Consider the following 286,714-nt stretch of genomic DNA (forward strand, 5'->3'; position numbering starts at 1 on the left):
GGGAGGAAGCGCAAAAGGAATTTGTCTGTGCCAGGATGAAATGTGATTACTGGCTGCACGCTGCAGCAGGGGCTTGTTCTGGGGGCTGGGCATCCCACACCTCTCAGGTATCCTAGGAGTGCTGAAGCACTAGAGGGAAGTTTATTTTTTGGCCTGTTTCTGACTGGTTTGGTGCCGCGACACCTAAGTTGGCACTGGGTCACAGCACAGAGCTGATAGTGTGAGGTGATCTCTGAAACAAAGCAACAGCTGGGTAATAGCTTTATATGAAGGGGACAGCTTTTCTATAAGCTAACTCTAAAGCAGCTGCCCCACAGCCATGGAGGAGCTGGCAACTGCTTTAACAGTGGTTTTAGTTAGAGCTCGAGCAGATGGGATAATCTGGCATGATGTGTGTGCCAGCAGATTTCTGGGCCCAGCGACAGGGGACAGCCATGGGCAGCCTGAGCAGGGGTTTTGGGGATGCTGCAGAGGGATTTGGGGTACACTGCAGAGACCTCAATGGCTGTGGGGAAGGAAAGGCTGAGCAGAGGCAGGGCAGTGAGCCCCTGGCTTGTAGGCTCACACTCCTGGTAGTTCTGGGAGCCTTCAGTGAGGTTTTGGCAGAGGAGGGGTGAGTTTGCTCCGGCTCACAATCTGAACCTCTGGCTCTCATTTCTCTTCCTCTCCCTTCCCCTACTAATGTCTCCCCAGGGAAAGTTCCTGCTGCAGTAACGGGGAGGAAAAGACAAATCACAAAAGCAGAGGGCTGGGGGATGCCGGGCGGGCGGGGAAGCAACTCCAAGGGGCCGGGGCCGGCCTGCTGGAGCAGACTCAGGAATGCTGGAGAGGGAGTGGCAGCGGGGACACTGGAAAATGGATATTCAAGGGAGAAAAAGATTTTTAAAATCAATGTTAGCAGGTCCAGGAGATAAAACTGCAGTGATTTCCCTAGAATGACATGGTTATAGCCTCGTACCACAATTACATTTATTTGGGTGCCCTACCTGTGCATTCTCACTGCTGAAGAATGCACTCAGACTGCTTCCAGCTTTTCCCTGTGTCGTAAATTGCTGGAATTTATAGCACTTACTTGGGAAACTGTGGTGATTTCCCCATTCCATATTTAACCCATGTCACCCAAACCACCTAAACTCCATCTGAATGCGAGTTGTATGAAGAAAAGTGGTATTAATAAAGTCAGAAGCAAGTCTCTGGAGGGAGTGGCCAGCATGAGACGGTAATCCTGAGTCACACAGGCGATTTCTGGGTCAGCCAGACCCTACAGCACAGGTCTGGTATCCCCAGCCAGCTCCAGTGTCACTCAGGCAGGGATTTCCACCACGGTTTTATCATCAGCTTTGCAGGGCTGTGGATATCCCTTTCTGAATTTTGCATGGGCTGGTAACGTTTCATTTTGATTTGAATCTCTAGCCCTGATCAAATGGCTGTTCAGCAGACAGGAATAGGAGAAGGGGCTGGAAAACATGACTAAATATGGCTGTGTTTCTGCTTGCTACAGACTGCAGGATTAGCGGCCCCTTCTTGCCAGCAGCCACAGCTGAAGTTCCCAAGGTTTGAGGGGAGCTATAGCCCAGTCCTCTCCCTGCCTTTTAAAATTATTTCTTTATTTGCTTATTTATTTTATTTTTTGTTTTTGTTTTCCACAGAGAAATCTGCAAGCTATTGTGTGGGCTAGCAAACTTGGCACCCTCCAGCTGCCTATAAAATTGCATTAGGCGTTTATATTTCCTGTAGTGGATTATGTGTTGTCTGGATTTCAGATGATTCCAGGCGAGAGGCTTAGCTTTTTTTTTTTTGGGGGGGGGGGTACAAATTGCATTTGAAATAATTTAATCTCGTTGGAGATAGCAGAGCACTGGCAGTCAGCAGATGGATGTGTTTCGAGACAGATGCAGGCAGCTTCCCTGCCTGGCACTCGCAGAGCTGCTCCAGCCCCGTGTGCAAGGCACAGGCACCAGAGCCCTTGCCCTGTCCATGAGCACATCAATAACCTCATTGACTGCAGTGATATTTCTCATGCCTAAAGTTAAGCAAGTGCTTGAATGTCACACTGACTCACAAGTGAGGGATTTTTCGTGCTCTCCCAGAGTCAGTTCTGTGACCCAGCTGGCTCCACACACATCGGGAGCTTATCTGAAATCTTGGTATTCATGCAGATGTAGCATACATGGGAGATTTTCTTTGCAAACTGTAGGCTGACTTACTTTGAAAATGTCCTCTTGGCTTGTATACAGAGTATTTATTGTGCTTTACCACTGTTTTCTAATTTGGATCTGAGGCCAAGGAGGCAGTAACTATTTTTAGAGTGGAGAAATCACACTGAAAAAAAAAAAAAGGAAAATTATGTTTTCAAATCTTATTTGGAATCTGAGCTGCATCAGCAGCAAATAGCATTGTGAAAGGGTAAAATCAGATTGCAAGTGCTTATTGGTACAATGCTAGCATAAATTCACAGAGCACTTTTCTGCACGAAGGAAAATCGATCATCATTTGCTGCAAATGTACAATCTCAGGGCACGATTTTTGAGTCATGTTTATGCGAGTGAGTTGAGTCTCAAGTCCCTGCGATGCGAATGCTGCACTGCTGGACAGCCAGCAGGGGGAGTCATCTATAATGGATGTGCTGTGGTCTGGAAAGTTGAGTAAGTACGGGACGGGACACGTGGAAATTTCAGTTGGAAGCTGAGACTAAGGAAAATATAAGCAATGGAACTGGAAAACTGTGAGCGTGGCAGATACAAACAGCTAAAGCTTTAGCAGCAACAGAGGAGGGACCTGCAAAATGTTTGGAACAGTGAAAAGCTGGAGCAATCCTGGAAGCACTGCTGTGGCTTGGATCCCGAGGCGTAATTCATGCTGTTGTAATTTGCACAGATGGCGGATGTCTCAAGGGAAGGCTTGAACAGCTGGGAAACATCAGGGTGTGGGCCAGCTTCAACCACACACCCTTTCTTTATCCCTGAATCAGTCATAGGAGTGAAAGGTGATACCGAGATCGCTGCAGAAAATATCTGCAAGCTATTCTCTGTGCTGGGAGATGGCTCCTCTTGCACGGTGAGTCCTGTTAAGGACCAGCTTAATTTGGCATTTCGTGTGTAAGAATGCACTTTCAGAAGCTTTTCAATGAACCAGTTAGGGAGGAAGAATCAGCCTCAACTCCAGAGATCAGCCATGTAGTAAATTGAGTTGTAGCTGCAAGCCGTAATAAACAGGGTTCTTCACTGAAAACGAACAGGAGTTATGTGATAACCCTGCCCCCCGCCCCGTTCTGTTCCACGATGTGCCCAGCCACCACAGAGAATGTTTTGCTTTGTCCTTTGCTCTATCTGCCTGTTACACCAGGAATGAATGTTGCCTCCAGCAGGGCATTTGCCCTTCTCAAGCTGTGCGGCCTCCAGCCTATTTGGAAATGCGCAGTTGCAAATAATGATTGGTATTCTCTCTTTGTCTGTGTGCCGTGTAACTGGGTATGTCAGGCTGCTACAGACTCGTGTCTGAGAGAGCAGAGGGTGGCGCGGCCCTGAGGTGCTTCAGAGACACAGCCAGAGGTGTGCAGCCAGGCCACTGGAGCACTGCATCCACAGCAGGCACTGCTGGCCCCTGATGTGGAGTCCAGCCTTCAGCCACCTCTGGTTCACTCATGACAGGCAGCCGAGGGGAACAAGCGTCAGGTATTTCCCAAGTACTGGATCTCTGGCATCCAGTGGGCAGGGGAGAGCCAATGATGTTTTTTTTCTTCTGGTCCATGTCCCCATGAAGGGAGGTACCCTGTGGTACCTCTGCGGCTCACACTGTTTATCTTGGTCATTATCTCAGTCTTATTTATACAGTCAGCCCTGCCATCTCAATGGGAACACAAGAGACCCTTCATCTCCCACATGTGCTCTTCACACACCTTTCCATTACATGTTTTTAGGATTTGGAGGGGTGCTGTTTCATGCTAGAAGTGCTGAAGGACTTACTTTATTCCCCATGCCCCCAGGCATAAGCAGTGCAGGCAGATGGCATTTCTATGCTAATTGCATCCATGCAGGTAACTGCATCTGTGCTGCAGGTGCCATTTGGGACACCTGAAATGCCACACCTGCTGCACAGCCTGATGCCCCACAAAACCACAGACCAAGCAAACAGCAACCATAAATGAGCTGCAGGGATGTTTGCAGGAAACAGGAAAATGAGTCAGGAAGGTTTTGCCCTGAGCTCTCTGGTGGATTCCCAGCTGCTGACACTGCTGCCTTGCTGGAGTGCCGAGGTGCTTGGAGGCGTTTCCTGAGGCCAGGTGTCCTCATTGCCAGAGGTGGCACTGGGAAAACAGCGGGTGCATTGTGGTTGCTGGCCCAGTGAGTGACAGCTGCCAGCACCTTGCATCACAGTGACATATTGATGTTGGCATTGTGCCCCTGCTTGGGCACTGGCATCCTCCTGGCACACGGTTTGGGCCAGGTGACAAGGTCTTTGGATTCTGCTGAGTTAGGTTATATATTTTCAGCCATGTGCTAATTGGTTACAGGAAAAGACAGCTTCTGCTGGTAAAATTTTGTAGCAAATTGCTGGCCTGAGATAAGGAAGAAGAAACATTTACCCACAGTAGTTACTACTGAAAGCTCCATCGCCGCTTCCGGCGAAACCAGGACCAAAGTCCAGGCTGAACTTTACCTTGGCGGCACTTCGTCACCTGTGGGAGCACTGCTGTGGGGAGGAACAGCATTTGGCTCCAGAGGTTTGTCTGACTGGACAGAAACAGCAGGAATGAGCATGGTTGGGCTAGACCCCACCTGACTCACTCAGCAAAGAGACAAAATCCTCCATGAAGGAGAGGAACAAAGCTGCTGGAGGCTGACAGGGCAAGAGGGAGCTGGTCAGCAGGGTGAGATATGGGGTGTAGGTGATGGAAGCAGCAAGAAACAGTTCCCAGTTGTGGTGGTGGAAAGAAGACATTTGCTTTGAAGCGTCTCTGCATGATTTCTATGCCTTAGAGCCAAAGGCTAATAACTGAGTTTGCGCCTCTCTTCATGTCTGTGCCTTAGAACCTTCATGAGTCACTGCCTCTGCTCCATTCAAGCACCTTCTGGGACCCAGCCCTTTGTACTTCCACAGATGTTTCACACCCAGCATCCTGATGCCACCTGATTTCCAGCCCAGCGGGAGCACCAGCATGTTTCCCCAAGGAATATCTTCAGAAGGTATCCTTCTGGGGAAGGAAACCACCACAATTTTATTCTAAAATTGTATGAATCTGTTCAGGAAAGATACACTCTTCATGCCAGCTTCTGGGAGCTCTCTGCAAGGATAACACATCCTAGGATTGCCTCTCTTTGATGTGTCAAAGGCAAAGCGCTGGTGAGCGCTCTGCAAACTTGCCCATGAAATCACAGCACATAGGGGCCTTTGGGAAGAGTGCTGTGCAGCAGAGGAAGGGTTAACAGAGTCAGCTGTCTATTTAGTATGTCTCAGATGTCACATACAAATACCTAAAAGGCAGCTGGGTTGTGTGAAAGGAAATCAACGGATTAAGATTGTGTCTCAGCTCAAAAGCTTTTTTGTGACTTCAGGAATGCCTCATATCCCATCTGTTAAATGGAGATAATACCTACCCCACAAACATACCATGAAGATAAATTAATTAATCTTATTTTAAGAGGAAATGGAAAGATCTGGATAAGTGGTAGTGTGCAGTAACATGGCAGCAGTGTCAGAAAGCTCACAATGACACAGAGCATGGTGGTGGCAGCTGCAGGTCACTGTCACCAAACTGCAGGTCACTGAGGACCCCGCTCAGCTCTTTCCACCCGCACCATAATTCAGGGTGCTCCCCTGGCAGGCTGCATACCACAGCGAGCTGAAAATGCCTCTCCAAGGGATGTGCCTATGGCACTGCCAGCTCTGCCAGGAGCTGCTGTGCAGCACAGACCACGGGCACACAGGATGCAAGGCAGAACTGGCAGCAGCTTTGGCACCTGCATGGCAGGAGATGGTGGAAATGGGGTTAGGAGAAGGAGAAGAGAAAAATGGAAGCTGGGCATCATAAGGCATCTCCTTTCTTTGATATCCCCAAGGGAAGTGTCAGACAGACTCTCACTTACCACAGTGAGAGGAATGCTCCCAAGATTGCTCTCCAAACTGTTTATTCCTAACTTGTCTGAAGGTTGAAGCCTTCTGCAGCTCCTCACAGGCAATACCTTAACCTGGACCATTCATGTAGAATTCCTTGTCAAAAGTAGGGGGAGAAAGAGAAATCAGAAAAGCTGTTTTTCTCTGTATGAGCAGCATCCCAGTCATGAGAATTTCAGCTTCTTTCCGAGCCAAGAATGGACTGAACACGTTCCTTCAGTGTTGTTTGACAGTCTGGCTCATTTTATCAAACCCAGTCAAGACGAATGAGACATGTGTTTACCCTTGGTGGATGAGCAGACAAAAGCTGCATGTAATTGTCTTCTGGGTGCCTGCCACTCCGTGGGGTTTTACAATCATTTTGAAAAAAAGAGATTTCCCCTGTCACTGGAGGAGACAAGCTGGCACCTCAGCAGAAAACATACCACTTAAAATAGCTTTCAATGTGGCCTTGAAAACTATTTTTGGATGAGGAAAAATGTGGTGTGAAGGAAGGCTGGAGTCATGTATGGTAACTGTCACTCAAAACTAAAGGCTCTATAATTTCATGAAGATCAACAGATGTAGCACCTATAGGGGATATGGAACACTAAGATAATCTAACTGGTCTCCAGGCTTTCTAGCACATGGTGATATTCGAGAAGTCAAGAAAGGCTTCCTCACACTGACCAACTCAATTTTTAGTTTCTTCCTTTTTCTCCAAACTGTCGGCAGGCAGGAGTGTCATTCCCATCCCATAATCAAGCCAACCACAGATTTGTATTATGATCTGTGGATTAGCTCTCCATCAAGTTGCCATGGCTTCCAGACCACGTTCAGGACACCGCAGGCTGCCTATGCCTTCCTCATTCTAGAGCAGATATTGCCCTTTGTGCTACCAGACAGCAGCTGAATAATAAAAACAACTTTATGTGTTGGTTGAGGATCCCAAATTTGTTCCTCAAGATCAAAACCATGGAGACACACAGAAGGACTGATGAAAAGGCTTTGGGTTCTTGCAGACTGCTGTCTCCATCTGGTTGGAAGTCATATGCAGCAGAAAAAATGAGAAGATATATTTATACATATGTAGGTGCAACAGAAACCCACGGAGGCCATTAGGGACAAGAAACCAGCACAGCCCTTTCTCAAGGGATCAGATGTGCTCTGGGGCTGCGAGGTGAGCCCTGGAGGGAGGTGCAGGGAGGAGGCCTGGAAAAGGCCGGAACGCACACAATGCACCGAGGGATGCGAGGCCGCTCTGAGCGGGATACGGGGCTCCGGAGCTGGGCAGCACATCCCGGGCCGCTGGATCCTCCTAACCTAGAGCGGGGGTCAGGCCAGCACCCATCACCCCAGATTCGCCTCAGCTCCTTAGGGAAGCTCTGCGGAAACCTCACGCCGACAGGCAGCTCTGCGCCGGCGGGGCTAGGATCAAGCCGGCCCGTGACGGGGGACCCGGCTGTGCCCGAGGGCTGGGTGCCCCGCACTGCTCCGGCCACCGTGACCGCCGCAGCCCCGCCGGTGGTCCCGCACCCGGAGGGCGGTGGCGGCCGGACCCGGGGCGGGCTCGGCGCAGCCCCGGTGCCGAACGCGGTGCGGCGGGGCCGGCCGGGCCGGGCCGGGCCGAGCGGCCATTTCCCGCCGCCCCGTGCGGCTCCGCGGCGCCCGGAGCCCCGCGCCGGCCCCGCCCCGCCCCGCGCTCCGCCCGCGCCCCGCCCCGCCCGGCGCCGCCGCCGCCGCCGAAGGTTTCCGAGCGGGGGTCGCCCTGCTCCGGCGGTGTTTCCGGAGATTGCCGAGGGGCTCCGGCCCCTCCCCAGCCGCCGCCGAGCCCGTGACCGAGGCGCTCCGGTGGGTCGGAGCCCGGCGCGCCCGCTGCTGCTCCGGTCGCGGCGCAGGGCTCGCCGCCGTCCTCCTTCTCCTCCTGCTGCTCCTGCTCCTCCGGCAGCGCCGGGCGCCGCGGTGACAGAGCGGGGCGATCGGGGCGGGGGGCGGCCGGGGCTCCGGCGGCGCGGATGGCGGAGGGCGGCCAGCCCCCGCAGCAGCAGCCACAGCAGCCACAGCCGCAGCTCCTGGCCGGCGGCGGCGCGGGGTCCGCCCGCGGCGTGAAGCGGGAGCCGGAGCTGGAGCAGCCCATGCCCGGCGGGGACGGCGCGGAGGGCGGCCACAGCAAGCGGCTGCGGACGGAGGCGGAGGCCGACGGCGGCGGCATGCAGGTAGCGGGCAGGGCCGGGCCGTCCCCGGTTCTCCCTCCCCGGGGCTCGGCCGGGCCGGGCCGCGTTGATTTCGGTTTGCGGGATTCGGCGCGTTGCGCTCGGGCGTGCGGCCCTTTCCCCGCGGGCAGCCAGGCGAGCGCGGCTGCCCCGGGCCGAGCCCGGCGGCTCCCGGGGCGCAGCCCAGCACGTGGGGCGGCGGCGCGGGGCCCTGGGGGAGCCGGCGCCGGGTCCGCGCCCCGGGCACCGCCGGGCACTGGGGGAGGCCGCGGGGTCGGGGTCGGGTGCGGGTGCGGGGCACCGGCGGCGCTCCGGGCCCGGCGGGGTTTACGCGCGGCGCTTGGGGCTTGCACAGCACCGGGAGAAATCCCAGGTGCTGCTTGGGAAGGGGGAAGCGGAGCAGTGGGGCGTCTTCTAGGGTGGTTCAGAGTCCCACGTTTCTGTCGTCTCCTGCCAGCGCGGTTTGATCGTCCCCAAAACATCGCTTGTCTCAGGTGGGTTGGCCTTTGTGTTTGTGGGGTGATGCTGCCAAGGTGTTTCTGCCTCCCTTTGTCTGGGTGTTGTGGAGGGCTGTTTTATTATGGCAGTTGCACTGGCCTTTTCTGCTTCTTTCTCTCGTGATGAGAATATCAGAGCTCTTTGGAAGCAGCGTGATTTATTAATCTGAGCTTGTTTCTCTTCTCACCGTTTCTGGGGTTGGTAAGTGCTCCTGGCTTTCCAAAGGGAGCATCCTATTCTTTCCACGGTGCTTCTCATCAAGATGCTAAGTGCTGGCCAACACTCTTTATTTCCCAGGCTGTCCCCAGTTTTCACGCTCAAGAATTACTTATTTTTTAAACAGCTTGTGGCAGGAAGGTTTTGTTTGTGTTTCTGTCTGATGTTCAGCCTTTCATGGTGGTCTCTCCACCCCACAGCATCAGTCTTTCCCAAGAGTGACGGTGTGGCCTGAGCACTTGCTGGAGCTTTGTACCTAAGCGCTGCTGCTGCCTGTGCTCTCCCAAGGGCCAGTGCCCATCGTGCAGTGCTCCTTTATCCCTTGAAGTAGTGTGTTCTCCCACATGTAGGTGTCAGGTATGACTCAGGCAATGTGTACAATTGCAAGGAGAAAGATGCTCAGCATCGCAGTGTTTGTACAGTGTGTCTTGCTAGCAGTTATGAATGAGTGCACAAACATGGTGACATGAAATTCTTCCAGCTCCTCAGAGTTCAACTGAGGCAGAGATCCTGTGTACTTGCAGAAGATGCACAGTTTACCCTGCATATAGTGGTTTAACTGGCTGGTTTGATATAAACCTGGGTAAATCAACTGAAAATTGCCCAAGAAGGGACTTGGGCTGGTTTAGCAAAAGTCTGGTGTTTCTTTTTTTTTTTTTTTTTTTTTTTTTTTTTTTTTGTTTTTTTTTTTTGTTTTTAATTGCAAATTAGTACAATTTCTCTCCCTGTATGTACATTGACAAGTGTCCTGTCTGTTCAATGAATGGTAAGATTGCAGTGTTCTGCCATGGAGCTACAACAGTGTGTGTGTGAAGCAGTTTGTGTAGTGCTGGTGGTCATGACAGTAGAGATTGGTTGTCAGATTAATTAGCAGAAAGCTGGGGTTTATTTCTGTACCAAATAGTGGGAAACAGTGGAGAAATTAGGTGAGGTGCAACTAGTAGAGCCCAATTTTTAAGTGTGTCTGTAGTCAGTGTAGCTGTTCTTCAGATTAAGACACTCATATTGTACTTATTTGGCATTCTTAATTTTAATCTTTCCATATGTACGTATATGGAAATTTTTTTCAATCCTTTTATTATAAAAGATGAAAATAAACATATGTATGTATGTGCAAATACATACCATCATTTGGAACTAGGTGATCTTTAAGGTCCTTTCTAACCAAACTGTTCTATAATTCTGTGTCCAGAAGTTTCCCTTGACTTTTTTTAGTTTTAAAAAGTGTAATTTATATATTTGGAGAATCTTCTCGTGTTTGCAAGCAAGAAGTACCAAATTAGAAGCCAAACTTACCAATAACATCAGAGGTAGGAAAAATATGGTCTTTAATGTTTGGGAAATTCGGTATCTTTTTCCTTAAAAGACAAAACACAAGATTGCCCTTCATAAGGATTTCTGTTCAGATAGTGCCTTCTTTTGAAATACCTTATTTTAGAATAACAGCTTCTTTTTAGTAAATCCTCTATGTTTAACTGTATGTAATGCTTGCAAGAGGAATAAAGAGCCTGTTCTTTGATGTTTTTTTTTCCTCCCTCTCCTGTGTACTAGAGGCTTTCTGAAAGCTGGAAATCAGACCAGCAACCGTCGTACCTTGTTTTTCCTGGAGATCCTGTCAATTTTCTACTTCCTGTTCCAGAGCCACGGGTTGTTGCTGTGTAAACTTGGTGACCTCGTGTCTCTGGACTGATAGCAAGGAATCACGGAATGCTGCTATGCCCCCCACCATTTCTTCTTTGAATAACCTGTAGTGCCAATGGCTCAGGATATAAACACAGTGTGTAATGCTGAAATAAATCATTTAGCTGTACAAATTACTAGTGTAGCTGTAAAACTAACAGATTTTTGGGCAGTCTATTAGCATGAAATATCAAAACTAGGGTATAGGAAGATAAGACAGTAGCTAGTTATTAATACCTTGGGGCTGAGGGTACCTGAAAGCTTCGAATAGCCCTTAGATTTACTGGGCTTCTTGTTTTCTGCTGTCTCAGGCCAGCATGCTCAGACAGCTTATGCAGTTAGGGTTTCATTATCTAATCCATCTTTGATCAGGCTGGATAAATGGTGTTTGGCCAGTGCTGATCTTGTTAGGAGGGTGGTGTAAAGCTGCTTGAGTTGGGATTGGGACAAATCGGATCATGGCTGCTATCTGCTTCTGGGACATACTGCAGCTAATCGTGGCGTGGGAGGAAAAGGTCTACCAGGAACTGCTGGGTTTTAGCTCTCTCTGTGCTCTAAATGGCAAAAGTCAAATGCTACCGGCCAGGAATGTCACCTGGAAGTATTTGGACAGGTTTGTAAGCTTTGGCCCCAAAGGTACTGCTGATTTAACTGTATAAATACTAGCAAGGAACTGCCTCATGCTCTGTTTGCTGACTTGGATGATTGAATCATTTGGATCAGCTTGCTGATCTGGGTAAAAACAATGCCTAACACAGGGGAGAAGACAAAAAAAGAAAGTTATATTAGCCTAAGTCACTTGTGAAACTGCACTGAAATGCAGTTGTTGATGCAGCTGTATTTGCTTCTTGTTAGAAAATACTGACTGCTGCACAGATGGAAGAGAAAGTACCCTTGCAATAATCTCTCTCCTCCTCTGCTCCTTGTGTGATGAGAGATGAGAAGTGTTGTGGCTAGCTGGGAAGTGTCCCTTTCTCTTTCAAACTGCAGACAAGGGTGTTATTCCAGGGTGCTGGTTTTGTCTTCTTCTAGGTGCTAGAGGTATACAGACAGTTTACTGCTGAAAAAGTTACTAAACTATCATCCCCTTATTTTGCATGGGGTTGAATGAGTTAATCAGCTCCTCTTTTACTCCCCAAGCTGAATTTTGATTTAACTTTTTTATGGGGTCTAGGCTGGTTAGTAAATTAAAATCATACTTTGTGGTAATACATGGGTGGAATTAGATGCAAGGTGTGAACAGAGGTGATCTGTTCCTCTTGCATGGATGACTTGTGTGCTCAGTGTCCCTGAGTATTTGGAGAATTACCTTTCTTGCAGCCATGAGCGTGGCCAGCTGGTCAGGACAGACAGTTAATGCAGCTGTGGTCTGTGCCTTGCCCAGTCCACATAAACCTTTAGTGGCAGCAATGAGTGGTGACTTTGTGTTGTCATTCAGCCATGTCAGCACAGGGTTCATAAAGATGACTAGTGGTGTTGAGATCAGTCCCCTGTGACTAAAAGATGATGTAATAGACGATAAGTCTTTGCTCCACAGGAAAGTCTGTGGTTTCTCATCCTACCGTGAGCCAGAAGATGATCTGTGACACCCTCTACCAGCCTGACTTCTTTCCAGCACAGTGACTGGAGACCTTGAACTGCAGGGTGCCACAGAAAGGGGACAGTGGGGACATGGCTGGTGCTTCATGACAGCCGGTGTCCTTGTCCAAGCTGTGGCCTGTTTGTGGTGCTCCAGAGGATGGCAAGAAATCAGTCTGCTGATAATTTCTAGATAGGTTTGGGTTTACAAGTAAGAGGGCAGACTGGGATTGTAATCAAGATGGGGGCAGTGAATAACAGCTTTTGTGCTGCGAGGGACCCTTTGGAAGTCTGTATTTTTATATCTTACAGAAGAGAACATCTAGTTCCAGTAAATTGTGAAAAAGCTGTGTAATCAGGTTAGCTTTTTCCTCCCTCGTATTTTTCGTGGCATGGCTGTCTTTGTAAAGAGATGCAGAGCAGTGCAGGGGACACATGATATTATAGTGCAAGGAATGAAGTTCCAATCTTTCGACCCCTGCCTTGGATCCAGGATGAGGTTTCCTGGGATGCTGTTTCGACAGAGAGTTGCTGATGTGATGAGATGTAATGAATCACCTCTAAGTTTGTTGTTGTTTCTCTGTTTGCTTTTGCCCTTTGTTTTTTTTAAATATTTGAATGTTATGAGTTAGACTTTACATAGTCTGGGAACACTTAGAAAATCTCCAGTTCAAAGAAAACCTTTGGCAAACAGACTGAAAGTTAGGATTTTAGAGTTGTTAAGAGTGCTTTAATGTTGGCTCTTTTTTTGCCATATTCAGGCAAATAGAAAGTCCAAGGGAAGTATTCTGCTTGCTTTAGTACTCCTCGCAGCTCTCTCCGTATTCCTCTGTAGATTCCAGAGGTTTGTGTTCAGAGGTGATGGCCACGTTTGTGAGGTTGGAAGCCAAACAGAGATCTGGCTCTACTGGAGATGGTTTCCTTCTGCATATGTGTACCAGCTGTAGATATAAACTTTTTCTTTTTCCTTTCAGAATTCCTGTTTAGAAACACGAGCACTCTGGTATTTTGCAGGAGGCCTGCTCTCTCCCTTGCATGTTGGAAAGGTTGCCCACCCAGCTGAGTTTGGAGCAGCTTGCAGGCACATCCTGTGCAGTACCCTCTGTTCCTCCCAGTGATGCAGCAAGCAGGGCCCCTGCCTTGCCCTTCTGCACTGGGGGTTTGCACTTCTGTGTCCAAGGCAGTCTCAAAGATGTGCTGGTCACTGAAGGTTTGGCAGCTGTGTCCCTGCGCTGCCTTCGTGCTTTACTGTGACCGCCCTTTCAGCCCCTGCTGCTGAGGCTGGTGGCAGCAGCAGTGCCAGAACACAGGAGATGCAAAGGAGGCAGCAGTCAAATAAAATAAAATGAATCAGCTGCTTCGTTTGCACTAGAGGTAGGGAAGCCAAACCGAAGTTGAGATGGATCTGAGTGGGATTCTGTGTGTGGTCTGTGGCCCCCTGGAAACTGCTGCTGAAGGACATACCCCTGTTAGCTTGGAAAAATAAAGCCTGTTGTTAGCAGTGTTTGGTTGGCTGCACAGAAACCTCTGCCCCTCTGGAAAATGCAGGAATCACATTAGTTGAAGATGTTTTAAAACCTGTCACTCTGTGCTGCTGACTTGCCTTGTGGCACTCAGCAAACCTTAGTTTTTGTATGAAGTGAAGGAGAAGGGCAGATGTTTTTGTTGTCTGGAAATCTCTTATTTAATTTGCCCGTCTCTGATATTACTTGACCTTCTGTCTGTGTGTTTGCTGTTGAAATGCAGTGGCTGAGGGATCAGAGGAACATCCAGAAGAGAAGTGAGAGAAGCAATTAGAGGTAACGAGTTCCAGTTCATTGGAGCATTCTGTTGATCTACATTTTACAGTGGTATTGAGTGGACACCCGAGTGTAGCTGTCATGAGATAATCCCAATGTTTAGGGATTAGAGCTGCTTGACTGCATTTTGGGCCTTAACTCCCTTTGCTCTCCAGTAAATTTAATTTTGCCAGCAATCTTTTGTAAATTCAGTTTGAAAGATGTGTGTACATTTTCCCCAGCATGCTTCCTCCTCCCTCTGCTTCGCTTTCTTGCATGCATCTCATTTTTTCCAGGCTGAGTTAGAGATATTTGTAGGAGCCAAGTCCAGCGATGGCAGGGGCTGGATAAAAGAGTCCTCACCAGTCCTGGAGCATGCCACCCTCCTGACCCTGCAGTGTTCCCTGTCAGGGCTCTGCCAAGCTCTCCTGCTGAGCAGCTGTGTCTGGCTACCTCCTGCAGGAAAGCTTTGCTGAGAAAAGCCATGTAGTTTTCTAGATTTCTAACCTGTATTCTGGATTCTGGAAGATTTCCAGAATGTTTGTGAACTGTTCCAGTCTTTCTCTCATTTGGCTTGTCATACATGCATACTTACAGCATCTATCTAAACCACCCCTGTCAGCTCTCTTGCTGGACCAAAGAAATGGGACTCCAACTCCTTAGCAGTGATATGAGGTATTTAAGTGGCCACAAAGAAAGGAAGGTTCCCTTGTTTAATGAGCAGCATCAGCTGAACTGGAGCTGGATCCAGCATCAGCTTGGGCAGAGCAGGAAACTTTGGCAGTTTCTGTCAGCTCACTTGGTGCGACGTTGGTGTTCAGTCAGCTATACCATTGTGCCAGCTTCTAACCTTTGGACTGTGGGCAGAGGGTGCTTGTGGTTCACACTGATTAGAACAGAGGTAATGAGATCTACTTGGATAGGACAGTGGGATTCAGGCTGGCATGTTTTTGAAGTGGCTGTGTGTCACCAGGGCTGTTGCTTATGTTTGCCTTTGTCTAGGAGAGTTTGTGGTGCAGAAAGATTGGATGATTGCTTCAGAGAGCATGGAATAGAAGCACTTGTTGCTGTTCTTGCATGAATTTATGGGGTTTTATCTGCTCATAATTGCCTCAGCAATAATGCAGGTATTAGCATAGAGATCAAGAAGAAGCTGCACCAGTTAAGGGGCAAAAACCCCTCATTCATGTCAGCACTTTTTCCCTCTGACTGTGCATAGCTAAATTTCTTTAAATAGAGAGGCTAAAGAACCAACATTATGTGGCTTTTCTGTGTGTCACAAATATCAAAATATGCTCCCCAGAGGCTTCTGAGGCCTTGGGATCTGGATCCAGCTCAGATTTCTTCAAGGGACTGGGGCATTGTGCACTTTAAATTTAGGCTTTCTGCACAGCTTTCCCACTGCTATTTCTGCAGGAGATTCTTGCAGACATTTGGAGTGGTTGTCACTGTTAGGGTGATGCCCAGGAAGAAAATCCCACCAAGGCATCACTAAAAAGCCTTGATTTAGTGCTGTGTGGGCTGAAGGGAGGCTCTAGCTGGGATCCTGGTGCTATAAATTGCTGCTTGTGGTTGCCGTTCTCCTGCCCGGATAGGGGTGGGAAGGTCGCCTTTCCTCCAGCCTGCTCACTGACCTCAGGCAGGGAGGTGGGGGAAGGCCAGGCTCTGCCCAGCTGCAGGGCTGGGCGCCATCTTCCTGGGTCTCTGGATGGAGTAGCCAAGCCTGTTTGTCCAAGCAGCTCCTGTGAGAGATCGTGCTCCAGAGCCATCTCTGTCTGACTCTTTGATTTTATTCTGTTCTGTGTCTTTGCTTCCCTTTTGTGGGAAGAAGAAATGAGGGGAAGTGTAAGCAATGGCTTCTTCGTTGCCCTTTGTACTCTGCTGTCCTGGAAAGCAGGTCCATCAGAGGGCTCTTTCCTACCCTTATTTCATGTTAAAAGCCCTGTGCAGCTTTGGAGCAAAGCTGGACCAGGATGGAGTAGGTCTTGGAGGTGCTTCTCCTTGCCTATAGGCACTAGTTCTTGAAGCTCAGCTTTGGAGTCACCTGGGGTTGTTCCTGGGATTTAAGACCCCTCTCTGAGTGGTGCTGCTTCTGCTCCCATGAGTAGGACCAGCCACCCAGCCTGGGGAGATCCAAAAGGTTCATTCAGGGAAGGAAGCCTAGGCTGTGATGTTGCTGCAGCACATGGGGCATACCAAGGGAAGTGGGGGCTGGCAGCATGGTATGGACAGATGTCCTGGGGCTGGTGGCATGTGTGAGGGTGGGAGACAGGTGTTTATGTCACAGCGGCCTCAGGAATTATTTGAATCATGGGGGAAACTGAGGCAATAAAGTGTATGCAGCACTGCTGCTGATTTGCAGCAGCAGATTTGAATGTCTCTTGGACAGCCTGCAGGAGAATCCAGCTGGCTTCTGAAGCACCTGCCCATCCTGTAATTTGTTTTGTCCAAAGCAGAAGTTGAAGTGTATGGAAATGCAGAATGCTCTGAGTGCTCTAGTTCTAGGAAGAGGTGTGCAGCTCTGCAGTGGTGCTGGAGTTAGGTTTGTCCTGGGTGGTCTGGAAGTGCAGGTGCTGTCTCCTCCTTGCAGAGGATTGAGGAGACTGAGAAGTGAGCCTGGGTGAACCTGTGTACGGCAGGCTGCAGCTGGGGAGACTTTAATTCCTGGTGCATCTGCACTAAAGGGGCTGGGACTCATAGCCAGTAACTGCCCAGCAGGAGGATGTGACAGGAAGGCATCAAGTGAGGTCATAATTCTGTGGTCATAGCTTTTACATTTTTGGAGATGATTTCATCTCTGCAAGTGCAGCTAACGGATGGTGCTGAGGCGCTATTAAACTTAATGGAACCAGTTAAAATGGGTGTAAGGTCAGGTTTTGGACTATCCAATATTTCATTTCTTCTCTTTCATCTCATGTATGACACCAAACTGAAATATTGCAGATAACCTAAACCTTGTACTGAGTACAGACTTATTAATTTTTAATGGTCTCTTCTACAGTACTCACCACAATAGTGTGAGTGCTTCACAGGTACTAATGATTTTATTTTTTAGTTTCCTGAGAGGTAGAAAAGGTATACTGTGTCTTGTTGTGGAAGTGGGGGATTGAAGTACCTGATAGCAAGACCAGATTTGCAAAAAAAAAAAAAAGAAAAAAAAGATTGACATTTACAATCTAATTTATTTTTGTCTTTTTGATTGTAGCTGGGTTTTTTTTTTATTGAGGTCAGGTTTTGGTGATGTTTTAATCCTTGATCTACAGCTCTCTGCATCTTCCACTATATATATATATATATGCCTCCTGCTTCCATAGACTGATCCTTGAGGGTGTCATGTTGGGCAAATGTACAGTGATGTTGCCTTTATCTTAAAACCCAGCAGAATAGCCAGAATAGCTTGAATTAAGGAGATTGGTCAGCAACATAGTGAAATTTTACTTGGAAGATAAGGTTTGAAATTGAACTAACTTTTAAAGTAGAATGGATGCTACTTGTCTTAAACTACTAAACCACCTAACTTTTGGTTTCTGCAGCTGTTTCTACTGCTCAGAACACAGCACTTTTTAGGCTTGAATGTAGTAGGAATTAGGAACAAGTAGCGCATAATCCTGATTTATTGTAACATCCCTGCACATGAGGAAACACTGGAAGTTGCATGGATAGTTGCTATTTTTTAATCTGCAGCCCTTGACTTTTGTAGTTGCTATTTTAGGAGAGAATGTAGCTACACTGCCTTTTGAGTTAAAAAGCATGTTTTGGTCTGTTAAGAGGCAAAGAGCTGCTGTGTGGACAGCAAAGGCAGGAACTGGCTTCTGACCAATCCCTGTGCTGGCTCCCAGTGGGGTCTGGCAGCTCTCCCCCTTTCCTTGGAGCACAGGTCTCTGTGTGGGTGCTTGTGGTCAGCAAGGAGGACAGAGGCATGTTTGCTGAGGAGACTTCATGACACATTAGGGCTGCAGAGGAATCCTGCCACTTGGGATACAGGTGTCTCAGGTGAAAAATACCTGGTTGATCACGGACTTGGTATTTGCTTTTTGTTTGCTGAATAATGAGTCCTTCATGCATTCCACCACTGCCTGCTTTTTATTGCTTCTTCATGGGTATTCAGTTCTCCTTACCTGAGTAAAGGTGGGGCAGAACTGTGTTATAGGGCTGGGGTTTTGTCACTTTCAGAGAGCCCCAGACAGTAAGCCTAGTTTTGGCTGGATGCCTGATCTTACTGCTAGGATTGTCAGACTACAACACTGGAAGTAGTATAAAGCTGTAGGGGAGGAATAAACACCCCATCCCACTGCTTTTTGGAAAGAGGCTATAAAGACTGACCTGGTGATGCCTTCTTTGTGCCTCTCCATGTGTTATGGGAATTCTCATTGCCTTGAAGCGAGGGGAGAAGATGAAGCTGGTGTCCTCTCCAAAGCTCACGTTAATCCAGTGGAGACCTGGCATCTGCTAGTGTCACCAGCTGGATATAGCAGGTTTTTCCCAATCTGACCTTTATACCTTACCGCTTCTTGGAAAAGTGACTTCCTGGGCTGGGTAGATTTCCCTAAGAGGCATGGCAGGTGCCTCATGTTGTGAGAGCTGAGCTGAGATGTCACAGTCACAGACAGAGGAGGCAAGGCCATTGCTGTGGATGGTGGGATGGACTCAGCAGGAGGTGATGGTGGCATTTGGGAACAGTGCTGTCTGTGTGACGGTTGGACATCAACCATGGGCCAGAGAATACTTCAGAGAAGAGGAGGAGAATGTAAAAGGAAATGGACCAACTGTGGATTTTGATTGTCAGATAGAGAGGGTTACAGTGGAACTTCACTCTGTAGTGTTTCCATCTGTTGTGGTTTAATCTTAGCTGGCAACTAAGCCCCACACAGCTGCTCACTCCTTCCCACTGGGATAGGGGAGAGAATGAGAAGACTAAAAGTAAAAAAACTTGTGGGTTGAGATAAGGGCAGTTTAACAGGTAAAGCAAAAGCCATGCATGCAAGGAATTCCTTTGTCACCACTTCCCATGAGCAGGCAGGCTTCAGGCATCCCCAGGGAAAGCAGGGCTTCATCATTTGTAATGTTGATTTGGGAAGACAGGCTTCACTCTGAATGTCTCCCCTTTCTCTTTCTTCCCTCAGCTTTATGTGCTGACCATGATGCCATGTGGTATGGAATATCCCTTGGGTCAGTTGGGGTCAGCTGTTCTGGCTGTGTTTTGTGCAATTTCTTGTGCACCCCAGCCTCCTCCTCACTGGTGGGGTGAAGCAGAAAGGCCTTGACTCTGTGTAAGCACTGCTTAGCAGTAACTAAAACATCCCTGAATTATCAACACTGTTTCCAGCACAAATCCAAAACACAGCCCCATAACAGCTACTGTGAAGAAAATTAACTCTATCCAAGCCCAAACCAGCATACAATCTGTCCATCCCTTCTCTCAGTGCCCACTTGTGCACCATCAGTGCTGTTGTGATGGATGTGGTGAATGAGGCTAAGACTCATATTTGAGTATATATTGTCTGACCACCTGATACCTGTCTATATACACACATATATGTTTCTTTGTGGCTTTGCCAGGAAATTGAAATTATGTTCATGGTTAGGTCTGGTTTTTGTGTTTGTCTCTGTCCCCTAATTAGATCCTTCCAGGACAGGCTTGCTGCATTTCACCATCTTGCCTGATGTCTTCTGGCTTTCAACAGGAATATCATATGGTCAGGGCCAAATGCTACAGTTTCAGAAAAATAAGTTTTATCTGTTGATAAATCACAAATTAACACCACTAACCTCTCTGTCTATAGGTCCAATAACATGTCTGAGTGTATCTCTCTCTTTCAGCCAGACCAATGTATAAGTTCTTGTGGGGGTGCTTGTTTCCCATGGGGAAGGTATTGACTTGAGTAGATGGAAGTGCTATGAGACTTCTTGTGTGTGTGTTTTCGTCCTGTTATTTATTGCTTCAAGGGTTAAGTAAGAATTCTTTCTTTTCTGGTCAGTGGGTTGATGTTTTCATCTTGGGCAGTAACAAGTATTTGTGACTGCTTGGCATGCCAGGAGTAGCATGAGTTGGGTTTGCTTCAACCACGACCCCTTTAAGGACTAGGAATTCTTTGATGAGTGATTACACTTAACTCTGGACTCTTAGTTGATGGATGTGATGGAGCATATCCATGTTCCTTGGGAGGGTTTCCTTAAATAGGCATGACCTTTCTAGTGAAAACAGGAAAATAGTTTTTGCTCCCCTCCCCATGGGGTATTTATTTCATTTTTGAACCTCATGATTACTGCAGACATTTACCATAGGAGTAGCTCATAGGGGCAGAGTTTGGCAGCTCCATTTTTCCAGCATTTGTTCCATCCTTTCTGTAGCAGCCACTATTTTTGACCTTTGGTGACCTGGTTCTCCTTTCTTTTCCTTTCTGGCATCCAAAACTCTGAGGCATCAGAGAAAGACTAGCCAGTCTGCATGTTTTAATATGTAGATGGGGAGTGGATAGTGATTCGGTAGATCTGGATCATCCGATGTTCTTGTTTCTGTTGGATTTCTGTAGATGTGTGGAATCTGTGGGCAGAATGGAGAGAATTGGCCCTGTTACCTCAGAATGAGGAACTCTCTGGCTGTGACTTGAATGTGATGACAGTCTGCCTGAAGTTGTGCCTGTCCCTGACCATCCTTGGGAAGTGTAGCAGGAGGTGGGTGTGTTTGACTCTCCTGTGCACTGAAACCTTCCAAGATGCCTGGTGTCTGCTAGTCACTGTTGCTGACAAGGTGTCAGCAAGCTCTTTTATGAGGTTTGTGATTAAATAAACATAAAATATCTGTGCTTGGGCTCTCATGTCTGTTGTAAGGTATTCTGTGAAGTTGGTTCTCTTGGATTTGGTGCTTGATAAAGAGATGATGCATGTAGACTGGAAAAGGTGCACTACAGTGGATAAACTGACCAGACCTGCTGGCACAGTAGTATCAAGTGCTTTGTTTGGCTTGTGTAGTTTACCTAATCCTCAGGTAAATAGAAATTTTATGTACACTCTCCTAAGCAATTTCTTATACTGTGTCACCAGTTTCTTGATGCCCGAAATGTTGGAAGTTTGCAATTAAAGATTCTGAGGTCTGCAGATCTGTCTGCTTGGTTCTGGGATTGACAATTTTTACTGTTGTTTTTAGGACAGGATTTTAAAGACCGTCCCTAAATCTCTGAATCCCTTGTGCTGGAGTAAACATGTGGCATTGTTGTTCTTCCATGGGTGAATTCCTACCATTGTAAGGCTTTCTCTACCTCTGACTTCCTGGGCAGGATTTTTGATAATGAATACAGTGACATTAAGTAGGGGAGAGCTTCTTAATAGGTCACTTCCCAACTTTACTTTGCAGGTAAATATTTTTGTCTTGTATGGATTTTCCTGGGGTGCAGAGTCTGTTGGATGGTTAGCTTTGCTCTCTGAACAATGTGCTTATACACAGATGGTTATTGCATCGTGGAGGCAACTATCTTCATGAAGTTGCTTGAAAAAAATTACTGTTGCATTTGTACAGGCTGCATTTGAACAGGTGTACTGTGAAAATAAGATTGCAGTGGCAAGGGAGCATGGGATGTGGTTATCAGTGCTCTCCCAAAGGCTGCTCTGTCCCAGTGGAGCCAGGGCAGGTAGTCCTGCCCTTCCCTAGGGACTCAAGGGGTACTGTGACATCTGTTAAATTAGCCCTGGATTGAAGCTGCTGAAAGTGTATCTAGTCAAATGCTAATTCAGAATTTGACTGACATTTCACACACACATTTGTGTGTGAAACTAATTGGCAGGTTAGAAAAAGCAGTGTTGCCTGTAGGAAACTTTCTTCTTACCTGCAAGAGCTTAAACAGTAAAAGTGTAAAATATCCAGTATGAAAATTTCTTCTTCCTTGTGTGGTTAGCAGTGATAACCAAAGGCAAATTTTTCAGTTCTGTGTTCAGAGTCCTCTGATAGTATTGTCATGGCTTGTGCTTCTGTTTACAGATTTCCCATGTAGCTGAATTAAATTAACAAGACCAGTCAATTCATTGCTGCTGTATTTAAACCCCTGGGCAGCAATGAGTCTGGCAGGGATGGAGCATCATTTTCATGTGCTGCTTGGAAAGGGAGGATGTACAGCGAAATGAGGTAGTGTTACTGCTTGGGGGAGGGGTTTACAGTCATGGCTCAGGTGGCAGATGAAGAGAGCTGTAGGTTCCCAGAAGTCTTTTTTGTCCACTGCTTCCCATGTGGCTCAGTCACTAGGTAGCAGGAAGTTTTTCTGTCCTGTATGGGCTAGCCAAAGACTAGTGTATCCACAGAGTTTATTCAAGGCAGATAGCATTACAGGAATCAAAACAGAACTCTTGGTTCCTGTTCATTGATTTAATCCTTTGTTTTTAGCAGTTAAATGTCCCAGTATTCTTTAGCCTAGCCTCAGTTATCCTGGATTTGAGCCCCTCTTAAATCCTAATTGCATAGTATTCATGTTAGGAAGAAAGGTGGTGTGAGATGGTGCACAGAGAAATGAAATAAGTCCCAGGTCACCTGCAGAGGAGCAGAAATCTCAGAGCACTGGGTTCAGTGGCCATCTTTCCTCCCCTTGTTTGAACTAGGTGGCCTCCTTTATTGCTGCCCCCTCCATCTAAAGGGTGGTCCTTGGGGGCTGTTTGGAACACATGGTGAGCTGCACGCTGCTCTTGCCTTACTCTGCATCAGCTTGCTGTATTAGCAAAAGGTAGTTTGCAGTGTTTTACAGCGTCTTTCCCTAGCACCAAAATTCAAAATTCAAATTAATTAAATATATGGATCTGCATGCAGCTGTTAGATGTTTCATATTTTCTTTAGGCTTGTGTAAAATACATTATATGGTGAAAAAGGTGCTGCAGATTTACTTTTTTCTTTTTCCCCTCTCCTATGAGTCTGCATAGCTTGTGAGACTGGAATGATACTATATGCTTAGTTTTGCAGCTAATTTGGAATTCTGGGCTTCAGTGTATCATGTTTGCTTCTCTTGTCTGTTTCCTCCAAGTCTTTTATGTGGAGTTTACAGATACTGGTGCAGTTTGCATAGCAGAAATTGTCCCTTTGTAGCAGCTGGTGAGTGGATGATGGACAGCTGATTAAACTAAACCTTCAAAAGGCTTTTGAAAAAACCCCAGTAGTACTAAATTTATGATTTGCAAATGTTGTGTCAGTACTAGTGGGTTAGGCAGCTTTAGACCACCTGGTGTAAGTTGGTCTGACCGAATACCCCTTTACTCTGGGCCACCAATCCTTGTGTTTGTGGGGTATTTACAGTGGGCACAGCTTCTTTGTTGGGGTGCATGGTGTGAAATCATACCTCGAGGCTAAGCTGGGGGTAAATAGGTTCTGAAAGAAGTGATCCTTTCTCTCTGTGCTCCATTTGGCTTGGAGCTTCTTTTTCTTGATCTCATAGAAAATAAGTAATGCCAAAGAGAATAATTTATCTCTAAATCCAGCTGCCTCCACCATGGTGGATGTGTTCCTCTGCTGTTCTTTTGAGAGGCAAGCTGGTGTCCAGTGCTGGCTGTGTCCATCTCAGCAGTGCTGACAGCAGCAGTGTGCGGGGTGATGTGGCACAACATATCCACAGTGCAGCTGCCTGTCACTTCTGTCACCTGGTAGTATCTGTAGCTCCTCAAGGAGAGCCTTTGCGCATTTAACACCACCATACCACTGCCAACCCCTCTCACGTCCACTTTGCTTTAGAAGTGGGTGGACATCCGTTCCTCCTGCAGAAGAGGGGGGTAAATGTTTGCTCATCCACTGTTTCTCTGATCCAAGCGTGTTTTCAGCTCTGTCTTTGTATTTGGTGGCAGGTCCTCCTTCCCCCTGGCGCGTGTCTGCAGCGTGCTCATGTGCCGGCACGCGTGTGCTGCCCTTGAAAACAGACCAGACTTATTAAAATCATTGCTGGTTGCCATGGCAGCTGTTGTCGCTGTGGGCTAATAGGAAAGGCAATTACTGCTGCATGCTGGGGAGTGTACGGGGAGGCTCTGGGCAGGGGGGTACAGGCGGCTGCACGCTGCTGAGTTCTGTGACTGATAGCTTGGATGTCACAGTGAGCAAGCAGCAGAGGAGAGAAAGGCAGGAGATGCCCTGTAATGAGGTTTGGCCAGTATTCCACCTCCTGGGCCGGCTCATTGAGAGATTCCCACCCTTCCTTTGATTGTCAGGGGGTTGAGTTTCACGTTTTCAGCTGGGCACAGCACAGTGCTGCTCAGTGACTCTCAGCTGGCCCAGGAAGTGAAACGGAGCTGGAAAACTTTGTGTGTTGAGGATACTCATCTAGTCCCTTTCCTGCTGTTTCCTCTCTCTGAATATTCCTCTTCAACACTTTGCTGTTTCCTGTAGGTTGAATGTCATGATATAAAATAGCTCCGATTTTCTTGGAGTGAGTAGGATCACTTAAGAAAAGTGCTTCTTATAATGAATTTAAAGCTACAGGAAAATTGCATCCTTCATCTTTATTCTCTGAATTTGGGCAGCATGTGTCCAAGCAATGCCAGCACTGTTTGTGCCAAATGCAAACATGAAAAGAACTGGGATTGTTTTATAGTGCAGAGCTTGTAGAAAATCAGTAAATTCCATGAAAGATTTGAGTTGGGGAAGTAGGTGAGAGCTGTAAATCTTGGGGATATAAAAAGCTGCTTTGGCTGTGTTTGACAGAGCACTGCACTCCCAAACTGAAACCCTCTGTCCCCTCCAATTTGTTCTGCTTTCCTTTTCCCTCATGCTAAGTAATGGCCTGAGACCTTGCTGCACAGGAGCTCTTCCAAGAGGCTCTCTCTGTACATTAAGACGTACATCATAGAAGTTTCTTCCGGCTTACAGAATCCATGATGGTGTCAGTGAAGCTAAAACGATGGCTGTCACCCCCTTCAATAGGGAGACAGGTCCCTGGAGGCATGGGGGAGACAAAGTGAGAAGAATAAAACAATCCTCTTGGAGCAGGCAGAATTGGGATCTTGTCTGATTTCTCTCTTTCTGCTGATCTCCCAGCAGCTGTTTCCAGAGGCCCTGTGGATCATGCCCGTTGGGGGATAGCGCTGGTGACTCACCCGGCTGGGATGGTTTCCGCAGCAGCGTGAGAGCCTGGCTTCCCAGGGAGCCGTGGCACCAGGAAGGGGAAGGTTTCTGGTGCGTTTGATCCCTCAGCGAAGATTGTGCTGTGTCTGTTTAATTAGAGACTGCTGCTTTCTTCACTGGTGTACTAAATATAAATGGAGGAGCTGGTCTAATATACTTGAAGTTGCAAATGTCAGGAGTCAATAGCTTTATTTTCCTCTCGCCAAATCTGATTTGGTTTTAAGTACTGCTGCTAAATCTAATGATGCAGTAATTCCTGTTTGTTAAAAGGAATGAGGGATTTAGGCTGAGAGAGACTTCATGCTCTCCCATCCCGCCTCTCTTTTACAAAGGAAGAGCTACTGGTTTGCAGGTGTTTGTACAGTAAGATCTGAAGGTCAAAAGGCTCAATCTAAATACACTGTGTACTGAGTTTGTATTCAGCTAATATACCGTGCTTAAGGTTTTCTCTCTGCAGTTTTTGGTGCAGATTTGTACATTCCAAGCATTACCTTTGTGAAAGTCAGCAGAGTGCCAAAATTTTTTAAAAATATAAAAAATGCAATCAAGATAAAGAAGCTGCTTCTGGAGCCCTGGCTCCGTGTTCTGTCTGGGATTCTTTGTTTGCTGAACTACAGTCGAAGTCCTGGCAGGCCCCCGGGAGATCTGTAATGGGACGGACATCTGTGCTTAAGATGCCTTGCCCTGTTGGTCTGCTGTGCAGGAAAAGGAGTAAGTATCAAATGAGATATTTATTTCCCTGCTCTGGGCTCCTACTGAGCACAGTGGACCCAGTCTACCTCCATCTGCTTAGCTTTGTGCAGTTCCATTGCAGACACTGTTTGCTTGTGCATGTCTGTGAGCTGTAGCGCGATTCCTGGGAAGTGCAGCTCGCTGGGAAGTGCAGCTGGTGCTGCTGCCTGGCCGCTGTGTGCAGTGTGCGATCCCAAATTGGTTGGGAAGTCCTTGAGAGCGGAAACGATGGGGAGAGCTCCTCATGGTGAAGACTGATTCAGTGCTGCTAGCAGCAGCGGGGAGGCTCCGCATCTTGCCCTCAGCTGCAGTAACTGCTGCTTGTTCATGCCCTGGCCGATCTGGAATGATTTTGTCCTGGCCAGTAGGATAATGTGGGCTACCTTGTCCTGGGGCAAAACTGGCTGCTGGGCTGGAGCAGGAGGGAGCATGCTCGTTATGTGCTGGAGGCATTTTTGCCGTGTTGCAGCATGTGCTGCGAGATGCATGATTGAAAAATGAGAGCACCTAGAACTTTGGCCTGACCTGCCAGGTCTGTTCTGGCCTCAAGACTCAAGGTCTGGCAGAACAGTTTCAGCGTTAGATGTCTCTTGATGGAATGAATGGGGAGGAAAGAAATCCAGGGATACTTTTTGCCCTTTTTGAAGTTTTCCCATTCTAATGGTGGCAAGAAGAGGTTGTGTGGAATTGTAATCATTGTCTGTTCTCAATCTGCATAGGGTAGATGAAAACTGTCCCCACTGTTTCTGTGTGCTGCAGGTCATCATTAGACTTGGCCTGACATAGACTGACCAGCACAGAGGATTTTTTGCAAAAGCTGTTTACTCTGCTGTAGGATGCAGTGTTATAAGCCTATTGCTTTGAAGGTTAACATTTTCCATATCCCCAACACTTGTATATTGTCTTGCCTTATCCCTCTTTTCCCTCCCTGCAGCTTTTTCTGTTTCTGATAGACTGCTCTAACACAAACATTTCCAGGGACAGAGCAATGGCTGCAAGAGAATAGCCTTCAACCTCTTCTGCTTTAAGCTTTGGGAGCAGGGCTGATGGAGAGCACATGACGCTGCCGGTGGCTTTTCCTTCCCGGCGGGACACAGGGAGCTGTGTGTGCGAGGGGAACAAGCCGTGCAGTGTAGTGTGCCGGCGCTCCGCTCCCGCTGGTGGCGAGGGCAGGCCGGGCTGCTGCCAGCGTGGCGCGGCTCTCCGGGCCGGGCCGGGCCGGAGGCTCTGCCGGGGCTCGCCCAGCCGGGTGGCCCCGGGCGGGAGTGCGCGGAGCGGCTCCAGGCGCTGCGAGCGGGCTTCATCTTTCCTGGGCACGGTGTGAGCGAGCGTAGCGCCTGAATTATTCACTCCTCCTCGGCCTGCTGTTCCTATTGAATTCCCGCGTCGAGGCACCCTGCCAGCGCCCGCTGATGAATTCATTGCTGCGCCTGCCCCAGGGGCGCCCTGTGTGTTCGGGCTGGAGGGGGCGGGGGCGGCCCTGCGGCTGTGTGGCTGCGCTCGGTGAGCCCGGCTTGCCCTGAGCCCTTCCATCCGCAGCGTAGGTGGGCGCCGGCCCCCTCGCTGCTCCAAGGGTTGTTGGCAGGTCTGCGTGTGTTTTTGTCTGTCTCTGCCTTGTAGCCGTGCTGAAGCCTGCCTGGGCTCCCCATCCTCATCGTCTTGTCCCAGCTCTCCACGTGCGGTATCTGGTATTGTGTCCTATCTGTATTTCATCTTGGTGGAGTGGATTTCTGTGCAAACCACATCCTGATGTTTCACACACCATTTGAGGTTCTCCTTACTTCTGTATCCTGAGCTTTCAGGGGTGATTGTGCTAGAAAAAAAATCACGTTTCACAATTTCTGAGAGGAAATTTTAAAAAAATTGTTCTAATACAAACCATTTCCCTTTTGTCTATGATGTTACTCTTAGTAGTCTGAATAATTTTTTTTCCTAAACATTTAAAAGATCTCTACTGTTCACATTATCACAACTCATAAAAGCTGTTGAAGACACATTTTATACTTTTGGAAGGAGGTTATTGCTTCTCTTAAAAAGAACTTCTGGATGTATGTTTGGTCCCATCTTCATTGTGTAGATCCTCTGCTTTGTTCCTCTGTATTTTCTTTTTTAAGCAATTACAGCAGGTGGCTGGTCTTTGGGGAAGCTTCCTTTGACCCCAGTGCTCTCTGGTCCCAGTTGACAGGGGCGGATGGAGTTTCAGGTCATCCTCCTGGCTGCACAGAGGAGTGTTTTTTCACCTCTAATTGGATCATGTAAATTGGCTCTTTCTTTGTCTGGTCATCTTTGTCCAGAATCTCCTTCTGGATTTTGACCAGTAAATCAGCCTTGACAATGGATTGACTTTTTCTTTAGTAATTACACTGATATTAGAAAACTGGTGTAACTGATGAGTGAAATAGGTGTAATAATCAGAATTATTAATAATAATCAGAACCAATAATATTCCTCAAAAACTGATTTCTGTAGTAGAGGCAATATGTAAGTGATGGAGTACAAAGTAACCAGGGCTTTTTTTTTTAATCCTGCACTGTTACAGCCCTCTGGGACTAGTATTTGATAAAGTGCTAAGGGGTCCCCAGGGTCTGACAGATGCTAGAGAAAACAGAACTCCCTTCCAGAGAGAAACCCAATCCTTTCGCGCCTGTGCAAATGCTGGATGCTGGAGTGGTGCACCTTTCTCCTGGGCCTTGGAAAGCTTTTCTTGCTGAATGTTGTCCCCCCAGCCAAAGGCAGAGTGTTTGAGAGTCACTGGCCACAGTTTGCAGTGTGTGGTTATGTTGGGCAATAAGGGAGGATTGATGTGCTGTCCTTTGTATCCCCACTTTGGCACTTATGCCTGGAGCAATGCAGTGTGCTGTTACCTCTGAAGTGGTGGCTACAGTATTGCTTGCTGTGGCTTCTCTGCAGCACAGAGCAGAGTAAGTCAATGGAGAAAGAGGAGCAAGACAAACCCCAGGAAAGCCTAAATCACAAACTGCATGAGCATCGACTGGCTATTGAATCAAAAAGGCTAGAAGGAAGGGAACAAAGGATAGAGTCATCTGTTTTGTCCTTTGTACAGATAGGAATGGAGAAGAGGTATACTATTCCCTGTCAACAGAGGAGAGGGAAATGTCTGAAGCAAGCTTCCTCCTATTGCTTTTAAAGTTGGATGAGTGGGAGACATGGAGTTGCAAAGGTGTGAAGCCTTCATGCAGCAACCAGGAGAAAGTCTAGGACTGCGCTTCCTGATTAGCACACAGGGCTTGCAAATGTGTTTTTGCTGTGGCAAAGGCGTCCAGCCCCTCCAGAAGTAAATACAAAGGGTGGCAGACTGGGACTCATAAATGGTGAGGCCTGCAGGTAGAGAGTTGGGAAGCTGAGCCTGATTGAAATGTGTGACTTCCAGGATGCAGGAGAGCTGGAATTGCCTGTCCTCAAAATGTGGCACTCTATGCTTTTATGTTCTCTTTGTGGAGTAGAGATTCTAGGTTTTAGAGTTTCTCATTCGTAGCCATTTTGACTTCAGTAATGGCAGCAGGAGAAACAGAAAACTTTTTCTTCCTTCCTTCTTTTTTCTTCCCCCAGGAGATTTTTGACTGTTTTCTGAAGGGAGCAGATTTTGGTCTTTTTCTCTCATCTTTCTGATCTGATTGAAGAGCAGTGGGGGACAGAATTCAATCTGTGATTTGCATGTGTTCAATCCTTCTGTCCCAAATCTGTACAGTGTCCTTCTGTGCGGCTGATAACAGCTTTCTCATGCAGCACTTACATCTATGTGAAATTACAGTAGCCTTCTTTTTTTTTTCTCTTCCTTCTTTCTTTGCTTGTTCTTCAAAGCTGCAGCTAATCCTCCAGGCACCAGTGCTATCTTTCAACAGACTCTGACTGATGCAATGCTGACTTCACATGGGATGAGATTTGGGAGATGCATTTTTTCACCCAGAAGGATTACAAGCTTCATCTTGATACAAACATTTTTACACTACAGGTGGTAGTGTTGGTGCCTCAGGACTTTGTTTTTGGCACTAGAAAGATACACTGCAAATTCAGGAATGCTCCTAGACCTTCCTTTTTGTGTCAGTTTTAGAGCTACAAAATCTCCATTGATGTTGGTAGTTGCCTAGAAAGTTTAGGGGTCTGTTATGTTTCAGTTTTGGTCAGGTTCATATATAACTATGTATAATATAGGTGTAAAAATATAAGTTTTATATATACACAACCTTATCTTCTGTGGTCATCATTTAGGTGCTTTCCTGTAATGCATTAAGCAGTGTGACTGCTATATGAGATTTGTTTTGTTCTTTCCCTGCGAGGGAAAGCAATATATGCTCTTTTAAGATTAGTTTTTGAAGATTTTTTTTTCATATTCTTGTTGTGAAAGAAAAGGTATGCATACTTTTAGTATGCCTACTATGAAGTCTTCTACATGCCTCATCCTACCTTTGACATTCTCCCCATAATCAGTGTTCTGCAGTTGGTCTTGTCAAATCTGTGACATCTGTTTGTGGCAGTGGTAGATGGGCCTGTAGCAGTGCTTTTACGATGGGAAAACCTAGGGAAAAAGGTATTAGCATTTGTTTTTGTAGGTCTTCCCCAATTACTGATCTGAAAAATAGCTACCAAGTGTAGATAGATTTAATTGATGAAAATGCCTTTTCCCTCCTGGATTCTCACAGCTCTGGACATAATTAATGGACCAGGCATGACTGCTTGGTTTTGAGTACTCATTGCTGCTATCCTTGGAGCATCACTTTGCTCATGAAAACTCACATTAGCAGCTCCAGTCTCTAGTAAAGCCGCAGCAGACTTGCATTGCTCCGTGCTTCTGAGGGACAAAGGAACAAAATATGAGCCAACATCACCTGTATCTGATTAGGCCATACACTACTGGATATGTTCTGGCATGAGGAAGGGAGGCCATGAAATGTGATGAAATCATGACTTTCTTCTGTTGCTTCAGATGATTGCTTGATGTTTCCGATGATCAGTTCTTCAAGGGAGTAAAAATTTGTAATCCTAAAGCATTGTTTTAGATACTTGTGTAAAATGTCCTGAAATGCATGGAGATCAAGGACTGGTAGTTTCTAAGGAGGAGAGTTATCAGGCAAGTTCTCATTGCTGCAGTTGGTTTCAGCTGGTGGGAAACTATGCTTTCATTGAAAGAGAAGCCTTGCCTTCTCCCTGACTCCAACCATGTGGTCATGCACCCTCCCATGTACAGGTGTCAGGGATTATGTGGCCTGTAGCGACCACCTTTGTTCCTGAATCTAATCCTTCTCCTTTTTGAGGGATTAGTTTCCAGGAGGATCAGCAAGCTGATCTGACTTGCAGTTTTCTTCTGTGATCCCTACTGTGCATGCAAGGGGTGAAGTAGGGGTGTACACTTGGGAACCAGAGGGGAAAAAAACCAGAGCAATTTACTTTGTTGGTACAGTGATTTTTGAGGTTGGCTTAATCTGGCTCTAAACCCATACTCTTAAAAGGTTTGTATCACTGTCTAGTTTAAGGGAGTTTGAGGTTTAATCCCTTTATGCTTGGGCCGAGCAATGTGCAGAAGGAAGGCGCAAGTAGAACTGAATTTGTAGGACTGCAACTGTCTAGAGCTTTGACTAAAAATGTTGGCTATATTTTCAAAGGAACCTTGAGAAATAAAACAAAAAACCCCAAATGGTGCTTTGGCAGGGTTTTAAGATTTGACTGGCCCTCTTCTCTGCTGTTTGCCACAGTGCCTTGGGTCTGCTCTCACTCGGAGGTTTGCTACCCTGCCAGTTTCTCTGTACCTAATTTAAGATTGTGTGTTCGGTGGGAGGGTGGCTCCCTTTTTGTTTCCTTCATCTGAATGCCCTGCATAGGAAGATACACGATGCTGTAATTTCAGGAGCCCAATGCTTTTAGATCTCTTTTGTTCTGCATTTCATTTGTAGACTCAGGCAGGGAAATGTTACTTCTTAATGCAAAGAAGTCTCCAGGGATTGCACACAGGAGAGAGGTTTTTAGACTAAATTGTGAAGGAAACAAGCTTTAGGTGAATGTGCTGTGACAATCCCTGCCCACACATGCACACTTACAAACCAAGCAGTAATTTCAATTTCATTTTGAAGTTGGGGGAATTGTAATGCTATCACCTTCCTAAAAGCTCTGTGGAAAGTGGTGATGGGGTGGGAGTGATGCAGAGAAGTGTGCCACGGAAGCAGGGCGGTCAGGACTTGTGGCTTCTGCACTCCGTGTGGAGCAGCTGGGCGATCGGTCCGGCCGCGCCGTGCTGTTGGCTCCCTTTGCTGGAGGGACCGTGGCAGGGGACATGGTGAGGGGGCTGTGGTTATAGCTGCAGGGGGCTGGAATGGGAATGGCTGCAGGGGGCATAGGGTACAAATCAGCGAGGAGCTAGTTTGGGTTAGTTCCGCTGCCTTGTTCATTCCATTGTCTTGCAGGCAGGGAAGGAAGGGGGCTTTGATGCTTTTGTGTGGTGCTGGCAGGAATGTGCATTCTGGGGGTTTTGAGACCTCCTGGAGAGGGGCGTGGGTCTTTTTCCAGTGGCTTCAGACTATCCATAAAGACAAAAGGGTGGAACTGAGGCTCTGTGAGGAGTTTGTATGCTGTTCCTGAGGACTTCCTGGGCTTTAACTAGACCTGAAGCTCGTAAAAAGAGACAAATGCATTGGAGGGATGTAGGCTGCTGCGGGGAAGAACTGTGTCTGTCTCCTGCCTGCTTGACAGACCCAGATCTCGCAGTCTCCCAGGTTCCTGGGGTGCAGCAGCCTGGGGCTTTATTACTGCAGTCACCACAAAGCTCTCTAGCGCCTTTCTTGACCTTTCTCAGGCCCAGCTTCTTACTATGAGCTTGTGCTGTTTAATCACAATCTTATTTTTGTTGTTGATGGCTGTATTTACACACAGGATGTATAAGAATATCCAATACCTGAGACTGCTGGAAGTCTCTCACTTAATTTTTCCATTAATACATAAAGTTCTTGTCCCTTCTGGGCAGAATGGGAAGCAGCAGCAGCTATTCCCTTATAAGCAGAGCTAGCATTCCCATCTGGACCAAACTGAAGAATTCAGACCACTCTGGTTAATTTTGCTCTCCATGGTAGCATGACCTTTCTTAGAAAAGTCTTTGGAGAGGCTTGCCTTGCTTCCCTGCAATGAAATGGAAACAGTAGCTTACTGCAAATACCTGGTTTGATCCCCATATCAGGTGGATGGTGTTTTGTTTTGTATCTTTCTCTCTTTCTTTCTATCTTTTCTCTCTCCCAATTTTTTGTTCCTTTTTCTTGAAATTTTGAAACAAAGCATGTACTTAAACTCAAATCTATACCAGAGAGGATGTGTTCCCTCTCTGTGAGAGAAGGAGATCCTTTGATAAGTGTTCCTTTTCTCCTTGTTTTAACAGTGTTCTAGCTGTGACCGTTGCTTGCCTGAGAATGCTTCATCCCTCCTGCATAAGTTATTTGCCTAGCTTGGGATATCAGCTGTAGCCTGCCATCCTGTGCAGTTTGTCTAGGCTGGGTATTTTTGGTAGCTTAGGCAGGATTTTGCTTTTTTCATATGCTTTGTGGTAGGGAGCTGTGACTGCAGCTGCCATGCAGGTAACTCAGGGTAATCATGTTTAGCAAGAGCCTTGCATGAGCAGTGAGGAGGTTTGTATAATACAAGTGGATTCCAAAGAGTCCTTGGTTAATGGCTTAGAAAACCTGTTATTTTAAGACTTTCTTTTTTATTATTTTTGTAAATTGCACTCTGGTTACAGAGAGCTTTGTCATGTGACCACATCCCATTCCATCTGTCCCTGGCCCATAAGAAGGTGGCAGTCAGCTCTAGGGTGCATGTAAAAAGAAAGGCAAAGGTGTGTTTTCTGTAGTGGAATAGTGTTGTGTTATAGCAGGAATCACTCCTTACTTTTCATATGGAATTGCTTAATTGGGATGTTGAAAGGTTAGCTTTGATTTTGTTTTGATACTTCTCTACATTTTTGTAGGCAAATGTGTAACACTCTGGTGTCTAATTAGAAGGAAATCCCTGAAAAATACTGATGTGTGTGGGAGAGATGAATAAAGGTAAAGCAAAGAGGGAAAGGTAAAAGCAGGCTTTATTTCTTCATGGAGATAGGAACCCTTGCAAAGGGAGTAACCCTCTAATAAACTGTTACATGAGGATTTATTCTGGTAAAATTCAACAGTCACCACCTCTACTTTTCCCTTTTAAAATACTGGTGAATGGCACTTTGGAGACAGACACCTCCTTTGTCTTCAGAACATGTGCTGAGGCACTAAGAGGTTGTTGCCTTATCAGAAGGAGCCTGTCAGGGGTGAAATGGCTGGATCAGTCTCTGCTGCCCTTCTGATCCTTGGTACCTCTGAGGCAGTAAGGGAGCCATCACCATGATGATGTACTTTGCATCATGGTCCTTCTGTCCTCTTAAGAACAGAATTAGATCTTTTGTGTGTGTCTGGAATATTTGTCTCTGGTGGAGTGGCTTCTCTCAAATCCATGTGATGATTTATGGCAGAGAAATGGGAGATTTCAAGGGCCGGAATTCAGGGTATCCCTGAATGTGCACAGCTCCCATTTGGGGATATTCTAGCTGTGGAATGACTTGCTGTCAGTTTTCCCCCCAAGTTGATCATATTAGGTGCAATTAGTGTCCTGGATACCCTTTGGGATGCACTTTGGGGTGTCCTTTGAAAGGAGAGGGAGCTGCCTTACTGTGCAAGTTGCTCTTGCAGCAGCACGAGAGGGGGTTCATTCCCTTTTAGAGGTGCCCTTTTGTTCCCTGCTGTTGCAGGGAGAGGAGCTTTCCAGGAGGGAGGATGAAGAGGCCAGACTTAATGGTCTTAAGAGTGGATTTACAATTTTTTTTCTATTTTGCGAAGGAAGGCCTGGGAGTTGTTTCTCTCTAACTGTTTCCAGATGGTGCTGCTGGAACACAAAGATTTCCAGTGTGTTTGGGATGGCGGCTCTGAGACCCCCAGCCCCCCAGCACTTCCTGTGCAGCTCCACAATCCTGCAGGCTTAATCAAAACCAGTCCTGGCTGCCGAGGCAGGCTGCCCCAAGCCCTCTGCTTTCTGCCTCCTCCAGGCGTTTTAACCCCTTGCCATTACAGCTCCAGCCCATCAGCCTGCCCACCTCACTTCTCTGCGTTCTCAAGCTGGCTTTGGGCACTTGCAGTATTCCAGAGATGAAACTGCATTTGGCTAGACTATTTGAACAATTTATGTCTTTGGGGAAAGGGAAGATGGTTTGTAATGTGAACCTGGGAAAATAGTTTCTGTAGCTATGTAGGGCAGCTTATGCAATCAGGCCAGTGTGTCCAGGGCACAGAAAATTTCTCTTGCACCTATTTGCCTGCAGCACTTAGTATACAGTATGATTTTGTCAGAGTCGTGTGCTGTTGAGCCTCTATCTCTTTTTTGTGCCAATTTCCCTTAGAGCAAGCCAGATTTAATTTTATATCACAGCCTCTTCACACCCAGCTGACAAATTAGCTTCAGCTTTTTTCTTCTGAAGGTAATATGACAACTATAATTTCATTTGCAAAGTAGGAGTACACTTGTTTCTTTTTAGCCTTTGAGCAACAGCCTGTGAACATTTGTAAAATCAGCCAAGAAGCTTGTGATCAACTGACTTCCCTTCTGGATCCATGGTGTCATCTCCCTTGTCCTGTTCTGTCATGTATTCTCCATCCTGTTTTTTTAGAAAACAGAACAGTGAACCAACTGCTAAGGCAAAACTCTGTAGTCCTCTTCACCTTGTGAAAGCTTGTAGTCATTATGTTTGAGCAAGCCAGATTTTCGTGCCACGAGCATGTTGCCCTGTAACAAGTTGGCTTAGTGTAAATTATGTGTGAAATGCTTCCTCAGCCCCACGTAACAATTATGGCATCCAGAGGTGCCACCAGTGCTATATTTTAGAGCTTTGTTGTGAGCCCTGTCCTGTTTCTGTTGAGTAAGAGCATGAAGATGAACTGCCATTTTAAAATGCTTTTGCTTAGTAAAAGAGGAGGGAAATCAATATTTTGTGCTATTGACTTCTGTGCATGCAGAGTGTCCTTGTATTTGCTGGATCACAGACGTCACACAGTGCACAGTATTCCCAGGGGCTTTAACTTGCACTGGGTCTATTGTTGCCACTGTAGGTCATGGACCAGCAGAGTCAGACTGTGTTTTCTTCATGCCTGGAGCAGTATGAGGGTGCTACCATGCAGTCCAAAGAAAGTGTATGTTTTGCATGTTTAAATTACAGTAAATTAATGAAATCTCATCTCTCTTCAGTTATATTTGAGTAGCTGAAAATATCCGTTGGCTCATCTGGAGAATGAAAAACCTAGCTGGAGGAAAGGTTGCTTCTGACCAGAGGGCTGCTTCCATTATTTAGGAAAAAAAAAAGTCAGGGAAGAATCAGCATTGTTATAAAGAATATGTATAAAATACTTCAATTTTAGCTGTGGAAGTGCTTTTTGTGTATGAAAATCCCCTTTCTCTGCAGCATTAGACTTGTGTACTGTAACTCCATATGGACACTGTCAGCTTAAAGCCTGAGTATGCATTTGTAAACTTGTTGCATCATGAATATTTTAACAGACCTGAAAGTATTTAAACTTTTCTGTGTGGTTTGGTCAGATGTGTATTTGTCTGTGTTTCATTCTGCAGCCTCTGCTAAGCCAATCAGTTATTCTTCCTATTGTATACATATGATTTCACAGAAACCAAGTGCCAGGAGAGTGGAGTTAAGAAAATACGTATTTCAAAATACAGAAAATTGCGCTGACACGTTTGGGTGGCATCACTGGGTCTCTATTCAACCAGCCATCCCCAAATTGCCCTGTTCTGTCTGACCACCTTGTGGGCTTCCCTAGCCGACTGCTCCAGACTATCCAAACTCTGGTCAGGGCAGGAGACTATTTTTCTTAATCTGACATCACTTTCCTTTCTTGTCTTTACTGTGTCACTGGGCTTCCCGCCCGGGGAGCCTCTGGCAGGCCTGGCCTCTCTCCAGCCGGGCTCCGCCGGGGTCCTGCCCCTTCCCGATGGCCGGGCGGAAGGGCTGCGTCCCACAGCAGGCCGTGGGCTCCGTGGGTGCCATGGCCCTGCTGCAGGGCTGGGTGTGCAGCTTGGTGCAGCTGAGAGGCTGGAGTGGACCCCCGGGACAGGGACCCCCTTATACTGTGGGGCTGGAGTGGGTGAGAGGCTGCAGGCGGGAGCTGCATTCCCTGGAGCCCTCTGAGGCACCACGGCCATGGCAGCACGGGAGCTCTCCTGCCCCGTCCTACCGGCTCTGCAGAAAACACGGGGCTTTTAGGATATGGAGCAGGGTGGGGGGGGCCTAGGCCGGAGGTTGCTGTCGCTGCAGCAACAGGGCCAGAATTCCAGGAAGGAAGAGGGGCCGGATGAGCCTCTGTCCTGGCCTCTACTGGGCTCAGAGCAGCTCGGGGGCGCTTCTCTTCTCTCGTGAGCACCGGGTCCCTTCAGCCAGAGCCCTGTGCTGGCAGCCCCACCCCTGCTTCTCCCTGCCTCAAGAAGGGGCCTCAGCCTGTGGGGTGGGTGTCGGAAGCCAGGGCTTCCGACAGCATTTTTCCCAGCCGTCAAGGGCAGCTGTGCACAGTGTAGTTGTTGGGGTGGCTTTTATCAAAATCTCAAGCTTTTAGTCCCCAAATACGCTTAAAAAAGGGGGAGGAATAGGGGAGTGGATGGGTGAGAATTGGGTGAAAAGTAAAATGTAACTCCTGCTACTTGCATCCAGTGAATTGTGCAGGTTGTTGATGTCAGGGCACTAACAAGGCAGCAAATAAATGGAAGGTCTTCCCTAGATGATGTCTGCACATGTGGAAAACAGCCAAAGCCATGAAGCAAGTTTAATTGAAAGTGAAGACAGCTGAAGGGAAGCGTCCCATACTATAGACACAGTTATTGGTGCTGCAGAGTGATTAGCAAGAGCTGTATATCAAATTAGGATAAGTATGGAGGGAGAAGGGTGACATTAAGATCCATTTAAAAACTGCTTGGTTCAGTTTTTCATTAATAATTGGTAATTCACCCTTAGATGCTACTTACCCCATTAATTTTATCCAAAACCAAATTGGGGTAGAAGACAGCACACACAGTTGAGGAGGCACACTGAATGCATCAGATACACTTGGACAAAGAAGTGGTTATTTCCTTTTTGTTTATATGCAATAACTTGTGCAAGTAAGGATCTTATAAAGAATTGCCTATTTTCTTAGCAACTGATAATAAGATCAAGGCATTTACAGTTTTAGCAGTGCTCTGCCACAGTTAAATACTAAAAAGCCTTTTTCAAGACAATCCCCCCACCGGCCCCCCCTTTCCCCAACACAGGGTTTCTGTCTTTCCTGTATGGAAGAAGTAAAACAAAAAAGATGGTGAAACCACTGGGCTGTGATGAACAGCACTGGGATTTCTGTCTGGCTCATGATCTTTACTTTTTCGCAACTGTCACTTTCAGATTAATAGCTTCGTAGCCAGTGTTTTCAGCTTTTTTTTTTTTCTTATTGTGAACATCTTATTCACTGTGCTCTGAGAAAGTGGCTTCTGTTTGTCTAGTACAAGTCTGATAAATGTGTAGCTTGTGCTATCTCATCACTTCAAAATCCCATTTTGCTTTTGGGAGGAACAAGTAATTTCTTGTTGCCTTTTTTTCATTGCTCTGTGCAGTCTGAGGGTTTCTGGCTTTCTCCCTTCTGGTTGCTTCTTTCCAAGCTACCAGGTTGCTGCACCAGCCGTAGCTCTTGGGGGCAGCCAGAGCAGATGAGCTGTTCCTGTGAGTTTTGCTGCTGCTGTTTGGAACTCAGCAGGTGGTTATGGAACTTGAAAGGACTACATTAACCTCACTCCACTTATCCTGGCATTGTCACAAAACAGGAATGCTGCAGATCCAGGGAAGAGATTGCTTGGTCATGTTTCTGAGATTATCTTTGCAATGGAAAGGACTCAGCACTTGAAGCTGAAGCTTGGATTCAGCAGGAATTGATTTTCTGGCTGGGGGAAGTGTGGATGAACTCACTAAGCTAACGATTCCTATGAGCAAAGTTTTAATCTGCAGACTCTGGATTCATTTGGCTATCAGGAAAGAGTTCCTGATCAGGCCTCAGTGATTGTTGCATCTGGCAAAATGGCAAGTTGTGATGTGAAATTGATTGATTCTGGGGTCAGGTTAGTCCAAAAATAGGATTATTGCATTTTCAAGCTAAAATTTAGTTTTAATTTTAGGAAAAGGGTAGAAGGACTTTCAGACCTTCCATTATGAGTTCGAGTTGTGACATTTTCCATAGAGGAATGACTTTATTCCAGTCTTTTGAGGCCTTTCGTAAGTTAGTGCCACCTGCAGAGATGACAACTTCTTAATGGCATCTTTGTTGATTGGCAATTTCTTGTGTTTTTAAGATGTGTCTAATTCAGCAGCTCTCTTAGAATTTGTCAAGTTGAGAGGTATCAAAACTCCAAAAAACTCCAAAGCCTGGCTGTTCTGCATGTGCAGGAGGATCTACTTTGAGCTTCAGTCATCTGCAAATGACTGTGCTGAGTTTATATTCTGACCTGAGGCAGTACCTGTGACTTGCAGTTTGTGGCAGACCTTACTATTGCAAGTGCCAGTAGAAAAGGTCTTGTGTTTGGAAGGCTGGGAAATGAAAGAATGGGAAAACCTTTGAAATAAATGGGGGGTAAAGACTTTGTGGATTTGACTGAGTTGTGGCTTTTACCCTGCCAAATCCAGTTGGCCTGCACAGGGGCTGTCGCTGGGGTACAGCCACAGTGGTCACCCATCCTATGGAAGTGTGGAAGCTCATGTGTGAGATCATCAATATGGTTTGAATAAAATCCCAATATGTATTGCAGAAAGCTGATTTCTGGTATTAGCTTCCAGTTTTATTCTCCCTACTCTAAAGCAAATTGCAAGTGCCTGAGTGGTAAATGCCTTTCAGTGGTAAACAAAGTAATGAAACATCCCAGTGGCAGTTTGATTTGATTTTGCAGGCTAGTGCTACCTAACTCAATTTCTTTATGAATGTCTGGCTGCATGTTGGCATCGAAAGAGAATGTAATTGGCAGGAGGGAGCTGTGTGAAAGGGATGGAGTTATCTGGGGATTCCCTCTCCCATCAGGCTGCTGCCAGAAGGCAGAGTCCCTCTATGTTTGTGGTGGGTACTTATCTGTGTCAAACCTTCCCTCTCCCTTTCCCACTTCCATTTGGTGAGATTGGTTTTGTTCATGTGCAGTCAGAGGAGGAGATTGAGCTGTATCCCCAGCCTCTGCTGCCTTAGATTGCCTACTAGCAGGGGTTTTCTGTGTGGATGTTGCTGGACTGTGCTGTTCCAGTTGCAGGAGTTTAACGCTTTCACTTCTTGCTCTGTTTAGTTTTCAACAAAAGCAAACTCCGTATGGAATAATCATGCAGCAGGCCCCAGATTCACCATTAGTGACCTGTAAAATTGGCAGCACTGGAGATTATTGGCAGGAGACGGTTTCCCTAGGCGCTTCCTGCCTTCTCTTGGAGAGTTAAGTTCAATTAGAGCAATGATACGCACAGCAGGATTTTGCAAAGAGTCCAGTACTTGGTGGTGGCATTGCTGTATGAAAGGCAAAGAGATATCTTTGGCCTTTTTGTGACCTCAGTGCTCCAGCTGCTGCCCTCTTTCTAACCTCTCCTATCTCGGAACTCTCACTAATGTAACACTCTTTCACCTCTTCTTTTACCTCCTGATGCAACCATATCCCTCAGACATTACTAGTCTACATTCTGTGAAGTTTGTCCTTCAAAAAACAAAGTAGAGATTGTGGAATGTGGGGCATTTCCCCCTCCATTCAATTTTTCTTGTTTCTTTCTGGCTTCTTACATATTGTGGACTGCCCTCAGATCTCTGCAATCATCTTTCTATTCACACTTTTGTGATTTGCTTCCACTTTCGAAACTGTTCTGTTTCTGGTTGTGGTTTCTTGGCATCCAGGTTCTGTGATTTCAGGAAATCCCACAAAGTTCAGTTCTGTCTCTTTTCTGCCACAGGCTTGTGATGATAGTCCCTCTTTATTAGTCCCTTATGTGAAGAACATAATCCTGAAAATAACAATTATATTTTTCTTTCTTTATTGTAACTTTCAGCTTGCATTCACTGCCCATATCCTCAATATCTGTAAGGGCAAGTTGTCCATTAATTCCTTATTCTTTTTGTAGAAATCTTTCTGGTTTTGAGGGTATTGAGAGACTTGCACAGGAATTTGTCTGAGATACTAACCTTGCAGGTGTGTGTATAAGTACTGTTAAAAGCATGCCTGGAATAGTCTTTCAAGAGAATACCATCTCTCCTGATATAGGGTGGATGTTTATGGTATTTAGACATACATTGGTAAACTGCAGTTTGTGGGATAAACAATCACAGTGCTTATAAGGTGATTACACTGAGGGAGAAAAAGACTAACTGTACATTTCCATCATGGTGTTGTTTGTTCTTACTTAAGTTCATAGTTTAAACTTTGAGTGATGTTGTAGTTGATGGTCTCCATTTGCTTCTTCCAATTTCTGTGTTTTTCTTTCTATTTCTGAATAGTTTGTGGAGTTTTGTGCTTAACCTGCTTTCTGGCTGCTAGTATTTGAGAAGAATGTGCTCACACAGTGGCCAGCCTAATTAATTACTGTTAATCCCCAAAAATTGGCTGCTAAAAGTTTTGTTGTCCTTGAAGCTTTCATACTGTGCATGCTACTGTAGCATGAGAGCATGAGGAGAGGGTGATTGTTTCCTGGCAGGTTTCCACAGAGAATCCCCTGGGTAGGCTTGAGGTAAAGAGGAAGAGAAGGAGGATGGATACAAACTTTAAATAGCATTGCTAATCTCTGCGCTGAAATAATAGCACCTTGCTTTTCAGCAGGACTTGTGTTAAATTGCATTTTGTGCAAACTGTGAAATTTGTGCCAGTGGCTGTGTGTAGGGTAGGAGACCTCTCTCTGGTAGGAGCTGGCCTTTCACTCAAATGTCCCAGCACAAAACTTTAAACATTCAACAAAATCTCTTTTCTGACAGTGACTGTACATTCCAGTCAGCTTCATGCCCATAATGTATTTGCTTTTGACAATTAGATTGTTTTGGTGTGTTTTGTCAGGGCCTCTCTCTCCCTCCTTTCCTTCCCCAGGAGCTGCTGGAGAAGGTGCAGGGCTTACTTGAGTTCCTCCTCACAAGTCATAACAGGAGATAGACTTAGAAAGTGATTGTGGAGGGTGGCCCTTTCCTTTCCTCCTCCTCCTCCTCCTAGCATTCTGCTGGGAGTTGCTTGTGAATGCACTGGGGAACCAGGGTGGAATTGATACAGACTTTGTCCAGTTTGGTTTATCCTCTGCTCAGACAGAAAGGCATGTGAGTGCCCTTTCCCCATTCCAAAGGGGATGTGTTGGAGGGAGAGGAACCAAAAATAAATTTAGGAACAGAAATAAAAATTTAGGAAGTATTATGTTATCTTAATCCTCAGTGCACGGCTAAAATAGAGATGGGTGTGGGAATTTTATAGAGAAATTCCAGAAGTGTTGGAGGTTCATATATTCCTGCAGAGAAGATGATGGAGCTGCCAATATGTGACCAAACATGTGGGCTCAGAATCCCTTCTGGGCTGAAGAAATGAGACCTAGAGGACTGATTTCCTGTTGAGAGTGTTGAGATATTGTGCAGGCTTACTGGGGTGTTTGAAGTTACATTGACTACTTTTTAACTTCATATTAAACTATTAATATTGTTTTGAGGAGGAAAAAAATATGACACATTTACAGCTAATGTTTAGGGAAACATTTCTTCAAGACTGGGCGAGGTGCACAATAGCTTCTGTAATTTTATGTTCTGGTTTTTTTCAGTTTTCATCATAATAAATGTGTTTGCATATAAAAATTTTTTGGAAAAGGACCAATATTATACATAACTGATTTTACAGAGGGTAGAGTAGGATTAGTTTAATGCTTATTTTATGGCTTTGATTGTTTTTTTTTCCTTCTACTCAATTTGGCACATGCAGTTGAAAATAAATTTTAGGTGTATTGGCTTACATGGAAAAAAGGAAGTTGGCAGAATACTTTAGCTCATTCTTCCCCCATTTCATGCAGGGTCTTGTCTTTGGCTGAGTTAAGACAGGCCTATATTTCCTTGCTTTCTATTCCTCGAAACTCCTACATTCACTCTTTGTTTTCTTGTCTTGCAGAACGAGCCTCTGACTTCAGGTTATCATGGCTATCCAGCAAGAGACAATCAAGTAAGTGTCTGATTGCAGTAAATGTGTGTGTCCCTGCATCTCTGTACGCTTTGGTGTGTTTTGTCTGACAGTTTCCTGGCTGTCTTGTTATGGGGTGAAAATAGTTTTGTTCTATTGTGGATTGTTTGTGGAGACACATGTGATTAATTGACTGGGGTTTTATGGCTTCCAGCAATATGTGGCAAGGTGCCTGGTAAGGGGTTAAATATCATCCACGTTACTAACAGCTCAGAAAATTCTTGATACTTAAAAATGTCACAGCTTAGAATCCCTGTCCTAAGCTCCCACTGTATCTCCTCAGTGTTAATGAATGTAGATGTTCAGTGCCAGTACATGCTTGGCCCTGTTTTATACTTATTGCTGTAATTCTGGCATCTGGGGAGCAAAACAACACTTGAGTTTTTGTGAGAGTCTGCTTTGCTGGTGGAGTAGGGAATGACACGTCCTGTTGGATTGTTTCTAATATCTGTGAACTTGTCTTGCATTCCTTTCAAGTCCTGCAGGGCCCCTGCCCCTTGCTCTTATTCAGGATGTGTTCCTACAGCAGTAAAAATTACACTGTTCAGTGCACTGCATCTGTAAGCATTCTCTTGCCTCCTGACAGAAGACAGAAATCCCAGTTGATGAATTTGCGCAATGGAAGGAGGAGATGCTTTGGAACAAGTGAAATTTAATGGTTGTAAGATAGAACTGTCACACATTAAATCTCCCTTCTTAGAATGAAGTTTTTTTCAGTGTTCTGCAGTGCTACTGCAAAGCAGAGTATGAACCAGTGTAGCAGGAAATTAATATGCACGGAAAATCAATAATGCAGCGCATTTCAGTAATGAGCAAATAACAAAACCAAAATCAAATTCTTTAATACTCTCAGGTACTGCTATATAAAGAAAGTGATTTTCATCATCTCTTGATGAGGTCTGGGTATATGTAATAACAGCTTAATGGGAGATGTTTTTATGAAGGAAGTGCAGCATAGTGCAGCCTCAGCAACTGAAGAGCTTAAATCTTTGGTGCCTGGTATGTGAGTACAAGTTTATAGGAGGAAATTATTCAGAATGTCTTCTGGGATATATTAAACTACTAACTAGCACAAATAAATACTGGGATGCTGTGAGAGTTGTGTTCCTACTCTGTCCAGCCTAAGTGAGGTAAGCTAGGCTGTGAGGCAGAGCCAGTCAGATCCTTAAAGTGGCTCATATCTTTTGGCTTTCCCATTCTAGTAGCACCTTCTGTACGTTATTTTGGTGCTTCACTTTACCTACCTGTTTAGGGGTGTTTTGATGCCTACCAGTGCATCCCACTTCACAGGTTTCCTGTTTCTCATCCCATAAAAACTCTTCTGATTTGAATGTCCAGAACTGCTATTGCTGGCAGATTGCTAGATCAGCATAGATGGGCATGGGAAGGTACGCTACAGCCAGGATGTGAAATGAGAATTACAGCTTGGGGTAGCCCTGGGGAGTTCTGTATGGGTGAGCATGGGGAGTAATGAATGCTAGCAAGTGTGCATGTATTTCAAATGGCAGATAGCTTTTTCTTGGAGGACAAACAGCTGCAGTTTAACTTGTGCGTTTTCATTTAGCAAATGCTTGTAAAAATATTTTTTGGCTGTTTTTTGTTTAATTTGGTTTTTCTTCCTGCTCTCTATGACATTTTGATCCATAGTAAGTATTTGTCCTTCTGTCTTGCTTGTGTCCCTGAAGCAGCTTAAATTCAGATCTGGTTTTCACTAATGAGGTTTCAAGGCTTTTAGCTAATCTGATTGCGAGCCTTTAACTTGATAGCAGCAGAAAAAGAAGTCTTCTATTGCCACAGGCTGGGAGATCAGCAATGGCTGATCCATCACCTGCTTTTTTGCACTGGGAAAGGAGGAAGTGATGTGGGAATATGTATAGGCGTCCTAACCTTGTAACAAAGTGATTATGAGATACAGGACCAATTGTGTTGGATTTCCTCAAATTAGGAGCTGGATTTGAGCTGGTGAGGGTAAGTCAGTGTATCGTGCTCGTCCCCATTGCACTACTTTACTGTAAGTATTTGTACTGTGGTTTTTTCCCCACACTGTTTTCTTAAGGAGGAGTAACAAAGCAGAACTTATTTTCAGGGTTTTTCATCCTGTGACCACAGTAGTCAAATTCTGCTCTTTCTTTCACTTTATGTAGCATCCTACTCCTCCTTCATTTGTTTGAATGCCTTTTTCATTCCTTCAGGCTCTGAATGCTGTTAAATTGCTGGCTGCAAACCTTTCACTGTGCTGTTTTTACACCCTCTAGTGGTTAAATTATACCCAGATGTTCCAGATTACTGGAGTTTTTATTCCTGCCAGTGGAAATATGTGATTGGTTTGAGTCCTCACTTTGGCCACTTGAGAATGCTTAGGTCTCCAGAACAGAGTTTATTTTGTATCTTTTCCCATGTATTGAAGCATTCTGTTGTCACCATGCATGAGCAGCAGTACTGAAACAAGTGAGATAGGGTTCGTGTTGAGGCTCTTTCTCACAGAATTCTGGTGTTGTGTGATTGCTTTGTCATAAACCAAAGCTCTGGGTGGTTGTGCAGCCCCCTTGTTCCTTGTCTGCCCCACCAGAGGGCCAACTTGCTGGACTTTTTGTGGTCATAGGACCCGGGGAGCATGTGTGCTAAATCATTATTGTATAATGATTATATATGGTTTGCCTAAAAAGGTGCTTTCTGTTGCTGAAGTGTTGCACTACTAGATCTATGTTACACTCCTGTAAGGAGCTGGAGAGCTCTCTGAGACTGTTCTCAGAATTCAGGGTTTGCTCTGTGGGTGCCTAATGGCCATTCAGGAATGGTAGGATACCCTTTCTTTTCCCAGAGCTAGGCTGATGGCAGGGACAAAGCCCGTGGTAAAGGGAAAATGACAGAACATTGGTGTAACATAGTGTAACACTGCTAACTGAGATGAGAACTAGATCTTTTGGTGAGGAGAGCTTATTCCCTTGGGACTATTCAGTTTTTCAGCCCTCTGTTAGGTCTGCCAACAAAATGGTATTTCTCTTTTTGTAATGCAAGCGCCTGCCTAAAATGCAGTGAACCAAGACTTCTTTGCTTCATTTCCCGAGCTGTGACAAACAGCTCTGAGGTACTTTGAGCTGGTCTCAGAATGGAAAATGACTGGTACAGCTACACTGATACAGCTTTTACATACAGACAAACTCATCAAGAATACATATTCTTCTTCCAGAAGGTTGTTGCATGCTGACTGTGCCAGCTCATTTTGTATATAGCCAAGGCCTATATTATATTGCTCTAGTGCTTTTCATGTCCAAGTGTATTAGACATGATATCTGAGATTTGTTAGAGTGCCGAATACTGGCACTTCCGTGGCAGAATTTGGCAGCTGCACAGAATAATTTTGTTCCCCAACAGGAAGCAAAATGAGCAAGAACACCTTATTTAGCTGCCACTAAAGGGAAGAGAGGAGGAGAGAGAGTTTATGGAAGCAGGAGGTAATTGCACACACCAGAACTGGGTCAGGATGTTAGAGCTATTATACCTCTTCTGTTATGGAAAGTGATCCTCAGCTATCACAATGGGTTAGGATATTGGTTTGAAACCTCTTTTAAAAGCTTGTACTTCCCTAAGTACAATTCTTAAATCAAACTGAACCATTGGCTTGGTGCTAATGTGGTGGAAACATCGTTTCCTATCACAAGTGACATTTCCTTCAACAGCTTAATTTCAGTGGCTGGTTTTCCATCTGAGCACTCGCTAGGCCTGACCTGTTGTTCTCCTGTATGTAGATGAGGCTGCAGCCCAAGGTAGTGGCTGCCTATGACAACTGCTAGGAACAGCTTTATCAGTATCCTCTCAGTTTTGAGTTCAAGCTTAAGGTGAAATGCTGTTAAATCCTCTCCAATTGTCAGCCTTTCCCCTGGCTCTGCACTCCCTTGCTGCATTGGAATATCTGACGGGGCATCGCCGGCTCCAGGCGGATGTGAGCGCTGCCTTCCTTGGGCCACAGGCTGGTGAGGGGAAAATGAACAGCAGTGGTGGCAGCCTGTGAGAACAGGAAGCCTCCCCGTTGCTTTTTTCCCTCCCTGTTTATTTTCTTTGCCCGGTCCTTCTGATGTGGGGAGTTTGGCGAGGAAGACCTTCATCCTGAGATGTGAAGGGTGTGTGAGAGCTCTCATGGGGAGGCAGGACAGCAGGTCACTGGGCTTCCTGTTGGAGCTGGCTGCACAGAGGCACTGCTGCTCATTGGTGGTCTCCTGGCAGCAAACAGCAGGGATCTTCACACAGAATTCAGAGGGGGAAACCTGTCCTCTCTCATTTGTATGGTCTGAGACTCCTTTACCTATCTTTTCTTCTTCTCCATTATGTGAATGAAGTGTGAATTTGGGAATATTTCCATAACTTGATTAGCAGCTAAGTGGCCCAGCATTGATTAGGATATCCACCCAAAAAATCTCTTGGTTTAGTACCAACAGACTTGAGATGCTCTTGCCATGAAGCAAACAAAAATGTCATCCTGGAGGAAAATGGTTTGGTCACTTGTTTGTTTTCACTTGTACCATGATAGCACCAACCACAGTCTCTCTAGTGCCCTGCCTGGTCATTTTTGTAACAAAGACTCCCTGTCTCAAAGTTCAAATCTAAGTAGTCTTCCTGAAAAGTTTTCGTTTTTAATTTGCTTTCCTCCTAGTAACTGACCATGAAAATAAAACCTCCAGTGTGTATGTTATGTGGCTCTGTAACCTGTGAGGTGGTGGCAGCGGAAGTGTAAGGTTATTCAGGAGCTAGAAAGGAGCATTGTTTGTGTGGTTTTGGGTTGTTTGTTTCTTACACTCTTCGTTTGCAAAGTGTATTTAATACAAATTATTAAACTCAGGGGCAGAGGGAGGTTCTAGAGAGGCTCAAATAAAGTCTTAGCACCTTGCTCTGTGAGTAAATAGCCAGGACAAAGATCAGGAAGCTTCTGAGATCCTCCAAGTAAAATGGAGAAGACCAGGCTTGGTGTTCCTGGTACTTTTAAGAAGTCCCTCTTGGCTTGAAAGCAATCAACCTGAAATCTGGGATGGGACCAAGCTAATGAGGGAAAGCTACACTAAGCACTTTGCTTATGTTTAAAATTAGGTGGATTGGGCTAAGTCTGCCAAATCTGCTGTGTCCTGGCTCCTACAGCCCCTCTTCAGGCAAGCAATGAAGTGTTTCCATGCTGTACTCGACAGGACTGAAGGGATATTATATTCCTGACTTACCTGCAGTATCCCATAGAACACAATGAGCTTCATTTCAGAGAATGTAGTCTGGGCAAAAATGTCCAGTGTATTCAGGAGGTGAGAAGCATCTGTGAGGTGGCTGCACACAAAGGGGTTCAAGAGTGTGTAGGGGGAGAACTGCTGGGATGTTACTGCATCGTGAAGCTATGAGGAGTTTGGGCCAGTTCAGATGTGCTTAGGGAAAGGCATGTAACACTGCAGGAGGGGAGAAACCTGAGAAGTCCTTTAGCAGATTGCATCCCACCCTGCTTAAAACTCACAGTACATTCAGAAGGTAAAAATGTGTTGAGAGAGTGAAGAGAGTTAAGTTAAAACAATGTAAATTGTGGTATGTGAGAAGGAAGATAGAGAACAGAATGTTTAGCTAAGAACTGAAGGAGGAGTTGGTTACAGATTGAAGTTTAAGCAATTAAGCATGAGTTGGAAAAGCAAGATCTACTGAGACTAATCTGGTGATGCATCTCCCCTGAATCCAGAACTGTCTTGGTCAGACACTTGCTAGATCACTTGAAGCATGAAGAAGTGGTTCCTTTTTTTCTCATGCCAGACTATATCCCTAAGATGCTGCAGGAAGGGGGATTAAAAGGGGCTTAAAAAAGTTATAAGGGGGATTAAAAAAGTTGTAAGACACAAACCACCAAACAGCTTAGCTTGTTATAAACCTTCTGAAATTTCACTCTGAACCAAGTCTCTGTGCTTGTATTAGCCACATTTCCCCAAATCTCTCCTTTCCTTTGTTTAGCAGATTTCCTAGCATCAAACCCCTTAAATAATACAGGAAGCACAATGTCTTGCAGTTGACATGAGTCTTGCAAGTAGATCACTGTGGCTGTGTATTTATTCCCCTCTTACCTCATGTCTGCTGCCTTTCTAATCTCTGAATACAAGGCATGGAATCCTTTCCTTACAGAGCTCTGAATACCTTCCAGAACCATATCCAGCAAACTCCATTGCCAGTGCATGCCTTTCTCATAATCAATAACAAAAGATTGTGGAAAAAACGTGGAAATGTGGAAAAAAGTTGTAAGAGAAGAAATAGTTAAGAAATGTACCTAATTCAGATACATGGGAAGACTTCCTCGAAGTAAGCTCCTTAAGGCCTATAAACAGCTTCTCAAGGGAAGTAACAAATACCTTGCTGATGAATAGTCCGGCCAAAGCTCTGGGGTTGTAAGGCGTTGGCAGGAAATGGGCTTGCATGATGTAATAAAATTCCTTTCATGTTTGAGTCCTCTGATTCAAGCAATTTCTCATCTCTGCTTAAGGGTTAAAGAGAGGAGATGTGAGTCATCCTTGGGAGATACCACGAGACCACTTTTTCTCCTGTGGTGACCATATGAGTGGTATTCCATGTCTTATCTTAGAGATTCCCAAGCCCCTCAGTTCCTCTGGCAAGAGGGACAGCATCTTGTTTAGATTTTCCCTTCTGAATGATTACGCCAGAGTGTGGCGTGTGTGTTAGAAGTAATCTGGATCAGTTGTAGGACTAAAACCAAATGGTGCAGAGAAAATGGCCTGTTGATAGCTATGATATCCTGTTGAGGGCATGAAAGCAGCTATTCCGGGTCAGACAGAAGGTCTCTGCCTTCCAGTCTTCTGGCTTTGACAGTGTCTAATGGCAAGTACTTAAAACAGAGGGAGCAGCGCCAAGATTCGGGGATACTTCCCCTCTGCTGTGCTCTTGAAGCAATCCTGTGGCTTTGGGATTTCCTGGCTATAGATTTTTATTCTTTTTGAAAGTCACCTGTGATAGATGTTTTTCTTTATTGAATTTCTCTAAATGGTTTCGGTGCCTGTCTAAACCTTTGGCATCCACAGCATCCCGTGGCAACAGTTCCCTACTTTAGGTGTGTTTTTTATGGGGAAAAAGTTCTTCTGTACATCACTAACTTAAAACTGGGGTGGTTTTAAAGCTCTTGGATGAGGGGCACTTGGGGTTCTCAACATATACATACATACATATCTATCTATCTGTCTGTCTGTCTGTCTATCTATCTATCTAGATATATGTAGATATATATAGATATATATAGATACATAGATATAAATTATTTTTTAAAAAACGCTTGACTAATACCTGTGCAGCTGTTATTTCTAGGTACCCAGAAGTGCCACAGTGCGTTGCGGATGGACAGCCCGTGCTCTTGGCAGCCAGGGCTCTGTGCCGTGCCGTGCCGTGCCGTGCGGTGCCAGGGGGTGCCCGCGGGCCGGGCGGCGCTGGCGCTGCGCTGCCGGGAGAGGGCAGCCGGCGCACGGCCAGCCCAGCGCTGCCCGGCCCGGCCTTGCCCGCCGCCTCGGGCTGCCCCCGCACAGCACAGCCCGCCGCACGGACACGGGGACTCGGCCTCTGGCGTCCCGCAAGGGTCTGGGGGTGATTCCTCATGGGTGCTACTGGAGCGGCTCTTGTGGGCGAGGGAAGCTGTGTTTAGAGGGATGGGGAGAGGGCAGCCCCTTCGTGCGTCCTCTGCCGCCCTTTGGTTCGCTGAAGAATCACGGTGGAAAAGGTTTCCAGAAAAGCCTTTGATCTGTGAGCAGAGGCAGATCCAGGAGGGTGGTTGGAGGAGGAGCGCTCAGAATAGCCTTGCTTTTAGAGGGGAGCCCAAGCAGGCACTCTCCAGGCTTTCCTGGCTGGAGCAGGATCCTGGCCCCAGCTGGTTACTCCAGAGGGAGGGGTGCTGCCCAGCGCTGCTGGCGCTGTGAGAGATGGTCCCTCCTTTGGGCATGGGCTGCCGTGCTGGGTTTTCCCCAATGTGCATTCTGCACATCATGAAATCGCACAGCTTTCAAGTGAATGAAGAGCATGTGCGTGAATAAATATTATTCTTGCATCTTAATTTTTTAAAAGGTGGCTAGAGATCCCAAGAAATTCAGTTGGTCAGTGCAGTTACAGAATGTGGAAAGATGCTGGAAAAGATCAGATGCTTATGGTCAGATCCTTTACTAAAGGAAATTAAGCCAACAGCAGACATACATTGCTAATTTTTAAGGGCTAATCATGTCAGATCAATTTTGGTTTTTTGTTTGACATGGCAGCAGGGCTGGCAGACAGAGAAAGCTACTGGCTTTGGACATAGTCCCACATGACCTTTACATAAACTAGACAAATGAAAGGTGAAATTAAGAAGGGGCTGAACACCTCACTGGAAAAGCGTATGTGGAACAATTATATCATGCTTTTCTCTGTGTGTGTGTGTCTGATCTGGAGTCTTAACGTGGTCTGGCTTGCCTGCTCTGCTGTTCTCTAGTGCTCCTCAAAATTGAGGGTAATAAAACAGTGACTGAACATATGTATGTGCAGGGCCTGGCAGCCTTTGGAAGGTAGGATTAGAAATTGGAAAGATCACTGTAAATTCCAGAAATGCCCTGAAATCCAACAATATGAAATTAAACAAAACCAAGCAGTATTAACAAAAGGAACTGTATATACAGTATAAAATGGAGACTAACTGGCTAAGCAGTAATGTCCAAGGAAAGATCTGGGGTAATAGGAGATAACAAACTGAGTATGTGGTGCTGGTTTTTGTAATCTTGAAAACCTGGAATGCATTTCCAGGTGTGTCAAGTAAACTGCAGAAGACAGTTATTCTTTGCAGCTTAATACAGCAAGTGGAGCACTGTGCCTGCTTGTAGGCACTTCAGGACGTTACACAGGTGAAATCTAGAAAATGTCCAGGGAAGACCAAGAAAAGGAGGCTCAGGGAGCCTGATATAATAGGAAAATACCAGGCTTGTTCCTTCTTTTAAAATGGACAGAGTAGAAAATATGGAGGATGGGGATTGATTATTTACTATGTCCATTGAAGACAGCTTAATTAGTATCAAGAAAGGCTTAAATTGGATATTGTGGCGTAAACCAACATTTTCTGATTCAATGTAGTCAAGTAGTGGAAGGGTAATTTAGGGGATCAGAGTTCCAGTTTCTAGGAGTCTGTAATAACAAGTTAGGAAATTCCTGATGGATGTTTGTCTGTTTGTCTAAACATGCTCTGTGCTGTCCCTGAGCATGGAGGACCTCTTGACTCCCTTGCCCTGTATTTGTGTTATTTTGTGACAGTGAAAAGCGCTGACATTATTCCACAGCCATATGACTACTCTTTCTCTGTTTTTTTTGGGGTTTTTTTTTTGGTGTGTGTTTAAATTGTAAGATAGGAGGTTCCTCTGCTCCTATATGATCTTGGAAGTGCCCAAGATCCTTTCTTTGTGACAGCTGTCTCAGCTCTGTTTCTTCCTGAGCATCCTTATTACTCAAATAGTGTGGGGTATTCAGCATCTCTGAGTCAGTCCTTCGTTCTGTCTCAGTAATATCTGCTGTGTATGGACCTTGGACTGGTCTGATGTTTTGATTTCCCTGTAAGCTCTCTGGTCAGATTTCCATTATGAATGTGTTTAGAAGAGAGATAGTTATTATTATTCTTTAATTAACATAAACAAACCTGTCCTTGCTGCCGTACCTGCATGAAGAAAGGAGTGAGAGGATTGAGGAGGAGCATTTGCTCAGGCTGGGCAGGGAGTGTGCCTCTGCCTGCCTGCAGCTGGGATCTGCCCCTGTGTGCCTTACACCAAGCACAGCTTCAGCAGGACCCCGAGTGAATGAACGGGATCGCTCTCTGTTCTGCTGGCTTCTTCTGCATGGTGAGTGAGCAGCTCTGCATTGCCTGGGCAAGGATGCTGTGTGCAAGCAGCCTGCCTCAGCCAGCTACGCAGATGCTCCCGACAATACCTGGTGGATGGAAGATGGTTTCATTCCTCTTAGTATTAAGGGAGAGGTATTTATTTCCAGCAGTAGCATAATGTTGCTCAGAGTAGGCATTTGCCAGATGGTTTCAGCTCCCCCGAGGTTTTGGGATGTGAAAGGGAAGGGGCCAGGAACACACTTTTGATTCATTCCATTAGTAGATTAATCGGCACTGTCCTGGCTTAATAAGTCTCTTAGATTTCCCAGTGGAAATGGCACATGTAATTCTGCCCAGGTCACGCTCTGCACCCCTGTGTTGGAGCTTTCACAGCAAGATGCTGTGCTGCCGCAGGCAACATCTGCAAAGCAAGACTGGGGGTGGGAGGGGGCAGGTTTTCTGGTGGAGGGAGAGGCGAGAAAAATCTTTTTAGTAGAAACTGTTAAATAATGCTTGTGGGAGTGAAATAGGTTGTGAGAATCTGCTTGAATTCTGCATTTTGGTGGGGACATACTTAAAACATATTGCAGTGATAATTTGATGTTAGGAGGCTTTTTCCCCCCTTCCCCCCTTCCATTCTGTATTAATTGCCAGCTAGATTGCATTTTCCAGGAAGTCTGTGATTAGAGGACAAGGGTGCTCTTCCTGATAAAGGTCAGAGGCTGCTGTCTCCAGAGGCTTTTGATAAAATGATGAGAACTGTCTCATGGATTTTAACTGAAAACCTCAGCAGATGCTGTGCTGTTATTTACCTGGGGGTAAGGGCAGGCAGTCCCCCATGACCTGTCTCTTCCCACCTCTCTTTCCAAAGGCCAGCCAATTGTTCAGTGCATTTAGTTGCTGCTGCTGCCCACACAAGAGGTTTGTAGCTCATGGAGTTTTAGGAGGAATCTGTGCTTTTAACTCTTGCTGCCTTTGGATTTCAACGAACTGCACTCTGATGTCACAGCAGCATCAAGCTGGCTTGCTGCCAGGCCCTATAAAGGTTTAGCAGTAGGATTGCATCTCATGAGACCCACTGAAATTCCTTTGCAGATGGATTTTGTTGAGGAGACACTTCAGGTAATACCAGCAAACATGTCTTCGTGTTTTCTGGTCCATTGCTACTGCTACACCTGGAGAGCATGGGCTACCCTTTCTTTTACAGGTCAGGAGGACAGCAGTGGCTTACATTGGCAACAGTTTGATCCTCATCTTTATTTCTAGGGCACCTGTCACCCTGGCTCCTTGCCATGGTCTCTCTAAGCTAAAACAATGCTGCTCATTTCCAAGTGCTTGGAGAACAACATCTTGTTTTCCAACCATTTATGGCAGCTAGCTCCGATCCTTTGCGGGGTCTGGAGGAAGACTGACAGGGGCCAAAGGAGTAAATGTCATGAGACTCGAGCTTTCTGTTGAAAGCTGAGATAGAGATATTTTACATCCCGTGGTATATGTAGCCGGATTTAGGCTCCTTGGTATTTCCAGTAGAATGGCATTTCAGAACTGGGAGCTGAACTCTGACAGCAGCGTTGTCCCCAGTTGCTGTCAACTTCACCCCAGACAGAGAACTGCTGTTTTTCTTGAGCAGCTGCTGCTGCAGAGCAGAGTACGGGAAAAATGATCGTCACTGAAATAATTTGAAATAGACAGATAGAGCCAGCCATCTGAATTTTACTCAAGAATTAATCTAATCACTGTGTAATATGTTCTTACTGGTTTATCCTACCTAAAGGGCAAAGTTAACTACATTAAGCACAATTTGGAGCATTTGATTTCCTTCAGACTTAGACTTTGGATACAGCTGACTATCTGTGTACGAATTTTGAGGTTTCTGGGCATCTCTAATCCAGTTTGTAGTGACATTACCATTAGATAACCATAGGAAGGCCTTTATCTGAAAGGGAAACTACATTCTTCAGGTCGCACAAGGATGAAAAAAGATTGTTCTGGTCACTGTTGCTTTCTGGAAATTTGGGAACAGGGGACAATTTAATATATTGTTGCTTTGTTATCCAAGTGAGTAGTTTCTCTAGCAGTTGCAACACTTATCAGATGGCATGGTTACACTTCAGAGCTTAAATCTGGATTCAGATAAAATGAGATTATATTGCATAGAAACTAGGACACAATAAATGCATGTGTTGACTAGCCACAGTTACTTCAAACCATTCATTTCATCTAAACCAAGTGAGTTGCTACTCATTCAGTCTGTCTTTATTAGAAAGGGATTGGAAGAATAAGGAGATCGCAATTAATACCTAATGCAAGAGTCTGATTTTGCCAGGATTTGATCAGAAAATGCCACAGAATGGAATTCACAGTACTTTTTCTTTGGGTGTGGGGTTTTTAGGTTTGCTTTTTGTCATGGTTTTCTGTCAGAGAAAGAAGGGAAGGTGGATGAACCTTAACGTGAGGTGTTTGAAGGTCACAGTATGTGACCTCACAGACTGCAGTGATGCTGAATATCAGATCTATAGCCAGTCTGCTCCTACGAAAGCCAAAATCCTCCTGATTCAAGTACAATCATTGACACAAATGCCAGTTTGTTGGGACATCCCATGTGACAAAGTGCAGGTGTTTTCAGTACTCAGTGCATGTGAGATCTGTTAAATCACAGGTTGGTATCTATCTGTATGCCTCTTGGAAGTCCCATATTAAGTGTATACACTGAAAAGACTTTGAAGAATAGATTCTCTCTTGTTTATAAAGTGGGAGACCAGCAGTGCAGTTAGTCTTTACACACACATGCTTTTCTGAATTGTCTTATGCCCATAGTTCCCCTAGGGACCAGTCAGATGGAGGGAACTGTTTGCTGCAGCCATGACAGTAATCCAGCTAGATGGTAGTGGCACAGGTATGGTTAAAGACTGTTTTGCTCAGAATGAGATCAGAAACAGAATTGCATTTCTGACAACTGACCTTTGCTTATCATTGTGAATTGAAGTTGGGGATATTATATTCTATAACTAAAATTTTCTGGTAGCTTTTCTGTCATCTCAAAATCTTTCTCTGTTTTATATCTATTTATACCTCTTTTCTTATGCTTTATTAATGCCTTTTACATTTGAGCAGTCTGCTGTTCCTTTATGTGGCTTGACAACTGCCAATACCCTTGCTGAAATATTTTGCTTTTAGTTCTGCTAATGGCGATTTTGCCTGGGTTTTCTTACTCCCGTTATGTAATGGAAGTATCTGCAGTCCTTAACACGTGTGTTTTGTCTCTTTCCACCCACCCACACTTATCACAGGTTGGTGCTGTGTTCCACCAAAGTCTTTTAGCAATTGGGTTTTGTTGTTTTTCAGGAGATGTCATTCAGTGTTTATTGGTGTTAGCTCTTCATTAGCTGCAGTCATTCCTTTCTTCTTTGCTGATTGTATCCTTGTGCCATTTCCCACGATGAAGCCTTATTTCAGGCATTCAGCTATATTGTCTTCATTAGGTACATAAAGCTGCTAGGGAAAGTCATGGATTATTCTTCTTCTCAGAGGGTCAAATGAAAGAATGCTATTTGAATAAAAGAAGAAATAAGGCATCTGTGACGATAAGGATAAAAAAATGGGCAGAATGTAGTATTTGTTAGCTGATTTCTTCCCTCTCATAGGTGTATTTACAATTTACTTTAAGGATTTATTAGCCTTTGAGTCTCTAAGTTGAAGAGAATGCATTTTATACCCTTAAAAAGGGACATTAAAACCCAGTTTTCAACCCAAGAAATAAAGGATAGAATTTTATTCCTCTCTCTAGCAACTTTACTATCCCAGGATTTGTAAACTGCTTTCTAAGCCATAGTAAATTAGATCCCAGCAGTACAGGGCCTCTGTAGATAAATATAGTAGCCATTATACCTTGATATAGTCGTATTGCCTAGGAAAATACTACTGTTATTGAAAAGGAATTTGCTCAGGGCAAGAAGGTATCCATTACTTCCTGAATAACTCACTAACATTGTTAACCTTCCTTTGCACAAACAAGCCAGGAGGAGTCTGTTTCTGCAGGATGGTATTACTCTCCATCTGTATTCCCCTTTATTATCTACAGACCTAAACCAAAGTTTCAGCATATTAGTAAATGCCCCTGTGGTCCAGGCAAGAGAGCTATGCCCTGTCTTTCCCTTTACCTTCTGTTGCAATACTTCAATCTTCATACCCTTTCTTACTTTCTGCCATGTTGCTGTGCTGATGAATCGCTGATGCAGTGCAGCCACTTGACATGGTAAACACAGAGACAAAAAAAAAAGGGGCAATGATGCTGCAGCTTAATTGATAAGGTTTTGGAAGCAGTTTCCTACTTGCTATCTGAAGTCTCACACCTTGAATTGGATGCCATCAGTTCATCCTTTGGTATAACTTCCTCTGTGGACTATGAAGAGATGAGTTGTTGATGTAGGAGCTGAGCTATTTTTTTTTTTTGTTTATGACTTTCTCTTCAAAATCCACAGCCAAAGAGACACCCTGTTTAGCTCTGACAAGTCTAGGGCACAGAGAATCTTTCTGCCTTTTATCAGTTCAATTGGATATTGTACTCCTGATTTGACACTAAAAATAGACTTTTGTTGGAATTTGATGCTGTGTAATAGCTTTCTGGTACTCCATGGAAAAACTGAAGGGAGATCAACTTTTTTCCCTTTATGAAGGTATTAAGGCAGTTATTAGCTAACAAAACTTTAAAAAAGTTATGTTTAAATACCAGAGTTGGTGCTTACTCTGTTACCCTCTTACAAGTACCTAAGTATATTTGCTCTGTGCCATTCAGTGTGGACTTCAGGCTAGATCCTTGTGTGATAGAATGCAGAAGAAACAGCCTGAAAATCAGGCCTAGGGTGGCAACACAGCTGCAGAGAAGCTTTTTCATCTGTAGATGTTCAGCTTGCTAGATTCTCCTCAGAAGGTATTGGAGGATTGCAGACTGATCCACCACAGTGAGGCTGACAGGTATAATTCATGGAAATTCCCACTTGGCTGCCCAACTCATGTTTGCTATATCCTGGGAGTGGCTGCATAGTCATTCTCTTTCTGCAAATGAATGCCCAAACTGGAGCTGTGAGAATTCCTTACATCTAAATGCTTGCATGCTCTTCAGTGTTTAACTTTGAATTCTCTGGCTTCACAATTTAGTTTTGTTCATGTGGGTGTTCTTGGTTTTAATTTAAAAGTGTATTTTTGGGAACATGTTTTCAGTGAAGTACCTTTCCTAGTTACTAAGCTTTTTTCTCTTGAAGAATTGGCAGTGGCTTCCTGAATAGTGCTCTTGAGCATAGTTGTGAGGAGAGGAAAATCCCAAACAAACTCAAAAAAGCTTTTCTTGGTATCCATTTCTTTTTTTTTTACCTTATGTACTTGAATGATAAGCCTATGAATTGAGATCTCCTGAAGTTTATTTAAGGACTTAAATTTAACTGCTGTGATAAGTCAGTAGCAGGACAGTCCCTGCATGTCAGGGTGTTTTATTGTTTCAGGCTTTCTGCTTTTTGTGGAAGATGAACTAGCCCTTGATAGGTTGCTTTAAATAAGTAGTCTCTTTTCTGAAGCCTCCTGTTGTACCATACATGCAGAAGAGAAAACAGGGAATCCAGTTTTCAGTAATGAAATGGGTTGCTCTGTAACAAAATGTTGGGTTTTTTCTTGTAATATGCCGGCGTTTGGCTTATTTGCTTGGCAAAACATCTGAGAGGAATTGTGGTATTTTTCTGGATAATTTATTGTATGCACTTTGTATTCTTGCTTCCTTTCATAAACAGGATAATGCAGAGTGAGGCTTCCTGTAGTCCTTTTGGATGCTGAGAGGAAATCTACCTTGTGGCTCAGAAATTGTGATAATCACAGATAATCCAGCATCCTGAGCAGAGGCAGTCTCACAAGTGAGCAGTACTCTGCCGCCAGGGTAGTCTCCAGCGGCACCCAAAGGAGCAAACCGACCTCAAAGAAGATCCTCTTATCTCCATAGGAGCTGCATGTGTGCCCAAGGCTGCCTTCTGTGCCTCTCCCCAGATAGCTTCCAGCCCCATCTCTAATCTTCTTTCAAAAAACCAAAACAAACCCCAAATAAAAATCAACCAATCCAACCAAATAAAACCCCCTAAGACACAAGGCATGCCCAAACCCACGACTAGCAGAGGTCTGATTCCCCTGTTCTCTCCCTGGGATCTTCTGCTGGAGTCAGATAAGCCATGGAAAGCAGCCACTGAATTGGAGAAATTTCCCTCTGGGTGCTGTAGAGAGTGTTGCTGTTCCAGTCTCCAGTCAGACCTTTTGTAGATGGTTCTTGAAGTGTTTGCTGTGGTAGGACAATGATTGAGTCTTCATCCTCGGTCTGAATCCAGCTTCTGCATAAAATGTGGACAGTGTGGCTTTTGGCTGTGAGGAGCTGCTTTCCTTCAGTTTGAAATTAAATTTCCCTGTTCAGCCTTCTGCAATCTCATGCCTTCAGCAGTAGTGCTGCTTTCCTGATGCAATCTCCAGGTATGATATGGCTGGCCAAACTCAGCGAGCAGCAGCAAGGCTTTAATAATAATGGGCTGCAAGGAACACCTGCATTTGGTGTTGCCATTGCATCACAGTGGTGCTTTTGGCCTTATGGCAGGTTTGATCTTAGTGCTTGTAGTTAGGGCTTATTAGAGCTCAAAGTGCAGGTGATGCAGTTCACAACAGACTGCAGTGTCCACATTTAAATATGTCCACAGCTGTAGTACAGTTAAAACCCACTAGTTATCTGGTTGCATCCCTTTTGTTTGGAAGCTTGAGCTAGATAAGAGCTGTTTGTTGGGTAGCTGTTGGAACATCTTCCTTAGTTACTGTTGGAATGGAAGGCATTTTGTTATCACAGACTGCAACAGCTGACTTTTCTCCAAATATAGAACAGAAATACGTATTGAATGCTTTGGCTCTTCCTTCGGTATTGGGAATGTTTCTACCTTTTCCCCATAGTAGCAGATCAATGCAGTTGCTGGGGTTTCTATTCTTGAGAAGCTTTAAAAACACATTATCATCTTCCATCTCTGACTATGGATTTTACCTCCTGTCGCTAGGATTCCCTTGTAAATTTTATTTTTTCCCTTTCTAATTTCCTTTCTATTTTCTTCCCTCAGCTTTGCTTTTTTCACTTGCTAGAATATATACAAGTGTTCAAGTATGGGGATGTGACAGGGAAGCCCGATAAGCAATCTGTCTGTCTAGGAAAAATGTGCCGCTGTACCTCTGGTCCCACTCAAGTGCTGAGTATGTATGTAGGTGCATTGCTTTGGTCTCTCTTCCCTTGCACGTATCCAGATGCAATTGTCACAATCATTTTAACTAAGCTACCGCTAATTTATATTTTTACAATTGATTGCTCTTTTCTGTCAAGATGGAATCTAATATGGACTTACTCATTTTCAATGTAACACTTCTTGAACTAAGAAATTGTTTTCTCTAATTTAGCAATCTGGAGGGTGTTCTTTGACACCAGCTCCTCTATGCCTCCTGCAACTGTTGTCGCATTAGAAATTCCAGATGATCAGATGGGATTTTCCCTGTGTTATGAAGAGGTGCTCATCTAGCCACTCATCCTGTGTGCTATCTAATATGATTTCAGTGGCGTGTAGCAGACACACCAGCTCATACCATTTCTTGAGCTTTATCTCCTAGAATGTTAATCCACGAGCATTTGAAATCATACGCCTCTGAGACACAGTCAGCTAGAAACAGATAACAACTGTTTGAAATGGTGCCGTGCCCATTCCCTGCTTGCCCACTCAGATCTTTCCTAAATAGGCTAAAACTTTCTGTAAATTATTTTTTAAGCATTTGTCTTATTTGAAACTTATATGCCAGCAGTATACTTGGGTTGAGTTTATGCACATAACTGAGTAGTCACAATAATTCTTGTATGTAATTAAAGCTTTTGATAATGGTACAGAAACAGGTAGATTTTTTTTTTTTATTTTTCCCAGTGTCTCTCATTTTTCCAGATTTCTTTATACAATATTAAATAGGTGGTTACTTGCTCCCTTTTTTCTCTTTCCCCTTTTGTTACTTGCTAAGATCTCCCTTACTTCTCTAACAAGCATTAAAGTCTTTGCAGACTGCTTTCTTCCCCTTTCACTTTGATTTACACAACAGCCTCCCATCACAGAAGAGGGACCAATGTTTCAGTAAGCTACAGTTCTCTGAACATTTTTCTCATAGCTTGGTATATATTAATTTTAAAATCTTTTCCTTTCTACTTTTAATCCTGCTTGAGACATGAAAGATCCCTAAGAGATAATGTGTATTTCCACACACAGCAGACTTTACAAGCTCCCTGACACTTATCCTGTAAACTGCTGTTGTTAGGATTATGGCAAAACATTTGCAGGGGATCCTAGCTACCTGTATCAGAAGCCTGCCTTAGTCATGTCTGTCTTTGTTTTTCTGGAATAAGATGCATTGATGTATTGTTGTCCTCTTGCTCCTTAGAGAATATTTTGTGTTCTTTTAGAAGAAATTTTTCAGAAAGAAATGTCTTGTATGGATACTCTTAATATACCAGCTAATGTTGTTGAAAAATCTGAAAAAAAGCATAATGAAGACCTAATTACTAATCTAGTTGTTCCTTGCCCCCCCCCCCCCCCCCCAATTATATCAGCCAAGCCAAATCTTTTTCTTGCTTGTAATCTGAGGCTAAAATGGCACTGCTACCAGTTCTGCAGCTGTGGATAGTCGTGGGCATGTGCTTCATGTTCGTCGTGTTGGTTTGAACCTCTGGGCAGCAGCAGCTCTCTTGAAGAAGGGTGGTGGTGCCTCTTGAGTCCTCCCACAGCCTCATTTCCTCACCTGCTGGGTACTCCTCTCACTGCTTGAGAATACTGGCTGTAGAGAAACCTGCTCTTGCAGCTCATCAACCAGGGTTCCTGCTCCAGGACAAAGGCATTACATCACCAGAACTCGGCTGCTCTCGGTAATCTTTCTGTGTGCCTTCCATGAGGAGGTGGCGGCCTTGTAGCTATGGTGGCAAATAAATTTTGAGGTACTATTTAGATGGTTCAAGGAGGGTTCATGGGTTTTGTTTTGATTTGGAGGTTGAATGTGGCCTGCACAATGTGGAATTGCTGGGATGATTTGTATCAAGCCTCAGTTATTGAAATTAACGAGTAGGCTTATTCTGAGTTTTTATTTTCTTTCCCAGAAGGTGGCCTATAGGATGAGAGCTTGGGGAAGAATTTTTTTTCCCCTTTTTTTTCTTTTCCTATGTTTTTAATTAGGGGTGTTTTTAATAAATCTTCAGCTTAGTTTTAAGACTCATCCTTTTCAAGTCTTTTATATGAGCTAGGATTTATTTGGGTTTAGTTTACCTGGTCCATGTATCTTCTCACTTTTTCCCCTACCCACAAGGAATCTCGGCTTTCATTTAAATGACCATAAGATCATTTTTGAATTGTGATTCTGGAGCAGAAGAAAACCTTGAAAATGCCATCAAGGTTATCTGGTGCAGAAATGTCTGCTTCAGTCTGCAGGCTGGCTGAACTAGTTGCTGCTGCTGGTGTGACCCTGCTTCAGAGATGTTAACAGAAGTGTCTAATCGTGATGCAAATGTCAGCATTGCTGCTGTTTCGCTCCTCTCAGAGCCTTTGAGAACAGGTTTGTGGATCACATGCTTCACTCTCTGGGGACTGTGGGGCATAGGCTTTAGTGCAGTAAGTGATTTTTAGGAACATTGCTTTTCACCCTCTCAACCTGACCCATTGTGCCAAAAGGTGAGAGCAGATGGAAGACCTGAGCAATGCCATAATGGAACAACCCTGTGCAGTCCCAGCTTTCTGGAGGAGCTCTTGCTCCTTTCCCTAAGCAGCAGGGCTTGGGTTTTCTGGGCTGGAAAGAAGTGTTGTCTTGCTTGTCTTTAACCAGCAGATCCCTATTGACTGCTTCCTGGTAATGGGAATCAGCCTTTTCTCCAGGTGTCTATGTGAGACTGCACTGAGAGTTATGTATTTATTTCCTTTGAGCCCATTGCCATCCTGCATGCTCAGGTCTGTTCCTGGGACACGCGTGCCCTGGGGTGTATCTGTGGCTTGCTGAAGGTGAGGGGAGCCTGGGGAGTGTGGAGCACATCTCGGGTGTCTGGGCTGGCTGTGACAGGGGCCCATCCATTTGTCACCCCATGTCAGCAGGGCCATGTGTGGAGCCCGACGTGTGCTTTGCTCCAAGCCCCCTGGATTGCATTTAAGTAATCTGTAAGTAGAGGAAGCAGAGGTGATATGTGGAATAGCACCATTTCTATATCTTTAGCTGAGATAAAAATATTTCTTCAAAACTCATTTCCAAGGAGACCAGTACCTCAATGAAAACACTTTTTGTTTTTTTTTACTTTTTTTTTCTCCCATTTGAGATGAGGCCATATTTAACTTAGCATTTGGAGCCCGGCAAGGGAAGTCAATTCTTCATTTTGAGGCGGGAAGGGAAGGGGGGAGAAACCCGTTTTCCTAGTTTGGAAGAGCGGTTTAACTGATTAATGAGATGCGAGGTGACACTCATCCTGTGGCATCGCGCACGGGGGATGGGACGGGGATTTGCTCGTGCGGGGAAGGGCTTGCTGGTGCTTGTCGAGGGAACTGGGACGAGTGTCTTTCGCTCAGCGCGCCTTTCCCGGGGCTGCCGCCCCGCCAGCACAGCTCTGCAGTCCTGAAATTGGAGCAGGCTGGGAGCACAGGGCTCTGAGGGCACTTGCCCCAGTCAGACTTGGGGGGAAGCTGCCTCCAGGCAAGTGGGAACCCGATACACTCTGAGGAACCGGAGCCAGCTGCTGCTTTCCCTCTAGCAGTATGCGAGTCTGTAAAACACTCATGTGGAGCCACCTGCGAAAGCAGATTAACCCCTTTATCTGTTGCTTCTCTTCCCCAGCTCACGCTGGCAGTGGTTGCTCTTCCTGAGGGAGCTCCAGTCAGGCACACATGGCTTTTCTCCTTAGCTTCAGGATCCCTGTAGTTATGCCCCTTGATGCCTGTCAGTGGTTAATGATTAAATACAGCTACTGAATTGTGACCGAATTTGGGGTGTTGACTAAGGGGGTAGATGAAGATGTGCAGAACCTGCCTATGGCACCCTGCGTGGCTCCTGCATCTACAGATAATTTCTGGAGGAGCAGTTATTGGGTGGGGGGGAATGGGTCCTCACCCCCAGTGACCTTGGAGGACAAGGTTTTTCTCTGCTTCATTCACGGCTACAATTCCCTTTTCTAAAGTAAGCGCTCTCCAGCACTGGGAGCAGGGCTGCATTTATTACTAACCCCACCCATCCCTGCCTATTGCAAGAATCTTGTGAGGCTGAGATTGTGTTTTTAGAAGCAGAATGACAGAGAGAAATTCCCTGGAGGCGAATGCAGAGTGTGTGCTGTGCACGCCAGTACAGACACACGGGGCTGGGAACTCCCAGGGAGAGATTAAGTGCGAGAGAAGAGCGCAGAGCAGCCGGAGCTGGAAGAGGGGGGTGGAGGAGGCGAGACGCTTCCTAAGCCTCAAACTGAGCCGTTCGGATTTTTTTTCTTTAAGAAAAAACCAAAAAAAACACCCTCGACCAACCTCGGTCTCGTCAGTCTTACTGAAGTGCCTCTTGTGTTGCCGGATCATCTCACTGCTGGGTTTGAAGGACCCAGGCTAACATGATGTACCTCTGGGTGAGTAGGAAGCGTGTATGAGGGCTTGCACACTTTGCACATATAAGGAATGGAAAGCTGAAGGACTCTGCACTAACGTGAGCGGCCTTCACTGTTGGGCTTAGCTCTGTGCAGCCTCTACTCACTGTGGGCTAGTTTTCCCTTTGAAAAAAAATAATATTTTGAGCAAGTACTATTAACTGGGTATCAAGCAGGCTTTTCCTGTGGTTATAAGTGCCTCTGGAGAGAACAGTTTTGGGCAGGTGCCTTGGAGACAAAATTTTTGGTATAATGCTGCTCACTCTCTGCCAACTGAGAGACCTGTGCATGTATATATAATTTTTTTTATGCATAAAGCTGTTCCCATGTGCCTCTGCTTTATGGGATTTTTGGTGTTACTGAGAGACATCCCAGGTAGTGAAGGAGTGCTGCTGAAAGGGATCTGTAAGTCTCAAAAGGCTAGGAGAGGAGCAGGAAGGGGTTAGATAGTTTTGCAGTTTGGGACTTTGAGGATGAGGGGAGAAGCTCTTTCGAGAAAAGCTGGATGCAAGCTTGTTTTTCCAGAAGTGGCACAGTTACTCAAGTTTCTGGTGGAGTATGGAAAATGTCAGGAAAAAAACATATGTAAAGTGTTATATAGATCCAGCAAGCAAAGTAATAGGTTATACAAAGGCATATATATTTTCAGCCTTTGAGCAAGGACTGGAATTTCCACTGGAGCAGTCAGCTTTTAGACTGTTCAATCATCAACGTATAGTTTTGTCTGCTCATGGGCACCCTTGAGATCAGCAGTTTGCCCTTGGGTTTCCTTACCCAGATATGTGAGGTAAAGAATAGTTGGGTCCCAAGTTTTTGGTGTGATTTGTTTTGTTTGTTTTTTTTTTTTTTTTTTTTTTTAAACCCTTGTTTGTAACTCAGAATGAGAGGGTTCTCTCTGCCTCTGGCTGCTTTGAGTCCGGCTCCCCATCACTCCCAGGAACAAACACTGGTTTATTTTAGCAACAAAGCAAGCCTTGGAACCCAGGCAGAAGGATTTGACTTCCCTCCTTTGCACATACACACACTATCTTTGTTGCAGGGTAACCTGATTCTTCACAGGGGTATGCACACTTGCCTGGTTTCATCCAGCAGGCCCTGCTGGCAGGCACGTCCACCTTCTGCACTCAGCTCCTTGTCACAGCCTGGTGTGTGGGACCCCTGCTTGGGGTGCTGGTTTTTAGGGAGAAAGACTGGGCAGCACCCATGGCTCAGCTAAGATTTGTGCTTGGTTTGGTGGGTGGAGTGAGAGGAGAAGTAATTCAGCCAATGCTGCTGCTGATCTTAGATAAGGAATGAACAATGGAGATGTTCCTTACTCTGCTGAAATGGGGAGGATGAGTGTGGGAGCAGAGGAGAGCTGCCCTGCTGTCTCACCTCCTGTGCTGAGAGGAGTGTGAGCACTCTAGTATAAAATATAGGTGTTAGCCTGCCTAAAGACCAGCTTTGGCCCAAAACATGAAGCACTGACCTGGATTCTTAAAAGAGGGTTGAGTTTTGGGTTGCTTGCCAGTGGATGAACCCCATTGGCTGCTGCTTCTGCCTGCACCCTGAACTTCAGGCAGCACTACCGCTGTGTTTGCATTGCAGTTAAACTTCAGAGAAGTGGAGAAAATAAGTATTAAATGCTTGAATAGCTGAAGGGATTTTAAAGTCATCATCTGGGCACTCTGCCATGATAATTAAAAAAATTAGTGAATTTTTGCTATCTAGATATGATCTTTCCCTTCTCTGTACCGGTTACACTATTTCTTTTGGGCAATCTCCTCCTTGGACCTTTCAGGGACCTTTTCCTCTGTGCCCATTTATGTTTCTGCTTTAAGCTCTTTTTATCCTGGCAAGCTACATAACCTTTAGAACAAGGAGCCTCAACTGACAGATCTGGTTTGGTGTGGGGTTTGTTGTGCCTCGGCTGTGCCAGTTTCTGCTTCCCTGCTCACAGGTTCCTCTCTGCCTCTCATTCTCTTCTTGTTGCCTGTGCTATCTTTTTTTCTATTCTGTGCCTCTTGTCCTTGGGATGTCAGGACTTCAGTAGATGCATGGAGATTTGTACTGAGTCATTCCTTAATTCAATGCATGAAGCTACATTAATGCAATGTTAAATTTGAGGTTTTAAATATGCAAGTCCTGAAATCCAGAATTAAGATTCCCACAGCAACCATAATGTTTCTCCCCCAGCCCCCCATCCCCCAGGGGTGCATGTTACAGAATTATCTTCTTTGAAGTGATTGTGCAATATTGAGTGCTGTCAGGTTTGACAAACAGTAAAATAAAAAGGAGAATGCACCTTCCTCTGCAGCTGTGGCGTGGATACTGAACCTAGACATACAGGCTACCTGCAACATCACAGTCCCTGATTATAATGCTGTCTTTGGAATGAAGTGGTGGTGTAGCCTTGGTTCAGTCTGACATTCCTGCTTGCTGAACTGTATTCCCTCGGGTGAAACTTGTTGCAGGATACTCTTAAATATTTGAGAGCCTTGTAGACTGCAGGAGATTGTGGGCTGTGGAGAGCTGGAGAGTAGGAAACTTAAAATATCGGTTGTGATGACCTAATGCTTGGCATTGTGAGCGCAGTGAAGGGAGCAGACTATCTGTGCCATTAAATATCAAGAGAGACTATTTATCTTAACACTTTCGTTGTGTAGGATGCAGCTGTATAAAGTCTTTCTGAGGCAGAGATGGTGTGATAGTCTCTCTGATGTTGCAAACTGTTTGAGTGTATTGTCAGTGTTGCAACTCAAGATGGGTATTTGCCTTATGTATAAGAGGTGCATATAGGAGTTCTGTTTTTGCAGGCAAGTGTTTTGTTTGTGGGGGACCATCTAACTCTAGTTTTGTCTCTTCTCACACTCATCCCCATTTGTGTGCAGCTGTCTGGGCTCTTGAATTGCTGAAGAGAGCTCCTAGTCATAAGTTCTCTAAATGGGACATGGGTAATTTGGGCTTTGAAGGCAAGAGGGTCTTTGTGCTGAGGGCGATCAGGAGTGACAACATGGGGGCAGGTGTTGTGCTGGTGACAGCCAGGAGCAGAGTGGTTTGAAGGTGGGAAAAGCATTAAGCCCTTTACTGGATAAGAAAGACCGAGTTTTTTCATTTATGAGCAGATGAATCTTTGTGTACTGTGAGTCATGAGATATAATCTAGAGTCATTTCATTCCAAGTATTTTCTAAAGAGCATGATGTGTTCTGAGAGTTACATGTATGAATGTTGCCTTGTTGGAGGTCTGTTGTTACAAGAAAGGTTGAAAGGAAGGGGCAGCAGCCCTATGAAGCAATTTATCAATCATCCTTCTCCTGTGCTCAAAGACAGCTGAAACTATCAAAGGCAGGAGGGACCAAGGTAAGGGAGGTCCATGCTGTTGCTAGGCTTCTGATAGGAAAGCATCGGATTCATTGCTCTGTTTATAGTGGGTATGGATAATTTCCTCATTTCTCGCAGCCGTGTACAGAGTACATGCTGAGTGTTTGTCAGAGGGCTGGCTGCCTCTTGCAATGAGAAATTATTTCTTTCTCTAGAGCCCTATGAAAGTGAAGATCCTACCTAGACCCACTAATTACCATATAGCAGGAATAGTGCTAGTAAGCTTGCCAAGCTAATTTTGAATTTTTTTGTTGATTTTCTTCCTGACCTGTCTTTTACTTGCCTTTTTGTCACTTAAAATCTCTCTTTGCATTCACTGGAACAATTTTTCCCTCTAGGCTCCGAGCTCATCAGCTTTACCTCCAAGGGATTGGAAACCCAACTCTGCTGCCAAACTTGGGTCTTAGCAACGAGCTCTTCCTCACGCCAGGTCTTTCTATTATTTGTTTGGTCTTTTTTCATGAGAGGTAGCTATTGCCAGTATGGACATAAAGGCGTGCGTTTGATAGCAGCAAAACAAGTGGCTATCCAGGGAAAACTGCCTCCCTGCTCTCTTCTGGTACAAAGCCTGGGGCAGCTCTTGCTGGGGAAGTCTGGCTGTGCCTCTAGGTCTTTGGTTGGAACCTGTTTGGTAGGCATGGCTAATGAGCATCAGCATCACCCAGAGCTCTGACAGGAAGGAGAGCGTGGGTGCTGCGTGTGAAAGGTGTGTGCATGGCATGGGCACTGCTGAGAGAGGTGGAGATGGAGTTGCCTCTGGGAGACTGTGGCTGGGAGGATGTAGAAAGGTTTTCCTGAATGAATGTTAGAGGTCAGGTCTGGGTGAATTTCTGTGAGTATGTTATAAGACATTTTGTGTTAATACAAACACTGATTTTTGGATTCTTGCTCTGGAGCAGAAAAGCCCTGGAAAATCATAAAATGGAGCTCACGCGACAATCCTCGAGCTAGTAGCCTGTAAGCTGATTCCCCAGCCTGCAAGTCCCCGTGGTGCCATGCTGTGGCATGCACACGTAGCAGCTTGAATCCAGAAGTAATATAGTTATGTTTGTCCAGCACTGCAGCTGAGATAATGAGTTCTGCTGCTCGATAAGGTTTATTAGCTTTGGTGCAGCACCTCATGAACATGGTTATACTGCTTCCACACTCGAGCTGCTCTGTGCACAGCTGGGTTGGGGATACCTGCATTGCGTTCCTCTGGGGCTTTGTGTGACAAAGCAACTTGCGTCTATTTGCATCTAGGGTTTTATACAGGCTTTGGAGATTTAGGAAACAGAGAAAGAAGAGTGTATGAAAGAGATTATATAATGTGACTGCCTGTGTTATTAGAGGACTAGAGCTGATAATCCAGGTGATCTTCTCTAGTTCTGTGTTCCTGCAAGCCTGTAATCATGGGAGATGCCAAGGTCACTACTGGGACAGGAAAGCCCAGTGCAGTTCAAAAAGAGAAACCATTTCAAATTAAGGTACTGGCTTCAGAAGATGAAGATTCAGGATCAGAATGCACTGTTCTGTAGGCTACAGTGATTTTATCCAGTTTTGTGTAAATCAGGTGTACAGCACATTGCCATCATGTTCAGGAATTCCCTTCTCTGATGAGTCTAAACAAAAGAATTAGGGGGATGTAGGCTTGCTTAGTTGGTGTATTTTTCCAGTGGCTCTTCTGCCTGACTGCTGTATTCCCACCTGTCCAAACAGTGGTGAGCACAGGGGACACTGTTTGCTGTAAGCCTGTCCCAGTCTTGGAAGACTGACAGGGGCTGGGTCCTGTTTAAGTTAGTTTTTCACAAAACAGCCTGTTTATCTTGGAAGGAAGAGAATAAACTGTAAAAGAATAAGGAGAGAATAAACCTCAGCCTTTGTGATTTCCAGCTGAAAGCTTGAGGAAGAGTGCAGATAATAGCAATTTGAGACTGAACATCTGTGTTTCCTGCACTTCCCATGGTGCTTATTTGCTAATCTTAATTCCATTTGTGACGGAACTTTACTGTTTTCACAGAATTCTTAGGCTTGGAAAGAACCTCTGGAGATCATCTAATCCAATCCCCCTGCCAATGCAGAATCACTTAAAGTAGGTGACATAGAAACATGTCCAGATGGTTCTGAATGTCTCTGAAGAAGAAGACTGCATGACCACCCTGAGCAGCCTGTTCCAATATTCTGCCACTCTCAATGTAAAGAAATCCTTGTTCATCCTGAGGTGGAACTTCCTGTGTTTTAGTTTATGGTCATTGCACCTCATCCTGTCACTGGGCACCACCAGAAAGAGTCTGGCAACAACCTCTTGGCACCCACCTTTGAGATATTCAAATTCATTAATGAGATCCTCTCTCAGTTGTCTCTTCTCCAGACTAAATAGGCACAGCTCCTGAAGTCTCTCCTCATACGGATGGTCCAGACTCTGCATCATCTTTGTGGTGTCTACTGAACCGTCTGTGGTATCTCCTTGTCTTTCTTGAAATGTGGAGCCCAGAACTGGGTACAGCACTCCAGGTGTGGCCTCACTAGGGCCAGCTAGGATGGGGAGGATCAGCTCCCTTGACCTGCTGGCCACAGTTTTTCTGATGCACCTCAGGGTAACCACTTGCCCTCCTGGCTGTGAGGGCACACTACTGATGGTCAGGTTGTCATCCACCAAGACTCCCTGGTCTTTCCTGGGAGAAAGGAACTGGTCTCTAGTAGGTCCTGTACTGGCCCAGGTACAAGACCCTACACTTGCCCATTAGATTTCTCCCCACCCAGCTTTCCAGTCTATCAGAGCTGTCCTGACCCCCAAGGTAATGGCAATCTTACAGGAAAGGTCTCTGACTGGACCTGAATTGGGGTGGCTTTTTTGCCACAGCTTTAAGCAGTCACTAGGGTAACAACTGTGTATGTGTGCATGCTTAACTAAAAGTATGGTTGGACAGCTTATGCAATTAGCTGGAAAAGATCCCTTCATACTTCAGCAAGGGCTACTGGGTACAGCAGGAGCTTGAGTGATGTCGAGGGGTCAGAAAAACCGTTCTCTGTATGGAGTTGTCAGTTTGGAGAAAGAACTGCAGTCTGTATCTGCAGTACCACAGCTGTGGAGGGTACCCCGTACCCAAGGCAATGTGATTCACCCTGCAGCCATGCACTGGAGAGGCAAGCTGTGCTGGTGGACCAGTGCAGATACTTCCACACTGGAAGTGAAAACAGGCTTGCAGAAAATTAAGAAATCCATTGAGGATGTGCTTTGTGCCCTCCAGTGCTAAATTCTTTTGCTAAAAATGTTAAAGATTCCTCAAAGCTGTGAAGAAGCTTAAACAAGTAATTAAGTTTCCTTCGTCTGTCCCTTAAATTTAGGTTTCATTGTTCTCAGAGTCCTGTGTCTCATGACTAATATACTGCCTGCACATTGCGCTGGCTGATTTTTTACCAGATGGTTCTTGGGTCTGAAGCTGAATCCAGGGTGAAGGCAGTTAGTTTTTCTCCTGCCTAAAATGAAAGATGCTGTCCCCCACACAATGCTCTGATTGAATCTTGGACATAAGACAATAATGAAGTGAAAATATTTTGACCAGATGACAGTTTTTAAAGATATTCTTAGGGATTATTATTCATGATATTTAAGGAGCTGGCATAGGATGATACTAGAACACTCCTCTGTACATTTTTTTTACAATTTATAAATCATCTAGTGTTGAAACAAAGTTTAAATGCAGAAAAATGCTGGAATTCAAATATGTATACGTGGCTAGAAGATAGAAAATGTGCAGTGTGAACTGCCTGTTCCTATTTTTTCACTTTTCATTTTTGTTGTAATGGTCTTCTTTTTCATTCTACCCTCAATCATGATGGCGATGTTTCCTTGCATCCATTACATACCTTTTGGATGGAGAACCCTTGTGAGTAAAGACAAAACATCTCTCAGGAAGGTGCAGCATAAATGGGGTGCATAGCTCCATGGGGACCATCTCAGCAGCACTGCAGAGCAGATTTGCTCTGAGGCCTGTTGGATCCAGCAGTCATTCCAGCTATTTTCCCTCTCCCTCCCCCTGATTTATTACACTGGGATTTTGGCTGCTGCTTGACTGAGGAGGAGCACTGAATGGTAATTACTTTTTTTGAACCAACCAACTGAAAAGGAGAAGCCCATTCAGTGTAGGTGTGACATCTTTTAAGAAATGGGTGGTATTGGCATTTTTATATTTTAGTGCTAGGGAAAATTTTCTTCTGCAGAAGAAATTTGGGTGGAGTGTATACAGTGTGTGTGTAACTGCTGTTTCTAAACACCTTTTGGACTGAGAAGTGCTGCAGAAATATGAGATCCTTTAATGCTTTTTCCTTGCATAAGGAATGTTGCTCTTCAATGCAGCTGTTTAGCTGTTGCGAACAGGTGTGCAATAAACACCTCTTCCCTTTTCAACCAAGTCTGGTGGTGATGGATACCCTCTAATTTAAACATGCATGGCCTTCTCTCCTACAAGAATTAAAAACTTTAAAAATAGCTTACATATCTAGAAAGAATATCTAGCCTTGTCCTGTTTCCCTCTTCCCCTCCCCCTTGCTACCAACTCAAATTACCGACGAGCACTGGAAATTTCGGGGCAGGGGAACAGAAGTGCAGCTGGCCTGCATGTGTTGCACCAGCTGTAATGCAAATGATACATGCTGAAAGAGGCTTTTCTCACTTTTGTAATTCTTGGATATTGTTGTGCAATGGGGACATGCGACAATTTGTCTTAAATGTGTTTGCTGATATGTTCTGCAGAGTATACTGCGTCCTTTGTTCCTTGGCGGCAAGAGACAATATCAAAATCCAATTGCCCGTTGGCAGCATGTCTGATAGCAGCTGGGACTGTCCTCCTGCCTTCCCCATCCATCAGGCCTGGGTGATCCCACCACACTTGATACCAGTTAATGTGGGGCTGGCCAGAACACAGACTTTGGTAAATCCTCAGCTTTCTTGGCTTTTTGGACAATTTGCAACAAACCACAATATTTTTGTTCTTTATTTCTGAAAGTAGCATTGCCTATTGCTCTTCTGCCTGAGAGAGTCAAAGGAGAAGTGCTTGGCTGCCTGTGCCCTGGTTGTTTGTGGGTACCAGTCAACTTTTCTGCTGCTTATCTGAAGCAGTAAAAATACAGGCGCTGGAGGTTCAGTTGTGTAAAAACAAAAGCTGATGTTGATTTAATCCCATTACACTGCGTTGATCTCTCAACCACTGGACTCTTAGTAGGATTCCAGCTTTAATCCTGTAAAGATCAATCTGGCCCATTGCTTTTCTGTCCTGATCCTAAATCCCCCTTTAATCTTGTTAATTATACCAGGCCTTTTTTGGTTTCATTTTTTTCCCTTGTGTACCAGAAAAAGCACACTAAATCTTTGTGTTGCTGTCTCTGACCTGGTGTTTTTACCCTTTGCTCATCCTGTTGGGGAGCAAGGTTCTCCTGAAGGCTGGTTTCATCATTCATAGCAGTGCATTTGGTGGTCTGGTGTCTGCTGCTTCAGTCTCCTGTGAAGTCAGCTGGTTATGCTGTTGTGTTGAATCCCTCCTGGTTCTGTCAGGAGTTTCAGGAGTTTTATTTTTTTTTTTTTATCTGTTGTTTGATACTGTGCTGTCGGAAGGGGGTGGGGAATCATGGAACTTGACAGCCACTTTGAAATTGCTTTCTTATGTTAAAGAAAAAGGGTTTTTGGAGCAGAATCTCATCACTGGAGGAGAAGACAATGTCAGGGAATATGGAGCACTGCTCAGATGACGAGGCATATGCTCTGAGAAGACTGGAACCTGTGTCAGGGCCTGGGTAGTCCCATGGCCCACAGATATATTCTGAAGGTCACAGAGAAATTCAGCTGTTTAAATCAACCTCTTTATGTTTATGTGTGTTCGGTTGGCTTGAGGAGAGGAATAATGTGCATTCAGACTTGAGGCTCTTTATCTTCACATTGCACTGTCTGCAGGCCTCCAAACCCAGTGCTGCCTTTTCTGTGTAATGCACAAGGCCAATTCTCACTGTGACAATCTGCTCCTGGCACTTGCAATAGAAACTAGCAGTGCTTAATGTATTCATCTCTGTTATTTCCTGTAGTGTAAAGAAGAAAACCAACCCAAAATTGCACCTACATTTGCTGTAACTCGATCAAGAGCTGACAGATCATTTCTGGAACATGTCTATGCTGGGATCTTGACTGTTCTGCCAAATTTTATGCCTTTATCTTACAGTGTTGCTCCTTTTCTCTCTCCTGTCCATGCTGCTCTGCCTCACCCTGCTTAAACTTCTACTTTTCCAGCCTTTCAGCCAAATTCTGATTTCCTACCACCTTGCCAGAGCACTATGGGGCTGAATTCTCTCCTTGCCAGAATGCAGGCTGTAGCTGTGGGTCTGCCATAGAAGTAGCCAAGGTGATTTCCTTTTAAACCAGATAGAGGGGAAACCAGGTTGGGATCACAGAAGATGTGTTTATTCCAATTGAAGCAGCCCTTGTGCTTAGTTTTTGAAAAACACTTAGAGCCATGACAAGGAAGTAACAATTGCTTTTAAGGAAATGTGGGCATTTTCCCGGCACTTCTAGGGTTAAGGAAATTGTAGAGGGGTGACATGGTGACAGTGTTCCCTATTTTTGTGTGTTGCCAGTAGCGAGAAGAGGGAAACTTTGATTTCTAATCCGCTTTGGAGGAGGCTCCGTATCAGGGCTGCACAGAAACATCCAGTCAAGCAGCTCCTTTATCATAAAGGGGATTTTAATTAAAACTGTTCTTGCATCATGAGCGAAATGAGCGTCAGTGCCAGCCAGCCCTGTACTGGGCATTTATCTCCTTCAAACCACATTACCAGTAATTGCTGCATTAAATCAAAGTCGGGGGAGATTACAGGTCTGAATTGGGCGGGCGGCCGGTGCCAGCGTGGGGAGCTCCGTGCTGCCGAGCCGCTGATACGGGAACCCCCTCGGCCCCCCAGCTGGGGGTGAAGGGTTGGAGGGCTGCTGGATCGCAAGAAGCCCTTCTCATTACAAGACAGGAATTTTTGTTATAACCTAGGAGGAGTGGCAGGCTGTGTGCTTGGAGCATTTTAAGCTGCTGGTGTTTTTCTATTAACTTCCTTTTAAAACAAACAAAACCAATAACAAAACAAACCCTGTGGCATTGCCATCCCACTTCTGTCTCCTGTCTGGATCCACCACAGACGTTCCCTTTTGTTCATCATCTGCTGCTTATTCCAGCCCTGAAACTTAAGAATAAATCACCTCTTGTCTTGATATATCCCTTTTTCCACTCCTTGCCACAGCTCTGTTGTGGAGCTGCTGACTTGGTTCCTCTCTGTCCCAATATGGGAGGGCTTCTCCCCTTCTTCACCTCTCCCCCCGCTGAGGAATTGTATCTGCCTTGACCTGTGGTTCTTTGCTAACTATGGCTCATTAGTTCGTTTAATTATTTTTCTAGGTTTTTAAGCATTCTGTTGTCTCTAGGTCTAGAGCAGCTGTTTCCCTTCTTCTTGTCCCTGTACTTTAACCTTGGTCGCTCTAAAAAACATCTGATCATCCTAGCACTGCTGTTGCCTCCACTCTCCAAACTTCTGTCAGGGCAAGGCTGAGGAATGGCTGTGGCCACATGCGGTCTCAGGCATGTAGACTGGCTGAGGTAATTAGATCTGTGTGGGCATTCACTGAATTATCAAAATGTGACAGCTGGACTTTTGGTGGCTGTTATTACCTCTGTCCCATAATTACAAAGAGGGTAAGCCAGGAATAAATTTGAAGAAAACATGGGTGTTTTTCCTTTTGAAAAGTGACTGTCATTTTCTTTGTTTTTGTCTTGATGGTGGTTACACATTTTCCTGTTCCATTGCTGACAATCTTGGGGCATTTGGGTGGCAGTGATGGTTTTTCTTCTATTTGCCCAGAGGTGTTGGCAATCTGCCATTCTGAAATTTGCTTCCTACAGTGTGTGCACATCTACTACGTTCCTATGCTGCAGAATAGGGTCTCATTCTCAGCACTGTACTGAGTAGCTGGTAATGTATGTGAAAACGATGCTGCAGCTGGATCTGCCTGCTAAAACAGGTTGCACACTGTCATGCTGTATTAGATTTTTAAGATTCACAAAAGTTTCTCAGAAGCTGTCTAGTTCAGAGCAGTTGCAGGAGTGTGCCTGTTGTGCCCCTTCAGAGCTTGAAGTTGCTGCTTTTGCTTCATTACAATGTGAGCTTGAGATGCAGCTTAAGTATTGCCCTACTTTAACTCTGGCCTATGCATGAATCTCTAGCCTGAGATAAGTGGTTCTTTTAAATTCATGCTAAGAGACCTGTAAAGCCACAGAGGCTGAAGGTTGAGTGCTGCTGATATCCCAGCTGATAATGCAGAGGGCTTGCAGTTAATTTTTGCCTTAGTAGCCCTGTTACCACAAAGTGAGAGTAGTCCCATTGCAGAGTAACTGGAGAGTTGTGCAGAGAACATGAGCCGGGTCTTTGGTGGAGATTTGTTGATAGTGAGAGAAGGCAGAGATAGGGGTTTTCATGGGAGCCAGGAAACCATCTGCATGGCATGGCTTTGGGACAGACAATGCAGATAGTGTGGCAGATTAGGGTGAATGAACATGAGTGATTTTTTTTTTTTTTTTTTTTTTTTTTTAGATTTTATTTTATTGTAGAAGTCACAGAGGAGCAGGTATCTTGATTAGGCAGATAGTGGAAGCAGAGCAAGCCCTCAGTGGTTGTTGTCCGGGGATTTCAGCTGCTGTGGCCTGTTTTAGAACTTTCTGGGAGTTGAAACTAGCCTGCATGAAAGGGCTATGGACTGAGCCATGTCAGCCTTTATTCTGTTCTTCTGGCTCTTGGGGAGAAGTGTGGGTGGCAGTTATCTTAAGTGCCCATGGCAGACCTCTGTGCCCATGTCCTGGGACTCTGTGTGAGAATAAAAAGATTTCCAGAATTTTTCTCTCTCCTGCTTTCTTAAAGCTAGATAGGTTTCAAAAATCCCAGTCAAAATGTAGCTGTTTTCTGCCTTTTACTATTTTTGTCTTAGTCTGAGGCAGAAAGTGATGTGAAGACTACTTCTTGCCTCTGAGCTGGCATAGTCTTAACATACCTCTTTCTGTTCTCCACCACAGCCTTATACTTCTCTACTGAAAGCACTGGAGAAGGGACACAGCAATAACTAGCACCTCTGCCTCCAGATGAGTAATCCCTGGGGTCCTCCCCTACATTAAAGCATGACTTGCTGCTGTCACCATTCATTTAGCCTGTCTTGACTCTCCTCTTTCAGGGTAAACTGCATCATTTTTGCCAGACCTCAGCTTTGCATGCTATTTCTGGATCCCTTCTGTGCACTCAGCAAATGCACCAAACTCTTAACTGCAGCACTTCTGGTATTTTGCTCTTGAATTTCTTTTGAGTTGCCTGACTGGGATTTTTAATTTTTTTTTTAACAGGAATGGGGGAAAAAACAGAATTCATCATCTAAAGCTGAGCAGGTGGGCAAGATTTTGAACTGCAGAATTTATGGACAGATGTAATTCTATCATGAAATTATCTTTGCAGATTTATGCTCAAAGTGTCGTATTTTGTATATTACTGTGCTGGAGCTGTTTCCAGATGACTTCTTGAGATTTATTTGGTGACCTGCTGTTGTGGCAGCTGAAGGTCCTGCTTGCATGATGTTCTCCAATTCCTCAGTTCCTACCAGTAATACAGTCTCAAACTCAGCTATCACACATAGACAGTGCTGCCTGTTTATTTCTCTCTTATTTTGATTCAATTAAGAATTTTGTTTAGTATTTTTGATGTTTTTTGCCTCTTGCTTACACTGTTACTGGATGTGGGCAGCTGCTCTGCTGTTCTTACTGCACCAAGCTGGGCAGGGAGTGCTTTGCTCCTGTGTTGGAACAGCAGAATGCTGTCCCAGGAAACCTTTCCCCCAAATTCTGCTTTTGTTTGTGTAGCTGGGAAGCCATACCACTCTAAAGTAGGGATAAATTTAAGTTCATACTAGCATAATTTATTGTGTGGCCACTCGTTAACTTGGAACAAGTATCTTATTCTATTTTGGTTTGTCACGTGGAGGCAATTTGATAAGCTGGGAGGCGAGGTGGGGAGGAAAGTCCATACCAAAACTGTCTCTGCTAGGAAGCAAGTGCTCAGCTAGATGAGTAAGACACGCAGCCATGTTCTGAAATGCTCTGCAGTAGTTGATCATGTTCTCCCTTCACCCCAGGCAAAGGAGGGGCAGAACATGTTGGCTCAAACCCTTGTTGGAAGTGGCTTATCCCATGAGCCGTTTGCTGGGATGGATTGGGAATGCAGGTGGCATTTCCAGCAGCCCCACTTGGCCGCTTGCTGGTGGCTCTGAGGTAATGGCAGAGCTGTGCTTACACTGCCTGGGAATCGTCAGTGTGGTCCAGCCCTAGTTTGTGATTCATTCAATTAAAAATACTTGGTGAGAGTATGTCTGATACTACCATCTGGTGACTTTTAATAATATTTATTCTTAGGAAGGTGGTTCTTTAATTAAGGAATTAACCTTAATTTTTGTAGGCTTAGCATAGATCTGAAGAAATGCTGAGACTTAAGCTGCTCTATTTCTAGAAGAGTCAAATCTTTCTTTTTAGAATTTCCCTGTTGTCCTCTTAAGGATCTACTAATTGAACTGCTGCTGCTTGTTAAGTGAAAAACCAGGTGGGACCGTGAGAGACAGAATGGGCAAAACTTTTCTCTGACTGGGGTTCTGGGACAGCTTCTGAAGTGAAGGAAAGCTGCCTCCACTCTATTCGTTTTGCTTCCTCTTTGTCCACTGCCCCCAAAGGAATATTCAAAGGCAGTGTGGCTGTCATGTAATGTCTAAACTACCAAGAGAAGACTCCTTGTCTTTGATGTTGAAATTCTGCATCTGGACACCTTTTTGTTTTCTCATGTAACGAGCAAAAAGCATTTTGATGGACATGTAGCATTACCAAGATCAGTGCATATATAAGTGGTCCCTGAAGAAAGTTGTGATATGATCACCTTCATTATCAAGTGTCTTAGCCCAGAAGTATACTTATTTGCTTCCTAAAGCAGTGCCAAGTATTTAGAATTATCCTTGAAAGAAGGCCCAGACCTAAGACACAAATGATTTTTTTCTGGGAAGTCTGTGTGTGCTTTCTTTTCCCCCTGTTACACTGATACCGAGCCTTTGGTAATAACTAAGGTGATGGAGCCCACCTGGTTTTAGAAGCTTCTTTTGGACTTGCTGCATGTTATATTCAGGTATTCTGGAGTTATCTCAAGATTTTATAATTGAAACGTTTCTGTAATGCATGTAAAGCACTGGATTGGGGTAGAAAGAAAAGCTGAAGTTGTTGTCTTCTATATGCTGCTGGTGTATCAAGACTACTGGCAGGTTCATTTTGCAACTTAATCACTAACAGATTCTTGTGAGTTATTGTTCTGTTAAAGCTGCCTTGATGGGAGCCAGCTCGTTAGTGTCGTGAATAAAACCTCAGTTCTGGGAACACAATCTTTTGACAGGGGCTTTTTCAAACTTCAGATGAATGTTCATCGCTGCCTTACATTTTTCCTCTGTAGTAATTTCAGAGGTAGACTTTGGGCAATCTAACTCACCTGAATTAACTTCAGCTGCCAGACAAGGACTCAAGTTATCTGGGCAGGATCTGTACTTCCAAGAGTGTTTGTCTGTCTCTCTTGACAGCTGTGACAGTGTAGGCTGGGCATTGGAAGAGTTTGGTTTCTGGTTGAAGAAGTTTCAGGCTTGTGATTTCATGAGTTCTCATTTATACAGGTTTCTGGAGTTTGCTAATGTTACCATTCTACTGGATGGCTGTAAGAAAGCTGAACAAAATAAAAAGTGCCAATTGCCCAGCAGACAGAGGTCTTGCAATATGCTCCTTTAGCAGACTGACTTAGTATTATTGTTCTGCCTTCTTTTTCCATGTCCTTTCCTAAAGCAGAGTTTGTTGAGGCTTTGAAAATAAGCAGTAGTTAAGAAGTAATGACTTCTAATTCTGACCTGTTCTCCTCTTATGCTGTGTATTTGTAATTGTTTTTTAAAACTGTTCTAGTTTTCCAGTCTAGACAAACTATTAATATTTAACAGCTACGTGTAGATGATGCAGTGAAGACTCAAGGGCAGAAACAGGATGCAGGTATCTTATGTCCACAATTTAGGGTGTGTGTGGTTATGCTGCTTTAAATCAGTTTCAGTACTATGGAACTTGGTTGGAGAGTGTTTAGAGTGGTAGTGGCACACGCAAACAAACTCTATCACTCTTAAGTAAATTGCCTTGCAAATGGAGAATGTGTGGCAGAAAAAGATGGAAAAGGGAGATCTCGGCACTTGGAGGAGAAAAGACATGACCAGGAGCTATTTCAGAGCTCCAGTATTATTTAGTACTATCTTTGGAATTTTTCTCTCTCCATTTTTTTTAATTGTGTGTTTTCTCCATGAGAACTGGATGTGTAATGACTGAAGTTCTGTTGTCTGCCCGGAGTATTTCTTTGGCAGAAGCAGTGGGCATGATGGGGCAATCCTTGCTGCTTTACCTTTTGGCTCCTCTCTTTAGCTTTGGGTTCCTTGGGCCTTTTGCCAGGGGGCTTTTACTTTTCTTGGATTCAAAGCATATTTTTGGTAATTTCATTTGTGCTAATGTGGTTTTGGACTATTAATCCTAATGAACATGAGGATTCAGTAGCACTAACTAATCAGATAGGGTTTCAGGCAAGAAATGGCTCCTATGGCTTTACCAACCCATTCAAATTCTTTCCTGTGATGTCCTTATTATGCTAATCCAACACACTTTGGTTTGCTGCTACTCCACATCCCCCAGTACTGCTGGTTTCATTTCTGCTTTAATGTATCTTGTTCCTGATCTGTGACATTTGCCTACTTAGTATGTTTCACTTGCAGAGAAGGCACTGGCTGGGTGCTGAGTTATTCACTCACCTGCACAGCTGATCCACCACCAAATCTTGCTCTTGAGATCAGAACATCTATGTAAAACTGGCAGGTTTCTGAAACGTGAGAAAAATCTGGTTTCTGCAGTCACCCATGTGTTGTCCTGTTTGCTTCTGCGCGCCATTTTGGAATATTGAGCTTTTCTGTGTGTGCTCTGCTTACATTTATGTCCTCCCCACTTGAATCTCTTATGATTCCGGGGTCAGAATAACACCTAGACCATAAGTAAGTTTTCTAGTTGTTGGTGATATTAAATCTGTGAAGAAAAAGGAAAATCACACAACTCTTTGAAAACCATTACATCCATTCCAGCAAACAAGCAATAATTGCAGCCCTAGAGAGAGGAATGGGGACTTTCCAGTATAAATTCTCACCTAGAGTGAGCACAAACCACCTTTGTGCTTAGGGCATGGGACCTGCTTTGGTGCAAAATGAGAATCTCTTGCAGCTCTGTTGATGTAGTCTTGGTGCTGTTTGTCTAACACTAGTATGAACTGGCTGAGCTGCTTGATCTATTTAGCTGCTATGGAAATCAGTGCATACCCAGCCAGAAAATGCATCCTTGCTTGCTGGCATGTTTCCTACATTTACATCAGTCTTTAAAAAGCAGAGACATATTGTAAGCTGCTCATCAGATCCCTGATGACCTAGTTTAGCAGATGTAGTGATTGGCTAATTGTTAAAGATGCCATTTTTGGTGGGTGAGAGGAAGAGCATCAGCCAGGCTTCTAGCGATGAAGGGTTAGATTCAGCAGAGGTAAGAGCCCTTTAGTGGGAGTAACTAGATAAGGCTTGGATTAATTTGTCTGGAGACCAGAAAATTATGCAAAAGATTTATAAATGTAGTTCATAAAATGAAACTGTTGGTGTAATTTCTTAGTAAAGATCAATGTGGCATAATGGTTATGTATCATGGAAATATCTCAGATTCCATGCTGTATTGCTGTGTCCTCACAGTACCACAGTTTTTTAGCAATTAAAAAAAAAAAGTGTTAAATGTCTGGAACTTCTGTGGCCACACTTCAAGCATCATGAGAGTATGGCTATATTATGTTCTTATAGCTGTACTTGTAATTGTGACTTAGCATGCTTGCTATAAACAGTCTGAACAAAGCAGGCAAAGCAAAGCCCAGGGGCTGTGGTCCTGGCATTTCCCAAAAATATTCCTCTGTCTCCAGACATCAAAGAGAGCACTGCATGTGAAGCAAAGTACTGAGTTTTGAGAACACAGGGAAAAACTTGTGTAATCTCCATGCCTCGCTTAGTACACAGAAAGGGGAAAATGAGGTAAATGCTGCTCCAGTGGCATGTAAAACAGTATCTCTAGAAAGAGTGATGGGTAGGTAGGAGCTGGAAAAAAACCAAAATTAAATGTTAATAAATATCAGCAGTAACTAGATGGGTGATAGTTGAGAGAGTTGGGAGCTGTGTGATCAATAAATGCAAACATCAGAGTGCCTTTATTTTTTTTTTTTTTTTTTTTTGTGTGCGGTTTTTTTGGTACACTTCTGGCATTTGAAATAACAAATACAAGAACCAGAGCTACTGGTGCAGAACATGAAACTGGATATTATAGGGATAATATCAATCTGCAAGAATAGTAATCATGGCTTTAACATGCTTTCAAGATTATGTATGGTTCAGGTAGGGTAGATGTAAAAGGTGATAGGCTGTATTGTATGCAGTAGACTGTAAAGAAGAAAGCAGAGTAATACTGATAATGTAGGATTTGTTTCTGGTCAAATTGATGGGGGGAAGAATGGTAAAAGAGGTCCCAGGGGAAGTACTGTGAGTCTGCTGTAATCCCTCATAGGATTGGATTCAGACAGAAACTTGAGGCTTGAAAGTTATACTATTCCCAGTACCATTAGAGAGATAAATATTAGTATGAGAAACTTTATTTTTTCAGATACATCTTGGAGAACAAATGCTGCTAATATTTATCAGATCAAAAGATTTTGTCATGGTAGCATCATCACCGATTGTTGGCACAGTTAGTGGATTATTGGTGCTATGACTTTTACAGGAAAACAAGCTGTTTAGGAACCTCCATCTCCCCACCTTGGGATGGGATGATCATGATATAAGCTTTGATCCATGAAGCAATATATTTAATGAAGTTAATGCAGCCCTTAATGGTGTGGTTTGGGGTTGGTGGGCTTTTTTTTGGTTGGTTGGGATGTTTTTTTAATTTATTTTTCCGAGGCACTTGGGATACAAATTAGTGATAGTATATGTAAAGGGGAAAATCCTCTAAGAAGAAACTTTAGCCTAACTTTATAAAGGTTGTTAGGTGAAAAAAGAAGCAAATTTACAAAAGAGAATTTATCAGCAGAGATTGCTGTGCCTTTAAAATCAGTAGGGATGAAATAAGAACTGCCAAAAATCAGACTGAATTAAACCTTAAAAGTGTTGCTAAGGAAATGGGTGACAGTTTCTCAAAATACAATTAGAGAGAAGGGAGGAGGTGGGGCCACTTAGTGTTGAGAATAGGGTTGTTAATGAGGATGCTCTTGTGGTCACAGAATTGAACCAATCTTTGTTGTTTTGAGTTGATCTTGGGGGCAAGGGCAGTATTGCTAATGGCCATGAACCCACCATAGAAACAACCACACTGGACATTTCAAAGACCTTAGTTAGGGCAGGTAGGCTGGGCTGGGAAGCAGGGGTGCCTGGGGAAGGGGGGTGCCTCTTCCTGAGAGTGAAAGAACTGGTTCATGCAGTTGCAGATCTGATAGAAGTTTTAATCTATCAAATAGGAGTGCTGTCATATGTTTGGAGAACAGGAAGTGGAATTCCCACCTATTGCTGGTGTGGAATGATCTGAGTAAATACAGACCTAACCTCCGCTGCATGCTGCACACAAATATTAATTAAAGGCTTGGATAAAAAGAAAGAATGTGATAAAAAGCAACACAAATCCATTAAAACTGGTTGTGCCTTATCAGTCTGTCTGTTTTTAAGATAACCAGTTTTCTTACCTTGATAATGTGTGTTTTACATAGTGGGATGACGTCTCTTACTATAGACAGGTTCTACAGCATCTGATGTGGTGCTGCAGAGGAAAGTACTAATGAGACTAGAGAAGATGCAGTTTAGTGCTGGAAATGTGAAACAGAGCTGATGTTGTTCTGGAGGATGTCTTTAAAAATAAAGATGAGCACAGGCTAGATCAGGTGCAAGAACATGCTTCTAGAGGTTGGGGAGTAGCCAGCCTGTCATGTGACAGAAGACTGGAACAGCTTCTTGTTTGGATGGTTAGAGAGGGAATACATGAGGAAGGTTAATTGTAAGGGAAAAATAAAATACAGCTAAGCCATAGGACAGTACTGGCACAAGAACAAAGGAAAGACAGAAATTGCTCAGGAATAGCATTAAGCTGGAGAACACAAATCCCAGATATTCTAGAGCAGCCTTTTGGCTGGGGCAGTGTAGTTGTAAAACCCAGCTCTAAGATGCAGTGTGATAAATTTTATGAAAAGTTAAGATGATGTTGTATGATAGCAGTTGATCTGATTCTGTGTGTCAGGAGATCTTTTCCAGTCTTCATATTTCTGTAAATTTAAAATTATTCATAAATGTAAGTATCTGCAGGAACAAGGCTATGATTTTATAACAGTTACCTAACCTAACTGGTGTTACTGGAAATGCATGGGCATAGTAGGTTGCATGGTAATGTAGTTGGACTAATCCAGAAACAGAATTATGGAGTGCAGCGCCCTCTTATATTTGGCTAATATTTGTTGCAAGTCAGTGTGCAGTAGTAAACCAGCCCCTGTGGCCAGTCTTGCAGAAAATTCAGTAGTTTATTACTGGTCAGCAAAGTCCTGCTCTGTGCACCTTGGCACATATGAGTTGAAACCAAGCTTTTGTCATTTAATTACCTGAGGGACACAAGAAGTGTGATGCTTTTTTACCAAAGTGTCACACGAGTATCTTAGTGCTGGTTAAATCACAGTATTTAAGTTTGCATCAAAAATTTTAAAACATGGCAGTTTTATTGGATCTGTAGTTAAAACAGCAGAGGAGCTTAGGTGATGCTCCCCTTTCTTATTTTGTTTTGCCCATTTGATGGGTATTTATAGATAGGAAGATATCTGTTCTAAGATTTGGAAATGTTTTATTCCCCTGAGGCCTGGTTGGAAATGACAAGAACTGGATTGTGAAATAAATATAAGGCTTTTAACTTAGTTAGGGATTTGGTTTTAAAACCTGGGACAGTAATATGAAGTAGCAAAAACAGGCTGTGGAAAAGTCTTCGGGTTTGTATAAATTAATGCCTTTTCATAAAAAGATTTTATTGGAGATACTAAATTGCTTGAGTGCATAGTAATGAGCTATGCAAAAGAATTAAGGGCAGGCACCTTTTGAACATGAAGTTACAGAAAAGAGAAGGAAATAAAAAAGTATTGGTCGTTCAGAGGAAACCAGATTCTATCTGTGCCCCCAGGCAGGGTATGCAGGGAGTGCTGAGAGGTAGCCAAAAAGCCGTCTGGTGAGGAAGTAGGGGCATAATGGTGAGCCCCAGAAAGCTGTTTTGGGTCTCTTTGGGTGAAATAAGTTGGCCAAAGGCAGAATGAGATGGAAGTTCATTGTGGGAGCCTCATCTTTTTTCCCCAGTGAAGAGATCTAGAAACATAGCTGCTTTCCCATTTATGGGCGACTAATTTCTTTGTCTGTGCAAATCTTCACACAGAAACAATGGCTATAGAAACTTTTATTTATTTATTTATTTATTTAAGATGTAGAAAATGTCATGCTTTATACTCCCCAAATTGGTCATGCTCCTTTTGTAAGGAAGGAGGGCCCTGTGCCTCTAGGAAAGATGATGAGAGTGGGCGACAGCTGCTATGAGCACTCACCCAGCTCATAGCTGTCCTTTCCTGAGGCTCTCAGAGGGAAAGGGCAGTGGGAGCTGAGGATGAACCAAGAGCTGTCCTGCTGGGCCCAGTGGGTTGGAGGGCTGTGGATTAGGCACCCCTTACCTGAATGAGAAAGGTTTGCACATGCAAATTGTATTAGATAATGATCCCCATATTTAACTCATGAAGAAAAGTAAATCTTAAGTTTAACTCTTTCTGTGGGGGAGGAAATTATGAGTGACAATAGAAAGGCAGCTGCCCTAGAGCTAGGCTGAGGGAGGCTGTTTAGTGGTGCACAGCAGCAGTACAGAAAAGTTAAAGATTAGAAATGCAAAAATCCCCTGACTTTATGCATTTAAAACGGTGTGTGTAGGGGAAATTTGGCTAGCCCTTCTTGGGTTTGATCACTGTAGCATGTTTATTTTTGAAACCTCAGAGGGAGGGGTTTTATCCCTGCTATCCTTTGGAAGAAAGTGGGAATCTTTTGTGGGCTTAGGCTGTTAACTTTTTGAGAACCCAGGTTTGGTCCAGTGTCCACCCATCACTACAAAAATCTTGGGGTGGTTTTTCTGTAGCGATGGGTGAAACCTCATGCAATTTGTTGAGGGAGGTCAGGCCCCCTCGGTGCTCCCCCTGGCCACGGCATATCCTTTAGGAATCGGCCGCGGCCCTCGGATGTCTGGTAACGTGGCTGGCATGTGAGGCTGCTGGGGTGAGCCTGCTGGCCTGGCAGCTCCCCATCTGTCCCTGTCGGTCAGGGAGCAGATTCCTCCCGGGGAATGAGGAGGGTGAGCTTCCTAAAATGGGCACAACAACTGGCCCTGCCCAGTCTTGCCCCCTTCTCCCTGCTGCTCACCGTCCCATGTGACAGAGTTAATCCCCTCACCGCCCCCAGTTTGACTGGAACAGCTGAGGGGGACAACCCACCGGCCCAGGGCTGGGGCAGTGGGGGCCATTGCAGGGCCCAGCTCCCCCCGCCAGCCTGGGTTCCAGCAGCTGTCCCTGCTTGCCTCAGCTAGGGAGGGAGGGAGAAGCGTTAAATGATACGGGCACACGCTCCCTTGTGAAAGAGATCCCTTCAGTTTGAGATAGTGTGGCTTCTCCCCTCTCCCTCCCTCCTTCCCTGACACCAAAGGGTTTTACTATGCTAATCCCAGCACCTGTCCCTGCAGAGGACAGCAAGAAGGGTATGGTGGTGGGGGAGGAACAGTCCCATATGTTTTTCCCTGTCCTGGATTGGGAGTGTTCCCTCTGACGCACCTAGAGCCCAGAACATATGCTCTTTTCAGATCCTAAATGCTGTTTGCTTCCTCCCGTCCCTGGCAGCAGTGGCTGCGAAGATCCTGTGTCCCCCTCTTCCTGGCAGTTGCTCTGTTTGCTGCCCGGGAATCGCAGGACACTCCTCAGTCGAGGCTTGCAGGGCCGTTTTCAGTAGAGGATTTCTAATTTTAGGAGCCTCCACCACCTATGGTTGAGCGCTGCCTTGCTGGATCCCAGAAGAGAGGGGCCGAGCTGTGCCGAGCCAGGCAGCTCCTTTTTATTTTCAGCTGAGCTAGTGTCAACCTGAGTGGCCCCAGAGGCCCGAGCCAAGCACTGCGCAGGGCTGCCAGAGTCCTTCCCACAAGGCTGAAAGACGGAGACTCGGATTTGAAGCTTCCAGTCCTGTGTCCATTTGGCCTTTAGCTGGAGGATCTTTGGCTATGTATGGTGTGTATTGTATGGATTACCAATACCCAGTCGTCCAGGTAAGCAAAAGGACAGTGGTGACTTTAAGGAGTTTTGTTCTCTATGTTGTTTGGACAAAACTGGAGCTTATGTGCTGGTTTTGTAGAAGGACACTGCTTCCAAGATGGGCTTCTTGTGTCCCAGGCCTCTGCCCAGAGACTCTGCAGATGGCTTTGAATCTCCTGCACCTGAGCAGTACCATTTGATACTTTTTAACTCCAAGATTTGTCTTGTTTGAGACTTGTGTATTCTGGCTCACATTTCTTGCCTTTTTCTTTGATCATTTGTTTTTTTGTAGGGGATGTTGAACTGACAGCAGTGCTGTGCTCTGCAAACTGGCGTGTTGTTGTGTGTGTCACTGCGTTGTCGGGGCACATGTGACCTGTGTGTGTGACTGCAGCCTGTCCCACAGGGGTGCTGAGCCACACCGAGCAGCTCCTCACCTATTCTCCTCCTCCCTCCTCCAAAATCACCCACGAAACCTCGGACAAAATCTCGTTTGTCACATTTTTGCTTTTGGAGGTGCAGAGAGGATATGTGGGGTGCAGGGAGCGGGTGGGTTTGAGCGCAGCGCTCGGGGCTGGGCGCAGTGTGTATTGCAGCCTCTGCTGGGGGAGGGGGCTATATTTGGAGCACACATGACATTTGCTGGCCAGTGTGTGCAGTCTTGGAGAAGACAGGCTGTGTGGGTCAGGCTCAAATACCTTTGGAGCCAAGTGAAAGATGATGTTCTCTAGGCAGTCCTTGGCTATTCAATGTCAGCACTCCATGTCCTTACAAGCACCAAGTTTATCCAGAAAATGTGAAATGTAGACTAGCAATTCAAGATTATCTACGGTGAGATACATCAGATAGCCACTAAATAGTATTTTGTTAGGTTACCTTGTATCGGGGGTTTTATTACCCAGATGAATAGAATCCACCAGCAGAAGTGTGTCTTTTGGTTGTTAAGATTTCTTCCTGATAAATTGGTTCTTTGCACTTGAAACTCTCTTTTTCTTCCCTCTGGCCTTGGTCCAGCTGGCAGGTTTGCTCCATCTAAACTTGAGCCAGCACAGAAATGCAGGTAATGGGATGTTAAAATTGGAGGCTATGCTTGCTTTCCACCCTTAGTAGCAAAGGGTGGTAAACAATATAGCCAAAAAAAGAAAAAAGGACAACATATCCTGAAACTTTCTGAAAGCAGAGTGTTTGTGGACTCCTCCTCTTTGTACTTCCATGATTTCTATGAATGTTAAACTAACCCAAGCATTTAAGAGTGTACATGTAGACTACTTAGTCAAACTAGAGGTTAGTTCTTCATCTGTGCTCTCATCAGTGTGATTTCAATGGCCTTGTCCTTTGGCCTGCTGCATAAACATCCTTCTCCAGCTTCTTTTCCATTAGGATTTAAATGGTAGCAGCTAACCAGAAACCATCATGTACATCTCTGCAAACGCAGAAGAGAAAATAAAAGTGTCACAGACATGCTCAGGTGGGAGCAGGGAGCTTTGCCTGGCATGATGAGGATTATCAGCTGTCCCCTGGCACTGCCAAGACAGACTGGTTAAATTTGCCCATAGTTATTCCAAAATGTTACTTCTACAGCACAGTAACAAAGTTTTGATGTGCCCCTGTTGTATGAGAAACCGTAAGAACTCATAAATACTGGCATCTAGAGCTGTTCAGAATACGTTGCTTTTTGAATAAATGCAGTAAGTAGGAAGGGGTGATCTCGTGGCTCTGAGCTGTGTGTTCTTCAGGCTTCCAGCCTTCAGCTCTGCTCTTGCTTCTCTGTTCTTTTCAGCAGCAAGATTTGCAATTTGGGTTTTGGTTTTTCTTGGTAGAGGTTGGCAAACTGTCGTGGTAAATTCAGGAGTGGTTCCATGATTCTCATGTAGGAGAAGCTAAGCGAAGGTCCACCAAATTATTCTGCATGGCCATGACACAACATCTGGACCCCCGTGCCTCAGTGAGAAAAGATGAATTGCACAGATCCTGGGCTCCAGTGAGACAGCAAAGATCTCAAGTGTCGCCACGTCTGGTCATGTTGCATGGTGTGTTTTTAACTTTTGAAACTCTGTAGCAGATATTCACTGCAGCAGTGAGAACTCTTGCAGATTTGTGTTTCTTGTTGCCTGAGCACATCTACTGAAAATTGGGTGTTTTTTCTGGCTCAACAGGAGCAAAGGTGGATATATTCCAAGCATGGGGAAGGAGATGATTGGAAATGAAAGAGGGATACCAGGGATACCAGCAGCGCATCACACTGAAGGGAATTCCCACTCTGCTGGCACATGAGCAAGGCAGATGTACCAACTAGGTGGTGGGAGGCAGTGCAAGGGAAGGTTCAGTGCATTGTTGGTCATCTCATTTTCCTTAGAAGACTCTTTCTGATGGAGGTTCCTCAGGTGAAGGCCAAAATGGAGTAGAAATTGTGCTATTCTGGTTAACAGTAGTGGGATGATGCCCAGGAGGTCTACAGTGCTACAGCCCTAGATCTGGGACAAGAAGGTGCTACCTCATGGCACAGACAAGACCAAGTGAACAGTTAAAGTACTTAAGTGGAGAGAATAAGGAGATTATCCTGAGTTATTTGCAGAGGTCTGATGAATGAGATGCACAATACTGAAACCTGGTGCTTTCTCATGTCAAAGGTTTAAGGAGGTCACTGTGTTTCTTGCTGTTTTTTTACACTTGACCTAGAACTGTGCTCCAGAATCTCAGATTTGTAATGGAGGGAGGAGAAACCAAATCCACTACTTTCCCTGGTTTTGCAACATTGCATGTAAATATTGTAACTTGCAAGTTACCAGAGAGGATGAGATAACACAGAAAAACGTGGACTCTGACTCAGAGACCTGTAGGCTGCAGTCATGGAGGCTGGCTCGCTCCCAGAGGATCCCACACCACAGTTTGGTTGTGTTGGGTGGCTGGCCCATGACTCTCTGCCTCCATGTGCTGGTGGCATGTAAGGGCTTCTGGTGTCTGGGTCTCCTGCTTTTCACAACAGAGGAGAGACTGGCTTGTGACACATGCTCCTGCTGGCCTGCTGAATGAGGAGAGAATGGGCAAGAGGAGGAAAGGAAGAAGGGAGGGAGCCAGAGGTCAGTTTGCAGCGAGTGAAATTGGGAAACTAAAAAACATCGTGGTCAGCATGGGCTGTCTGGAGAGCAGTGCTGTAGCAGAAGCCCATGAAGCAAAACCACTGGGCTTTTTTTTTTTCTCCCATGTAAATCATAACTGGGCATATTCATGCAAAGAACACATGGGGATTCAAGGTGTTGCTGCACTGTAATTTAGCAAAAAAAAGCAGCTAAAGCCTTGGGAGTCTCTTGAGTACCAGGTGTCAAGAAGAGATACATCAGAAGCACAACTTGCCTGAGCTGGTTTTATCTCTGCGTCATGAGCACTGGAGCATCAGTACAGTCTTCTTGTCTAACTGTGGGATTGGCAGACCTGCGCTCAGCCCTGTCCGTGGGTTTCCATGGGTGCAGTGTTGGGAAAAATCAATCTGAGCATCTCAGATCCCGTCTGGCAAATGGGGTAGCAGTGTATCACTCTGTTTTACGGGGTCGCTGAGAGAACAGACGCTGTCAACCGTGGCGTGCTCAGGTGCTCGGGGCCAGATGCTTGCTGAAGATAAATGGGAGGGAAAAAAGTAAGCTGGGAAGGAGTCCAGCGGTCTCCAGGTTTTATGATGATAGAAATGCAGATCCTGGCACGGATACTGCTTCCGGTTCAGCCAACACACCGTGTAACCCACGCGTTCTCCCTTTTGTGGCAGAAGGGAGGTCTGTGCAAAACTGACAGCTATCGCTCCAGCATCCTCCAGCCGGGAGATGCTTTCTCCTGCCTGCTGAGGTGCAGGCGGGGGAGGCCTGGGGCGCTGGGAATGGTAGGTGCGGAGCAGCTCGGGCCGGCCGTGAGGTTCTGCCGGCCGGGACCGGCGCTGCACGGGTCCGCCACCTTCGCTTTTGTTTGCAGCTCGCGTTTGCGCCTCCGCCGAGCCTGCCGGTTCCCGGGGAGCGGTGGGGAGTCCCGGCGGGCGGGCGGGCGGGCGAGGGAGCGCCTGGCTGGGGCTGGGCCGGGGGCTGGCCGGGCCGTGCCGAGCCCAGCCGGGCGGGGCGGGGCGGGGCGCGGCGGGGGCGGCCCCGGCTCGCATTAATTACCTTCGGCATTCGGGGCGGTGCTTCCCGCAGCCATCTGGCTGAGCCGGGGGGGGCGGCAGGGGGGGAGGGAGGGGGAAGGGGAGGAACACGGGAGAAGAAAGAGAGGAAAAAGGGCTCGGGGAGCACCGCGCCGGCGAGGCAGCGCAGCGCAGGCAGCCGCCGCCGCCGCCCGCCTCCACGGGGCTGCTGCTTTTTTATTTCGTTTCATTTTTTTCTCTTTTTTGTAAATTTTCCCTCTCCCGTGCGGCCGGCCTCCCCCATTTTGGTTTATGGAGAAAAAGAAAATGGTAACTCAGGTAAGAGTGGCGGGAGGGCCGGGCTCCGGCGGGTGCCCGCCTGGCTTTGTCTGAGCGGGGAGCGGGGCGCCCGGAGCGGAGCGGTGCGGGAGGGAGCCGGGCACCCGCGGTGGGAGCTCTGGGGAAGGGGTTCCTGCGGTCCCCCTGCCCGGAGCAGCCTCGCAGTGCCCTCTAGAGAGAGCGGTGCGCGAGGGGCACGGCTTGCCCCTGCTTCGAGTTAGGCTAAACCCGCCTTTGAACGGCCGATCGCGAAGGTGTACGGCTTCCCCGGCGCTGCTCCATCCGGCTGCCGGTCACGGCGGGGGCCGGGAAGCCCTTGTAGGTAGCTGTAGGCGTGGGGCTGCCCGTGTCTTCCCGGGGGAAAGCGGCTGACGTTTCCTGAGGAGCGCGCCCAGCTGCCAGGGCCATCGCGCATCCACCGCAAAGGGTTTTCGTCGGACAGTGCTCGCCTTTTAAGGCTACTGTATGCTTTTGGATTTTGAATTTTTTTTTTTTTTTTCCTGGCATGGCATATGCAACTCGCCACCGGAGGGAGCGGGCAAAGGGAGGGAGGAGTAGGAAAGCGGCATCGTGGAGCTGGAATCCTTTGGAGTTAGGCATTATATAATGTCCCTGCAGTGCCTTGCAGAGCTGGAAACCTTTGGGGGATATTCCCAAAGGGGGTGGAGGGAAAGACTCTCAGAAGGAACTTTTCTTCAAATCTGGGTTTCACAAGTGCTTTTTTTCTGTACAGCTTTGCAAGTCTTCAGAATAGATGCATACTGCCTTTTTGGCTTTCCTTAGCTGTGGCTGAAGCCCCCTTCACTAGCTGCTGCTGAGATCCTGCATGTCCCACTACAAGGGGCATCTCTTTCACGGGTGCCTAACTCAGAATGAATCTGCTGAGAGAAGTAGCACCCACTTTGACCCTTTCCCTCTCTCATCTCGCATTGATTGTCAGTGGCTGAAAAATAGGTCTCTGTCCACTCTAAAGGTATCTTCCCAGGCTCCCAAGCCCCACCTTCTGCTTCTGCTGTTTAGTCCCTTCCATTAGAGAGTCCTTTTTATCTGGACCAAGACTTTCTGTTCTGAGACAGATGAGCTCTGCAGAAATCTCGTGGGGCTTTCTGTACCTATATTTAGTTTAGCAAGTGATGCTGGAAAGCTGTGTCTCTGCAGTCAGCGTCCATTTGTGTTTTGCTGTGTGCTGAGTGTGCCTGGTCGGATGGAGGTGTGTGCCCTTAAGCTGCAGGTGTGCACATTTCAGAGAGTTGTTCTGCACAGCCTTGTGTTGCAATGTGCTTTCAGCCACAGCTGTCATGCTCGGAGCCCATGTCTGTGCAGTGCAGTCACCAGGACCCAGGCTTGGGGATGTGCAGAGCTGGGAAGGATGAGATTCTACTGGAGCACTGGCTGAAACAGAGGAGGGTATAAACTCGTCTGAAGGTTTAGGATATCCTAATAGACACCAGGGAAATCTGTCTTCCACAGAAACTCTTAATTTATTGACATGGGAAAGGAGGTATCAAGACTGTGTGTTATTGTACTGTTTGACCTTGAATTACGATTGTCTTAAGAGTATGTGCTATTTAGTATAGGTTTTCAGGATTTGCATTGTGTATTTACATGCTGAGATGCTGGAGAAGATGCATATTAAAAAAACAGTAGGAGAGGAGAACTCGGACTGTGTTTCAGTTGGGGATCCAGATGAACAGTGGGTAGCCCTTGTACACAGAGTTGAGGAAGATAGCACAGGTGAATTCGGCTTTAGCAGAGTGCTGCCTTCTCTCAGGGGAATCATTTGGCTGCTAGTCTGGTCCTTAGCAGTCACTGCAGGTTTGGCCAAGTGCGGGGCTGAAGGAACGTGGCACATTCAAGACAATATCCCCAGCCATATTATTCTTATTCGGCAGTTTTGTTTGAAGCAGCAGAGTGCCATTACTTAAACCTGTGAACTTGCTTCCTTGGGGCTCTGTCTCATTTATGAAAAATAAATATTGTTGGTATGGTAAGCTGGTAATTGCCACTGAATGAATTCAGCATTGCTACAGTCTTGCTCTGTTTAGTTCAGTCTCTAGAAAACATTGCCTATCTGGTCTGAGTTCTCTTGCACTGTAAGGAGCAAGCTTGCTGTCTTCCTTGGAGATCTGGGAGATGAGCTTCTGCATAGGCACGACAAGCTGATAGAACAGAATAAATAAGAGTGTGTGGAGTGACAAGACTAGAATCAGAGATGGAAAGAAATGGGAGATGCTGGAAAGTAGAAATATACTTGAAGACGAAGAAACAAAAATTCCTAATGAGAGTAAGAGCTCAGATTCATTAATAGATAGTACCTTAGCCTTATCCCCCTTAATCCTAAATCAGTGAAAATGAGTGTTAAACGAGGCCCAGTACATTATGTACTAATTGCAGATAAAAGAGAGAGTCTTCTGTGGATGGGCATTATATGCTAAAAGGCTTTTTCTCTGTGTGGTGCATGCTGAGGTTGCTGGCTTGTGTGGAGCACAAAGCCCTCCCTTTCTTGGACAGCCCAGTGCCTTGCTGGCGTTTTCCTCCAAATCTGTTTCCCATCAGGGCTGGGAGAGGGGGAAGGTGTCGAGCATCTCAGAGAGCAGGGAGGGAGCTGCTGCCTCCTTAAGGGGTCCCCCCAGCCCATGTGGCAGCCGGCAGTGCTGGGAGTGTGTGTGTGTCTTTGTAATGAATCCCCCCGCCATTGTCTGCTCCCCTCCCTGCTCTCAGCGATGGAACCTTTCACCTGGGCTGCTGCCCGCTGGCGGGCCTTCTTCCAAGATAGGAGGAGGAAGGGCTGCTTGTGGTAATTAAAGCCAGACCTTGGAGAACTGCTATTTTCTGACCTCAGCACCCCTTTTTCCTTCTTTATCTGTCTTGAGTTCCCAGCTTTTGATGTGGGTGTAAGCAGAAACATCAGAAAGTCTGCTTTTGTGCAGCTGTAGAATCACCAGTCTCCATTTTGTGGCACCATTTGAAGCATCTTTGCTGCCCTGCCTGCCAGCATGTCCCCTCTTGTCCCCCCCAGCACCCCTTGGAGGCTCCAGCCAGTGCCGTTTATCTTGGCACGTGTTTGACTTGCTACACTCTGCCCAGGGCTCAGGGAGGTGATGGCGTTCGTGGCTTTGAGACTAATTTATGTCCTTGTTAAAATGAACCAGCAAGCAGTCTCATTTTTTCCAGAGGTTTTCTTCCCTTTCCCTTCCCCCTTCTATAACCCTTTCCCTCCCAGACCCTGTGTGTAGCTGTGAGACAACTTGTGCAGCCCAAAGTTGCTTGCTTAGTCAGTGATTTGTTTTTTTAAATTAAGAAAACCCAACAATTGCAGTGTTCCTTAAATGGAGATCTTATTTAAATCAGAGCAGCGGCTGACTCATTAAAGGCTGCTCTGTCTCCTTTTCGTTCCTCTGCCTCATTCCCTTTCCCTGTCTTTCTCTGCTTCCCATTACAGTAATGGTGTGATAAAACAGATCTTTGTGTTCCATGTTGGGATCATGCAGGGGTGTGTAGTTGAGGAGGGGAGACAGGAGATGGGGAACCCTGTCACGACAGCCACCTTGTGCTAGCTAAAAATGTACAATGCATCCCATTATAGGAGACCATCCTCCTTTGTCTGAACTGTCTGCGAGGGAGACTGAGTCCCAGAACAGCCTCCCCCTCCTGTCCCCTTACGGCTGCTTTAGGTTCTGTTCCCCTCCAGGCAAGCTGGATGCTGCAGAATTCCCCTGCTCCTTTAAAAGAAAGAATTAAGAAAGAAAAGCTTTATCTGTGTGTAGTAGAAGGCCCCCCTTTTTTCCTCTTGGACTTCTGTTAGGACCTACCATTATTTCCCTGTCCCTTTTCCCTGCTTTGAGGATTGCATGTCCCTTTCCTTTCAGTTCAGTTGTTCTTGCTGCTTGCTCTGTGCTTTGGTGTTATCTTGCAAACTTGCATGAGCTGTGTGAAGGGAATCGCTCTCTTCTCTGTCCATGGACTTCTGCTCTTTCCCTTTCTTTGCTGTTCAAGAAATGGTGCTTGTTTACATGGTGTCTGACTCAGTGCCTATACCTGTGCCCTAGCTTTTCATTCCCTTCTGCTGTATATCTTAGGGCTTCTCCTTAGTGCTGCAAGACACCATGTCAGCATCAGAGGTTTGTGTGAGAGAAATCCTGTCCAATCACTTTTCCAGGAGACTATCCCTTGGGAATGCAAAGATTAATCTGCATCTCACTTTCCCTGATATAGGGACATAGTTGCTTGAGGTGGGGCTATGGGTTGTGTTTGTAACTGCTGTTATACTTGGAGATTTAACTGCTGGTTGAGAAGGGCTTACTCTTAAGGGCCTAAAAGTCAGTGGGGCCTGTCAAAACCTGTTTTTTTAGTATTTCTCTCTTTGCCTCCTGTGCTGAGCACTTTGAGATGCATTGGAGTAGAAGTAAACCACTGCAGGTGTTTGTAGACCTACATTGGAATGACAGAAGCTTTATTCAACATTTCCTAGGCAGGATGGAGAAAAGCAACTTGATACAGCACTGCCATTTCCTTGAGTCCCTGTCCTAGAAATAACCTCGCTGCTCCCTAGTGCATTTCTTCTGCAGGTGACTAGGTGGTTATCCCCGGGAATTGAGAAATGAGGATGCCTGAGTTGTCTGTGATATTTGATTGCCAAGGCTGTGTAAATTTAACATACCGTTTTAATTGTATTTTAATTGTATTTTAAGAACTATTAATTTATGGAGTATCTGGATCAGTAAAGAGGTTGTAGTAAGCTACCAAAAATTACAAAAGTTCAAGGTTGCAAAAACGGGAGGCTCTTAAAACCAGCAACATCTTTCCCTTCAGGTTATTAATTCATGATGGCTCCATTGCATTTAATTAGTATTGAGCAGCCTTCTACTATAAAATTCTAGCACCAGTGCAAAAGGGGTCTGCAATGGGTGTCTCTGTATGTGATGTTTTTTAGACATGTGGATTCTGATCCTTCTGACTGCTTCAGGTAAAATGCTCCCTGTTCCTGTTTTAGATCCATTTCCAGCAAATGGTGTGTGCAGTTGGCTACCCCTTTGCAATGAGTTCTTTACCTCCCAGCTGCAGAGTCACAGACTTCACTAACAGGCATTCCTTGGAAGTCTGAGTACCAGGGAGGAGATGGTTAATTTGCCTCAGTCTTCTTTTAAATAGAATACTATTTAAAAGGATGTAGTCAGTATTCTTTCTATCAGACATGTTCTCTGGAATCAGAGTAGAGAAATGTTAATTTTCCTACCAAAAGTATTTTGGTATGCTCCTGTAGAGTCACTTATGATCCTCTGCTATGTAGGATGGTTTTTTGCTGTGCTGTTGGAAGCTGTGCTGTGACCAATGAGGGCAGATGTATAGGCTGATTTTGTAGGGTTCATAGAAGCCAGAGTAATTAATGCTCAACTGTAAGCTTTTGGAAAAAATAGTGTGTTTTGCTTGCATAAAAGAAAATAAAACAAATGCTGTTCAACATTTGTTGAACTTAATACCTGATCTTTTTTTTTTCTCTGCAAAACTGTTCATTAAGCAATATTATTCTTAAACTGAATTGAGAATGATCAAGATCGTAATGGGGAGGCATTTCAATCACATGGCATTTCTGTATTTTAAGTTGGGAAAGAAACCTTCATTTGTTCCCTTTATTTCTGTGGCTATTTATGATAGTCTTTAATCACATGTTTGTATGCTATTTTTTTCTGCAAGAAAGAAAAGAAAAAACAGACAACCCTCTAACTGTCCCCACCAGCTTCAGTGTATGTGGCACCATGATGACCCCTGCAAGTTATCAGTGGCAGAGTTGGCCGTCCCAGATACAGCCCACAGACCTCTGCCACTTTGACTGACTGTGTAATTAGCTGTCATTTTCTGTGCAGACCAGCTTGATCTGTGTTTGCCAGTTGGTTTTGTGTATTTGCTGGCAGCAGAGGAATTGTGACGTTTTGCAATATTAGACTCTGGTTTAGGCTTTGGGGGTCTGCACTGGTATGCACATTTTGCCCTCTCTTCCACCCCTGTGTGACCTCTCCTGTCTCACCTCTGCCCTTCGTCACTGGAGGACAGATGGGCGCTTCTTCCTCTCACCTTCTCCCCATGATCCCTGGTCAGTAGCTTGTCCCATACAAGCCATACCATATCCATACTCTCCCAGCCTCCATTCCTCTCCAGTTACGTGCCCTCCTGTTTTGCCAGACGACTACTTTACTTTGATCCCTTCAGCTCCTTCTCAGCTGATTTTTAGACCTGCTAATTCTTTGCTTTTCTTCCTCCTCCTCCCTGTCCTCACTATATTCTCCTTGTCATAGGCTTTTTTAACTCTCCACCCACTCCCTTCATTCCTCATTTAGTTTGCCTTTTCTGTTCCTATTGCAGTTATACTTGTCTGTTCTGTCTCTTTGCTCCCTGTCACTGCCTGTGCTGATAGTGCTCAGGCTTCTTGTCTCAATTTAATTTTCTCCTGCTGTACTTACAGGCCTGTTTCTTGGTTTTTTTGGATTTGAGGTGGGTAACTGCTCCTTTATGTTACATCATCCCTGCAAAGGAGATGGTGCAAAGTACTGGAGGTGGATAATTTCCCTGCTGTCAGTGATCTCCAGACCTAGATCTGACCTGGCTAGTATCTCCTGTGAAGCTGAGGATGATGTCCAAATGAGAGCATGAAATCACAGACCATGGGGTGCAAGGGGCACTACCAGCCACCCATAAGAGCATCTCTGTTTCTGTTAGAATAAACAGTATCTAAACTATTCCTGATGACAAGTAACCTGCCTTAAAAAAAGTATTTGCAATGTCACTGCTGGCCTTTCTGAGTCTTTCTCTAACATAAAGCTTGTTGCCACAATTTGTTCTTTCTGTGAGAAATATAAAGAAGGGATTGGTTCTTTCATTTCTGGCAGGTTTTGCGTACTGTTACTTCTTTCTTTTCTGTGTTCTAGCCTTTTTTGACCATTGCATATAGCTTTACTGGGAGATTGATTAAATGTAAGACAGCCACTGTAATTTTCCGTACTTTTGTTATAATGTTGGTCAGATTTTGGTGATCTAAATATAGATTCCTGAAATGCAAATTTTTGTGTAAGTAATAAGTTCTTCTAGACTTTTCAAAGCATATGTGGTGGTTTCCTCCTCTCTTAATCATAAACAAGACAAAATATGCCCCCTACTTTTTTCTTGGGTTGGGTTGCTATGGCTTAAGTAACAAAAGAAGTCACCAACTCCAAAATCATTTGCAGATAGCATGAAAAAAAATTCAGTTTGAATGGTATCTTGGAATTTTAACAACTGAACATTGGGTCCTACAATGGGAAGTAAACAGCCTGGCTTTGCCAGCCCTGCCTGTAATGGAGATTTTTACCCCAAGTAGTCTCTAAATACCTAACTGGAATTGCACTCCAAGTAGCCTGTAATCTGAGGGTGCATGGGTACACCAAAAATGTCCAAGTAATTGCAAGGGTAATCTTTCTAGCTTCTGAAGTCTGCCCTCAGGCTTGGAGTCTTGAGTATGGTTAAAACCCTCTGAACTGTCCTCCCGGTTATCCTGCTTAAAATTCATAGTGTCTGCAGTTGAGGTCCTGTGGAGTTTAGGATTTCTGTGTGCTGTATATAAGTCCTGTCTCCATGAGTTACCTGACTTGGAGGGCATATTTGACTTTCAGATAATTGCTTTTGATTAGCCAAGATGTAGATAATCAGAGTTTGACCTACGCAGTGCATAGACCATCATTCACCTATCGGGTCTCACTGAAGCTTCTTATCTAGGGCTATGCTCTCCCTCCAGTCTTTATAGCAAAACCTGCTTTGAATTACTTTAAAAGATTGATTTAAAAATGCCTTGGAGAGGAGTTTGGATTTCTTAGATAGTACTAGTCCTCCTTTGTCTGGTGTGCCCTCCATGAAGAGTGAAACCATTAATTTGATTTGTTGTTCTTTGTAGCTTTTCTCATTTTTGCTATGGCATCATATGAAAGGAGGTTATCAAAACTGAACCATTATGCAAAGTACTTCAGAATATTAGAGAGCAGGAGTATGAAAGTCTTTTGTTTTTGCAGTGTGTGTTCCTTCCTGCTTTATAAAATGTGGTTGAGATAAATAGGGCAGCAAGTGAAAGGATTTCAGTTTCAACAGTCATAGTTTTAAATCTATCTAAACTTAAAAAGGATCCTTCCAGCCTGAATCAGGAGGTATAGGAGGAATAGCATGTTAATTTGGTGAAATTAGTGAATTAATCAATTTGTTGGCTGACTATAAGATATTGTGCTGTGTTAGCTTTGCTTTGTGCTCAAATATTTAATGCAGATTTGTTTGCTTTAGCTTTCTCTTTTGCTTTTCTTTGTGCGTGATGCTATTTAACGCTGCTACATTGGCTTTGCAAATCCTTTCTCAGGTCTGCTTCCACCCTGTTCCAGGATGAAGCATTCTATCTTGAAGCAGTGGGAAAGGGAGGCAAAGTAGTTCCAGGAGTCCCTTTTATATGAGTTTGGTTGGGGAGGTGTAAATACTTTTTCAGAGTCATGTTAGACTGTGTGATGGAGCCAATCTGTGGGAAAGAGTGTAGTATGGTGAGATAGAGGAATGAGGAAGGTGGTGACTGAAGGCTGTGGTGAGAACTTTGGACAGTTCCTTGCTCCGTGTGTCCTTCACAGGGACATGGGTGACAGACTGTGAATACACCAAGTGTGACTGATGAGGTGCTGTAGTCAAGGAGGGGCTGACTCTCTTAGTGGCGGAAAGAATTTAGGTCATCCAAAGCCAGTTGCAAATCTTCATCCTAAGAGAATTTTTGTGAGGGACTCTAGCCCTTCAAAGCCTCTTTTGATCAAAATGCTGCAAGGGTGTGAGAGTGAATTTATCTGGGAACATGGACTTCTGAAGGGTGGAAAAAATACTGTGGAGATCTCAGTGCTTCATCAGAAAGCGAAACTTCTGAATACTTTTTCTTATTCAATGAGATGAATCTAAATCGGGTTTAAGCAGATTAAAGATCCATGATCCTTGTTCTCCATCGAGTCTGAAACTGTAGCTTTGAGCAGCCTGATGGTGACTTTGGCCCCAGACAAAATGAAGGTCTTCTAACAAGCCCTGCTGTGAGGTGGTGAGAAAGGCGGTGACTTCACTGTCCCTTTCAGCTCAACTGTGATTTCTCAGGAACGTTTTTTGGTTTTTGTTAGGAGTACTCTTAATTGGTTTTGACAGTGAGCTGCAGGAGTTACTGCAAACGTTGCGCAGAAGTCAGGAGAAAGCTGCACTGAAGGCTGCAGACCCGAGTGTCTCCGTTCAGGTCCGTGCCTGCCTGGCCCTCCTGCCTGCCAGCTCCAAGCCTCCCTGCCTGATCAGTGGCTGGGTCCTGCTTAGCAGCTGACATGGCCAAGAACACATCTCCCAAACAGACCTCTTCTTAAAGCAGAACTGTATAGAGAGCCAGTGGCTTTTTTTTTTTTTTTTTTCCCAGTGGGTGGGTAGGAAACTTTGAGCTGTGTTATTTGTAACACAGAGAAGAAGAATAGCTAGAACTGAGTAATAGGAATTTGCTAATGTTTTGGAAGAGCATACAGGAAGATGAATTTCATTCTTCTAGGGTGTTTGTAGAGGGCTGCAGTGGCTTTCAAAAGTGTAGTAGGCCTCTAGGTTAGCTGTGAGGCTCTGTGTGTCACTACATAATTATTCTGAGATCCAGTGACATGGTTTAAATGCAGAGTTGTGATGAGCCTCCTGGCTACTGTTCAGACAATCCTAGCAGAAGAGTGTTCCTGTAGCCAATCATAAAACCTTAAAATCATAGGATGATTTGGGTTGGAAGAGATCTTTAAAGGTTATCTAGTCCAACCCCTCTGAAATGAGCAGGGACATCTTCAAGAGCTCAGCTGTGAAGTGGTTCAGGAATTGCCTTCAGCTGTGTCTGCCCCAAATTTCTGCCAGGGGATTACTGTGCCTGTGTGAGCTGCTCCTGTGCCCTCATGTGAGGTCAGCTGTGGTGGCCCTGCTCTTGCAGAAGTGCATGGAGGTGAATCTGTTGATTAGGTGTGATGATGGTAGTACCCAGCAGAAGCAGAGCACCAAACCTTTATGACCATCAACCATGGCTGTAAAATGGAAGTGGTCCTTGTGCCCTGTGGTGCCAAATACTGAAATTCTGAAAAGGCTTTATGTCCTAAACATGCAAGAGGAAGCTAAAAGGGTAATTTTGATTGCAAAGAATTTGAAGGAAGTTTTCCAGATGTATTAGTCTTCCTGTGAATCATCTAGTGGATGTTGAAGGCCTAACAAATCAAGGACACTTCTGTTAATAATGAATATATTGGCTACTATGGGCTACTACTCATGTTGTTGGCCACTTTTGAGCAGAAACACTTCCTAAAAATTTAATAGGACAGAAGTAAAGCTCAGTTTGTGATGATGGGCAGTTCAGATCCCATCAAATGAGGTTGAGTTAAAAGCGAGTGTTGAGGGCTGATGCTGAAGAACATTTCTCAGGTTTGACAGTGATGTCTGTGGGCTGTGCTGGCCCATCCAGGGAATGAGACCATGGAGCCCATACAGCAAGCTGGGTCTCTCAATTCCCAAGCGGAGTGTGTTGAGTTGCAGATGGATGTCTGTTTTCAAGGAGCATCTTTTTAGGGCAGAGCAGCTGCCTGTCTGTTCCATGCAGTAGCCTCAGACTCTGGAGAAATTATTCTGGTTCCTTATGTCCTCATTGCTTTGCATTGAAAATTCTACATCTTCAAAAGAACAATTCACTTTGTTCTTGTTTCAGTTAATTTGGCTCATTCTTAATGTGGTGAGGATTATTATCTGGACCACTTACATACTTGTGCTGCAGGATCTCCTTCCTCCCCGACCTCGGTGTTACATGTTTCACACATTGTATCTCTTAAAGGAGGCGGTAGCTCCTTTGAAAATTTAGAAGATGGGTAGGGTCTGGTCAAATCTTGTGGGGTTTTAGGTCAGTTGTCAGCGATAGTAACCTGATCTATGGCAAATCTTTCCCTCCCTCTCCCCAGGGTGCCTGCTCTGCCCTTTGCATGCCAGTGAAGCTGATATGATCCAAATTAACTTTTTCATCTGTTTGCATTTATTTTCTGAGTCATGAGAGGTCCTCAGGAGCCACAGAATTAAATGTTGTTTTCCTTTCTAACACTTCTTGTATGGTATCAAGAATGTATTTTTTTATTCTTGAGTGGGATCAGATGCTGGTTTTTTCCGTGTTTAACATGCTGCTGGGTATGCAGCCCATCATGGGAATAACACGGAGCTGCACAGTCAGCAGAGGAGTGCTCATTATTTTGATGTCTGCTGTAAAATGGTGGCTCCTGCTCTAAATTACTTGGTGAGGTAATTTGCTCATCTTCCAAGATGTTTTCCTTTCTCTATGTATGAGGTCTTTTAAAAAGATAGGAAAGTACAAGGTGTTTTTTGGGCCAGGTTGCATCTGACTTCTGATGATCCTTTCGTTTCAGTGATATATGAAGGACAGCTGGGGTGGTAGTTAGAAGCAGAGATATAAAATCCCAGGACTCACCGCTGGCAAAGCAGCAGGATTGTTGTCAGTCTCTGAATTACACTGCTGTGACTGCTATTTTATGCTTTTAATGTAAACAGCATCTTTTTGGTGGCGTGGCTGATGGCCGGTCTTGACCAAGGGATGCTGCTGCTCTTTGAGGAGCAGAAGGGACAGAGGGTGGTGGTGGATGATTGACCCACCTACCAGTAGGCAGGTGCTCTTCCTTGTAATGCTGTCTGGAAGGAGTCTTTGCTGTTTGATGGTTCAGTACTTCACTTTGGAGCCATTTCGTGCCACAGAGCAGGAGGATGAGAGAATTTCATTAATAGGAAACTGGCCATCCCAAGAACGCTGCTCAGCACTTGGGGGTTGCCTTGGTGTGTTCCCTTGGCTATGAGAACCAAGGAGGAAATAGCAGGAGCTCTGGCTTGCGGTAGAAAACTCACTCAGAGTGCTGCAGGGCCCTTCCTGCGCATAGCACAGACCCGGCTGTTCTCCTTCAAAGGTCTGAAAGCAGCTGAAATGAGACTGCAGGGGAATTTAGCAGTTTAATCCAAGACTGCATCTGCAGACCTTGCTGAGTTGTCGCATACCCTTGCACGCTCCCTGCTGTGCCCAAGCCATGGCAGGGCAGAGCCATTTGGTGCCCAGCTTGTACCTTGAGCTGGGCCAGGATCCAGGTATGAAGAGTGTCTTCTTGTGCAGCCCAGAGGCACCTTTGGCAGCATGTGACACATTGTGATTGTGGTTTCGTTACCATCGTCATTTAAGGGATGGTCCATGGGTGCCAGTAAATGCAGAGATTACTCTTTTCCTGTATGCTGTTAATTAAAGCTTTTACCTGGAAAGGAGATGTCATGGTGTAGCTCAGTTAGCCCGGGCAGACTAGCTTGTGTCTGTCATTCAGGGTAACCCTTTGGTTGCTGTTTGTGAGGGTGTCTTTTTGGCTTCCTTTCACTCAGAGTAGGTGTGTTTGTTCTCTGAAGCCTTGTCCATATGCTCTGTGAGCAGCAAATATCTTAGGTCTTTTGAATCTAGGTAGATACGCAGTGGAAGCTGCTACAAAAGATAATTTTTGAGTCTGGTTGCATGGTTTCATGGCCCTACAAATTTGATCCTCAATAAATGTCTTTATATGTGATTTTATGTATTAGTTACCCCCTGAAATTATCTTTAAGGACCAAGGAGCTTAGAGGTGAGAGCATAACTAAGGTCCTACTTATGAACCCAAAGCTTTTATCACTGTCATAGTCAAAATAGTCCCTGGTACATGAATGACAAGCAGGTGATAGCTGAGTAAATGAATGGGTTTTCTGTTACATCCTAAACTTGATTTCTAGCTGATTTTAGTTGTGCCAGTGATGGCCAAGCTGTGTATGTCTGTTAGCATCCCACTGAGAGGCTAGTGGAGCTGCTCATACCCGAGAAATGCCTGAATAAATGCGCTGCTGAAATTGAGGGAGAGAGTTATGGGGAGTAAGAACAGATTGTCACATACTGTTTCTCGACCAGGTGCTGGTTGAGCTTTGGGTTTGGTGATGTTAGGATTTTTTCTCTTTTAAGGTGCAATATTTAAATATTTAAGACCCTGTGGGGTCTTCAAGCAAATTATTTTCTTCCCGAGTATGAGCGCCCAAGAGCCAGAAACCCCAGGAGAGATGAAAGCAGAGCATGATCTAGCTGTGTTCTGCACCTCTGTGGAAAGAGAGCACCTCGTTACTTTTTTCACAGGTGTTTTTGCTTGTTTGGAAAGTAACTGGAACTGTGCTCATGAATATTTGAGGCTGTCAGGTGCCTGTTGAGGGCTGGAGGGAAGTAGGGCCAAGGAAGGGCAGGCAGTGTGGGAGCCAGAGGGGCAGAAGAGGGAGTGGCCCCAGCCCTGTGTGGTTGTCTCATCTCTCTTATGGTAGTAGACTTCTTATTGGGATGAATGTGCTCTGAAATATTTATTGCCCTGTTTAAATATTCATTGCTGCAAAGGCAGTGCAGCCTGATGGCAGCAGTGGAGCCTCAAGGGACAGGGGCCACAGCAGTCCCTGGCATTTCCTTTCAGTAATATGATAAAAATATATTTGAAAAAAAAAATCGGGCATTCCCCCACTGCAAGATTGACAGGAGCACTCAGGCATATGTCCCAGTGTTTCCCCTTCGTGCCAGAGACTTGTATTTGCTCTCAGGCCCGTATGCTGGGTGCTGCTCTTGGTTGCCAGATGCTAATGCTTTTTTTTCCAGGCCTGTATCCTGGAGTGAGGGGCTTTGTTTAGCCTGACACTGTGAGTGTGAAAGGGGATGTACAGAAGGGCAAACCAACTGGCTTGGGTTTAAGGGTTTAAGTTTTGCATAGCCTGTGCTTTAGTGTTTCTGTAGGTGTTGCAAGGAGGCGGGAGAAAAAGAACCTTTAATGCACTTGGCTGTGGAAGGTGGGGATCTGCTGAGAATTGTGGAGGGGTCAGTTTACCGGGAACTCACGCAGTAATATATTATGGGAGCTGCAGATGCTGACAGACATGCCCTGACATGAGATGCTCTTATATCAATTTAGCTTTTAAGACTTATCGATTTAGCTTCAGTAAAATTGAGCAGTTTAAAAGTAAGACTGCCAGTGATAAACAGTAGTTTAATGTGAATATTTTGCATGTTGCCTACTGTTAAACCAGCACATGCTTCATGTGTCCCAGGGCATTGATGTGGTGGCAAGGGAGCAGCAGGTTTCCAATGGTGCTGCTGAGCGTGGGTGCTGCAGGAGCTGCTTTAGTGATACCCAGTCCAGGAAGAGGCACTTGAAAGGTGGTCAGATGTGCTGCTCACCTTGAGCTTTGCCTATGAGCTGTGCAGGTGGCCTGTGCAGGGAAGAAGTCTATACTGGTTCATGGTTACAGCAGGAATGTGGTAAGCATACATTAGCTGAAAGGCCTGGGGAAAAGAGGCTTTAAAAGGATTTTGTAACAATGGGAAAATTTTTCCTCAGATACTCGACAAATTCACTGTGTATGAACCAGCTTTATGCTGGCTTATGTGGGGACGCTTTAGAAGTTAAGTACAAGTGAAGCAGGTAATGGCAATGGCATATGCTAAATGTCCATCCAGCCTCTTGCTCTGGGATGAAGTGGCTTTCAGGTGCATTTCAAAGTTGCACTTAATGTAGTGTAACTGTGGGCTGCTGTGAGAAGAACAGTCCCCCTGTCTCTGTGCCCCAGCCATATGCTCAGCCTCCTCACTGCTTTGGGCATTGTGCTTAAGCAGATCCAGAGCGAGACAGTTGAGTTTATGACCAAACAGATGACTGTTGTTTGGATTAATTTTCTGGCAGTGGTTGTGGTGTGACTGGATCTCACAACAGCTGGGGAGGGGAAGAGCAGCCCCCGATTCCAAGGTCAGCTGGTAGTTTGTCATATTAGGTGGTACACTGAACTGCACCTATGCTTTTCAACAGCTTGTTCCTCTCCGTGAGGTTATTATGCTTATAAATGTGTATAGTGCTTCGTTTAATCAGCTTTAATTTATGTGCATTGACTTCCACCAGTTCTTTTTAGCTTTCCAGGATATTTGTTGTACAGATCTGGCTTTAGGTTGTCTCTTCTGGCTGTACCTGCATTGTAGGCCGTTATGTCTCACTCAGGTACCTCTGTTTTGGGTGATGTAATGTTTTCAGCACAAAATCCAGAAAAGATTGAAAAGACTGAGTTCTTCTTACCAGCTGACTTAATGACTGTCATTTAGAAATCAGTAAACAAAATGAAATGGTGTCTTTTATCAGGGCTGAATTTATCAGACTCAGCTTTTGGCTATTGGTTTTCTTGATGACTTTTTTCATTAGATTAAATATTATTAGCATCTACTTTGTTCCTCACAATTAATATACTTTAATAAAATAATCAGTTATCACTTTTTTTTTCATAAGCAAAATAAATTGGGCTTTTCAAGGTTTTCAGTGTGCAGCCATGTGGCTTTTTCCAATCTTGGGGTCATTTATGTAGCTCTTTCATGTTCCTTTCTGAATTTTTAAATTCCATTTTTAAAATTTGCAAAATGAAGCATAGATCTTATTTTTTGTCTGGCCAAGGCCACATACCCAAGTAGGAATGCTTCCCACACGCTCAGGTTGGTAATATATCTGAAAACTGTAGTCACTCTCTGTACCAGGCTTCTGCGCTGGTGAGTTGCATCTCTATGGCTCTCTGCTCCTTTCCAGAGCCTCTGCTTTCCAGGACACACAGTGGAGGCTCCTTTGAAAATGGAAAACTACTCTTGGAACAAATGACTAGCAAGAGATAGGAGAATGCTGGAATGGAAAGTAACTGTGGGAAGAAATCTGTGTTTTTAAACCGTCAAATTTCTGTTCTGAAATGTGTGCCAAGTCAGTCACAGACTTCCTCCGCCCTGCACCCTGAGAGCAGCTTGATATAATGTTGTTGCTGCGTGACTGAGTCCTGGTACTCGAGTCACAGATGGGTCCCCTTTGCCTCATCTCATCTCCTGTCTTCTGTACTGAATTCTGAGCATGCCCGTGATAGGCCAGTGGCAGTGAAAATATGACAGGGCTGAGCTGTTTAGCTGCTTGCATGAAAAGAGCCCCAGAGCCTCAAGAGGAGCTCTGGTTTTGTGTTTAAATATGCTGCATACGTCTCGTTCTGCACCTTTGCTGCAGAGTCACGTCCGAACACGCGGCTCCTCGCTATGGTTTCTGCCAGCTCTGCAGTTCTTTCCAAGGCATTCAGCGCTCTCCAATTGATTCCAGATGTGTTCTCCCCTTCCCGGCGCTTTCTCCCTTTTTCCTCCTCCTGCTCTGGCAGCAGAGGTAGGGCTGCTTTTTTTCTGTGTGGTGCTGGAGTTAGTGCAGGCAGGCGGGAAGACTTCCCTGCTGTCTGCTGAAATCTGGGGAATTGAAGGGGCCAGTGTGTGTGAAGCTGCCTGACAGGGCTTGGAGGTTTGTCCTTCCTCCAGGAGCCAGGTCAGCTCAGAGCAGCCCCTCTGCACAGCTCACTACTTCCTTCAGCTCATTGCCTTCACAGCAGGGAAGAGAAGGACAGAAAGCCTGATACCAACAGTGAGCTTCCAAATCCTTCCTAGAAGAGCACTGGAAATATAGAGAGATCTGGAAGTGTCTATTGCAGATAGCTGTGTTACATAGCGAGGGCTTTGAGAAATCCTTGTCACTAAAGTAGATACAAATCTCTCTAAAGGGCTGAGTGAGCTTCATGAGGATTTAAACATTCAGGAAAGCCATCTGAGTTCTTGAGGTTGCAGGAGTAACTCTCCACGCTCACTGAGATCTGCAAGATGTACTTGCAGATGCAGAGCAATAGTCCATTTGCAGAGCAGAGACGTGATGAAAAATTGCTTATCTGTCCAGCTAGGTCCTTGATTGGGGTTGGAGAAGCAGATACTGGTTTTCTGAAATACATAAGCTGGTGAGTTACTCTCTGCCTTGAAACAAAGCTGTTTGAACTGAGCAATCTGATTGCAGAATTAGCTGAGGAGACGGTAACCGTGGCACTACCTTGCCAACCTGGTCAAGAGATACTGTGGGACCAGGTGGTATTTTCTTCCCTGTTATATTTCCATGTGCTGTAGCCCGTCTTTTTCTAAGGAGCACCGGTAACTGTTGGTTAGCAGTCTCTGGAGTAAGGCAGAAAAAAGAAAAACCAGCACATGCAGGTCCTCTGTGCCATCAAAAGTATCACATAGTGCCCAGATATCCTGCTGCAACCGTGGACCTCTCCTGAAAAGCAGTTACCCGTTCCTTCCCCATGACTGGCCTCAGGTTTCTGCTGCTTCCCTGAGAGAGGATCCACAGTCATGCAAAGGAGAGTGTGATTGGTTTGCTAATCTGCTGAATAGCTGATGGCAGCTAGCTTGGATTAAACATACGTGACACATCTGCAGCACACTCTTCCTTAGCTGTGACTCATTTCAATTCTGGTCCCAGAGAAAGAACTTAGCTGTTTTTGCCTGACAGGAGAGTAATCTCTCTTGTATGGGACATGCTTGTACCACCCTCGGTGCTTGCTGGATTATGAAGGACTTGATTCGTAGTATTTTGAGACATTATTTTCGTGCTGATTTGTTGAAAGCTAGTCATCTTATGGAAATCTTTTTTTTCCTTAAGAATGTTTGACTATGCATGTTGAGTGGAAAATAGTCACTTGGAAAGTTGCAGAGCTGAGAAGAACAACCAGGGTAGGTGCTAAAGGACCAATCTGGTCCAAAGGACCAAAAAATTGAGCCTGAGCTTTTCTCTTAAATTGCTGAGGATGTATCCATCCTGGTGACTTTTTCCTTTGTTCTCCATCCTTATCCCCTTCTCCCCAGTAATTCTCAGAGGTAGTTTAATTCCTAATACGGAATGCAAACAGATGTTGGGACCCTGATGTCTCTCAAAGCACAATTCTCTCTAATCAACCCCAGAGAGCATGACTGGATTGAAAGCATTTGGTGGGATGCTTTTGTGCCAGTAACATTTAATTTACTTGTTTTTTTTTTAGCGGGGAATAATGTAGATTTCAGGAGCAGAAATCAGGGCTTTTTAAAATCTGAAGGGTACATTTGAGGCTGGTAAGTAGATGTGGCCCTAGGCCTTATTAATGTTGGGTAACTCTAAAGCCTTGGTTGTACCCAACAGGAAGCCTCTTTGCAGGTTGCCCGAGGGCATCTTACCAAGTGTGCATGAGAGCCTGTGTTTGTGCATAGGGGTAGAGCAAAAGTTGGCCATTACTGGAAGTGATGATAGCATGGGGATGAGTGAGTGCTTCCTGTGTATAACAGTAAGATAAGACTATAATTTTCTTTTATCCTTTCCTACAAAAGGGGGCTTGAACTTCTTTTCCATAAACATGTTCTTAAACACATTGAAAAAAAAAAAAGGCCAAGGCCAGCTGCTTTATTTTACAGAACACTTTTTGGTGGCCTGGAATGATAGAGTGTGTATTGGAAGATAACTTGTTCTTCCCTTGCTTTACATATCTAGGAAGGGCAAGATTAGATAATCTAGTGCAAGCTTGCACCAGGAAGTTGAAGGAGACATGCCTTTAAATGGTTAGCTAGGTGCAAGTGTGAGTGCAGGAATCTCTTGTTAGATTTTTTTTTTTTTTTGACTGGTGCAAGATTAGCTTATTGAGGCTTAACTTAACCCAGTGGAAAAGGCATTTCCTGAGTGATCACATCTGATTTAAATTTTTAAAAGTGTACCCATGAACTTAACTTCCCTTTATTTTAACAAAACTGCCATAAAATTCCAGCAGATGTTTCCAGAACTACCTAGGTTTAGAGTTTGTCTTTGGGAGGATTCAGGAGGAATTGCTCTCATGCCCATGACAGTAGAGTCAAAAACCAGCATCCTTTTCTATTACCACAGTGTGCCATAGATCAAATGAAGATTAGGCTCCAGATGTGCAGATGAAATACAAAACCCCTTATTACTGTGATCCTCTTCAAGGTGCTTTTATGATCAACCCACACCAAGAAAGAGTGTTGATTTTATCAGTCTGTGTCCCAGACACACAGGCATGTCAGTCTTGCTCTCTGGAGTTACAGAAATGCCTTTGTAGTGTGGAGAGTGGGTGTCAGGTTAGGGTCACATACCCCTCTGAATCCAGGAAGGGGTTTGTACAAAGATGAAGGATGGTTATATGCTTTGTACTTATCCTTTTCACCCCCAGATTTCTATTCTGTAGGCATTTTACCCACTCTTCCCATTCAAAGCTAATCTGTAATGAGATGGCCACAATGGAGGAAGTGTTATTGCTGCATTTTGGAATAGAGAGCTTGTATCATGTTTGTGAGCACCTGAAGGGTTGGTGTGGCCAAATCACTGTTTTGGGGTGTCTCGGATGTTGGAAAGCCATCACTTGAGCATTCTGTACATCACTTTGTCTTGTGTTTGAGTATCTTCGTGGCCCTCAAGAGTAAAAGCAGAGTTTTAAAAACCCAGGTGTAGGTTCTGTGTGCTGTGAGGGCCACCAGTGTAGGGTGGAATCTGTCTTTGGTGTAATGAATGCCCCAGCCTGTGGTTTTTGGGCAAGGGATAATGCTGGACTGACCTGGGAATTCCTGGTGCATGTGGGGAGCATCGCTCCTGCTGCTTTGTATCCGTTCCCATTAGCTCGTTGATACATTTGTTATCAGCAGGCAAAGTGTGGGATTGCCTGAGAAGAGGGTTAATGCAGGCTGGAGACTGCAGCTCCCTGGCAGCCTGAGCTCATCCAAGTGCTGATGCCCATGGCCCTTCCCTCCCCAGCTTCTCCACCCCCTGTCCTTTCTGGCTCTGGTTCTCCTCCAGCTCCTTGCCAAGCTGTTTCAGCGCTCTTAACTGGGAACAAAACTAACCTGGCAATAAAAAGTGAGTAATTTTTTTCCTGGGATATGTGCTGAAAGGGCTCGGTGGTGGGCAGGCTGGCAGGGGAGAGAGGGCAGGAGTGCACAGCTGGAGGGGGGATGGTGGCAGCTCCAGCCAGAGCCCCTCTGAAGCTGCAGCTGAGAACTGGGAAGGGAGACTGTTTTGGAAGGGGCTGGCAAAGAGACCCTCCTACAGCAGCTTTTTTGTTGATCTATGAGAAGGGGAGGGGGGTGGAACACAGCCCATTATTAATTAATTGATTATTCTCATGCTCCTAAGCAGCAGCCTTGTATGGCAAGCCCTTTCTCTCTTGTCTTTGTACAGCCAGGGAGCAGTGCTTTGCATGTGTGATGTTTGCATCCCTGAAAGGAAGCTGTGACCTCTCTTCTAGGAGGGACAGCATGGTCCCTGCATTCCCTTCACTCAGCAGGATCCCGTTCTTACAGAGAGCTGAGGGTGGGCAGCAGCTCCAGGTTCCTGACAGGCTCTTCAGATCCCAGCTCCAAACATTTTTGCTGTTTACAGAAGGGATTAGGTTGGTGCAGAGAGCAAACAGTTGTAGCCTGGAACTCTGGTCTTCACAAACAGGTTAATTGCCTCTGTTAGCTGCAAGTCAGTTGCTTTGAGGATTCATAAAATTAGTTCAGTGAAGACGTATGTATTAGAAACCCCATTCCACTAATAGGCTTATACCCACATCCCAGTGATTTGGGGGTTAGCAGAGTTCAAAGGCATTTTTAAGAGATTGTTTGATGTTTATATGCTGTACCATTTCCCTGCACCTTTGTGTGATGCTGATGACTCACAGTAGGGTTATGGATAACACAGACCAGTTACCTTATGGCAGTTTGCCACATCTATACAGAAATTTTACTAGCTTAGCTTTACCAGGAGTGTAATTTTTATTTGGCTGGTTAAGGTTTTCTATCTATGCATATTATGGCATAGCAAAAGAGATCTGGAGTTGCATTGCTATAAGACTCCTTTCATATCCCTCTACTTACACCCATTTCTCTGATGAGGAAAACAAAACCACTCCTTCACAGAACAGACTGATCTTTGACAGTTTTATGGAAGCAGGAGGCCTTTGTGTGCATTTCTGGTGTTTGCTCTTTGCGCTCCAGTGCCGTGATCTTGGATCACCACCTGCTGTCTGCTGAAAGAATTCATCCTGTGTCACATTTGCTGAACCACATTGCTCCTTGTTGAGTTGTCGTCCCCAGCTCCCACCCTTCCACAAGGTATCGCCACGTGCAGTTACTCATCGGTTACTCATCGTTCCTCCGCTTAGCTTGGAGCTGCAAAGTTCATTAATTAACTTAAAGCTGCATAAGCTCTTAGAAATGTGTCCCCATTAGGGATTTTTTCACTGCTTTAGCTAATTTGTTTTTTAAACAAAATGTGGGATCAATTTGTACTGATCTGTGTAGGGAAACCCCTGACTTAGGGAAGAAAGTTGGCACTTGCAAGGACATGACTGGACCTTTGTAGGGCTGAGAATAGGGGCCTGAAAGCAGAGCCCAGATGGGTAACCATATCCTTCTTGTGCCCTGAGGGCTTGCTCACAAATCAGATACCAAGATTTTGCAAGGGGACAGCTGCTTTGAATTCCTACCTGATGTGAATGAATGATTTCTTTGGGAACAGAGCATCAGAAGGAATAGAAAACACAGGAATTATGGCTTTACTTTGAACTATAGGTCAACATATATCATACTGAAGTGTGGTTTGGTGTTTTGTTTTGGGTTTTTTTGTTTTGTTTTGTTTTTAAGAAGTCTGTGTTAATTGCACTGTTTCACTGGCACTGAACAGCCTTTCCCAGTTTGAGCATGGGGTGGCAGTTATCATGGCTGGTGCATGGCAGCACAAACTGGCAGAGCTAATCAGTTCATCTGGAACTGCCAAAATTATTCCTGCAACCAAATGTCCCTCACACTCACCTCCTGGAGACTGCCAGCCTGATGCATTGTGGCCAAGAGAGGTGTCTGTCTGCTCTTGAACATGGATTAAAACTAACTTCATACCATCACAGAAGTTTAAGATGGTAGTAGTTTTTGTGGGGAGCTGCACCCAGATTTTCCTAGTCCTGTGGTGGCATCCTTGTGTAAGTTTGGGGCTGGTGACTGCTCTTGGACATGATTATCTGGGTTTCTTGTTGCATTTGAGTAAATTTTTAAGACATCTTCATGAGCTTAAACAGGCAGGGCTGGCAATGCAGTGAGGTATGTCAAGATTGGATAGACAAGATACTTTCCTTTACCTGGAAATGTGAGGATTTCTCCATTCTCTCTCTACCTCCTGTGAAGTGTGACAAGCAACACCCCTAAATGCAGAATTTTACATGGTGGTTTAGAAGTAGGGAAAGGAATTCAGGTTCTGTATTTGAAGATTAATGGGATCTGTGTGTCTGTGTGTTCTGTGTTACCTCTTGAAAATATGAAGTGTTGTGTAAATGTTGAAATTTGGTAGAATAACAGAAGAGGTAGAATCTCCTCTGGGTTTGGAGGATATCAGTATGCTGTGAAACCTGCAGAGATCTCATCAGGAGTCCTTTTCTGTTGACGCTAGTGGAAACAGGGGAAAAAAGTAATTCTAAAGCATCAAAGGAAATTAAAATGACAAAAAAAGAATCAGACGGGAAATATGTCCATAATCATATCAAGAGAAAAATAATTTGAGATACAGATACTCCATGGCATGATGAAACCTGGACAAATATAATAATGATAGATCTCTAGATAACCTGAGACATTAAATGAAGGATGCATTTGTAATAAAAAATATGATTTTTGCATGTTGATTTGAGGAGTGGAGGAGTGACAATGGTATTAAAAACATTTTATTCTGCCCCAGAAATCCTTCTTTGAAAAGTCTTAGGAAGGTCAGAGAGAAGTAATAAATAAAGTTACCAGGATATTTTGGCTTGAGAGGTGTGATTAAACTCAAACTAAATATGTGTTATCAAAATGCCACAAGCAACAGAGGAGAGAGAAAGTATTTTTCATCCTTCAAACATTTATAGATAGATAATTGAAGAAAGGAGAGAAAATAATTAAAAGGTTGAAATGCATTTAAACTGGAAGGAACAGTATTAACTGAGGGGGAAAAACATTGGAAATAAGATTATATAAGGTTCCTGGGCTGGCATTTTAAAGAGTCTAAGAGTGAGGTTGTGCAGAATGCTGGACTATGTCCTTTGGGGAACAGCCCTGCACTGTTGACATAATGGCAGAATAGATTTTGTTTGGGGCTAATCAGCATTCTCTTCCTCTGACCTGGCATGCTGCTGGCTTGGAAATCTAACTTGTTCTAAGAAGACTGGTAATGGTTTCTGCTCCTCCATTTTTCCTGTGGAAAAATCTTTCATTGAAAAGAAAAAGTCAGTTTCCTATTTAGCTCCTATTGGAAACGTCAGAAAGGGGGGCAAACAAGGTGGGCTGTAGGGAAGAATGCAGACCATCAAATGCAATGAAATACTGTAAACAGAAGAGCTGGGAAAGGAGACAGTACGTGGACAGAATGGAGCTGTCATGTCAGGGGATGAATGGTCTGAGCAGGTGAGCAGTAGGATTCCTGATACCTGGTTTGCAGTGGGATGGCCGTCGTTCTCTCTGTCCTGCCTCCTGCTTTAGAACTCGCTCTGCAGATCTTGGTGATGGATTAGTTTGAGTCAGAAGTGGCTTGCTTTGAAGCTGAGAATAGCAAAGGAATGAGCAGAACTGGAGGGCTGGTGGGGCTGCCCTCCTTTTTTGAGGGGGAAACAAAAATCCTGTCCTGCTTTCAGAAAATGTGCTTGGTGCGTGAAAAACCTCTGCAGAGCTGCGAGCACGCGACGCAGGGCTGCAAGTGCTTGGGGGAGTGCGTGCAAGGAGCTGAGCACTGGCCACGGCTGGCATGCTCCCCTGAATTCTTCATTCTCAGATAAGGCTGCGGAGTTTGTGTTCCTGCAGGCAGCAAGGCTGGACTTGAAACCGTTCCTTCTTCAGCACGGGCCAAGGCTGCAGCTCGGCTCTGCTAAGTGGTATTGAATGCCCTTCCCTCTCCTTCTCCCCAGCTGCAGGAGCGCGTGGCCACGTGGCCCCCAGGGGAGGCAGACCAGATAGACTAATGTCAGAGCAGATTTGGGATTCAGCCAGTGTCTGAATGACCTGGTGCTGGCTGGAGGTGCACTGCGTTTATCATTGTTTCCTCCGCCCGGAAGGGAAAGCTGCAGGTAGGCTGATAAAGGGACTGAAAGGTTTGTCCGGCTTCTTTGGAGGTCCGTCAGCCCCTGCATGCTCTCTGCTGAAAGGCTGCTTGGTAATTCCCACTCTGCCTTTCCTATCCACGGGACAAGGTCTGTTTCGCTTTTACTCCATTGATTTAAGCATGCTGGTGTCAGAATAGCCTCGAGCACCTCCAGGCTTTGTGGGGGAGGACCCAGGGCTGGAACAGCAGCCAAAATTTAAAATCAGGATTAGTCTGTTGACATGCACATAAATCAAACAGCCCTCCTATCATAAATCTTTTCTGTGGATTTTTTTTCTGCTGCGGCGGTGAAAGCAGTAGGAGCAGTGCAGCAGCCTGGGCTTCCCAGGGTTGGGCTTCAATGTCAAGGCTGTTCTCCTTCACCCCAGGTGGCTGAATGCAGCTCCCCCCTAGGTGAGATCCCTGCAGAGGCTGTAGGGCTGCATGCTTTTTTGTTTCCTTCGTGTGGATTTCTGACATGGTGGGGGTAGCATTTTTATTGTCTTCTGGGGGTATCTTTTGCATGGTCAGTTCTTTGTTTCTGTGTCATCTGATTGGTGTTAGCTATATCTAAGACAGCGCTAAAAGCTTCTAAGAAGTCCACTATGCAAGAGGTCTCTGTGGGATACCCTAAGCTGAGGCAGGAGTGGGTAATTAGTGCCTTGAGTGATTGTAGAGATGCTCAGGATTGGGAAAGAGTGACTGTGTGGCTGGCTTGCGATCTCAGCTTGTTTTCCTACAGCTCTTTGGTGTCTCCTGCATGGCCAGCAAGAAGCAAATGGGATATTCCAGCAACAGATACCTGTGCTGTGTATGCAGTGCTGTCAGGGCAAAGGAGGGGGCTCCTGCAGATGGATTTTAAAAACTGTACTTTTTATCACTGTAACATAACAGAGAGGTGTGCTTTGAACCACTTGGTGTGCTTGCTTATGGGGTTGCTTGTGAGCAATGAGGGGTCAGGCTGGAGGAGATGGACCCAGTTATGGTACTTCTAGGGGTGTTGAGATACCCTGTTCTTCTCTGTTTTCTTCTCTGTTCCAATGTGTGAGTGCCTCTTCCCTCTTCTGAAATAATACCTTACTGTGTGTAAAGCTTTGTGTGAGATCACAGGGGTATGCAATCTGCAAACCCTGTAATTTGTTCGCTATATGCCACCCAGTAGCAAGAAAATTGCCCTGAAAAGATTAAGAAAACAGTGTCATGGCTCAGAGGAGCAAGGCATGTGCTTTTTGATAGGAGAGATAATAGAAGACTGTGGAATACTATGGTGACGGTGGGTGGGATATTCTCATGAACGTGTGTGTTGTCTCTCAGGCTGATGTTTTGATCTATCTTCTGTAGTATAAAGCTGTTTTCTCCTTTTTCCTTTCTTAAGGGTAACCAGGAGCCATCAGCAACTCCTGATGCAATGGTGCAGCCATTCACCACAATCCCATTTCCACCACCCCCACAGAATGGAATTCCCACAGAGTATGGGGTGCCACACACTCAGGACTATGCAGGCCAGACCAGCGAGCACAATCTGACGCTCTACGGAAGCACGCAGCCGCATGGGGAGCAGAGCACGAACACGGCCAGCACGCAGAACGGATCTCTTGCAGTAAGTGCACAGGGTGCCCAGCCAGAGCGGCGCACTGCTTTGGGGAGAGGCAGCCACTGATTAGATTGCTGTTTCTCAAGTGTGCAGCAAGCCAGCAGTAGACTTGAAAGGAGAGAATTATAAACAAAACGTGGCTTCTGACTTTCCATTACTGGGTTTCCCCTTTTGCATGTTCCCCTTGTAAATTGGTGCCTGCAGAGAACAGTAGTACTTGAAATCATGATCATGGTGATTTTACCGTGGTGGTGTTGCCCAAAGACAGTCTCTGATAAAAGTGTTAATTAGTTTGTGTTAATTGGCGAATGGTTCAAATAGATGTGATGGAGGCAAATTCTGGAGGGTTGACAGTACAAAGAATTAGGGTGAGCACATGCATCTTAGGTGTAATCCCAATGTGGTTTTGTTTTCAGGAAGCTAACAGAGTAGAAAATTATTTTTCTTTGACTTTCTGAGGACAGCAGGGAACTTCAGGGAGCAAGGATAGGAGATGAGCTCTCGGTTACTGGTCATCCATTTGCCAAACCAAGATTTTCATCATCTTATATTTTTTCTTTCTTCTTTCCATGGCCTGGAACTGGCACTGGGCAACATGCTGACAGATTATCCCAGGAAAAGCTTTATCCACCCCTTAAGCCACTTGTTAAGACTTAACTTCCTAATAAAGAGCCTTATGGTGAGAGCCTTCGGCGCTCAGGGGCGGATTTAATCTGTTAATGCTTTCAGTTTTACTTGGAGTTGGTGTTTGGGTTGCAGAGATTATTTTTTTTCCCTGGTAAGTACTGAATGAACTCAATGCCAACAGTTGGAGGAACTGATAGTGCCAGCTCAAATGTTCATGGTTCCTGATGTGTGCTTCTGCTCCTTCTGCAGTGGGCAGTGGCTGCATGGTTGGCACCATTGATCATGACTTCAGTAAGATACCTTGGATTTCTTCCTGGGCATGCCACAACTTCGGCGTCTTGAAAAAGTACACGCTCTGTAAGGCGCATTGCTAGTGCGGAAAAGGAGCTTAGGGTGCCTTGCTTGGCAAAAAAAGTAGATAAGGAAAGACCACACAGGAAATAAAACCAAGCACTGATGCAGTGTGCAGAAATGCAAGTCATCATTTTAGTACCACATTGTCCTATACCATTCCAGCACGTAAGATTTGGGTTGCCCATCTCCAGCAAACTACTACCTCAGGCACTACCAGTTGGATGAGGAAGCTGGAAACAGGGAATAAAAAACAGGGCAGTGGCTTTCCCCGCGTGTTTGCTGTTCCCATCCTTGTCCAGAGCTTAAGAGCATTTCTTTTTAATGGAAATGATGTTAGCCTTGACCTTGGATGTAAGCTCTTGCCAGCCTTCCTGCTCCTCTTCCATATTAGGAGCCATCTTTGTGGCTCTGCAGGGCTGAGCTCTGTGTTTCATCAACTAATGCTGGCTCCAAGGAGCCCACAGCCTGTGGCTAGCCTGTGAGGAGGGACTGGGAACCCATCTGTGTGGGAGGGAGTGTTGCTGGGAGACTGCTGGCAGGCAGTGGTGTTGCCAGGAGTCTGTGGAAGGAGCCTGACTGGCAGGGGGTATACCAAGAAACAGGCTGAATAGCACACAGCACTTGTTCTGACTGTTGGAAACAGGTGTGCACGTCTGGAGTGACCGTTTGATGTGGTTAAAGACGTGCAAGCTGAGCATGCAGAGTCAGGCTTGTGGCCATAGCTGGCTGGGAAAGGCTAAGGGCACACACAAGGGTGTTGGTGTGGCTGCTATGCCTGGAACTGATCAAACCCAGAGGATCCCAGATGGTGGCACATGAAGAAACCTGTGGGAGCAGGGGTAAATTGCCTCAACCAGGGGCTTTTCTCACACCAGACTTTCACGTACACTTGGATCTTCCAAGTCTCTTTATCTTTCTGTCTAGGAGTCCTCTATGAAGTTATTTTGATTTTGTGGGCTGCCTTAGGATGTAATTCCTTTTAACTTTTCTTCTCCTCAATATGCTGATTAATGATGTAGGATGTAGGGGAAGCTAGAAGGCTAGTAGTTACTCAAGTTGAAGAATGCTGTTAAAATACAGCAGAACAGGTTGGTTATTTAATCTAAAGCATCTACAGCTAATGCTAAGCATTTTGTCCATCTTGTGTGTCGGCTGTTACTTGTTTGACACACACGTTCAGTCTGTATGGACTAGACTTTTAGGCTTTAAGGCATCTTGTCCTTTAACCATTTTACCATCTTGCTCAAACAGTACTGCTAACTTTAATAGAGCAAAAAGCTGTCATGGATGAGGTATGAGGCTTCCCTCCCATTATTGTGACTGACAAGCACAGCTGCTGTCACGTGTGTGAAGGCGATACCCCACACTCAACAGCCAGTGGATTTTTTAGCTGCTGACTTGAAGCCTGTGCTCCCATGGGATGATTCAGAAATTCCTTCAGCCGGGACAGATAAGTTCCCTGCTTGCTTTTAAGAACAAGGCCTGTGATTGGCAGGACAGAGGGAGATAGCAAAAGGTGTGGTCAGATAGGGACCTTTCCTGCTTTTCAGGCTGATAGCCTTTAGGATAACTGCAAAAGTAACAAAGAATGTGGGCGTAGCTTAAAGGTCACTAATAGAAAGAGGGCTTGATCTCGTTGGTCATATGTTACACAGCAATGTAATGTGGTCTGTAACAGGGTCCTTAAGACACAGGGTGGGAGCACCTTCTCATAGAAACTTGGCTAGCTAGATAGAATGATTTGAGATTAGTGGTAGTGTCTGAGTGAAAATACAGTGGTCTGGGAGCCTGAGGTCAAAGATCAGCAGTGAACTTATGTAAAATAAACTTTGAGAGTTGGAAGTCCATGCCTTTCTACACAGACTAAAACCCTGAACAGAGGGGACACAACAGACACTGGTTGGTGTCATGAGCTGAGGGTGAGCTTGGTTACGAAGGTTTGAATGTAGTGGAAAGCATTCGGAGTCTCAGGTTAGGGGCATAGAAAAGAAATTGGCACAGTATTAGTGTAATACAAACAGCTTCATATTTTGGAATCTCTATTTTAGGACCAAGTCTCATCTGTGGGGCTTTGTTTCTTGCCTGGCATGTGGCAGGAAGACCTCTCGGTCTTCATGTCCAAGCATCTGTCCTTTCTCTTGATACTGTCCCAAAGCACAGCTGAAAGACCTGGATTAAAAATAGGCTGAGGTACAGGACCTTATTTGGCCTACTTGGTCTGCCTATTGCAGCCCTTCTCTTAAACAGTTGACGCTCAGCATTTCACTTATTGTGCTGGGCTGCCTGATTTCTTCCCCCTTCCCCCTTCTTGGTTTACCTTAGTGCTCTTATCCCTAATGGAAACACCCAGCACAGTTAGCTGCAAGGGGAGATGCTAATTAGGCTGCAGTACCTCTGGCAGCTGAGCTGATCTAAGAGATTCACTGCTGTCAGAAAGGAGAGATCTGGCTCCAAGCGCAAACTCCCACTCCTATTTACTGTCTCTGGCATTCCTTACGTGAGCCACTTTAATTCACTGACCTGGCAGAAAGCTGTCCAATTCTTTTGCTGGATTAATGAATTAGAGCAGCTCTTGGAGGGATCCAGCAAATGCTGTTGTTGCAAGGTAAGCGTGTGGAGAGCATGGCCAGAAGCCGAGAGCAATTGTCAGCTCTCTGCATCTCCTGGTACTCTACCCGCAGAGGGAAGATTAATCATCTGCTGAACTAAAAAAGCTTGCTTGATAGTAAATGCAATGCACTTACTACTGCAAGCTGATTATTCAACTTGTTTCTCTTGTTAATGTCAGAGGGAAGAATTTGTATGTCTGTATAAATTACAGAATGCAGCTGGAGGTATAGAAGTAGAGGAATAAGTTTATGTAAATTACTTCACATGAAAATGGCAGGTGCTGTCGCCTCGGTGTTACGTTGTCATGAACCAGTATAAAGTATTATTTAATTACAGAGCACCGTGTCTCTGCTTCTTGATGTGCTCTACTGAAATGTACTTAAATCATCTGCTATGCCATGAAGGGGTATTGACTTTCATATTCTCAAAGAAGACACCTTCATGGTGGGGGCCCATATGTGCCATGTTCAGAAGCAAGATAGGGAAGGTGCTTGGTCATCTGGCTGTGCATTGTACATCTAGCAAGGGCTTAGAAAGAAGAGAGCCAACACACCAAGGATTCCTCAACTGACTTTTGCAACACATGGACAATGTTATAATGATGACTTCCCCTTGGGTATTTCTTGCCTAGACTGAATTTGCAGACAGTTTTCCTCTGTAATTACTTTTCATCCCTTTAATAATTAAAACAATTGCTCATGTGATGTATTTCAGGTGAAGAATGTGTTTAATGAATATCATTAGTTATTTTCTGATACTGCTAAGCAGGTAGACATGAGGAAGAACTAGCTTCAAATAAGTAGTTTGCTACTGATTGTTTGGCCAACTCAGCTTAGAAATTGCTGTCTTGAGGTTGCAAACCCTGACATTTAACATCAAGAGTTTGCTTTGAATATGAGGCAGATTGTCAGCACTTGCAGACTTGTGTCTAGTGAGGCAGATTTAAAAATGAGAAATAGGAAATAAATCAACAAATATCATTACGTTAGAGTATATAGCTGTGGTAATTCTGCTTATCTCTCGAAGGTTTTAGCAGATCTAGCAGAAGTACAGGGAAGGATAAAAGCAGTGATGAAAGGGATGTAGCACGTTTTTTATGCGAAGAAATGAAATCTTCACTTACAGAAAGAGCTGTCAGGACTAAAGGTATATGACAAGTACATAGAAGATTGTTTGGTAAGACGACTAAAATATGGAGCTTTCCCATTTTCACTTACTAGGATGCAAGTGGGAAATAACTGGCTGCCATGTATGGAAAAAAGAGCAGAGTTTACTACTTATTTTTTCCATATGATGAAGAAATTAGCATTGCAGCTCTTGTCCATGGGATGCTTTGCAAGTTGAGACATCAGCTGGCTTAGTTTGCTGGAGGAAAGTCAGGGAGCATTTGCCCTGTTCTGGTGTCCTTCCACAGGTGCCAAACATTTGGCTGCTGTTAGAAACAAGATAATGGGATGGATGGATCTTAAGTCTGTCACTGTGTGGCAGTTCTTCTGCCACTGTTGATGGAGTGGTGACCACTAGCTTGGGAAATTTTGCTCTCTCTTTCACCTTGTCAGGGCATCCCTGTTTTGCGAGGAATGGGCTGGAACTGCTCACAAAAGATTTGACAATCTGACCAGCAGAGCAGGCCTTTCAGGGGGCTCCATTTCACCACTTGATTGAGAGGGAAAAGAAAAAGCACTAAAGAATTTCTGGTTAGAAATGGCCATCTTTGAGTTGAAAATGTTACTGGACACGTCGGAGGTATTGTGCAGCACAGCAAAGCTCCCTATGTGCTTTCCTATGTTAGGTTTGTGTTCTGTGAGGTATGTCTTTAATGAGGAAAGTGAATAAAATTACTTAACCTTCCTAATGTCTGAAAATAGGTAACTAACAAAAAATATATATCAGAAAAAAAATACCACAAATTCACCTGTGTGGAAAATAATAAAAAGCCTTATTGAAGTTAATTGGTATGTTCTTAGAATTTTTGGTTTTGTTTTTTTAGCATACAGAATATTTTGGATGATAGTTAATTGTGCCAGTAAGTAGTGCCCAGTTTTTTTTTAATATAGCACTGCTGGCATCTCTGAAAACCAAGTAAATGGATATAAATGTAAAATTGTATTTACTCATGTTGAAAAGTGATAATTAGCCTTAAGGTCTTCTGTCTGCTGAACAAGTGTTTAAGCAGCTAAAGTTCCCATGGCATTTGCTATTGGATGTGTGGGACCTCAAACCTACGTTAGTAGAGTGCAGTGGGGCAGGAGATGGGTTCTGTGTCAAGAGCCTTATTCTTCTCTTGTTTTTCCATGAAACCTCCTCAGTGGGTATCTGTGCATTTGTGAGTGATTGGTTTTTTTGACACAGGTTCTTCACTAGAAGTTGTAGAGATTTTTCCACATTATCTGTGCTCTGCTTCATTGTGGGAAGATTGCCTTCTCCCAGTTGTTGCTTTTGGTCCTTGTCTACACAGTTCTTCAAGCTCTTGATCCAAACAAGGTTGGGTGTTTGGTTTTGGCTTTTTTTGGATCCAAGAGTGATTGAGGAGCAGTGGAGTGAGCACAATCTGTCTCCTAGATTTTGTAAGCCACCCAAATCCCCTTTTAAATATAGTTATTAGTTACAGTTTGTATTTTGTAAATATTTTCTTTGCAATGATTTATGGCTCTTAACCTCCTCAGTATGATTCACAACGTTTTGGACCGCCTGCTTCCTGGGGGAGAGAATGGGGGGTTGGTTTTTGTTTGTCTGGAACTTGGATCTGAAGCGGTTCCAGTTCTAGAAGCAAGTGGGAGATGGAAACAGAATGTGCTGGGTATTAATAATCTCTGTGTTGGTGTGTTGCACCATGTCTGCCTTGCCAGGGAGGCATCCCTCTGTCTAGCCACACAGATGAGATCTGCTTGGAGCTCAGGTGGTGCTGGAGCCCCTGCCTCCCTGCTGCTGAGGGGAAATCCTCAGCAATTGCTTGTTCACCTGCATTAGGATAGAGACCAGTTGAGAGGTGGGAAGGTGGTTGTAGAGCTGCCCCCAAACCTTTTGGAACACTCTCATGTTTCCAGGTGTCCTCCTCCCCTTTTACATGTCTATGTGCACAAGGGTAATCTGTGCTTTTCTTTGCAGCTGCCTCTTCTTGCTTAGGGTTTCCTTGCTGCTGGCAGGTGTAAGGGAAAAGCTGACCTAGGGGCACAGGCAGCAAGGAGTTAAAAGTGAAGCATATGCTTTGCTGTCCTGAGCTCTGATGTGCTTCTCAGTGACCTTGAGCAGAGCTCAGAGCGTTCCTGTGCAGGCATGAATGGCATTATCACCTGCATCAGTGCATGGTACACAGGCTGTGCTGAGGAGGTGCAGTGAATCCAGTACTGTTCCTAAGTGTGAGACCTTTGTTGCAGTGTGTTTGCATTCCCTGATGAGAGGCATTGGGACCTAGGGAATGTGTATTAATGCCCTTCTGGGCTGGCTCTCTGGAGAGGTCTCTTTCTTCACTGGGAAGTGCTGACATGAGGCCAGGAGCTTGAATGCCCTGTGGGGAAGGAGTCAAGGTGGGGAGTGAGCACTTGGTGAAATGAGGGCTTTCATCATCTGGTTTGGTCAGGGTAGCACAGCTGCCAGGCTCTGTTGTGTGGTGCCTGAGAACAGGCTCCAGGCCCTTCCTTTCATCTCCTTCCTAATGAATTAAGCCAAGGAATAACTGTAAAAGGGAAAAAAAAAATATCTGAAGAGACTGGTTTTTTCATTTACGTTGTAGTTGAATGTGTGGCAGTGGACAAATGTACTGAGCTAATGTTACAGTGGTGGAAAGTTCAAATCTTACCTTAGGGCCATGGATGATAGAGATGAGGGAGCTACAGCATAGAGAAGAAGATATTTAATTTTATGCTACTACTGAAAAATTAGGCTATGTGAAAGCATGAAAAGCATTTGGAGTCTCTCAGTGGAGTTAAAAACGTAACAGTGGACCAAGATCCCTTTTTCCTTCTATCATTTCTTCTCTTTGAAGCATTTGTCTCACTGTGCACGTCTCACGTGCTGCAGAATGAGTCCTGTGTAGCAGCAGCTCTCTGCCATATGCAGGAACAGCTGTGAGTGCTTTTGTGCAGGCCACTGTACATGATACATTGCACCCTTGGTAAAGGAGTTCTGCCCTCTGTCTGGGAGAAAATGGATGGGAGAGGAGTGCAAACAACATTCTGGCTTCCTCCCCTCTGGAAACACCCGATCCACTCCTGTGCAACCTATATTTTAATGTAGCTGTCCCTTTTAGCAGGAGTATTGGTGATTTTTGGGAGTTACTTTGGAGTACTTACTTGCAGGTGTTGTATGCAGTGGTGATAGATAAGCTACTCCTGTGTTTTGTCCTTCTTGGACAAATTTGCCCTGAGGAGCAGAGGACTCTGATGGAGGCATAAAAATAAGTAACCACTAAGTAGCTTGGTGTGATTTAATTGCAAGCCAGCTTCATTGATTCCTCCCCTAGGGTGTACTCTCTATGAGTTTGGAGAGCCTTTTTGTCATAGAGGTGAGGGAAGGAGAAGAGGTCGAACATGCAGGGGACAGCTTTTGGATAAGATCAAAAGGAAGTTTCTAAAATTTTTCTCTAAAATTTGATGTTTGGGGGTAATTGAGTCTTAGACAAATAAAAATGCTTCATTCTACAAGGCTTCTCCTGAGACTTGCACAGCTATGGGAAGTAGACATATTTGTCAGGGCAGTGTTGTCATTCTTCTGATCAGAGATAATTTATGTTAACCAGATCAAACATGTTTTGTGCTGCATGCACAACTCTACTGAAATGAAATGGAAAGCTGCCACTGCTCTGCTCAGCATGGCAAGACCCCAGTGCTCACTGTTTGCTTGCTCTTGTCTTTGTATATACACTTGCTTTGTAATCAATATGCGAGTTCAAGGTCATATCTTTAAGTGGTATTTCTAGGCAGAAGATATTTTCTTAGTTGCCAATTGAGTTTGTCTGTGAAGACATGTTTCCAAATGTTTGTGAAGTGTTGTATACTGAATTATGTGCAGAGCAACCTAGCAAGTCCAGTCAGTGGTTGGGGAATTGGTGTGGGCAACTCCCCTCAGGTTTCTTTCATGTTTGGTACACAAATTGCATATTTAAAACAGGTGGAAAGAAGGACCCAAACCAGCAAAAACCTCAGCCCTTACATCTTTAAGGCCCACATGTTTTCTTGGAAGTGCCTTAAAAAGACTGACTCTTAGCAATTACAGTCCTTGCCTTATTGTAGGACTTCTTTTTACTTGATGGGTTAAGGGGGAGGTCAGGTTGGCATCTAAAGAGTTGAAATTACACTTTAAAGGGCATCACACGGGTAGTCAAAGCTTAACTCCTGGGAGTCTGAGGCAAGCAGCAGGAGACAGAGTGAGTGGGTGGGTGCTCTTTGAATACCTTGGCCTGTCAGTGAATGCAGTTGGAAAGGGACAAGAGCAATAAAACCGACTAAATTGTAGTCTGCTTTGTTCTGTGGCTCTGAGGTTTTGAGGTCATCTTTCTCACTAAAGTGTGAAAAATGCTATTTTCTCATCAAGCCATTTTGCAAAGGGGCCTTGCCTTTATATTTGGTGCTGTGCTCAAATTTTAGCTCTTTTCAGTCTAAGCTCACACAAGCAGCTGAGGTTCTGTTCCCTACTTTTCTCCTGCCAGTAATCTCTATGCAGGCATTAGGACTCTCGTCTGGCACACAGATCTCCCTTTTCCTTCTGCCTGCTTCTTCACTTTTTCTGTGAACAAATACCCCTGGTGTACCCCTTGACCTCTCTTTGCCATGCCAGTCAGCACTTGAGAGCAGTGGAACAAATTGCCTTTCTTAGCTGTGGAATTGGTAGCAAAAAGCAGGACTTGGAGTTTTTCTAAATCTTGCAGTGGTGATGACTGTTTCCTGTTCCTGGGCTCACTTAAATGTATGCAAAAAGTTAATCAGAGACATCCGTAAGCTGTTCCTATATGGATTTTACCATTTAATTATAGACCTTCTTTTAGGGTAATGTTTCTCTGAAGGGAGCTTGACAGAGCAGATGCCGTTTTGCCTCGGGATGCACTTCTGGTATTGGCCCAGTGAAGAGCTGCCACTTCAGCTGTGGGATTTTGATGATTGCATGAACATCCTGCCACATGAGATTAGAGTGGCGGTGCTACCTCCCAGCTCCAGGATATGAGAGATCCGTCTCTTCATTAGAGCTTTCATATGGTAGCAGCTGAAGTGAGGAAGAATGGGCTAAAAGAGAGAAGCAATTTAAGAAAACCAAAGACAAATCTACTAAGCTGGAAGGTGATAGGAGGGGAGGGAGGCTGAGATCTCATTAGTGTTTACTCATGGAAAGGGAGGGGAAGAACAACAGATCGATTGTTAAGTGCTACTGGGTTTATCAAAATAATTGCCAGGTGCTAGATGGCTCCATTGCAAGTGCAGTGCTGATACCTAACAAGGGGCAGACAAGACATGTGAAAGGAAATTGTGATTTCTGCTCATGCTCACACTTTTGTCTTTTCTGATTTCAGCAGACAGAAGGAGGGGCACAGACGGATGGACAGCAATCACAGACACAGAGCAGTGAGAATACTGAGAGCAAATCCACTCCAAAACGACTTCATGTGTCTAACATTCCCTTCCGCTTTCGAGATCCTGACCTTCGGCAGATGTTTGGGGTAAGTTATGAGCACCTCTTCAGGCATGGCAGATTCTCCTCCTCCTCCACAGGTGGGACATCTGGTGCTGTGTATTTGTGTGAATGAAAAGCCCTTCCCCCTCAGTTTAGTCAGCACACTGTAATATATTTGCAGGAGTAGAACAATTGGTAGTGTTTAACTTAGCTGGTTAATACACATGAGAACTATAACAATGGTCTTCCTATTAAGATGTTCATAGAATCATAAAATGGTTTGGGTTGGAAGGGACCTGAAACATCATTCAGTTCAAATACCCCTGCCATGGACTGGTACATCTTCCACTAGGTGTGTTTAAAGCTCAATCCAGCCTGGCTATGAACACCTCCAGGGATGGGGCATACACCACTGCTTGGGGCAACCCACAGCTTCTCTGAGCAGCAATGTTCAGTGTAATCTAACAATAGGTTTGGGAAAAAAAACCAAAGCAAAATGAAACCTTACCTTATTTCTGAGTAAAGGCCAGGATTAAACACTGACTTGCAAAGCACTGTTTTTCAGTTGCATTAGAAGCATATTGAAGTATTTCTTTCCTCATGATCTATTTCTGTGATGAAAGATGGCTGCAAACAATTTGCCAAGCAGTGATTGCATGTGGAAAAGCTAGTGCAAGTCAGATGGTATTTTATATTGCGTATGATATACCTTCCATTGCTTTTGACCACATAGTTTGTCTTCCCTAATCCTTGGATGCTATTCATGGTTCTTGATTTATAAGCTCTTTGAGGAAGAATTTGTTTATGTGAGTACACGTGGTGACTCTGTCCATGTGAACATGGATAAATGAGCTAGATGTCTCATGACCTAACCTTCAGGTGAAGTCATCTATATGTCATATCATCATCAGGGAGTATTTGACTTGTTGATATAATATGATCCTGGGTTGATGGCATGTTTTAAAGTCTTCAGAAATATTTATTATTATTTATGAAGTTAACAGCTGCTGCCTTTTTAAGGTGCAGTCCAGTGAATGGAAGTCAGGAAAGCCCAAAGCTCTTGTCACTTTAGGCTTAGAGGGTATACCTTGGTCCTCACTTATAGCAGCTGCTTCTCCAAATTCTGCAGTATTTCTGTTTCAGTTGTTGCATCTCCTGAGCATCTCAGGTGTGGGTGTGTATGCATGCACAAAGGCACACGCTCACATGCAGAGTAATGTTGCAGTATTGTAAATGTGTCTAATTCATGGACTTCAATGCTGTAAATGAGAGAAGAATTTGGCTTATCTGTCTGTAGCTTGAACAGTCCAAAAGGAACAAAACAGTGGTCAAAATGCAGAAAGGCAAGGCTGCTATTCAGAGGGACCTGGCCAGGCTGAAGAAGTGGGCTGAGGGAAATGTTAATGTACTCAACAAGAGTGAATTTTCAGGCCTTTCATCATACTCAACTTTCCATCAACCAGGCTCCCCAGTTCCTTTCTGCAGCACTGTTCTCCAGCATCTCATTCTCCAGTCTGTCAGGACATCCAAGGTTGCCCCATGCCAGGTGCAGAATCTGGCACTTGTCCTTGTTAAATTTCATATGGTTGGTGATTGCCCAACCCTCTAATTTGTCTAGGTCTCTTTCCAGGGCCTCTCTGCCTTTGATTTATCAATTAGATACCGGGAAAATGTTAGGTTTTTTGTGAGGATGCTAAAATAGTGGAACACGTTGCCCAGATGGGTTGTGGAGCCTCCATCCTTGACGGTATCCAACTTGACTGGACACAACCCGGCCAAAAAGATCTCATTGTACCTGCTGTGAGCAGGGGATGCAACAAATGACCTCTGGAGTCAATTCCCAGCCAAAGCCATGGATCTGTGATTCTGCTGCATGAGGCCTGGGTTTGCTTCCATGTTGTTCATACCTTAGATTATTGTTATACTCTTGATGCCTGTGGGAATGTTTTCAGAATTAAACTCATCTGGCAATCTGTGATTGCTGAATCTTCTGCTCTGCTTTGTGGTTTTTCCAGCCTGCTTCTTGCTGTTTCAGGGCTGTGCAGCAGGCAGCTCTGTCCTGTTTGGACAAATGCTTGCTGAAATCACAGCCAGTTCTTGGACCACCTGCTCCAGTCTGTATTTATCATGTCCTGCTCTGTGCTACGGCTGCTCCCCTCTCCTGGGAGCTGCATCACTTACATAAAGTGTTCCCCTTTGCTGTCCCTTCTCCCAGGACTGGTGCTTAATTGACAGCTAGCCCTTTTCACACTTGTTCACCTTGATGCTTTTTTGCCATGTGCTCCTGGTGTGGGAGACATGGGTGAGATGGAATTACAAGGACACCCCTGTCTTGGTGGCTCTTGCCTATGCTTTGCAGGTTGGGAGGCCTAGGCAGTTTAAATTAACTGCTGTCCTAAGAAGTGACTTGTAGAAAATGCGCTCTAACTACTTGCTTTAAGATTTCTTCTCCTTTTTTGGGCCTACATGGTGCCCTTTTTGTGCATAGGAGGGATGGGGAATAATGCTATATGAATTGATTTCTGGTGTTTATTTTTTCTCTAAATATGATTTCAAGTTCCAGCACATTGATGTGATTTTAACTGGGTAAATGATATATTCTTTGTAAAACCTTTTGGTAGTTCACCTGGCCCTGTGGTTGCTGAGAGTTATGCCTGCCAGTAGAGTGTTCATCTTCTGGGACACATGATACCCCAAGTGCCATTTTTCTGTAATAGAGAACTTTGCTACTTTGCCAAGGAAATATGAATGATTCTTGCACATCTTCCTTTTTCTTTCAGTGCTGCCTCTCTCAGCATCCTCATAGCCTCGAGCAGGAGAGCATGCTCTCTGAATCCTGCTTGCTCCTATTTCTTTTTCAGGATCAGGATGCTTTCCTTTGGGTGACTCACTGAAACCTACCCTTACTCCTAAAGGGGACTCATGGTTGTCTGAGTCTTCAGCTGTGACTAGCCTGTAACCCCCATCTTCTCCCTCTCCCTTCTGTGTGTCAGGTCGCATCTCCTCAACGTCATATCTGAGAGACTCAAAATCCTTGCCTGGAGGGATTTTCCCAAGCTACTGTACAAAGAGAGAAATTGGGTAGACAGTAAAGCCATGGAGGAAGAAATAAATGTGATGGTAGGAAGGGAGTAAAGAAGTCCCCTCAAGGATGGAACAGCATGCGAGAGGTCAGCCCAGTCCTGGGGCACAGAAAATATCTAATGCTTTTGTCCAGACTTGAGTAGAGGTGGACTTGAGACATGTTGTCCCATGTGTGATTAAATGCATATTACATAATGCTTTCTAAACCTGCACCATTAGGCAGAGCTGCGCTTGTAAGGATTTCTTAACAAATTCAAATTATTTGGGTTCCGACGGCCTCTCAGCCATAATGTGTTTCTAACAGGTCCTTGAGATATCCTCAGGAAAAGACCGAGCATTTCCTTTATATATATGCATCTTACAGGGAGATGGTCTGCTTAAAACAGGTAATATTTACTTTACATTTCATGAGGCCAATGAAAAGACTTCCAGAAAGCTTCTAGAAGGAGTTGGTAGTTTTTTAATGCACACAGTTCTGCACCCACTGTGGAATAAATCGATAGTTGACCTTGTTCTTGCAGATAAAGAAGAGTTAATAGCTGACCTGAAGTCCCACTGTTGCCTAGGTACCGGTGATTGTTATTTGTCTGTATTTGCTTTGTGCAAACAGAATATGGCATCAGGCAGCACTGTAAGGAGCTTTAGAATAGTCTGTTTCTTGGAGTTTAAACAATTGGCAGGATAACTGCCCAGGAAGGTACCTTTAAAAGGGAAGTATTAATGGAAGCCATAAAGTATTCAGCAGCATCATACTGATGGCCAGGAAGGCATGACTCCACAGTTGGGGAAACTGTGGTAATAAAACTCAAAGCATTCTGCACTTTAGACAAGGAGGAGGAAGTAAATAGCAGTGAATATAGGTGCAAACTTCAGCAAAGAAGCAGGTGAGAAATTAAATGTGCTAGTCATGGAGATACTGGTGACCTAAGTTTAGAGAACCCATCAGGTTTTTTACATGCAAAGATAAAAGGTCTGTGTATGGGTACAGTATAAAATCTGGAGGTAGTTGTGTGTTTTTGGGGAAAAAACCCCACAAACAACAGCAAAACAAATCATGAAACAGGGCAAAAACAACCCCCAACTGATTGTGTTTAGAGTTTAAGAGGGGTTATTTTTACCTCATCTGGTTTTCTACATAATTAATAACAGAGAAGGATGGGACAGTACTCACTAATATTTGAAAAACAGCAGATCTAGATAAGGTATGTCCAACAATAATAGCCAAAGCAAGGAGTTCATTATTCATCAATACAAATTTTTTAAGGCAATTCTTGTAAGCTAGGGGAGTTGCAGAAGGGTGGAACACACCCACCAAGATTCACTATTGTAAAAAACCTGAAAGGGATGACCCAAAGAGCTGAGAACTCTTTATCTGTATTTTGATCCAAGATAAAAATAATTTTGGAACATATTAGAGAAGCCTATTAGAATCTGAAAAAAAAAATGTTGGTATCTATTTAGCAGAACTTTGTAATATACATCTTTGCAGACAAATGCTGTCTCGTCTATTTTGACAAGATTGTACAAAGCAATACTGATAGAGTGAAACATTGCTCAACCAACTGTATTTCTCCAAGTGACCAAATTTTAAGAAAAATAATACTTATCTCAAGCACAACACACATTAGAGGGATTAAAACCCTCTAATGATAGATAATAAAAAGTAGTAGTTACTTGGGAGATAGCTGTGATCAAGACTGTTTCTATTGTCAATTTCCCCAGGGATCTGTTTCTATCGCTGTCTTGTTTAGTATCTGTATCAGCCCATGGAGATGGTGCTATTAAAACCTTGCCAGTAAGGTTTGCACTTAGAAAACTATTTGAGGAGGAGGAAGGAGATAGATAAGGTTACTGTTAGAGAATGAGTAGATATGCCTGGTTGACTGATGATAAATCCAACAAAAACGTGTTTGATGCAGCTCATTGCAGAGCACTGAGTATGTGGGAACTGGACTGTGCTCCTAAGATGGAGAGCTTTCTTTGGAAAACACTGATTTGGGAGAGTACTAGTGATTGTTGAAGATAGTTGCTTCAATAATTCAAAGGGCTTATCAGGTTGAAGGAGGGATGTGATCTTGCTCATGTTCCAAATTGAAAAGACTGTGACTCCATAATTTTATTCAGTTCTGAGATCAGTTTAAGACCAAAAGAAATAAACTAGGACTTGGAAGGTGAGTGATTTTTTTTAACTTACTAAGGTATTAGGTACATTATTTACTCAGCTTATTAAAAAGAGATGTTAGGAGATGGTAAGTCATTTCTATACAAATGCTTATATATGGGTAATACCTGCTGACAAGGGATTTAGGTCTTGTTTAGGGTCATAAGATTTTCCAGTTGGAAGCTGAGATTTAACACAATTCCCCTTGAAATATGAAAAAAAAAATCATAGTCATTGAGGTTTATTTGAACAATGGAACAGTTTAGCAGGGAGAAGAAGAGTTGCCATCAGTGTTAAAAACAAATTAGCAACTCTTTTTTCAGAATCTTACTATCCATTTTCTGAGGGACATTCTTTGGCTAATGTGTGCAAGGCCCCTGACCTGATGGTAGTCATGTTCTCCTACACTGGTGGTAGGATGTTCCCTTCTGTTCTGGACCGTGTATGCAGAAGAAAGTTGATGTCTCCCCTCAACATATTTCTAGTCCTTTCAGCTTTGTGCTGTGATAGTGTCTGTGCTTGCACCTCATGGTTTGTAGCTTCAGCCCTTCCCTTTCATGCTTCAAGAAGCTGTTGTCCTCCCAGTGTAAAATTGGCTGGGATAGTCTGGTCATTTCTGGACTTTTGAGCTGGATGGACTTCAGAGTCTCCTGGTGAAGATAGAGGCAGGGTTGAACAGCCTTCAAGAGGAAGATCCTTCTGTTCCCAAACTGAATCTTGAATTGTCCCCATGACAACAAGCAAGTGGATTGTTTTGATAGTTCATATGGGTGAACATTGCACAAAATCTTTCTTACCTGTTGTGAGAGCAGCAGTACAAGGAGTCAGAATTGATGTTTCTCAGAATTTACTGTGGTGAAATGCTCTTCAGTTAAGAGTAAGATAAAAATAAGAGCTATGTTGATGAGGGTTGCGGATTAAGGTGGGTTAGCACAGTACGGCCTGTGAATTTTTGCAGACTCTGGCTTCAAATGGGGACCCTGCTTTTACTAAAACTTGCTCAGTCCATAGCTACTACTTCTGGACTGTTAGCTCTTTCTTCTGGGGAGCATAATCAACCCAATTGATGAAGAGGTTTTGTGTGTTATCAGCTACAGCAGTAATAACCCATAGATGTTTTCTGTAAAGGTGACTATTATGTCCCATTTAATTAATTTCAGTTAATGAAGTTATTAATAATGTCATTTATTATAGGTGACAGTATGGTAGCCACTGTTTTTTTACATTGTAAAAGGATGACATTCAGGCAGGTGATGTTATCCTTTTTCTTCTCTAAGCATAATTCATATTGCTACTGCATGGTTCTTTATGATGTATCTATTACTTTGTATGACTCAAGCTACAGAGTTCTGCAAGCTCAGATACTTTTGGAAGCTCTTGCAGCAATCAAATCTTGGCCTCTGATAAAACATTTTGTCACTTTGCACTTCCTAAAATATCCTGGTGGATATAATTTCTCATCCAACTTCATTCTGGTGTCAAGAGAGCAAAACACCTCCATAAGCCTATAGTTTGAGGCTAAAGCAATAACAAATTAGACTACAGCTCTTTGTCAGCAAGAGCTAGATAGAAGTCAGTATTTGCTAGTAAATACATTGAAATACAGAAGTAATTAGTGATGGACAGGTATTGGCAATGGAAGAAGTCCTTGTTTAAGTGTTAAGGTCTATGGGTAATAATATGGTAGAGCAAGAAGCTCTGACCTGCAGGTGTTGATGCACTGGGCCCAAAGTATAGCAATGGCACACTTGCTTAAGGGGACTCTGCTTCCTGAGTGCATTGGACACTCCAAGGAGGAGATTCTGTCTTCTGGATATCAAGATGTATTCTAGATTTTTCATCTCCTGGTACTACTGGCCACCAATTGCATGTAACAAGTCCCGTGTGCTAGTATTGGAGAGCAAATATTCTGGCATAAAGTGATCTCTCTGTGGCTTTTCTTGTTTCCAAGCTCTCCCTGTGATGACAGTGAGCCCCTGTCACTGGGTGTGGCTTTGTTCTTGCTGGTGCTGGTTAGAGTTATAAGAGGTGCTGCTGATTATATTGATGTGTTTCACCTGGGTGTTTTCTGAAACCACCTTTCAGAAAGGACTTGTGTGCCCAGTGCTGCTTGAACATTGTGCTTTTTCTGCATGACCATGGTGTGCAGGGGTGCTTGTGCCCGTGCAGCTGCCAATAGCTCTTGTATTGTCTGTCTTACTCTGAGAAAGCTCTCTGCTATCAACTTCTGTACTGGCCCTCTGCTGGAAGGCAGTGATGGCTGGATCATACATTTATCTAAGATTTTTTTAGATTTTCTTATGAGTTACTAGGTGGGTCTGCAGCAAGGCTGTGCTGAATGTCATTCAGTAAACAGTATTATGCAGTAGTTGGATTTAATTGGATAAAAGGCCTGGGTAAAATTACATGGAGTTGTCTTTTATTGACCCAGCTTCATATGGATTCAGTCTACATGCTAAGTACTCTCAAATTGATTTTGGAATGTATGCTGCTTTTGTGGGCATGGGTCCAAGTACCCTTTTCTACAGCACCAGTACCAGGTTACACTGCAGTCACATCTCTGGGGAATGGCACAAAGCAGGACAAGGAGCTGGAAGGGTAGACCTGGAAGCTAGACTTGTGTTAAGACCTCTCTCTGGGTGGTGGCCTGCAATAATGTTCAGCCCCATCTCACTGTTTTGTGTGAAAATCTTTTATTTGGGATTTAGAGAACAAGAAATGACTGAGAAACTGTGTTCACCATTGTGTTTTGTTTTGAGGTTTTTTTCCTGTGATGACTGTAGTCTGTAAATCCTGTTAAAAATCTGCACTCTGTCTGGCTTCCTGTAAAGTCTGGTTTCTCAGAAATGCATCTTTTTTTGGGCAACAGCTCAACCCTACTAAGGGCTGCTTGGTGCTTGCTCATTATCTGTTCTCTTGGTAAAATGTGGTAGTGCTTTGGTTTATAAATCCTTGATGCTTCCATCTTCCTGTCAGCAAAGCATAGTGGTGCAGCTTGGCTGACATGGGTTGGCCCCCTTGCTTGAAGAGATGTGATTCAGCTCTGGGTGAGGAAGTTGGTGTGCTGACAGTGTACCTCTGGCAGACCATGCTGCCATAACTAAGCACTGACTAATACACAGTATGATGGAGCCAGTTGTGCTCAGCTGAAATCATATCCCATGGAGCTGGGACCTAGGGAAAGGACTCTCTCTGTAGCATGGATCCATCCTGCTTATAAAATGCTCTTGCTCACGTGCCTCATGGTTTCCTGCACAGGATGTCGATTTCTTGGCTGTTTTGAATGTTGACCATCTTTAAGAATGGACTGAAATGAAGTTCAGATAGCTCACTGGACTCATGTCTTACTGAATTTTGTAGGGCTGGTGAAACTGCTTGGACATTTAGAGTTATTTTGTAGGGATAAGGCTGTCACATGATGTCTCTCATTATCTTTTGTTGTTCCATGATTTCTAGAGAATTTGCGTTGTAGTCCCTGTTGTTTGCATCTTCAGGATTAAGTTATTTGTCTGGCACATTTTGGAGCTGATTTTGAAAGCCCTAGGCAGGCACAGGAGTCAGGGCCAGCTGGAACAGAGCACATAGGAGGGGCCCTACCAAACTGTCAGTGCCTTGGAAGACAAAAGCTCTCTAGTGCCAGATCTCTCAAATTTATTATGTTTAATGTAGCTGTGGCCTCAGCTGGAAAAATCTGTTGCCTTCATGACATCTGTGTGAAAAGAAACACACAGCATGCATCTCTTTTCTTGCACAATGCCTTTGCATCTATGATAAGGTAGATTGTATTCAAGCAAGAAGATTAGTTTCTGGTCATAACTCCTGTCTGTTTGTATCTTTATGCCTCTTAAAAACTGTTACCTCCAACACTCCCTGCTACCATTGTAGAGGGTCTGATTCTCACTTACCTGCTTTACCATAAATAACTAAAAGCGTGCCAAGTTCATTCCAGGGAAGAGACCAGTAAGATAAAACAAGATTCTATAGCTCCTTTGCGGTGGCATGACTGGAATACCATGTGTGTGTGTAATTTCCCATCACATGGTATGTGTGTGAGCAGTTCATGGAGGTGGCTGCTTGCATGACCTGATATGGTAAGGAGTGCTGACCTCTTGGTAACATAGTAAGCTTTCAAAATCATGGTGGGGAGAATTGGAGACAGGTAGCCCTGCAATACCTCCTCCAGAGGTTGTACAGAGTTCTAAGTAGAAATTCTTGGTAATCATTGAGTGAGCCAGTCAAGTCTGTGAGCTCAGTGATTCATATCTTCAAGGTTAGAGATTAGACAGTCCTCATGGATGGCTTAAGCATGGGACTCGTTTTATTTGGCCAGTCCCTATGTCTTTTGAACAATACAAACATGCCTGTATATACATTATTTTAAAATATTATTATGAGGACTCTTGGTGTTGACCCTTGTATTTAGATGGCCTAGCATTTCTCTTACAAAAATTGTGACCTTTCACTAAGGAGCTCTTAAAACTTCGATTGTTTGCAATAGACTGTTGACATTTGGTAGGTGAAGCACCATCAGGGAACAAAGTGCCTTTTTTTGTTCCACTAAATTAGATTCAGCTTTGAAGGAGTTATAAACTGTTAAAATGAACTAGTCCTTTTTTTTCTGCTTTCATTCTTTAGGAAAATTCTGGCATGCTACCAAAAAAAGTGCCTTCTAGTGCTGGGACCTGCTGTAACCATTGCAGCAGTGGGGACAAGAGATCTCGTGTTAGGAGCTGTGACAATGGCTGCAGCAGGGCTTTGAAGAGCCCAGCACATGTCCTTCTGCCTCCCAGCTCTGCTTTCCTTCAGGGAATTTTGGGGAGCAGGAAACCCCTCCCCAGTCAGCCCCCATTGTCTCTGCTCTCCACTCCCAGGGAAATCCTTCCCCTTGCCTCTTCAAACACGCACAAGTCCCGGGTGGAAAACAGACTGGGGCAGTTTGCATGGTGGATGTAGCCCATTGCAGTAGATGTCAAGCCTGTGTTTGCTGTGACTGCAGGCTCTTAATTCTGTCATGTAGGAAACGCTGTACCTCCACCATCTCCTGGGCAGGGAGGGCCATGCCCCCTCTTGTGCAGCTCGCTCAGACCTCTCACCTTCATTGTCACTGCCGGCGTTCGGCCAGCACGAGGAGTTAAAGGCCCAGCACAGGGTTCCTGTTGGGTGGGAGCATGAGGAGTTAAAGGCCCAGCACAGGGTTCCTGTTGGGTGGGAGCCCTGCATGGGGAGCTCATCCCAGCAGGGCTGGCAGGCACCGCTGGCAGCAGTGCCCCAGGATCCAGCCCAGCCGGCTGTGCAGAGAGGGGAGGATGGCACAGCCTAATTGTGCACCAGGAGCTGCACAGTTCGTTCTCTTTCAAGATGATTCTAATAAGGTAGAAAATGGTGATTTTTTGATGGCTTTTAAGATTTTGAAAATAATTTTGGCATTTGCATTTATTGAGAGCCTGGCTGTTTCAGTGTGTGTGGCAATGCTAGGCAGCTGAGCTGATCTGGCAGGGGACAGATCCTGCTCTTGGGCAGGGTGTGCTGCTTTCCGCTCCCTTTTACTTCTTTGAGCTGTAATGCTCACTGACCCTTCAAGCCACTTCAGCTCAGTAAATTGTCAAAATCTTTGTACGTGTTCCTTTTCTTGGGCTGGGTTTTTGCAACGTTGCTGAGCTGTATCAGCTTATATGCAGGTGAGAATGAAAACTGAGGCCAGCTCTGGAAGGCTGGTGAGACCAGACAAGGAAGGACAAAGGAGCAGGGACAGCCCTTCAGCAGCCACAAGCTGCTGAATTGGTTCAGCCCCAGTCATGTAACGATGCTGAGATAGTCTACCAAGAAAGCAATCATGACAATCATGACTGATTCCTTTCATGGCAGTACCAAAGCTGTATGCAACAAAGACAACAAAAAGCAATCAACAGTTAATCTCCTTTATTGACAAGCCCACACCAAGTGTGGGATAGAAATAGAAAACGTATTTTAGCTGTGATTGGCAGAGAAGCAGTCAAAAAGAGGAACCCGCATGGATCAAGCCTAAGTTGTTGAGATGTTGAGGTTTCAAGGAAGATGCATGTTTACATTAGCATTATTCAAACTTGTGTAACGTAGGATGTTGTGAATTCAATTGTTCTTGGGATGAATAGTGGATCAAGTATTGTGCTTAAACAATAGAACAGTAAAAACAACATCTGTGAACCAAGATCTCCTTTTTCAAAATGGAGAAGACAAGCAGACAGAAACTATAGCTAAAACTGTTGGAAGTGTTTTGTTTGCTTGCAGACAGTTGTGGAATACTTGTTCAAGGGACTCAGCAACTTTTTGTTGCTTAACATATTCAGAGCCTCTCCTCAGCCACCGTGGCTCTCTGCTGTAAATGTTCCAGGTTTTCAACTCCGGCCACAAGTCTTTTGAGAGGGGCACCAGCAGAATGAGTATTATACTCATTTGATTCTGAATGCAACTGTTAAATTAAAAAAAGAGGCAAATGCTATTTTAAGAATGCTGGGCAAAGGGGAGAGTGTCCCAGTGCCTAGACCCTGTGTTCACCATCTTTTTTAACTGTGAAACCATTCTTTATTTTCTTGTTGATCCTTCCTTCATTTGCTATCAAACTTAAATCAAAACCATGTTGATGGAAGCTTTCCTAAATAATGGAATAGGAAAAACTGATCTAGCATTTGTCTGAGTACAGTATGTATGTGTCTCTAAAATGAAGACTATTCCATATACACACTCCTAAAAATGACATCTAGATCTGTCTTTCTAGACAGCAGACATCCAGTTTGGAAGTAGAGCATTGACACTCCTGGAGGACAGAGCACCGTGAGCCTCTGTTGAAGTGGTGATACTTTCACTTCTAGGCTACTGTTCTGAGTCTGGCTGCTTCACTAAAATATTTTAATAAGTTCCTAGCAAGGTGAAAGATGTAATCCATACATGGTTCCACAGAAGTGGTAGATTTCCTTCTGTACTAAATAGGGAGCTCTTTGGAACCTTTTCAGTGCAGAGCTCTCCTTGGCGTCTCCAGGCTGAGGCAGAGGTCAGAATTCTATTACATGTGATAAGCTTGCATAGGTTGTTGACCACCTACTATATGTCACAGGTTTAAGTTGAATGATCTTTTTCTGAAAAATAAACTGTTGGGAATTTTCCATTTTCATGGTTTCTGAATCTGCCATAAATTCTTTTGAAGACTTGGAGTTTTGGAAAACAAAGGGAAGGAAAGAAGCTTTAGTATTTGAATTCCCTGAGGCTGGGAGTCTTATGTTACTATTCCCTCCAGGGAAACATCACTTTTAAGTTTCTCTTTGTGATAGCCACTTCAGGAGGAAGCTGAAATGTTGGATTAAATGTGAGAAATGTTGTTGGATATCTGAGATGAAATCATAGAACCATGTCTTAGGTGAAATAGTAGAATGAGGAAAGAAGAATTGTTTAGATTAATGGGGGAAAGATGAGCTTCCTCAAATCCCTAAAACTCTTCTGGAGATTGTTTTTCTTCCTTTAGACTTTTGTGAGAAAACCTGGAGTTTGTGACCATGATGATCTGCATGTCTCAACCCAGGAGAACTGGGTCATGTCACTGGAATTTTATGCCTTTGCCCGTATGCTAGAAATGGAAATATTCTCACCTACCTTCTTGCACTAAGCCAGCCCTTGCAAAAGGTAGGAAAAATGTACCGCCAAAAATAAATGTTTTTTTTTTCTTTTCCCTTGTCTCTCTGCAGCAATTTGGCAAAATCCTTGATGTAGAGATAATCTTTAATGAGCGTGGCTCGAAGGTAAGTCCTGTTTCTGTACCCGCTTCTCTTGTTTTGATTGCAGAGTAAAAGGCAGTTCATTGCCTAGAGAACATATTCTGTAGAGATCAGCAGGAATTAGAGTGATGGGGGAAGGGAAAAGCTATTTTAGGGACTGTCTCCTGTTTCCTCTGACTTGAGACTCTGAGCATGGTTGTTTCTGGGCAGCATGTACAAGTGCTCAGAGATGCTCCTGTCTGTGGGATCAGGTTCTCCAGCCTTTTGAACAAACAGGGTCTCAGTCAGCTGAGCCTTCATACCACCACGTTTCCATTGCATTGGCAATGGCTGCCCTGTGAGGAAGGCAGAATAAGGTAAAACAGCTTTGTGTGATGGGAGGCTGTAAAAACAAAAGATAAACTCACTCCCATCCCTGCCATTTTCATTGCATTAAAATACTTCTGTGGAAAAACTGTCATATCTCATATGTGAAAGGATTTTATATACTCTGTTTTGCAGACTTACTTGGCACTTCTGAGATACTGACCTTTCATGTTTGAGATATTTGGTGCTTTAATATAAGCATCCTCATTCCACTTGTCCTGCCCCATGTGGACCTCCCCCACAGAATTTGCATTCACACTCCTATTTTCTTCTTACAGATATATTAAGAGGCAAGTTTTGTTGAGGGTTAATGGCAATTTATATCTCTGGAGATGAGATTTCAAATGTTGCTCAGGTCAGCTGCAGAGAGATTCAGTGGTCTCTGTCCTAATTGGCAATTGGTTCTCATCACGTAACCAGTATCACCACAATGACAAATTGCTGTGATTCTCTCTCTGCCCAGGAGGTTCAGCACTGGAATAGCAGGGAGTTTTGCAGGTCAGGAGTGAGGTGCATTGCCAAAGCTCTATGGGGGAAGCTTGCACAGTGCATGTCTATACTCTGCTTGACTTAATCAATGCTAAGATTCCCATTTTCAATTAAAACAAAATTTCCCTCCTCCTCACACACACGTGTGTGCACATGTGTGCATGCACACAAAAGGTTTTGAAGTTGCAATTCAGCTAAGCAGTTTTGGTTTAGAGTCTATGCCTTTTGCTTGGATTTGAGGTCCACAGTTTTTATGGTGGCCTCTTTGCTTCAACATATATTCTGGGGTATGTTCATGTTCAGAGTCTTCTGCAAGTTTCCACCCATGTTGCCCAAGATGCATTCTGAAATTCTTCAGTCCTGTATTATCTGGAAACCAGAAAGCCATTGATCTGTATACAAAAGACATGAGTTTTAGCCCTTTCCCCTCATCCTCTGTTTCCGCTTAATACCATGGTTTTCTCTTGTTTTGTTTTTTAACAAGATAGTCTGAATGAGTAAATGTCTATATGGCTTAGTTAGAGTTTTACTTCCCTGCATGGTTAAAAATCTATATGCTTTACCAAAACAATCAGCTGTGCTGAATTTGTAAATATTTATTCTGCTCTCTGCTGTTCTTTTGATATTTGTAGGCCAAAGCTACCTGTGAATTACTCTTGATTTTAGTCATTATTGTTTGGTTTTGAGAATAGCCTCTGGCCTCTATCAAATCCCTACTTGTTCACATATAATTGCAAAAGAAAGAACAAAAATAACTGGCCTGGCAAAATGTTCTTCATATCCCACTGCCTATGCTTTCCAGAGCGGTGTTTTCCTCTTCACACATGAACTTCACTCTCTCTCTCTCCCATCCATACAGCCATGTGTATTAAACGCCCACGGCTGCCCTTTCCCTTCTAGGCAACATTGACATTGAAGGCTTTTCTGTGAAGTCTTGATTTATGACTATGAAAAGTACCTTCTTGTGCTGTTGCTAAAGCCCAAGGCTTCTGGTTTTCAGTTAAAACAAAAATTATTGCTGAAGAGCTCCTTGATGAATATTAACCCTGAACCCTTAATAAATATTTGGAAAAAAAAGAAAAAAAAGAGAAATGTTCTTCTAGTCTTTATTAACCATGCAGTTTTCTACTGCTTTTTTGTTGTCTCGCAGCAAAAAGCAGTTACAAAACTAGTAGCCTGTATTGAGGGTTGTCCAGAATCTGAACAGAATGAGAAAACAGCCAAAGAGTTATTTCATTGTATCTTTGCATCCTTCTCACCCAAAATAATTCCTCTTTTAAAAAGAATGCAAGATTCTTCCTGCTTAGCATGAAAATGGGAGGCCCCAGTGTTTGAGTGGGGTGTAGCTGCACGAAGCACCTGGTATTCACATAATAATGGAAAAACTACAGTTTGGTGATCTGATGGTGAAGCAAAGGAAATGAATCTTTCTGGAGGCCACTCACTCACTCTTGGGTTCTTCCTACACCTTAGGAAAAAAAATCTGAATGCATTTTCCTGCCCTGTGGTTTCCATTCTAATCTAATGATATGAAACCTCTCTCTCTTCTTCTCTCTCTTGGGAATCCGAAAGCAGATGCTCCTGCTGCCTGCCTTGTGCTGTGTTCTCAATGCTCCCTTCCCCTCCCTGGGTTCCTAAGGGTTGTGGTGTTTTGTGTATATGTTTTGTAAATGTTTTAAAGGTACAGTGGTAAATTGCAAACTGCCCTGGGTTTGCCCCCACCCAGTGTGCCAGGGGGTTGAGCAGCGCTTTGTCCCCGCCGAGCTGTGGCGGGAGAACTCTACTGGGATCGCTCCAGTGCTGTCAGTAGGAGGGACTGGAGGAGGTGTTCAGGTAGCATTCTTCATTTTGAATCCACCTGAGATGACCAGGCAGTTTTCTTTGACAGCCTGGGGAAGATCTATCAAACTGGCTGCATCTTCAGGATCTCTGTGTACTTACAGAATTTGGTGACCAAAGAGGGAGCTGGGTGTATCCATCTCACCTCAGGTTCTTTCAGAAATGGTATTTGTTGACTTTCTCTATCACAGCAGCATAGGAGGCAGTTAACGAGTTTTGCTGATTCTTCTCTCAAAGTTATATGAATTCTTGTTTTGTAACTCGCTTTCTTCCCAGATTCAGTCTGTTTACTAGGAATATATGGGCCCTGGTAGGCCTCACACTGCTACTGCTTCACTCTGTGTGAGAAACAAGATAAAAACTTTAAACATTCCTTAAATTACATTTTATTTTCTTCTTGTTTAATAGAATGACGTCAGTCTTCCCTTGATGTATTTGGCTTTTTTTGCTTGCTTCCAGGAAACTAGCTGTTTATTTCATTTGTCCTGTTTACCATTACATCTCTAGCTCTGACTGGTATAAGTGCCTTTAAATAGCATTCTGCCCATGGTTGCAGTTTACCATGCACTTCACTGAACCATGAATAAAACACCTCCAGAGGAAGTCGAGAGGATTCCTGCTCCTTTTGTTAGTGGAGATGCATCCTCTGGATGGGTATTTTGCACTATTGTGCTGAATCGAACAAGTGGACATATTTGCAGAATTAATGCAGTCTGCCTGTGTAATGAATACCCTGTGGCATTTGTAAAACTGCAGGGGAAGGGAATCCAAGTTCTTTGTTCACCAGCTGTGTACCGTGTGGCATTCCAAGATGTGCCCTCATTGACTTTCAGAGACCAGGAGTATGTAAGGATACAGCAAAATCTTGGCTGAATAGGGAGTGGATTTTGGTGGTTTTGGGGTTGTTTGTAGCTTTTAAAATGGTAAGAGTTCATATTAATGCAGAGGAGCTCGTGGTTTCAGGATACTGTAAGTTTTATGTCCCTCACTGATTTCCACTTGGGAGACCCAGATCTCCAAATTCCTGTATCGGACTATAGGGCCTATAAGTGCTTCATATTTATTTTTAAAATTAGTTGTGTAGTCGGTTATGAAAGAAATTGCATCTGTTGGTGTTTGAATTTATGTAAGTAAACCTTTATTAACTAAAAACTTCTGTGGAAGCTGTGTGGATTTTCAAGTTTGCAGTTAACTGTAGGTTAAGATAAGAATGTGACTAGGTTTGGATAATGGTGCCTTAAAGATTGTAAGTTTGCATGTGCATTTATTTCTACTTTAAATGGATTAGGTACTTTGAGTTGAGGCACTCTTGTTCTGGGCCTAGTTTCCACTCAGTGGAAAGCCCCTTATTACATAAAATGAATTAGAAATCTTGTTTTCATTTTAATTCATTTTATAATTTTTTGTCAGATTTAATCAGTTGAACCAGAAATACAAACAATGTTGTTAATACAATGAGGTTTAAAAACAATTTAAGTACTGGTGATCAGCATCACTTTCTCAGGTCACCAAATCATTTTAGGATGCCAGTGGCATGAAGGAGACATGACCAGTCTCCCTTTATCCTAGTTCATTGGTTTCATGCCTTGAAGTCTGCAATACTGAACTAAAGAGATCAATTAGTCCATACACTGAACTGATATATTTAAACTTGCATTTCAGGCTGAAGTTTATGGTTGCATAGTATAAGCTCATCTACTGCTTCTGTGGGAGTGCTTTTCCTGCAGTGCTCAGTTCACTCTGCAGGGAGCTGGATCTAGGTGCTAAATTAGCAGGGAGAGGAATGAGCTTGTCCTCAGTCAGTTCAGCCTGTCAAACTCACGGACCACGCAGCGAGGTCCAGGATCAGTTGAAGGGAGGAGGAGCAGCACACACTGGGGATGGCTGGGGCTGTGAAGCCCTGTCCTGAGCTGGCTGGAGCTGCTCTGAAGCCCCAGGCTCTCACTGCCCGGCAGTGCAGGCTGGGCTCCAGCTCCTCGCTGCTGGCCTCTGCCCCCTCTGCTGTTTCGCAGCAGGGATTGGCAGTGGAGCAGCTCAAGCTGGATTGTAGAAATGATAGAGCTTAAAAATAGCCCTGCAGGTTTTTTTTTTAAGATACACTTGCTTTTTTTTTTAGTCAGGTTAATTTCTGCATCTGACTCACCAGATTGCGCAGGTACACGGATAGGTTCTACATGTGTACGTACCTTAATGCAAAGCATGGCACAGGGGCTGGGAGGAGCTGGAAGAGCTCCTGGAATGGTGGCAGCTTGGTTTCCACAGATGCTTTCACCAACATGAAGGATGCATTTGTGTGCGTTACTTCAATAACTTGTTTTTGGGTTTTGTGCTGTGTTGCTGTCGGTGCATTCAGTCCTGCTCATCTCAGGTGGATTATAGCTGAAACCCTCCTACTCTTTCCAAATGCCTTGGAAACAGGTAGCCTAAACTGCTGCCTTTTTGGAAAAATTTTCAGGCTTCTAAAAGTTTAATATTGAAATAAGGGGAAAAAAAGAAAAACCTTGGTTAGAAAAAAAGCAAAGCAGCAGATAACAGCAAGGCTGGTTGCTGGCTGCATGTTCCAGTGGTACAAGGCAAAGACGCTGCTGCTGAGGTGACTGGTCTAAACTCCATGACAAACAAAGGGTTAACAATGCATGGATTTCAAGGGGCTCTGTTTAGTTTTCTTTGGTTTTATTTCTTTTTTATTTTACTTTATTTTATTTTTGTTGTTGTTTTTTGTTTAATTTCTGTGTTCTGGCCACACCCAGGAGAACCGTCTGGTTTTGATTTCTCCCTTTACGGTTACATGGTAAATTTTCTTTCTCATTCTTCAGAGATGGAAACGTTCAAATACTATATATATATACATTTATTATTTTTTTCACTGCTCATCATGTTGCTTGTTATTTATTGCAGAATCTGAGGCCAGACTAAAAGGGTGACAGTTACTCGGTCTCTTCAGGCCCTTTCAATAAACCTTTGGGTAAAAAGGGATTAGTCTGGTACTGCAAATTTCTCACCACTCCTAAAAATGTTTATTGGAATTTAGTGTTCGCTGGGTTAAACTTAACTTATCTTCTGCATGGGAGAAGTTAAACTTATTTTCTGCATGGGAGAAGTTTGTGGCAGTTGTTGGTGGGGAGGAATTGTTGAAAATTTCAGCCTTGTTATCATAACATTATTAAACTCAAACTATGTGTATAATCTAAATTTTAGAAAACCTAAGTATTGTTTTCATCTAGGATCTTCCCTTCCTCTGGCTCCATACCTATTACTATGGAGCAGTCCAGTACCTGCTATAAAGCTAAGCTGGTAAATATTGGATACCTTGGATACCTGCCCCATCTTTTTTTCTCTTGCTTTGTTTCTTTTTTTTTCTTTCAAGGTCAAGACAACCTTGCTGAGGGAAAACTGAAAAGTGTTTGTTGCATATGTATTTAGGTACAAATTAATCCCTATTCTTTACAGGTCATCTGTGAGAAGGAATAAAAAATATATGTATGTTATTTTTTTCTCTCCCACTTCAAAAATGTGTGTATATATATCTAATTGCTAGTTTTTAAACGTAGAAATAACAAAAATGTCAAGTGTGGCTCACCTGTTTTTCCTGATGAAAATTTGAATGTCTAAGAGATGCATTAATTTGACAAACCAAGAGGACACAAATACTAACTGCCATAGTCAACTATGTAAAGTATTAATTCAGCATTGACACTAAATGGTGCTCAACAAAGAGTTGTACAAGCTAAGGGCTGATCTGTCAATAAAATATGCTTAATTAGTTATGTTGTTCTGAATCAGATTAATTCTGGTTTAATTCACATTGTTAATTATATTCATATAGTCTGCATGTGGATCGTATGCTACCTTGAGTTAACTTTTTATTAAGTTCCTGAAAATTCCTACTCAATTTAAAGATATTTAATGATAATGTAGTTTTTAAAAATCCCATACAGACTTCACTAATTGCAAACAGATGTGAATTAAAATAGTCTTAGTTTGGTTCTAGCCCGCACAGATTAATGTCTAAAGAATTACTTTCCATCTGCACTCCAGCTTTCAGTTCACATCATCACTGAAGACATAAATTTCATTTGTTCTCCACAGGCTTGTCTAGAACAAACAGAAATTTTAATGAAAAAAGAGAAGAGGGAAGTAGAGATTCCTGTTGCAGTCTTTACCTCCCCTCCTCCCCCAGCCTTTAAAGGACGTTTTTTCCCTATTATAGAGAACCAGAGGGAAAGGTGTTGCTCTTTTTCTCAGGCTTACCTTTCTCTGTAGGGGCTCTTTAAAGCAGGCACAGTACTCTATTCCTTCATAATCAGCTGTGCTACTACACCCCCCGCACCCACTCAGTTCTCTGCAACATATTTGAGAGTTATATGCAATTGTGCTGTTTTATTAGCCCCTGTGTCTTGTAGCTCTGATTTTAATTCATTTAAACAGGGAACTTCTATGCTGTTCTGAAAGAGGCATCAGTTTGTTATTTATATAGCTCTTTATTTATAGCTGGAGAAATTAAATTATCTGAAGCTTTAGATGATTGGGTTGGAGCCCAAAGGAGCGCTTTTGTTGATCTCAGCATTGCAGTACTGGCTAAGATCCTTCATTATTGCTGTTCAGGGGGGAGGGAAAAAAGTAAACCTTCCCCCTCAAAAAAACAACAGCCACCACCCTGCATTTTACAAATTTGTGACAGTTTTGTGCTGGAAACCTAGCTGTGGATGATAAAGGCCAGCTTGTCACTTAAACAGCTTGGGCTGTTCAGATTAGTATTGTAAAGACCTTTAAAAAGCACTTGAAGAATAATAGCTTGCTTGTGTCTTATTGCTAACAGTGCTTAGAAATCAAGATGCTATCTGTTTTTTGGGCTGTCCAGTCCAAATACTTACTGATCCCAAGGTGCATGAAGGAGGTTGCCTGGCTAGCATGCCCCCCTTCCCTGACAAGCATAGCTGTACATCACTCTCATCACCTCACTCTTCAGTTAACATTGGGAGGGAGTTTCCATTGCATCAAATATAAGCTTTGTTGTTCTGCTCCTGAGGGTACTGGAGCCAGTGGAAATTACTCTCTGTACATTAAAGCAGTATTTGCTTTATATCAAGCCACAGGAGCCAGTTGTTGCTGTTGTTAAAATGTCCTGAAAGCAGAATGCAACAATGCTTTTTGTTTGGGTCCACTCTCTCTAATGGCATGAAGAGTATCTCATCACAGTTGTCTGTATTAAGATGCCATTTGCTCCTAGTTAAAATCCTAATTCATTTTGTCATGTTAGCTCTCTCTTAATGTCAGTGCACTCAGCTCTGTGGAAGGAAGCATGGTCTCTTACCCTGCCCTGTTATACCACTGCATGAGCTGGCAGCAGGATGAGCGTGTGTAGGACAGGCATGTGTTCCTTGTGCCTTCATGGGTGTGGTAAACCTGAATTTATCTAACTAAAGTGACATTTTGGCAGTCCTTGAGCCTTTGTGGTTGCTCCAAGCAGGGCATGTCGATTTTTCTGGAAATTTTGTATGCTAACCAGGCAGAGATCTGTTGCTATCCACAATGCAGAAGTTGCCATCTCAGAACACAGCTGAGTAAGATGGGTAGCAGAGGGTCAGCAGTGCCATACAAAACCTGCCTTGACCAATGAATCAGTATTTAGGTGTTTGGATTTACAGTCAAGTCCATCACAGTATTCAGAGATAAGAATATTCTGGAACTACAGCATGTGATACTCTAAATCTTCACATTAAAAATGCTTACTTTATGGTGCCTCCTGGAAGCCTTCCTTACTTTCAGGGCCCCATGTATCATTGGGCAAGTTACAGGCTTAGGAGTAGGCACGAGCTGTGCCCTGAAGAGCTTACAAGGGATGCTTTACAAAGAGCCCTTCCTTTCAACAGTGTTCTAAGGTAGGTAATTATTACTGTCTCCATTCTACAGGTGGGAAAAGTAAGGTTCAGCGTTTGATTTGCCCAAAGCTTTGCAGAATTCCTGGTGCCAGGCATGAACTCCGGTTGCTCACACTCTCATAGCAGTTTGTCAAGGGAACAAAGTGCTGCTCAGTGTCGATGCCTTGTACTGTGTCTGGGGTGGACGGGGGTCCTACAAAATTTGTGTGTTCATTAAGAGGGGAGAGAAGCCCTACTTGGGCTTACCCAGCTTGCCTGTGTCAGAGCAGGGTTTAGTGTTTTTTAACAAAAAACCAAACCAAACCAAAATGAAAAATTGTCTCGAGTAACTTTGTACTTCTTTTTTGGTCTGGCCTCAATTGCTTTTATGTTTTCTTTTTTTTTTTTAATTACTCTTATTATTCTTATTATGATTACAGTTCCTTTTTTATTGATTTTAATTTCTTTCATTTATGAAACATGCATGAACCAACAATGTGACTCTAGGAGGTTATTGCTGAGTTGTGCTGATGTCGATTTCATACTGTGATATTTTTTCTCTATTTACCTAGAGATCAGTATTTCAATATATAACGATGTGCATGTTTTCCCCCCTTCTCCCGCTGCATGCAGGGATTCGGGTTCGTAACTTTCGAGAATAGTGCTGATGCAGACAGGGCCAGGGAGAAATTACACGGCACCGTGGTAGAGGGCCGTAAAATCGAGGTGCATGTCTTCAGTAATTCAATTTCTTCTTTATATTTATTCTTTTGATTTCTTTTTGTGTCTTGCCTCACTTATTTCACATTTGGATCCCAGTCTCGTGTGTGCGTGTGTGTTTGTCTGTGTCCTTCACCTCCCTGCACTGAAATGTATAGAAGTTTACACCCTTTACAGAATATTTTTTTATTGTTGTTTTGGGTATTTTTTTCCTTTTCTTTCTTCTTTTATTAAGTTTTATTCCCACCCACTCCAAGTTTTTGCCCTTCTGCTGTTCTGATTTTTCCTTTGCTTCAGTTTGCAAGGCTCCGATTTCCTGTTACCAAGCCTGAACAAAACTAACTGAAAGAGTACTGTCCAACTTCTAACTGTGTCCAAAAAAGAAAGCAGGGGGCCAGCCAGTATCCTCTCTTTCCTCTGAGGCCAGTTCTCCTCCATGCAAGTGTGAGATGATGCCTGTGGGAGGGGTGGGGATACGTGGGGCAGCAGCCCCAAGTGGGCTGTGCTATATACACTGCTGGTTTCTTGATCAGCCCATGGTCAAGAAAAGGTTTGGTGAAAGCTAATCCTAAAAGCCTGCTAGCTCTCACCGCCAGGGAGGGAAGGGTTAATGTTGGCTGGCCATCATGGCCATATGTTGGGCCTGTCTGGTATTGACCAGTTTGGTGTTCCACTGTGTTGAAGGCTAACTGGCATCATCCCTCTCTCCTTCTTTCTTTAAAAGAAACAAACACAAATCAAAAAGTACAAATATTGAAACAAAAAAGCCGCCGTTTTTGAGTAAGATGTCTGCATATTTTGCCTTTTTTTTTTTCTGTTTTGTTTTGTTTTTTTATTTCCCTTTCCGATGGTTTAGCGTTTAGGGCCCTTCACTTGACTCACTCTTTCCATGGTAACTATACACAATGCTGGCGATGGTACGAGTTGGCGGTAAGTGAAACAACAGTGCTAGAGAAGAAGCTTTTTCTTTTCTTTTTTTTTAAATTTTTCTTAAAATTACAAAAAAAATTAAGAAAGAAAAAATCCATCTGCCATCTCACATTAACACTACGAAATGTGATTTGACTTGTTGTCCCCACCCACCTCCTTCCCCTTCTCCCCTTTTATTTTCAATGCTGTTGAGTAATGCCGCCTGGACTTTGGATGTACATATTGTTTTGTAGCAGTCTGAGCTGTTTGATTACTGACTTCATGGTGATTTCCCCTTGCACATCTTACTCAGAGTTACTGAACTCCAGTTTGGCTGGTTTTTATTAATGCACCCATATCCTCTTTCTCTCCTGCCCCTTCTTTCTGCTGCTCTTTCTATCTGAGACCTGTTTGTAGCTGTTATTGTTTTTCTCTCTTTTTCTTTCTGCCCCCTCCCCAGTTTATTTCTTCACTAAGTTAAATGCAGCTGTTGGTCTCTTTGCTGACTGGTGGTTTCTGATTGGTTCTGGCAATTTTTCCTTTAAGTGCTTGTGTTGCACTTTGCTGTAGCAGCTGATTTCAGGCACTCGCTCCATCTAATGATTGTCTGTGAGACCCTATCCCCTCACTCCTCCCCTCCCCACCCTCTGAATCAATTGTGGTGTGTTTTTTTTCTTTCTTTTTTTTATCTGTGTGTGTTTAACTGCATGCTCTCAGTCTCATCATTGTTGTTTCCCATTCTTTCTATTTTAAATGTGTAATGTTTCTATTGTTTTGGGTCTGAAACAAGAGTAAAATGTAGCTCTGGACTCCTCACCCTGTGTACGCCCACCATCCATACATCTCAAGGGCCTGAGGCAGCTTCTATTTTTGTATCCATTTTTTTTCTTCTTCACCCTGGCCTCCATTCCCATTGGGCATGCATTTTGATAAATTATTGATGATTCATAAAGACTTCACCCTCCTTGCAAGAGCTTTGAGGCTGACATGGGGCTGCAGTAACTTGGCTTCCAAACTAGTCCATCTTTTCTTTATCAGCACCATCTCTGCGGTAACACCCCACTTGCTTGAGCAGTCAAACCGCTTGGAACTGTGCAGAGCTCTGTAAAGAGGGTGGAGGGCACAGTAAGCCCAAAAATGATCCAGGTCTGCTGCTATGTACTCTTTTTGTCCCATGAGATTTGTGACAAGGAAAAATTATCTGGAAAAAGATTTGAAAATGGTGGTTGTAAATCAGTGAATGTAGATCATTTAAAGAGTTGGTGATGTTCCAGAGATTTTCTCAAGCCTTGGGAGTTCAGATCTAATGCTGAGGGACTCCAGGCTGCCTTCTTCTACTCAAGTGTTCTGCCAGTGACCTGCTGGGCCCCAATGCCAGCGGTGAGCTTGAGAAACAAGTCAGCCTGTGCATCACCTGGTTCAGTTCCCCTGCCATGGGCTGCAGAAATTATTCCTGCCTCTCTTAAGATAACCTGGACAAAGCATCTAGGGTTGTGCCCTTTTGATCACTGAGCTGTAAATAATCCCGTGCCTAGGGATGGCAGGGTGGTGGAGAATCTGCACTTTACTCTTGTTGGCCTTTTGTTTAATGCATAATTTTAAAATGCCACGTTTAGCTGTAACTTTTATAATTAAATGGCAACTGTTAAAAGTAATTTTAAGATTGCATTAATGTAAAATTAGCTGTTTAATTTTATTTTGCTCAGAGAAGTATAGTGTGTATGTGTGTGTGTGTGGTATCTGAGAGTTTTTCACCATTTTCCCTAACGTTCTGTGCTTCCTTCCCTCTCCTCCCCCTCCCCTTTCTTACTTTTAGGTTAACAATGCCACTGCGAGAGTGATGACCAATAAGAAGATGGTCACACCTTATGCAAATGGTAAGAGAGACAGTTTGTACTAGTGATGAGCTGAAACGTTTGAAGAAAGACAAAAGGGAAAAGTCATGACCTCTCCTCAGGACCAAAAGGAACCAAGAAAACCTCACAAACTCTAATTTCTATCATTATACCATTCAGTATAACCCAAAAGTGTTTGTGGAGAATACCATTTTCCAGTTGGAGAAGTGGGGACAGAAAGAAGTAGGGACATGCCCCATGTGGCAAAGATGGGTGAAGGTGCCAAGGGCCAGTGGGTTGCCTGCCCTACTACTGCAAGCTGACTCTGTATGGTGGGATGTGCAGTACTCCTGTGTCTCACTCCATCACATACATACCTAAATATGAATGCAGAAACATAACATAACTTAAGATGCTTAATCTAAGTCATTAGCTTAATAACTTAAGATAGCTCAGTTTAGGTTCTATCTGTAAAAGTATAGCTGTCCCCAAGCAACCAGCAAAACAGAGCCTTTGCACTGCTTGTTTGCTTGCTTTTTGTTTCAGACTGCCTGTATTCAGTGAATTTTCCAGTGAACCTAAACAGAGGAAGACCAAGTTGTTTGGGTAGTGAGGAAGCCTGTTTGATTGGGATATCTTGGTGGTTCTCTGTGAAGTCATTTTTCTTCATAGGCATGTATAGCATAAAAAGTGATTCTCCCAGCAGAATGCTGCTTTGATAAAGATTTTGAATCTGAGTCTTCCTCCTGAAACGGGCAGCAAAGTTCTTTTCAGTATGAAAATGTTCCCAAACAGTTTCTTCAAGGCAGGAAGCTGCATACAGGTAGTAGCTGGTGTGACAATCTGTTTTGATTACAAAGTAAGACTCCAAACTCAGAAGATAAAAATTCTTTATGTTGCTGTGCTGCCGACTTACTAAGTGGTCCCTTCAAGTAAATCTTACCTTGGGTACAGATATGGGGAAACATAGCCAAGCAAAAGGCTTGGGACTGTGGGTCTCACAGTACCTGGAAGGAACTAGGAGATTTTGTAGCAAAAGGCAAGGCATCCATGGTACATTGTCCTGAAAACAAGAGCAGAAAATGTCATGTATGTGACTGTTTGGTAATGAAACTTGGCTTACTTGTGAAAGTGATAGTGTACAAGAATATTTTGCTTTTGCTGCCAGCAGTTTAAAGCCAGCTTTAAAGCTATGCAAAGAAATTTAGTATTAGACCAGACTTAAGGAGTATTGGCAAGTATGGTTGTACAACTGTTATTAAATTTAAGAGTTGACAGTCCTCTTGTTGCCACTACTGGAGTATTTTGCCATCAAAGTGACCAGTGCAGCAGCAGTGTGCTTGTACTTGCAGAGGGAGCCTGCGCTGCATCTGTCATTGACACTCTGCCAGCAGGTGAAGGTGTGATGGTGATGGGGTGCAGTTCTCAGAGTTGTTCATATAGCTTCTAGAGTGGTTAGAGGTGTTAAAAGTTCAGCAAGTGCACCAGAGCTCCAAGACAGAGGAAGTGTATAGATTTATTTAAATAAAAATGCCTCTGTGATTGCTAGCTGAACAGCTGAGATCTTTCCTGAGAGGAATGCTTTGTGGAAGCCAACCCAGATCACATTGTTAGCTTTATATTTCTTTTCTCCCCCATTAGAGAGATGGAGGGGGAAAAGACAGATAGGTTTCTAGATGTGACTGGACATATGTACCAACTCATACCCATACTTCTTTAAGCTCTATTCTCTTGTAGGTTTTATCTTGATGATTTGCAGTTCTTGCCAATTATCCAGATTATATTGAAATCATTTCTCTGTGAAGGCTTTCACCTGAAAAGCAGCATAAAGGAGAGAAATACTGAAATAACAGTGAGGAGAAAGTGTGAGATGAATAGAATGATTTTTTTAAAATGAACTATAGTTGCGTAATGCAGTTAATGAAGAAATTCAGACACTGTTGCTTTTTAGCAGATCTCTAGCAGATGAGAGAAGGGTGCTTTGAGAATTCAAGGCTATAATTTGACTTGCCTGAGATGACAGTCTGGGCCAGTGGCTTTAGGGAGCGCTTGTATCTGCAGTGTTCCCAGTGAAAGTAGGGAGGAGCTGGCACCAAGGCTTCCACAGGGAATGCCAGGTCGCACGGTGCTCGTGGCAAATACGCATATAAGGTAGTTGGCATTCCCACAGCAGTGCCTCTGCCTGCTGCAGGTCAGCTGATGTTTTGCTATTCCCTCCGATACAGTGACCTGCACCTAGAGCTTGACGTTAGGAGAGGGCAGTTGGCCTCCATCTACACCAAGGGGGATTGAGGCGAAGCAGAAATTGGAAAGAGCTGTGCATGTGAAGCTGGGGCGCATGCAAGAGACCATTCCCCCTACCCACGCTGCCCGTTCCTTCTCTTGGTGTAGATTTTGGCATTCACTGCAGTCTTTGTTGTTTCAGGTTGGAAGTTGAGTCCTGTGGTTGGAGCGGTGTACGGCCCTGAGTTATATGCAGGTAGAGCTTAAGTAGACACTTCCACTTCTGCCATTTGACTGCAGTGGTGTTTGTTTATGTTCTTAATCTGCTGTTTCTTTATAACCTTTTTACTGTTTTGTTTTTGTTTTTTATTCTTTTTTAAATTAAATTAGCATCCAGCTTTCAAGCAGATGTCTCTCTGGGCAATGACGCTGCAGTGCCCCTGTCAGGAAGGGGGGGTATTAACACTTACATTCCTTTAATCAGTAAGTAGCCCCCAATGGCCCCTGTACTGTTACTGTGCTTGAGTTAATGATGACCTGTTACCCTTCTTCTCTCCAGTCTGTATAATATATACTTGAAAGGATGGGTCACAGTGGGAATGAGTTTACCTTGAGCCAAAGTATAGTGTGCAGTTGCTGTAACTTGTTCATCTGCAGTGTCTTGCTGTACTGCTTAATGGGTCCTTCTGAACGACAAGGAGGCTGCAGAACAAGGGGAGGGTGTGTGTGAGGAATGGGCCATTCCCTTGCTCCCCTCCTTGTATTGAAATGGAAGAAACCTAACAGACAAATCCCTAAAGTACATATTATACAAGCTGCTGAACCACGGGTCTGCAGGGCCCCTAGTGGCATGCACCTGGATGCATGCTGGGTTGGGATTGTGCCATGGGACTCGTTCCCTCTCAATATCTGTTTATGATGTGTTTGCAGATGCCTCTGAGGTTTTACAAAGTTTCATCACAAGCCAGTTTACTCCAGTTTAAAGCATAATAATAGAGGCATTGCTATATGTGGTGCCAGTTATTGGTCACACTTGTTAAATGAAGGTGGGCTCTCAGTAAACTGGCACTTTATGGGAAATTGCTGCTGCTGTTATATGGGCTATCTTGTCTTTCAGGCTTTAAAATGAACATACAGAGGATTGGGTGGCAAAGAGTGGGAGGGGAAAGGAGGGAAGAGACTGATGTAAGTTGGTTGACTTTAAGGGCCTCTTGACAAATTATTTTAAAGAGCCTCTGCAGTTTTGGAAGAACTGCGTGCTGTATTGATAGTAACTCCCCATGCTTCTCAGACTCTAACCAGACTGCATGGCAGTATTGAAAGGTGGGGGGATTTGAGCCCTGTTTGGGGTGGGTAAGGCATGCCAAAACATTAACCTCTTGCATGCCAAACCGTTCTGCAACCCTTCTCCCCCCAAAGGCCATGGTGTAGCAGGAAGTATGTATGGGATGCTTGCTGGGTTATAAGCATGTCCTTCTGCAGGATTGATGCCAAATGTCCCACCGCTGTGGAGCTGTTGTGTCACTTTGTTTGAAGCAGGTGGTTGCTCTCTGGAGTGGAGATTGTATCCTTTTCACCTTCCACCTTGTCTATCTTCACAGTTCCAGGCTTCCCCTATCCAACTGCAGCCACCACAGCGGCCGCGTTTCGGGGCGCCCATCTGAGGGGCCGAGGAAGGACAGTGTACGGGGCAGTGCGGGCAGTTCCTCCCACGGCCATCCCTGCCTACCCAGGGTAAGCACTGTCACAGGAGCAGAGTGCTCTGCACAGCTGTGTCAAAGAGCTAATCGGTTAACAAAAACCCTAAAATTGTCTGGATGGTGAGAGTCAAGATCTTGCTAGTGCCAGAGCATTCTGCACATGATGGCATCCAGTGGGGGCAAATCTAAATTTTTCTGTCTTAAGTTCTTGACTGAAACAATTTTCAGTACTTGCAACAGCTTAAAGTGCTGATGGGTTCCTTCTCATAATTTCTCAATTTGTCTGTATACGGTATGTGTCATCCATTGACCCAATATGTTATAGTGCTGCTGAGAAGGACACAAAGAGAAGATCTAAAATTCCTGAAAAACTTCTGCTCTTTGTACTCCATTTGTGTTTCCATATTCAGGAATGAGGAATATTATCCATTAATTCATGCCTCACCATCTGGCAGTAGGACACAGAAGAGCCAGTTACCCACAATGGATTTGCTTTCTTTGTTGGAGACGGTTTAAAAAGGTTTAAAACAAAGATTAATCAAGTCCATTAATTTAAAGCTGGGAGCATTTGAGATGTAGAGAGAATGATAATGCAATGAAGCAATGGCAAATGTGTGGTCTTAGCATTCTTTGCCCTCAAATTTTCACTAGTAATGCAGTGCAAAAAATGCTGTTACAAAGGAGTATTCTGCTGTTTAAAAGTAGAGGGAACTAGATCTGTATGTGAGTTTTGGTTTGGGTTTTTGTTGGTTTGTTTAAATGTGGTGGAATGACAGATAAATCAGCAAATCCCTTCCAAACTGTCTTTTTTTTGTTTGTTTGTTTTGTTTCTGATTTTGAGGATGGTTTAATCATATTGTCTCGAGTTCTACTTGCCATATTTTCCAGGCAATGTTCTCAGAAAGAACAGGAGTAGAAACGAATCCTCCAGCACAGAGATGTGGACTGACCCTTCTTTTCCTTTACACTAGGCCCAAAGGGGAAGAAAAAAAACCATAAATCTTTTATTAAGAAGGAAAGTGGAATCCATACACATCAGTGCAGGGAGCTGGCCTGATCTATATTGGATAAGCTCACAATACCTTCTGCAGCAGATTAAGTGATGAGAGCTACTGTGACCCTTTTAGAGTCTAGTCTGATTTTTAAAGTGGAGCTCCAGGAAGCAAGCTGCAATGCTCATGTACCTGTCTAGCTTTGCTCTTTGGCAATTTTGGCTATGTTTGTATTTAATTCACCAGAAGACTTTAAATGAAACCTCTCATGTAAATATTGGTCTTCTGAACATTGTGTTTCTTCTGGGTTTTCAAATCCACTTTTTTGCCACCACTCCTAGTTTACATTCTCTATCCTCTAACCATAGCCTCTGACCTGCAACTTGTCTGTCTATTGCTCTAAAAATGGCCCAGTCCAATTTTACTGGGGAGTGCTCCACAGTGAAACAAAGCAGCAAAGCTGAGCTAAGTGCTACCGTCTAGCAGAATATTAAATATTTGCACCAGGGAGGGGGAATGTGCTTTTCATCCCTGGGAGTAGCAGCTAGAGCATTCCTAGCCAGAGGCTGTCATGAGTGGGGCACTGGGAAGGCCTTGTCTTTGATGTAAATCCAGCCTGAGTCCCATGTAAAAGGTTTATTTTCATTTGAAATATGGGCCAGGCTCCAATGATTAGCCATTCCAAATACCGTCTCATGTCTGTGTTTACTGGTATTACACTGAATTTTTCTGACCCTGCTGACTGATCCCATGTCTTCATGGGCAGCATACTACCTAGTAAGCATTTACAGGGCACCAGTAAGCAAGGCAGATTCACAGAGTCCCAGAACTGTCCCTAGTCCCAAGCAGTGGGATGTAATTACCAACTACTGGTGTTTTTTGTCATCATAGTGTGTCTCTGCAAGATACTTTGTAGAACAAATTGGATTCCTAGTGGAATAATACAAAATGTGCTGTACAATTCCATGTTGCAGTAATCTGTAGGACAGCCAGCACTCTGTGTGGGCACTGTTGACCTCCATGGGGTCAGGGACAGGCACACGTTCCTGACATCTTGCCCTCCATCTGTTACTTTCTTCCTGGCCAGTGGAAAGATGACACCATAAGATCAGTCAGCAACATCAATGACCAAGACATAGTGAGTAATATCGAAGAAAACAGTAAAGTAAGCTGCAGGTTAACTCAAACCTGATAGAAGGAATTGGTATTCCCAAACCTCAGTGGTGTTTAAGTTACAAAACTTAATGGTATTGCTGCATTTGAGAGCTTAGCAGAATATAAAAAATAGAGAATGTAGATCAATAAAAGCTCATTGGTATTGCCATACTGGATCAGACCTGAGCACCATCCAGGCTAGAGTGAGTTTTGACAGTGTCAAATGCTAAGCCAGAGGAAGGTGCAAGAAATCATAGCTCTTAATAGTTTTAATATTTATTTCTAGAACTCAAGATTTGCTAATGCCTATGTGGAATGCCTATACTTATGCATGGCCATGGTTGTTTATCCAGAGAAGGGTTTTGATACCTCAGAAAGCAACTGCTTAGACTATTGTAGGTGAGTTAGATAGTCACCTAAACCTCACTTTGAACACTAATGCAACCTTCAGTTTTCAACTGAGGTGCCACTTGGTAGAAATAAGGAGACATTATAACCTCTGATATAAAGCACAAGTAAAAACTCTACTGGAATATTGCCCTGATTTGTAGCAGCCATGCTTTTTAAATGAGAATGCTAACATATAACATTTCAGACCAAAAGCTGAAAGAATCCAGACAGTCTGAAAAAAACTCACCTACTGTAAAACTCTCAAAGTTACATAAGCTTGATAAATTTTTTTTCTCAAACTATAGGTTAGTCATTGACTTGTGCATGGTATTAAGTACCTATATGAGGAATAGACTTGCCATAGTAAAGAGTAATTTTGTCTTGGAGTGTAAATATATATGAAATTCACTGATTTGACGCCATAGTAGATAGAAGACTAGATACAGGGCAGCAGTCAGCTTTGAGGATTTGAAGTGGTTTTTTTCGCTCCTTTTCCAACACAACAGTCAGCTGTTGGTACACCTAAATGATATGCTGACTACTTTACAAAACCAGCCTGTTTCTTTTTCCCTTGGATGTTTTTTAGCACAGCTAGTAGGCTTTTCACAGATTGCACCAAGATTTGACTGGCTGCCAGGCTGTTTTATACTGGTCAAGCTACAGAACCGGAATGTGGTTCTCAGATGAAGGAATTCACTGGTTTTGCTAGCATTAAGAATCCCAAGTATGGATATTCTGCCATATAAATAAACCTTGCTGAATTTCAGCCCTGGAAGCTGATGTCAGTCAAATCCTAACTAAAGCAGAGATGGAGGATTCATGTGTGTTTGGGTGTTTGGATCCAGGAAGTCTTACTCTTACCTGTTATTAGTGTTCCTTGCAGTTTTCTCTGGAGAGCTGATGCTAGCATCTCTTGCTGATAGAAATAGTGGCCTGATCCAATGTGGTAATGCTGATGTTCATCCAACTGACTGTGTTTGGAATAACTGTTAAAACTGCTAACGTGTTCATAAACCAAGTCACTTCCTCTGTCGTGCGTTTGCCTTTCCTGCAGGAGCAGGTGGAGTATCACTGCTAAAACACTCCTGGTCCTAGATAGAGAACCCAGCAATGTAAGTCACTGCCCCAGGAGCCAAACTCTTTGTCATGTGGTTGTAAAAATTTAGCTTCAACAAACATGATCTTATGGCCTGCTTCTCCCTGCTGAAGTGGCTCCCCTCTTCCTCTAACAAGGGTCTCTATCTTCATACCTGCTCCCAGCGCTCTTGGAGACTACAGTAACTGTGTCCATTGGGAATGGAGTGTACTTTTCCTGGGGAAGGCAGCAAGACTAAATTATTCAAGCAGTAGCTAACACTGCAAGATTTTTTTTAAATTTTTTTTTTATTTTTTTAGTAATAGCATGCAGAATTTTGGCAAGATCTGCTGGGCTTTTTTTGTGTGTGTGTGCCTTACAATAGGTGGGTGTCTGAGGGTTCCAGGCTCTTGGCAGCATTTCACATTCCATCTGATGAGTAAAAAATGGTAGTCAAAAGAATAGCTAGTGTTCCATACCTTCTTTTTTCTTAATGCTATGGGTAAGTCATGCACATCAGATCCATGAGCATCACAGAGGGTGGGGTTAATGCTTTTTAAAGCCTTGAGCGAGTTTGTGTGGAGCTCTTCAGGGGACAAAGCTGGAGGAAATTCCTCAGTATGTGAAGCACACGCTGAACTCAAATGGGTGGGGGGCATCCCCTCTCTTCCTTCCTCATCCTTCCCCAACCCCTGTCCCCAGAGTGAGCTGTGTAGTCTCATGCCTAGTGAATGCTCTGGTAAGAGCAGCTATGTGGGAACCCCAGGCTCTGTTTAACAGTTTTTGTGCTTGAAGTTCTGAGAGAAACAAAACTATGGCTTAAAGCAGAAAAAGCACCATCCCATGGAAACCCTTCCAGTTGCTCCTCTCTGCTAAGGAATAAGTAATTACTACCAGGGACTCCCACTGCACCTTTCAATTTTCGGATCTTGGACCAGTCACCTAACCTTTTTAGCTCATTATCTCTGCTTGTGAAAGCAATGCATTGTGGGTATTTTTGGTTTTTTCTTTTCAATTACATTTCTCTGTGTTTACTTTGATCAGAATTGATTGACTTGTTTTCCTGAGGTGTTGCATTGGTTCTTTAAGATGCTGAATAATAATACTTTGCATGCTCGTGTGATCAGCCAAATCTTATCGCATGTCTAATGTGCAGGGTAAAAGCAGGTGATGTATGGATGTCAGAAACAAAACTCATGCAGCCCTCTGAAGCCTGAAAAATGTAATCAGGCACAAGTCTCTGAACCACACTTCCTGACATAGGCGACTGCAGCCCCTGTGGGATGCCTTCTGTGAAGGGCTCCTCAATATCACAAGCCCTCTTCATGAAGCCAATGTTTCCATGTGTTTTAAGGGGTAACTGAAATCATTCCAGGAGAATAACCAGAGTGGAGGCTTCTACACCCTTGTGTCTCTCTTCAGGACGTCAGATCTTTTTGAGTCGATATTTGCTGTACAAGATGGTGGTTCCCCTCCGTCTCTCCTTTGCATACTGTCTCCCCCTCTGCCCACCCCCTGCCCCTTTGCATGCCATGGAAGATGACTTGGAGCCGTGCGTGCGCACACACGTTCTCTTGCTGATTTGCTCCTGCCAAAAGCCCAGGTTGTGGATTCATACATCACCTGCCTGTGTAAAACGCATGTGCATGCTGCCGTCCTCAATAACCGGAATGTGTTTTCTGTTCTTTTGTTTTTTGTTTGTTTTTTTTTCTTTTGTTTTGTTTTTTTTTTCTTTTTTGTTTTGTTTTTGTGTGGATTTTCTGCAGTGTGGTTTACCAGGACGGATTTTACGGTGCTGACCTCTATGTAAGTACACACACCGGAGCCTTCTTTGTCCCCAACCCCTGACAAGCCAGCCTTTTTTTGTTTTCTTTTCTTTTTCTTTTGGTTTGTTCGTTTGGTTTGGTTTTTTAAATATCATTTACTTTAATTTTCTTCTTCCTTGTGGATATATATATATTTATATATTTAGGAATGCAAGCATGCTTCTCTGTCACTGCGCTTGCCCCTGGGTGCAAGACCTAAGCCTTGGGTTTCCTGATCATTGCCAGGGTCAGTTTATTTGGTGTCCTGTCCCCCACATTCACACTGGTACTAATCAACCTGAGAGATGATTAGCAAATTAAAATTTCTCTCAACACTTCTCTCATTTACATAATTTGGATATAAAAATAACAGGACTGGTTTAGCCTCAGACCTTCCCTTTCCTTCTCCCCCTCTTCCCTCCCCTTTCTCTTCCCTCTTGGGGCCCTTTTGGGTTTGATTTGTGTAGCCCACACTACACTGAACAAGTTGTATGTTTAAAACTGTTCATGTGCCACTGGGATGTGGAGATTATCCCTTTGGGGAAGACACTGGGACTGATTAAAAATGGAGGCTGAGATGCTAGAGTGAAAACTGACATCTCATTTTGCTGGTAGGAATGGCACCTAAATAGGCTAGATTCTCTCTCCTCTTCAGGGAATTGTAAAGTACAAATATGTGGAGATGTTCGGTTACAAGAGTCAGCAGCCTCCTCCTGTTGGGGAATTGGCTATTATACCATGGGAGACTTTGTCCTGTCATTGTCTTTGTCCTGCCCAGTCAGTCTGTATTGCAAATCTCCAGGGAGTCTGTGTGCACATAGGTGGGTTGTGGATGGAGGTATTTGAACTGGCCAGTGAGAACAGTGCTTTCCTCTCCAAGGGAGAGCTGTTGCAGAGCAGGAATATGGTAGGAACTTGCCTTTCAAAGCCAAAATATTCAGTTGCCACTGCAACTCATAGCCTGCCCGGCTTTATCAGAGTTCCCAATTGTGGCACTGTAGGTCATAGCTCCCTGGAGCTGGGAAGTTTTGTATAGTTTGGGTAGTGACACAATTGTCAGCACGAATTTCAGTCCTGCTCCTTTGAAGGTGCTATTCCTGCCATTTATAAAGAGGACCCTGGGGTTAGACTCAGGATAATGGATGGAACTAGCTTTTGGATTTTGTTGGCTTTTATGGAGGAGGAAGTTCTGGACAGGTGCTTTTTCCAGCCCAGGTAGAGCAGTTGGAAGACGTGCTCTCTGAGATAGAAAGAACTGCGTGCATTTCTTCACTCTTCCATATACTGTGGTGTGTGCAGTTCTTTAAAGATTGATCTGCCTAGTCAAGTGTTTCTTTATAAAGCTGTGTCAAGGACTATGGAAGGTTCTGTGTTTTCCTGCCTCACTCCTAAAGCACTGCCTTTACAGACACTGACTTTGCTGTGGCACGTAACCAAGAAAATGAGTGGTGCTTAGTGCCTCTTCCCACAGAGTGTGGCATATAAAAGGCTGCCTCGTTGAAAGGGAAGTCTGGCCAGGGTTACTCCCTATTTTTGAGAAAGCTTCTTCAGAGCTTTTGCTAGGGAGGAGAGGCTTATATAACATGTAAGGACAGAAACTTCAGCAGTGAAGAACTCCTGTAAGCACTTGGTGCTGCAGAGCAGTACCACCATGTAACACAAAGCCAAGCCCCCAGGTCAGGTTAGAACCATTAGGTGGATTTCTGATGACTTTGCTGTTGGTGGCAGTGGTGTCACTGTCAGAAAGCAGGATGATGGAAGAGAGGACTGCATCAAAGTGGATGGTGATGCTTTTACCTGTGTTATTGCTAGCCAGAGCCCTCCAATGGAGCTCAGGAAAAAGTTACCATTATCCAAACTTGAAGTTGCCCTTCCAAACAGTTTGCTTGGCGCAGGTGGAATGACTTCAATGTCTCTGTGTCTCACTGATTTGTTGTGCTTTTCACTGCAGAGCTTCTATCCCTCTGGTTGCTATGATAGGTTTACCCAGATTCCAGAAGTTATGGCAGAGGATATTTCAGTTAGGACTGGGGTAAAGTTAAATCGAGGTTCTCTTAAGATTTGTGAGTCCATAGGGTTGTGGAAAGGAGCTGAGCTGGCAGGGAGTGGTTAATGGTAGGTGAGATGAAAGGGAAGTGTCCCAAGTTTGGGCTGCTTTTTCTGCATAATGCTATGCATCGATTTCTCATTTTCCTCCTCCTCCTTTTCCTCACTCCTTTTTTCTTTCCTGGGGCAACCATCCTGCTAGCCATTTCTTCTGTGAAGAAGGCATTCCATCTGTTGTTGGATGCGTCCCACTCTGGCAAGACACCTGAATTGATAAAACAAGCTGCCCCAGGATGCAGAGGGCTTCATTTCGGATCATAAGAAAGGTTATCTTTCTTCTACAATGGGGTCAATCTGGGTGGCGGGGGGGGTACCCAAACAAACCCACCTGTGCCAAGACTGCTCCTGCCTGTGAAAAGCGTGCTTGCATCCACTGGAAAGAAAAGGCTGGTGAGCCCCGCTGCGGGCTGTTTGTATGATTGTTTCTTTCCACAGCTGTGTTTTTTTGAACTGCTCTTCCTGTGTTCTGTTATAGAATAGTCTTACAGGAACCAATCATTAGCGCTAAAATACCTCAGGTAGGAGTGCCAGTGTGACCTGCCAACCAATCAGATTGTGGATTGCAGTGGAAAAAAACTGAATTATACTAACCATTCCAGCACCACATTAGAGATGGGAACAGAGGCTTTTTTAGAGCAGCGCAGACTCACGTGTGAGCCAAGCCCCCGCTGCAGCAGGGTGGCGTGTGTCCAGATTTCATACCAAGTGGTATTTCACTCAAAAAAAAACCCAACCAAAAACCAATGAAAAACTAAAAATCAACAAAACTTTAATTCAGTGGAAAAGTTAACAAGGTCATGCTTGTCCCATTACCATGTAGAAGCACCTGCTGCAATGGACACTGTTGTCCTGTCACCTCTTCTAATTCATTCATGCTCATTCCTGGTGCACGTATGCCACCCTCCTAATACAGAAATACCAGAAGCGGTTCTAGCCCTTTCTGCTTCTTCTGTCGTATGGAAGTATGGGGGTGGAGAAGACATCTGAGAGATGGCAAATAAAAGACCCTAAAATTGGGCTCGCTGCCTAAACCTGGCAAGGAGTAAATGTACCTAACTGGTACCAAGAGTTCCATATTTCTCTGGGGTTATGGACACACTTGTGTCCTAGGGGCAGAAAGGCTCTTTGGAGTAAAGAGGGCAGTGACATACTTTGTGTGCCCTTCTAAGGCAGGAAGGGAAAAAGAAAAGGGACATTTATACCACACTTGCATAGTAAGCTCTAGTTTTGGATTTCTTCTTGCTCACATTGGATTGATCACCTGATATGGACTTAAAGAGTGGTGGAGAAGATGTACTTGAGCTGAACTGCATAAAATGCTAATTTGTTTTCATTAACATACTCAGTAATTGGAATGCTGCTTTAGTTGGGATTGCAGCTTCCCATAGATGTTGTTTTCCCATGTTTGTCTTGTTTCAGAAAATATAAGACAATACTGAAAAAGCTGCCATCTAATGTTAAAGAAGGAATTTAAAGTAAAATACTGCTTTGTTGATGAGCCAAGGACAGTAACATCACAGAAGAGTAATTTTAAATTGAGCTTTTGTTCATACCTAACAAATACAGCTGTTGGACAGCTCAGGTCTGTAGGCAGAAACACTTCGTGGGGAAAGGGATCCAGCATAGCCCCAGCAAGACTGGAATGCCAGATAGACAAAAAGAAGTTGAATCAGGATAAGCAACATATATGCTGGTGTTCATTTCTCTCACATGGTCCCCAGACAATCCAAAAGCCTGTACCAAAATGGGCTAATCTTAATTTGCACAGTCCTTTTGGTTGTTTCTAATGCCCATTGACAATGCACAAGCCTTCTTGCTAGTTCCCATTCCCTCATGGAGGCAGTAATTAAAGTGTCCCATTGATAGAAACGTCTCAGACATAACGTCTGCACAAGAAGCTCAGCCACGCTTACTTCCTTTGAGATGAGACTGAAGGTTTTTAAAAACAGAATCTGTATGGGTAACCTGTTCCTGTGGAATCAAATAGGTGGAGTGGGAGTTGCATGGCTGTCCTGAGTTTCAGGCACTATGCCACTCATTGGTTTCTTCTGTTGCAGTTTGGCTGTGGCACTGAAGGAATGTGTTGAAGCTGGCAAGGGCCTTTTTTTCTTTCTTTCTTTTTTTTCTTTTTTTTTTTCCTTTTTTTTTTTAATAATTCTTTCTTTCATTTGGAAACACATTTTTCCCTCTTTGTTGCTGTAGTTGCAGATGCTCTATGCTGTTATATTTTTTATTTACTGGAGTACCTGAAGTGGGTGGCACCAGAAATCACTAGGGGTCCTAGGACCTTTCAGATGAGCTCTGCATATCAGGTACAAGTTTTGTGTGAAAAGGAATAGCAGGAGAGAATATCTGGTGCATTGGACAAGCTGAACAGGCTTTAGATGCATTTATTGAATTATATAGGTGGATCCTGGGTTGTGGAGAACAGGAGCATCAGCTGGGTAAGGCAACCTGTACAGTGCCTGCTCTGTACGGTCCCAGAGCTTGGTGAAAGGATTTATGTAAAAACAAATTATAGTTGCAACAGTTCTTCCTCTTTCCTTCACCCTATTTTGGTGTATTTGGACCTGCTGGTCATGCTAAATACATCCCTTCTCAGAAATCTCCCAGCTGTCCACACTCATTGCTCCAATGACAGGAATGCACCATGGCCATTATGATCCCCATTTTTGGTTTTATTTGAAGTACACATAAGTAGACTTTGCAGATTGCTTTGAAGTGAGCAGGTCTGCCTGTATGTGTGTACCTCTATCCGGAGATTTTTTTTCCTTTTTTAAATAACCAGTAGCTTCAATTTTGCATCAGTGCATGGTTAAAAAGCAATACACGTCAGCTATTTCTTAACTTCATTTCTCCAATGAATTATTTCTCCTGTTTTTTTGTTTTGTTTTTTTGTTTGTTGTGCAGTTGACTGAAGAAATGTTAACATCCCGCTCTAAATCTCTCAGTGGAGTCTCTGTTCCCTTCTCTGATATAACAGATGGGTTATTGCTTGTTATAATTATTAACATTGTGGTGTGGGACAGGGCTGGGGTGGGAGCCATTCTGGGGGGCTCGGGGGGGCTCTGGGAGTCCTTGAGGTTGGAATGTTAACTCCAGTGGTGACTGACTGTTTCCGTAATAGCAGGTTGTTGTGGCTGCACGCTCTAGTACTTGAGGCTGTGTACTTCACTGAGCTTGTGGTAGAGCCTAGGGCGAACTGCTGTCCCAAGAGAATGCTGGGATGGATAGAACTAGCCAATATGAGTCTGAACGTGGTGACTTTGCTGGTTGTTCTAGCTCCAGATGTCAGCATGCTTAGTTTTTAATTTTGATTAATAAATGTTACTCTGTTCCCCCTCCCACACCTGATTCCAACCCTTCTTTCTTCTTCTTTTTTTTTTTTTTTTGTTTCTTTTTTTTTTTGGTTTGGTTTGTTTTCGTTCTGTTTTGTTTTCCTTTATGAGAGACATGAGTTAAAAGACAATTACATGATAAGCCTTTTTGGTTTCAAACTGCATCTTGCTGTCATGTTCAGAGTATGTGCCAGGCACATTTGAAGCAGCTTCTGGTCTGAAATGTGACTGGCAAGTGAGGAAGTGTGGGGCAGATTGGGAATCAAGGGTGCCTGCTAAGGGCAGCTGCCCTGTGGAGGGTAGTGCCTGGAGAAAATGCCTCCTACACTGTGCCCAAGTGACACCCCAAGGGTTCAGGAGGCATATAGCCTAAGGGGAATACTGCAATGGCATTGATACAAAGTTTTGTCTTAATTTGGTGATGCTAATGAAGGTTGGATTTGGATTAAGGCTGCACCTCATTCCCCTGGCCTCTGTCATGTTTTACATGGTGGTAAAATGATAGCATGGCAAAACCAAGCTAAACATCCCCAGCCATCAGCCCACAATGCAGGATTTGAAATAGCCAGGTGAGATTAAAAGGGCTAAACTGTAATATGGCATCTTTTCCAGGCCATGTGGTGATGGTTCACAGGTGTTGCTTTTTACATCTGTGTTGCTTTTTCTCCTGTTAACTAAAAGATTGAAGAGGCTGCAACTCCCTTTTCTCTGGAGTAGGAAAGGATCTGCAAACATGTTTTGGATAGCACATCAGGCTTCACAGGGCTAATGCAGGCCACATGAAAGAAACCAATATTAATTTAAAATCACTACTTCTAATTTAAAAGCTACCCAGGTTCAGATTGAGCAAAGACACAGTTCTGTAGTGGAGCTGATCTTGTACCCTTAGTTAGTTACATGTATGCAAAAGATATATAGGGAAGAAGTGGTAGAGGTATGTTGAGCTTATTCTGGAGGTGAAGAGCATAACTCTGCCTTCTGGTCCTTCAAACCCTGAAATGTCAATTGGAAGAAAAAAAAAAAATAAAAGCCAAAAGCAATCTGGAATTTTCTGATGTTTTTTATGGCTCATTGTGTTTCTAGAAAGTCAAAACTATGGTTCATTTACCAGGCCTTCATCCCAGGTTAAAAAAAGTGTTCAGAAATACAATAAAGATCCAACCAGGGCTTCAGAGCCCTATTTGCTGCCTACTATGCCACCTTTGTCCCTGATCTGAAAGGTGCCTGGCCTTGGTCTTCCAGTACTGCAGGCCTTACTCTCCCCCAAGAGCTCCTTGTGGGATTTTGAGGAGGAGACTCACGGGTCTTCTCTGAGTCAGAATTCACATTTTGACAACACAGCTGTAAAGTACATTTTTAGTAACTACCTCTGATCACCTTTGCTACAGGTGTGTAGCATGGGCAGAAATACAGCAGCAGAACAGGCTGTTCTGGCATAATTCTCTTGACCTGTTTCTTTGTTATATGGAGAGGAGGGGAGAGCAGTCTGGCTGGCCTCAATATTGGTTTGCTTGTTGACAGCCTTGAAACCAACGAGACTCTTCTCTGACCACCTTTTCCTGATTACTTTTCACCTTCTCTGACTACTGCTACTTTTGCACATGTGGATCCAATTAAATTCTAGCCCTTTGGGTTTTCCTGGCTGTAAAAGAGAGAGGGTAAAAAAAAAAAAAAAGTAGGAATTTCTCTGAATGGTTCCCTTTCTAAAATACTTCATAGAAAGTGTCCACTTCTGATTTCCTCTCCTTAAGAGGAAGGGGTCATAAAAATTACCTTGCATGCAAGATTCCGGGTCTTTCCTAGTTTCCATTTCCTCCATGCCAAATTGCATTTTCTCTAGGGTTGTAACAATGCTCAGTCTTCCTTTAGTGTATTCCTTTTGCTAAAGAAGATAATGGAAGGGCCTCCCTGGTCCCTCTAAGGAAAGGAATATACATGAGTTAATGGGTGATGCTTGTGATAGACATGACATGGGAGCTGATGCAGTTTGAAACACTTCCTTTCCTTGTGACGTGTGTGCCTTTTTTTAAATATTTTTTTTAATGCTCTCTCTGGGTGGACAGGTATCTGTAAAGTCAGTTCTCTTCTCTCCTGCAGGGTGGATATGCAGCCTACAGATATGCACAGCCTGCTACTGCAACAGCAGCCACGGCCGCTGCAGCCGCTGCAGCAGCTTACAGCGATGGGTATGTAAGGGAGAGGTGTCCATGGGGGCTAGCTTGCTGTGCTCAGGGATTCAAGGAGCATTGATCCATCACAGAACTTCTGCTTCTTTCCCCCATTTCTTTGTCTGACCTGCACTCGCATGTGCACACATGCATGCACCACTCAACACGGAAGACTTGAGTGCACGGTTTGTCTCTGCTCCTGGACAGTATTGCCCTCAGTGTATGTGAGCAGGCACAAATCCTGGCCTCCTCCCTATCCTTGTGATTCTCTGCAGGCAGTGTGGTTACAGCCTCAGTTGGAGATCTGGCTTTGGGCAGGCTACTAAATCACTGGGTGCATTTCTCTCCCCGTCGTGAAGTAAAAATGACTCAGCTTATGCAGTGCTCTAGGATGCTTTAGCATGCAGCTCTGAATAGATACAAAGGATTGTCTTGATCAGAGTGCTTGCCTTAAGATTTTTCATTGCCTGTGCAGTGAGGCCTTGTTTTAATCCTAGCACATTAAAGGTTATACTCCTCCCATAGTGGAGAATCCCTCAGTGCTTTCATTCAGCAGCTGTTACTGTGCCAGTAGCACTAGTGCCAGCAGTCCCTCTGCTCCCTCACTGCATCACGCAATTACCCAAAGGTAAGGGATGCACTAGCTGACCTTTCAAAGGTGCTGACTTCTTTCCTGCAGGTCAGGCTCATGGCCTGTGCCACATTCCTCCTGGCAGGCTGTTCTCTTGCCCATCTCATACAATGCATGGCAGCATGCTCATAGGATCTCTCTGCAGAGGAGCTGCCTGCGTTCTGGTGTGTGCATGGATGCATACATGTGTGTGCAAGGGCATGCTGCTGCTTCCATTACCTGTGGTCAGACAGCTATCACTCTGCCCCTCCCAAGTGACTTTTTTTTTCTTTTTATATCTTTTCTCCCTCTCTTCAGTTATGGCAGGGTGTACACAGCAGATCCTTACCATGCCCTTGCCCCTGCCGCTAGCTACGGAGTTGGCGCTGTGGTAAGTGGGATTTTCTTTCTTGTGCTGTTTCTCATTTCCAGCATGGGGAACAGCCACTGGGTATCATGCAATGAAACCTCACCCACCCAGAAAAACTTCTTTGTTGAGGGAGGAGGTCCTTAGCAGCAATTCCCAGTTGTTCCACATTCATGTCTATGTGTACACTTGTAAAGGAGCCGGGCTGTAGGAGACCAGTTATTATTTGATCTTGCACATCATCTAGTACCATGAAAAATAGGAATAGCAAACAGAACTGCCAGGAGCCAGAACACTGTTGGTGAATCAGTAGAACTGCATAGAGGTGATACATAGAGCAAAAATCAGCAATAGTTAGAGATTCAGGATACCTTTTTTTGCCATTTTCAGTTCTAGGAAAGCAAGGGAATAAGTTGTTCTTGTGACATCTTGCAAGTGAAGCAAAGCTGCTTCACTTGGTTCCCTCTTGCTCTAGTGGAAGTGTGCAGTGTCCTGCCTGCCAGCAGTAGTTATGCAAGGGCAGGATGAGGTATGCTGGCATCAGAGGGGAGTGGAGCAGCTTGCTGAAAACACATGCTTGCCCATCTGCTAGCCAGCGCAGTATCTGTGTTGTTGCAAAGGCTGGAATACAAATGTGCTCAGAGAAAAAGACACCTAAAAATAGATATCTGCAGTGTAGCAACTCCATTTCAGCCTCAGCTCATCATGTGGATTCTCTTTAGGGTCAATAAGGGAAAACCAGGTAGTTCTAGGATACCCAGTCATCATATCTATTTTAGACCTTTACCTTGAGGTGAGGTGAAGAGCATCGTAGAAGTCCTGGTCTCCGCAGTCTCTAAAGGCAGCCTGGACAACTGGCTTGAGATTAGGACTGGTGAGTCCCCACTCTGGTACTGAATTCCCTTCCAGCAAGACTTGCCAAACTTCACCTCCAGCTGGCTGGCCATGAGCATGCCCTCCTGAGCCACATCTTTGGTTTTGCAGGCAGATTTCTTTCTTGCTTCTTAGAGGTGCTCATGGTGGTGGGTCAGTGCCAGGACAGGTCCTTCCAGAAGCATTTGGGTGCTGTCCTGGATATCTCTTCACAGTTCTCCTCCTAACAACCTTTTCTTCTCCCATTTCATTTCTACAGGCGAGTTTATACCGAGGTGGCTACAGCCGATTTGCCCCCTACTGAAGTGACGTGAGCCCCCTGCTAGCGGGACAGCCCCCCCAGTTCATGAGGCCTGGCTATTGCAATATTTACTAGTAGAGGAACTCTATAGCAAGTCGAGGAGGAAAAACAAAAAAAAAAACAAAAGAGAAAATACTTTTTTATACCTCACTATGTTCTTCAAATATGTATTTTTTTTCCTTTAAATTTCTGCCTTTAATTCTTTTGTTCCAAAGATTGTGCTCTTTTTTTTTGTTTGTTTGTTTTTTGTTTTTATTTTTGGGATTTTTTTAACTGTGGTAAAAATAATGCATTTCCGTGTCTGTATGTTGGTGCATAGCTTATCCTACCAATCACGGAAAAGGCGATTAGCGATAAGGAAAGCTGTTAGAAGCTGATATCATGCAATTAATCAGGAACACGCAGCCAGAGTTACTTCCCTGGGTCTGGTGCTTGGTGCCTGTGAGACAGGAGGACGTGAGGGAGAAGTCTCCACCTGCCGTGTTTCTGGTCTGCAGAAGGAAGCACTCTTTGGCTGTGGCTGGGACCTGAATGCTGGTGGGAAATAGTGATTTACATTTGGAAATGGGGGAAATGCAGAGACTTTCTTTGTTTCTATCACCATCTGACGCTCACAGGTTTGTGACAGTTACAGCAGTGTCAGAACTTTAGACTTCGCAAGAGAAGAGTCCCTCAACCTGCCCAAAGACTTCAGCTGTTACCTGCTCTATAGGGGACAAGACTTTGAAAGGAGTTTTTGATAAGGATGATCTTTTCCCTACACACAGAACTTTTACTCACTGATTTTTGTCTGCTGCAGGTGGCTGTAATTGTCATAGTTTTCATTCCTCCTTTTGAAGATCTTTCTCTCTTGCTGTCCCTTTCCACCCCTTCATCCCTCGAGGAGTGGCAGATGCAGTGCAGGATCATGCAGAGTACCTCTGTTGTGGACAGCAAGTGATTAAACGTGGGGAGGTGAAGCACCTACAAGCTTGCAGAAGAAGAAAGCGAGCAGAAGAGTCGAGCGTGGCACATGCTCTGAGGCCCAGCCTGCAGGGGCTCTGCTGCTGCTCATCCTGGGCTGCTTAGGTGCTTCTGCAAGTAATCTATTTCAAATAACGTGAGTGAGGATAAACCAGGCACGCATAAGCTGCTCGAGGTGAAGGACAAGCTTGTGGGTTTGTGTGGGGGAGGAGGATCTTTTGTATCTAAATGTGATCCTGAAGTAGTTTTGTATCGCAGAAGCAGTTCATGCAAGCTCTGAATTCATAGGAACTTCTTACCACAAGCTATTTCAGGCCCTTCCATAGCTGCATTGGAGCCCCGGGTTTGTTTGCCCAGCTTCTCACAAAAAGTTGTGCACCTGGTCTGCTGAGTCCGTATAGACACTACATATTAGAAGACTTGGAAGGATAGAAACTATTTAGCTGAGAGGTCCACGCCTCCCAAGACCATCTCCCTTCTGCTCTCACAGACAGAGAATTCGCTGTGTTTCAAAGACAGCACACTTAGATGACTGTGAGCTGTGATGTGATGTGGAGTTGCTGCTCTCCAGATCTCCCTGTTCAGCTGCTGGCTCATAGAGTGCTCCCAGTAAACCCAGTGGTCAGAGGCAGGCTCTAATTGCATGCTGGAGAGATGCAGAAGTGTGATTGTACCGGGCTGCCTCGACTCCATGCATTGGTGCTGGGGTGAGCCCTGCCCTCAGAAGGGCAGCTCAGAGTATGGATTTGTTGGCGGAGCCTCTCCAGCTCCTGTCGAACACCTGCTTTTCCATCCACCACTGATACAGAATAGGAAAATTCCTGCATTTAACACTAAGCAACATCAGCAAGCAGAGGTCTCGCTCCTGGGGGAGTGTCCTGGTCCAGCCACACATTTTTTTGCTCTTCTCCAGTGATACATGGAGCCTCTCTGTGCACAGCAGAATGGAGGCATCTCAAATGGGAAGAATGGGGACACCATTAGTTAAGCTAGAGACCCTGAAGCTATTGATTTTTCTGGAGGAATTGCTAGATAAAGGGGACACCAAACTGCCAGCCTGTTGGCCACCTTTTTTTTTCCTGGTTTTATTGTTGGTTTTTTACTTTTTTTTTTCCCAAGCCAAAGTTTGGTTTGTTACTGTTATGACAATTTTTTTGTTGTTTGTATATAAATACTTTAGCTTGAAAATAGGGAGGGGGAGAACAGGGTGTTGGGGCTTTCACAAAATCTAGGAAATGAGGGACACTCGGCATGTTTGGGGGTCTTTACTGCCTGAGTTGGGGTAGAAGAGGGAGGACTTGTGGTAGAGATAGTCATATTCAAGGGGAGTTATTTCCACTGCAGAGCAGCCAGGAGACTTGTGGAGCTGGGATGCAGCAAAAGCCTCTACTGGACTTGTTCTCCCCACTGTGGGTGGAGGGCCTGAGCGAGGCCATCCCTTCCCTTGCTGCAGGCAGTTCCTCAGGCTGTGAGCCCAGGAGCCTCTGCAGAGCCCCCTGGGGCAGCTGCTCCCCCCCTGCCCCTCTCCCACATTCAGTTCAGCTGGTTCTGACTGCGGCTCCCCAAAAGCCAGGTTCTCCCACCCTGAGTGCCCTCCCCTGCCCTGGCAGTGCCACCTGCAATGCCCCCCTGCCACTCGGCCTCCCTGGGAATGGGGAGGCCGGCCCCATTTCTGCCTCCTGGCAGAGTCTATGCATGGCAGCTTCAGCCCGCCCAAGGATATGAGGAATGTGAGGGGTTTAGTGCAGAAGCACCCAAACTTTGGGGGGCTGTGCTCCCCCGATCTCCGAGTAATATGTGTTCTAAGACCTTCCAGCCTGATTCCTCCTGTATCCCAGCTTGGCCTGCTCTGGTCCCTCCCTGCCGGGCTTCTCTGGTACATTAAGCAGCCGGGGTCTCTGTGGCTCCGTAGTTAATGCTGCAGGATCCCCTGAGGGGGCTTGCTGATGGCCTGGCTCCCTGCTCCCAGCACTGAGCTGCAGAGGGGACACCGGGACACTTGCATGGCTGGGGGCCAGAGGTAGCTCACTGGTTCCAGGTGTCCAAAGCACCAGACCTCCCAAAAACTTGCATGGCAAGGTTTCTTGAGTGAGTGTTGTGTGTGACAGGAGAGCTCTTCAGCCTTTCTTCTCTGCTGGTGAACAACAGCTCCAGTTTCACTCTGATGTTTTGTGAACTGGCTAGAGATGCTTTCAGAGTAGCCAAGGTGTGGCTATATCCAGCTTTCTGAAGAAGTGAGGACAAAGCCTATATCTCCCTATGCAAAATTAATTACGTTTAATAAATTGAACTGGGCCCTGGCTTATTAGAATGATGGCAGCTAGTGCTTGTCCGTGCGATGGGTCTGCAGTCACAGGTCCCTTGCAAAGCAGGGTTTGACTTTCTGAGGGAAACTGCACAGGCAGCCTGGCAAATAGCTTGCTGTTTGTCACCTTCTAGTCTGGTGGCATCTGGGATTCCTCTTGATGCAGAGAAAAAAATGTATCTTTAACTCTAGCTGCTTGTGCTGTCTTGCAATAGGTCCAGCCAGCACATGATGATACCCAGATGAAGTTTTGGTTTGAAGAGTTGGTTTATTTAATGTGCTGGTCTGTATTTCCTTGCAGTTACGGTTGTGCTGGTATAAAGTAACTACTACTGGTATAGCATATTCTCTGCTGGGAATAAGTTATATTGATGCCCAGCACGTTGGCAAACTGTTCTCCTGTCCCCGTGTGTGGGAGGCTGCACTGTTGTAGGTGAGTTAGCTTTTCTAAGAAAAGCCATGACAGGACCTGGAGGCAATGGGGAGCTCGGTATGAGCCTACTGTAGCCAGCTTTTCCCAGGTTAAGCAGTTAGGTGGGTCCTGTGCCATGAGTTCAGATAGACAAAGCCATGTTTAAAGATAGCTATGGCTTGGCTGTTCCAGTGCCTGAGAGTAAGCAGATTTGCCCAGTGAGGAGCACTGGCTCTGGAGTCTGAGACCTGTGTTTCAGACAGGGCTCTGTCAGTGACCCCTCAAGGGTCCCTGTGGGGCAGTCATGTTGCTACTTTAGACTTTGCTTCCCTGTCCCTAAAGTGAAGTTGAAGTTTATCCCTGTTCTTACCTGTTACTGAGATCCATGGATGTGAGGTGTACAGCGAGAGCTGAGGAGGGATTTCTGAGTAGCTGGCTTGAGTGCTGGTTGTGGGACGGTTAATGAAGCCATTTCCCTGTCTGAAGAGAGACACTGGCTGCTGGGCTTTCAATCCCAGCACCCAGAGCTCTCTCAGTGGGGAATACAAAGCAGAGCCTCCCAGTTCTACCCATGTTTTTCCCCAGCCCATCCCTATCTGTATCTTCCCATCCTAGCCACAAAGATGGAGGCAAGTGGAAAACAGGTTTGGGGAGCACTTAGGAATTTAATAAAGGGAAACCCAAACAACAGCTCTGGGGAGTGCTTTTGCTGAATCTAGCTCCAAAGGGAAAGCACACAGGCAGCCTGGCAGAGGACCTGCTGCCTGTGACCCTCCAGCCTGGCAGGGTGGGGGAATGCTGTCCTTGGTGTAGAGGGGTGATTTTTAAAGTGTTTTACCTGTTTGCACTGTTTTAAAATAGGAGGGTGGGGGGAGAACCAACCTAGTGAACAAGATGAACATCCAATGTAAACTTCTTTGTGTTTTTATTTTTGACATGCTCTTGGATAATGTCAAACATTTTGTAGTATACACCAGTGAGACTTGATTCTTTGTTGCATAAAACACTATTTTTGGTGATGTTAATGTCTGAAAAGCCTGTTCCCTGCATCCCCACTTTACTGATTGCCCTCTCCACCCTCCAACCCCAGTAAACTTCTCTTCTACAATGAAAACTCCAGTCAACAAGGCAAGCAGGAGTCTGATAGCCAGAGTGTGAAATGGGGCCCTTTGCAAGTAGGCTGTGGGGTTTGTGCCTGTCTGCTTTGCTCCAGCCAGGAGTTGTCAGGAGAGCCCCCGTCCCTCTGCAGTGCCTGCATCAGTGGCAGCCAAGCCCTGTGTCTGTTGCCGCTGCTGACCCTGGATGACAGCTTCTTGCTGGGGCTGCCAGTTCTGCCTGTGGCTGTCCTGTTGGGGCCGTGGGCTGCAGCTGGCCCAGGCTTGTGCAGGTGACCAGCTTCCCATGCTGCCTCTCAACTTGTGATAGAGCAGGAATGCATCAGCCAAAAACCTTGCCTGATTTCACCAGGAGATTGCTGGTGTCTAAAGCCGTCCATCAAGATATTCATTTGGCTGGCAGTCAGAGTCAGCAAAATGCCCATTAATCTTAGGAATGTTTTTTCTTTTTAAATTTTTGTTGATGCTCTGAAGTGAGTCAATAAATCTCTTGCCAGATTCCCAGTTCTCTGCTGGTGGAGAGGCTTGTTGCTTCCCTGAGGAGTAAATTCCTTACAGAAATCAGGCCTCCCACATTAGTAGTCTCAGTTCTGGTCATATTTTTCTATTTTTTTTCTGTTCACAGTATTTTGTGTGTGCGAGTGTTGTAGTTTTGGCAGCTCAATTTTGGCTGCATTATCAAGTGACAAAATCATCCTCTTTTACCCTAGGGGATATGACTTAGTTTTGTTTTATTTCCTTGGGTTTTCTTTTTTGTTTGTTTGTTTGGGGTTTTTGTTAGGCTTTGTTTGGTTTTTGGTTTGTTTGATTTTTTTTAATATGATAAATCCTGCTTGTAAATAGCTGGAGCTAAAACCTGGGGCTGATAGCAAATGAGAACCAGGGCTACAGAGTGATACAGAGCTGGTGGAGTATTTTACTGACCTCACAGGCTGATCTCTTTGAGACTTGGAGATTTTCAGTGCGAGGCTGAGATGCCCCAGCACCTCCAATGGCAGCAACAGACTTGCCCCTTGTCGCAGTCTCCCCAGCACCTCCCATTCCAGGTACCCCGGGGAGCAGGGCGCGTCCCGAGGGGATGCGTTCCCTTCCCCTGGATCATTTCCTAGGACGCCCGAGCCGCTTGCCCAGGGTCCCATTTCCCTGCTGACTCTGGAGAAGCAGTATCTGCATCCCAGGGCTTTGTGACAGCCTTTAACTTCCCGCCCTCCCTCGTTAAGTATCATATTGTATAGTAGCTTTCAGACCATACAGTATTCATTGGGTTATTCCTATTATTATCAAGTAGCTGGAATTGTGAAGGTTGGAGTAGTTAGATCTTTAGCTTTTATTCCTTTTTTTTGTATTACTATCCATGTGTATAAATTATTGATCATGTTGCTGGCTTTTATAAACTCTAAGCAAGGGGGGAAACCCTTCCTAACCCTTTGCAAATGGTAATGAAGCACTGTTTTTAAATAAAAGAGAGAAACACCAGTCTGCTGGCTCCCCTGTGTTGTTTGTTTTTCAGCACATCTGGATGGATTTCGCTGGTGCATTGCCCTGGCAGGTAAAATGCAAAGAAGGGAAGCTGTGTGAAGAACGAGCCGGGAGCTTGGATCTTCTTAGCAGTGATAAAGGCCTTGGCAACTCACGCTGGCAAAATCCCAGCCCCATCTGTTCCTATACTGACCTCAGAAAATCCACACATTTCCCTGCCATTCTTTCCCATTGCTTCTTATTAGCAGAGAAGGGCCAATTGTTCGGTGTTTGATAAGAAGCTTTTTTAATTTTTTTTTTTCTCTTCAAGCCTAGTTGGTGTTTGAGCCTGTTAATGTGGAAGGAGAGACAGCCATTTCAAATTACATATCTGCATCTCCTTTAGTGCCTGTGTGGCCAACCTTGCTCTGTCTGTGTTAGCACAGGTGTAATAGTTAACACACACCGCTGGAAGCTGGGGTTCCTCTGTCAGTGTAAATTTCCTCTGGGAGTTTGGACATGTCTTTTAATTACTGCCCCTGTTGTCCTGTCTGTCAAAAGAGCATTGCTGCAGACAAGCAGAAATTCATTCACATTCCACATAGTACTTACAAATCCTCCAGTGAAAGATGTCATGCAAATATAGATCTGTGTAATCAGGTGCCTTTAAAACTGAAATGATCCTAAAAATAGCAAATAATAAATCCCTGTGGCTAATTGAAAGTGATTATTGAAACAATAACTGAGCAAAATTACACAGCCAAATATGCCTAGTACAGTTGAGGCTGGTGCTTTAATTGCCTTTGGAAATGCAAGGTACCAGGAACAAAAAGGGTGGGATAAGGTGTGTCCCTGGGCAGTAGGATTGTCGATTTTGATGCAGGAAGGTGTGCTAGCTCCTTAAGTATTCCTTCCCAGTATTTACCAAGGATATGTTCCTGTCAGATGATCCTCATTTCATTCTAACAATAACTCAAGAGGATGTTCAACAGTGACTGCTAAAATTAGATGCTTGGAAATCGGGGCTGAATAATGGTTGAAGAAAAGCTGGTTAAGGGATTCTACATCAGTGGAAATGGGAAAGGTCTTGAAAGAAAGCTCTGCGGTGCTGGGAGAAGGTGTTGCAGAGGCAAGCTTCAGAGGCACAGGAAAGGAGCTCTAGGTCTTCCAGCCTACCCTTGTTTCACGGCAAAGCTGTAAAATGGCTGATCCTGGAATTTAATAATTAGTCAAAGTAATTTGTAATTCACTAATTAGTAAATGTGTTGTAATATTCAGCATTGCTCAACATGCTTTATCAGAAGCAGAGCTCACCAAAGGAAGCAGAGGTTCTTTAAATGCACTGCAAGCTGGCTGAGGAAGCAAACACGGCTGATTTAATGCATCCCCCTTCCTATAAACTGTAAATAATTGTAATAAGGAATAGACAAATCACATTAGTCACAGCTGATCGTGGGCCATGGTGCTTGTTTCTATGTGTATAGGTAGCATCACCTGAGTGACAGTGCCCCTGTCATCAGGAAGGACCTGGGCAGAGGGTTTGGCAATAGCCCTGGCGTGGGCTCTGTAGCAGGGGGCTTGGTACGGGTCCACCAGCGTGGCTGCCAAGTGAGAACCTCGGTGCCACACAGCTGTGCCTGTCTGCTGCAGGGTGGGATGGAGTCAGTAAATGGTAACATTTGCTGGAAAGCATTTGGATCATATTGAAATGATTTATGAATTCAAACTGAACTTGCAGAAGAGCTCAAGGGTGAGGTTAGTGTGACAGCTAAGGCTGCATCTTAGGCTGGCACCGACAAGCTGCATCAGGAGATTTGACCCAAAAGCTGAGGAAGAAGTCCTGATCCCTGTGCCAGCAGCAAAGCTGACTTCTTGTCAGGATTTTGCCACTGGACTTCTATTGACTGTACTGGCTCAGAGATAGCAGGCTGAGCATCCCTTTGATAGGAGAGCTTAGCTTAGTAGCTGGTGTGGGAGGAAGAGTTATGTGCATGCCCTCTTTCTGTCTTTATGCAGAAAATTGCAAAGTTGTAGAATAATTTGGGTTGGAAGAGATCTGTGGAGGCCATCTAGTGCTATGTCTTGCTCAAAGGTCAGTCAAGTTCATGTAACTGTAGCATATTCTGCGTGAGTTCAGAGGGGAAATGCATTCTGCAGTGCCAACAGCTTCAGTGTCCTGGGAGGTGAGAGGTGACCCCTGCTCCGCTGTGCGCTGCAGCTGTTTCCTGCCCTGTGCAGCCGGCCTTGCTTGTTGCTTGCAGCTGTTTGACTGGGGTGTGGAGAAGAAAAACTGCAATGTGCTTAACTTTGATTTAGACAAGATGTATTTTTTGTGATTGCTCTCAGTTTGCCTGAAACGCGATCATTTCTGGCATAGCATATCCAGTGCTGGCTCCTGCTGCTTCCAGCGTGGTTTGAGGGCTGGAGCTGGGTGGGGGAAGAGAAGGGAAACAGGAAAACAACTGTGAGAGCTCATCTGTTACTTGTCAGGAAGGATAATTGATTGCTTTCTAGAAGCACCTCCCAAGGAACAGAGCTGACTTTCTGTGTCTTTCCTGCCAATTGGTGTAACATTCCCCAGCACACGGCAGGTGAAGCCAGGCAACTCCAACTGTAGCTGTGGGTTAAGGAATGCCAAATACCAATCCAGGACCTTCCAGTGACTTGCATCATCCAGCCCTATTGCTGACTTCACTGGAGACGGACCATCCTCTGTCCTGGGTGCTCTCTGTCCACCTTGGCCTTGCACTGACCCTTTGACCCAAACCTGGAACCCTTGAGTGCTGCTTCTCTTCCCTTTGCTTTTCCCCACCAACCAGTTCCTTGCCCACAGAGCCAGCCTGAGCGTGCCAAGCCCAGCATTCCCCCATTCCACCTGCAGCAGAGGAGAAAGCTCCTGGCTTGTGTGAGCCCCATAACCAGGAAAGCAATGAGAATACTAGAGCTGAAAGTATACTGGAGGGTTTTTGTTTCTGGCAAGAGGCAGTCATCTCCTGCAGGTCTCTGACAGTGCAGCAGGGACTGTTTGGCTCCTGAGATGCAGTGGCCACCGGCCCATGACCAGACTCTAGGAGTCAGCCTTCCCACTTGGAGAAGCCTTGCCATGCTTGGCCCCTTTCCTGCTTCGGCACACCGATGCCAGAGTGCCAAGGAGGAGATGCACAGAGCCGGCACTGGGAGCAGCTGTCCCAGTTTGTGGAAACTTTCTTGCCTTTTTAAGGACATGCAGAGTGCTGTGCTCTAACTTTAGCACAAAGGTATGGTTGACTTGGCTTCTTTTATTAATGGATGAGTATAAATATATCTGCTCTTGGTGCCTGTCTTGTTCTTCCATGTGTAAACACTGAGCTCTGTCCCAGCTCCTTTTGATGATAAATTCCTTGTCTTTTGAATCACAAATCACCTTTTTGTGTGTCAGGAGGAAGCGTCAAAGCCCAAAGTCACTTTGTTTTTTATAGCACGAGCGCTCTCCAGCTGAACTCCGCTCAGACATCGCCGATTTCACGGAGCTCTGCAACAACAGCAGATCTGGCGTGTTTACGGTCTTGCTGAAGTAGCCTTTGAGCTCCTCTGGAGCCCTGCTGCCACAGAGCGCCGCAGTCCTCTCTTATTTTTGCAAGGATGTCTCCCGTCCTTCCCGGCGGGAGGCTGGGAAACCTCGCTTCCTGCTCAAAACACCGGGGCCTTTCTTTTTCGGTCAGTGCTTCTGAGTTCTGCTGCTTCTGCTCCACGAGAAGCGCTTCTCCAGAAATAGCTCCTTGCTCCTGGCCCAGAGCGGCTCACGTGGGCGCGATGCCGCCGGCTGTCCCTGCGCTCTCCCCCAGTGCAGGGCAGCTGCGGATGCCTCTGCCCACGGCACAAGGGGCTGGGGAGGGATTTTGGTTCGCCCCAGTGGGAATGTGGGTGTGCTGCCTGCCCTGCTGGTCCCACTCAGCTGCAGGGCTTGAAGGTGAGACAGGAAAAGGGAGAATTGGCGCCATCCGTGCAAAGTTTTGCACAGGGGTGTTGTGGAGGGCTGACTGAAAAGTTTGGGGACAAAATGAAAAAGTCAGAATTGGGGAAAAGCTGGTGTGTGCTGAACTTGCACAGTGGCCTTGAGGGTGAGGGGTGAGCTGGCTTCAGAGCTGTGACCCAGGAGTAACACTCTTATTTCTGCTCTGGGGGTCTGCAATGGGGTTTGTGGTAAAGGAACAGAAATGACCCGCTTGCTCCCCACTAACAGTGTGATGTGAGCAGTGCTGAGCTGAGAGCTGGTGCAGCCAGAGGTCTGGAGAGGTGAGTCTCACACACTTCACGGGGTCAGATTGGGTGAGACAGCCTTGAAGCATTGGAGATGACAGCTGTGGTGAAGCCGACTCATCCCTGGTGTGGATCCAGGTCCTGCTGTGGTTGAGAGGGTCATTAGCTCTGGAGGGGAGGCAGGCAGAGCCCAGCTCAGCAATTCGGGTCACTGAGCAACTGTGCAAAATATCTCTTCAGCTCTGGGCTCTCAGATAGCTTTGACTTGAAAAGAGCAAATACCTGGAGTTACTGCAGGGTTGAGGGGAAAGCCCCATTCTCAAAGGCTCCTTACATCAAATACCTCTTGCACTATGGATTTGGTACCTGTCAGCAGCAGCACGAGTAAGTACTGGGGCTTGTGCTGGCAAGTCACTGGCCTCCAGCATTATCCATGAGCTGTGGGGACCATGAAAGGCCTCCTAACCATCAGCCAGTGTCCTCACACCAAAACTGGGCAGAAACCCCCTGCACAGAGCTAAGGGAGCTTGCTCTGGTTGTCCCCCCAAAGACCAGCATGCAGGCAGCAGCTGTAAGGCATCCCTAGTAGCAAGGAGGGTCCTAAATAACCCCAGGCATGGGATGCCAGACCTCCTGATTTTCCTCTGGCTGATCCTGGAGCCTTCAAGCTCTCAAGTATGTTGCATTGCACTGAGGAATGGTGCCTTCAAAACAAAGAATATGAAACTGAAGCCAAATAGCCCTCCAGGGGCTGAACACATTTGCACCTGGCCAGAGCTGCCCAAATTGTGGGAGTGGTGACCATCAGTGGCTCCCAGCAATGGCCTGGGGTGCTTAGAGACATGACAGCACCCTGAGAGGTGTCTCAGGTGGGACATCCCAGCAGCTGCACAAAACTCACTGTGATTTGCAGGCCAGGTGTGATCTGGCACTGCAGGGGGAACTGGGGAGTTCTGTGCATTTAGAAAACTCAATACTCTGCAGACCTGCCTGTCTCTGGCATGCCCTCATCATGCCCTGAAATGAAACATCTCGACAAAAACAAAGGGGTCCTTTGAGAAACACCTTGGCCGAGGATGCCTCTCCCTGCTGGTGACTGATGGCACCAGGGACATGTACTGTGTGGCTGTGGTGCAGAGCCAGGAGCCACTTTGTCCCTGTGATGTAGCAGTGTCCAGCTCTACTTGGAGCTGCACAGACGCATGGTGGATTTTAACTCTGGTTTTCCTTTGGGAAAATGTGAAATATTGATCATCTTGTCCCTTTTTATGACTTCCTGTCCCCTTGCAGGGGATCTTCACAGCTAGGAGGCTCTAGAGGAAGAGGAGCATCCTTATAGGCATTGCCAAGGCTGAGATCTCAGCAATCCTGCGTGTGCAGAAAGTGTGTCCTGAATAAGAGCTGGGTCTGGGTACAGTACATCTCTGATGTGACCCCTGGAGATTTTGCTCACCACGCGTATCCACGTCATTCCCTCCCTGCCACTGCAGCTCCATCGGTCTCCTGGGGCTGCATGTTTCTAGAACAGTTACCAGCACTGAGTCTGAGCATCTGTGCCCAAAATACAATGAGGGTTGCCAGGAGGAGAGAAGAGGCAGTGGATGAATCTTGTCTTTTCTGCTTTGCAAACAACCAGGTCCCAAGCTTTGAGCTCTGCTATGCTGCCCTGACTGATTGGCTTGGTGGTAGGTGGCTGCTCAGGGAGTGCTGCAGAACAGAAGTTATCTTTTTCCAAATCCTTTGCTTCTACCTTCTGGAAGCCAAGAAATCCTCATGGAACAAAATCCTAACATGCTCAGAGGCATATTTCATGCCCAGAAATGTTTCTGACCTCAGTTTCACTCCAGGCATTGGGGAAAATACAAATGCTTTTAAAAGCTGCCATCTCATCTTCTAAGTCAGAGAAACCAAGAGTCATGAATGTGCCCAAAGGAATGACCCACGGGAACAACAGGGCTTGAGCACACAGGGTGATGCAAGGCAGAAAAAAGCAGAAAGGCACATTTTGAATGGTACCTCAGTAGTCTGGCCATTTGGATAAAATTAAAAGGAGAACCAGGGCCAATAAAGCCAGGTCTAGCCGGCCTCCCAGGACTCAGCAGGGCTGTGAATACCCAGAGCTGTCTTACCCACCAGGGCAGTCAAGGCCATGACATTTCTGAGATTCCTCTACCCAAGACAGTTATTATTCTACTTCATTTTATAGTTTATTTTTTAGCACCTCTTTTCTTTGACTAGTGTTTCCACAAACAACCCAGAGATGCTTCAGAGCTTGGGAGTGACCAGCCCTCACCTCCCAAAGCCACAGCGAGGCACCTGGGTCTGGGATATCCCCGGCACCTCCTGGCTCTCCATGTGCAGGAAGGCCATTTCCAGAGCCAGAGCTGTGCTGCAGTGCTGAGGGTCTGTGGCCACACCAGGGACAGGACTGGCTTCTTCTCTCTCACCTTGCAGATGTCACTGACCAGTGAAGAGCAGCAAACCCAGGACCCAGTCTCAGACCCAGCCCACTGGTGGTCTGATTGTGCAGCTGCTTCCAGCAAAAAAACCAAGCTCCTGGGTGGGAAAGCTGAAGGATCAAAGGATTGTCAGCATGGTGCTAATGCTAAAAATTGGGTCAAAGTGTTGACCAAAAGGTGAAGGGACCACACAGCCTGGCCAGGGTGATGGAGTAGCCCTGGCACCGGGGCCTCCTGGAGGGAACAGGAGGAAGTTTCATCTGTGAAGTTTCATCCCAAACCTCAGGCATGGGATAGCAGGGATGGCTGTTTGCCTTAGTGATAGCCAAGGGGAAGAGGCAGGAGGCTGGTGTGGAAGGACTGATGGGCTGCGTCCTCTGGGCAGGGCCATCACTTCCTTCTGCCCACAAGACCACTTTGGTGCCTTCTGCTCAGCCCTGAGTTTGAAGAACCAGACTAGCACCTCATGCTTGAAGTTGTCTTCATTAGTATTTGTGCACTAGGGAACAATTCTGCCAGGAGCCACATCATGTCCATGTTTTCACTGCCCTCACTGCAGCTGCTTGTGCTTCTGATTTCAAAATACCTGGGTCATTAGACATTGGGATGACCTGGAAGAGGCCCTGCCTTCCTTAGCCAGTGCATCCCCCAGGATGTGGGCACAGTCACTCAGGGATGCTGTGTGAATTTCCTCATTTTTTCCTGTCCCAGAGCTACTCTCTTGAAGATTTTCCTTCTGCATCTAATCCCATAAATGCCCTGCTGGTTTCCCACATGTGAAGTGTGGGTAGTAAGGTCTCTCATACTTCTCCTCTCCAGGCCGCCCCGGGTCCTGGAGGTCCAGCTGCATCTCCCATGTGGGGCCATACCCACATCTGATAATAACCCTCCAGTCCTTTAGGGACCCAGCACAGGCTCCAGCCATCCACACCCATTTTGTGGGTGGTGTGTGGCTGTAGAGCCCCTGTTTCCCAATCCTGCTCACCAAAGTTGGACTCAGGTCTCCGTCCACTTCTGCTGCAAGCTCAGGGCTGCTCCAGGAGCACCAGGGTTTGAGCCAAAGCTTTGGGAAAAGGTTGATCTCTGAGTGTGCTCTGTGGGCTTGGAGCTGGAGATGCTAAGCAGACGCAGCTCCTCCTGCATCCCTCTGCTCCTCAGCATGTCTGGGGTGTGGCTGCTTGGCTATGAGCTCCTCAGCACTTAAGGGTGAAAAGGTTACTTTTCCCACATTACCTGGCTCCCACCTGTCAGCTGAATGTCACAATAATTTAGGTGTGACAAAGGTAGCAAGAGTCACTGAGGTTCCACCAAGCATACCAAGAGCTGGAAGTTAGGTCATTGCATAAGGGGACAGGAATTTCCCTTAGGTCTTCAGGAAATGTAGGGCCCATGCTGGGGTCCCAAAACTGGAGCAGCTGGATGAGCCCCGCCAGGGCAATGTTTGTGTGTTGCTTCAGTGCTGTTCACACAGGTTTATCACGGCAGCACCCTCAGAGGTGGGTGATGCAGTTTCAGTGCCTCCAGGTTCAGCTGCCATGAAATCACCCATGGCAGTTTACAGGAGACTGTGTGGGGATGTTTGTGCTTGGGGTCATGTCTATTTTTGCTTCTATGCCTTGTAGTTTTAAATTGGGTTTGATCGGCACACAATGCCTGCAGCATAGCTCCTTTCAGATCATCTGTCATGTCAGAAAATGGCTTTGAATATCTGTCTGCTCATTTCAAGCTAAATATTTACTCTGTAATTAGCTCATTTTGTTTCAAATGCTTTAAAAAAAAAATGAATGAAAAGTCAGTATTAAGTTGCCTAAGTGGGTGGGAATAAGCAGGTGGAAAGCAAAACAACTTCTGCAAAGCTGGGGTTGTTTAGCCTTCACAAAATGTCCCTCTGTGTTTCTTTTCCCCTGTGTTCATCACTGTGAAAATCTGCCCTATTGGTTTCTGTGCCAGGACATGCTGGGGATATTGCAGCTGTGTGCGTGGAGGTGAGGGAAAAGTCTTCAGCCCACGCTGTCCCCACCTGACAGCTCTCCTCGATGGTGTCCCTGGCTGGGCTCCTGTCCCTGGAGCCATCAATGCCCTGCCCCAGGTTGCTGTCTGGGTCCTGCCAGGGTGGGTGCAGTGCAGCTGTGATGTGGCAGTTCTTACCTGACACAGCCCCCTGGTCCAAGGCACACCCCATGTGTGCTGTGCAGGGATGAAAAATGATGGAGAACCGGGGCAGATGTGATTTCATGTTTTTCTGCTGCCAGAGAAGTAAAAGTCATGCTCTTGCAGAGACAGAGGGCTCATGCAGTCACACGTGGGTGAAAACAGAAAGGAAGCAGCAAGTTGCTTACTTCACTGGGGCACTCAAAAAGCAGTTGCTGATGTTGTAAATTTATTTCCAAGGTGGCAAACCCGTGGCTTCTGGTTCACCTGTGAGTTCAGAGGGAAGAAAAAAGAAAGAAAATATTTATGTCAACCTCACTCAGGCTGAAAATATTTCTTCTGGGTTCCTGGCAAGCCAAAAGCCTCCTGACACCCTGGCATTGTGTTGCATCAGGGGTCTACACGGTTTGATTTTGCCTTCAGATGAAGACATAACATTTCCAAGCTCCACTCCCAAGGCAGATCCACAGTATACCTCTGAACCCCTGCATGAGGGCAGGGAGCAAGACTCTGTGACACGGCTGCATCCTGGCTGCCTGAGGCTGCCCAGCTGGGGGAGCAGATCCTGCTCCCCTGCACCAGGGCACTCAGATCAGCAGATGGAAGCTGCCTCTGGATTTCCAACTAGAAAGAAAGGTAAGAAGGAGGATAAAGACTGAAATTTAAACCTAAAATATAACTTCAAAGGACACAACAGTTAAGCTGCTGGGGGAAATGTCTGAAGTTTAGGGATTCGATTTGGTGAGTGGCTGCAAGTGTGAACTTCCCACTGGACCTGAATTCAGTGGCAGGGGAACTCTGCCTCAGAGCACAATCTTACTTTTAATTACTTCTAGCTAAATCTGTATGAAGTAATTGTGTACTATTAAATTATCTCACTCAACATAAGATAACCCTATTTTCATTCTTCTTATCCTGTATAAATAAGCCACATATTCACTGGCTGTTGTGTAAATAACCTCACCCCTGCTAAGGGGTGGCCCTTCTCTTTCTGCTTTGTCTTCTAACCTCTGATGCCTTTTGGCTATGTTATCTCCTGTCACCATACCTAAGGCCAAGTAAAAACATGCTGCTTGCAGTAGTCAGTTGTATTTTCTAAGCCCCTGCTTACACTGCTGTCTCATTGTATCTGCTCAGGCATCCCTCTCTGAGCAGGGAGTGCTGAACGAGATGCTCTGATCCACTGCAGGAGCTGGGATTAGGTGCTGGCTCTTCACACTGTGTGTTTCTGCACATGCTGGACCATCATAAGCTGCTCTAAAAAGTTAACTGGGTACATGAGCTCATGAGCCCAGTCCTAGAGCTAAAATTTGGAAGTGAATGAATAAATTTTCTACTTACAATAGGCTGGCTTAGAATTCTAAAGTCAAGGAATGGTTTGGGTTGGAAGGGACCTTAAATACCATGGAGTTCCAGCTCCCCTGCCATGGGCAGAGATACCTTCCCCTAGACCAGGTTACTCAGAGCTTCATCCAACCTGGCCTTGAACACTTCCAGGGATGTGGCATCCACAAGTTCTCTGGGCACTGTTCCAGTGCCTCACTCCCTCACAATAAGGAATTTTTCCTGATATCTAATCTAAACCTACTCTTTCAGTTTTAATCTATTCCCCCCATGTCACTATGAGCCCCTGCAAAAAGTTTCTCCCCATCTTACATGTAGGCTCCCTTCAGGTACTGCAAGGACATTATTAGGTCACCCTTGGCCTTCTCCACTCCAGGCTGACCAAACTCTAATCTCAGCTTTTCCTCATAGGAGAGGTGCTCCATCCCTTGGATCATCCTGGGGGCATCTCTCTCCTTTTTGCATTTCATTCCTCCCTGTCAATGTGCACCATCTTGCACAGCAGTGTGGATGCCCTGCAAGGCAGATCCTGAGGGTGTGCTGATAAATTTCCTTGGCCTCCCTGCCCAGTGCCCCCAGCTGGGATATGGACCATGCTCACCACTGTGGTGAGCTCCCTGGCCACTGATCAGCCTTAGGGGCTCCTGTGATTTCGTGTCAATGCTGCTTTCCAGGGCAGCTTTGTGTGCAATGCCTGACACATTAATGCCAGCACACACGTGCTTCAGAAGAAGTGCCCATGACTTTTTCCCTCAGGCAGAAAATCCCTCTCTGCAGAGAGAGCCAGTTAGCCTGCTTTGTTCTGGCAGCTGGAGGCTCATGGTGGCCAAGATATGCCACGCTTGGGGGTCCTGTGGTGATTTTGGTGATGTGGTTCATGTGGATCTCCTCTGAAGGCATTTCTCCCAGGTTTCAGGTTAGGAAAATGCCCCAGGAATGCCATGAGCTGTGTTACAGTTCCTGCTGAATCACCAGCCAAAATCATCAGAATGTTTCTGGAAAGTTTCTGGACTTGGGAGCATAGGAATGCTGTTTGTGGAGCTGAAGGGATGATCCCACAAGAAAAGTCCTGCTGCTGCTCATGCTTTTCCAGCTCCATGGAGCACTTCCAGCCATAGAGGCTTGCAGAGTGGCTATTTCCACATCACCGGGGTTTTCTGCTACTTCCTCACATTAAGGTTTGCCCTGCAGAAGCTCAGAGCCTTCTAGGATCCTGTTGCCGGTAGCCATCAACATTTTTTGGAAAATGGATTGAAAATCCCATGCCCCAGTGGAGCCTGCTCTAGGCTTGGAGTGTTGAGGCTGAGCAGAGCCCAGCAGGAATGGAATTTTCCATGTGTGCCCATGCAGGGTAGAGTCCAGGGGTGCCACCTCTGAGTGATGAGCTGGGCAACAGGGGGGCTGTCTGTGCTGAGGCTGGTGCAGGGGTGCTCTCCCAGCACAGCACAGTGTGAGTGGCAGGAAAGGGGAGCAGAAGAGCAGAGAAACCATCACAGTGTCTTTCCGATGGCAGCACGTCAGGCACCCACACGATGGGGCCTTTGGGCTCACCCCACACAAACAAGATGAAATACCAGTCATGTGGAGAAAGAGGAGGATGGGAAATACCATGGAAAAGGGAATCTCCAGGAGAGGAAAACATTTCTGTTGGGAGAAGTGGAGCAAGAGGAACGGGCTCTTAGAGTTGCTAGGCTGGGAAGTGCTGTTTGCACAGAATCACTGTGGAGAGTGGCACCAACTCTCCCTCTTGTGGGCATTTCCCTCTGCTTTGTGTGCTTTGTGTAGAGCCTGGTAGCTGCTGGGCCTGCCAGCAGCCCTGAACCTCTGCTGGCCTCATCCTAATGAGAGGATTCATAACTCCTGTATTAAATACTCATGTGAATTAGGCCAAGAGGGGGGCCTGAGCTGCAGAGCCAGCACCTGGAGTGCCCGGGCATTGTGCTTATCACTCACCAGGTGAGAGGCACAACTCTGTCTGCAAAATGACACACCAGAAAGCAGGACCCATGAGAAGGGAGCAGCAGATATGGAATCAATGACTTCCCACAACTTGCAGGTAAGACTGGCCAGGACTTCACTTTCCTGCTTTCCTCTCACTTTGTTCATGTCAGTATTTTTAGTTTGTTTAAAAAACCAAACAAGTCAAAACTTAGCACATTCCCATCTGAATTTCCATCTGAACTCCTCTCCTGCCCAAAGATTCTCTCTCAGCCCAGACTGTGCTCACGGATGAGATATTTGTATTACACGTTTTTGACACAAAAGGTCTGCCTGTTTCGTCTGGTCTATCTGCAGTCCCATTTCTTTTCCTGACTTTTTGATCTGTGGTCCCAGTGTGCCCTTGTCTGTTTTTTGTTTATGATTTGGACCCTCTCTGCCCCAATAAGTAGGTGAGGCCCTGTATGTCTTTCTGTGGGAGCCAGTGTACCTCTCTCAGCTCCATGAGCAGCAGGTCTACAAGAGCAACAGATAAATGCTGGCCTTTTGCTCAGGAGGATAATAAATCCAGTGTAATTTGGCCCTTGCTGTAAACTCATAGACAAGTCACAAAATTAGCACAGAAACACAGAGAAGGAGCATGAATTCATTTGGAGCAGAGTGAAATTCACCACGTGGAGTGAAATCTCTGCTGCAGCTGATGGGGAAGGAAATAAAAGGACCGCAGGCTAAGATAAGCAATTTCCAGACAGATGCTGCCACAGACCAGCTGGATCCGACCAGCTGTGCCACCAACACTGGAGCACTTAGCAGGAGGAGGAAGACCAAAAAATAAAATCGCGGTGTTTCGGGAACTCACAATTAAAAAGGCATGAGAGATGGGAGCCCTGCATGTGCAGAGATCTTTGAGGGTAATGGAGCTTCATTTTTGTTGCTGGTTTGGGTTTTTATTTTGATGAGCATGCCTTAAAGCTGTTTGTGAATGGTTTGAAAGTGATTATCAGATTTTTTTGTCTTTGTGCATTGGCTGATCTTCTGCAAGTCACCAAATCAGCAGGTTGTTTTAAACAGTTTGACCTACTAAGGCTGCAGCCATGTCTGAAGTATATTTTGGGGAGCATGTGTAAGAGGATTAACAAAAATTATGAAGAATTTTGCCTATGGCTGTTAAATGAAGCATGCAAATATAACCTTGGGAAGTCCTTTAGCCTCAAGCTGCTGTGATGGAATAGAGCTGTTCCTGCTTCTTACACTTTCTCTGGGCCCCTGCCACTAGTGTTGTTGGGGGAAGAGGCTAGATGAGATAGTTGTCCATTAATCCTGTGTATGTAAGATGGTTAGAGGTGAGCTTTCCAAAGGTGCCCAGACTGGGACATGTGTATATGCAACCCCAGACCCCAAAGAGCTGGAGGGGCTGGCCAGGCTGAGCATTTGGCAGGGATGCCATGTTACACCTGCACCACTGCCTAAGGAACCACTGGACTGGGATTCTTAGCAGAGGTGAAATCTTCCAGTATTTGTAATTTTTGTGCCAGTATCTTGCAGCCAGCAGCAAGCCCCACCACTGTGGTTGTCTTGCTAGCAGGACCCTGAAGCGGACAGGGCAAAAGATTTGCTTGCAAGCACAGCAAAGGAAACAACAGGGAAGAGATGCAGAACAGAGACCCCACCCTAACTGAGCGGTAAGTGTTCTTTGGGCAGCCAGGCCACAGGTGCTCACTGCTGCTCAGTGCTGATCTGCTTGAAGAAAACTGGGATTATTTTGCCAAGTATTTCTTATCAGAGGGATCAGTTTTCCTGCAGGAGTTCCCGGTAAAACCAGCAGAGCACAGAAAGCACTACTGGATTAGGGGCTGCTTAAACTGGTGCTGCTTCTCAGAAGAGAAGGAGTCCTGGCTGTTCCTCTCCTCCCTAAGGGTGCACTTGGCGGTGGAACGATAATGCAAAATGAGACCTTGAACTTTGAAAAGGGCCAACTGCAGCTGGAAGCGAGAACCTGCTGGAGCTCATTAAAAGGCAAGTGTAAACATCAATAAAAATAAGGGGTAGATCTTGGCTTCCCCATGGGCTCTTATCTCACAGAAGCTCCATGCTTTGTGGATGAGAGGATGTTTTACAGGCAAAGGGAATGAAAACGTGTCTTTTTTCTCTCTTTTCACCCCATGAAACTCAGGCAAAGGGAAACCCCAATCTGTATGTGCTGTCCCACAAGTCAGACAGTGCTGCCTGGGGTTTTGGAGGATGGCTCCACGGGTGTTCCTTCCACAAAGGATGCCTGCGTAAGTAGCTCTGCCTCCCCGTCCCCCCTGCCAGCATGTGTTGGTCCAGTTGTGTGACAAATCAGACCACAGAACTTATCTGGCTTCAAAATACACTCTCCAAAAGATAAGCAGATACTTCAAACTCAGACCAGTTTCTTAATCCAGTTCATTTGAAGCCCTCATAAAGAACTGCACAGGCATCATGGGGTGGGGGAGGATCTGCTGTCATTGCCTCCAAATCCAATTTAAACACATGCACAGCCTCATATTAAGTGCTGGTAGCTTGAGGGCCATTGCCTGCCCAGCAGACTGAGAAGGAAATTTGCAGCTGTATCACCCAATTTTACTATGTAGTGATGGGGTCCCCCACTCTTTTGTTGGGAGGCTGAGAGGCCACAGCTAAGCTGTACACTGTGTGCTGAGGCCCAGTGCCTCCTCTTCCTCAAGGAGCAGCTCAGGAAGGAGGAATTATTTATTGTTGCTGGCTCCCTTCAGACTCTGGCCACGGCTGCTGGTGTGTCTGTAGGAGGGAGGGCTGCACTCAGGGCACTTGTTTGCACCGTGGCTCAGCTCTGTCACTGCTGAGGGTGCTCTCGCTCTGGCCTTGGCCATGCTGCAGTTGCTGCTGCCTTTGCAAGCACATGGGTGAGCACCTCTCCAGCAGCACCCAGGAGCCTTGCAAGGCACCACCCATACACCCAAGGCACTGGGAAGAGGAGAATTCTCTGGCATAAGGCATGGAGTGGGGAGCGGCCACCCCTTCCAGTTGCCTGGATTTCGTCTAACCCATCACTAAATCCCAGCCTCAGCCACGTTGTAAATGTCTCTGCTGCAGCTTCCTGTGGGTAGCTCCGAGCTGCAGAGCTCAGGGTGGCAGGCAGACACCCAATACTGAATGCAGGCTGATTGCTTGACCTTTACTGCCCATGTGTGTTTTTGTGGCCCTGCCTTTCTCAGTTGTCCTTCAGCAGGCTCTAGTTACAATATTTTATTGATGATGAGGGATGAGGGATGATGATTCCTCTCTTGCTTTAGTGTTTCAAAGGGTAGTACACAAATTCTTGAGTGTCAGTATGGTGTTACAAAGTCTAATCCACCTGAAGAGACTGCTGCATGCCACATCTCCCACTGACTCCTGGAGATCTCCAGGGTCCCACTGGTATAACCTGTGTTCTTACCTCTAAAAAATAATTTTCTTCTTTTGCTCCTGAGTGGGTGAGACTTTAAAATCCGCCTGTTGTTCTCTAATCGTACTCTTCCTTTCTTAAACTGCACTCACAGTTTCCCACACAAAATCCTCAGTCCTTTTGTGCTCTGCATTTCCCAGTCCTTCAGAGAAGGTTTGCATCCCCAGAAAGAGCTGCTGCAGCCTCAGAGACAGCTTCAGTTTCTGTATTGTAGCCTAAATATTCTTGTCCTGGATTGCCCTTCTGCTTTCCTGCACATTCTCCCACTGAATGCAAGCACTGATGTGCAAGAAGTGTCTTGTTTAGCTGAGATAAACGTTTTCCCCAGGTGCTGTGCAGAGTTAACACACATTGTGAGATGCCTCAATAATTGCACAGGAGCTCTGTGTCATGCCTGTGTTATGTCTGATAGTCACCAAAGGCTGGATCCTGTGAGCACTGAAGTGAAGGTAAAGCTACCTCTGACTTTACAGCACAGGGCTTAATCCCAGAGAGAATCCATAGTAAGTATATAGCACAGCTCTGCAAACTCACAGCCCAAATCTTCTTGTCCTGATGCTGAAATCTTCTGCTCCTAGTCCTTCCTCTTCCTTTTAAGCAAGCAGGTCAAGTCACCTCTCAGCTGCTGAAATCCATCAGTGTACAGGAGCCCTGCCTGGAGGCATTGCTAAGAATAGTGTCTAAGAACAAGGGGAAGAGAGGAGTGAGACTGGAATGGGATTTGGCCACTGCCATCATCAGTTAGACTCCATCTCACTTCCTACAAGCAGTGGAGGCTACATAACACTCAGTTAAGGATGATGCTCTTACGTGACAGTCTTCTGCTTCTCAGAGTGCTGAAGTTAATGGCAGGGCTGCCCAAAAGCCAATGCTCTTGCCCTGCTGTAAGATCCATTACTGCATCCCTCACCTCTCCAGCTCAAGCTGCTGTGAGTGCAGGACTCTCACCTGTCTGTCTGCATAGACTGAGCTGCAGGCTCCTGAAACAAAGCACAAATGAGTCTCTTAGAAGAAGCTGTATTTCAGCAAAATGCCATAGAAACCACAGCTGCGTTACGGAGGGCCTTTTCCCTGGCATTATGCAAGAGGTAATTATGTAAGTTGTTGTTATGTAATATTTCTGGCTTTTTTGGAGTGCCAGCCTCCCCCTGACCACGGCAGTGTGTATTACTTACGTCACGTCACTCTTTATACAACCCAGGCTCACAGCAGAGCTGGGGCTGCTGTCATCACCGCTCCCAGCCATGGGACCCTTGGCTGCTCTCAGGGCTTTTTAAAAATTATGTTGTGGGGAAAAAAATAGCTCATTGAAAAGAAAAAGATTATTTGATCAAAATATCTGTTTGTTCCTCTGAGACATTTTGCTGTGTAAGCACACAAGATGGTTTGGGTTGTTTCTTGAGGAAGGACTGGATTTTGGAACATCTCTGTCTATTTCTTTCTGGAAAATTCATTTCACAAACGTACTTCAAATGAAAAAGAAATGTGTGATTTCTGCCAGTGCCTCTCTCTTGGGTGCCTATTTCCCCACTTGCAGCAGGTCTGGCTGCAGAGGAAACAGAGATAGATATTTGTTCTCTTAACCACCAAGGCAGTGTGGGGGACTGCTGGGCTCTTTAACATTCACTTTCCAGCCCAGGATTGGATTTGTCTCTTCACAACACTGATACTCTAGGGAAAAAAAAGTGAATACGGCCAAAAAAACTTGGGTCTGGTCCATCCCTGGGGCTGGTGTGTGTTCCTCTGTGTCCCCCAGCTCCACCTGGGCGCTGAGCCCCATAGGAATAACGCCAAAACAGCTGGTGAAACTATACCCAAGAGCCGATCCCTGCTCTTTCTCTGGTGTGTCTGTGGGCTCAAGTGAGTCACAGAATTTCCCACCAAAGAGGAGGACAAGTGGCATTTCTGTCCATGGAATTGTGGCATGTTCTAAATTAATTAATACCTGTAGAAAGGTTTGCCAGCTGTAGAGGGTGGAGCAAGGCAGAGGTGAGATTGCATCCACTGTTTTGCCAGAGACTGCTCTTCACCTGCCTGCTGAGCCTGTAAGGTCGGGACGCCTTCCCTAAGCACCTTTGGGTAGCATTTTTGGGTAGAAACAAACCCCATGAAGTTTCTAGAACAGTGTTTCTCCTCGCGGCAGTACCCTGAGTCTCAGCTGTAGCTCTACTGCTGTCCCATGGGATATTCCCCTGTCCCCATGCCACCACTCCAGCCCTCTGCAATATCAAGGCTGCGGGGCAGGGGGGAAGGCATAGCACCCCAAGTGGCCAAGGAATAACGATGTCTCTACAGCCCGCACTGAAAACGAGCCCCTTACAGAAGCTCTGCACCCAACGCTGCCTGCCTGCCTGCCTGCCCCGGGGTCACCCTCCTACCTCCGGAATGAGAGCGCTGCCTGTCCCGAGCCTCCAGCCGCGGCAGGGCCGGGACGTGCCCCGGTGCCCGCGGCTCGCTGTCCCGTGGCCACGAGGTGGCAGCAAGGCCTGGCCCACGGGGCCGGAGCCGCGGCACCCCCGCGCCGGGCCGGGCCGGGCCGGGCCGGGCAGCGCTGCGGGCCCAGGAGCGGCCGGGCTGGGGAGGGTCCCCGGGTCAGCCAGGGCACCGCACCCCGCTCCAGCAGGGGCTGCTCCTGCCTGGCCGTCCGAGGCGCTTTGCAGTGGGGTGAAAGCGGCCGCACTGCGCCCCAAAGCCTGGCCGAAAGCAGCCGAGGTCCATTGCTGCTGGTTCAGTGACAGCTTCAGGTGTGGGGGCAGAGACGCAGCCACGTGTGCCGGCATGGCCCCAGTGTAGGCAGAGCTGCTTGAAACAGGCTATTCAGTCACCTGGTACGCTTTAAAGGAGGCAGCCCCTGTGCTGGCTCTCTGTGCTTTGTGTTTATCCAGATGATTATGCAAGGGATAGATTTTGCCCCATGGGGAAGACAAGAGGACTGTAGATACTAAAATGTTGTGTCCTTTTCGTGGCTGCGTGGTTGAGGGGTGGTCTGGTGCACTATAAAACTTCTAGTATTTCTGTAGACTATTTATTTAAGCTCTAGGGAGAAAAGCTTATGATTTCATTTCATTACTACTTTGCTTGCAGAAAAAAGCAATATGGAATCTCATACCCATTTTAAGTATTCTGACCATTTAATGTTAATGTCCATACCAGGACTTTTGGCTTCACAGCCCTGGGGAAAGCTGCAGAGAGCAGAGGGTCGACCAATTTAAAATGGAATTATTACAGCAACTGCGTAGTTCCAGCTTGGGGAATATATAGAGAGAGCTTGGTGCATAAGCAGCAGCCTCTCATGTACCAGGAGCACGTTTCTGTTGTGTCTGAAAGATGTGTAAACTAGTAAGGTCAGTGTCAGGATCCTGCCCAGGCCTGGAAGGATACAAATGCTTCATTACTGCTGTGAGCACATGGGCAGTGAGGCTGCAGATATGTCATCTCCCCTGTTTCAGCCCTGTGCTGTGGACAACTGCACAGGGAATGAGTTGGAGGAGTACTAACCTCTATTCCATAAGATTAGCTTAGTTTGGCTAATTGGTAGTGACCTGGTGTTTGCACAGGTAAATCAGGATGAAATCTTGAAATGGAAGTGTTGGATGTAGATTTTTGGATGTGAAGCAAACTAGTGCATAGAGGAGATGGAAGGGGAGGATTTCAGAGTCTCAAGTTGACTTGGCTGACAGAGGCTTGCAACATGTAATGGCCAAAATGTCCTTATCTCGAGGCTTGGATGCCAGCTGACACCTCCACTGGGCTTTTGCCACCCTTCTTACCCACAGCATTCCCTTTAAACCTCTGTGTTTCTAAGGCATGTGAGGCTCTGTACCTCCATCATCCTTGCTGCCCATTGTATGTGGGCACTTCTCTCCCCTTGCAAGGCTGGAGCAGGGAACCTGTACGGAATGGAAGGGTGCAGGGGCACTGATGAGGCTCAGGTCCTGCAGCACTGTGCTTGACACTGTGGGGTTGAATCCTCTTCTCCTGAATTCCAAGGCAGGTCTTCAGCCTCTAGTTGATATTTCTTGCCTGCCTTCTCCTTGGAAACATCCAGAGCCAGGTGCACAGTTCGGGACAGCAGCACTGGCTGGGCTTTGTTATCAGGCTATGCTCTGACTGCAGCCACCCCCGGAAGGGACCAGTCACCCCGCTGGTGTGCCTGGCCATTACCAGTCCTGACAGAAAGTTTAGGAGCCTTACCAAAGCATATCCACATGGTTTGTCAGCTCACTGGCTTTTTCTTCCAAGACTGAAATTTGTTTGGCTTGACAGAAGTAGCCAGAGAGCAGAACTGCTGATTGGGTGGGTGTTGAATGTAGCTTTGCTATGTCCTTGTGTCTCTGGTCTGCTGCAAATTACCTTCCTGGCTCAGTTGTACATCTCTTGGCTCTAATATCCAGACTCAGCCATCAGCTAATCCTAGATATTTCCCAGAAGAGCAGGCAGCAGGATCCTGGCAGGCAGATCTGGGGGAACTGGCTCTGATACAGCTTTTATCCCCTCATTCCTCCTGCAGCAGGTGGGGAAATGGCAGGGCTGCTTTGAATATGGTTATCTCTTCAGGGCATGTCACAAGTGGTGTGTTACCCCAGGAGAAAAGGATGGTGAGATCATTATGGGAAAGGAAAGGCCTTTGAAGTGATGGAGTCAATGCTACTGGCTGTCCTGACCTTTTCTCCTGCCTGCCCTTGGCAGGCCCGGAGACAGGGAGGCAGGGTGGCCTTGCAGATGACTGGGCTCTTCAGAAATCTCCTGCCATAAAGCTTGACACTGTCTCTGGGTCCTTAGGAACCTGGGACAGGCTCCTGGCACAGCATTCCGGCAGTGCCCTTTCTGTCTAGAGTGGGACATGTGCCAGTCCAATACGAGAAGCAGAAATTATGCCATCAGTGGCACCCACAATAGTACCTGACCCAAAATAGCTTCCTAGAAAAAAACAGAGAGACTGATTAGGTTAGACAAGCCTGAAAGAGAGCAAGAAGTCCAGCTGATGATTGATAGGTGTAGGTTTGTGGGCAGGGGCTATAAATCCCACGGGTGAGCTCTCCAGCTACCCTTTGGGGAAAGGCAAACGGCTGCAGGAAGCACTCGGGACCTGTCTTTGGTGAACCATGGGGCTCAGTGACCAGGAATGGCAGCAAGTCCTGACAGTCTGGGGAAAGGTGGAGTCTGACCTCGCTGGCCATGGCCATCAAATTTTAATGAGGTAGGCAAGGAGCTTCAGTCCTAAGAGTAAAGCTGAGAGCTGTTGATGAGAGACATGCTTGTCAGTGTTTATTTCAACAAGGTGTTTTCTTTCTTGTAGAGTGGTGGTTTTTCCATTGCTATTTTCTGGGTTAAAAGTTACTCACTGTGTAAATTGGCTGTGCTTCTGTCTCTCCATCTCTCTATGGGTGCAGGAGCAGACCAATGCTGCTTTTAACACATGGCTGTGCTTTGTCTCTCTGCCTCTGGTGGCCAAGCTCTGCTTTGGATCCTCATTTCCCAAGCACTACAGTGAGAAATGCTAGAGTGAAGTGTGTCATGGGGCTTCAAATGCTCTGCAGAAAGGATGTGGGGAAGCAGAGAAAGAATGAAAAGAGGAACATTACCTCTGTGGCAATTTTCTTGGAATCTATTTCAGTAAAATTAACTATGAAGTACCTGAGAGTTTCCCTCTCCCCACCTTAGTCTCACCTGGCAGAGCCCTGCCCATGCTGCTTTTTGGCCAGAAATCTGTGCGATAACACTTGTCCATTACCTCATGATGAATTTGAGGTCTAAGTATGAAATGAGGCACATCCTTCCCCTTACTTCCCTTCTCCATCATTCCAGTGTCAGAAGTGCTGCTGAGGTCTCCAGCTGAGAGAGGACCCCATCCTCCATGTTGTCCTTGTGATCCTGGCACTTGGAGTGGTGAACACCCCAGATACTGCAAAGCAGGAAAGAACATTAGGTGGACACTGGAGCCTAGCTTGTCCCTTAAGACCAGAGAGGATGCAGACTTTGAGGAGATTCTGTTCAGCTCTCCTCTCAGACTGTGCACACCCAAATGGGTGTGTTACAGACACTGAGGAGAGTAGTGGAGATCTGGCACCTTCTTGGGGGATTTCTACCCTAAGCATGGCTAAGGCAAGGAGCCCACATCTCCAGGCACATCTACTGCAAAGCTGTAAAAAACATCTTTGAAAGATGAGCCAAAGAAGGGGGCTGTTTTCCTTACCTGCATTATCATGATCCAGATCAGCTGCCATTTGAAGGAAAAGGAATGGAATGGGAATGAAGTGGGTGGAAATGTGATGGCTTTCCCCTCTTGTGGTCCAGAGCAGGAGTGCTGGAGGGATAACAGGAACCTGAGCCATCCTCACCCATCCATCTCTGAGGTGGCTACTTTGGCTCTGAATTTGCCACATGCTAGAAAAAGCAGTTCCCAATGGAAAACTAGTACCGTTTTTCTTACAAGTATCACAGATTAGAGCATGGCATTAAATAAATAGATGTCAGCCCATGACTTTGCGCTCCCCTGCCAACCCAGGTCTCCTCCAAGGAGTTTCTGAGGGAGGAGAGAAGGAAGAGGGAAGGGAGAGAGAGTGGGAAAAAAGGTCAGGAACCAAGTTCCTCCATGTCTGCAATCATAGGGTTTGGGGGCACAGTAAACTCTCCCATCCAGATGACATTCAAGAACACACAACCTCCAGATATAAGGGACCTAAGGCTGGGGGCTGTTTTTTTGGTTGAGTTTTTTTTTTGTTGATTTGGGTTGGGTTTTTGTTTTTGGTTTTTTTTTTTTTTTGCTATGAGAAGCTTGTAGAGCTCTCATTTCCTGGCCAACAAATCATGGGCTGATAAGAGAGTTTGTGTGAGAGCCAGGAGTCTATAGGTGGGCTCTCCAGCAACAGTAAATTGATGAAGACAGGTGGTTTTGTCTACTTTTGGGTTTCCTTCACATGAATACAAGAACTCACCTCTCAGTATCATGACTAGCCTTGGCTCTTGTCTCTGTCTTAAAACCGTTGACATAATCCAGGAGAAGGGTGCCAAAGAGTTATCAGAACTGTATGGAAAAAATACAGGCACTTCCTCTGTTGCTCTAGTTGGGCATGTTTAGGGCAGTGTCTCTGTCATGACCAGAGGGAATGGAAATAGACAGTGGTGATCATCTTAAGAAATGGGTAAGAAGATGGGAATAAAGTAGATTGAGTACTCAAAGGGAGGTATGTCAGGAGCTTCCCCTCTCCAAAGTCCCTCTGCTTTTGTCCACAGACTCTTTCAGGATCATCCTGAGACCCTCGATCGCTTTGAAAAGTTCAAAGGCCTGAAGACCCCTGATGCGATGAAGGGCTCTGAAGATCTGAAGAAGCATGGAGTTACTGTTCTTACCCAACTGGGCAAAATCCTGAAGGCAAAGGGTAATCATGAGGCCGAGTTGAAGCCCCTGGCTCAGACCCATGCAACCAAGCACAAAATCCCTGTCAAATATCTGGAGGTATGGAAAAGGGCAGAGAGTCTCAGTGTCTGATGTGTAGTGAATGTGTGTAAGACAGCTGTGTGAGAGTTGGGCTTTCATTTATTGATGACTAGTTGGACTTCAGTGAGCTCTCCCTCAAGTCCAGGGTCTGTGTGTTCAAGCAGGAGGAGGCACAGAAAGGGCTCATGGTATGCAAATGGTATGTGAATATCCAAGTTTAGATTTCCCATTCCAAACACCGCATGCAGTCTGACCAACCCTTGATAACAACAAACCAGCCCATGCAGCCTATGCATGCCTGGGAAACTGTATTACATAAGGACTGTCAGTGACTGGACACAAGGGACATACAATTTTAGAGTAAGCCCTGGAGGATCCATTGGAGACCAAGACCCATAAAAGTAAGTGTTATACAAACACAGGGCATGAATTTGCAGTCTTAATGGATGAGGCTGACAAAAAGTGGAAAGGGCCATGGTCTACTCAAGGTCATGAAGCAGATCAGCGTCAGAGCTAGGAATAGAGCCCAGTGCTTCTGCCTAGCCCAGACTCCTTGCATACTAGACCTCACTGTCTCTCCAGAGGCAGCAGGAAGGCCTACTGAATTAGCTCAGAGATATTTCCAGGCTCTGCAACCTATTTCTTAGTCTGGCTTTTCTGAAAATAAACCTTGAGTGTCCCTTCAGTTTTTCTTTCTCTCTTTCCTTCCTCATAGTTCATTTCTGAAGTCATTATCAAGGTCCTTGCCGAAAAACACGCTGCAGACTTTGGGGCTGATGCCCAGGCTGCAATGAAGAAGGCTCTGGAGCTGTTCCGAAATGATATGGCCAGCAAGTACAAGGAGTTCGGTTTCCAGGGTTAGCACATACGCACAAAGGAGCGCCACGATGGAGGGCCTGGCCACGCATCTTTCCCCAGTGCTATTTTGGACATCTCAAAATTGGCCATCTCTGCTGTGTGGGAAAGCTTTGATGAGAGGCCAAGAGTCACTCCAGGCAGCATAGAGGCACAGAGTGATATCCACGATAAACTGTTGTTTCCTGGCTTCATGTATACAAAAGAAATATTCTGCTTTTTTAGGAAAAATAACATTAGGGGTTATCTGTGAGCTTCAGCCTATTTTATCCCCTTTCTCTCTCTCTCCCTGAAACTCAGTCTCATCTGAGAGGCAAATGGCATGGCCAAAGATGAAGGGATGTGGAGGATCAAGGCAAGTGCTGAGTGTGGTGAATGAGTGAAGGAATGACTCAAATGAGAGATGTGAGAATGGGAAGCAGGGACACAGCATCCCATTCCTCCCACAGGTGAGACTGTTAGCAGGTTACTATGGAGAGCTTCCAGCACAGTGTTACCTTGCTTTGTGGGGGTGAGTGCAGCCAGTCAGTCTCCAGTGCCTGCCAGCTCTGGAGGATTTAGTTGTTGAACTTGCATTAGCAAAACTATAAAGAGCAGTACTCCCTGTGATCTGTAGGCTTTCTAGTAGCCACCACTATGTGTCTGAAGGTCTGTTGCCCTGGGAAGTGAAATATGTGTTTCTCAGAAAATAAAAATACCTGCACCAGAGTTGTGTGTTTGCTCCTGGCTGTACCAACACCCCAGTGAGAACTGGGGGAAAAGGAGAAAATGGAAAGGTGTTTTGCATACATATCTGGCTGCAGAGCAACCTGCACTGTCAGTCCATGACCTGAGCAGCATGTGGCATCTGTCTTAGCCAGGGACTTGGGGCACTCAGATGTCACCATGGGGACATAACCTGATTACTGGACCTCACAGCACAAGACAGCAGCCTCAGCTCAGTGCCTCAGTGCTGAGAGAAGAGCTCCCTGACTAAAGGCCGTGGCCACTGCTGTGCTGTGGGAATATGATGAGGGAAGGTTCCTTATTCATTTATGGAGAGGTAGCATGTGCAAGCAGCCTTGGCTCCCAGCAGCAGTGCAGTGCATTGCTCTCTCCAGACACTGGAAAGGAGGGGTGATCAGCTCAGGTGGAAGGCTGCAATGGCAGCATATGCTCTGAAGACCCAAACTCTGTTTTTTGCAGCCTTTTGATTTTTTTGCTGGGATGCCTCTGCAGTGCTTGCTGCACTGTGTTTACAGATGTACACCCACATCCTGTCATGTACATCTGTAAACACAGTGGGACAGACATAATGGCAAGATGCCTCCCTCTTCCCGTTGCCCTCTCCCCATCCCAACACCAGGGAATTGTGGCTAGGGGAAATGCATGGAAGTGACACAGCTGCTCTTTTTGGTGTGAAGAAAGTAATGCACCTTATCTCACAGACAGAGTCTGAGGGCAAGCACAAGGAAGAAAAATGAGGTGCTCAGTAACAGGAGCTACTAGCAGGACCTAGTTCAAGGTACTCCCTGCTACACTGTGTGCAGTGGAGACAGTGAAGGAGCCACCAGCTCCCTTAAAAATCAATCCTGTGCCAGCATGATCTGCTGTGTCTTTGGTCAGGGCAAAGGCCAAAAGAATTCAGTCTCTGAAAGGAGAAGGAACAATAAATTCCGTTGCAGAACTGTGCATATCTGATTTCTCGCTGTTTACAGTTCCTCACTTTACCTCTGGGAGCATGCTTGGTGTTTCAACCTTTTAGAGGAGGTCACAAAGGCATATGCTGTCACCTAGATGAAGTTACAGCCAGGTGGTCCCTGGCTTAAGCAGTGTGCTTCGTCTGACTCCAGTCTAGTCAGTCTGGTTTTGTGGGGAGGGCAATATATGTAATTAAGGTCTAGGATTGCTTGTCCAACACAATAAGATTTCCTGCCAGTGACAACAGACTCTGCTTTAGGATTAAAAGCTCTGCTATAGCAGCTGCCTCCGTCAGTCTGAGTGGGACTGGAGTTGTCTAGATATTTTTATGTGGTGGAGGAAGGAGAGTTTGCATGTGTGTTGTGCCTAGTTACCAGTTATTAGGTACCTGGACTAAATGTCAGCCCATTGGGAGCACTGACCTTCTCTCTGCCTGCCCTACTCCACTGTGTCAGTGCACTAGGAACCATCCTTAAATCTCCTGGTCAGATGTGGGGTCTAACAGAGGTTTTCTGGTTGTGTCTATGGCTCAGTGAAGATGTGCAAGCCGAGATGAACCAGCACATTTGGGTACCAATAACAGTGAAGGAAACTCCAGCAGGCTCAGTGATTTGAGGTGCTTGTGGTGAAATCCACCTCCCTGCACCTTTGCTACTCTAGGCACAGAGTATGCCCTTGGCTGAGTCCTGACATGACTGCAGGGATATATGTAATTCCTACAGAATGAGTCTATAAAACTCCTGCAATGGCCCTGGCTTTAAGGACAGGGGAAGTTTCCTGCAACAAAGCAGATGGTGGGAAAAGGATTTTTTTAGCTCTGTGCTATATTGATTCAGAGTCTTTGTTGGAGGCCACCCTTTCACTCTGCTGCTAGCACATAAAATTTTTCTGGTTCATATATAGGACAAAGTCCTTTAGTGGAGATAAACTATCAGCGTGAGCCCAGACATTTTCCTCCTTCTTTTCCAGGAATAGCTTTACATCAGGTGGATGGGTCCCAGGGACTTGTCCCCAGCCCTGGTGCCCGTTGGGACCATGTGGTGTCACATACTCATTCCCAGTCACACGATGAGATGTGGGCTGTGTGGCTGCCAGCCACCTTGCTCCAGCACGTACGCACCGGCTGCAGCCAGGTCGGGCTTGCTGCCCCTCTCCCCGCTGCGGTTTCCATTGCATGCAGAACTCGCCATGGCTCCGAGCCAGTGACCTGTCTGGGATCTCTTGGGCTTCTGTGTCAGACACCAGCCACTCATCAGAATCTCAGATGAGGGGAGCAGGCCCTCGCTTCCCAGACGCTGTGCAAATGAGCTGTCAGCCCCAGCCAGGGTGCAAAAACACTGCAGGCTGTGCTGCCTGTCCCCCTTGTCTTTCCCTCTCCCTGCTGATCCTGCTGACTCCAATACACCTGCCAACGTCAAGGGGCCTCGCAGAACAAGGGCTGGGGACCATACTATTAATCCTGTGATCTTCTCTGGTCACCTCAGTGGGAGAAAGGGATAGGGCTCCGATGACTAATTATGTTAAATATTTAGCACATTAGTATGAAGCTTGTGACATTCTTCATATTTGCATCTCCCTGCAGGGCTAATGGGAGGAAAGGGCAGAGATGTTTCTAGTCCATGTAATAGTCACCGAACAGATAAGTCTGGTTTCTGGGAACTGAAGCCCAGACAGCGCCTGAAGGATGTAATGCCTATATTAATTTAATAAGGACACAAATGCTACCTACACTACATACTTTCAGATGAGGATTATTTTTGTCAGATGAGGATTATTTTGAGGATTATATTTTGATCCCTATGGTTTCTACCACCTGGCGAAAACTTGTCCTGTGTGTTATGCCACTGAGGAAAAGAAATAGTGGAACCAGGTGTTTTTGTGATGTAGACATCCTTGCCCATAACATTTTTTTCCAGAAGGTGCATGGCATCAGATCATGTCCTCCTTCTTCCTGGACTCATCAATCTCAAGTTTGCTCAAGGCTGCTTTTCCAGGCTGTGCAGGGCTTAACAATCAGACTCTGCTTCTCAGACTGAGCACACAGACACACAGAAAGACAGACAGACAGACAGACAGACACACACACACATATACCTACACACAAGCACCAGCTTCAAAATACACAATATAGCAAACATCTCTCCAAATCCTTCTGATTCCAGCATTCTTGTGCACCAGTTCTTCATCTGAGAGAATGATATATATGAGTTCTCACATTGTGTTCAAATGAAGTACAGCCTTGAAATAGATAAGGTCTAACCAAATAAGAAGACAAACTATGCAAGAACAGGGCACCTGGGGAGTACTGGTGGGTAGTAGGGCTGTTAAATTTCATGAAGTTGTGCCAACAGAGTCTAAGTAAGTGAGAAGAAAAAGCCCAGTCAGCCTCTTTTATCCAACAGCCTAATAAATGAGCATTTGTGAACACAAAAGAGTCACAACAATGCAGCGTTCTTAACCAGAACATAAATCCCTCCCTCCCCTGTGATCATAGCCACAACAGGCCCATCTCTCAGTCCTGTGACTTCAATAAAATCCTTATCCAAATGTCAGCAAAGGTGACCTTGTGCCTTTTTAAAGCAGTACTTTATAGTCACTTGACTGCACTTTACCAAAGTCCTTTCCCAGTTTGGCTTTCATGCCCTGCAAGTAAATAAACAGAGCAGGCTGCCTCCACCTTCCCCTCCAGCCCTGCAGTGACCACTCGTGATAAGCCATGTCAGACAGGCAGGTCTGGGGCTCTCCTGGGCAAGGCAAGGCAAGCCCTGGCATGGGGCATGCCAGCAGAGATGGTAGCTGCATGGACAAGGCAATGTGCATTTGGGATGGGGAGGGATACGTACTGGTGTGTACTTAGCTGCACCTTATATCTGGAGGAGGGCTTAAAGGAAATTATGCCTGTTTCCCGTTTCCCCTTCTCCAAGGAAAGCTCAGTATGAATGCAGCTGCTGGGTGCTCGATCTTATTTTAGATTGTCCTTAAAACAGGTTCAAATGTTCAAGTGTCAGAATGGATTTGGGTGGAAAACTTTCTGGATTATTAGCACTTAATTCTCTATGTCTCTATGCTTAGCTTGTGGATCTTCCGTTACTTCCCAGTATATATAATTAATGGTGCTTTTATTAAGATTTCTTATTTTCTGTCCTCCCTTAACATATTTCCTTATTCATGATAAATTTCAGCATCCAAGCTCTTACCACAGGGGTGGAAAATTCCTGGAGCTGATACCCTCACCAAGATCTGGGATTGCTCTGCTCAGGGCTTGCATGACATCAGGCTTGTCCTTTTGGCAAGCTTTGGGGTTATCTGGAGAGTTAGCTGATACAGTGTCAAAGTGAGTCTGTGTTTTTTCACTCAGCTGGGTGAATAGTCTGGTGCCCTTTGAGGGATGCCACAGATTAACTGTGAGTTGGTTGGGTATAAAGGAGTAAAAATACCACAGAGTTTTGTCTAAACTAGCCATATGGTGTCCCTGCAGAGTCTGTGGCTGAGCAAAGGGTTTGCACCAGTCACGCTCAGACAAGCTGTCCAGAGATGGTGGAAGAGCACACCAAGTGCCACACTTGCAGCCCTCAGCTCCCCCTCTGAGGGCAAATGAAGCTATGGGGCTTCTAAGGAGGAAAGAAAAATGAAATACAGGTGGGAAATGGAGGCACAACTGCCCCCCTGCCCCTCGAGGCTATTTACTCTCTTAGTGCCTCCTGAAGAGCAGTCGCATCATTCTGACAACCCTTCTGCTGTAATGCAATGGAGGGAGTTTCCTAACCCAAGCTGCTTATTGGTATGCTTTTGTATGGGAAGAAAGATGGAGTTTTCTCATGGTGATAAGATTATGGATGTGATGCTTTCACAAAACTGGCCCATAAACCATGAGAAAGAAATTTTTTGTACATTTTGTTTTTGCCATGATAATAGCATGTATTAATAACTCAACTAATTCCCCAGCTAATTTTGCATGTCACATTTAAGCTGGTGTCCCTATGTCTTTTGCTATGTTCCCTCTGCAGATGAGAAATGATCCCTCAGTGTATAAAGTCATAATTTTTTTTCCTTTTCAGTCAAAATTCTCTGTCATGAAATGGAGTTCTTCATAACAGTCACAAATTGCTAGCTCATAACAAGAAGAGTAATTAGAATATAATTTTTAACATATTTCCTACTATGGTTTTTCTAGTTGAGCAGTCATAGCTTCCTTATCTGTTTTAGATCAGAAACTTGTTGACTGTAAGTGTCATCAGGGACAAGCTCTGTTCTAATTTCTAATGGTAATTAAGAGCTCAGTTTCATCCAGTTTAAAACTCTCAGTCTACAAAATACTGAAACAGCACCCCTCTTACAATATGCCTGAGTTATTTGCTCTACTGTTCTTAGCCTAGACTTTAGTTTAAGGCTATCTATGCTTTCCATCTACATGATTGTGCAGTTAAGCCCATTTTAGGGAGGGTAAACTGAGGCAGAGAGGCATGAGTACATTGTTTTCAGGCTTTTTTCATTCAGCTGTCCACTAGGTCAGGCTGCTGGCTGCAGGGCAGTGGATGCCTGTGATCTTTTTGTGTAGGAAGACATGTGAAGTTGTGCCATCTGCCAGTGAGCAGTTCTTGCTTTGAAGTGGTTGAGTTTTAGCAGTTGCCAAAGGACATCCTGTGTATAGATGTGCAGTCACAATGCGGGCGCAGTGTAAATACCCCAAGAGATTACAGATGCTGCATGCAAAGTGAAGCAGTCTAAAGACTGTGGGGCTGAACTTGAAATGAAGTTCTCTGGAGATAAACTATGCACTATGGTGGCACTTGGGAAATTGCTAACCTTCTCACTTCCAAAGAAAAGAAGAGTCCCAGACTGAGATAATAAAGGACATGGATATCTAAATATGGCACCAGCAGAAGAGAACCTAGTGTATGACCTCAGATCTTCCTGTGTAATTATGCACATGCTTACAATTTCATCTGTAATCCCCTCCTTGATTTCTAACATTTTGCCACCATCTTGGGTGGGTCTAAGCCATCCAGGTTTCATTTGCCTAACTTAATTTATAGTCCATGGAAGTAACCTTCTTCTGCCTACTTTGGCAGATCCTGTCATATTTTGTCTAATCCAGCCTCCAAAAAATGCTGTTCCAGCTACCTCCATCCAATAGTGTGATTAGTGAACAAGATTCAGGTGCATGCCTTTTATCACATAGATAACTCAGCTCATAATTCTTTGGTCTTTTAAAAATGAGCTGTGTCTTTCCATCTTGGAAAGGGCTTGACTTCAGGAGACCAGGTTTCAGTGAGGGATCCCTGCCTAGCTCATGTGCCTAGGCTCTAAAGGAGTAGGCTTTAAAAAATAACAACAAAAAACCCAGTGCTGGTTTTCATACTGACTGTATTTAGCTAGTCCTCCTCACTCAACACATTGCTGGCTGAATCCTTTTAAACCACCAAACTCTTTCTTGGTGTACTGGAGTCCTGGACAAGTGGCTCAGCCTGGAGTATTTCTACCAGTATTTCTAACCAGGGCTGTCTAAAAGCCTTCATACAGCTTTGAGGCTGTTACTGTCCTAATGGGACCATTCCTTTCCAAGGGCATTCTCTTTGAGAAGAAAAATGGAGAGAGGAGGGAGAAGATATTTCTGTGCCTAGCATTAAGTGACATATTGCAAAGCATGAGGCTGCTTGGGAACAACAGCCTATGTGACAGCCTGCTGTGTGGTGTTCAGAGAGTCTGGGGTTGTTTTTCCTGCAAGCTATGCTTCCAACCTCTCCTCCCACCTCATTGATGGTAACATCTGGATCTACCCACACTCACAGCTCTTTTCAGTGTGTACAACAAGAGAAAGAGGGTTTTCTTTGCTTATTGCTCTGTTTTGAGGATAGCTTGCAGCTGTGCCTGGCTGGAAGGAATGCACAGATTTCATGGAGGATGGTCGAGAAACATTTCCTTTCCCAGCTGCATCACATCCCTGTTCATACACAGTGGCTCATAACTGGGAAGTCTTCAGTTCCAATTCTTCTGGCAACATGCAGTAGGGAAGAAGTAGAAATGGAGGCAATGCTTTTTCCTTCCATCTGCGGTCAGGTTGGAGATGGACAACACTGCACCACCCTCAGTAAAGGGGCTAATTATGGAGAAAAGTGTGCTAGAGCTTATCAATGTTAGAAATAGACCAAAACAGAGTAAGTGCTGAAGAGTACAGCATCCTTCCAAGTACTGGTGTTGGTGAGATAAGAGATAATACATACTAGAAAGTGTCTATTGAGAGAGAAGAGTGACAGACCACTTGTATCTTGAGGACAGAGCATCTTAGAAATAAATGTAAAAAATAACCTTTCTTTGGGTATTTAATTTCCCTCCTGTTGGAAGTGCTTACCTACAGTTACCTACAATTAAGTCTGTGATGAGAGTGTGTGTGTGGGGGTGTACATGTGTGTATGTACAGCACAAAGGCTATAGTTAATACACAGAACTAAATGTTTTGTTCCAGAGTCCCAAATGTACACGGCCTCTCAATACTCATCAATTTCAGTGGGTGTGAGACCTTTCAAAGACCTGGATTCCTGCAGGAAATTCTTTGCCACAGGCTTAGGATTAGTGATTTTTTTCTGCTCATGATGCAGTACAAACTTGGAAATCAGTTCTGCATCTATTCATCAGCTGAAGTATGAGCCCCTTTTATTAGTGCCTTTTGTGGCAATAACTGTGATCTATTTAAAGCCTTCAAACTGCAATTCCCCACAGCAGATGTAGTAGAAGCAGATATCCATGGAAATCAGTCAAAATGAGCTCGTGTTGCTGTGCAAAGGGTGGGCTCTGTTCTGCTCAGCAACAGTTACCCAATTCCTGCCACATGGGCTTTGTCTCCTTCTTCAGTGGTTTGGGGCTTGGTGCTAGGTTTCCTGGGGAAGCTTTACTGCCATTTACAGTCCCTGCTTCATATTCACTCTCTTTCATTTTTCCCCTTTACGGGGCATTCAAGGAGGAGACATTGCTCTTCCTGTGGCCTAGCTCTGCATCCTCAAACATGTCATGGCTAAATCCATGTGGTATGACTGCCAGCCATGGTCCCCTGTTAACAGCAGCAAACTCATTCTCATCTCATCAAGTGATCCTTAAACAAGAACTATGAAGCTACATAGGTGGGTAAGTGTTGCAGGAAACCAGGGGGGACCAGCCAGATACTTTTATTTGGGAAACTGTTGAAATGCTTTGGTTTGTTTGTGGTTTTGGGTTTTTTTTCCCTTAATGAACTTTTTTATTTAAATTTCATATCTGCACTTGGCTGACTGGTGTCAGAGCTGGCCAAGTGCAAGGTTTCTCTGCCTAGTAGGATACCATAGATGGCTATTAAGAATTCTGGATAGGAAAAATTTTGGTACAAATTACTGTGTAAACCAAGGCTCATATTTACAACAGGAGTTGTTCCCTGTTAGGTTGTTCTTACTGGAGTGGGCCGGGAGCAAACTGAGAAAAGAGCAAAAGATGCTGCACTAGATATGCCTAAGAGGGCAGAGTGGTGTCCTTGCAGGGTGTACTGACCCTTGAGGAGTGGTCAGAAGTCCATAGAAATCGCTCATAAGTCCATAGAAGGACCAAAACTGTTCAATATTAGTACAATTTAATAGCAATGGCCCACGTAGTGGGATCAAGTGCATCCTCAGCAATTTTGCAGATGACACCAAGCTGAGTGGTGCAGTTGACGTAGCAGTGACAAGGGATGATACCAAGTTCTGCTCCACTCTTAAGCTGTATACTGTTGTGTCCTGAGAAGACTATTCTGTGTTCTGTGGAGGAATTAATGCAACTCCCCAGTACAGCCTAAACTAGTTGTCATGAGATCACTTGTTCATTTGCTGATTTCTCCCTGAGTAATTGGGATTTGGCCTGTGACAGAGACAGAAATGGGAAGCAAATTGCCCACCCAGGCTGCAGAGAAAGACTGTAAATGGTGACATTAGTCAAGTAGAAGTTTGAGTCATGTTTGGTACCGCAGCACAAGGGTCAAGAAGGAATTCTCTGGGAAACTGAGCAAGGAAAAATGGGAAAGGAAAAAAAAAACACTTTAACTAGCACTGACTAGTTCTTCTTTCTTGTCATCATTTCCTTGGGATGTTGTCACATGCATTACTGGAAGAGATATTGTTTGGCCCAAGTATGTGGGATTTCTTCCTCCCAACTCTTCAGTAAATCCTAAAGTTCTTTTCAAACCAAGATTGCTATAAAGCTGGGATTCCTGGCTCAGACTTTTTCTTCCATTCAGTTCACTGTTACTGTCCAATGTCCCAGATGTGAAACAGCTGCTCACACAGCAGCATCTAGCCAGATGTTGGAGATCTGATTAGACACTGAAATGAGAAATGGAACCAGGGGAAGGACATTTATATCTTCAGATTCAACATGCTTCTTTATTACAGACATGGTGGTGGGCTATATCATTCCACATTCAAATGACTGGTTTCAGAGTTTCATTGTAGAGCATCTTCTCCAGCCTTCCACAGAACATCATTTATCCAAAAGAAAACCCAAAGAAACAACCCACCAAAACGCCACAACTTCCTCAATGAAAACTTTTGATGCATTTGAGGCACGACCTTTATTATAACTAGTGGGGGAATGGCTGAGTGTTTGGACAAAGCACAAGAGACCAAAGATAAATAGTCTATGCTCTGTAGACAACCTTGCTGAGCTGACATTTGTTGCCAGTAAGGGTTGCACTGAGATAATTTCTCAATAAGGTAAAATTAATCTGTGTCACTCCCCATGAATGTAAAAACATAAGAGCATGACCATCATTCCTTAAGTCACCTGACTGTCTTCTACTGGAGGTCTTCTACCAACTTGGTATTAATGTAACTGAAGACCACATCCAGTTTTGTGGTGCAGCTTCTAAAGTTCCTCTGGAAAAGCTGGGTGCAAGCACAGCCTGCCTGACATGCAGCTGTTGACTCCTGCTGTTTCTCTTGTAGGCTTAACCTGCTCCAGAAAGGGACAGTCACCTCAACCATGGACAGACTTTGCTCATTTGCTTCCAGATGCTCCATCCTGTTGCACAAGGTAATGTGACACGATTTCATTACATGTCCTCATATAATCAACACAGCTTTAAACTGCCAGACACAAAATACACTGAAATGGATCTACTTGTTCTTCACATAACTCCTGTGGGTAATTGTGAAAGACAGTGTGCTCAGTCTGTAGGAGTAGGCACCATGACACAAAGGACTTCAAAGAGTGATTCTAGCAAGTAGATGGTGACAAGATAGGAGGTGGCTTGGCTTACAAAACAGTCAGAGAAAGGAGATGAGCACTGCAACAAAACTGCATTCAGTTGCAGAAAATAACCCCAAATGACACACTTGACATTAGCTTCATTGTGAACTCAACTTGAAGTTTATGGAGAGAAATTCTTTAGCCATGCTGTATTGAAGGACAGAAAAAATGACCTCAGATAATACAGATGATCTCTACTACTTTCTAAAGAAAAAAACCCAAATCTATTTTTCTAATATCATCTGAGGAGCACTTAGTTATACATAAGATGTAGTGGTTGATACTGTCACAACAGACTTCCCTTGTTTTGATATATGTAATGGGTTGGATTGCCAGATTTCCAGTCAAGCCAAACAGCATCAAACCATTCCTTGTGAAAAGTTCAAATGCAAATGGTCATACTCTGTCAGCTGTGACTCATTGCATCAAGTCCAATGACTAAGAAGGTCAAGAACAATTAATTCAGAGATGAAGGCACCAAAGCTTTCAGTTCTGCTGCTGCACTTCAGAACCATCCTCGGAATAAAACTCGAGAACTCATTTCATCGTCTTCACTTCCTGAGCTTTGGGGCCATGATTGTTTCTTTGCATGTGAGCCAAGCACTCTGAGGTGAGCTACAGAGGACAGTAGCTGCCTGACAGCTGCTCACAAGGACTTTTATTTTGCCTTCCCTCTTCCTTTGACCAGAATTTCCATGATTGGTCATGTAAACCTTCCTGCAACACTGCCAAGACAAGCTGCCCATAGATGAAGTCCTTAGCAATATCCAATTCCCCAGCTGAGAATTTTCCCACCTGGCATATGCAGCAAAGGAATGGTTACTCAGGCTTTTAGTTACCAGCACGCCGCCAGACTTCACAGCGGTTAAAGCACGATGTTTAACAAACTGACATTTGTTGATTTGAAGTGCATTTTGTCAGAAAATTCCTCCCCGGCCCAGTGGGAAGGCTGGGCGGCCGGGAGCCGCAGAAGCATTCCGAGCCCTGCGGCCGAGGGGCTGCCCCAGGAGCCGCCGTGTTTGCACAGCTGCAGCGCCCTGGCTCGGGCCGTGTGAGGGGTGGGAGCCGCCGTTCAGGGGACGCTCCCAACCCGCTGCTCGGGGGCATGACTGCCGCTGCAATAGTGGGAAGCGCTTTCCCGGCGTTTCAACTCCCCCACCCTCCAAATAATCCACATCCTCAGAACTCTGCATTTGGTGCAGGAATTCGCATTTTGGTGGCAGCTCGAGGGGGCTTGGAGCCAGTTCTGGGCACAAGCGGGGGCCTTGGCGCGGACATGGCGCGGGGCCGTCACTGACAGGGAGCCGCCACGAGATGGCGCCCTCGCGCCTCGCGCCCCCGCCGAGAGGGGGTGGGTGGTTTTTATACCTTTTTTTTCTGCTGGTTTGTTTTTTGTTTGGCTTCTTGCATCCCGTTCCCCACGGTCTCCCACAGACAGCCCGGGGCGCTGTGCACAGCTGTGGGTGAGGGTGGAGGCGAGTGTGCAGCGCAGATCCCGATGGGATCCCGGCCCTGGCGGAGGAGTGTGAGGGTGGCTCCCAGGAGAGCCCCCGGCTGGGAAATCCTGCTGGGCCATCCCTTTGCTGCTCCCACACACATCCCCAGCCCCTCTCCTCACCCGCAAGAGAGGGCCAGCGCTGACACACAGCGTGGCTCTAATCCATACAGAACGTGGTGCAGAAGAATCCAATCTCCCCTCTCCTCCTTCCATCCTCTGGCACTCACACCTCCACCTGCCCCACTGGCCTCTCCCGTGTTTTGGTTGCCCTGCACCAAAGGCTCAGGTGTTTGCACTCGAGGGACAAGGAAATGAAGGAGGGTGGAAATCCTGATGAAAGCCAGTGCCAAACCAGCTGGGCAATTCCAGCCCAACACTGGCAAAACATGCTTCTCCCGGAGGCTTTTTGGTTCCTGGAGGCCTGGGAAGGATGCGGACCCTCCTCTCCATCAAATCCCAGCATCTACTGAAGAGTGGTGGTCCTGAGCCATTGAACATGGATGAGCCCAGAAGAAATATGTGGCACCAAAACAGATGAAGAAATTAAACCTGCCTGGCATGAACGTGCTCTAAGCAGCTTCCCTTTCTTTTCTCCATGTGTCCTGTTGTCTTCATCAGCTCCAAGGAATGATTTTCCATGAAGCTGTAGGGATCTCTGCTGGGCAGAATGATCTGTTCTGTAAACTCTCATTCTTTTTTCCCCATTACAGGTAATTTGTTTGACTGTTGGATGCACTTCATCAGGGGTGTAAACTAGATCATTGCACTAACCTCATCTTAAAACTTTTTACTTCTCTTGATTGTCCTTAAGAGCACTAAAAAACTCACAGGGCCTGCTTGGTGCTGGATCTTCTGAGCTCTGCAGCTTCTCTTAAAGACAGATCTTAGGTCTATTGAATTACAATGGTATGAAAGTCTTTGAGACAAAAGATGGAGTGGAAAATGTGATAGCTGTTCTGCAATTAAAAAACCAAAAATAAATAGCAGATTCTGTTCTTTCTGTATTGGGGGCTTAGTGTGTAGGAATTTACAAACTCAGTTAAAAATAAACCAACCCCAAACTGATTAACATGAAAAGTCAATTAAAAAAAAAAAAAAAGAAAGCTTCTAAACTGTAGGAAACAAAATTATTTTTTGGAAGCATCTTTTCCCTTAATTGGACATCTATTTCTAGATGGAGTCATTTGTGCACGGAATCCAGCTGTATGGCTTTTGTTTGGCAGTGAAATGATCAGTTCCTGAACGTGTGAATGTCATGTGGAGAACCCCATCCATGCCTTGAAAAGGACTGCTGCCCAAGCAGGGCTTTGTTGGCAGTGTCAGAGGGTGCAGAATCAAGCTGTGTTGTAATCCCTAATTGTATGTATTCAGATAACGGCCTTTTAATGGTACTGGTGGCTTTGTGGGTTGTAGTTAGTGGCCCAAGAGGGGGGTGGAAGTCCATGTCCCAGGCTGGTGCAGGATCTGAAGCCAGAGGAGGTGGGTCTGGGTGTAGGTAGGACAGGCACAGGGCAGCCCTGCTCCTGCAGCTGCCCTTGCCTCTGCCAGGGCTGGTGACGCTGGCTGGGGCTCCTGACACACTCTGGCTGGGGGCTGATGGCTAATGCTGGGATGAGCAGCTACTGCTCTAAGTACTCTCTTACCCCTGAACGACTGCAGGAGGATCTGTCCCTACCCTTAAGAGCTCTCTCCCAGCTCTCCATTGCCTTTTACATCCTCTTCCCCTAAGGCTTCCTTTCTCACATCAAAATTTACCTGTCAGACTCCTCATCCTGCAGATGTCAAAGCTCATAACACTCCAATAATATGGCTCTTTTAAAAGCCCAGTCCAACCCCATTGCAAACCTCCCCTACTCCCTTCCTCCACTCAGATCTCACTGCCATCAGTGGAAGTGGTGGGGGCTCATTGTTGTTTGACTTTGGAGTATTAGGTCTCCCCTGGACCCTTTTGCAAGCATTCCTAAGCCTCACAGTATCTATTTCAGCAATATTAACAGCCTAATTTTGCAGAAGGTGGAACCCATGCCATACAGGTAAATCTCTGTCCCACTCCAGACAAGTCCTGCCCCCAAATGCACTGAATAACCACTATGCAACACAGATTTCTGGCACACCCCAGTCTGAGGTATAATTCCTGTTCTTTGTTTGCAGACAGATAAAATTTAGGACCTTCCAACACTCCTTTCAACTCCATAACATCCAAATTAACCATTCATACGATGTGAACACAGCTCCAATTCCCCGGCATGCTCAAGATTTGGAGAGATTCCAGTTCAGTTCTTTGCAGCTCCACACCATTTCTAGCTACCGTGTGTCACCTCTTCTCAGGCCAACATTTAGCAGAAGACTTCTCCATCAAGCTTCCAAGATGTTGGCTGTCAACATGCAGACATGAAAACCAGCCTCCCACTTCTCTCCTTCTTCCTTCCCTGCCTCTCCATCACATTGCAGAGTCCCTTGGGCTCCTGCCATGTGGAAATAATTCCATAAAAACAATCTAGCTGTCTCTGGTAGATGGGTTTGGATGACCTGCTTTCACAGAGACCCTCCGCAAGTAGTGCAGTTTCCTGGTATATCCCTCACCCCTTCACCCTGTGCTGTTTTACCACCACACAGTGGTCCTAAAAACCAACCTACCTTCTCTCTTTTCCTCCTTAAACTAGACAATTTATTTTTTACAAGTTAAAAAAGCAGCCATGAAGCCATGAGTCCTTCAAGGAAAAGATGTGTTCCTCTCCTCCTCCCTCCACCTACATGGCATGAATCTTAGTCTGTATTTTGCAAGTTTGATTTGAAGTAAGCTTCTTGCTGTTGGCAGAATCTGCCTCCGCGCCCTCTCTGCTCGTTCAGTGAGTGACACTAATCAGTGGTGTGGGAGGTGAGGACAATATCAAGTACCAAGGTGATTGACAAGTCTCACTCAGAAGGTACATGCTCCCCAAAAGGTATGCAAGAGTGAAATAGGGTGGATCAATCCATCTCTTTGCATCATTGCCCATTGCGGGCACAGTTTTTAATTTAAATTAATAGTTCACTGAGAAGAGAAGAAGAAACAAAGCAAGTTTTCTCCAAAAAAGCCCTATTTGTTGAAGATTTTAGAGTATTTTTGGTTTTTTCCCTCCCTGTTACATGAGAAAATGCCTCCATATTAATCACAATATGGAATCTACATGAAAAATCAGACCCTGCTGGGCAGGAAAAGATCCTCTGAATTATCTCAGTGGGAGAGCTGGCACTAATTTACTGCTGTTGTGCTCCAAGTACTTCTGATGCAAAAGATGAATGGAGCTGAAAGTTTGTAGCTTGACTTGCATGTACATGTAAGCTTTTTGAATAGCATCTGCTGGGCAATGTAAATTGGCCCAAGACCCTTAACTCATGGTTAGAGTCAGCAACCTTGCCCTGTGTGATCTGCCCTCATACCTCATTTCTTTTTGAGCAGTCTTCCTTTCCTCCTCCCCACTACCTATATTTTTTGCTACTCCAGAGCCCTAGACGTAGAAATGTGTTGCTGTTTCTGTTTCTCACCAAAAAGGTGAGCTTCATGCCTGTTGTAGTTTATTCCCATGGGTTTACCAATGAGCTATTTAATAAACAGAGACAGAGATGAAGGAAGCAGCCACAGCACTCTTTGTCACAGAGATGTGAAGGATGATGTTGTTTCACACTATAAGCAGGTTGCATGAGAGATATTTCCAAACCCTGTAGTCTTTTCTACCCTGCTCCTTCAACAATACTGTAGGCAACAGCTATACTAGAAAACTAAATGTAAGATCTTTCTCTGGCACTGAAACCAACTGGAATGGAAAGATCTGCATTTACTTACATTAAATGTCATTACCCTCCAGAAGAGGGTGGCCGTCTGCAAACTCCTTATGAAGAATTGTTCTTGGCCCGGGCTAAATCACAGACTGTGTAAAGACATTGCCTGGTAGAACCCCTCCTTGGTCTGGGTCAAAAAGTGACAGGGAATGTACTATAATTTAAGAGTGGGTGATTCAGTTCTGGAGTCTGAGAACACAACCTGGCACCATTTAATTTTTAATGTGACCAAGACACCTCTTGCTTCTGAGCATTTGATTTTGTGAATTCTATAACACAGCTTCCACCTTAAAGACCTTTCTTCTTTGTCAGGGTGAGAGGTGACAGTGGACCAGAGAAGAAGGGAAGATGGAGGCAGAATAAATCCTGATGGAGTGGAGCAAAAAGGAGCACCAAGTGGGAATCTCCCATACAGTGTCTTCCTCTCTGCAGGACAGAGGCTTGTGTCACCCCATTTCCTAGCAGAACACTGGAGACTGTAATTGTCCAGGTGGGAAACTGTCCCAGCTTTCTTGGTGGCTTCTGTTTTGTGGTGTCCTTTTGCCTGAATGTGCATTTGCTGTTTCTGTGACCAGGAAAGGACACTGAAGCTGTGGTCCCCAGGTTGGGGAAGGCAGTCAAGACTTCTAGCCAAGCATGAGACCTATAGCTCTGACAGGTAAGTTGTCTCTTTAAACCACTGTTCAGCTTCTCAAGTTTTATGGTAAGATACAAAAGACCAGGTCTTTGGGGTATTAGTTTCCAGTGTTTTTGTTTAGCATTCAGGATCAACACCTCCAGCTTTTTGGGCCTGCATCAGATTACATGCTAGTATGGGCTCACCCTGGCAGCATGTTCTCACAGCCTAATTGGAGGCACAGACTTTTGGAATACCTTGCATGGGCTTGTGCTTTCACATCAACTCAGCAAGTCATAGGCCATTGGTGCCCAGCTACTACTGCTGGCCTGATGTCAAACCCCAGATCCCAGGAATAGCACCACTACTCAGTTAGAGAGGACATCTGACATACATACATACACCCTTAGATATTTGTTTGCTCATCTGAGTTTGCTTCTCAAAGTTTCCTGTTTCCTTCTGACATATTTCTGTTTGAGAAAAATGAAAGGTTTGACTTTTGGATTTTTTTCATTTCTTTTCCCATCTCCTCCTGAGAAAGAGAGTGAAGCTTGTAGCAGCCAGAACCCAAGCTCAGGAGTGCGGTGCTGGAATGCCTCTCCTGGGTCAGGGTGTCCATTTCTTGACTGAAACATCCTATCATGTCACACAAGGTCCTTCATAATGCGTCAAACTTATCTTTAAAAATAGTCAGGCTCTTGCCTCTGGCCTCTGGAACACAGGCAGAAAACAAAACTTTTGAAACTATTCCAGAGAGACATTTCCTGTCCACAGGACAGTCTTTACCCTGTGACAGCCCCATCTGCTTATTTTTTCCCATGTTTTGCCCACTTTTTTGTTTTTTTTTTCTTGTCTGCCCCTTCCAGGCCTCAGGAAGTAAATTGTCTTTCACTGTAGTGGGGTAACCTGAAGATTGACTCTTGTCACCCTTGGCCTGGCCTTTTTTGACATACTCAGTTCCTGGCAAAGAGGCAGGCTGTACATCCCACCACAGAGCAGTTTCTGGCTTAATGCCCATATTCAGTTGGAGTCATGTCAAGGGATGAGCTTCTGATGTTTCCTGTCACAGCGGACAACTGGAGGACCAGTTATCGTGTGTCAGGCCTTTGTGAGGTTGCTGCCTTGCTGGCATGGTCTCAAAGACCAGTTTGTCCCTAAACTTGCCCTGGAATCTTGTTAGGGTTGTGCCAACATAGTCTGGTCCCTCTGAGGCTACTGACCCTAAACTCTGGGCTCAGCTGTACTTTTCTCTAAGTACCCCAGAACCAAACTGTTTGAACACAGCACTGTTTGTCAAGCAAGTCTTGCATAACTGCCCTGGTTCTTCCAAAGTGCTCTCACTTGACTTCTCACTTCTGAAGTTAAAGTCATTTTGGCTGGCTGTACACTTATTTCTGGGATGGTCTGGGACTGTGCCCTACAATGGACTTGTTGGAAGACACCATGCATCTGTTGGAGCATATCACAAGTCCCTTTTTAGAGTATTATCACATGTTTCATTTCTCTGCAGACCAAAAAAGTTCTGTCTTGTATGGGACACAGACAAGATAAGCACTGTGGCCTGGAATTTCAGAAAGATTCCTGTGATCTAGGCTGTTTACCATACAGTTTCTAATGCTTTGCCTGGCATCAGTGTTGATTTGTGTGAAGCAAGACAGGACAGGGGAAAGCCCTCAGTTCCAGCAGTAATTTGTCACTTTCTGTGTGACATGGCATGAAATGACATCTGATGGCTTTCTGAGGTGGAACACAACATATTGCAGAGAAGAGTCACTGTGCCACAGATACAAAAAGACTTTTTCTCCTCAGTCACCTCCCTAGACATGCCAAAAGGGAATAGGCTGTGGAGACTGTGTCTGTATCCGTGGAGACTCTCGTTGCAGGCTTCAGCATACATCAAGGTCATGGACTAAAAGCCATCAAGGAGGTACAAACGTGGCACTGCAGTATGCAACAACATGCAGGTGATGAGGACAGAGCACGAGTCTGACATGCAAAATAAGGAAGTATCTGGCAGTATCAGCACAGCTCAACAGAGACATTTGATTCCCTCTTCATTCTGGCTAAGCAGAAAAAAGAGGAAGCTTTCACCTGAAGTTTACCAGGGCTAGAAAGAACGGGTACTCTCTTTCCCTTCTGGGCTTTTCATAAAAACTTGGAGTGAATAGAAGAGGACAGGACCTTCCTAGTTAAGAATAGTGGCAGACACAAAACACTTTATCACTCACTTGCTGATGATGTTCTACTGTGTTGGAGTCCTGTAGGATCCCGCATACCTCTAGTCAAAACAAAATTGGCTGCTTTATATGTTCTTGCTTCATATTCTCCTATAGCCATTGAGGTAAAAGATAGATATAGGGAATACAAAGCCAGACAAATGCAGGTGGGAGCACAGATTATGCCTGGAGTTCTACCCTCTGTTTTCTTTTAATTCTTGGTTGACAAAAAGATGCCATGGGAAAAAATGAAAACTAAACATCTCCTTTTCTCAGTTCTTTTAAGAAACAGAAAGCTTCTCTTTTTAAAATTTGTTTTTCTAATGTTAATGAATGGCAAAGCAGAAGGGCCTCTCAGACAGTTCTTGTTTTGCTGAGAAAACCTTCACTACTAAAGCACCTCTCAAGCAAAGTCACTTATGTTTTCAGTTTTCTTTTTAGTGGAATTTTGTTTCAAAACAATATATCCTCCTCATAAATCTCAGTTCTTAAATGTTCCTTCTTCACTCAACCAATTTGGATGAAGTTGAAAAACTGCTTAAGTGAGCCTAAGCTCATTTCATTTTCAAAAGTCAATTCAGAGTCTGAAGTTTCATGGAAAATCATCAAAACTCAAGGCTCCTTAATTAATGAGGTGCTTTTTCCTCTTTGGCAGAATTCTTGTCTGAAAAGAGAAAATTCATTGGGGAAGATGTGAAATTCCAAGAAGGGATAGAAGACATCCGTAAGACTCTCCTTTGAGCCAAGCATGTTCATTTCTTACACATCTGCTCACTGTCTAGCAGAGCACAGCCTTCTGCTGCCACCAGGGCTCTCTCCATTGGCTGGATTCTTTTTCATCTGTCAGGGTTTTACCATGCAAGGGCAGCCCTTTCTCCAATGATCATCCTGTGGAGGGAGGAAACAAAGTTTTAGGGTACTGTGAACTGTTTTCTAAAAGCCTGTGCTGGAGGTATTCCTCTCTGGGAGATCAAGGTGAAATAGCAGCTCTTGCTTGGGCTACAGCTCTACAAAGGGCTTACTGAGGAGTCTTTGTGCTTTTTCACTGCTTTCAGATTTAAATTCTGTAGGTGTTATATTTTAAATCCATCTAAAAATGTCTGTTCTATCAATTTGTATTTCAAAAGTGTGTGCATACCCTGCTCATAGCAGTATATGATGCATTTCTTTGTCCTGAGATCTATGGGAGGTCCCAGATCGCAGGCAGGAGAGGGGCACACATTCCTTGAGATACCATCCGGTCACCAAAGGAAAGGGCAGTCAGCAGGCCTTTGCCATGACTTGGCAATGCCAGCATGGCTGCCTCACTTCCTGCCCTGGTTCAGATTTCACGACAGCCTGGTGTAACAGGGCTTCTCTGCTTGTCTCAAGACACAGTCCAGAGCTAGGTCTGAACAATCATGAGCCACAACTGGCTTGGGGCTGGCACAACAACTGGACTACAACATGCCACAAAGATGCTCTGTTTGCCTAAGAGAAGTCTCCTTGGCAAGGACAACTGGGAAACACTATGAGGAACCAGTGCAAGAATAATAAAGAATTTACCCATCCCATGAGCTTTTTGGAAGCAGTGTATAATCCTTATACCTGCTTTCTCTGTTCCAGTGAGACCACCTGAAGGAAGAGAATTACTAAATCACATTAGGTCCTGGTGCTGCTACTGCCACAATGTAGTAGTTCTGAGGTCTTCACTGAAATAATTAGCTTTCAGATGTTCACCAGGAAATTGGTAGGTTAATATAGCTGCATACAGCAGCTTCTTGTCACTTTAGGTTGCATATAAGATACTGGTAGGAAACGGGTAGAGGCCATCATAGGATATAAGACAGATGCTGTGGAGGGCAGGAGATAATGAGTAGGACTCTGCCCTTGTGTTTGCATACATTGGGATTTCCTATTTGTTGTGCATTTGTATATTTTCTGCAATAATGGGGTCCTGGTCTGTGGGCAGGACTCCATAGTACAAATAAATAGCACTATGGCTGATGGCAGACCTTGTGTAACTGCCCCAAAGTTGACAAAAGTTGCAAGCAATCTGAGTCAGTGCCATTGTGTAAGGAGATAATTTCTACCTTCACAGTGTTGTGGCCAGCTGGAATTGTTCTGTCTGATAATTGGCAATCCGGATTTCTCCCAGATGGCAGCATCTCATAAAGAGTATCTGAGAAGAGCTTTGCTCCTCTCTTTAATAAGGCTCCACAAGAGAGCTGTTCATCCCTGTCACCCCTTATCCATTGCCTCAGGCAAGTCTCCTGTCAATTTGCAGAACAAGTCGTTGCTCTGTGTTTATTTTTCCTTTTTTATTTTATTTCTTTTTAGAAACTTCTATTTGTTACCTTGGCAGTGAGCCACCCAGCAAGGAACAAACTGTTTTGTGACAGAAAAGATGACACATTCTGCCCTGGATCAACCAAAAGCGCTGCCACTGATCTTACCCATGCCATCATCTAACCCCTCAGGTTGTGTTTAACAAGGCTGTATTTTCCTGAGACACTGGTTTTTCCAGCAGAGAGAGGATGAGAGAAGATAGTATACTGTGCATCCACCCAAGGGTCCCTGGGCTAAAACCTTTCCACAGCACACTCCTGCTTAGCACACAGATAGGTAGTGGCTGAGGGACAGGGGCTCGCCAGAGTGTCATTTTAATCCTGGAGCTTTTAGGACTTCCCAGCCCAGCAGATGCTGAAGAGAACCAGTCTGTAGGTAGAGCAGAAAGCAGGGATTGTGCAGAGTGCAATTGCTCTCCTGTGTAGCTGGCACTGCAGCAGCTCAGCTGCTGATTGAGTGATTATTGTTTCCGGTCTGCCTCTTCACCTTTTAACGTGTTTATCCATCGCTGTGGTACCCAAGTACCTCGCAATCCAGATGATGTTGATCCTCTCTCAGCTATCCCACAAGTGCTATTTGCCCTCTCTCAGAGATGGGAAACCAAGACACTGATTTATGTAAAGGGTGTGGAAACTGGTAGAACTCTTCCTAGGGTTGGTTAGATCTCTGACCTGAGGAACAAGACAGAAACCCATGTTACTTAACACACAGTTATTTTACCAGCTTGAGCTTTCTTTAGCTCTGAAACTCCTGAAAGCTTTGCAAAGACATTGAATAACTGGTTGGGATCTGTCACAGTCCTGATGGTAGTGCGTTCTGAAATGCAAGATACAGCTCCACTGCTGGAAATGTGTTTCTTGTGGTTTGGTGTGGTTTTAGTACCCAGTGGAACAAAAAGACCACAAGTCCCAGTGTAATAGAATTGTCTAGTTTTCCAGATAAGGTCCCAATGTGTGAAGGAATTGTTTCTTGCAGCTGGAATTGTCCATCACCACCCATTCATTGGCCACAACTCTGGAAGCTGTAGGGGGTTTTTGTTTTGCTTCTTTTTAACCTCAAAATATGGACTCAAGACATATTGTTACAAAAAGGTGTAAAATATTCAATGTTTTTATGTGTGAATTAGTGTTCTGTACTAACTGCTGAAAGCCAAATGCTTGTGAGAAGACATTCTTGAATAAATACAGTCTATCTGAAATGCCTCTAGGTCAGAGTAATGAGGGGACACATACTCAAGTTGAATTTTTTTCCTTTATGTTACTTTACTTTGCTACATGATGTCCTGAAACACAGTGGCCTCATTTGTCTTTGTTTTCTTGTTTAATCTGAATTGATAATCTTAGTTAACCACCCCAGTTAAAGCACAGGACCCATTTGCATTAATGAGTCATCAAATACTTCTGAAAAGCTGCTCATGGACTATTCACCGAAGGAGCTGTTTACTCCAAGCAGTCCAGGGATCTTTGTGGAAATGCTGTGAAAACCAGGGTCTGACTTAAGAAGTGTTGTCTCTATTGTTAGCGGTTTCCTGGGAGAGGACCAGGGAACTACCAACCCTCCACTTGTGGGACTGGGAGCATGCAGTGAGGACAGACAGTCTGAGGAAATTTCTTTGAAGCAGACTTGGGTTCAGGGTCCATCACAGAAACCGGTGTGTGGGATCAAGAAAACCTACTGGCTCAGTCAGCCTAGCCCACTGCCAGCACCAGGTTATGCCTGCTGCCCATTTAGTTTTCAGTGTTTTTCCCAGTGTTTTCCTAATTGGACTTTACTGATATCTCTTAGAAAATTAAATTTTCCAGTAGATTCCACTGCCCTAAAATCTGCTCTGTCTTGCCTACATTTTTCTGCTTAATACTCCTGTTCTCACTGGACTATCCCCCTGTCAAACTCTAAAAAAAGAGCTGTTTCAGTTGTCATCTCCACCTCAAATACATCAAGGGGTTTTCAGCCAGGCTCTCTCAGAGTTTGTTTGCCTGCATAGCACAGAGTTATCCCTTTCAGAGTTTTCTTAAGGCTTACTCAAGTCAATCCCCTTAGGCTCATAAAATGTTTTTCTTGCTAGTTCTTGGTCTCCTTCCAAGCTGTCAATAACTTTCTAGGAACACGATGCCTGGGACTTAGTGTGGTTCTCCTCACTGTGGATGACAAATGGTGGTAAAGGCAAGGAAAGGTCTTTGGCTGATGTTGCCATGATGCAAAAGGAAATGGTTCTCTGGGAAATCTCAGGCTCAGAGTGAGCCTGACAGGCACAGGGAAGAGTGGAGATGGTCAAGGCTCACAGTTACCTCTAGCCATACCTGAGTGCAGCAGTTGGTTCATAGCACTTTGCCATGTGTATTCCCCATATCAGGCACTGTGCCAGGTGCAGTGCCCCAGCTGACAATCACATCATGGAAATGGAAATCATGCAATAAAACTTTCTTGTCTGTGGTAAATATCCATCCCACAGCTTTACAAGACATATAGAGTACTCTGCAAAGCAGCCCTGGCTGTTGGTCTTTGTTTCTCCACATAAGAGAAACTGAAGGGAGGGAAATTTCCCATGAGGACTCAGAAGTGAAAGATCTGAGCAGGGCAGAGCTACTGCTACTCATCTCCCCCCTGCAAATTCCCTGCTCTTTCTGAGTGCAGAGAAAAGGCTGTTGCTATAGAAACCAGTGGGGAAAATGTACATTATATCATGTTTTATACACTTTTTCAAGGAGATCCTTTAATCTGAGCCTGCCACTGTGTAATTTTACAGAAACAATAATGCCAATAAAGCCCCTGAATGTAACAGTGATTTCAAATCAAATTAAATAATCATCAGTTACTTCAAAACCACTTTTTCTTGTAACCTTCTACCCTAGCCAAGATACTAAGACAGGGTTAGCAAAGCAGCTCATAATAAGGTAGATGACGGGAGAGTAAATCTAAGGCAGAAAAAGGTGTAATGAGAGGTGGAGGGTGGGTTCTATGCAGCAGTAAGCAGCGGCTAACATTTGAGGAAGGAAAAGAAGGCTAAATAAAATGTCTTCTTTTTGACTTGTGTGTAGAGAAGCATGAAATAAAGATGAAAGGTACATTTTATAGCTTACATTCTAGCCTATCTTTTCGATTATTTACCTGGACAACCTCCTGTGGCTCACCCTTTGTGAGCACCCTTTTGAAGCTCTCTTCTGCTGCCCTTTAAAAAATTATCCCACCGTTTCCTACTTGCCTTTGTGAAAGACCTTTGACCTCTCAAACAATCAGACATATTGGACCCCAGGGTCTCAGGGAGGCAATGCTCTTTGTGAGGCTGCATCATGAAAGCCTCTCTAACATCAGGCTGGCCTGGTGGCAGCAGCTCTCGTGGGGATCCTTCATAAGAGAAGCCTAATTTAATCCTTTGGATGTCAAAACAGGCCTTCATTCTGTGCTCTCCACCCTCAGATTGTTTTTTACTTAATTCACCAGGATCACTATTTCCTTCCTGATTAGTGCTGACCCTGTGACTTGATTAGATTTTTGCCAATATTTATAGTAGCTCCTATGTGTTGATTGGTAATTTCTTCAGGACAAGGACTATCTTGCTGTGTTGAGCAATATAAAAAACAAATCTTAGTCTTGTTCCAGGGCTGTGATTGATCCTCAACTGGGTCCCTGCTTGTTGTCCTGAAAGTATATACACAAAAACCCTAAGCAAGGCTTTGCATCACTAGTGACAGGGTTTATATACTGCAATGTAGGATGAGGTAGCTGTGGGAACAAAGCAAATTAATTACACCAGGTAAGACCAAGTAAGGGTACTCTTAGCATCTCTTCCAGACAGATTCCTTTCTCCAGACCTGCCCTTAGTCCTGTGCATTTTCATGACTTCTTGGGTTGCAGTAAGTTCCATGCAGGTCTCTTGAATCTTAAAGGAAAAAAAAAAATAAAAGAAAGTTAAAAAAAGAAAAAGAGGTGGTTTCTCTTTTTGGTGGTGCCTCTGAGACCTGGCTGTAGGCCTCTTCTTTGCTTCTTTCAGGGTCTCTCAGTTTTTGAACACACATAATAAGAGTTTCCCATAAAGCTCTTCCCTTTTCTGTTCTATAGCCAGATGCATTCAGTGGTTAGCAGGAAAGAAACAATTCCTCTATCCTCTTCCTGCCTTGCCTTGTGTCCCCTATGCAGGAAGGTAGCCTTGCTCTCTGCTTCCCAGTCCCTGGCCTTTCCACAGGACATAATGGCTGCTAACTGTGAATAAACAATTGATACACATACTGTCTGGTTTAGGGGCTGTAAGCACTTTTAGAGCCCAAATAAGATATAGATATTAATAGAATGACTGTAATGATGCAATAAAAGAAAAAAAAAATGTCCTCAGGAGCATGAAAATCTAACTTCAAAAGCAATTACCATCAGTAACAAAATGCAATGAGAAGACTAGGATTACTTTAATAAGATTATCTGCTTATTGCCATTTGTTTTTGTGGGTGACTGTAATGCTGCTTCACCTTCATTCCCAGCCAGTTTCTCAGATGCTTCTCACCTTGAGCATTAGCTGGCCCAGTTGGACTATGCACTGGCATTTCTGTGACATCCAGCATATGTGAGCACCTGCTCTTTGGTCTTCAGCCTCCCCTACACTGGTGCCTCTTTTGTCACTGCAATGTTGCTTTTCAGTGCTGGGTGGCTTTGTGTCCTTGGTGGAAGAGGCAGGAACAGGAGAAGATGGAAGGGTGTGGAAATCTGGTGTCTTTGTGGAGATGGAAAGACTGTGTTTGTGGAGGTGTGGAAAAGTAAGGAAAATAATGGTAAGGTCAGTGTTATAAGACAAGGACAGAGACTTGATTTTGAAGGCTCTTTAAAAGTTCAGCTTTATCCTGCAGGCCTGGGAGAGCAGGTGCAGGGTCAGTAAGGAAGTGCATGGTCTATAGGGCAAGGAGTTCTCATTTGGTATTCCAGGGTCCCTTAACCCAGTCAACATCCATTATTTATGCCTTTCTGACTCCAACTTCAAACCCACTCATGTCCTTGAGGCACTTGGGTGGGGAGTCAGTCGGGTGGTGAGGATGTGCTCAGAGGGACCAGGACTCACAGAAGTGGGAGGTACACATGGTAACCTGGAGAGATTGCTGAGGTAAACAGTGATGTCTCTGCAGAGACTACGTTAAATTGCACCAGGGATCAACACGTCAGCTCTGTGCAGGGAGGAGAGAGTTGTTGTTCTCTCATTTTGGAGGCAGCTCAGGGAAAAGTAACTGTCTGCCTCTGCAGATATCTGTATATATAAGTTAGTGGTCAAAAAGGTGATTGATAGATAGATATGGGTATAGACCCAGTTCTGTTCTGAACAGGAAAATGTGTAGCCCCTGGCATCTGGAGGACATAAAAGGCTCTTCCAGAACTCACTGGAGAACTAATCAGGGCTCTCAATCCAGAACTCACTTACCTAGATTCACCTGCACAACATAAACACAGCACCTTCCTCATTGTTCTTGGAGAAATTTAAAAAAAACAACAACAACCAAACAACCAAACCAGGACACAGCTAATAAATAAATCAGATTTAATCAAAACCATATACATATTTATAGATAGGGAGGGAGATGTGGTCAGAAAGGTGCTGCCCTGGCGACAGGAATAAAAGAACAGTGTATTTTACCAATACAGTACCAATGAAGGGTGGAGTTGATAAATGAATAGGGGACTTTGAATCCCAGAGGCTAATTTTTACAGACAATCATAATTCTTGGTTTCCTGTCAAATTATAGCACAAACTAGCTCACAGCTCTGCCCAGGACACAGCAAGGCAGATGCAGCCAAACACAGAACTTGAGGGTGAGGGAGGGACAATATATCTGGAGGTCTTTCTGAGGTATTTATAACATATATATTCTACTGTTGTTTACTGTCTTGGGGCCATGCTTTGCCCACAGATATGTGTGCACACATCTCATTCCAGTCAGTAAGAGTGGCAAGCTCACATTTAAGAGAATATATCGGACTTTGTGGGAGAACAGGAGCTCATCAAACAACAGATCCAGAAGCAGAACAGGGAGAGGACTGAAGATAAGGAAGCCTGAGAAAGGAAAGAAGTGAATGGACAGCCCCAGATGTATCTGACCAGTCAGTTCAATCCTGTTTGAACAGCCAGGACAAAGCTTCTGTTCTGAAGGACTTCTGCAGTGCAAATGATCAAGGCAACCTTTACTGGACAGTGAGGGAAACCATGAACAAAATTACTAGAAGCATGTCAGCAGAAGAAATATGAAGGAGCTGGCCCCATAACCATTCGGTTCTTATTTTTGAAAAAGAATCCAATCCTGCCTCAGAAATGGTCTGATTCTACATATAAGCCTGGTCACCCTCAACTGATACAGGCAGAGAAAGGAATTATTAGTTCAGTGGCCAGAAAGGCAAAGAGTGGCATTTGTATTATGAAACTCAGAATTGGTGTGGCTGCTTTGAGAAACAACATCACACCAGGCTTGCAAAGCAGCCAAATGCATTGGCTTTTTGCAGAATAATTTCACTTTCAGTCAATGTATGTATTAGAAAGTGTTACAGATGAAAACCACCTTTCACTGGTAGAAAGCAGACACTGTTTAATATCAAATGCGCTTGCCATCTGATTTTGCTAAAAACCCACCCCCAGACAATAAAAAAAACCCAACAAATCTCAAAAAAAACTATAATACAAACCAACAATCATATCAATGTCAAATGGTAACTGTTTCATCAAACATAAAACCAAATTCTTAACGCAGGTGCCCTCAGAAGTAAGTGAAAGTCATGCATCCGTATATAGAGTCCACTCCCAATCTGGGAATGCTTGTTAAGACTGCTGCTCTTTGAAATGCAAGTCCCACTTTTTAAAAGGAGAGCTCCACACATGCATGCACACGTGCACTTGGGCACACAGAGATACACACACACACACACACACACACATATAACCTTCTCTCTCTTAGCAAGAGCTGCATGCTGGGTCACTGTTAATGCTGTGCATTTTTGATCTATTTTCTTTGTAATGATAAGGTTGAAATGTCTTCACTTCTTAGGACTCTATTTTTCAAACAAAAAAGGGAATGAAGAGGAGCTACATTACAAAGACAAAAAAATGCACTTGTATCTCAGCTATATGATTATTCCCAGTCCTCTTCAAGGTTGATGTTATCTACATATGTGACTCAGCAGAATCCACAGCAAGTTATCCTTTCTCCATGTTGGGTTTTCTCAATAAACCCCATGAGCCTGTTCTTTGCTTCCACAGACCATTTTTCTTTAAGGCACTGCACATGGATGTTGTCTTCAGACAGAAGCGCAAGCCTCCTTCACTGGACTGTGCATTTCTCTCTCTCCCTGGACTGCCCTTCCCTGAGAACTTTTGATTTGATGTACTTCAGGTCGCTGTTGACACTTGGCCGGCGAGCGAAGGGAGAGATCATGCCATAGGCATCCATGTCCTTGACTCGGCGCATCCGGAAGGATTTCTGCTGGAAAGTGTCACCATACTGGATGGAGATTTTCCTGTGGAGGGAAGGGCTCATCTCATGAGGTAGCTTGGCCATGCTGAAGAGGACATAAAACATCTCATCCACATTGGTGTTCTTCTTGGCCGACACTTCGAAGTAAGCACAGTTTTCATCACTGGAGACAAGATTCTCACCTTCGTCAGTGCGTACCTTGCGGAAGATTTCACTGTGGTCATTTTTGTTGCCACAGATGACCATGGGGAGGTCAGCTGATTCCTTGGTCTTGTTCTTCAGGCAGGATTTCACCTCAAGGATCTGTTTCTGGAGTCGCTTGACCTCATCAAAGGATTCTCTATTGTCCAGGCTGAACACCAGGATGAAAACATCCCCTGCAATTAAAAAAATATATATACTGTAAAGGCTTGTTGGTCACAGTCAGTTTCAGATGAGCAAATTTTTAAAAAGCAATTATTTTATTTCCATCTCCTCCCCATATTTTTTGTTTGGTCCTTTGGCACCTATTCACTCAGTTGTACTTTAGTTCTTCTCATTTAACTCCCCACATCTTTCTATAGTACTATGGAAAAGACTTTTGGTTATGATGTTACTCCAATCATATCCAGTTGCATTCCTAGTTTGCACTGGGCTTGCAAGTTATTGCCTGCTTTTATCTTTTTTGTAGATATGTTTCTATCTCAGCTCTGCTGCACTGCTCTTCTTTTTATTTCCTTTCATTTGTATCTCTGTGTAAAACACATCCTCTTCTGACACCAGAAAGAGTGGAGAGCTGGTAGCCACCCTTTGATTACACAATACATGAAGGTACACCTGAACTGAAGGTTTATGGCTAATCACTCCTGAACACCCAAGTCAGGAATGAGAGGTTTTTCAGTGCACTCTGCTGTCATTGCATTTCCTCAAGAGAAGCAGACCATGAAAAAATAATACATAATGACACACATCCCCTGGCATTTCCTTTTGACATTTCCTGACTTACAATTCCTTGTAGAAGGAATAGAAAATAGAAATAGCAATAGGAATAGGAAGTAGAAAATAAGGCAAATCATTGGCTGTTGAATGACATTTGTGTGGAACGTGCTAAGAGAGCTTTCAGGGACTAAAGCGTACATTCACATCCCAGAAACTGGTTCTAGGACCTCACTGAATATGGATTGTAGCCTTGTCAGATGTGAATGTCATGTTTCATTGGCCAGTTAGAAAGGTGGATAGTGAATCCAGAAAGGTGTGTTGTGAGCTGTGGCTGAATATACATCTACTCTCACTTTTGTAATTAAAACATATATTTTAGCTCAAACAGGAATGGCTTGACAGTGAGAAGAGGCAAAATGGTGCCACCATTTCCCCTTCTTTTGTCTTTAAACACATTTGATTAGATGCAGATTAAGGAGAAAGGGTAAAAGTAAAGCTAACCTTCTACTGTAATATTAAATCAAGTAAATCAGGCTGGAAATTTTCAGAATAAAAAAAATCCTTGGGACTTTCTTGGTTAGAATTCCCTTCCTGTGCATTTTATATTTATTTTTCACTGTATGTGTCCTACAACAACATGCTTAATTTGCCCTTTGCTGCTCTTTATACCCACAGAATTGCATTCAACCATTTATTTGTGACATCAGTAAAAGTACGAAGCAGGAGGGGAAGGTAGATGGATTAGGGAAAACCTCAATTTTAGACCTTCACTCACTGGACTTCTCTACTGTGGCTAATGCATTCCTTATAGTGCTGGGAACACGCCAGCCAGGAAATATGACTCTATAGAAATGCATCTTGCAGTAAATCAAGCAGTCCCTTTAGCTATGTCCCAAAAACCAGTCATCCCCAGGCTACACGTTTCAAGCTAATGTCTGTCCTTATGACCTTCCCCCTGACTTTCAGACCTGTTAGGATGGAAAGCCTCCTCATGGCAGGGAAAGGGTGATTCCCAGAGGTGTCCAGGATGTCCAGCTGATACATGTCTCCCCGTATGTTGTAGACCTTGCGATGGAAGTCCTCAATGGTGGGAGTGTACTGATCCTCGAAGCGGCCGTTGAGGAAGCGAGAGACGATGGAGCTTTTCCCCACCCTGGAGGCTCCCAGCACCACCATGCGGTACGAGTTCTTGGCTGGCACGTTCAGGTTGCAGTTTCCTCCAGACAGTGTCTTCATCATTGCTTGGTCCTGAAAGAGGAAATAGCAGAGTTGGAAGAAAGATCACAAACCAAATGGAGGGTAAAATAAGGCAGCTCCTCACCACCAGCTTGCCAAAGAGCACTCTGGAGCACAGTCCTGCACAGCAGAGCAATCAGTGGTTCATACAGAGATTTTTTTCACTGGAAATGCTTAAACTTTCCAGTCTCATTTTCAGTGAGTGTTTTTTTGTTTCAGTTTGGTTTTGTTTTATTGTTTTTGTTGCTCTTTCTTTTCTTTTAAAGTAGTATAAAAATGAAGGCATTTACACTGAAAATAACATGCTTTTGAATTATAATTTGCTGTCACATTTAAACATTAAGGGCTGAATTTATCAGCTGCTCTTCATCTGAGACACCAAGTTCCTTCCCACCATCTGTGTCACACATTTTACCAGATTTTTCAGTAGAACTTGGTTCTCATTTAGATACATAAACACAGAGGTCTGATTCCCCAATATACTACAGCCACTGCAGTTGCTATTAGAACCTATATTGCTTCATGTGGTGGCCTAAATAGGAGCTGTGCTTAATACTAATTTTCTGAGATCAGCCAAAAGTCAGACAGAAACAAGAATCATGCTTAAGATCAGTGCAAGCTAGACATCTCAGTAACTTTAACTGGCCCCATGCAATATTAATTACTGATGCGGGGAGCATGAGCCACAAAACAGCACTGGCTGGTGATAAATTCAAAGATCTGTGCCTCCAGTAACCTTTTAGAAAACAGCTTTTAATTCTGCTGTTTGGCCTGGTAGTGTGGGAACTCCCTATAAGCAAACTATCATTGTTGCAGCAGGATGGCTGTCAATGGGTGGAACTGCAGAAACACTGATTTTTTTAGGAGCTCCAGTCTTTATACATGCAGATGTTGCAGGTGCCACTGGCTTTGCCAAGCACGGGTGCTAAGTACAAGCAGGAGAAAAGATGAAGGACAGCCATCTTAAATAGCTATTAGACAAGATTTCCAACCCATGACATCTAAAATGAGTCTAGAGACTCTTGAGACTGCATTTTGACATAGCACTCAGATGCAGAAAACTTTGGTAGGAAAGAAAAAGTGCTGCTCAGACTATTTTAGTGTACCAGTTCAAATGAACTGTGTGATGAAATAAAAATACAGCCCCTGTGTGGGGAAAGCTGACTGTTACAGCAAAGGAGGCACACTTTGGACTGAGTTTATTTTGGTTACTATGTTCTTATTAAAGAATATTCAAGTTCCCACTGTGCCATTTACTTAACTTAGGTGTTGTTTATTTAATATTACAATGCAAGTACTTTATGTACACAGAAACATAATTTCTGGGTCCAGATCTGGATTCCTATCTTTCCCTTGAGTGACTTTTATCTCCAAAGCTTTTATGTACCTGACAATTATCTCAGGGAAGAGCTTAAAATATTTTACTTTGTTTAACATGTGCTAAGCACTAAAGCAGCAGTGAAAATACAGTCACTGCTAAATAAAGAAGTCTCTGGAATTCTGATCCAGCATCATTACAAGCTCTGTGCTATAGCCCAAGGAAACAGCAAAACATGAGTATTTATTATTATTGCCATAATTTGCAGCACAACAATGGCATATTCAGCCCTACCTAATGCACAAAAGAAATGCAATGGTCTCCTTGGAGTAGCTTATACTCTGAATTACATTCAGAGGGCAGGACAGCCTAATATTAGAGCCAGATAAATGCCAGAACACAAATGGCATTTTTTTTGGATGGACACACACATGCAGAATTATGGTACTGTTGGGATTACTGTGGCAGAAATGACAGCAAGGGGCACAGCTGGTATTTGAACCGGATTCTGTGTTTTATTTACCACAGGACCTATCTCCAATAGTGCAGAAATACCATATTCAGTCTCTGAAACACTGCCATGTACACTATCCCTAGCCACTCCAATACAGTTTCGCATCCATGGGCAGACAAAATAAAAGCTTATTTTCACCCTCTGAGGCTTATTTATTTGGCAGAGAAGAGCAGGGAAACAGATGAGTTGTAAAAGCTACAAACTACTTTACCACCCAGGATCAGTATCTAGAGGTGAGGCAGCTCTCCAGGCCGTGATGGACCGGTGTAGCTGCATGAGGGCAAGTGGATTTTGTGGTTTACACCTGCTAGAGAGCAGTTCTGTACAATTCAGTGCAAAAGCATCTGGGAGAGAGCAGTTATGCATTTTGAGCAAATGCCTTTTATGTCCTGTACAGAACATGTGTGCTGAGGAACCTGATCACTTTACACTGTCTGTCCTTGTTCCACATGTCAAGGCATTCAGTCAAGAGGACTCCTGTGCTTTCTTAACTGCATTTCATTTCCCTCAAAGTAAAATATGCTTTCCAGCATTTCGATTTGTGGAGTTGCTACTCATCACCTCTGCTGCAAACCTGACTCAGAGCGTGCCATGGAACTGGGAGCTTCCATTTTTGTTTTGAGCCTTCTCTTTTATCCCCTCTGTTCAGTTTTTCTCTAGTTTAACACAGTCTTTCCTCCTCAGAAAAGGAATGAAACTTCAGCCTTGACACCCAAGAGTGGCAGGGTGGAGCACAGGGGCTCATACAGTGAAAAAGATTAAAGACAGTGGAAAGGAAATGGAGAGACACCACATGTTCATGTACTAAGTAAAGAAAAATCAATCAGAAGAGAATGAGGAGACAAACAACCTCCAGCTGGTTTTAATCTACATCTTTTCCTTCCAGTTTATTAAATGCTTAAGCATAGATTAATTCTCGGTGGTACCTTCTGCTTTATGTACTGGCTTGATGTTAGAAAGTTTATATTGGTACAGTGCAGGGATTTCAAAATGTTATAGACGTACAGTCAATTAATGTTATCTCTAAATAACACTAAATGAAGGGAAAAGCTCATTTGCCCAGAGAAAGCTGAAACCACACTCCAAAATCAGCATTAAACTCCATTTCTCTTGCCTCCTTGTGTTATCCTCTACCAGCTAAGCACCACTTCTCTTTTTATAGGCAGGCATCAGGATGAATGACAATGAACCTGCTTTTGTATGCTCTGGAGAGCACTTGTCTGAATGCCGGTGAGCTACTGACAAATTTGAGCCTGAGCACCTGTAGGGAGATACCTAAGGAAGATATTCTTTATTCACCCTACCCATAGCTATTGCACCTTAGTTCTCCACCCTCCCATTAGGGTGTATGCTCTCCCTACAACTCCCCATTCATGAATAGACTTCTGAACTACCTCCCTTGCACTCCTCTGTCTTCAGCTGCTGGTTGTGTCTCTGCCACCCCAGTGTTAATCATTGCACCCGGCTAAAAAGGACAAGACAGACACAAACTGTAACATGCATAACAGACCTGCCAGTTCTTACTCACTGCCAGTGTCCCTGTCATTTTCATGCACACCAGAAATCACTCCTGTGGCATGTTTGTTTCCTACTTTCACCGCAAACTCCGTGCTGATTTCTTACCTCTCTTTCCCAGGAGGAGCAGTCCTAGGTCTTGGTGCAGTCTGATGAAGCTGATAATTTTAATCAGAGGTGGCTGCTGTTGTAAAAGGCTGTTGTTCTGTGGATCCCACGCTGCTTGTTCTGGGCTCAGTTCTTCTTCAGTATTTCCCAAGAACTTAGCAGGATTGGGAAGGACCGCAGGGCTCCAGAGGGCGTTCCCCCATGGATGTAAGTACTGGATCAGGCAACCGACTTAGGCTCAAGAAGAGTCTCAGAATGGTGGCAGTTTTTCCCTTTGGGCAGATGAGCTCTTTTCCTCACAGGCTCAGTTCAAGAAAAGGAGAGGCAGAGTCTCTCCCTCTCTCACTGCCCTTTCTTGCAAGTTGTACTTTGTAGGCTCTACTGTGGGGAAAGAATTTCAGGAGCAGCACCTACTCGTGCAGGGTAGGGGGTGCATCCAGCTGGCCCACCCTGCCTCTGTGCTGCCTCAGATCCTCTGCAGAAAGATCAGGGTCGGCATGGAAGTTGGCTTTGGTGACCCTATGCTTCTCCAGATCTTGCCTGGCTCATCCCTTCCCACGGGCTTCTTTTCTTCTGGTCTGAGATTTGCTTTAAAATATTCTCTCTCTAGTATAAAAGGGGCTTTACATTTGCCAGTTAAGTCTTTTTTCCTTCCCTCCCTGCCCTTCTCCCTCTCTCTCTCACAACTACTGGCAAATTGCAGATTTTCTTTCTGTAGGACTCACAGATAATTGGCTCAACTCCTCCCTTGAAGTCAGTGTCAGACACAGGGGAAGGAGGGGTGCTGAGGGGGTGGGATTTTGTGCTTATTGGAAAAATCTTTTCCCCTCTAAACAGAAAGTTCATGTGCATTGCAGACTGCACATTCCCTGTCTTTTCACCAGAGACCTGTATGTATGCATGTGTGGGGAATGAGTTAGTGTATGTGTATGAGGGACACAGAGAATTCATTTACTTGGCAAGCTGCAAATTCATAAGCTGTTTCTAAAAGCTCTGTACTTCCCTGCTGGTTTTTTCTGTGAGACAGCAGCAGACAGACTCACTCCCCAAGTAAGGGCTTTCTGTCCATAATTTCTGTAAATCTTTTGCTGTATGGAATGCTTTCCCCTGTTTGCTCAACCTCAAGACATTTACATGGTTTGTTTAAGAAATAAGAATAATTTGTAACTGTTATTCTTTCATTAATATTTAAATAAATGAAAAACTAAACTAGGAATGAGTAATAGAAATGGTAAAAAGGTCAAACAAACTGAAAGTGTGTAGAACTGAAGCTCAGGAAAAAGAGAGAAACAATCTAAAAATAGGGTGAATTCAAGGCATTTGTTCAATCCCAAGTGAAACATGGTCACTGTTTATTTCATTGCTGATCTACTTGAATTTTTTGTTCTTCTTTTTGAACTGAAATAGTTTAGATCTATGAGTTTATTTTAAAATATGTCAAAAACTTGATTTTGAAAGATTTGAAATTAAATACTTCAGCATTTCCTACTTTAAACTCCTAATTGGGGGTGGAGCAGGAAAGGAAGAAAAACACAGTTATTTTCAGGGTATTTTGACAATAAGAAAATGGAAGAGAGGCACAGTCTTCCAAATGCGAACACAGTTTCAGCTCTCCCACAGTTCTCTCTCTTTTTTTTTTTTGTTTCCCCTGAGAAATTTACTCTTTGCTGAACGTAAAGATTCTTGCAACTACCGTGTATGTATCATCTCAAAGCCTCCTCCCCTCACCAATTCCTGCAGCTTTTGAGGAATTTCCAAGAAGCTTCACTTTCCTCAGAGTACAGGGATGTATCTCTTGCCACCCTTGGAATAAAGCTTCCCTCCTTTGCTCCTGGTGCTGCACTGAACCCATCCACAGCCATCCACAGCAACCACTGAGGAGGGTTCCACAGCTGTTGCAGGCACAGCCTGACATGCCTGTGAGTGTCTCTGTGCTCCCAGACCTCAAAGGATACAACACAGGCTGTGGGATGAGTCCAGCTGGAGCTGTCTGTGAGAGGAAGCAGCTCCCACTGAAGTCAGGGTCATGGTCATCCCAGGCAGGATGTGCATCTGGGGACTCACAGGCTAACACAAGGCAAAACAACATTGATCAAATTCGGGAAGCAGCAGATCCTGCAAAAAGCTTCATATTTTGGAAGAAGGGGCAGGACATGGCAGACCACCATTGAAATTTTGCAGCAGTACTGAACAGGTATTGGGTCATGAGCAGAAGTGAACTCGTTTTGGACCACAGTACCAGGTCTCCTTTGTCAGCTCCTGAGCCTTTTGGCAAAAGGTGGGAGAGTACTTTCATGGCTCAGACAAATTTTTGACTTAAGATATGATGCTTCCCATTTCTAAGTCAGTAGTTCAGATAAAACCTGGACCATTTCTGATGTCCTGTCAGCTCTTGTGTAGCTCAGATCCAAAGAGAGTGACCAGCATCCTGGTATTATTGCCATAGGAGCAGGAATGGCCACAGAACCCAGCAAAGTGAGATCCTGTGGTGCCCCAGAAAATAAACTCGTCTTTCATCCCTATGGCTCACGTGTCAAGTGTACCAAGTTCTCTACCAAGAAAGAAGTGTAGTCATAGTGGAGACCATCTCATCAGCCTGGAATTTCAGCCTACTCATGCTCTTTTGTAAACCAGATGCAAAACTCATGGCTTCCTGGCTTCACCCAGCCCAAACTCCTACTCAGCCATTCTCTCCAGCATTTCAAATAACCAATCAAGTTCTTCAAATGGTGATAAAATAAAATAAGAACATTCTTAACTAGGCACCTTAGCTTTATTTGATATCTTACCAAACAGCTAGTAAAATAATAAATTCCTTTTGAGGTAATAATTTTTGAGAGATAATTGCTAACTATGAGACTTCAGAGGCTTGAAAGACATTGTTTTGCTTTTTGGGCTGGTGTTTTTTGTTTTATTACTTCTGGTGTACTCTTAAGGAGTTGACAAAAAGCTGGGTTTCATACTTTCCCTCAGGGCTCAGGAGACGAGAGGTCAAAAAATCCCTACTTTTTCAAAAGACATCATCCCATGATTGGCTCTGGTGGAGAAGTCACATTACATCTGCCCTCCTCTGAGGAGGAGGGATGGCAGCACCTCTTTGTTTTGAGGCTTATAAAGGGAATAAGTGAATCAGAGAGACAAAGTCTCAGCCAAACAAGAGAAGTTCCCAGTCTCAGCAGTTTCCTCTGATTAGTCAGAGACCATCAGACTTTCTTAAATTTGCAGATATTTTTCAATTTAAAAGACAGGCTAGCAATGTATTAGTCTCTAGAGGCATTTCTCCCTCCCACTCCTCCAGTCTGTAAAGAAAGCCTAAATGAGGTTTTTATCCAGCTAAGCCTGTTTAGGAGGATGACAGACAGTGGTTGCAGAGAACCACCACTGCTATGAAGGGCTGTGCCTGCCTTGCTGAATGTCAGGCTGGAGTGAAGGAATACCATCCAGAGGGACCTTGACAAGCTTGAGAGGTGAGCCCACATGACCCTCATGAAGTTCAATAAGGCCAAGTCCATGGTCTTGCATACGGGGTGGTCCCAAGAAAAAATACATGCAGAGCAGTGAATTAATTGAGAGCAGCCCTGAGGAGAAGGACTTGGAGGTGTTGGTGTATGAGAGGCTTGACATGACCCAGCAATGTGCATTCACAGCTCTGTATCCTGGGCTGTGTCAAAAGAAATGTGGCCAGTAGGTCAAGGGAGGAGATTCTGCCCCTCTACTCGACCCTCAGGAGACCCCACCTGGAGTGCTGCATCCAGCTCTGGAGTGCCCAGCATACTGGGGACATGGAGCTGTTGGACTGGGCCTAGAGAGCCACAACGATAACAGGAGGGATAGAGAACCTCTCCTACGAAAGCAGCCTGAGAGACTTTCTCTCCTTTACTGGAGAAGGGATTCCTTATAGCACCTTCTAGTACCTAAGTAGAGTCTAAAAGAAAGGAGAGGGGATAGGACAACTGGTAATGGTTTCAAACTGCGAAAAGAGAAATTTTGTATTACAGTTATTTACTATGATAGTAGTGAGGCACTTCCAAAGAAGTTGTGGATGCCCCATCCTTGGAAATGTTCAAGTCAGGTTGGCTGGAGCTTTGAGCAACATGGTCTAGTGGAAGAAGTACCTGCCCATGGTAGGGGAGGTGGAACTAAATGATCTTTAAAGTCTCTTTCTAAAGAAATTGTTCTGTGATTTATGGTTTGTTGATGCACTGGCCATTGGCACATGTAGCTGTTGTCTCTGCTGGCATGCAGGTCCTGCCAGCTCATCCGTGGGGTGCTCAGCTGTGGAGGGTGCCACAAATTGAGCACCAGTTGTGACTGGTACACAGGGCACCTGTGTGGCTTTTGGCCCTGCCTAGACTGTGGGTGAGCAGAGATGGAAGACTACAGAGGGCAAGTCAAGGGAAGTGAAAGAATGTGGCAGAAAGAGGCTGGGTAGAAAGATGTACAGAGGAATGAGGAGAGACAAGAGGAAGTTACAGCTGCTGTGTGCTGCACTAACCACCTGGTTTTAAATGGTGAAGACCTAAATGAAGTGAGTTACTATATGGGGAAGCACAACTGCTCCTCAGACCTCTCCAAGGAGTTTCCTTCTCCAAAGAAGAGTGCAGCTCTCGGGCACCGCACATGCAGCCCACACTGGCACCAGGATGCAGGGCAATGTGGGCTCATACAGTTGCACTGCTACGAGTAATTTAATATCTTCTGCAGCTTCAGGCACTGGCTGCAGCTGGAGACAGAGTCTGATGTGCTGCGCTGATGCAGCAGGACCAATCTGTTTCTCTCCACCTTAAGGCAAATGACAGAAGTGACAATCACATGCCGTTTATCTCTGGTCACAATTAGTTCAAGACAAAAGATGTTCCAAGCCTTTTGTTTCCTCTTCAAAAGCAAATGCAAGGGAGATTAAATATTTAAACCAGTTTTTCTCTCTCTTTTCCCATTCCTTTTCACTTTCCTCATTATTCAGTAAAGCTCATTTTTCCACCCCCTCACCTTCCTTCCCTCCCTCCCACATTCATCCCTCCTGCTTGGTGCTTCTCCCTTCCAGCAGTGCTGAAAAGTTAGTGTTCAGGAGCCAGTAAACTGCAGGTACCAACTCATATTCTGAACAGCAAATAGATGAGCTGCTGATCTGTTACTGCCTCTGAATTATCCATGGCTCCCCCCCAGTGTTTAAAGTCAGTGAAGGGCTTTCCAGGGGTGTTACACTGACTGGGAAAATAGCTAATAATCATTAGTTATGAGTGAGAACAGTAATACTTGAGAGAATGCAGTTGGAGAAGGCAAGCAATTTAGAAAGTGGTGGTTTGAGTTTTATTCTTGGTCCTGTCACAGAATTTGTGCATGGCTGTAATTTCTCAGTGTCCTAGGGTGTAAAATGTATTAATAGTAATTACTGAGATCCCTGCAAAATGGAAAATATTGCTGTGAAAAATGAATTCAAGTCACCTCTTTTTTTTTTTTTGCTGCATTTCTTGTGAATCAGTGCTTTATTACATTTTAATTAAATATTTTTGAGAAAGGACTGCATTTCTAGTCCCCTTCCTTTCTATTTGCCACTGGCACAGCATGTCCAGATTTCCTTATCAGATATGCATGCATCCTTACATTTGCATTTCACTGTTGAACTTTTTAAAACTCTTCCAATCTTGGAAAAATTACTCAAAAGCAAAATTAAAGCTTAACTCCCCTCCCCTTATTTGGAAAAGACTCAGGATAGAACATGGGGGGAAAAAACCAGTCAAAGTGTACAATTAATTTCCTTGCCCTCAGTGAATATCAAGGTAGGGTTGTTTATGGTCTTTCAGGCTCTGATGGAGCAAAAGCAATCCCCAACACATCCTTCTGTGTAGCTTATGATCCTGCTGGAGCAGAAGGGCAAGTCAGGCACCTGACAGTGACTACAGAGTGCTTCAGGAAGGAGTGGCTGTAGGTAAACTTCACCATTTCCAGTTTCTGTTTAGCATCCCATTTCCCTAGCTGCTCCCAGGCCCTGTGTCCACAAAGATAACTGCACACCTGAGCTGACACATATCTTTCCTGCTGAATGATGCTGGTAGGAAGGGGTTCATTCAAAAAGGCCCCAAAATCTCTCCCCTCACTGACATCATTCAAAAGACAGAGAGGAAAACAATTCATTTTGGGCCATTTCTAAGCTTTGTTCCTAGTGATGTTGCTTGGATCCCCAAGACATGTACTCACTTGTCCTCTTTCACCATCCATTCTGACTTCCTACCTGGGCTTATGAGCATCTCTTAAACATTTTTACCTGCAATGGGAATATGGACAACTAAGGAGAGCAGAGGGGAAGGAAGACTTGGGAGAAGATGAAGAGAACTGGGATGAGAGCCCTGTAAGACTTCACAGAAAAATAGCTAACCAAAAGCACAATCAAGCCTCATTAGATGCAGCTAAAAACAATGACAAAACAAATGGAACAAGACGAGGTGCATGAAAAATGCATGAAAGAGAGACTGACAAGGCAGAGCCCTCTGCATCCCACGTGGTGCTGCCTGTGACCAGCTATTCTATTGGGGTCTCCATTAAGAAGTGGCAATTGCAAATCTGGGTCTGGCCACTATATTTGGTATCAGCTGGTTCCATATAAAGATTCCCAGTCAGAAACTCTTCTTGCCTAGTGATTTGTCAAGGGGAGAAAATGGTTTCTCTAAGGATCTGGTTTCTCACATTCCTTCATACTCCACCAACACATTCAATCTACACCTGTGCCTCCAGAAAACAGGGTTAACTCACTTGTGAAACCTTTACAGGTCTTTACAGGTGCATCCTTCTAGCACAGCTCTGCTCACACCAAGGTCTTTTTATGCCTGACTGCCAAGCTTCTCTAAATCCAGTGCTTCTCCCTGAAGCCATAAGTGTGGACTGCATGATGACAAGCTGATCTCAGACAATTCCCTCGGTTGTCTTCCTGGAGCCAGAGCCTGAGCACTAAAGCTGTCTAATACTAAGTTATCTTCTTGGGTTACCACCACTCCGTGGTGGCTCTGGCTCTACATCTGCATGATTCTACACAGGTTTTATTTGAGACTTGGTTTCACTGCAGTTATTAACAAGAACATGTGAATTAGAGCTCTGTGTCTTCACACAGGGTTAATTGTTTCTGTGCCTTCCTCTATCTAAAGGATCAGTTCCATGTTAGTACCTGGGCATTTACAGTTCCTTTATTAAGAAAATAAGAATGTGCCAGGGATTGAAAAATGCCTTATCCCTTTCATTTGAGAGATATTATACGCCTTTATTTTTCATGAAAGGAAGCCAGTGAATGGGAATATCACTCTGAGGGAAGAACAGGTGATAATGACAGGTTGTTCTTTTGTATTTCTTTTTTGTTCTTGTTCTGTTTCCCTCTCTCAAAGGACTGCAATCATGTACTCAAGAATCAAAGTAAAATCCAATATGATAATAATAATAAGGTAATACTATATACTCTTAGTGTAACTTTTTTGCTAATATCTCCATACATTCTGCAAATATCTAAGAAGTGAGTCTCAGTGTCTCAGGAACATAAATATTTTAGCAGTTTGCAGATGGAAAAACTGAATGTGCATACAGGTTTTAAACAGTTACTCCCAGGTTACTCAGAGTAAGCATCTCCAGACTTAAGCTCCCCCTGCCCACACTGCAAACTAACTGAAAACTGAGCAGCCATTACTAATGAGCCAGCTGCTGAGCATGAATTAATTGGTCCTGGTGAGAGATTATATAGCTTTTGGCTAGTTCAGAGCATGAGCAGAGTGAATTTTATCTGTCTGCAAAGGGCCACACAAACAATAGCCTTCAGGCTGCACGACTGGAAACAGTCCCCAGTCCCCAGCATCATCTGTACAGCCAGGAGGTGACACAGCACACAGAGATGTGTGTATAACAACCTCATTGCAGACCACCAAAACCTTCCTGAGAAGTACACTAATGGACATGTTAACAACCTCATCTGCATCCTTGAAAGGAACCAGAGCACAAAACTGCTTTGGCCCAGTTTTTAAAAGGCAGTGTTGCCTGCTACAATCTCTCCACAAATATATGTCAGGTCCTCAACATCATAAAACAGGCTTAAAAACTGCAAGATTAAAACCAACTAGATAAGAGGAAAGAGACCCTCAGGGTGCTGCAAGGTCAGGTTTTTCTCTGTAGTGGAAATGACTAGCATCTTGTTTTTTAACGAAAAGATCAAAACTCTGATCAAAGCTTCTGTATTTGCACATATTTACTGACGGGGTCAGATTTAAATGGGGCCCTTTTGTGAATATGAAATGGGAGAATTTTTCTGAACCTACCTGGTTCCTCTGCCTGCAAATCTCTAATGATCTGTAATCAGGAAAATAAAGGTTTTTTAGCAACAGCTACAATCAGGTCTTGTTTGTATGAGGACAGCAGTGTTGTTGCCTGCCTCCTCAGGGGCCAGATTTTAAGGCTGGGGCAATCCCCCTTGAGCCCTGCCCAGCAGAAGCAGGAGGGCAGCACCAGCCTGTCCTTGCTATGAGTCTGTGTCCTCTGGCCAGGGTGCAGGCTGTGCTAGCTGGCACTCCACTTTTAGCAATGTAAAGAGGGACCATTTTGACATGAAATCCTATCAAAGTGCCTTTTTCTCTGGTGTAGACGAAAAAGCGAGCTGCTGAGTCAAAGGAAATAAGATCTAAGGCATCTTCTATGTGTTTGTTCTGGCTGAAGGCTTAGAGGGTTTGTGCAGGAGTATAAATTTACCCATTACCTTTTCCAGCACACGACACTCTCCCAGCCTTCCTCTGTCCAGAGGAGCTTGTTCCTCTTAGATAATTACACAACAGTCCAATTAACAAGAAAACTTCCCATCTTCAGTGCCCAATCAGACTACCAGATTATTAAAAGCTCCCACTGGCACTGACCTGCACTTTGCTTCAAATCAGAGGGCAACTGCATCTGTGAAACGAACAGAAGGGACAAATTTAATTACTGGCAAACTAACTCGTCAGGATTTCCATTCCTGCTTATTGCTGGAGTGTAGAGAAGAGTTTGTGGTTTATGTGGGAGGTCGAACAAAGTTGTGAAAGGGGCTAACCATAAGAATTGGTGCTGGAAATCACTGCTAATTAAGATTAAATTCAAGAACAGGGAACTGCTTCATCTGCCAGCCTCTTCTATGTGGCATACACCAAAGTCACACTGCTTTTATGCTTTCTTTCAAGGATTTGACACTTTTACCATACAACCTAGCTCCATATAGTGTCCTTCTTAAGGGAGGGGGTGGGTGAAGAGCCTAAGGAGTTCAAGATTTTCCACTTTTGCAGTTGAAGACCATTTATGTAAGCACCTGGAAATAGCGATTCCTCCTTCCCGGTGCCTTTGAAAGGCACTTTATTTTAATGCTACAGAAGGTAAAGCAGGCACACAGACTCATGCTGAACTTGTGATTCCTTTGATGGGTAACACCACAGTCTCTGTGCTGTCAATGAGGACTTGAAACCAAACTCAGCAGCAAAGGTAAAACACAAACCAGTTGCTCTGGTGCAGTGTCTCATCGGTGGCACAAGGGCTCGCAGAGTCCTTCCCTCTGCTGCCGGCCGATCTGATCGTTTGCTTTGTTTCAGGAGGGACTCCCGCTCCTGCATAGTTCGCACGGGAGGTGGATGGAGGAACGACGCAAGTTGGCATAGCAACCTCAGGCTCTGCGCGCTGGGGCTTATGCAACCACCGGCAGGTTGAGAAGGTGGGAAAGGGCACTTCCCTTCTCTCACAGCCTCGTCAACAATTGCTTCACATCCTTGGCAATTAAGGAGAAATAAATGATCTGCCAGAGCTTTGAACTTCCTGCAAAGCCTCCCCCTTGCCTTGGTTTTCCTTCTGGAAGAATTACAAGCTTTTGGGCAACAGCAGCAGCCTGCAAAGTGCCCTTCACCCCATCCATCACCCATGAGAGCATGACCTGAGAAAGGTTACTGGCTTTCTGGGCTTTGCTCACCACCAGCAGCCAGCCAAGGGTGCTTCAGGTACAGAGTGCATGACTAAAAATAGGATGGATGACCCACTGACTGCTGTGCTTTAGCCCAGACACACCCAGCCTTACCTAACCATGTGCTCCAGGTCTGCACCACAGAGATGCAACGCTGCACCTCCAAGGAGAAAATGAAGAGGATGTATGACAGTTTTTTGCTCTTGCTGCCAATACAAAGCACGGAGATTTCAGATCCTAAGTGTTTTCAGGTGAACAGCTAAGCAGCTCTTCTGTCCTCCTCATTGAAGTGAAGGAAAAGGTGAAAAAAAGCCAGGGGTTCTGTTAGCAGAATGAATCTCCAAGATACTTTTCCAGCATGTAGAAGTTAATGGGGTTGATTGGAGATTTTCTTCCATCTTATCTTATTACACCCTCAGTTATGAGTTTTTTTAGACACCACTAGCAACTGTATCTATCATGCTGGACAAATTTTATTTGTGAATACTGAAAAGGGCAAATAGGGAATAAATCTGATGTCCTCGCTGCAGCTGAGCTAATGTAAACTCTTGCCAGCAGGGAGAGCTTTAAAGTGGACAGATAGGCAGCTTGGTCAGAAGTGCAAAAGGGCACTGCACTGAGCTGAGCATATGGCTGGTCAATAACCACTGCAAATCCTTGTGGTTTTACAGTAAATCTCCTAACAGCTGATGAGTCTTTCAGGATTTGGATCTGTGTGATGAGAAGAATGAACTCCTCAGTTTTATTTTGATTTAAAGCAGGGAAAACAACACAAAGACAACAAAACAAAGTTTTCATCAATGCAGAGAAAATTCTGTAAGCATCATTGGAATGAATCCATCATTGGAAGTAAAGGCAGGTCGTTCCTATTTTCAGTCAGAAAATAAATATTAATAACTTGTAGGCCAGTCCCATGATTCAGGAAGAGGTGACTCATGCTTCAAGAGGCTTGGTAGGCCAGCATTGACATTGCCACAAACACCCTCAGTGTCGCATTAGCACCTAGTCAGAGGTGCTGGGACTTCCCACAGGGCCAGCACAGAAGCAAAAAGCCTTGGCTGCCCAGGTTAGTATCCCTCGGTTCCTTGGCCTGCCAAACATGCCCTGATGTGTTTCTCAGTGAACTTTGCCAACCCCCTCAAGGATCGTCAAAGGTGGTGAGGAGCTCAGACACTTCTCAACTGCTCTGTGGCTGGATGGCTTTTTTCTATGTGGAAATCTTCTTTAGGCAGGGTGCAGTTTTCCGGCATTCCTAATGCTGAGCTTCAGGGAATTTATTATATGACCTCATGAACCAAAGCCAGCCCATACACATTCTTTTGGGATGCTTCCAATTTTTCTCATCCTCTGGACAGGAGAAAGCAGAGGAAGGTGACAGGAGCTGAGCTATTCCGAAGAAGGATGTACTTTTGGAAAGGGAACAGCTACTCGAGCTGCCTTTAACAGCCTTTCCAGCCCTCTGCCCCTACTCCTGGGTCACAACTGCCCTGTTTGTGGCACATGAGCATCATGAAAATGCAAAGGGGAGAGAGAAAGGGACATTTACACCTTGTGCCAACATGTCTAGAGGAGAACACTGCTCCTGATAGAGCCTGCCCAGAGCAAGCACAGATTTGTGGGGTTCACAATGAGGAAGAAGATTATGGTATGTTCATGAGCACCTGGGCAAACTAACACTTACATGCAAGGCAGCCTGCACTGCAAGGTCCTCACATTTGGTGGCTTGGATCTGTAAGCTTCCTCCAGGCTTCCTTTTTGATCAACTGCAGGCTATAAAATGAATATGAAAGTTGCAGGTAGCCCTAAAAATGACAGGGTCTGTCACCTCCCCTCTGGTTATTGCAGGAGGAAGATACACAGACATAAGGCTGCAGCATGCCATTCCCAACTACAATGAGATCACACAAAGTCATAAATAGCCGAGAAAAATGTTCCAGAACAATTTTAAACTCTTCTTTCAGCTAAAGGTTTTGCATTTCCTAGCTGTCCCACAGTCGCAGTGCAGAGAGGTCCTGGAATATCACTGGTATCTTTGTGTGGTAAGGGAAATGTCAGCTTCACTCAGACTGTCAGATCTTGCTGCTGATCTCACACAGACAGCGTCTCCCTTCCTCACTGACCACCGTCTGTCCCAAGACAGTCTGACACAATAGGCCAGAGTGATGTAGGGACACCACTGCCTTTTGAGGCTGTGACAGAGCCCAGTGCAAAATGAAGGCCAAGCACACATGGACTATACAGCCAAGCATGATTTGCTGCCTGCTGTTTCTCTCCAGTGTCTCTGCAGCTTTGCATTTCTCCCTTGCCCTAGCAGCAAGAGTAACCCAGCAGACAGACACAGTTAGGAAATCAAATCCCGGGTGCTGGAGGCAGCTGTGGGAGACATGGTGAGTGCCTCTCACAGTGCTTCCTTGCTGTTGAAGTACATTTAAAATGTTCTGAGTGGCTCTTGGAGGGGATGCCTTGCAGGGGTGGCAGAGGAACGGCGTAGAGCTGCTCATTGTTCTCCTCTCTAGCTGCTACCCACTCAGTCCTTCTACTCACAAAGGGATTCACCAGCACTCCATGCCAGACATTTTCTTGGATTTGGCCTGATGACCAAAGCCACCCTCAGATGAGAGGACAGACAGATTCCTTCACATCTCTGCTGCTTTCTATAGCCTGCCATCATCAGGGAGAATAAAAGAGAATCACGAATACAGTGTCCAAGTATGATGGAGTTGAAGTCCATGGCTGTGGGGAAATGCTGACACTCTTGCCATCAGACCTTTAAGGAGCCCTGTAAGACAAGCAGATGCCAATCTGTGCTCAGTGCAGTGCTTGTTCTCTGCAAAACCTCCCTTTGCAGTCCCTCTTTGCCCAGTAAGAGAGAAGTGAGTATGCACTTAACAGAGCCCTGTTAGATACTGCACCCCACTTGTGGCACCTTACCACTGTTGGCTTTGTCTCCAGTGGCATTTGGGAGTGGGAAGGGGCAACATTACAAATACTTTTCTCTGCCCCGTTCCTGCACACAAAACTTCCCTCTCACCCTCTAGTATTGACTCTTACCAGCCTGATGCAAAGTTAGGCACTGCTCCACTTGCTGTAAAGCTCTTTCCTTTCCTTGTTGTTCCACGTTGGGTACTGCAGACAGTAAGTGTCAGAAGGAAAACAACCATGTTAACAGAAATGGATTTTTCTCTCCACACAGATGGACACCAAATATTTTTAAACACAATCTCACCAAGATGTGTTAATTTGTACCTTGGTAACCCCATGAGCCTTTCTTGTAAGAAAGCAAAAGAACAGATGGATAATATTATGAAACACCAGGGAGATGGATGGTTGCATAGTGGACACATTTGATCCTTCTCCAGTTCTCAGATAGGACTCCAACAAAGCACTAAATTTTTGAAGCCTGGCCTGCAGTCACAACTAACCCTGAGATCTGCAGACCAGTCCAGGCTCAAAAGCACCAACCACGGTTGCATTAGCAGTCTAAAGAGAGAAAGGATATGTGGACAAGTCAGTAAGAGCAAGTTGTGTCAAATGCTAACTGCTGGAAACAGCAAAAAAGCACAGATGCTCCCTGGGAGGGAGAAACACGAAGCAACAGTGTCTAAAGAGACAAGAGAGTGGAATAGCGGGCAGCAAATTGGTCTTGGCTCCACAGGTCAGGTATGTCAGCCAGAAAACTAAACACAAGCAGTGTGGTTGGCATTGCTTTCTGTCACAGCCTTGGAAGGCAGCACTTACTACGTAGGTGACTGTGACCAGCAATTTTATGGAATAGTGATCTTGAGTGTGGGCACTTACCAGAAGGGTGCTGGGGAAACTCATTGCTTAGAGTCCAGCTCAGATCACTTTCATCTCCCAGAGAGTCACATCTCCCTCTCCTCTCAGTCATACCCCACCAGAATCTACCACAGGAATCTGTAAAAGAAGAAACCTGCTTTTTTACATACTTATTTTATCCTATTTAGAGCAGAGACAAATCCAAACCGCTGGAAGTGTGACCTGACCATCACATCCCTGATGACTCAAGAATTTATGACCCCAAATCTCACTGGGCATACTCCTCTTTGATTGTGAAGGAACAGTTCCCTTTGCTCTCTTGAGTTTCCTCATGTTGATACAATGATACCTCTGCAAATAAAGGAATGATGAAACTTTGTGCACGAGGTACCCATAAAAAGACACCCATAAAAGCGTTTCCTATAAAATGACTCCTTTGTGAAATGACTAACTAAAATAAGAGCATCTCCTGCCTCAAATATAGACAATTTTTCTGCCCAAATTAAAGGCAGACTAAAGGTTTTCACTGTTACTATTACTGTGAAAAGCAGGCAGCAATATTTGGAAAAGGAAATGCATGGAAGAATGGCCCTGAAGAGAGCCTGGAGAAAGACTGCCATGCTGTATGCTCTTTCAAAGATTTCAGGACCCAAGAGGAAAGAAGCTGCGTGGAAGCAGGATTTCATACCTCCTTGTTAAACATGCTTGTCAAAAATCTCCACCTGCACTAACAATTTCTTTGCTTGGTGGAAATTACCCTTTGTTTGAAAGACATAGCAGCTGTACAGCTGTAGATCCATCCCTCCATAGGTAGTGAGGCCTTTGCATATGGGAAACACCTAAAATGGGGCTGTTAACAGAGGCTATAACCATAGTCCACAAAAGCCCCATGGATCCAGACATCAAGGAAAAGAGAGAACTGTTTGACACAGTTTGTGGAGCAGACATTCTGTCCAGTGCCATGGATGCTGAGATCCATCTGGTTTTGGACTGATCTCCAAGGAAAGTGGTGAAAGCCACTTTGCTTTTTGTTGCTTGTATAAATCTTGACAACTCAGACTCTGGGAGGTGCCCTGTAGTGAGCAGTCCTCTTCTGGCAAGGAATTACCATTGCAATAAACACCAGCCTTTCTTACCCTTAAACAACCCAAGCACAGCCCTGACTTTCACAAACAGGAGTCCCAGGAGTCCTCCAGGACAGGCTGCAACATATTTCAGCCTTTGGACATGGCAGGGCAGGGAACTCTCTCAATCAGAAATCCAGGTCTAGTCTGCCATTATGAGGGTTGCTTGGAGACAGTGCACATAAATAAATACAGAACGCACAGCTTAAAATGGGAAGTTGTCCATCTGACTGGCTCCTGGAATAATTTTCTTTGCTTCCACACTCAGACCCTGGGCAGTTCCCTCCCTGCCCTTGAGGTCTGGAGCTATTCTTGGTAGTGCCACTGGATTAATATTGCAGGAAGCAGAGAGGTGATGTATGGTGCTGTCAGCCATGGACAGAGGAGAGCATGCCCTTCTCCCCAGAAGGAGAAAACAGCGCAATGAGTGTGGGAAGGTGTCAGTCAGCATTTGCATCCCTTCTTGAGGCTGGACTCCTCTTCCAGCAAAAGGAATGATAATCATCTGGGTGAGCTGCTTGTTCCAGTGCTCCAAGGCTGACTGATACCAGCAATTAAAACTGCATTTCTTTATGGGGCAATTTGGCATGGTTGCTGCATCTTAGGAGCTCAGGCACTTTGGAGGCAGAGTTCAGAGGGGGCTTTGTCATTTGGAGGGGCTGTAAAGGCCACACTGGCAATGAAGTGAACACTCATGTTGTACAGACCCACTCAACATGTTAACTCCATTAGCATGTGCTTTGTGGTTTTTTTTTTTTTTTTTTTTGCTGTGTTTTGTGTTTTCATGCTGCAGATCAAATAATTTTCTTGGTCCAATTAGAGTTACAGCTGCTAAAGCCTAAGGCATGACTGGCTGATTGGGTTTTGAAGAATGTGACATTTTGCAGCTAAAAGCTTTATCAAGGCTAAGCAGCAATAATCTCTTTTCTTGCTTCCTTTTTTCTCTTTAAGCAATAGAGATTTGCTGTCTCCAGCTGGACCCACTGCTCATGCCAGAGTCCCAGTCCTCCCAGCTCAGCCAGGGAGTGCCCCAGCCTACTGCCAGGGAAGGTAGATGCCCCTCATTAAACCACACACCTGGTGTGGAGCAGTCCCAGTGTAAGCACAGGCGTGGCACAAACTCCCCTGCATGTCCTGGGTGGGCTGGGGCTCCCATTGGCTTTGGTAGGAGTGCCCCCATCTGCCTGCTCGTCCCACTTCCCCAGACTGAGTGACTGCCACACAGGGATATAACATGTGGGTATAACATTCCCTGCTTCTCTCCTCACAATCCTGCTGCACTGCACCTGCACACGCACACGCACACACACACACACACACACCTGACTGCACACTCACAGGACACGCTCAGCGCACTGGGAGTTTAGGGGACATTACCTTAATAAACAGGCAGATTTAACACAAGCCAGCAATGCTGCCAGAATGGCCCCAAGCCCAGGTTCAACGTGACTCTGGAAAGGCCACCAGCTCATGGATGAATGAGCCTTGGCCTCTCTGGCTTCTTGAAAGCGAAATGCCACGGCACAGAGAAACAGGCGTCCTTGTCACGGAGATAACTCAGGCTGGGCAAGAGACACTTTGTCCTAAGGTGTCCTAAGCTTCCCTCTGTGTCATTCAGCTGAGAGATACTGGCTTGCAAAGATTTGATTAGGAGACTTCTTCCAAAATGGCAATATTCCTTCACTCTGTCACCCACTGAAGGGATTTCCTCCTCTCATGGCACCCAGCTTTCCCCATTCTTTAGAAGGATCTTGAGACAGAGGCTGCAGAGCTGTTCTGGGTCATGGCACTCCCTAAGCCAAAGGAAGAAGCAGGGGTCCCCACGAACAGTACTTTTCTGTAGGTACAGGCTCACAGCAAGAGCTTGACTTTGAGAAGGGAAAGGAAATCAAATCCTTCAAAATGCATCTGCTTTGAGGATTAAATCATATTCATTGCAGCCTATTTGTATATTTAGCACATTTTCTTGGCAAAGATATAGATGCAATTCTCATTTGGTTTACACAGCTGCAAATCCCCATCTGAGTTAAAAGAAGATGGTAAAGTCAGAGCCTGTAAATCCACTCTGGAAAATACATTCAGTCTTGTAAGTCACAGTTTACACTAGACCTTAGCCACAAGAGACTGAGAGGTTGTCTATTTACTGTTAGAGTGAGGATGCAGGACTTAGAGACCGTTTCCTTCTAGAAGCCAGTTCTGCTCCCATCTGGAACTGCAGAGCATCTCAGCACATTATGGGTAATTAGCTGCTCAGTGGTGAAAGACTGCTGTGGTTTCCTTTGGGATAAACCATATCCATAGTCTAAGCATTGAATGACAGCCTGGCACCATTGTCAGAGTCTGCATCTCTGCATCAGCATACTCAGCAATCCATAAAAAATGCACTTCCCTATTCTCCCATAGGAAGGTTTAAGCAAAAAAAATGTGTGGGGAGAGATATATCATGGATGCCTGGAACCACTGGATACACTGGTTGGAGTCAGTTCTGGAAGATGCCTTTTCCACTTGCTCAGGAAGAATTTAGAGATGATCCAAAACTGCTGCTAAGAGCCCAGTCCTAAACGGGACGTGGGGATCAGCCAGTTCTCTCCAGTTTCCACCTCTCCTTACTGATAAAGCCAGCTTGGTGCAATTTCTCTTGCTTGCATTCATTACCAGTAGATCAGACTATTCTTCCAAGACTTTCCTTTTTAACTGAAATATGGCATTTTACTGATGCCATGTTTTTTACACCAGGTCCGAAATATGGCATCTCCATAACATATTAGCCAGTCTGAACATGAACATGGATGTAGAGTTAAATATACAGTAAAAATCTTCTATATAGTGATAGTTCTGTCTTTAACATGTTTTCAACATGTAAAAACCCCCTACATGTTAATATAAATATCTGTGACTTTTACTCTTTCTATTTGAAACCTGGATCTGGACTCCAGGATTTTCCTGCAAGCCTTCAGACTCAGATTTGGTTTTTGACAGATGAAAACAAATACGAGAGGCTGGTGGATGGAACATCTCTGTCCACTACTGTCATTCAGAAAGCTGTGCGTGTGTGTGGGGGAAGAGGGGCCCCAACAGTTCCCAAACACTGTGCAGCACACCAGCTTTGTGCCAGTTTTTAGCACACAGTATACCTGGGAGATGAGCAGGGAAATCATGGGCTGGGGCAACGTTGTGCTGCAGTTACCACCTAGGTGGTGGACTGATGGTCCCCCAGCCGGTCTGCACTGGTGTAAGTGCTAATAACAATCCTGTGCTGGGAACAGACTGAGCCCCCTCCCTGACAGCACCCCAGGCAGCAGCAGAAAAATAAGTTTTTAATATTAAGAGATGGTTCAAGAGATGCCAATACTTGGGCAGGGAAATAGTCTGCTGCTTTGGCATGAACTCTGTCCCACACCCCAGCAGTAGGACAGAGCGGATGTGATTCTCTGGGTCACTCTCATTGCAGAGTGTGGTCATGGGACCATCCACACTACAGATATGTTAGATTACTCCTAGCCTCTGCTGCAACAGATAAACAGCTGCTACTGAGGCAAAAGCTGTGTGTTCTGCTATGCATATTTAGCTGCACCCTTCAGGCAGAATAGTGGAGTCCTCACCAGACTTGGCTTCCTCAGCCCTACACAGTCCTTCAGTATTGTACCCCCAGGCACTGACTGCTTACCTCTTCTGCCAGGGGTGCTTTTCTTACTCTTTCTCTCACCAGACAGTCCAGAGTGCTGACTGTCTGGTGTGAGCCTTGGAGTAATCCCTGGGCACTCTGCCCAGCAACCACAGGAGGTTCATGCACCTTCAAATCTATGGGAACTGGTTTTTAGAGGATGTCCTCAGAATCAGTGCTCCCCTGGCATCTGAGTTTTGATGGTGAGGTGGCACATAACTTCCACCCAAGACCTTCTGGAGCAAATTTCTTAGATGGGGAGTTTCCAAGTCTAATTTGCCCCTTTAGGAGTTTAATAATGCCTATAAAGGCATGAAATAGCCTTTGATTAGGAACTCCTCACTGCTACTTATTTCTCTGGAGAATCTGGCTGTTTACAGCTTTGCTCATTCTTCTGTACTCTCACTCCGAACCAAATGGAGGTTGTTATTTTGGGGCTGCATTCAAAAACACCCATATGGGAAGAACATAAATTGCTTCCAGAACAAAAATAAGCCATGGCTATGTACATGCCTTAAAAAGACAGTCAAGGTAGTCCCTGTCTGCTTCTTGCAGAAGTATTCAAGCACCTTGATCTTTTGCAGTATTTACCCAACAACTCAGTCAGCAAAGCACCTGGGAAAGATGGGATGTAGCCCTAACTCCCTTTTCAGATGTGTATTGGCTAGTTTTAGGTCTTAGTCTACAAGGAAACCAATTGCAAACCCTAATTCTCCCAGCCATCTAACTCACAGTGGGCCACCTGGGCAGCCATCTCCTCCTCTCCTATAGCATCTGCCTGTAGCATCTTCTGCCTTTTCCCCCTTCCCTCTCCCCATGCAAGAGGTGCCTGCTATGCCTGGCTGTACCCTACCCAGCTGCCTTCACAGACTGGGGGGAGCAGGGGGACATGGATGGGACAGGATGTGGAGGCTTCTCGGAGCCTTAAGGATCTGCATTTGTTCCTCTGGAGCATAAGAAAGGTGAAGAACCAAGGTCTAAAATTAACAGTTGCCAGGAGAGATTGATTGCTGTAAATTTAAAAAACTGGCTGAACCAGCTATTTGTTAAGAGTGAGAGTTTACTGAAGTGGTGGATCGCTTTCACAACTGAGATCCCTTTTGCAGCTGAATAACATTTTCCCTGCTTTTGTTTCTAGTTTACATCAGTCCAACAGCTAACCCGCTCAAAGCTAAGAAGCAGAATAGGCTATGAAAAGGGGAAGTCTGTTCTCTTCAAATTTAGGCTGATATCTACTAGTTCTACAGACCTGTTGAACACCAAAAGGAAAATAACTTCCATTAGCATATTTTCTTTGGGTAACAAACCATATGTTTCATGTAAAATATTTCGATAAGTGACTTCTGCCCAGCACATGTAATGTTGTCTGACTTAGCTTATAATATCAATTTAAATGCTAGTTTTCTGGGTTCTAAGCTGTTTCCTAATTATATTTATAAAGATTAAGAATTTTAAAAATGTAACTATTTAAAAAACAGTGAATGATTGTTCTACTATACTAAGATGTTTAAGCATGTGGCCAAGTTGTTCTCTTGATTTGCAAATAGAAATACCTTTTTTATTCTTCAGGGTGTAACTATTGGAAATCAGACTGTCAAGCAGCAAAAGGGGAAAGAAAAACTACCTTTTTTTTCCCCCAGAAAACAATTTAAACGAAAAAAATAAAAGGAAAAGAAAAAGAACCACAAAACCCTCAAGCCCATGAATAACAATAATAGATTAAACTTTCTTGTTTAGCTTTAGTCACAGCTAAATGCAGTGATTTTAAAAACACATTCATTTCAGCCAGCTGCCCTTGCAATGATGACCTGACATTTCTGAGGGGAGCAATCAAATATGATCCTGTTATTTGTTTGTCCACCTGTTACAAAGCAGGGATAGACAGGTCCCTGTGCTGGAATGAGATTGAGTTCCCGTGTCCTCTGGCTCAGCTCTCTCTAACCTTGTGTGCACCATGCTGTCTTTGTGGGACTGTGTTCTTGCCAGAGACATTCAAATGTGCTTCATTGCCTGGGTCCTGGGGTCTGCTGAAAGGAGTGAAAGAATGGTATAGCTCACGTGTGCAATCTTTGTGGGTGGCCCTTTCTTCCTCTGCTGAGGAGTTTGCTGTCTCTGTAAGAATCAACCGATAACCTCCCTCCCAGCCTTGCTCAGGACGCTCTGGCTCAGGACACTGTGGACCTGAAATACCTTTCCAAGTACAGCAGCCTTGTCATGCAGTGCTTAATGTTTCTTGATCATGTAGCCAAGTAAGTTAGAAAGATTGATTGCCTTGTCTTCCCATGTTGCCGTAGCTCTGGGCTGGATGATGGGTGATTCTTGGCTCTCTTCGTCCAGCTTCACTCTAGCAGCTTCTCCTTGCCAACTTCTGTCAGCCCTTCAGTGCCTCCTCCAGCTTTTGCCACTGGTGGGTCTGTCTGCATGCTCAGTTCACAAGCTCCTAAAAAGGCTTTTGCTACAAATCCCTGGGTCTGTCCTGGATATGGATCTTTTTCAATGTGGGAAAGTCACTGCTGAGTTGATTTCTGCTGTCCCTGTGGACTTTGTAACCATGGCTCCTCATCTTAGATGTGAGCAATGTTTTCTTCTAGCTCCCAGCAAACGTGTCTCAGCAGCACTGCAGATGTGGGGAGCCCATGTCTCCTAGGTAAGGATGCTTCCTTAGAGACACCTTGCAGATAAACACAGTGCCCTGTACTGGAAATACACTGGGGCATCCTTAAGGGGAACTTGAAGGGGAGCACTTACACCTAATTCAAGAACTCTCTACGCTTCCCTTCCTACATACAGCATACAAAAAAATAAAGTGCTCATATTTTGACTAAGTTCAGTTAAGTCAAAGCCATATTTTAGGCGCAAGTGTACATCTGGGTGATGCTGCACCACAGACGCCACATCTTGATCATCACCAATGCAGTTATGCAGTTTTCCTGGGACATGTCCTTCAGTTCACCCCTGTCCAGGTGACATCAGGTCTTTGCCCCCCCTGGGAGAGCCAGTAGAAGTGTTGGTACCTGCAAGACACTGTGGCAGAGGAAGGGAGCCCTAGGAGGCAGGTGTTGAATGGGGAGATCAGCATGTTCCAGGCTTGCAGAAACCCTGGGAGTGAAAAGCCCAGCTGGTGTAAAGTCTTCAGATCCCACAGGAACAGGAGCTGCTGAAATTCCTCAGGAAGATGTATAAGTGCTCTCCCAAATTAGTCAGCATCTAAATATAGTAGCTCAACCCTAGCTGAATGACATGTAATCAGACCTCTTCCTCAATGCTGCATTATATTGTTAAGCTGCATTATCAAGAATAATCATCTCATATGTGTGATTAATATATCAATACCAACGCAATGTATTAGAATTCATTTTTTTCCCCCAGAGGGAACAGATATGGGTGTATGCAGTAGTGAAGACATCCTTTAAAGGCAGGCTTTAAACTTTCTCAAAAATGAGTCATCTTGAGACGTGGGGGTCAAAAGATCGCTGTAAATATATCTGTTACAAACTTTAGGATAACTGCAGTGCACTGGCTTGCTTTTCAGGTGGGGAGCTTTGCTCTTCCAGTTTCCTGAATTTTAGGGGAACTTGGGGGTTTTTTTGGCCAAAAGGATTCAGGTTTTAGAAGTATAATTCTTAAAAATGTTAAATGGCCAGCTGAAAACATATAATAAAGACTAAATGACTCAATGATCACAAGAGCCTCCTCAAGAAGTTCAGCTATTCCCACATTTATAAAATATGCCATGATGTTGCAACAGCAAAGAGACTTTACAAGATTTCTGTGGAACGCAGAGCTTTTTAAAAAAATCATTGCTTTTTTCTAGAAAAATATCTTATGAAGGGCAGCAGCATCTTCTTAGAACAAAGGCCTGGGAGGACCAATTAACTCTATTCCCTTTTCCATAGCAAAGTGCATTGCAATATCCAGTTCACAAGCTCCACTTTAAAAGCATTACTAGTTTTTGCCTCACTAGTCCTCTCAGCAGAGGTTGCTCAAAGGTCAAATGCATTTGTGGAAAATTTCTGCTCATTTACCACTTTTCAACATTGTCCTGTGCCTGGAACAGCTGCTCTGCCAAGCTGGTATTTTCCTCCTGCTGTGTTTTGCTGAAGACTCGAGAGATAGGATGTTGTAGTCCTTCCTTGTATGACAGCATCTCTTTAAACTCCCCAGGAAACTCCTTTCTCTGCCTGTTGGATTCACCTTTCCTGAGCATGGCTTGACTAGGGTTGAATGCAGCCTGCTAGCCTGAGTTTCACTGCAGCTGATAGCCACTATTCTTTAGATGTCTGAGCATCTGAACAGTTTTTTTCTAATTCCTTGAAGAGGTACTCTCATGTATCCTCAGAAAACCTGGACTCACTTCCTGTTCCCTTAGGAATATCTCTTTCCAAAGGCTTCATTCCAAAGGCTTTTCATTACAGAGGTGAATGCAGAATGGGTGATTAACCCATGAAATTCACCTTATCACAGCTGCTGTCATTTGCTTCCCTGTTCTCACCAGGATAAAGTCTCATTGAGATGAAATTCTTTTTGTGTAAAGTGAATTCTCAAGGAAGGAAGCTTTGGGCAGTTTTGGCTGAAGCAGGCAGCAGATTACAAGCCTGTGTTGTATTTTTGGCTGTGCTGCTGATTTGATATTAAGCATTCCGCAGGTCATTCCTTCTCTGTGTCCCCTCCATCCATATTTCTGTTTTGTCTGTTCACACTTTTATGGTCCTTGGGGCACCAGCTCTTCACTATAAAGCACAGAATAAAGCCCAGCACAATGGCTCTAGGATTCAGCGACTAATTGCTGCTGTTTTAAATACTAATAATTGCAATTCAACAAAAAAACTGTTTTTGAAGTAGGAATTCTGCTCTCATCCCAGAGGCTGATTGCTCTGACGTTATCAGAGCACATTTCTAGTTTAGCTTTACCATTTCAGTCCAAAGCTGTAATACTGCATCATGGGAGCTCAGGGCTTTAAGAACAGCATCTTTCCTATTCACATCAGACCATGCAGCATGTAATCTTTTTATCTCCTGCTGCAAATGCTTTTTGTGGTGAGTCCAATCTTCTATTTCAGCATTATTTGAAGTGATTAGCTTTGACAGATTCTTAAATTTTGACTCCCCAACTTGATTTTTTGAGGTATCGAGCTTCATGATACATTTCCCCCCAGATTATAATCAAAAATGGAGCAGTGATTGTTGTTTGTTTGAAGCTGAATCTTATTTCCCTTTAGGCATCTGAATAAGGCAGTTTCCTGGAGCTTGATACTCACAGAGGAAACACAAGATTAAGAGCTTAATCAAACTAAGAAACAATGCCTGGCAGGAGCCAAATACCTCCCAGTCTCCTTCTCAGTATCAGCCTGTGCTTAGAATTCTCTGTAACAAAATTCCTGGTCAGGAACTTTCCAAAGAAGGTTTTTCTTTTTAATGTTTTCATACCCATCCACTGTTTCAGGGATAAACTATCTGAGTTGAAACTTGTCCTTGGGGGAAGTTGGTTGTCATTCAGCACTTAGCTGTGTATTTTTTGCAATTGTTGAAACTGAAAAGGGAGACCCATCCCCTGGTAGATTCATATCAATGCAGGAATAGAAGAGTATTTGCCCTTCAAAAAACATCTGAGGATGGAAAAATATATTTACTATACATATTTATTCTGAAATATATCTCCTATTGAAGACTGCAGGCTGATTTGCGTCTCCAATGAATCACAGACACTTGTACTGGCCTGCAGGGATGTTCTGTATCTATGTGGTCTTCTTATCCCAAAGAACTTGCAAGTATCTTTACAGCCCATAGATATGTGATCCAGACATTAGTCCTCTCTATACACAGCAGGATTTACTTTAGGAAATTCACATCTGGTATGAAATGTGACCTCTGTGTAACAGTCCAGAGAGAGCTTTAAGGTTCTCCAGAGTAAAAAAAAAAATTAAAAAAAATTAAAAAGAAAATAAATTTAAAATTACACCCCAAACTGCAGTTAAATTCTGTGAGACTGGAATATGACCAGGACATAAGCAGACTGACCACTGCTCTTTGAGAAGGTACTTGCAAATGACAATAAATTATGAGTAGCCTGGTTTTCTGTCTAATCAGAATTTAGAAGGTGAATTGATACCTGAATGTCAGTCTCCTATTAAAAATATTATTACGTTTCTGAGGAAAGAAAATGGTAGAGTTATGCCAAGCAGCAGGAAAAGAAACATCTACTTGGTAGGAGCTAGGCTAAAACTGGTCACTAACTTGCACTAACACTGTAAACAGGGGTCCAGAAGGCAGCCAAAACACTGAAATAAAATGATGGGGTTTATAATTATAAAAAAAAAAAAGAAAAAAGTAACTTTTCTCTTTAAATGGGAAATGAGAATTGTGGTAAAACAATATATTTCTAACATTTTGAAAGATACTCTCTTCATCATCTTTTGGAGTGTAGGAGGTGAGATAAGTCTTTATCCTCCTCTGAAATGGATGATAGTTCCTTTTGCAAAGGACAGGACAAAAGGCTGCACTTTATTTTAATCATCCCTCTGACTCTAGCTGGTACTGAAAGCCACCTAATTGGCAGCCCACAAGAACGAAATCTTCCACTTACCCACAAAAAAGCTACAGCTGTGATAGTGGGAAGGCACCAGGAGAGGACTGTGGAGGAAAATGTTTAGACTAAGTGAAAAAGGTGCTGTTCATAATACATTTGAACCATTCAATTCCATTGAAAATTATACTGCAGGGCTGCGATGTTGGCATCTGGCCATTGTGTCAAGAATCCTCTCCACTTTGCCTCTATATATGTCACTCAATGAAAAATCCATCAGGCAGGAACCACTTCCAGTTACTTAGGACCAAGGCTGTGTTTGAATGAGCGGCTGCCAGGGGAAAGTATTTGCACTCCCTAAATTCAATCTCTCTTGTAAGGATCCTCTTAAACCTGTAATCTCTGCATTGTTGAGGGTTTGATTACTACTCTTTAAAAAAAAACAAAAAACACCTTCATTTTTAATATGACAATTTTTAGCAAATACCTATAGTGAGGGAAGAAATATGCCAGCAAAGCCCAGCAGTTTTAGGTGAACAGAAGATACCAGCAGTTCAGCATCAAGACAGCATCAACATCCTGGCAAGCATTCCCCACCTGCTGGACCAGTAGGGTCTGAAATGTGTGTTTTCAAATCCAATGGCCTCTTGTCTCTGGCAGGTTTGTCCTGCGCTCTGTCCACAGCCAGATCCCCTAATCCCTTCCCTTGCCCTCATACTGATGAATTTCTGTACCTGCAGTGAATTAGAAAACAGGGTAAGGAAAAAAAAACAAAATCTCAAGAGGTTTTTTTTCTCTAAACCAGTGTACTGAAGGGGTCAAATGAGCCCCAGTTCCATCAGGAAGAAGGGGAGGGAAGATAGTAGCTGCCACACACCTGGACATCTGGACACTCTGTGGTGATGGCCACATGAGTCTCAGCCAAAGGCTGCAGTTAGGGTTTGGGAGAGGGTTAGGATTAAAAAAGCCACCAAGCCTGGAGCTCCAGGGGTACTGGAAGTGCAAAAGTCATGCCAAGGGGAGCATGGCACTGCCCCAACATCGCTGCCTTTTGCACCTTGACTACCCATGGTGGCAGAGCGAAGGAGAGAAATCTCCCTTAAAGAATGGTATCATCAGAAGTTGGGTGAGCTGCCTCAGACTGTGACCAGGAAAATGCCTGCAAAACCCCTTGTTTCCTAACTTACTCCCACTCAGCATTCTTCTGATATAGGTGTTGGGAAATACATATGCAGATGGAATTGACTGAATGAATAGATTTATTTCTAATGGATTAATTGTTACTGGCTTGTGAATTAAAACCTCCATGGAGACAGAACATAAGCTGCCCTTGGAGTCCTTTCAGAAAGCAAAGTTGGTCCTTGGATTCTAAAAGCTTGTGAAACCATCCTAAGGACATTTCTGTTTGAGAAGTTTAGGTCTGATGGTTATACACAATAAGTCAGTGGAGCCGCTTCTTTGTTAGTCTGAGTAAAATGAGAGCGTCAAGGAGACCCCCAGGTAAGAGGAATGGAAAGGACCATGCCAACCAAAAGGTAATAGGTCTGGGTCTGATGGAAAAATCCCTTCAGTCTGATATTGAAAATAGGGTTTAATATTCACTGATGACAGCAAAAATATCCCAGGATGGCAGAGGGTACACCTGGAAGGGACACAGCCAAACTAGGCAGAATAACTCAAAGCCACGTGCAACGTGAAACAGAGCAGAAGTCATGTGTGGAGATGGGAAGGGGCCTTAAACAGGTGTCCTTTATATACATGAAAGTCCTGGATAGAGGAGTTGAGTGGAATCATGTACAATGTGTCCTCTGGTACATTGGGCCTCTGATCACTCATCTTCCCCCTAAAATTTGTGTTCCAGCGGTCCCTGTGATCTTTAGTGCCCTCACCTTGTCCTCTTCTGAACCAAACCAGCCTGTTCACAAGTCCTTGTCCTTCCTATGCTAGAGCTCAGATCAGCTCAGTACCTTTGTACAGACTAACCATTTTTATTTTGTGGTTGAACTGATTTTCCTTCAACTTAGTGAGTGAAATCTGCAAACCAAGGAGTTCCACTGTGTGTCAGAATACCCATGAGATGCTGCTGGGGGTTGTGACTTTTCTCCTTTACTGAAGGTGGTACCCTGGATCCATGGCAGTGCTGGTTGTATGTGTATGTGTAGCTGCTGCTATGACACAGAGTACTTTTGTGAATTTAAACAAAAGGATTAGACAAAGAATCAGCTAACCTAAAGTGCAGCGCTGTTTTGTTAGAATTAAAACCTTTCTACATTTTTCACTAGATCTTTATACTTTGTTTAAAAATACATTGCTTAGATATTTAATTTTCACTTTGACATGTTTCTGGCAGCCTTTTTTTCCCTGCCTGTAAATACAGGACACAGCGCTATCTAATCCTTCTTTGGTTCTACATTTCCAAGCATTTGTTGGTCAGGCTGGGGCCTATACTGTCCCCTTATCCTACTGAGGCAACATTGTTCTGTGGGCACCCTAAGCCAAGAGCCAGCCAAGTGCTGCTTCCTTCTGCTTAAGAGATCAGCCTTGTACAACAGCAACCTCTGCACAGTCTGACTCCTTATTCCTCTGCCTGCACCACTCAGGCAGGCCAGAACCATGTGTAAATTCTTGTAGGATGAAGTGGAAACTGCATGAAGGTGTTGAGACTCTCCGACATTCACTAGAACTGGACTTCTAGTTGATATGTTTACAAGGAAATTATTTTCATGTGTTAAAAGCTAGAGGAGCTTAGATGCTTATTTTCTTAACCCCATTTTCATGGCTTAGAAGCCTGAGGAGCCTAGAGCAAAGACCTGAACATGGTGTGGCCCTCATTGTGGAATCATTCTTCCTTTCTGATTATACCCAGAGCTCTCTACCTGTTTTGTTGTTTTCACTGGAAAAGCATTCATAAAATGAAAGGACACCCATGAGAATCAGGAACTAAAGGCAGAGTACATAGGACACAGCTAAAGCCAGAGAAAGTGACTGGATCAATGGCAACATCAGGGATTTAAGGATTATGATCTCATGTTGAGCTGAGAAGGATGCTCTCCGTTTACTGACAGAGGAGAGAGCATGAGAACAGTTCACTGTGTGTGCTGAGTAGCAATGCTGATTTACTCTAGCTGAGGATCTACACAATTATTCCTCTATGCAGAGGAGAAACAAGAGCTTGCAATAACTCTCTCCAATTAGCTCTGGAGAGATGAGTACTATTTGTTCCCCCTCATTTTTGAAAATTCTCCTATCTTCCTTGCCCAGATCTCTCAAGCATTCTCCTGTGTAATGCTAGAGCAATCCTGTTATGTGATGACAGACACATCCAGCATATCAGGGAGGAGGGAGAAGGGGCTGCAGTGGGACACAGCAGCTGTGGAGCCTGGTGTACTGTGGCAGTGTGGTACTGCAGTGCCTCTCCCACCCAGGCACCATGGATCAGACGACACTCAGGACATTTAGCTTTGTCTGGCCCAGGAAGGCTTTGGGAAAGGAAATAGCCAGAGTATTGTGCCCTACACACAAGGTACGGGACACCTGGCCTGCTGCAAGGAAGAGTGAGGCAATTTGAGTTTCACATTTTAATCACCAGCATCTATTGTCATGCCTCCCACCACCACTGCTTGCAAAAGTCCAAATCTGCCAAGCTTCCTTTATCCCTAGATATTTTCTGTATCCTTGAGGAATATCTAAAATATGTGGGCTTCCTCCAGCCCGGTGGGTGAGTACTCTTTACCATGGATGTCTCTTCTCCTTAAATATCACAGAAGAACACAGACATAACCAAGAACAAATCTATAGCAGTTTACTGTGGAAGCTAGTCCAAGAGGTAAATAATAGGAGGGAGCACAGGTCCCCCATGGGCTCAGAAGATCTGCTTGGCTCAAACTGCTGTGACATCTCAGTGCTGTGTACCTCCACCAGATGCTTGTCTCTGAGCAGCATTAGAGTGATGGATAGCCATTTGTTCTTGTTTGAAAGTAAACTGGCAGGAGAAATGAACCCCACTCTATCACCTTAAGAGAGACTTCAGGTCAGAGTTACAATTTATGAGAGAGATTGCAATAAATGCAACAATACAGAGGAAAAACTGACTTAAATTCACCAAGTCAGAGTACAAACTGCTGGTCAGGGTGGTTGTAGTCCTGTTGAATGCAAACCATCCACCATTAATAGTTCATCAGAAATTCCCTAAAGAGGAGCAGAATACACAGTTCTGTTACAGTCCTGTAGCACTACACTGGCTTCTGTAAGCAGGACACCATGAAAAAGGGAAGAGGGGAAAACTGACTGCAAGTTTTTAAGATGTTGTTTCCTGAACCCCTTTCCTAGATTTCCTGATCTTTATGTTTTAGTGCGCACCTGTCTCAGTTTTCCTTTGCTGCCTGCAGAGACAGCCCCTGTTCTCTTTCACAGTTCAGCTCTGTTGTGTGCCATGGGCCTGGCACTGCCACCTGGCCACAGGGAGCTGGCTCAGACCCTGGGCTGTGAAGAAACCCAGCCAGTGTCTGAACACAGAAGCTTTACCTTCAAGAAGCATGGCGTTATCTAAGGGCAGAAGTGAATTTGAGGGGTATGGTTTGTGTTTTCAGTGTGTTGTTCACAGGGAACCACAGGGAGTACACAGCCCTTCACATCTCCCACTCCAGGGTATGCCTGGGCTCTGAGGAGCTTGGTTTCTCTGGCCACCATAGGCACAGCAATGCAAACACAGCCTGCTTCATTGCAAGTGAGATTAAGAGCTCACAGTCTGCTGGCAATCTATTGGGCAAAAAACTTGAGCCAGTGTTTTGGACTTCACCCTCTCCCCATTCCTGTTCAGCCAGCTTCAGACAAAGCCATGTTGCTCAGCTGGCTGAGCTTAACCCTCTGCATGCCCATCTGCATAGGCTCTGGCTCTGCTTCAAATCTCTTCTGTTCATTCAGTTCCTGACCGGGCTGGGATGAATTAGTATGGCTTTACTGTCACCAGAGAATACATTCATGGTTTATTTTGGTTGTTCCAATTAACTCTTTCTCCTCAGCTCTTCTCCTGGAGCCTTCTGCACTCCAGGTTTTCCTCCGAGTTCTTCCCTGAGTGGTTGTGACACCCCATTTGCTGAATTTAAGCACCTACAAGGTGCCAGAACTAGCTGTGCCCCTGCTCAGCCATTCCCACCTCTGCCTTCTGTTCTTTCCTCACATAGCCCTTGCTGCATCCCGTGTCTCCTCCTGGCCTCTCACCCCAGCACATATAGATCATCTGGAAGATGTTTTGACAAGCACTAAATGGAACTACTTGCAAAACTGAGTCAAAACCAACAAATAATTTTGACTGGGGAAAAAAAAAAAAAGTTGTGAAAAGAGGAGGAATTTTGAAAATGCCATGCAATGTCACTTAGACATGTGCAAAATGAGATGTTCCGTTTTGGAAAAACTTAAACCACATCAAAGATTTTCTGTCTGACTCCAGACTTTCAAAGAGAATTCCAAACACAGGATTCCAAAACAGTGGGTTTTGATAGTTGACTAGCAGTTTTGTATTAAAAAATAATAAAAGTAAAAGAAGTTGCAGAAGATTCAGAAGACAACATTTTCCCTTGGCCTGAGCAAAAAGGTCTAAGGATGACCTGAAACACCTTTACTTTCTGGTTTTCACTGTTTTATTTTGAGAAATACATATGTAAAACCTTCTACTTCAGTTTGACCCAAACAATCCCCTCTACCTCTCCAGTATTCATACCAGTAAAAAGACACACTAAGAAGGATCCTCTTTCACTCAGTCCAAGCCATGGCCTTTATTTCTATTTTAAACAGAATTTTGTACAGTTTTCATCTTTGGCAACAGGGGCAGCTCCCCAAGACAGATTGGCTTTGCTGGGCTGACAGTAGCATTTGAAAATCCACCCAGTAGGCACATCTAGAGTGTAAATAGAATGTGAAGAGATTTGAAGTTAATGTAATGCACTTTTAATGCATCCAAGCCTAGAGGTAACAGCTTTCAGCACAATGCCTCACCATTGAAGTTTGGAATTGAAATGGAAATTATCTTCCTCACTCTTCCATCATGACACCCTCACCTTAAAAAAGCTTTGGTCATCAAGAGAAAAGATGGGATGTATTCTTTAATTCTGTTTCCATTATGCTGTCAGTTAATTTTCATGGAAATTCTGAGAAATCACTTGGGAGAGAGCCCAGGAAAAGAAGGCAAAGGAGGATGGATTTTAAGTGGTTTATAGGAACTTTAAAGAGAAGACTCTGAGATCATTTCTGAAGTGCTGTGCCACTTCCTCCAGCCAGGAAGAGCCATAGCAGCGTCCTGGCATTCCAAGGAATCAGGTCAGGCCCTGCTGTGCAGGGCATGTGCCTGATCTGGCTTGGCCAAGGGCATTGTTGCTGAAAGCAAGGGTGACAAAGGGCAGCAAAGCACCCAGAGCCACAGCCATACCCCGGGTGCCACGTCCCCAGCCAGTGCCTGCCCACCCCAGGGCTTGCAGGCTGTCACTGCTCTGCTCTGTCACAGCAGTGCCTTGTGCTCTCCCATCTGCATCCCATTCTGCACATCAGGGATTGCAGTGTGGGCCCATCTTCACCACACAAAGGTGTCAGCAGGAAATGTGACTTCAAAGGCTGGAAATGCCCCGCCACGAAGCCAGGAGTCTGACTGCAGGGTCTGAATCTGGCTCAGAGCCCAAATGCGCAATCCTCTGAACCATTTGTGGCATTTCTTCTCCTCCAGCATCTCTTTGGTGTCTCTCATCACTGCCACTTACTAATTAGCATGCTTATTGTGGGTTGCTTGCTTCTTTTGAAATGTGCTAAGACACACAGTTCTGGAAAAAGCCCAGTGACAAACTTGAAACACCTGTAATTATCTGCAATAATAGCTCCAACTTGGGTCCAATGGCAGGGAGCCACGCTATTCCACTGTATGGCATCCTCTGCCTATGAGCAGGCAGATGTCCCCTGCCCCCAAAGCACCTTTCCCACAACCAAACTGCACTTGGCTCACCTCAGCAAGCAGTGCTCATCACTGCCAGGCAGCAGCACCATTTCCACACCACGCTCAGAATGTGTCTGTTGCTACAGGGGATGATTGAGTGCAGCTGCCAAAAATCACCAGGGAATCTTTAAACTCCACAGTTAAGATCATTTCACTGCCTTCCTTGTCATTTCCTTGTTAGATCTGAATCAGTCAGGACCCACCCCATCTTTCTCACCTGGCCCACAGTGCTGAAATCAAATGTGAACACTGTGAAACCTGAATCACTGTATGTCTCCTTAATGAAACTTCAGGGCATAGGCAGTATGGCACAGAAAACCACTTCTGGAGAAAACAAACATTCTGTTTTAACCACACAATGGTTAAAGGAGGACACCAGTTCGTAGGTTCTTCCATGTTCTTCCAACCTACGCATCAGCCCCAGCATCCTTGCTCAGATCACACAGCATCTGCACGATCTGAATCACACAGGCAGGGCTTATTCATTGTCACATGGCTGGGGAAACCCACACTCATCACTTGACATATCTGCAACTCAACCCAGGACAACAGAGAGACCCAGGATTTAGGCAGCAGTGGGAAGCTCCCTCTCTGGAAGCTCTCGTGGGACATGGAGACCTGATGAAGCTGCTCAGGCCTCCAGGAAGCTCTGTACCAATGAGTGCACCAGCCATGTCAGCACAAAACTGAGCATCCTGAAAAATGCTTTATCTGAAACACAGAAGAGAAACAGGAAAGCAGAACATTCTCTGCCCTCATCTGAAATGGGCAGCAACACTCTCTGATCAGCCTGGAAAAAAGAGCTCACCTCTACCTAAAAGGGTAGCCAGCCTGCCTGCTCACTCCTGGAGGCGCACCCATAAACCCTCCCTGCTCCTTTAGCTGGATCCAGCTGCAGTGTTAACAGGGGCTAGGCTCTTGGGCTGATTCTGTGCTATTCCTCATCACTAATTTAAAAATACTGGTAAACTCCATTCCTCTCTGCTAGGTGCAGCTTTCTGTGAGCCCACAGAGTAGTTCCAGCTCAGGCTATGCTTCACAGTGCAAGATGGAGGAGAAGATGAGGCAGGAGTTCTACACTTGGCATTTGCAACATTTGCCCACCTGTGAAACACAGTGATCTGTACAGGGATGGTGACATTTCTTCATCATCCCTGAGATAATGTCTGTGCCTCTGGGCTTGCCTTGCTCATGTCTGAATCACCCCATGAGGATTGCTTGCAGTCCCCTTCCTGCTCTCTGCCAGGTTCTCACCTGAGCTTAGGAGCAAGTGAAGACATTGTCCCGTGTGTGCACACAGTGGTGACCGCTGGTGATACCTCTCCTGTGGCACCCTGCCAGTGCAGGGCAGCCTTTGTGACCATGTGTGTGTGAGCAGATGCGTGACCATGAAGGGAGCAGAGGGTTCCCATCAGGGGGTGACACAGTCCCTCTGCTGACCAGGGCCAGCCACCGTGTCAGAGGGAGGACAGTGAGGGACAGAGGCAGGGAGGGACGCTCCTCCCTGCATGGATTAGGGCAGGGGGCTGGGAGGGTGGTTGGCCACTCTGTACCTCCCTGTCCTGGGTCTGCAGCCACGTGGCAGCAGACACTCTGCATGACCATGGCCCTTATCTTGGAGGGGCAAGAGGGGCCAGAGTGGTGATTGGAGGTGCCTTGGCCCTGCAGCCCACGGAGCTGGGGCTGAGCTATGAACCCAGGCTGGGACCTCCTGCCTCTCTTCCACAGCCGCCTGCCACTGCCTGGGTCCTGCTGGACACCAGGCCAAACCTCAGCTCTGGCTCTTGGACCACACTGGGTTTGACCATCCATCCTTGCAGACAAAAGCACTTTGGAACATGGTTGTTTAGGCACCTGGCTAAAGCCATCATGGCAAAGGACCAAATCATGTCACCCATCCTCTTAATAGAATTTAATATACATGGTGTGCATACATTCAATGGTCCAAACTCAGATCCATCAAAATAAACAGAAATAGCTGAGATTTGACAGTTGTTTCTGCAGATGGCATAATTAAATTTTCTTATCCTTTAATGTTTGTCTTTAATAGAGAAACATTATTTAATTGCACTTTATTTGCAAGGCAGATTAAATTCATTTTATAAAATAACCAGTGTAAAATTCCTTTACCTAAATTATCTGTAGATTACTTTTGATTCTTTATCTCTGTTTCTTCTCATTACTTCTTTTCCCCCTCAAATTACCTTAAAATGTAATTTTTCCTTTGTTCACCATATTTCTCCCTCCCTCCCTGTCTGCCTTCCTCTCTTTTTCACACATTTTGTTTCTTTCTTACTTTATTTTATTGAAACAATAATAATTAAAAAATAAAAAAGGATTTATTTAGTGTTTTTCATCTCGCTGTCCCAAGGAAATAAAACAAGAGACAACGCAGTCTGGCCATCAGTCTCCCTAGTTTCTACAGTGAAAGTCTAAAACATAACAAATTCTTACAAGTTGCATGAAAACCAATGACCAAGTGAAGATATTCAAGCTAGGAATGTGCTGAGGGGGAGGCCACAGCATAAATTTAACAGTTCAGTATGTTTTCCTGTTCAGTATGCAGTCAAGCCAAACTGCAAATGGAGATCAGACACATGATCACTGTGTTGTTTGGGCTCCTGAGTGGATATAGAGACAGGGACAGTGGGTACAATTTTACAGGAACTCACATTACATTCTTTCTGCTGTTCACTGCACAAACTTGCTTTCTGAATTTCCTAGAAGACATTTTATTACAGTAAAAATAAACAAAACCTCTGCTACATCTGGTTTATGAGGGGGTAAAAATGCTGGCACTGAGAGAGGGAAAACATAGGAATAACAGAACATAGAGAAAAAGGTTGTGGGACTAAATGCTGCCTCAGAGTTGTGAACAAAGAAACTGTTTCCTGCTGTTTCATTCCTGTTCTGTTCAAAGAAAGAGGGTTTCATATACCTTCAGTGTAAATAAAGCAGGGCTGCAATAAGAAAATACATAGCTCCATTATTAGCTTTTTTCCCCTAAATGAAGCAGTCCTCAAGACATATAAAACTGGCTAAAAATACAAGTCAAAAAGGGATAATAGCTTTGTGAAGTGATCTAAAATGGTCCCGACATTGCTCAGGCCTGGTGTGTGTGCTTTATCTTAACACTCCACTGGTGTTTATTTTATATGTGTTGTCACGTCAGAGCTCTGACAAGGCTGAGCTGAGTTTCCATTCCCCAGGAAACACTTAACCCTCCCCAGCCCAACAGCCCTGTCCCAATTAACAGAGATCAGCCTCCACCTCCTCCCCTTCTCGTGACCTTTCCCCACGCCCACAGCACACCTTCTAAGCAATCCTGTCCTCCAGTGGCACCCGAATTGCAGTGCTGGTGGCTCCAGAATGCTACACTGGGCCTAGGAAATTCCCAGTTGTACTTTGAACTCTGAAATATTAATACAGAAACCTGGGTTCGTTGTTTTTCCCTTCTGGTTTTGAATTTCCGTGTTGGTCTTTTTTGTTATATTTGTCTCTTTTAACCTAAAAAGTCTTTAAGAGATCTCTTCTCTTTTCCCTTCCCTTCCCTTCCCTTCCCTTCCCTTCCCTTCCCTTCCCTTCCCTTCCCTTCCCTTCCCTTCCCTTCCCATCCCCCTTTTTTTTTATTTTTGTCACCTAGTTCATGGCTTCTGGGGTCTGGGTTTTGGAAAAGCAGCATCCCAGGCCACAGGTAAAGGTTGTGATAAAGATTGAGTGCTCCTGGCATCTGTTTTAGTGCACTTATTCTGCGATTCCTGCTCTTGTGGCTGTCCCTAGCTGTCAAAGAGCTTTTGCTTTTTTGACTCCCAACATCAGGCTCTTTACCCTCCTTGTGATGAAGAGGATTTTTGATGTCAAAAAAGAAAATTATATGGATGAAGTGCTTCATGACTCTGTCCAAAAAGAAGTCACAGATTGTTTTGCTTTCCAAATTGTTCCAATAACCTCACACAAATCTCGAGCTCTGGAATCCTGATATCCTCATTTCTCAGATTTCAGACATCTTTTGCCTGCATGGGGCACTGTCCAGTGACTGAAGCGTTAAGGAACTTTCCTTTATTGAATTATATTTTCATTCTGTCTGTCTCTACTCTTCCCCACCCCACACCCCCTCAGGATTTTATAACCTCCATGCTCTATTTTGGCTAGTGATGTCAGAGGCAGAGCAGTTACCATGGAGAAGGGGACAGACTCCGCTGAGATGGACACAAACATAGCCTAAATCTACAGCAAACCCGTGATTCATCAGCCAAATTGCGTGTCATCATTAATGATTTGCAAAAGGGGTCTTTGGTAATTTTTCATTTTAATGTATGTGGTGGTGGACAAGTTTATTAAAAACCTAATGAAAGACTGGGTAATGTTTACATCAGAAAAAGCCACAACACATGTTATTAATGAATAAGTGGAAGAATATCAGGCACCCTCTCAAGAATGGTTGCAAGAACATGGCTATAGAAACCAAGCTGGGGGCTGGAAATTTTCACTAAAAGAAAACACAATTACTCATTGCACACTAGGATCAATGTCACAATGATGCACAGAAAATGCAAGGAGCTCCTTAAATGGTGAGGAGAGAACAAATCCAATGGCACTAAGTTGATTAAAGGGCATCTCTATGAGGATGCACTGATGTGTTTCAAAATATTTCTGCTTTTCTTTCTGTTGTTTTGTTATTCCTGGTGTTTGGCGTACTTCTTAAGTTTTGCTTATTATGTGAAATATTTCACTCCTGAACAACCCTCTTTTCTCAACAGCTGTTTAAACTTTTTCCTGTTCCATCACTCTAGGAACATTTTCATAAGGTGAATGCTCCACAGTAACCTTTGCTTGCATATTTGCTCAGTACCAGGAGAGGCTCTAGGAACACCATTTGGCTCCAGAACACTGTGACTTGCCATGTGTTCTGGAGCCAAGTAAGTATCCAAGAACAGTGAAAAATCCTAAATACTACCTAGATTTAGAAAAAGCAATTCAGAAACACCAAGAAACCCTTTTTTGGTCATAGAATTTAGCACTGAGATGCTCTGCAAAAGTTTTCTATGAAAATATCTTCACACATTATTTCATAAGAACAGGAAATATTCTCATTTTATACATAATAACAGAGCTGAGAGTTATTTGTTTTCTCAATTTCCTTTATGATTGGGAGTCTCTTTTTGCTCACCAACAGGGTGCTGGGAGTATTTCTCCCTCTAGCAATACAGAGGGTAGGCTGAAACACCAAATTCAGCTCCAGCTCACAATCCAACATAGGCAGAACAGCATTCAGTTCATTCTTGTATAACTTTATAGTGTTTTGAAAACTGTGAAGTATAAAAATGTAGTTAAAATGACAGCACAAAGAACTCTCTGGATCTTGGCAAAAAAATGCTCATTATGGCTCCAGTGGAATTTCTTGATGAGGTGTTGTGGTAGCTGTAGCTGGCTTCTTTGGTGGTTATTAAACACAGCACCCAGAAGCATCTCCTGGCTCAGGAATTCCTATAACTCCTGATTTTCAGAAGGGTTCTTCTGAGGCAACACCACTCAGGACTTACCCTGCATGCTGCACTCTTCCTTCTGCAAAAATGCCTGCTGGAGGAGGCAAAGGAAAGTTGGACCTCAGGCTGGTAGCACCACGTCTTTCTTTGCCTTACATTCACCTTAGCTCCACTGGCATGACTCACATGAACCTGCCTTGGAAATGACGGAGTTGTGGGGGCTCCCAGGCCTTCAGGACCCAGGATTCTGGAGAGCACCTCTCCATCAGTACAGCATCTGCACTACCCTTGTCCCTGCATGTCCTGACCCCTCTCAACTGGGCTTGTTCTCTGCCATGGAACAGAGAGTCCTGCTTGGGAGAGAGAGGTATAACACCCCTCAGAAACACTTCCCACCCTGCCAGAGCAGGGAAAGAAAAAATGGAAAAAAAAAAAAAAAAACCAAAAAACCAACCAAACGGAAGACTCTCAACTGTGCTGCAGTGCAAAGGAATATCTTGTTCTTTTTGAGATCCATATGGGAAACTTAAAATGAATTGGTTTGCTTTATGGATTTTTAACTCTGAAGCCAAACAACCCCATGTATTAAAAAAAATTGTGGAATGGGAGATCCTGACACAAATCTGCAATTTCAAGAGAAGAAGAAATACATCTCATTTTCCCCCATTTGTTTCCTTTCCTCATCTTTCATCTCCCAGCTAAGGGAGCACCCCTGCAGAGTGCTTTTAATTAAGCAAAACCATTTGTTTAATGTCTGGAACTCGGAGAAGCAGGAGTAAACATTCCTGTGAAACACCAATGTAAATTTATTTAAGGGTGGGAGTTTGTAATGACCAAATCACATCTTGTACTCAAACTCCTCTTAAATAATCAGATTGAGAGTGCCCAGAGACTGCCTGGGAGCTGTTTTTAGAAGAAGAAATGTTTTGTTCTGTTATCTGAGCTGTCCCAGGACAATTCTGCTGAGAGGATGTTGTTACCAAAGGGTGTCCTAAGTGGGTACTCATGGAATGACCCTCTGTGCAAACTGAGACATGGAACACAGCATGACAAAATACTCTTGTGGAAAATCATCTCACTTGTCCCTTAATGTGTTTTGAAATTACCTATTTTATTCCTTCCAAGATGAATCTTCTTTCAGTCCATCTTCATGAAGTCATCTTCACCAATTTCCACACCTGGATTTGGTAGAAAATGAAGTATTGAAAATTAAAAAGTGGGGTTTTTTCATCTGAAATTCTAGCATTTTTCTTTTCTCTTTGAGAAAGCAAACAATACTAACATGAAGTTTTGCAAAAAAAAAAACTCCTAATGTTTTTGATTTCACTAAAATTTTCCATTTGTTGACCAGCCTTGCCTGCCAATAAAGACCCCTGCCTGAGCCCCCCTCCAACCCTGCTCAGGGTGAGATGTTGCTGGCTGAAAGCTCTCAGGGCAAGTGTTTCCAAGAAGGGACATTCGCAGTGGCCTCAAAACAAATCTTCTGAAAGTGGTCACTGCTGTGTGTCCCAGCTTGCACGCTCACCACAAATTGGCTCTGGCAAATCAAGTGTGGCTGACCTTTTTCTGATGAGTCATTTATTTCTGTGTGCCTCTCATTGCCTGCTCCAGCTCCAGCCTGATGGCCTCAATACTCAGAGGTGATGCTTCTCACCTCCCTTCTGATTTCAGGTGCTCCTGGGTGTTAATCATGCTTTCATCTCTTTCTGCAGTCTTCTGCTCATTCCTCTGGATGTGGGAGATATGCTGCCACTGCCTCCTCAAAGCAGCAGCGTCTTCAGGCTTGGGCATGGGTGCAAACCAGTCCTGAGAGGACATGCTGGCCCTCCTGGTGTGAGAGATGGGAGATCTGTTGAGGAAAGTTACTGGAAAACCCATTTTACCATTGCATCTCACACGGGGTGCTAGCAAGTGGTCGCAGGTGAAGCCCAGAGCAGTGCACAGCCAAGCTGGCAGCCCCAGGGGTGCACACAAGAAGGAAGAGTGCAGCCCCAGGGCACAAGAACAGCTCTGCCCTGGTTGCAAGGAGCTGGGATGGATCCAGTCCCACTGCCTCAGGGGTGTCATAGCATGCCTTGTGTGAGGACAGACAGCTTTTAGGTGGAGAGCAAATTTCCAGGAGAAGCTCCTGCTAACCAACACCTAATCTCTCCTTCCTCATCTGCCCCTTTTCCTCTTTCTGGCACTGTCAGTGATGCCACCCTCTCTGCTCTGTCACACATGTAACAAAATCCTGTGTGACCTTCAGCTCCTTCCTCCCTCTCCTCCTTCCCTGACTTTATAACAGATTCCTGCAGTCACAGTTCAGCAGACCAGGGGTGGCAGGGCCTTGTTCCAGCCCTGGCACTGGGGCTGGTTCTGCACATCTGTATACACACTATAAACAGTGCTTTCTGCCAATTGCTGGGACCAGAAAGCAGGGATTCATTCAGTCACAAGCCCCCCATTAAAAAAAAAAAGAATGGGGAGAAGTTGGAGCCATTTTCCTATTTTGGGATGTGGGAAATTGCAGGTCTCCCTGGTTATTTATGCTGGTAGTGTTTCCAGCCAGCAGTTCTCAAGGGTGTTGAGAAGGAGCTGCAGTGTCTTTTGGTTGAGCAGCACAGCAATTTACAACTTACAGATGAGTGCACACACACAAATACATGTGCACATATCAAAGCCCGAGCACCAAAACTGCAGGCAGCCACGGAGCCACACTGCAGAAACCTTCCTGACAGGCCCTGTGAGGAACTGTCAGAGGTTATGGCACGTGGTCCTCTCTACCACCCTGGGAAAAAGCCACATCACCACGCTCTGTCCTGCGAGGCAACTTCTGCTGCTGCTGATCAGGTCCCCTCTGGACAGAGTGAGTCAACTCTGAGCAATAAAGTATTAGCAAAGCAACCACCATGGATCCACTGGGACTTCTCTAGAAAACCAGTTCTGCCTCATTCCCACCAATTCAACTTTACTCATCCCTTCTAATAGAAACTACAACATGAGCAAAAAATACTAACCTAACATGAAACAGACCTTCCCTCCTTATCTGAGCACCCTACACAGATCCCACTCCCTGAAAGCTCCACTGCTGGGGCAGACTGACTGCCTTGGGCTGGGGTGCACACAATCAACTTTCAATGCCCTGCTCTCACATGGTGACTGTGATACCCTTATAGCCTGTGCACTGAGAGGAAACAGACCCATTCCGTGCAAAATAGCATAATGTGGTGGACCGGATCAAGGGCAGGACAATACTTTAATTTTGGTTAATGATGCCTCTCTGTGCTTTTTCTTACATAGACTGAGAAGAGGTTTCTGTCTAAGTATATAAAGTGTGTGGCTCAAAATAAACCTCCTAAATGGAGTTGCTGTAGGCTTGAGCACCTACTTGTCTAGTAAACTAGAACAATCTCAAATGTACTAATGACTATGGATTTTATACAACTTCTTTATTAAATAATTGTGACATTAATCTCCAGCAAAACTGCCTCAGACCTCAACAGGCTCCGATCAAGGGATCCATTTGAAGTGAATAGAGTGACCTCACATTCTTTCCATTTATTTTCCAGATCCCATCTTCATCTGCTGGGTATGTCCCACACCTCACACCTTTCCATCTGTTGGCATGGCTCTGTACAAACAGCAGATAAGAAAGAGTAATTAGGTGGAGGGGTAAGAGGAGCTCCATGAGGGGTGAAGCTCATAGCCCTGCAGTCCCAAACATCATGGGCAGAGCACAGCTGCAAAGAGGAACTGTCACCAGGCATGGGACTGACTGCCTGTCAGTCTGCTGCAGTTGTGGAGGCCAAGAGAAGCAAAGGCAGGTGTAGGAGTGGAGGCTGGGGACTTGGTACTGAGCTGAGCGTGCCATTACAGAACAGCCAGCATTTCTCTGCCTGCCTCCTCAGAGGCAGCTGTGTGTTTTGGCTGAAGCCAGTCTCTCACTGGAGCTGCTTGAGAGCAAGCACTGAAGAGCCCCTATTGTAAAAGCCACACAAAAACACAAAGGAGAGAGCCCAGAGTAAAAAATATTTCCATAATAAAACTGTCAGGGGAAAATGAGAGACTAGAAACCTTTGTACTGCTGAGTAATTAGGAACAGTGACTCCTCTCTCCAAAGCACTAGAGATAAACTGTCTCCTTGGAGAGGAGCATTTGGGGTGAGGTGCACACATGGACCAGGGGAGTAGATGACCCAGGGAAGAGTGCCCAGGAGCTGCAGGGGATGGATACGTGGCTTGAGCTCCTGCCAAGGAGCTCAGAAATTCCCACTTCCTTGTGGGCTTCCTGATGCTTCTCCCACAATTTCTCCAAGTTAGGTCACTCCCACACAGCCTACAAGGCAGAGCAGCCAGCACTGGCCCACCCAGGGCAATGGGGAGGATGCTGAGGATGATGAAGCCACGTCCACACTCCAGTGGACAAGGGGCAAAGAAAAGTCCCAGATGACGGTGGGATGTGATCTCTGAGCTGTGGCCCAGCCTAGGTGGGAAGTGCTCGTGTCACCGTGCTCTGTGCACGCACTCAGCCCAAGCTGGCACACGGGCACCCGTCCGTGGCCTCGCTGCACCTGTAGTGTGGTGCTCCTCAGCTGAGGTGTTTCTCTGCCAGCAGAGGAGAGCTGACTTTGCCAAAGTCATATTTGCTCTGGCCAGCTGAGAGAGCTGTTCCCGTGCTTAGCTTTCCACCAGCAAAGAATGAAATGTGGTGTCAGAGCCCCAGGTTGTTTCTCAGCTAAATACTGAGAATCTGCCTCCTTCTATGAATGTCTGGGATTCAGTCTTCCCAGCACTGGACCAGTGCCTGTTCCCCTGCTGCATCTCACAGCCCTTTTCCTACCCATACTGCTTTTACCAGAGGGCTGGCTGTCTGTGGCAGTGAAGAATAACAGCAACAGATCACCAAAATTCAGTTTTTCATCCTCCTTCTGCTCTTACTTCCCAGGTCACAGGAAGCTGAACCAAGAAGCTGCCAAACAAGAATCAGGCCCTTCTAGGGCAAATGGTGATAAACTCCAGATCTGGATGGTCTTACAGACTCTCAGAAGAATTCAGTTCACGTTTGGGTTTGCAAAGTGTGTCTGTCCAACAGGCACAAGAATACCTTCACGCTGATTATTCCTCTTCCTCACTGTAATTAGGAGAAGGCATCTAGCTGATGCAGAAAAATCATGTTTGGTTCAGCTCACAGAGCTGTATGAAAAAGTCTGTGTTCCCTGAAAGCCACTCATGCACCTCATGGCTCAGAAGAAAGACTGTGGTTCCAGCAAGAGGACCCATCCCTTTGAACAAATCACCTGCTGTTTTTAGCCGAGACACTGAGACATAGAAGTACACCAAATGAAATAACAGATGAAACACAGATGTGGAAACCAAGACAACCAAGAACTGATGGAGTTCAAATGACAGAAATAACCCTAACAGATCAATACCGGGCTAGGCAGCCTGGAAGAACGTGTGGTCTCAAATACTCGTCTATCAGACTGAGAGCAGAAGTTACTTTCATTTCAGAAATGATGAAGTCATTCACATGCCAGCTATAAAACACAAATGCCAGACCCTTGGCATTGTGCAGCTACCTGACAAAGGCATTAAGTTAGTTGGACTCATTTGAAGCACAGTCTTTTTATATTTTCAAAACACCAAGTTCTGTTCAAGTATTCAGGCTGCCATGGCAACGCGGTACATTTGTTCCTGAGTGTCATTTCCCATCACAATTGGTTGGGATTTTTCTTCAGAACTTTGCCCAACTTCAAAACTCTGGTTGCTGAGGCAACACCTCTCTTTAAAGGGAAGTGATTGAGTCTGCCAGTCTGTGCCAAGGCAAGGCCTCTTCTGTGGAGACCGGCGTGCTACGGCAAGGGCGGAGGTGTTAGGGAGGCTACAAAGATATCCAGGGAAGCAGGGGGAGAGGAAGGAAGTGTGCTCAGAAGGGCAGCACACACCTTCATGTGAGGCAGGTGGGATGGGCTCTGAGTGGGAGGCTCCAGGCTTAGCACAACGAGCTAGTGTGCCACATTACATCAGTGAGGAGATTAAATGAGATCTCGTTGAGAAAACACTTTGCCTTTGATATATCCCGTGAGGATCTGGTGGAGATGCATAGTCCTCACAAGACCTCTGCAAGAAAGGAATTTGTCACTGGGCTTGTTTGACAAAAAAATTGATGGAGGCAATGAATGAACTACTGAAGGTCATGCAGTAAATTAGTGGCTGATACAGGAATAAGCCCCTGGGGGTGTTATGTTTCATTTGTAAGATCATTATTTCTCTGATATTTAACTTATGCTTAAACAGAAACCAATTTTCCTTCTGCAGAGAAGCGCTGCAATCCCTTTTTCTCTCACTAACATATTACAGTGCTCACCTCTGCTATTTGTCAGTGTATTTGGCTGAAATGCACTGAGCAGGGATTACTTTCTTTCCAGATAGCGAGGCAAGGATCTGGACTCTCCCTGGCATCCTGCTTCAATAAATGTGATTACACCAATGAGCACAACAGACCTGGGCAGCACTTTGGGAGCAGGTTAGCCCTGGGACGTGGGATTGCCCTGGCATGCTTTACACAAGACCTCCCCTCCCAGCAGCTCCCACTGGCCCTGTGCTCCCCTTGCCTCCACCAGTGCTGCCCTGGGCAGCCTCTCACTGTTCCTTTTGTGCTGCTGCCACCTTCACATGAGGGAGGCCACAAAAGGGACCAGGGAAAGCTGAGAAATTAACTAGCAGAGAAGTTACAGTCATTTGAACTGTACAGGTTTCACCTACCTCTTGCTGATTGCTGCGACCCCGAACAGAACCATTCACATTCTCTTTGTGTCATAAGCAGGTGGATGACATGCTTTAAACAAATTGCCACTTCAACAGGAGCTCTCCAAAGCCCTTGGCTATTGCAATGCCTGTGAGCCAGCACTTTTTCCAGCCTGGAGGTGCACACAGGATGTGCTGCTGAAAATCAAAGCCAATGAGTAAATATATTGGGTTGGTACCAGCAAAGGCTTGACCAGAGGGCACAACTGATTCATTAGGCCAGCTCTTGCCAGGTCTCCACTTTGCAGCCTGTATCTCAGTGCCCCAGTTCCAGACTCTGATGGTGACTCTGATGCCTGTGTATGGGTCACTGGAGATTAGGCTTTGATTTCTTTCCATTTCAGCATTTCATAGCTGACTGCATAAGCAGAGTCAGATACAAACCCACTGCCTGGATCACCACCTGCCTGTTCCAAATCTGGGTCAATGTAGCATTAAAAAACATAAACAGCCAACACAGCCCTGGCAGGCAGATGCAAGAAGAAAAGTAAACATGAGAAGTGCTCTTGATGTCAACAAAGAAACATACAGAGACAGGGGCCATCAAGCTTTGTCTTTCTCTTGCATTTAATTGTCCTTGATGCTTCCTTCCCATGGGTATTCAATTTGAATTGCCTCTTCCAAGCTGATGGAGGAGATCAAAAATGGCCTATGGTGATGGCATGTCTGGCAGAGAACCTCCCTGGAGCTGCATCCTCCACATCTGGGACATTTTCTTCTGTCCAAGTGACCACAAAAGCAGCCTGAGGAGTGACTCCCATGGTGATAATATTTTTAGGATTGTCTGCACCCCAAGACTTCTCTTGCCTGTCTGGGCACTGACTGCAGGAATTTTCCCTCACTGGTCCTGGATGTCTCACAGCCTTGGCTATGAACCCCAGCTCATGTGTAGCAGCATTTACTGAGGTTATGGGATCCCGAGGCAGAGCATTGCCTCTGCTCTCCCAGGGGTGACACAGAACATCTCTGGGCCACACATGAGCCAGGTGAAGAAGTCAAAGGAGGACCTAATAGCTCCTAAAATACTTCAGCACATGGCAGATGTTGAAAAAGACCTCAGGACCTCTTCCCTGCCCGCTGATCCCAGTGTGGGGGGAACAAGTCCTCTCCCATGCTCTAGCATCTGAGAATTGCCTGGGAGTCTCCTATTCCCAAAGGCTGGACATTCAGCAGCTGCTGGACAGCCCAGCAAACAAACAAGCAACTTCTGCAGAACGTGTCTGGACATCAGCCACATTAACCATGAGTGCTGCTCTCCCCTGTGCATACAACAGCTGTCCCTTGAAATAAACAGGAAACCATTTTATCCTCGGAGGAGCAAGAAAGGTGAAGGGGTCACGACTGTAAATTGTGTCTCTGGATTTGGGGCGTGCAGCATGAGCCACAAAGAAATAGGTCTTCTGTTTTTTCTCATAGAGAAGGGACTCAAATGCTGGGCTTCTCCTTCTGAGCTGGTCCTCTGACCTTGCAGTACCCTTTTCTCCAGTGCAGGAGATGCAACAGAAGAAGCTTCATCCTCTTTGCATGGGATTTATCTATTACTCTAAGTTCCTTTGTCCCTGAGTAGGGCACAGTAAAGCCACGTTGGTGCAGCATGGCAGTAGTGATGTTACTGCGGAAACCTTGGTATTTTAAGTGCCTGACTCAGGAGAAGGCAGGTAAGTCAGACATTGTAGTTCCCCCACTGCAGCAGCCATGCTGCCAAAAGATCTGGACTGAGCATCAGGTATGCAGGACTCTGGCACTGAGCAGTTTGTTAGAGCCCTGTGCTGCTGGCAGAGCTGTTTTCCTCTGTATCTGTGGTTCTGCCCAGCTCATGCCCTCACCCTTCACCTGCTGGACCCACACGAATGACAAAGCTCCCAGACTGGTGACAGTCTGCACTCCTGGGCAGACCACCAAACACCTCCTCATTACAAAACACAAATGGAAGATGTCTGATAATGTATACTGTGCACCTTATTCTGGTGCAAGGGTCTAGGACAGTGATATTACCTGTATGCTAGATGAGCTGTCAACTGTTTCTCTAAAAATCTTATAAATATCTTTAACATTATGCACTTAGCTCCAGAGTCCTAGTGAAATACTGAAGTTCACCTTTTTGATCATTTGTTTCAGAGTGTAAAAAATACCAGGTGCAGTTTGAAACCTGACAGACTCTATCAAGTGAAGGATTTCCAGGAAGGAAGGAAGCCTGGGCATCTATTTACAGATGCCTATTTAAACTGCAGAGGTGCTGGGTGCTGATGGGCACACAGCACTGGCCAGCTATGGACAGAGCTGCCTCCCACTCAGCAAGCAGTCCATGGGTACTGGGACCAAGGCAAGCAGGACAGTGCTCCTGCTGCTGTTCTGAGGGTCCAGAAGGCTGATAAACCAGTGCTGCCTGGCTTTCCTGGCCAGAGATCTGGGGCATTTCTGGCCAAATTACCCACACCCTAGTCTGAGAAAAAGATAAAAAAAGCTTCATGAAAAAATAGAAAAGGGAGGCAAGATAAGGTGAAGATAAATAATGGGGAGAGGAAGTGGAGCACCTTGGCTGGGTAGAAGCTGAAGGGCAAGGAGAAGAGGAATGGCCACAGCAGACAGTCCAGGGAGTGTTCTCTGAGGAATGTCCCTTGGTGTCCTGCTCCTAACAGGCAGTGCTGAGAGCTGATCCAGCAGGTTATTCCCTGCTGTCCTGCCTGCCTGTGGAGCAGGGAGGCTTTTGCTGAGCACTCTGTAAGGTGGCAGGGTGGCATGGGACAGACCACAATGGCCAGGAAGGGAAATAGGAGGGGATGACCATGCAGATGGGAGAAGAGAGCAGGCATGAGGCATGAAATGGAGGGGAGGAGGAGTAAATGGACTGCCTGGGATTGTTGGGAGAGACCTGGAGCAGAGGTGAGCAAAAAGAGCAAAGGAAAGAGCAAAGGAAAGAGCAAAGGATGTTGCAAAAGGATGGCAAAACATGGCAAAGAGCAGTGGCAGACATTGGTACATCACTGCTGTGGGAGAATGAGTGGTTTGGGCTTTTGAAGGAACCTAGCCCAGAATTAGGGGGTACAGGCTGCCAACCAAACTTAGAGGACTTGAGACTCAGCATGAGAGCCCCACCCAGCAGAGCACTATCCAGGCACCCCGGCCCATGCCATGGGGGCTGCTCCACATGGCAGCACAGCACTGCTGCACCACGTCTTCCTTCATTTCTTGATCTTCTCTGGCATTGTCCAGAGCAAATCAAAGGAATTTCTTTGCCTGCAGGAGATAATTTCCCATCCTAACCAGGGCTGGAGAAGCCCTAGAATGTATTAGTGTTACTTAGGCCAGCAAGTAAACTCTGCCACTGATATTGGGCTACTGGTTCTCTCAGGCACTGCACAAAATCATGGTAAGAAGTGATCTGTGCTCCAAAAAGGTCATTATCCAGAACAGGCAAGGAGATAAAGTCACTTGCTCAACTAAGTCAGCAGCAGAAAGGGGGAAGGAGTCCCAACTTCATTTGTCTGAGGTTGGTGCTTGCTGGACCAGATGAGATTGTTTCTCACATTGCCCATATCAGCCAATCCCACCCGCCAGTGTTTATCTCACATCCTTGAGCAATAGCCCTCAGGACTCTGCAGTTGGGTTCTGTTTTATTTTATGGAGGAAGTGACACTCACAACATGCTCAGAGGTTATGTTGCTGCATTGCAACAGTTCTCATCCCACACAGAGATGGAAGAAATCTGAGTGGTGCAGATGTGATGACTCAGCTTTGCTGGATTTTACAGTAGTGGAGCTCCACTGACATTTCACAGAAATATTCTGATGAGCTTCACAGAATCACAGATCCACTAGATTGGAAAAGACCTTTGAGATCATCAAGTCTGACCTATGACCTAATACCACCATGTTAACTAGACCGTGGCATTAAGCACCACGTCCAGTCTTTCCTTACACACCTCCCTGGGCAGCCCATTCCAAGCATCTTTTCTGTGAAGAAATTCCTCCTAATGTCCCACCTAAACCTTCCCTGGTGCAGCTTAAGGTGACGTCCTCAGACAACCAAAAATGCTGGCAAGAGCCCAGTGGACTGGTTCTCTTTGGAGTGATCCAGTCACACAGATCAACCCACCTCATGCAGAATCAGATGTAGTTTACAAGTTCTTCAGGTACTAATTCACTGGGGCAAGAGGGCTTCTACCACAGCCCAAGCTTTGAATGAAAGGCACCTGATCCTTGTTGGTGCCTGCCTGGTTTGGGGTGATTACATCCATCCAGCTGTGCTTCCCAGAGAGCCAAGCCAGGGGTAGGGAAGGGGCTTCCTGTGCCAGAGGCAGCACTGAGGGGAGGAAGGGACAGGGCCAGGTCAGCAGGCCAGGTAGGGCAATGTTCTGCTGCTCAGATCCAACTGCCTAAGCCTGACTGGTTTTGCTCTCTCTGTTAGTATTTTTGGTCATCTAACCACACTTGGACAGGGGCTTTATCCCAAATCTCAGCATGCCAGAACTTCAGATGAGACTGACACGCCTTCACCAGGAGGATGATGGTCCTTTATGAAATAGATATCACCGTGCACCTACCCAATTGAGAACTGCTGTTCCTCACACAATTTCCACCTGCAGTGCTGTGCTCAACACAAGTCAGCACCAAGCAGTGAGCTCAAGCTCCAAACAATGCCAGTTGTGCACATCCCAGCTCTGCTCCTTGGGATAACACTGCATGCATTAATTGCTAAAAGATGTTGTTTCACGTCGTATGCACACTTACATAACCTCATACCATATCATCAACACAGCTCTTGGCACTAAGACATCAATCATTCTGATCCCCAGCACAGAAATCCACCTCAGCTCTTGTCACGAACACAACATTAAAAAATGACAATTTCCAACCTCCACACCTGCCAACACCCAGCACAGCTTGATGTTCCTGGAGATGATAGCTCATTTAAAACCTCTGAATGACACATGACCACCTCTGGCAGCCAGCAGCAGCCAAAATCCAGCCATGTCCTATTGCTCCAGCACAGGAAAAATAATTGTGATGATGAGGGGGTGCCTGAGGGAAGAAAAGAAGCCAGGAGGGAAGGGGGAAGGAAGGCACATGAGGGAAATAGAGCCCTTTGCATTGTGTTCCCTTACCCTCTGCCCACCACTGGCTGTTCTTTTCCAGCCTGGGAGCAGAGGCTCAGTCTCCTCCAGAGGCAGCACTAGCAGCAGGCTGTGGGTACTGATCCTGCACTCCCACACACACTCCTCTCTTTGCTGAGCTCTTGTGCACCTCTGAAAGGACCACAGGTACTGCCTGCACCTTCAGAGCAGGCACAGGGGTAATTGTGGGACGCTGGCAGGGGCTGAGAGACCTGCAGGACCCACTACTCCAGATCTGCAGGGGCTGTGGCAGAAACACAGCCACAACACCAGGCTGCTGCCTCAGGCCTGTGCTGACCCTGCCCTGAGAGCCCCTCCTGATGCTGCCAGCTTGTCAGGAGGGCAGGATGCTCTCTAACAGACACCTGGAGTTTTGAGAACTTCAGTTTCTAGGGCAGGATGTGGCTGTTATTCCCACATCCACTTACTCTTCTTCCTGGAGATGATCCCCTCCATGGAGCAGCAACATCCCTCTTATTTTTACATCCAGGGAACACTGTGAGGACAGAAGATGCCTTTTTTTTTCCTGAGGGGAAACAAAGGGGCCCTCTTTTGCCCCAGCATTGCTTGGGGCATCCAAGAAACACTGCAAGGTGCTTGGCACATGCAAAAACATGGGGCAATAAAATCACTAGAATGAGAGACGTATCCTGGCCTATTCTTTGGGAGTCTAGGCCAGCCTTCTCTTCCTTCTAGCCCTCCACAAAGGCTGTCCCTAACCAAAAAATGGGAGAATGAAGAGCAGAAGGCTGTTCCTCTAATTTGCAGCCAGTCTCTCCCATGCCACCAGCACTCAGCCCCTCCAACTTCCAACTCCACAACCACACACGGAGTGCAC

General features: G+C 45.0%; 3 protein-coding genes across 5 annotated transcripts; 2 read left to right on the forward strand and 1 right to left on the reverse strand.

Annotated features, from left to right (window-relative positions):
• The first annotated feature begins 8,108 nt into the window (after positions 1 to 8,108).
• RBFOX2 (RNA binding fox-1 homolog 2) lies at positions 8,109 to 173,748 on the forward strand. Of its 3 annotated transcripts, XM_054279241.1 has the most exons (15): positions 8,109 to 8,309; positions 43,047 to 43,097; positions 117,373 to 117,597; positions 127,685 to 127,831; positions 140,746 to 140,799; positions 149,964 to 150,056; positions 152,776 to 152,836; positions 155,220 to 155,273; positions 155,408 to 155,500; positions 156,619 to 156,751; positions 162,096 to 162,135; positions 167,151 to 167,227; positions 169,676 to 169,764; positions 170,675 to 170,747; positions 171,856 to 173,748. In XM_054279241.1, the coding sequence occupies exons 1-15, from the start codon at positions 8,109 to 8,111 to the stop codon at positions 171,908 to 171,910; spliced, it is 1,446 nt and encodes a 481-aa protein (XP_054135216.1). In that variant the 3' UTR covers positions 171,911 to 173,748. The 3 variants fall into 3 exon arrangements, with proteins under 3 accessions (XP_054135216.1, XP_054135197.1, XP_054135206.1); XM_054279222.1 differs by lacking the exons at positions 162,096 to 162,135; positions 167,151 to 167,227 and adding an exon at positions 164,716 to 164,758; XM_054279231.1 differs by lacking the exons at positions 155,220 to 155,273; positions 162,096 to 162,135; positions 167,151 to 167,227 and adding an exon at positions 164,716 to 164,758 and having other exon boundaries at positions 8,184 to 8,309.
• Positions 173,749 to 198,834: 25,086 nt separating this feature from the next.
• Positions 198,835 to 202,429, forward strand: MB (myoglobin). The gene is made up of 3 exons (XM_054278641.1): positions 198,835 to 198,929; positions 200,966 to 201,188; positions 201,886 to 202,429. The coding sequence occupies exons 1-3, from the start codon at positions 198,835 to 198,837 to the stop codon at positions 202,030 to 202,032; spliced, it is 465 nt and encodes a 154-aa protein (XP_054134616.1). The 3' UTR covers positions 202,033 to 202,429.
• A 27,250-nt stretch (positions 202,430 to 229,679) lies between these two features.
• RASD2 (RASD family member 2) lies at positions 229,680 to 237,227 on the reverse strand. The gene is made up of 3 exons (XM_054273935.1): positions 236,480 to 237,227; positions 232,757 to 233,036; positions 229,680 to 231,247 (listed from the first exon to the last, which is right to left on the reverse strand). Exons 2-3 carry the CDS (start codon positions 233,025 to 233,027, stop codon positions 230,718 to 230,720), a joined length of 801 nt encoding a protein of 266 aa, XP_054129910.1. The 5' UTR covers positions 233,028 to 233,036; positions 236,480 to 237,227; the 3' UTR covers positions 229,680 to 230,717.
• Between the last annotated feature and the right edge of the window lie 49,487 nt (positions 237,228 to 286,714).

This window comes from Melozone crissalis, unplaced genomic scaffold, assembly GCF_028551555.1.
Source record: "Melozone crissalis strain CALT ecotype California unplaced genomic scaffold, PUWL_Pcris_2 ptg000004l_1, whole genome shotgun sequence".
NCBI classification, from domain to species: domain Eukaryota; kingdom Metazoa; phylum Chordata; class Aves; order Passeriformes; family Passerellidae; genus Melozone; species Melozone crissalis.

Coding starts and splice junctions, on each gene's coding strand:
- RBFOX2 (XM_054279241.1), top strand. CDS start 8,109: ATGGCGGAGGGCGGCCAGCCCCCGCAGCAGCAGCCACAGCAGCCACAG. Junction 43,098..117,372: donor ATCCAGCAAGAGACAATCAA/GTAAGTGTCTGA, acceptor TCCTTTCTTAAG/GGTAACCAGGAGCCATCAGC. Junction 117,598..127,684: donor CGCAGAACGGATCTCTTGCA/GTAAGTGCACAG, acceptor TTCTGATTTCAG/CAGACAGAAGGAGGGGCACA.
- MB (XM_054278641.1), top strand. CDS start 198,835: ATGGGGCTCAGTGACCAGGAATGGCAGCAAGTCCTGACAGTCTGGGGA. Junction 198,930..200,965: donor GGCCATCAAATTTTAATGAG/GTAGGCAAGGAG, acceptor TTTTGTCCACAG/ACTCTTTCAGGATCATCCTG. Junction 201,189..201,885: donor TCCCTGTCAAATATCTGGAG/GTATGGAAAAGG, acceptor CCTTCCTCATAG/TTCATTTCTGAAGTCATTAT.
- RASD2 (XM_054273935.1), bottom strand. CDS start 233,027: ATGATGAAGACACTGTCTGGAGGAAACTGCAACCTGAACGTGCCAGCC. Junction 231,248..232,756: donor GAGGCTTTCCATCCTAACAG/GTCTGAAAGTCA, acceptor TTTTAATTGCAG/GGGATGTTTTCATCCTGGTG.